Source organism: Manis javanica, chromosome X (genome assembly GCF_040802235.1).
Source record: "Manis javanica isolate MJ-LG chromosome X, MJ_LKY, whole genome shotgun sequence".
Taxonomy (NCBI): domain Eukaryota; kingdom Metazoa; phylum Chordata; class Mammalia; order Pholidota; family Manidae; genus Manis; species Manis javanica.
Window position 1 is genome coordinate 93,256,452 of NC_133174.1, and position 288,358 is coordinate 93,544,809.

The window sequence follows — 288,358 nt, forward strand, 5'->3', positions numbered from 1 at the left end:
ATACAGCACCTTCAGATCCCTTTTCCTTGCTGCTTACATCTAACCCTCTGGGTAGAGGAATTTTCAGCACACCAGGAGCCCAGCTTCTCTGAGCCCACCACAGAATCTTCATTGGGTCCTGATAGGGAGAAATACTCATCTCTCTGTTACTGGAACTTTAAACACCCTCCATTCCCATCCAGGCACATCTGGCTTGATTTCATCAAGGAATAATATAATCCTTTTCAAAATATAAAAGCCATTGGCTTCAAGCAGCTTATATTTCCAGCTCTGGTGCAAACCTCCTCCTGGATCTCTATAGGAACTGAAAGGAGAGAAAAATAGAAGAACACAATACACATGTTAATATCTCCATGACTGATAATTCAGTATTTTCTAGTTAGGTTCATAGGTGGTTTCTTTTCACTTTAGTTGATTTATCTTGTTAATTATTTTCATTTTAAAAAACAACAACTTAGGAATATTCAGGAGAGGCCTAAAGTACTTTATTAGGATCTAAACCAGGCCGTCCTGTTGATTAAAAGGGGGGGGGGGTCAAGTATACCCAAACTGTTACCCAAGTCTCTGTTCATTTAGCGATTTTTGTCTATTCTGAAACTACACAGATAACAGTTTCATCTAGCCATTGGATGAGTACATGGCTTCTTTTCTAAAATCGTAAGGTGGTTTTGAGAGTTTATTTACCTCATGATATTCAGCACCTAGCTAACATGCTGGTTCCACAATAAACAGTTATTATGATTGTTATTTATTATTTTCATCAATATTATCAACATAAATCAGCCCATTTTCTGTTCAGAAGAATGTGTGTGGATTGGTATGGAAGTATGTTGTGAAATAACTCATGATACCCATAAAACACCTAGAAAGTAAAGAAGGTAGCCGTTAAATATAAGGCTTGTCATATTACTATGCTGATGGAAAGTGGTTGCAGTGGGGTTCGGGGGGACTTGATAATAGGGGTGAATGTTGAAACCACAATGTTGCTCATGTGAAACCTTCATAAGATTGTATATCAATGATACCTTAATTTAAAATATATATATATATATATATATAAAGCTTATCTTTGCCTAAAACAAACTTCTGGCACAAAATGAATGTTCAAATATGATAATTATCTCCCCTTCTCCCTTCCCAAAAGGACAGGGTGAAGCATATAGCCCTAAGATACGTGGTTCTTAACCTGAGGTCCCCAGATTCTTAAGGGTCTTTAAAGATACCATTAAGAATTGAAGAGCTCTTTTCTCATCTTTCCTCTTTTTTTCCTAATTCATTAATTCATTATGATGATAACACAGCTTTTTCTAGAATCAAAGTAGAAAATTTTAAAGTGCCTCATAAACTGTGAACTGTAATAAAAATAGTTAACAGTTTGCTTATAGAAATGCCACTTATGAGAAGTTGTATATATACACTTTTTAAATTTTTAAATGTTGGTCTCTATAAGAAAGAGGATAGAAGTTGGAGATAGTCTAGATTTTGATTAAAAACATAAAGTTAGATAACAATTTAGAAAGATCTTAGGATAAGCACTAAAAGATTAAAAATAGAATATGTAAATTCTGAAATTCCAAAGAAAACTCCATTTGGTCCAACAGAAGGCAGGAAAGGAGAGGAGGGGAAGGATGCAAAGAAAAAAACAAACAGAAAACACAAAGTAGGACGGTGAAATATATCTACAATATGCCAATAATCATAAATGTACATAGATCAAACTCATATTAAAAGAAAGAAAACATCAGATTGGGTTTTTTCTTAAGGCACAGAATCCAGTTTCATGCTTTTTCTCAGATGTGCTCTTAAAAGAAAAGTTCAAAATAAAAGGATGGAAAAACATATACCAGGGGAATACTAAACAAAAGCAAGCTGATGTAGCAAAATTAAAGCAAAAACATTAGCAGTATTTACCACCAGGAGTGTGGCATGTCACAAACACCATACCAAGTAGATGTGTAATCAATATACTGAACAAAAACTGGTGAGATATAATCAAAATACTTTACTTTTATCTAATACTGTACCTTTAAAATTAAGTTTTTCCCAGACCCCATGGCTTTGCTGCTCACTCCAAAGAGCCCTACAATCACTTTAAATCATAAACTGAGCTTCATGTCAGTGATTACCACCTCCAGTCCCAAATAATAAAGGACCCTCTGAACTGGATTTAGTTAAACCTTGTCCCCTCCCTCAGCTAGCACTAACTTGAGGTGGACCTGCCCACTTTTGGAAGAAGGGATATGCTGGGTTTCTTCACTTTCCCCCTTTTCCCAGTTGCTAAATTTGACTTCCTGCCTGTCTGGGCTTGAAGGGAGGGAATGCGCAGAAAGTTCTTGACTGGCCGTGTAGTAAGTTGGCGTCATGCTCTCGGCCTAGCTGACGTTTAAAGCTGGCTCTCATTTGAGGCTGTGCTAATGCAATTCCTGTGTCAAAAGCGAAACATTCTATTGCTGTTTCCCCTGCAGCTCTGGGTTTTCTAGTCGCCCATTACATAGTTTCTCTGGTGGAATCCACAGCACTCCCCACCGGTTCTCTTGCAGGCTCCACAATACCCAGCAGCTTGCTCTCTTGCATGGACCACTTCTGGTACACAATTAACACCCATGTATCTTTTGCCCCCAAGAAATTGGGAATGTTGGCATTCCAACACTCACCTGTCCTTTGCTCCCACCATTACCACAGCCACATTCTCTGACTTCTAATTTCTCATACTGGAATCAGTTCCCATTTCCCTGCCTCCAAACTCCAGGAGATACATATCAAGCTTCAAGGGGGCCAGTTGAAGCCTTTGGGTATAGCAGAACGCACTCCAACCCTTCCTCCATGGCAGCCCACTCCAAAGAAATCTTCCTTAAAAAATTGCTTCTCCGTATCTCCTCTCTTGACCCTCGTAATCCTCCTTGTAAATTTTAGAGCTGCTTGGTTATATCCTTTCAAAATCTGCCTTTAGTAGTTCATGTCTATTATGTCTTGGTCCATAAGAGAAAACTTCCAACTTAACCAACTGTCATGCAAATTTAAACCCCAGTCCTGGAAGGTCAGCATCTCAAATTTTTAAAAATTTAAAAGTTATTTATGGGCTTTGGAGTGTGACAAATCTAGGTTAGTATACAAGCTCTGCAAATTACCAAATTTAGGGCTTTGGAAAATACATTTAACCTCTCTGAGCTGTTTCTTTGTGTATGGGAAACACTGCTACCTACCTCACAGGACTGTATGGAAATTAAAGAATCAGCCCCAAACACCAAACACTGCATCTGGCCCTTAGTGGGCACTCAGACAAATGTTAGGTCCCTTCCCACCCTGCCTCTGCCCTTCCTTGAAAGCATGCCTTTGACAGTCTACCATAAAGATCATTTGTAAATGTGACAAGGAGAAACATGGGTGCAATCCTCAGTGCCATCTGTGTTCCAGAATAAGTTGTCTGATGGACACTGCAGGAAAATGGAAAATATCATACCTTGGGAGCTACCCACCCCATGGAGTTGATGTAGGAGACACAATCATCATCCCACCTAACTGGTTCATGTGTTTTCCAGAGCCTTAATTTTAACTTCTAGGTTAAATATCAATAAAGCATACGTACTTATAACTCCAGAACTTCAGATTGAGACTCCCAAATTAACCAAACTCCTCAATAGCTAAAGGACCTGATTAGATCCTTCCCCTTTTCTTTTTTTTTATTTTGGTATCATTAATCTACAATTACATGAGGAACATTATGTTTACTAGACACACCCCCATCATCAAGTTCCCCCCACATACCCCATTACAGTCTCTGTCCATCAGCGTAGTAAGATGCTATAGAGTCACTACTTGTCTTCTCTGTGTTGTACAGCCATCCCCGTGCACCCCCCTCATTATACATGCTAATTATAATGCCCCCTTTCTGCCCCTGCCCTTTATCCCTCCCTTCCCACCCATCCTCCCCAGTCCCTTTCTCTTTGGTAACTGTTAGTCCATTCTTGGGTTCTGTGGCTTTCCCTTTTCTGAATGCATCTATAAAAGAAGGTAAAATAGCTGATAATATTTAGTATGTGTAAGACACTGAGTCTGTGTAATAATTCATATAAACTTCACAACATCCTTAAGAGGATGTAATGAGATTATCTGCATTTTAGAAAAGGGGCACAGAGACCAAGGACACACAGCTAAAAGGGGCAGACCTAGGACTTGAACCCAATTAGCCAAGCTCTTAACTACTATACTACCCTCTCTCTCTGAAAAAACAGTATAGCTATTGAGAAATGTCAGACCCCGGATCTCATCTGTGAAAGTACCTTGACCCTGTATATTAGATCAGGCCGTCCTAAAAACAAATGCTAAGACCAGATTAGACATATAAGAAATTTATTGCGGAATTACCTATGAAAGACAGAGCAGGAGATGGGGTGAACCTTCAGACTGTGTTGCATCTGTGAAAGGAGAGAGGGAAGGAAGCATTAGGCAAGAAGAGCTCAGATTGCAATGCAATCATGAGAAAGTCTGCCACAAGCCAATGGGGAGTACAGGCACAGATTCAAGGAGCGCTCTGACAAGCAGAAATGGCCTGGTTCTAGCAGCACAACTGCTCTGTTACAGTGCGGGGGCAGTCTGGGGAAAATGGGGCCTTAGCATAAATGTCAAGAGAGAGATCCAAAGATTCTTTTGAGGAAATAACTGTGTAACTCCATGGCCACCACACACCCAGTGACTTTTTCCTGGCAGGCATCCACACACCTTCCACTAACTGCAGACAGAGTATTTTGCAAGGAACCTCAATCTGATCCCTTCTACACTAAGTCAACAGAGGGGCTCCCATTCTCATGAACCATCTCCTAAGAGCCCAGCATCCTAGGTCCCAGAGGGCTCTCTCCAGGGTCCTGGACCCTCAATGCTTTCTGCTCTGGAGTTGGCCAGGCAAGTTGCTTTCTGGACAAGAAATGGAGATAGCAGCCTACTGTGTGAGCAGGGAGGCAGTGAGGGGCCCAGAGACCCAGGCTCTGGATGCTGCTGACCTTCCACCATCAGTGCCTCAAAAAGCATCTTCACACCCTTGCCTAGCTGGATGGGCCTGGCACCCGAGTTGTGGACAGGGCCTGCAGTGCTCAGGGGTGTGCACACAGGAGATGAAACCCCCTTCCTCCTGAGTTACAGGACCGCAAGCCTTTGCAAGCTCTCTTTGCATGGGGGTTCCTGTGCCCCTGGGCCTGGGCTGGTGCAGACATCAGAAGCATGGCCCCAGGCACACACACAGAGCTAGAGTCACTGGAGAACCACCCAAACAGGTCAGGGCACCTCTGAGGCCCTTCTGGGAGTCTGAGCAAGGTGGGTAGGAGAGGGATGCGTAAGGGTCTTGTCTGAGGTCTGTCTAACCCCATTTGAGGCAGGGGCAGATGATGGGGGCTACTCCACTGGGCTCAGAGAAGGGCCAGCCCCTTCTGCCTCATCCCCAAGTGATCTGCTCAGGCCCAGGTCAGACATCTGCTTGCTCAAAAGACTATCCCAACCAATGTTTCTGGTTAGGAATTCTTGGGGCTTCATCTCCTCCCCTACAGAAAGATCCCCAAGAGAAAAGGGAAAAGGAGAGAAAGGCAGAATGCTCTGACCTGTAATGGGACAGTTGTCATCCTCCAGGTAAGCATGTCCAGGACAGCCCCGCCATCAGCTCGGGAGTCTGGTGCCTGCTGCAGGCAGGAGCAGAGAAATCCAGATCAGACCACCCTGGAGAGGAATGTGGCCTGGGTGAGCCGTCCACATTCTGCCTGAGCACCGCCCCTCAGAGCACCAGGGAGATGGATTCATCTTGTCTTGTAAAACTGGCACAGTGAGCCCTGGACCCTCATCTCACTCCAGCGATGTTCAGCCCTACCAGCATCCATTAGGTGCCATAGCCTTGAAGAGTGATCTGGAGACTTGAAGATACTCCAAAATAGCATCACAGAAAAGGCAAAAAGCCAAGGGCACATGCATTCTTGCTTTGCTTCATATCAACTTAATTTTCGTATATTATACTTGTCATTTTTTCTTCACAAGTTTTAATTTTTTTAGTGCTTTAGAAAGGCATTCCCCTTTGAATTCTATTATTTTCTTTTAGTTTCTTTTTCTTACATTATGGTTTACATTCCCTCTGGGCACACAGAAAACTATACTTCCGAGTCCCATAGCACACCCAGCCCCTTGCTCTTAGGAGAGGTCACCTAGTTGGTTTTGGCCAATAGGCCGTGCACAGCAGGATTTATGTTACTTCTAAAGAGTAAAGTTTCTCCAGGACACTCTCCCCCTGCCACAGTGACTAGTGATGTTCAAGGTTGTGGAGCTTCTGTCATCCGGGGTCCCTGACAGATTATGGGAAGCAAACCCCTTTGCCCCTGACCTTCACCAACACTAGTGCATTTGTTATGTCCTAGGACTGAACTTTCACTGTTTTAAGTGACCGAGGTTTTGGTGTTGTTACGCATAAGCTCAGCCAACCCGGACAAACACAGTGATGGCTCCCAAAGTTTAGAGTACAATAGAGTCACCTGTGAAACTGATTAAAATGCATATTGTGTGACAAAAATATATTGGGGGACAGACATCTGGACTAGTGATGATCAGAGAGACTACTAAATTATCAGCTATTTGACAAACCCTTTTGAATTTTATACCTTTTCATATATTTAATCTTATAATGGTATTTATTACCCGGGTAATAGATACTTTATTTGGAAAAACAGAAGACACAAGCAAAAAGAAAAGGTTCAAATGAAAAAACAGAACTCTGCCACACCAAGTGTGTGTCTTACCACACACACACACACACACACACACGCACGCACGCACGCACGCACGGCAGAGCGGGAGTGTAGGAAATGCAGTCCCGGAAACTCGCTACGGTGTCCGCCCGTCCCTACCCCCGCGAGGCACAGGCCACCCTCGCGCCCATCTGCAGGGATCCGGTGCACCTACCTCTCTTTCTCCATCTTGGCCTCGGTACGCCCACCTGTTCGCTGTAGGAGGTTGGCCCCCCACACAGGGTTCCCGCCCACCTCCCCAGCATTCCCCGTTGCCCACCATTTTCTGAATCAAAATGGACAGAGGGCGTGGCAGTGGTTTGAGAACTGCAGTACAGGACCTGCGGTGAGCTCCGCTTTGCCCCCTTTTCCTTTCCAGTGGTTTACAGGTGCTCCCACCTTCACACCGACTTGCAGGGAACCTGAGCGTTGCCCTCCTCCGTTTCCCCTGGGCCAGAAACCAGCCTGCTTTCAATGCAGTAGGGGGCTGGTACCCAAACCTCACCGCCCGGCCCCTCCCCCGGGTCCCTCCCCCAAACCCACCATTTTTCGTCGCGTAATGGACCGGAGCAGGGGCACGGGAGGGCCATAGGCATGCAGTTCTGGACACGCTGTGGCGTGACCCCACTCTTTCGGATGTTTTCTGCTCTTTCAAACCTCCTCAGATCCGGGGCAGGCGGTAGTTCTCTTCTGTCTCGTGGCCAGAAGCGCCCCCACCTGCCTCCAAGGTAATAGGGAGATGGTGTTCAGACAGGAAAGAGGGCAGAAACTACCCGTGACTTAAATTCACATCGGCCCTTTGTCCAGCGAGGCCCAGGTTAAGAGTGAGTTCGGATCCCCAGTTAATCCTCCCGACACGCTGCGGCAGGAGCCTGTCCTTCCTCCCGGCCCAGTCTGCGCCTTCCCCAACTTGACAATTTTTTCAGTCTTTGCCACAAACATGAAAATTGTATCATCTCCCTGAAATTTCTTTTTGCCTTTTCTAGATTATCAGAAAGGGTCAGTCCTTTGGGGTTAATAGACAATGCCTCCCTCTTTTCTCTCCAGCCGTCTAGACTCTCCACCTCCCCTCCCCAAAGACCCGAATGTCTACCATTTCCCTGTCAGACCTGTGCTGGCGCTGAAATGGGGTTCAGGAGATGTGGCTTGGAGTGAGATTTTTAATAGTTCTTTTTAATGTTTATCAGTTCTGTCCCTTGTTTGTTATCATCATTACTGATAGTAATAACAGCCTGTGTCCTGTTTGTCATGGTACAGAAAAGAACTGTTGTTATTTGGGAAGCAAGAGGTAGATTCAAGTGTGTGGGGGTAAACAACCCAGCCACCTGTTTTCCCTGCTCAGTAATAATACAAATACAGATCCGTTAGGCAGCCACTTTTGGGAAAGTTTGAAATGTACAGAGCAGCTGGAGGCTCCCCATTTGAGGGGCTCCTGTGTTTGGGCGTTGTAGGCTTTCCATGTAGTAAACCTCTGAGGTCACATAATCTCACAGACCAAGAACACCTTGGAATTTGAGATTTTAAAATCTGGTCACAATGTTCTGTTCTTACAAAGCATTATTAATGCACCCTCAGCGATTGCTGTATTTCGCGTTTCTCTACCACATCCACATCCCTATTAACCCTTTCCAATTGCAACCAAAAATTTCCTACTGTATCTTACCACCTCAGAGACAGAGCTAGGTTGTGGGGTCTGACACTTACAATTTGGGGGAACTGTTTAACAAAAAGGATATTAAAAAGGTATGGGCAATGCAGGCAATTAGGAGCCAAAGTTAATATTTGTCATGGGGAAAGAAATGACAACAAATCGCAAAATTTGAACAGCTGACATATACAAAACACCCCAATTTTCATACATGTAACATTTTTATTAACTAACTGCCTGGCACCTCTGTGATTGATTTTTTTCCCTACAGTTTTTTACTACAAACTCTTTGATCCTGTCTTCATATGACATTTTGTAATATTTTTCCTAGAGAAAATATAAAGGTAATTCGAACTTTCCTTTGCATGGTTATTCATTTATTGTTTTGATAAACGTTTCAGCTTTACAACTCATTATTGGTGATGAGTAAATTTTTAGTATTGTCACTTTGAATAAATTGCCTATCTCTGTCAAGCTTCTTATATGGGCTTTAGATTTATTTTAGGTTTTCTCATGCAGATTCTAATCTTAAATGAATTCTTAATACTGACACGGTTTGACGTCACTGCCCTGAAGGAGAGCAGAATTTGCCACCTCAAAATCTACCTCTTTGGCATTAGGATTATTTTAGGCTGATTATTTTTCAGTAACAGCAGACATAGGAGAAGCTCTGAAAACTGAGTAGGAGTTACCGTTTTGTAAGAGACATTTATGTTTATAAAGGGAATCTCCATTTGTAAGGGGATCTCCCTCTGTGCACAGGAACAGGACGACCAAATCCAGAAACTCCCTGATGGAGAAGGCGACGCCTCACATCTGCACAAGAGCCTCACCATTGTTTACTGTGCTCTGCCTGAAACCCCATAACCAGCGCTCCCTGCCATTCCCCCGACATCTTTAGTCTTTAGCTGAGGTGGTGTATAACGTGGTGGCTTGGGCCACTTGGAAGCGTTATTCAGTTTTCCTGGATCTCTCCCATGTATGGTATTAAGCTTCTTTTTTTTTTGCCTTTAATCTGTCTTTTATTACAAAGGCGTCTCAAGCAAGAACCTTGAAGAGGAAAGGGAAAATTCTATTTCCTCCCTAATAGTCCTCATCATAGTAGTGTATTTTGAGTTTTAGGGTATCTTAGTCAATGTCAGTATTTCATGCCAAATCACAAGGAAATTAATATGAACCTGTGTAGATGTCATTAAGGCAAAGCCACAGGGAAAGGTTGGTGTAGCAAAGATCAGAAGTCCATTTTTTTTATATTGAGGTATGTAGAATAAAATGTACAAATATGAGTGTACAGCTTGATGAATTTTGACACATACATACACTCATGTAACCATCATCCAGATCAAGACTCCAAACATTCTCACTAATTTTTCCCCCTTCACCTATTTCACTCATTCCCCACCCCTCCCCTATGGTAACCACCAGTCTGTTCTCTGTGTTTGAGTCTATTTCAGGGTGTTTTTGTTGGCTTTGAGTTTTAGATTCCACATATAAGTGGAATACGTGGCATTTGTCTTTGACTTTGACTTATTTCACTGAGCATAATACTCTCTAGGTCCATCCATGCTGGCAAATGGCAAGATTTCATTCTTTTTTTATGGCTGATTAATATCCCATTGTATATATGTTCCACATCTTTTTATCCACTCATCTGTTGATGGACATTTAGGTTGTTTCTATACCTTGGTTATTGTGAATAGTGCTGTGATAAACACAGGAGTGAATATATCTTTTTGGATTAGTGATTTTGTTTTCTTTGGGTAAATTCCCAGAAGCAGAATTGCTGGGTTATATTGTACTGCCATTTTTAGTTTTTTGAGAAGCCTCTGGACTACTTTCCATAATGGCTGCACCAATTTGCAATCCCACCAGCAGTACATGAGGGTTCCCTTTTCTCCACATCCTTGCCAACACTTTTTATTTCTTGTCTTGTTGATACTAGCCATTCTGACTAGTGTGAGATGATGAGATGATACTCATTGTGGTTTTGATTGTGTTTTCCTGATGATTAGTGATGTTGAGCATCTTCATGTGTCTGCAGGAGTACATTTTTGATAAATCATATTGTATTGTAAGGCAGCAGTGAGAGCCAAGACTGAAAATAGTATCTTGGGGTCAGATAATAAAGTGGGAAATACTATCAAATGTTGGCAAGTGGCTGATGTTAAATGGTAATGCTTTTAATTTGAGCTATAGGAGTTGTTCATGGTTCACTAAGCATATGAAATGCATTAGAGTGTAGCGTTAGGTTCATTAGCATTAGAATCAGACAACCCTAGTTTGAATTCTATAGCTTCTATACTCACTGCCCTGTGAAATCTTACTAGTAATTAATTATACATGGAAGGAACTGAGAAACACATGGATGAATGATCCAATTAAACTCAAACTAAGTGTATTTCCAGATGAACTTCCCCTTAGCTTGATCCCAAATGTGCCCGCATTCATCTCACTACCATCAATATAAGGGGAAGTAGGACGGGAGAGATAGTAATCTTAAACTGTGGTCAGTATTCTTGCTTTTTGTAACTTTAAAAAAATAAACAAGACTCAGCATGGCCCCTATATTAGTTTTCTATTGCCATATTACAAAATACCAAACGTAACCTGCTTAAAATAAGTCCATTTATTTAAGTCACATATTCTAGGCTTTGTCAGTCATCTTACCTCTGCTCCGACCAAAACAGACTCCTAATCAATGTGATTCAAATATGCTTTATAGTTACTCTTGCTGTGCCATTCTCCTAGAAGGAGTTCCCCCACACATAGTACTATAAAGGAATAGGAATAGGTAATAAAAAGGAATGTACATCTCACAATGGAATCGCTCCTTGGGATGTTTCAGGAACGTAAAAATAGACCACAGGTGCTGAGAGCCATGAGTAGCCAGCCCTATGGCAGCAAACGCTTCACACCACCATTGTTTCTGCAGAGAACCAGGTAGTTCAACACAGGTTAGCACAAAAGGGATTTTGTCAGAGCACTGTGGACCTTACTTGGTGTATAGTCTACATCTAATTTCATCATTTATCATGGTATGTAGAAGATTTCCTTCTCTTTGAACACTTGATCTCTCTTCTCCGATCTGTAGGGGCAGACTGCCCCCAAATGTAACACTTTGGCATTTTGACGATTTTTAATTAAAAGTTATTTAAAGTACAGCCAGTGCTACAACAATCTGACCCGTCTTTTTGTCTCCAGAAAGCAGGAAATAAATCTCCCATGTGAAAGGTACCCTCCCTGTACTAGGAGGTAGAGACATCCTTATCACCAGAGATAGGGAATTCAGAGCTGAGAAGACTATATAAATAAACCTTGTTACTTTTACTAACTTATGACCCCAGCCCAATTTCTGTTTAGAATTCCTTACTAATTGAAGCTCCTGAACATAAGCTTTCTTTGTCCTGTCAATTCCTCACAGATTTATTGTTTGTCTAAAAAGTATAAAAACTGCCTGCCTTGGTCATTTCTTTATGTCTGAATATCATTATTGGGCCTCTGTGCACATGTAATGAAACTTTGGTTTTTGTCTTCTGTTAATCTGTCTCATGTTCATTTAAGTCTTAGACCAGCGAAAAGAACCTTAAACGGTAAAGGAAAATTTATCTTCCTCAACACTCCTTCCTCATGCCTCCGCTTACTCTGTAAATTCCTCGATTCCTTTCTGTGCACTCTTTGAGTAAGTATCCTAGAATTTTCTTCTGCCAAACTGTCTCCACCCAATGAAGTAGATCATGGCCAACCTTGTCCACAAAAAAAGCCACTGAGTTAACATGCATTGAAAACTCCTTTCCTGAAGAGCAAAGGCAGAAGGGAAGCATTCCTAGTGCTATCAGAGGAAGAATGTTAAGGCCTACAGACCGGATAATAGGCCTTGATGAAGTCACTCACTCAGTAGCAGATATATTGCCTTGTAGGTTAGTCCAGAGTTCTTTCTGAGAGTTGACAGGACTGGGAGTCTAAAAGGCAATGTACGCACACTTCTGTGCTCCCTTCTGTGACTTGGTGAGCATCTCGTGTTATGTGGGGCTGCCAAGACCACGGGAGCATTGGCTTAACTGTACTGACATACAAGACCCAGAATGGGCTGCTGCACACTATCATTTGCACTGTTACTTATTGGATTTCCTTTGCATTGTATATTTGCTACTTTCGTGGTAACCAACCTAGCATGACTTTGAACCAAGCCCAAATTACCATTCTTGTGCATCTCTGAATTCAGATCAGACTATAAATTTATAAAGACATATTTGTAAATGCTATTTTATAAATCTGCATTTGACCTCAATTACAGATGAGAAAGTAGAGACAGAAATATATTATATATAATGCTAAACTCAGGGAGCAGCCAGGAAAGAGATTGGCCCTGGAATGCACAGCTGTGCACTCCCAGCTACTCTTACCAGATTCCTTCACTAGCCTACATAATTAAGGAGGGTCTTGCTACCCACATCTGACCTTCCAGAAGTTTTCTGAATATGGTAGGGAGTCTTCTCTTGGTGAAAGCTGCTAAAAGAGCAGTGGGCTCCAGGCACGTTACCGCCTAGCCAGAGTGGGCAACAGAGGCCTCTTGACGTGGCAGGAGCTGAAGGTACCAGAAGGCAGGCAGGGCCGCCAAGCCGGCCAGGGGGAGGGGCAGGTAGCCCCGGGCAGCCGCTGCCATGACAACAGCTTCCAGGGGCATAGCCATCCTCTCGGGTATCTGAGGAAGCCCCGCCTGCGTTTCTGGTTCATGGAGTCCTGTTCCCTGCTGAGGCAGCACTTCTGTGCCAGAAAAAGAGCCCCCCTCCCTCTGAGCCCCTTTCCTGCACAGACTCCACGGAGCTGCGGTTTCACTTTGCAGGGCCTGTCAGCCGGCCTTTGAGTTCTCCCCCTGCTGCTGCCTCCTCTGCGTTCCTTCCTCCTGACACCCAGGGCAGGGTTCTGGTCTCCAGACTTGCTGCTGTGGACTGCACCAGGCCCTGTCCCGCCTGAGGTTCTTAGGCTCCCTCCCGCACCCCTGCTCAGACGAAACAGCCAAGTGGGAAATGCAATGATAAGAGCCTGCTCTTTCCTGCTCCTGGCCTCATCCTACCTGAGCCTAGATACACGCACAAACACACACACTCACATCTTGCATATGCCCAGAGACAAGGAAGGGGCTCTAAGGAAGGGTGGGCATGCAGCCCAGGCTGCTGGGAAGCACTCAGGGCAGGGAAGGCAGGTCTGACCTAGGCTGAAGGGAGACAGTACCAGGTTGTAGGCTGGGTAGGACTCAGGCTGTCAGTCACACTGGGAGCCCCGGAGGCCTGGGAGACCTCTACCCTTGTACATGCCTCTGTTTGTGCCCTCCTCCTTCTCCCTAAAAGGTGGAGGACAGGGCTGTGCTAGAACAGTGAATGAGGTCCCTTCCAGCTCTGGGCTGCCATGACTCCATGGTGGCCAGCATGGTGAGGAGGGGCTTCTCTTAGGAGCACCATTTGGCCTGAGTGGGGTCCTCTAAAGACTCGTGGCTGCTGCTTCCTTTCCCAGAATCCAGGTGAGTTCACAGCACAGACCTTGTCCTATGCTGGCCTTCCCTGCTGGGCCCAACACACTCACAGTCTTACTCTTAACCTAAGGGACTCAGAAGGGCCCAGAACAACCCAGTTTGTGGTCTAGGTGACAGCCGTTGGAGTAGAGACAGTCACAATCTTGACTATTTGGTTGAACAAAATATTTAATGAGTGTACTGTCCCGCATCTTGTATATGCTGATAAATAAAACACAAATGTCCTTGAGGAACTCACTGACTTACAGGGGGTAAAGATGTCTAAGTATGGTTTTTTCTTAGGTTTTTATGTATCATTCTTTTTTTTTCTTTTGTTATCATTAATCTACAATTACATGAAAAACATTATGTTTACTAGGCTCTCCCCTACACTAAGTCCCCCCACAAACCTCATTACAGTCACTGTCCATCAGCGTAGTAAGGTGTTGTAAAATCACTACTTGTCTTCTCTGTGTTGCACAGCCCTCCCCTTTCCCCCACCCCCCACATTATACATGCTAATCATAATACCCCATTACTTCTTCCCCACCCTTTTCCCTCCCTACCCTCCCATTCTCCCCAGTCCCTTTCCCTTTGGTAACTGTTAGTCCATTCTTGGGTTCTGTGATTCTGCTGCTGTTTTGTTCCTTCAGTTATTCCTTTGTTCTTATACTCCACAGATGAGTGAAATCATTTGGTATTTGTCTTTCTCTGCTTGCCTTATTTCACTGAGCATAATACCCTCTAGCTCCATCCATATTGTTGCAAATGGTAGGATTTGATTTCTTCTTATGGCTGAATAATATTCCACTGTGTATATGTACCACATCTTCTTTATCCATTCATCTACTGATGGACACTTAGGTTGCTTCCATTTCTTGGCTATTGTAAATAGTGCTGCGATAAACATAGGGGTGCAGCTGTCTTTTTCAAACTGGGCTGCTGCATTCTTAGGGTAAATTCCTAGAAGTGGAAATCCTAGGTCAAATGGTATTTCTATTTTGAGCATTTTGAGGAACCTCCATACTGCTTTCCCCAATGGTTAAACTAATTTACATTCCCACGAGCAGTGTAGGAGGGTTCCCCTTTCTCCACAACCTCGCCAGCATTTGTTGTTGTTTGTCTTTTGGATGGTAGCCATCCTTACTGGTGTGACATGATATCTCATCGGGGTTTTAATTTGCATTTCTCTGATACCTAATGATGTGGAACATCTTTTCATGTGTCTGTTGGCCATCTGAATTTCTTCTTTGGAGAACTGTCTGTTCAGCTCCTCTGCCCATTTTTTAATTGGATTATTTGCTTTTTATTTGTTGAGGTGCGTGAGCTCTTTATATATTTTGGATGTCAAGCCTTTATTGGATCTGTCATTTACGAATATATTCTCCCATACTGTAGGGCACCTTTTTGTTCTATGGATGGGGTGCTTTGCTGCACAGAAGCTTTTCAGCTTGATATAGTCCCACTTGTTCATGTTTGCTTTTGTTTTTGTTGCCCGGGGAGGTATGTTCATGAAGAAGTCGCTAATGTTTATGTCCAAGAGATTTTTACCTATGTTTTTTTCTAAAAGTTTTATGGCTTCATGACTTACATTCAGGTCTTTGATCCATTTTGAATTTACTTTTGTGTATGGGGTTAGACAATGATCCAGTTTCATTCTCTTACATGTAGCTGTCCAGTTTTGCCAGCACCATCTGTTGAAGAGACTATCATTTCCCCATTGTATGTCCATGGCTCCTTTATCATGTATTAATTGACCATATATGTTTGGGTTAATGTCTGGAGTCTCTAATCTGTTCCTCTGGTCTGTGGCTCTGTTCTTGTGCCAGTACCAAATTGTCTTGATTACTATGGCTTAGTAGTAGAGCTTGAAGTTGGGGAGTGAGATCCCCCCCACTTTATTTTTCTTTCTCAGGATTGCTTTGGCTATTTGGGGTCTTTGGTGTTTCCATATGAATTTTTGAACTATTTGTTCCAGTTCATTGAAGAATGTTCTTGGTAATTTGATAGGGATTGCATCAAATCTGTATATTGCTTTGGGCAGGATGGCCATTTTGACTATATTAATTCTTCCTAGCCAAGAGCATGGGATGAGTTTCCATTTGTTCGTGTCCTCTTTAATTTCTCTTAAGAGTGTCTTATGGTTTTCAGGGTATAGGTCTTTCACTTCTTTGGTCAGGTTTATTCCTAGGTATTTTATTCTTTTTGATGCAATTGGGAATGTAATTGTTTTCCTGATTTCTCTTTCTATTGGTTCATTGTTAGTGTACAGGAAAGCCACAGATTTCTGTGTGTTAATTTTGTATCCTGCAACTTTGCTGTATTCTGGTATCAGTTCTAGTAGTTTTAGAGTGGAGTCTTTACGGTTTTTTTATGTACAATATCATGTCATCTAGAAATAGTGACAGTTTAACTTCTTCTTTGCCAATCTAGATTCCTTGTATTTCTTTGTTTTGTCTAATTGCCATGGCTAGGACCTCCAGTACTATGTTAAATAACAGTGGGGAGAGTGGGCATCCCTGTCTTGTTCCCGATCTCAGAGGAAAAGCTTTCAGCTTCTCGCTGTTTAGTATGATGTTAACTGTGGGTTTATCATATATGGCCTTTATTATGTTGAGGTACTTGCCCTCTATGCCCATTGTGTTGAGAGTTTTTATCATGAGTGGATGTTGAATTTTGTCAAATACTTTTTCAGCATCTATGGTGATGATCATCTGGTTTTTGTCCTTCTTTTTGTTGATGTGGTGGATGTTGTTGATGAATTTTCGAATGTTGTACCATCTTTGCATCCCTGAGATGAGTCCCACTTGATCATCATGGTGTGTGATCTTCTTGATGTATTTTTGAATTCCGTTTGCTAATATTTTGTTGAGTGTTTTTGCATCTATGTTCATCAGGGATATGGTCTGTAATTTTCTTTTTTTGTGGGGTCTCTGCTTTTGGTATTAGAGTGATGCTGGCTTCATAGAATGAGTTTGGAAGTATTCCTTCCTCTTCTATTTTTTGGAAAACTTTAAGGAGAATGGGTATTATGTCTTCTGTAAATGTCTGGTAAAATTCAGCGATAAATCCATCTGGCTGGGAATTTTGTTCTTGGGTAGTTTTTTGATTACCGTTTCAACTTCGTTGCTAATAATTGGTCTGTTTAGATTTTTTGTTTCTTCCTTGTTCTGTCTTGGAAGGTTGTATTTTCCTTGAAAGTTTTCCATTTTCTCTAGGTTATCCAGTTTGTTAGCATATAGATTTTCATAGTATTCTCTAATAATTCTTTGTATTTCTGTGGTGTCCATCATGATTTTTCCTTTCTCATTTCTGATTCTGTTGATGTGTGTAGATTCTCTTTTTCTCTTAATAATTCTGGCTAGGAGTTTATCTATTTTGTTTATTTTCTCAAAGAACCAGCTCTTGGTTTCATTGATTTTTTTCTATTGTTTTATTCTTCTCAATTTTATTTATTTCCTTTATGATCTTTATTATGTCCCTCCTTCTGCTGACATTGGGCCTCATTTGTTCTTCTTTTCCAATTTTAGTAATTGTGACTTTTAGACTGCTCATTTGGGATTGTTCCTTTTTCAAGTAGGCCTGGATTGCTATATACTTTCCTCTTAGAACTGCCTTTGCTGCATCCCACACATTTTGGGTTGTTGAGTTGCTGTTTTCATTTGTCTCCATATATTGCTTGATTTCTGTTTTTATTTTGTCACTCATTATTTAGGAGAAAGTTGTAAAGCCTTCATGTGTTTGTGGGCTTTTTTGTTTTCCTTGAGTAATTCATTTCTTGTTTCATACCTTTGTGGTCTGAGAAGCTGGTTGGTACAATTTCAATCCCTGAATTTACTGAGGCTCTTTCTGTGGCCTAGTGTGTGGTCTATTCTGGAAAATGTTCCATGCGCTCTTGAGAAGAATGTGTATCCTGCTGCTTTTGGGTGGAGTGTTGTGTAGATGTCTGTTAGGTCCATCTGTTCTAATGTGTTGATCAGTGCTTCCGTCTCCTCACTCATTTTCTGTCTGGTTGATCTTCCCTTTGGAGTGAGTGGTGTGTTGAAGTCTCCTAAAATGAATGTGCCCTTTAACTCTGTTAGTATTTGTTTCACATATTTAGTTGCTCCTATATTGGGTGCATAGATATTTATAATGGTTATATCCTCTTGTTGGACTGACCCCTTTATCATTATGCAATGTCCTTCTTTGTCTCTTGTTACTTTGTCTTGAAGTCTATTTTGTCTGGTAAAAGTACTGCAACTCCTGCTTTTTTCTCCCTATTACTTGCATGAAATATCTTCTTCCATCCCTTCACTTTTAGTCTGTTTGTCTTTGGGTTTGAAGCGAGTCTCTTGTAGGTAGCATATAGATGGGTCTTGTTTTTTTATCCATTCTGTAACTCTGTGTCTTTTGAATGGTGCATACGGTCCACTTACATTTAAGGTGATTATCGATAGATATGTACATATTGCCATTGCAGGGTTTAGATTCATGGTTACTAAAGGGTCAAGAGTGGCTTCTTTATTAACAGTCTAATTTAACTCCCATATTACGCTATTTCAAACACAATCTAAAGGTTCTTTTTCCCCACTTCTTTTTCTTCCTTCATTTTTTATATATTAGGTGTCATGTTCTGTACTCTTTGTGTGTCCCTTGACTGACTTTGTGGGTAGTTGATTTAATTTTGCATTTGCTTAGTAATTAATTGGTGTACTACCTTTACTGTGAGTTTGTTTTCTCTGGAGACAACTATTCAGCCTTAGGAGCACTTCCATCTAGAGCAGTCCCTCAAAAATACACTGTAGAGATGGCTTGTGTGATGTAAATTCCCTCAACTTCTGCTTATCTGCAAATTGTTTGATCCCTGCTTCAATTTTAAATGATAATCTTTCTGGGTAGAGTATTCTTGGGTGGAGGCCATTCTGTTTCATTCCATTAAATATATACCATGCCACTCCCTTCTGGCCTGTAAGGTTTCTGCTTAGAAATCTGATTATAGCCTGATGTATTTTCCTTTGTACATGATCTTTTTTCTCTGTCTGGCTGCTTTTAATACTCCGTCCTTGTCCTTGATCTTTGCCGTTTTAATTATTATATGTCTTGGTGTTGTCTTCCTTGGGTCCCTTGTGTTGGGAGATCTGTGCCCTTCCATGACCTGAGAGACTATTTCTTACCCAGATTGTGGAAGTTTTCAATTATTTTCTCAGAGAAACTTTCTATCCATTTTTCTCTCTCTTATTCTTCTGGTGCCTGTATAATGTGAGTATTTTGGATTGGTCACACAGTTATCCTAATACTCTTTCATTTCTAGAGATCCTTTTTCTCTCTGTGCCTCAGCTTCTTTGTATTCCTGTTCTCTAATTTCTATTTCATTTACTGTCTCCTCTAGCTCTTCTTGTGTGCTTTTAAATCCATCCATTGTATGTTTCATTTCAGATACTGTATTTTTCAAAGTTGCTGTTTTTTTTCTTGAGGTCCTCCCTGAGTTCTTGAATATTTTTCTGTAGCTCCGTGAGCATGTTTATGATTTTTATTTTGAAATCTTTATCAGGAATATTGGTGATTTCAATTTCACTTAGCCCTCTTTTGGTGTTTGAGGGATTTTAGTTTATATCAGATTCTTTTACTGTTTCATATTGCTAATGATTCCTGTGGAAAAATAACCTTGTGTATGTGGTCCCCTCTAGTGTCCAGAAACTCTGTTCTCTGGAGTTGCCCAGTCCCTATAGCGATTTGATAGGAATTTTTTTAAGGTCTTATCCCCCAGGCTAAATATACCCAGGGGGGAAAGAAAAACATTTTAATGTAGGTCAGTGGGTGTGTCAGCCCCTTGATAGCATTCATGTGGCAAACCAATTCTTTGGGCTGTGCTTGTATTATAAATCTAGTTTTTACAGGACCAGATGTCAAGGCCCTTCAATCCTTTTACCAACTCCAAAACCTCACCTATGTATCTCAAAAAGCTTGTAGGTATTGTAAAAATTCTGACCTGAAAAGAACAAAGTCCCAGGAGGAACTTGCTTTTTTGTGTGTGCCTTTGAGATGTAAATGTCTACCTTGAGACCTTGAGTTTCAAAAGGGGAAAGTTCATTTTAGAACTTGACTTGTCAAAGATAAATACAAATCTTAAGTGTCTCTCCACAATTAGAAAAAGCTTTGTCCTCTAGACAGGTAAGTCTAACTTATTCCATCTGCCAGAAAAACAAACTTAGATCTAACTTCTTTCATGACTAGTGAGTTTATATTATATGGAATTTATGGCAGTGTAAAGTTATAAGGTGTCTGAATCTATGTATGTCTGTATATGTTGTAAATGTGTAGCATTTCCTACTTCCAAATGGCATTGCTAAAATTAATTTTTAAAGAGTTCTATTTAATTGGTTTAAAAATAAGCACTTAGAGGGTTTTTAAGTCTCGGGAAATACAATAGAAACTAACCCAAATGTTTTTAAAGTCCATTTGATCTTGGAAAATACTAGGTATTAATGCCTATTTAAGTTTGGTGTAATTAAAATAGACATGTCTTTAAGGTTATTAGCTGTGGCTCCAGGAGGAAGGGGGTTCCCTGCCCAGGGAAAGTTTGCTATGAATCTACAAAGACCAAAGGAAGACAAGGCTGAGAGGTTGGGGAAAGGGCTTTTTATTTCTCACAGCTCAGTCTCTCTCTTGGCCCACTGCAAAGTCCTCTCTCACTGGTCTCAGTGTGCTCTACACCTGCCGCTCTTGGCTCTGCTCCCAAGCTCTGCCCCTGCAGCCACAGCTCATGCTCCATTTCCCCCTGCCCCTTCCTCCAGATTTAATACTGTGGGCGGGACCTTGGTTACTGGTAAGAGCCTGACCAATTATGTACCAGGAACAGGGGAAGAGAGAATGGCCATTACTCTCTACCCCTTACCCATGGCTGGCTCTGCCATGGTAAACATCCCACTGATGTGCAAACAGGCCCTTATATGCATATCACTATCAAGGCCAGGCAAGAAATTCTGGTTAAAAACTTCCATGTACCTAGTAATCAAGACAATTTGGTACTGGCACAAGAACAGAGCCACAGACCAGTGGAACAGATTAGAGACTCCAGACATTAACCCAAACATATATGGTCAATTAATATTTGATAAAGGAGCCATGGACATACAATGGCAAAATGACTGTCTCTTCAACAGATGGTGCTGGCAAAACTGGACAGCTACATGTAGGAGAATGAAACTGGACCATTGTCTAACCCCATATACAAAGGTAAACTCAAAATGGATCAAAGACCTGAATGTAAGTCATGAAACCATTAAACTCTTGGAAAAAAACATAGGCAAAAACCTCTTAGACATAAACATGAGTGACCTCTTCTTGAACATATCTCCCCGGGCAAGGAAAACAACAGCAAAAATGAGCAAGTGGGACTACATTAAGCTGAAAAGCTTCTGTACAGCGAAGGACACCATCAATAGAACAAAAAGGAACCCTACGGTAGGGGAGAATGTATTTGAAAATGACAGATCCGATAAAGGCTTGACGTCCAGAATATATAAAGAGCTCACACGCCTCAACAAACAAAAAACAAATAACCCAATTAAAAAATGGGCAGAGGAACTGAACAGACAGTTCTCTAAAAAAGAAATACAGATGGCCAACAGACACATGAAAAGATGCTCCACATCGCTAATTATCAGAGAAATGCAAATTAAAACTACAATGAGGTATCACCTCACACCAGTAAGGATAGCTGCCATTCAAAAGACAAACAACAACAAATGTTAGCGAGGCTGTGGAGAAAGGGGAACCCTCCTACACTGCTGGTGGGAATGTAAATTAGTTCAACCATTTTGGAAAGCAGTATGGAGGTTCATCAAAATGCTCAAAACAGACCTACCATTTGACCCAGGAATTCCACTCCTAGGAATTTACCCTAAGAACGCAGCAATCAAGTTTGAGAAAGACAGCTGCACCCCTATGTTTATCGCAGCACTATTTACAATAGCGAAGAACTGGAAGCAACCTAAATGTCCATCGGTAGATGAATGGATAAAGAAGATGTGGTACATATACACAATGGAATACTAGTCAGCCATAAGAAGCGGAAAAATCCTACCATTTGCAGCAACATGGATGGAGCTGGAGAGTATTATGCTCAGTGAAATAAGTCAAGCGGTGAAAGAGAAATACCAAATGATTTCACTCATCTGAGGAGTATAAGAACAAAGGAAAAACTGAAGGAACAAAACAGCAGTGGAATTACAGAACCCAAAAATGGACTAACAGGTACCAAAGGGAAAGGAACTGGGGAGGAAGGGTGGGCAGGGAGGGATAAGGGGGGGAATAAGAAGGGGGGTATTAAGATTAGCATGCATGGGGGGAGGGAGAAAGGGGAGGGAGGGCTATACAACACAGAGAGGACAAGTAGTGATTCTACAACATTTTGCTATGCTGATGGACAGTAACCGTAATGTGGTTTTTAGGGGGGACCTGATATAGGGGAGAGCATAGTAAACATAGTATTCTTCATGTAAGTGTAGATTAAAGATTAAAAAAAAAAAGAAAGAAAGAAAGAAAAGGGGGATTACTCCTTGATAGGATAAAACTATTGGTAAATAAAAGATTAACACATGCTTTAAATATCCTTAATGTTGATCACTTAAAGGGTGTCAGATGATCAGCTTTGGAGGTGCTCTTTTCTGATAATATGCCTTTCTCTTAATAAAAAAAAAAAAAGCAGCTCCTGTGTGCTGACCTCCAATGAGTTCTACACAGTGGTATAGAAGGCATGTCAAAGTGTGGGCAAAGGGTCTGTTTGTTTCTATGCAGAAGATCAAGACCTAGCTTGGCTACCCAGAAAATGAACTAAGATATGATATGAGGAGGAGCATCCGGCATCAGCACTCTCTGGAGGACTCGTGCCGGGGGATGATCATCAAAACACCACCACAGGGATCCGGGCGATGCTGCGGTTGTGGCTGCGTCCACCCCACCGTTTCCTGGACTTGCCATAGGAATGAGGAGGGAGATGTCTAGGCTGGCATATGCATACAGTGAGACAACGAATTTGACCGGATCTGTACTGTTGGAACTCAACCAGGAGTTGGGAGGGGTGCAAGTTGTAGCACTCCAAAATCTTACGACTATAGACTATCTACAGTTAAAAGAACATATGGGATGTGAACAGACCCCAGAAATGGGTTGCTTTAATTTGTCTGATTTCTCTCAGACTGTTCAAGTACAGTTGGACAATATCCATCATATCATAGACAAATTTTCACAAATGCCTAGGATGCCTAAATGGTTTTCTTGGCTTCACTGGAGATGGCTGGTAATTATAGATCTGCTTTGTTTATGTCACCATATTCCTATTATGTTAATATGTGTGCGCAAGTTAGTAGTTTAAAACCTATACATGCTTAAGGTACTCTACAAGAAGATATGTCAAAGAAATAATCAATCCTCCCATGTTTTCTTCCATATGCTACCTCTATAGCATTTCTTCTTCCTTCGTAATTACAACGCTTAAATAGAATTCATGCCTCATATCGAATTTACCGAGTATCATAATTCCGACAGGTGGTAAAGATACCTCGAGACAAGTGCTGGGCATAGAAGCCACTGGGCATAAATCTGCAAAGAAGTAAAAAGCTAACCTTTTCAAACAATATGGCTTCTCTCTCACTTACCAACTTTACATCTCCCTGTATGGCCCCGGAAGATGACTGGTTAGCCAGAGACGGGTAAGATTCCTCAAGGGAGGAACAACCTAAGACAGGCACAGTCACAGGGGGGCCATCAGGTGAGAAATCGGGGAACAACAGTGGTGAAGCTTAGAACCTCACCCCCCCACTGTTTTGAGAGAAAGCTTCTGCATTTGTGGATGTTTTATTGCCCTTGTCTAGCTCGGATTAGCACATAGTCTACAGGCACACACCTGATCATCTACAATTGCTCTCTTACAACACTAAACTATGTTTTCTAACTTTATCTTGCATCTACCTACCACTTCAGCATTTTATTAAAAATAAAAATAATAATAATAATAAAGGGAGAAATGTGGGATCCACATATAAATCACGTATAAAAATCAAACGAATATTCATATTTGACTTGATTGTTTATAGTTCATAATGCGTGATCAAAACTCAAAGTTTCTGTGATGAATGCCCTTGTACTCTTCACCATGTAAGAACTTATTCACTATGTAAGAATTCGTTCACCATGTAAGAACTTGTTCGTTATGCTTCAGAAGATTGGAGACTGACGAGAATTAGGCTTGAGATGGATTAATGATTGTGCATTGAGCATTGACCCCCCTATACAGAATTTTATTGTTGTTAACAACCATTTGATCAATAAATATGAGAGATGCCCTCTCAAAAAAAAAAAAACTTCCATGTACCCCATATCATCATTAGAATTAAAACTTATTCTGCCTGGGTTTACTTAAAATCAATAACTTGATGTTATCTGTTAAATCTTTCCCCAAAAAAGAGGTCTGGGAGAATGGCTGACTTTGCCTGATGTCTCATAAGTTTTTGTGGGTAATCTGGACATCATTGTTGAGAACAAGTAAACTAAATAGGTATTGTAGGTGAAATTTTTAGCAACAATTATGTGTTATGGTACTGTCTCGGGTTTGTTGGGAAGGAATTCAGTTTGGAGATGCAGGGAAGTCAGAGTGCAAGGTGAGGCAGGAACTCATTAAAGTGAGAAGAGCAGAGAATGGCAGCTGCCTTGCAGGCAGCATAGAGCAAAGGAGAACAGAGGCAGGAAAGGGAAGCTCATTGAACTCCTGCTCAGCACTTGGAGGGAGCCATGCTACTCAAGCTGTGTAGCAAAGGTCAGGCTGGAGGAAGACCCCCGCAAAGCGGGGGCCTTTGCAGCTGGCTCCCTCTATTACCCACCTTGATTTTTTTATTCTCCATTATACTATTAGCTTTGCTTTTGCTTGCATTTTTGCCAAAGACTAAGATAACCTTTGATACGCAGCACGGAAAGGAGGAGAACATAAACTTCTCAGAAGCTTTTCAGGACAGTGCTCCAGAAGAATAAAACATGCAGAGGCCAGATGGCAATCTTGGCATAGAGTACCAAAACCTGCACGTAGCTAGTCAAACATTGACTACCCCATCTCCACCTAAGTAAGAATGCCCCCCCTTGTTTGCAATGCTAGTGAAATTAGTAATGAAGAGTTTTACAAGAAAATTAGAGAAATAGAATTATGGGGGAATACTGAATGGAATAACCCTGTCTGACACTTAATCAATCTTCTCATGTTTTCTTCCATCTGCTACTTCTATAGCTTTTCTTCTTCCTTCCTAATTACAGCCCTTTACTAGAATTCGTGCCTTATACTTGAAATTACCAAGTACCATAATTCTTCCAAGTGGTAAAGATACCTCAAGACAAGTGCTAGGCATAGAAGCCACTGAGCATAAATCTGCAAAGTGAACAACTAACCTTTTCGAAGAATGTTACTTCTCCCTCACTTACCAGCTTTACATCTCCCTGTATGGCCCCAGAAGATGGCTGGTTAGCCAGAGACGGGTAAGATTCTTCAAGGGAGGTACAACCTAAGACAGGCACAGTCGCAGGGGGGCCATCAGGTGAGAAAATGGGGGACAACAGAGGTGAGGCTTAGAACCTCACCCCCACCCCAGTTTTGAGAGAAATCTTCTGCACCTGTAGATGTTTTGTTGCCCTTGTCTAACTTGGATTAATACCTAGTCTATAGGCACAGACCTGATCATCTACACTTGCCTTCTTACAGCACTAAATCATGCTTTCTATCTTTATCTTGCATCTACCTATGATGGAATAAATATTATGAGGGGAAAAAATGTACCCATTGCATTAAAAATATAGATGATGATACCTGCCTAGCTAACTGTGGCAGTGGGTGACCTGTATTTCACCCTGAGCTGATAGACTCCATAGTCACTGCTGCATGCTGCATGCCCTTCCGGTCACATACATTACTTAGAAACTGTGTTGCATAGAAATGAGAAACACAATAGAGTACATGTTGCTAAGAAAAGTTTAGGTCAAGGAATGGAAAAAGGATTACCTGTCTAACATCTGGCTAACCATGTATAGATTAGAAAGAAACAGAAAGAAAAAAGCTTGCCTATGCTTGTTAATCAAAAGAACTAAAAAATAATCATATCCTTGTGCAAAATGGTATAAATAAAGATGTCATCGGCACTTTGTCGAGAGACCTCCTCCAACTGACTCCGTGTCCTGTCTCTCCGTGCACCGACTCCATCTCATCCTTTTGGGCAACACCCCCCCCCCCACGGTAGCTGGCTCTGGCAAGCACTGGGCAATCCCTTGCCAACTCCTGAAGCCAGGGTCACCTGGGTTCTAGTATCTGCTTGAATCTGCATGGTGTGGGAACTAACTCCCTATCACCCTGGATTTGAGGGAGCCACAGAGCACTGGATGTGTTAGGCAGAAAAATAGATATGAGCAGGTAGAGGGAGAATAAGGCCAGTAAATCCCACTAAATGGAACTCAGAGTTAACCAGGTAAAACCAGAAAGCCAGAAAGGACTCACAGAGTTAATGCCCTTTGCAATGTGAGTTCATTCTACATGCTCTGCATCTGGGCTAACCCTGAGATTTGCTCTAGTTAATGCAGGTGAGATAGGGCAAAGACATGGGACAAGTATCATGATTAATTTTCCTAAAAATTCCAAGATATGAATAGCATAGTAAGAACAGGAGGGACTTATCTTAAGGCTAACAATCCATTTTAAAAGCAGAGAGTTCTGAAGTTCATTTTCTAACATGTTCTTTGGTACAGCCAACTATCTTAAGGAAAGGCAAGTAGTCTTAACTGATAATGTTCCCAGTGCTTGGGGGTAACCACTATCTTGGAGAAAAACAGAATCAACAAATTCCTTGTGTTAAGTTTATCTTACAAAATTATCTGGAGGACTGACTATGGATAATGACATAGTGTCTTTCACTAGAGATAGACATCATGAGACTGCATGACAAGCTTACAACCCCTGACTCTTTACCTTTATCCCATTCTTGAAAATCCTTAAAAGACAGAATCCCAGTTTTTAAGCAAGCCTCCTCTCTGAGGTTGCCTGCACTCCCCTTTCTTTGAGTGTGCACCTTATTGCCTTAAAGAAAGCCTTCTCAATGCTCAAGTTGTTGTGTTTTGTCTCTATGCTCTTCCAGTGGTGTCTTTGTTACTTTGCTATTTCATTCTGTTCTCCAGGCTTAAGCACAAGTCTTTACTCTGTCTCTGTCTTTCTTCAGATAAGTAGGGAGAGGCTGCTGAGAGCTCTGATTTGGTCTTCCAAATTCCCATCACCTGGGTGACCCTGACAGAATTGCAGGTGTGTGTTCATGCTCTTTAGTAACCTGCCTGAAAATGTCCTTTCTTTGCTTTGGGAAGTTCTCAGAATATAATCTCACTCCTTCCAGTTCTCTGCAGCTCCCTCAAATCCTCAAATCCATGGGTGGTAGGGACTTAGTTCCCATGGCATGCCTGTCCAAGCAGACACTGGACATCAGGTGACACTGGTTTTAGGAGTTGGCAGGGGATCTGTCGTATTCTGAATGGGAGTTAAGTGAATTTCCCTTATCTCTCTGTTCTTTATTACTCTCTGCTGCCGCAGGGCAGCTGCCATTCCCTGTTACTCTTGCTTTAATGAATTCCTTCCTCACCTTGTACTCTGAATTTCCTGCATCTCTGAACCAAATTCCTCCACAACAGATGGAGTGAGATCATGCTCTGAGAACTTCCCAAAGTAAAGAAAGGAGATTTTCAGGCAGGCTACTAAAGAGCATGGTCACACAACTGCAGTCCTGTCCAGGTCACCCAGGCAATGGGAACTTGCAAGCCCAGAGTTCTCAGTAGCCCTTCCCTACTTATCTGGAGTAGATCAGAGGGAGTGACACACTTGATGAAAGGGAAGTGTGGGCAATTTAAGAGAGGAGGTTGAGCTTAAGGGTTTAGGGTCTGGGGTGTTACAGGGCCTTTTTTGAGTAAGGGTCAACATAAGATATGGTGTACACAGGTGATTCATAATTCCTTTGAAGTTTTGTCTTTTAAGAATAGGGTTATTTAGGTGACTGTGTTGGTCTGGATTTTGGCATTCTTTATCCACATAGGTGTATTTACACTTCAGAGGTCTGCTTCCTGGTTACAAAGGGCCTGGAAGAAGAGAAAGAATAGCATACAGATTAAGTTAGAGAATAAGTTGGGCCTTTTCTGCAGGCTAAGTAGATTTTACAGTGGCATGATCTAATTGGTACAATGAAGACATGGGCTGTGCTTGGATACTTTTCTTCATCTGGGTAATATCTGGACATTCCAAGTCACTCCTGGCCTTTGAAATGTAAACTAATTAGCTAATTAACTCTATGAGTCCTTTCTGGGTCTCTGGTTTTTATATGGTTAACTCTTTGAGTCCTTTTCAGTGGACTTTACTGGCTTTATTCTCTCTCCACCCCTCACATGTCTGTCTTTCTGCCTAACAGGTTGGGTTTGTTCTCCTCTGTTCTTGTCCCTGCTGCAATAAAGAACTCAAAGGCAGAGACGCAGTAGCAAAGTAGAGTGAAAGTTTTATTTGAATGCACTCCAAGGGAGGAGTGGGCCAAAGTCAAGGTAGATGAGGGCCCCAATTCATTTAGCGGGAGGCCTTTATATTACATTCTGGTGAGGACGTGTTTCTGACTGAGAAGGTGGGGTTATTTGATTTCTACCGATCCATCTATATAGCTGTCCTTCTCAGTGCATATGTCGTTTCCTACAATGAGGTCCGATTTGGGCAGTTCTTCTGTTTGATTATGCCCATGTTGAGATCTGGGTGGGACCAGTTTGGTCGGGTCCAGATAATCAGGAAGTCATGTCCCTGCAAAGCCTTTGTTGTCTTCACATGGCACCCCTACCTGGGCAGAGTTTGGGTGATTTTTCTTTGAACCTTAGCTTTCCTTTCCCTGGCTGCTCATGTCTATCTACCTAACATTCCTAACAGTATGCGTACCTAAAAATAGCTCGAATCTTTTTGGTGACCTGAAATCTTAAGGTTTCGCTAAGCTAAGTGATTAGTATTCATTGACTATCTAGATTATAAGATAAAATAATGAAACATTAATTACTGCACATAGGTTTGTCTGTTTTTGGCTTCCTTACTACAGAGAAACTGTTTGGCAGGAAAATAGATATGAGCTGGGTGGAAAGAGAACAAGGTCAGTAAATCCCCCAGAAAGGACTCAGTTAACCAGTTAAAACTAGAAATCCAGAAAAGACTCAGAGTTAATGAGTTAATCAGTTAAAGCTCAAAAGGTCAAGAGCAACTTGACCTTGAATGTTTGAATATTCCCCAGATAAGGAAAAGTATCTGAACACAGCCCATGTCTTCATTGTGTCAATTAGATCATTGTAAGATTTACTCTAGCCTGCTAAAAGGCCCACCTATAAACAACATAATAAAGACAGGAAGATCCTACCTTAAAGCCAAAGTTGCACTTTGAAAAAAAAAACCCAGGAAGTTTAAGAAGAAAGACTCTTAACATACTCTTTAGCAAACAAATAACTGCCCACCTTGGAGGAAGGGCAGACGGTCTTGACTGATATGCTTCCAAACCAGGAAGCTGCTATCATGGTAGGGAACCAGAGCAGTAAATTTCTTGTGTTTAGCTAATTTTGTAGAATTATCTAGAGGACTGATAAGAAACTTAATGTCTCATCAAAGATACTTGAGAACACTTAAGTCCACACCCCTGGCCCTTTGTCAAATTCCTGAAAAATCCTTAAAAGGGGGAACTCCCAGTCTTTCGGGGCCCTCATCTCTCTGAGGTCACCTGCACTTTCTCTCTAAGTAACATTAAATAAAACTTATACTCTGCTTCACTACTGTGGCTCTGCCCTTCAATTCTTTATCACAGTGGGGACAATAACCAAGAAAAATACACAATGCTCCCCCAACAAAACTAAAGAAAAATTTGGGTTTATTAGTAAACATGTTTTGTACTTACTGTAATTTCCTATTGTTGAGACAGGGACCATGGGCTTAGACAGAGTAGGGTGAGGGCCTCCGGAAAAAGCAAGGCAGTGTATTTACAGTCAAAGCAGTGTAACAATGTAAAGTCCCTATCAAAACTCTGTGTCCAGCATTATGCAAAGTCAAGGTCACACTAATTCTCTAGGGTAAAGATAACTAGACTAGGAATATAGACATCTTCAGTGAGATCAGTTAAAGGTCGAAAGGCCAGGAGCAACTTGGCCTGGAATGTTTGGGTGTTTAGCAAGGGTATCTCAGCATAACCCATGACTTCACTGTAAACAGCCCTAGCAAACACACAACAACCCAGCCCACCTTGAGGGCAGGGCAGGTTGCACAAGTCCATACCCTAAGCCCTCAATTCCCAAAAATCCTCTACTGCCTATAAGTCCCCTAGACAATGCACCACTCAGGGCTCTCTTGCCCACTCCTGGCATGATCCAGGAGCTCTGTCCTCTCACTGTATCTCTCAATAAAAGCCTCTGCCCTGGCTCTCCTACCTTGACTGTTTGCTAAGTTCATTCTTCGACTCTGCAAACAAGAACCCTGGCATCACTGTAAGAAGCACATTTCCAGAAATTATGAAATACATTCATAAATTTGCCAATCTAAAGAATGCTGGTGTAATAGTCACAATTGCTTACTACTTAGTTTTCACTAGAAATTAAGATTTCTAGAAATTAAAGAGTCTAATTCTAGTTAGTATGTAATAAAAGCCACTAGAAATAATAAGGGAAAACATCTCTGCATGCAAGAAAGAAAGACATGTACTTTCAGTAAAAGAATGGAAATGCATTTGTTGTTGTTGTTGAAGGGGAAATAAATTCTGTCCTAAAGGCGAAAGGTGGTTATTTAAAGAAGGAAAACTTTAGATCAAATCTGAATGTAAAAAGAAAGTTGTAAGTTCATGGAAAAGGAATTTTAGTGCGTGATCAAGCTGACTAAAACTAGAATGAATTTATTTTAAAATTATTTGAATATCAAAAACTGATACAAAGTTAAAATTTTGTTTTTTCCCTGTTAAATGGACAAAGTTTTCTTAGATTATTGGTCTTCTCTTAATAAATTGTCAGTGAAGGTTTTCCTTTATCTTTAATGCAAACTGACTAAAAACAAAGATTCTATATCTCGCCTTTATCAGGTCTTTGTTTTTGTTTTTCCTTTTTTTAAATTTTTTTTGGTATCATTAATCAACAATTACATGAAGAACATTATGTTTACTAGGCTCCCCCCTTCACCAAGTCCCACCTACAAATCCCATTACATTCACTGTCCATCAGCATAATAAGATGCTGTAGAATCATTACTTGTCTTCTCTGTGTTGCACAGCCCTCCCTGTGCCCGCCCCCACATTATACATGCTAATCGTAATGCCTCCTTTCTTTTTCCCCACCCTTATCCCTCCCTTCCCGCCCATCCTTCCTAGTCTCTTTCCCTTTGGTAACTGTTAGTCCATTCTTGGGTTCTGTGATTCTGCTGCTGTTTTGTTCCTTCAGTTTTTCTTTGTTCTTATATTCCACATATGAGTGAAATCACTTGGTACTTGTCTTTCTCCACCTGGCTTATATCACTGAGCATAATACCCTCTAGCTCAATCCATGCTGTTGCAAATGGTAGGATTTGTTTTCTTCTTATGGCTGAATAACATTCCATTCTGTATATGTACCACATCTTCTTTATCCATTCATCTACTGATGGACACTTAGGTTGCTTCCATTTCTTGGCTATTGTAAATAGTGCTGCAATAAACATAGGGGTGCATGTGTCTTTCAAACGGGGGTGCTGTATTCTTTGGGTAAATTCCTAGAAGTGGAATTCCTGGGTCAAAAGGTATTTCTATTTTGAGCTTTTTGAGGAACCTCCATATTGCTTTCCACAATGGTTGAACTAATTTACATTCCCACCAGCAGTGTAGGAGGGTTCCCCTTTCTCCACAACCTCGCCAACATTTGTTGTTGTTTGTCTTTTGGATGGTGGTGACCCTTACTGGTATGAGGTGATAACTCATTGTGGTTTTAATTTGCATTTCTTTGATGAAAAGTGATGTGGAGCATCGTTTCATATGTCTGTTGGCCATCTGAATTTCTTCTTTGGAAGAACTTCTTCAGCTCCTCTGCCCATTTTCTAATTGGATTATTTGCTCTTTGTTTGTTGAGGTGTGTGAGCTCTTTATATATTTTGGATGTCAACCCTTTATCGGATCTGCCATTTATGATATATTCTCCCATACTGTAGGATGCCTTTTTGTTCTATTGATGGTGTCCTTTGCTGCACAGAAGCTTTTCAGCTTGATATAGTCCCACTTGTTCATTTTTGCTTTTGTTTCCCTTGCCCTGGGAGATATGTTCATGAAGAAGTTGCTCATGTTTATGTCCAAGAGATTTTTGCCTATGTTTTTTTCTAAGAGTTTTATGGTTTCATGACTTACATTCAGATCTTTGATCCATTTTGAATTTACTTTTGTGTATGAGGTTAGACAATGATGCAGGTTCATTCTCTTACATGTAGTTGTCCAGTTTTGCCAATACCAGCTGTTGAAGAGGCTGTCATTTCCCCATTGTGTGTCCATGGCTCCTTTATCGTATATTAATTGACCATATATGTTTGGGTTAATATCTGAAGTCTCTATTCTGTTCCACTGGTCTGTGGGTCTGTTCTTGTGCCAGTACCAAATTGTCTTGATTACTTTGGCTTTGTAGTAGAGCTTAAAGTTGAGAAGCAAGATCCCCCCTGCTTTATTCTTCTTTCTCAGTATTGCTTTGGATATTCAGGGTCTTTGGTAGTTCCATATGAATATTAGAACTATTTGTTCCAGTTCATTGAAGAACGCTGTTGGTATTTTGATAGAGATTGCATGAATCTGTAGATTGCTTTAGGCAGGATCCCATTTTGACAATATTAATTCTTCCTAGCCAAGAGAATGGGATGAGTTTCCATTTCTTAGTGTCCTCTTTAATTTCTCTTAAGAGTGTCTTGTAGTTTTCAGGGTATAGGTTGTTCACTTCCTTGGTTATGTTTATTCCTAGGTATTTTATTCTTTTTGATGCAATTGGGAATGGAATTGTTTTCCTGATTTCTCTTTCTGCTAGTTCATCATTAGTGTATAGGAAAGCAACAGATTTCTGTGTATTAATTTTGTATCCTGCAACTTTGCTGAATTCAGATATTAGTTCTAGTAGTTTTGGAGTGGAGGCTTCAGGGTTTTTCATGTACAATATCATGTCATCTGCAAATAGTGACAGTTTGACTTCTTCTTTAGGATGCCTTGTATTTCTTTGTTTTGTCTGATTGCCGTGGCTAGGACCTCCAGTACTATGTTGAATAACAGTGGGGAGAGAGTGGGCATCCCTGTCTTGTTCCTGATCTTAGAGGAAAAGCTTTCAGCTTCTCACTGTTCAGTATGATGTTGGCTATGGGTTTGTCATATATGGCCTTTATTATATTGAGGTACTTGCCCTCTATACACATTTTGTTGAGAGTTTTTATCATGAATGGATGTTGAATTTTGTTGAATGCTTTTTCAGCATCTATGGAGATGATCATGTGGCTTTTGTCCTTCTTTTTGTTGATGTGGTGGATGATGTTGATGGATTTTTGAATGTTGTACCGTCCTTGCGTCCCAGAGATGAATCCCACTTGATCATGGTGTATGATCCTCTTGATGTATTTTTTAATTCGGTTTGCTAATATTTTGTTGAGTATTTTTTGCATCTATGTTCATCAGGGATATTGGTCTGTAATTTTCTTTTTTGGTGGGGTCTTTGCCTGGTTTTGGTATTAGAGTGATGCTAGCTTCATAGAAGTAGTTTGGAAGTATTCCCTCCTCGTCTATTTTTGGGGAAACTTTTAGGAGAATGGATATTATGTCTTCTCTATATGCCTGATAAAATTCAGCAGTGAATCCATCTGACCCTGTGGTTTTGTTCTTGGGTAGTTTTTTGATCACCGATTGAATTTCATTGCTGGTAATTGGTCTGTTAAATTTTCTGTTTCTTCCTTGTTCGGTCTTGGAAGGTTGTATTTTTCTAGGAAGTTGTCCATTTCTTCTAGGTTTTCCAGCTTGTTAGCATATAGATTTTCATAGTATTCTGTAGATGCTTTAAATTTTGATCATATCTTTCAGATAAGCTGAGAGTTTGATCAACAGGGGGGAATTATTAAAAAGAAAGATATAGGTCCAATAGGGGATCACTTCTGCTCGTCCAAGTCTCCAAACTAGGGCCTAATTCTTAAACCCAGTTACCGTTTCAACCTCCCCCAGAACACAGTCAGCCAGGAATCTTCTGGTCAGTAGTAATGATAATATAATCTGTCACAAGAGCCTTCTCCATCTTCCCTAAAAGAAGATGAGGTAATCTGCATTATAAAACCTCCTGTTCTTCCCCCTAAGAGAAAGGGCCCTTGTCTGAAACAATCCCTTCTTTTCCTTGGCTAATATCATTCCTCCCACTTCCCTGTCTGTAAAAACCTTCGATTTTGTGCAATTCATCAGAGCATCACTCTACTTGCTAGAGAGGATGCCACCTGACTCATGAATTGCTTAATAAAGCAGATTAGATCTTCAGATTTACTTGTTTTTTTACAATGTAAAGTAATATATATATAAGTATATAAAAATGTAAATTGATAGAGTAAATAAAAGCAGATACATACACAATGCAGATACCTATACATTGCAAGGGAAGAAAAGTAATTTTCCCTCTACCCTCATAGGTTCTTAAGTGAGACCCCTCCACCCCAACAAATTAAAGACAGACTAACAAGAGAAAAACAAACAGGAATGTATATATACCTTCTATATGCATGGCAGAGACCCAAGGAAATGAAGTAACTCCCTGAAATGGCCCAAGCCATCACCTTAAATACCATTTTCAGCTAAAGACAAAAGAAAGATGTTTGGGGAGGCAGTTATGGGAGCAAAAGGTATTTTACTTCCCCTACATAGTCAAAGCCTTGATAATATAACGAATGTTTCCAGTTGTGTCCTGCTGCAAGAAAAGATTCTTATTGAACTTATGCAAATAACTACATTGCTATGAAAATAAGAATACTCAGAGTTTCTAAATTCTGGAGGGAATTTAGTAGAAAAAGTAATTGTTTCATTTTTGTTCACAAAGGTATACTTTACCAAACTGATATAAGTGGTAGAAAGTTTAAGAGGAAAAAAAGGTTTCTTTTAATCTGGAAAACAAAACATTAAAGAACCAGCAGTGTTTCAAACAAAAAGTCAGAAAAGTTATAATCATCTTCCTCAGTTCATTCAGTCCCATGTAATTAATTCTTGTTGATCTTAATCTTTTGTTTCCAGTTTTATGAATCCAGTATCTTTCATTAGAATTCTGAAACTTCTGACCCAGTTCAATGGTGTGATCTGAAGGTTATCAGAAACCTGTACTTGTCAGAGTCCTTTCCATGAATCTCCTTGAAGATGAAGCACTTTTACAAAAGCAACAGAGTAAAACAGTAACCACCTATAAAGACAAAAGGCTTAAAAATGGCCATAGTTAAAGATATGAGACTTCATTTTATAGCCATTAACAGAAATTTGGTTATTTCTGTGACACAAAATATTTTAAGATAATCAGAATTATGACTGATAACATTACACCAAGACATCAGATTTCTAGGATTTCATACAATTTCATGTACATTTCCTACAATTTCTGGAACTCTTCTTTTAATAATATATACAAATGTAACCTAAAGAAAGTTTAACATATCAAATAAGCCTAACTAGTTTAATATATCTTTTTTTTTAATAAGGAGAGAACATATTTTTTGAGATTTCTCAGGGACCATTTAGGAAATCCCAAAGTTAGTTCGAGGTCAAAAAGATTTCATTTGGGGTTCGATTTTAGGAAGTTAGTCAAAAATATTTTAAAAATTGGACATTTGTCCAAAAAGGATCACAGATAATTAAGAAATAATACTTAATTATTTAACCAAAGTGATAAAAGATTTCATAGGCAAATACAGATGGTTACATAGTTGTGAGCAAAACTTTTAATATTGAGAAGACTCATTTTAAGTAACCAAAGACCTAATGATAAAGACAGTATGAAGTGCAGGGAATTATTTTGGTAAGACACAAAATCCTTACTTTCTAGGCAGGTTATTAAAACAGTAAAGAAAAGCTTTTTACAATCTTTTATAAAGAGCAGACCGACAGTCTAAGAAAACTCCTTTTAACAGAGGAGAAGAAAATTAAGTTTTATTATACTACTGATACTAAAGCTTATTTTAAAAACCCTTATAATAAATTCAGTTGTAGTCCACTTAACTGTATAAGATAGGATTGTCTCTCTCATCAAGGGATATGGTAGATGGAATACCTATCTGGATTAATGTTGTGTCACATGTGCAAAGAAAAATAAAAATACATAAAATATATGCTATATAAGATAGAGCTACAAATATTCCTATATGTATGCATAAAGATATGTGAGGTATAATATACAAACATATAAAGTAATATACATATATACTATACAAGAAGTACATTGATAGAATGTATAAAAAGGGGATACACAATATAAGTACATGCATATCAGTTATTAACAATTATTTTCTCTGGGTAGAGGACCTATAGGTAATCTTTATTTTCTTTCATACTTTTGTACATTTGCATATATTTTCTAGTAGAAACATGTAACTTCCACAACCTGAGAAAAAAATGAAAATACAGTATAAGACCATTCCGTTTAAACACATACACATGCACACATATCCTTATCTTGACCTGAGACAGGGAAAAACGATCTAACTATAGGTTGCTTCTTGTGTCACCTCGCACCCCAGGAAGAAGCTGTGTCAATCCAGTGTGTCAGGGTTGAGACATTCCTTTTTTTGTCAGTATCAAGTCTTCTCCCCTCCCAACCCCGTGGGACTTGGCTCCCTTTCTCCTTTGTTAGCTGTGCTCAACTAGCAGTTCTGGCTTTGGCCATCAGATGGCACACTTACTTCTGTTTTCAGAATACTCTTCAAAACAGGTATTGTCTTGGTAAAGAGGTGTTTTAAAAAGTTCATTACGCACAGGTTATGAATCAGTGCATTCACTAGAATCCCACTTCTGTTTAAAAAATACATATTTATAGGAAAGCATAGAAGGATATAACAATTGGATTCTTCAATTCATTTAACTCAGTAAATATTCATAGGGTGCTTACTATGTGCCATGTATTACCAGCCACAAACCGTATTTCCTTGCCTATCTCTATTCCAAACTCTAGACACTTCTGTCTAACTGCCTACTGGACATTTCCACCTGGAAAAAGATAATCATGTGAAAACTCACCCTAAATGCACAAACTAACAAGGAAACAACTCGTAGCAAGTTTAAATCAATTGTTCCCTAAGCCCCAGAAAGTGTGGTGAGTGGGGAAAAAGCAGAATTTGATTGAGATAAATCTGAATTAGAACACAAGATCTTCTCTTATTTGTCTGTATAATCTTACTCATTTGTAAAAATAATTGAGTTTGGATTAGTATAATACCTGAATGGGAGAGAGAGGAGTCTGAATATTTTGCGAGGACTCTGAACCTGATCCCTCTAAATTGCCTAACCACAGAGAATCCAACTCTCATTCATTTGTTCTTAAGAACCAGGGCTCCTTGGCACGGAGAGAGCTCACTCCAGGGTCCTGGACCCTCAATGCTTTCTGCTCTGGAGTTGGCCAGGCAAGTTGCTTTCTGGACAAGAGATGGAGATAGCAGCCTACTGTGTGAGCAGGGAGGCAGTGAGGGGCCCAGAGACCCAGGCTCTGGATGCTGCTGACCCTCCACCATCAGTGCCTCCAAAAGCATCTTAACATCCATGCCCAGCTGAACAGTGCTGGCGCCTGAGTCGTGGGCAGGGCCTGCAGTGCTCACAGGAGATGAAACCCCCTTCCTCCTGAGTTACAGGACCACAAGCCTTTGCAAGCTCCCTTTGCCTGGGGGTTCCTGTGCCTGTAGGCCAGGGCTGATGCAAACATCAGAAGCATGGCCCCAGGCACACACACAGCTAGAGTCACTGACTGCAGAACCACCCAAACAGGTCAGGACGCCTCTGAGTCCCTTGTGGGAGTCTGAGCAAGGTGGATAGGAGAGGGATACATAAGGGTCTTGTCTGAGGTCTGTCTAACCCCATTTGAGGCAGGGGCAGATGATGGGGGCTACTCCACTGGGCTCAGAGAAGGGCCAGCCCCTTCTGCCTCATCCCCAAGTGATCTGCTCAGGCCCAGGTCAGACATCTGCTTGCTCAAAGACTATCCCAACCAATGTTTCTGGTTAGGAATTCTTGGGGCTTCATCTCCTCCCCTACAAAAAGATCCCCAAGAGAAAAGGGAAAAGGAGAGAAAGGCAAAGTGCTCTGACCTGTAATGGGACAGTTGTCATCCTCCAGCTAAGCATGTCCAGGACAGCCCCGCCATCAGCTCGGGAGTCTGGTGCCTGCTGCAGGCAGGAGCAGAGAAATCCAGGTCAGACCACCCTGGAGAGGAATGGGGCCTGGGTGAGCCGTCCACATCCTGCCTGAGCACCGCCCCTCAGAGCACCAGGGAGATGGATTCAGGATGAATCTTATCTTGTGAAACTGGCACAGTGAGCCCTGGACCCTTATCTCACTCCAGCTGGTGTTCAGCCCAGCCAGTATCCATTAGGTGCCATAACCTTGAAGAGTGGTCTGGAGGCATGAAGATCCCCCAAAACGGCATCCTCCAGTGAAAAAATAAAAACAAAATATCAATGGCACAGGGCTGGCTCACTATTCTGTGAGCTGATTACCAAAGAACTTTTCATTCATTTCTGATGCATTTTACTCAAATCAGAAGGAAGCAATGCAAGGCATTATACGTCAGTCATGGTAAATATGTCTTGGCATTTTGTTCTATCATAGCTTTTTATTCTTTGTATGGTCTTGATTTGCTGCAAGAAATCTAAATTTTATGTAGTAAAATTGGTAAGATTATTTCAGTTTCTTAAAAACATGCTTGTACAAGCCTTTCACCCTTTTAAGTATGATAGAATCATCTATATCCTTTTTCTATTTGTTACAGTTTATTCTTACTAAAACCAGGAATATATTGTATATAGCAATGGCTCTCTGACTTGTGTGCTAAATTACAGAAAAGATTTAGTGGGTATTGGGTAAAGCCCAGGTTTCTGCATTTTTTATTAAGAGAAACACTGATACATAAAATATGTAATTTTAATGTTGAATTTGGAGAAAGTCTATATCCCCCAATTGTGGTCCTTTTGGAATTTCAAATCTTTCTAGAAAAGTGAACACACTTAATGAAGCTTACATAGTTAATCAGACAGAAACTCAGGTTTATGACCAGGTCATACTTCTTAAAAATTAACCACTAGTTTTTTTCTACAATTAACAGGAGGAATAAAACAAAACCTTAGGTTTTATAAGGACAGTTTAACAGATAAATCATATCTCATATACATACATATGTATATTAAGTGACTTACAAAGTACTTTTGCATGTTTGTTGTTGTGGGGTAGGATTGAAGGGAAATGTCCTAGCTTAAGTCTTATGATGTTCCTCTTTAATTTATGCAAGTTGAGTAAGTCAGCTGAATTGGTAAGGCAAGCCCTGGCAGAGAACTGACCTTAAGGCAAGTGGTAGGCCATTAAAACCAGTTATCCTTGGAGATTATTTGAGGGGGAGGTTCCAATTCTAAGTCCCCAGCATTTGGTCTGGCTCACAAATTTGAGTCCTAGACCAGGTCCGTGTGAACTCATGTTTGACTCCAGTGGAGAAGGGGAAGCTTTTCAAAAAAAAAAAAGGGAAAGTCTATTTTGCTAAGAATTCTTAAAGACACTGAGGTTTAAGCAGTACTGGGATAGTATCCACCCAGATAAGTGTAATATTAAAGCTGGAGGATGGGCATTCTCCGTATATCTGTAGGGTATGTTCAAGCTTTGGCCCAGCAGGGACTCCAGAATGAACAGTGAAGCTTTGCACCTGGAGGATTCCAGCACTTCAGCTGTGATGGGAACCATGGAAGGAGCAGGACACAAAAGGAGCAGCTGTGCCCAGCAGACATGTCAGTATGGAAGGGAAGAGAATAGGAATGTGGCACTCAACCAGGAATCCCACAGGAATTGTGACCTCTGACGAGACCTCCTTTGGTACTATCCCTTGTACTTGAAGGGAATCTATAGAGGTTGGGGTCCTGGAGTGGAGTAAAAATATCACATGATCTTTACGTTATTTGGTTCCATAGCAGCCCTGTAAAGCAAATATTCCTATTAAATGGGAAAAAAATGACCCTTAAAAAAGTGTAACATGTACCTGACTTGTATTTCACCCCAAGAGAGAAGGAACACAGTATTTATTTTTCTAAGTTCTGACAAGTATTTATTAAGTGCCATATTGTCTTTACAAGCTGACAGTTTTTTGACTGCTTTACATTTTTTTCCATTATATTGTTTTATTTTGCAACACAGGTAAAGTGTGTTCATCTAGAAAAACTGAGTTCTGATAAAGCAAAAATGAAAAAAAAAAACCATCTACCCTTACCACACAGATAACCACTTTATGCCTTTAAAGTACATACTTTTTTTCTTTGCATATTAATATATATTTTTCTTTTGCTAAAATGGGTTACTATATATATGCTTTTTGAAAACTTTTCACTTCACAACATATAATGTACATCTTTTCGTGCAAATGATGAGCCACTACTGAGAGAGACTTGCAGATGGGGGATACCCAATTTTTTTCCCAGTTACAAGTAAACACCTAACATAAAGTCACGCAAAAAGTTAGAATTAATAAGATGGGAACAGGCATATGAGAAAACGCAAAGTTCAGGTGGTAATACTTAAACCAGGCAAAACAGAATTAAAGGCCGAACACATTAAATAGGATAAGGACGGTTCCGTCTTGCCTTCCAATGCATGATCATTAATTTGTTTCGCACTCGTTTCATCTCTTCCATCTCTTCTGCTACCTTTATCATTTCCTCGTTGCTCAAATTTCTACCATGTATATCCCCTCTAAATTGCGGCCGAGAGCGAGCCAGCCTTTCTTTAAAGCTTCCTTCTTCTAGCTTATGTTTTCCCACTCCGCAAGGAGGCTGCTCCATGGGAGGGCGCTCCTCAAAAAGGTTCCTCCTAGAGAGGGGCTCCTGAGGAGGGCGCTCCTCAGACACCAGCATCTCAGGAAGGAGCTCGGGAAGGAGCTCCTCGGGAAAGAACTCGTCCTCCGAGGACTGCTCCTCCTCCGACGGTTCCTCGGAAGACTGCTTTCCCGGAGAGTGCTCCACCGGAGGCTGCACCTCGTCCGCCTTGGGCGCGCTCTGTGGCTCTTCATTTGCTTTGCCGGCTTTCTCCATGTTTAGGATGATCTTTAAGCACAGTTATTCGTGGGAGACAAAAGGCGAGAGTGGAGTCAGAATGCTTGGTGGCTGGGTCCTATCGTCTGCCTGTTCCGGCCTCGGGGCCACGGTGCTCTGCGTCCCTGAGCAGCCCGCCGCGGCCCGGCAGCCCTCCCGCAGTCCCCCGTATTCCCGGCAGGCCTTGCCGCCGCCTCTCCGGCAGGCGCAGGGCCGGGAAGGGCCGGCGAGCTCTCTTCCCCAGCGCCTCCCTCCCACCCGCTCCCGCTCGATGCTCACCCCTGCCTTCACCTGGACGTCTCCAGACGGCTGCCTCCTAGGCCTCCTCTCTGCCAGGTGCTCCTCGGTGACTGGCGGACCTGCACGCAGACGCCACACCGGGTAGGGGGCGGGGAGTGGGAAGGAGGGAAGGATTGACTGACACACACGCCCTCCTTTCTGGGGCCCAGCCACTGCCCCAACGCCAGCCCTCTTCTGGTTCACCTCCCCCCAGGCCCCTTCTCAGGCCTCGGTCTGTGTGCGCCCAATCCTCACCCCCGCACTCCGCAATGCTCGTCGTTTCTTTTCCGGAGGGAAGTGGACGCACACGATTACTTAAAACTCTTCCTAGTGTCTGTGTCTTCCTTCCGGGGTACACTCACTTCCCCACCCCACCCCAAAACCACCATTTTCTGCACCGAAATAGGGGCGCGGGGGGCGAGGCCGGGCATAGGGAAAGGCCTGGACTCTGTCCTCCCGGCCCCTGGGGGTGATGGGCAGCCCCGACACTCACACGGATTTAAGAGGACCGAGGGGGGTTGACTGCTTCTGCTTTTCCCTTCGACCAAAGGGTAGTTGGCAGACGGTTGTCTGAACAGGCAAAAAGCACCAGGACAAGAGGGACTTGGGTAAACGTAGGCTCCTGGTCACGTGAGGGCCGCGCGTCACCGCCGAGCTCAGATCCCCAGTTACCATTTTCACCGGGCGGCGGCCCTGTTGCAGCAACCTGCCAGTATTTCCTGACCTCCAACACACCAGGCTTTGTCACTCACCTCTCCCTGTTTATATCTGCCTTTTCCTCGTTATTAGAGACAGTCAGCATCCAGTCTTGGGGGTTATTGCCTCTTCCTCTCTGCTGCTTCCCCCGATAACATCTCTCCCTCATTCTCCTGTCATCAGCCACCGACACCCATTATGTCCCCTACAGTACAGATTCCCGCACAAATTTGACTGTTTCTCCTAAGTGACTCAGGATCATATGCCACCTCTCCCAGTTTTAATCCACATTTCATAACTCCATCTTGGTTAGGCTCTATCAACATGGTTTTCTTATCACTTCCATGGGAGATAAGCTTTCAGTTTTCCATGACTCAGGATTTTTTTTTTGAGCTCCCAGAACTGTATCACAAATAGAAACTCAGTCTAAATTGATAATTACTCAGTTCTCAAACTCTAGGAAGCAATGTTTGTGAAGTGTGTAAATCTACAAAGACTGAATACTTTGATTTTCATAAACTGAAATATACATTTGTCCATCAAAATACAAAGTCTGAGAAATTATCTGAAATGGGCACAGATTTGGTGGTGAGTAGCATTATCATTATATATATGTGTGTTACATGTATATATATATGTATATACCATGTATACATGTGCTCACGTACTATTCAGTAGTTATTATTCATAATACAAGAAATTCTGCTGCGACTCCAAATCCTTAACCAGCCACCTCTTGGTGTTGCTTATTGAGAAAGTTTGTATTAATTCATGAGGTCAGCAAATATTTGAGTCCTGGAATTGTTGATTGTAAAAAGATAGATTTGGCATAGAGGACATTCATAGTAAACTATGCAATAATTCTGTTGACCACATACTGAGTAGCAGGATTCAAATCATGTTAACATACTCAATTGTCATTACAAGTATGTATTTTTGCATCTAATAGTATTTTATGATCTTCAACCTCATTTCTGCATCTCACCTACTCACTGGATGCTACTTGCTGACACAGATGCCCATTCTTCCGGAGAGCAGACTATACCTCTCCTCTCTGTATTTTGCACTTCCAGGGTCGGTGGCCATCACAACTGCGAGGATCCTGGGATTTTTTTTTCAAACCCTAACAAGTTTCCAAACAAATTCCTAGGAGAAATTTCCCGATTTAAGGGCTTTTTGCTGCTTTTCTCCAACATCTAATTTGTGTTGAGACAGCAGCCAGACCGATAGTACTTAATCTCTGTATCTTTTCATAACTGTTTTACTTTTCAGTTCAGAATGTGTATCTTTTAAACCGTCTTTCACTATACTGCCTTTATTCTTTTCATCAAAGGTTGGCTTCATAATTTATATGGTATTTTTCCAAGAAGAGCCCCATTTCATTCACTTTTTCATTTCTATCCTTTTTTTCCTGACATCCTGTAATGGAGAACACACTATGTTAAAAGACACACAATTGAAATTTCAGACAGGTCTATTCATTCAGAGTGGTTTTTTTTTTCTTTGTTAAGCTGAAATCTGCCTCCCAGTAGTGTACTCACGTTGGTCTTGGTTCTGCCTTCTGGAGTGATAAAAATAAATACAAAATAACAAAAGTGCCTTTTATCCTTGATGACCTGACACTGCCAGAGCTACTGTTCTTGTTTTTTTCCCTTCCTATCTGTTGCACTTACTGGGCAATCTGCTTGACCTTTCTCTGACTCAACTCCCTCATCTGCAAAATTAGAGACATAATAAATAGTACCTACCTCATAGAATTCATAAGAGGAATAAATGAGTCAGTACATGTAAAAGACCTGGAACTGTGCCTAGCACATAGAAAGCATTTTATAAGCATTAACCTATAATAATAATAATAATAATAGTGTGACATAGTACTAATAATACTACTAATTATCACTCCTTTATTATTAATATTAATTGAGCACATATGCCAGGCATTGCACTGAGCACTTTCAATATGCTATCTCATTTAATCCTTAAACAATTTTGTTCTCACCAAGACTTTTTAGGTTTAATCTTCCCAGTTATTTCAGCTCTTTCTGACGTTAAATTTTTTCAGAGTCACACGCCATTCTACATACTCCTGAATTTGTAAATGTCTCTAAAAATACTGAATATTCTGACTAGTGTAGAATGGAGTGACCTTATCACATCCTTCATTCTGAATAGCCATTATGCATCTATAAATACATCCTCAGACCATAGTAGATTTTGTGGATCCTGTATCACACAGTTTGTGGGTAAAATTGCAACATTTCCAGAATCTCTTGCCTGGCCTTTATGTATTTGCATATCAACAGGTGTTTCCAAGGAGGGGGGAGAGAAGTAGTCTATCTCCATGTCAATAAGTAATTACCAGGGGGAGCGAGGTCATATCTGGACCCGAGAGGTTGGGTGAGGTTCCGTTTTGTATCCTGGTAGTGAGAGACACGAGCTAGCAGAAGTGGACGACTGCTTGCAATCAATAAATGGGTTTCTCCCACTCTCTTTCTCTCTGACTGATTTTGGTTCAAACGTATTTTGCCCCAGGCTGGGAGAATATTTTCCTCCCGGAATTACAGAATTGAATTCGCTTTAAGTTGCAGTCAACTGACACCCCCAAATCTGTTTCATACGTCCCTATTAATGTACTTCTGTAAATAATTTTCATTTTAACCCATGTACAGTGAAAGGAAAGGAGCGACACATAGCAGCAATTCACCGGAGAGTTCCGCTTTATTAGGGAAAGGTGCTGGGTTATATAGGAAGGGGCATGAATTGATTGAGGTGTCACTTCTACGGGGCTGGTGGCTGTTGGCTAGGTGCTGGGATTGGGAGGGGAGTGAGAGGTGATTGGGCTTCAGGTGGCGCCGGCGGGAACCGAGGCCCCCCCCCCCCCCCGCCGAAGAGAAGCCGGAAGTTTGTCATCTTACTGGTGGGGGCCCTTCATTCCCCCCTTTCTCCTCTATGGGGTTGTGGACGTTGCTTTCTCTCTGGCTGCTTCCTGCTGAACAGGGGCGGAGAAAGGAGTGAGGGCTTGAGGATTGGGAGGAAAGGGTTGATAGGACTCCCCACAGTAAGGATGAGTAGATGTGGACTTCTTTAGGTTTGGAAATCAATGAAGGTTCCCTGTAACCATAGGTTGGCCAAGAGGATATGGGTGTCAGGAGCCAGGCGTCTGCGGCTATTGTTTCCAGGAACAGTTTCCAGTGGAGAGAGGGGTCCATCTCAGCGTGTGGTGAGGAGGTCACGTGAGGGTGAGGGATCTTCTGTGGCCAGAAGCTGGTAGTTCCTGAGTAAAAGCTGGTTGAAAGCTTGATTAGAGATTTTTCCGACTTGGGATTTGATGAACTTTATTATACAGGGTAAGAAGAGACAGGCGAGAAGAATAATTATTATGGGGCCTGCAATGGGCTAGAGCTAGGTGAGGGGGTTTGTTAGTATTGAAGAGAATGGGTTGGAATTGGAAGCAGAGTGGAGGCTGGAGGCAAGGTCGGTGAGTTTGGTAATGTCAGTTTCTACAATGCTGGATTCGTTGATGTAATAGCAGCACTATTCCCAGAGGAAGATGCAGGTGCCGCCCTTCTCGGCTGTAAGCAGATCTAGGGCCCGCCGGTTTTGAAGGGTGACTTTAGCTAGCGAAGTGACCTGTCTTTGGAGAGAGGCTAGGGAATCGGCAGTGGATGTCAGGGCTCCCTCAAGTTTGGCGTTGAGATCTCTAACTGCCCATAGAGAGTGACCCAAGGCTTCTCCCGAAAACCCTGCCCCAATGGCTGAGGTGATCAAAGAGCTACTGACCATGATGGGAAGGATAGCAGCTCTTTTTGTGCGTGAGGGCAAGGGAGGTTGGAGCTCAAGATATTCTGCCATGCTGTAAAGTGTTAACTGTGGGATTAGGGTGATGAGAATGCAGGGTGTATCGGAGTTGAGAGGCAGTGAGTTGAAAAGACTGCCATTACACTAAAAGAAGTGTCCCGGTTGCGTAAAAGTCTTAGAGCCGGAGGTAGGGGTGTAGATAGAGAGGCAGTGAAGTGTGCTGGAGGGGGATGGAGTTGGGCCTACACAGTGGTGGATGGTGAGATTATCTGCGTATTCTGGTTCCCATAGAGGTATGCCTGCCAGAGGGCAGAGGGGTTGTCTTTCTGCATGGAAGGAGTAGTTGGAAATATTAAGGGGCACGGCGGCCAGCAGTGGGCGCTGTAGTGATGCACACAAGAAAGAATTGGCGGTGTTAAGGGTGTGGTTGAGAAAGATGGTGGTGTCCTGAATGAGCTGTAACAAAGAGTAGGAGAAATGGGAAGAGGGGTGGGGATAAAAAGATGAAGAGGCACCGTCAAGAGTTCGGATAATGACTTTTTCGGAATGTCTGATATCTGATGCAACTTGAGAGATCTGGGAATGAGAGGGAACATACTTTCGAGAGATATGAAGGGTACCATGGGGGGTCGAGGAACCCCCGTAGTAAACTGAGGCTGTGACTCCAGCAGCCCATCGAGAGTCCCAGGGATCTGGGATTGATAAGGAGAATGAGCCGTTGGGATATTTCATGAAACGGTTGGAGGAGTAATACTGTGGGTACTGGAAGTTACCCATGTAGTGAATGGTGCAAGACCAGTAGGGACATCGCCTGTAGGTGTCTGGCTATCACCTGCAATAGGCTTGTTTTTGGTCATAGAGGAAGCAGAGGTAGGGAGAATAAGGGTAGCTGCTAGTGAACACTTCAGTGGAGGGAGGAAAGTGGAGGTATAAAGGCTCAGAGCAGCTTTTCAGAGGGCAGTCTGGTGTGGCAATGAGGGCAGTAACTTTTGTTTGATGCTGTGTGTAAGTCTGTCTGACTTTGAATCGCCATACAAAGGAGGCTGGGGTGGCGGGGAAGACAATAAGAATGAGGAAAAAAGCAAGAGAGCAGTAAAGGAGGAAAAAGTCATGATTTGGGTATGGATGGCAAAGGGGGTGAACGGGATTTTGGGGGAAGAGGACAGTAAGGTGAGGAGTCTGGAGGGAGGGAGAGTCTATAAACTTTTGTAGGTTAAGAGATCTTTTAGGTGATGTGGGGACAGAATGGTAAGGGGCGCCCTGAATGTCAGTTTATGAGCTTCCTTCTGCAAGAGCTGTCTAGCTACTAATTCTCGTAGGCAGGGGGCCCATCCCCGAACTGTGGGGTCTAATTGCTTGGAGAGATAAGCTACTGGGGCAAAGGATGGGCCATAATATTGGCCTAGGACTCCTAGAGCTTGACTGGACCTCTCATGAATGTATAATGAGAAGGGCTTTGACAAATCAGGAAGATGGAGAGCTGGGGCTTCCACAAGGGCTTGACGGAGCTTAATGAAGGAGTGTCGGGGTGAGGAGGATAATGGTTTTTTAGGGGGCGGCTCTTGCTGAGGTCGTATAGGGGTCTTGCCAACAGGGAGCAGGGAGAAGTTAGGGATCTACGCTCTAAAATATCTAGCCAGGCCTAGAAAGGAAAGGATTTCTGTCTTGGTTTTGGGAATGGACAGGTCAGAGAGGAGCCATTTTCTGTCTAAGGTAATGGACTTTCTTTGTTGAGATAGAAGGAATCTGAGGTAAGTGACAGGAGGGGAAGAGATTTGAGCTTTGACGGGGGATACTCGGTAACTTCTGGAAGCTAGAAGGTTAAGTAGGGAGGCAGTGTCAAGTTGAGACTGTTCCCACGAGAGACTGCAGAGTAGAAGATTGTCTATGTATTATAATAAGGTGGACTTGGAGTGATCATGATGAAACTGTTTGTGGTCCTGAGCTAGGACCTGTCTAAAAATATGGGGACTATCTCGGAAGCTTTGTGGCAAAACTGTCCAAGTGAGTTGTTCAGAATGTCTTGTGTATGGGTCCGTCCAGGTGAAGATGAAAAAATCTTGGGAGCAGGGGTCTAGAGGGATAGAAAAATGGGTCCTTGAGATCTAGGACTGAGAAGTGGGATGCTGAGGCTGTATGGATTTGGAACTAAGGGATGGATAGGGACAATGGCTATGTTGATGAGGCGAAGGTCTTGGACAAGGCAGAAAGATCCGTTGGTTTTTTTAACAGCTAATATGGGGTTATTAAATGGGGAGTGAGTGGGTCTGAGGTAATTTTTGTTTAAGAGATCTTGAGGGGCGGAGCCAAGATGGCGGCGTGAGTAGAGCAGTGGAAATCTCCTCCCAAAAACACATAGAGCTATGAAAATATAACAAAGAAAAATCTTCCTAAAATAGAGACCACAGGACACAGGACAACATCCAGACCACATCCACACCTGCAAGAACCCAGCACCTTGTGAAGGGGGTAAGATACAAGCCCCAGCCTGGCGGGACCTGAGCGCCCCTCCCCCCGGCTCCCGGCGGGTGGAGAGAAACCGGAGCGGTTTTTTTTTTTTTTTTTTTTTGGCGAGCGCTTTTTGGAAGCCTTAGAGGGACGGGCCCCCGTTGCTGGGGAGGCAGGGTGGCGGGACCGGTGAGGAGGTGCCTGGGAACGGCGCCGGAGGACAAAGAATATCCCGCGTTTCTCCCTGCGAGACCTGGGGGCGGGTGCCTGAGACCGGTGCCTGAGGACGGAGGAGGTGGCGCGTTTTTCCCCCTTTTTTTTTTTTTCTCTTTTTGGCGAGCACTTTTTGGAAGCCTTGAAGGGACGGGGACCCCAGTGCTAGGGAGGCACGGTGGCGGGACTGGTGAGCGGGTGGCTGGGACCGGCGCCTGAGGACAAAGAATATCCCCCGTTTTTCCCTGCGGGACCGGTGGGCGGGTGCCTGAGACCGGCACTTGAGGACAGAGGAAATCGCGCGTTTTTCCCCTTTTTTTTTTCTCTTTTCTGCGAGTGCTTTTTGGAAGCCTAAAAGGGACAGGGACCCCGGTGCTAGGGAGGCAGGGCGGCGGGACTGGTGAGCGGGTGCCTGGGACCGGCACCTGAGGACAAAGAATATCCCGCATTTTTCCCTGTGGGACCGGTGGGTGGGTGCCTGAGACCAGCACCTGAGGACGGAAGAAATCGCGCGTTTTTCCCCTTTTTTTTCTCTCTTTTTGCCGAGTGCTTTTTGGAAGCCTTGAAGGGACAGGGACCCCGGTGCTAGGGAGGCAGGGCGGCGGGACTGGTGAGCGGGTGCGTGGGACCAGTGCCTGAGGACAAAGAATATTGAGCGTTCCTTCCCTGCGGGACCGGTGGGTGGGTGCTTTTTGGAAGCCTTGAAAGGACAGGGACCCTGGTGCTAGGGAGACAGGGCAGCAGGACCAGTGAGCGGGTGCCTGGGACCGGCACCTGAGGACAAAAAAAAAAAAAAAAAATCGCTTGTTTTTTCCTTTTTTTTCCTTTTTTTTTTCTCTTTCTTTCTGTTCCCTCTCTCATTGTTGCTGCTGTTGTTTTGGTTTGGAGAGTGCTTTTTGGAAATCTTAAAGGGGCAGGACAGGTCACTTAGACCAGAAGCAGGGAATCTGGGGATCTCTGGGCACTCTAACCCCCTGGGCAGCAGGGAGCACAGAGGCCCCTTACGGAGATAAATAGTCTCCTGGCTGCTCCCCCTCCAACGGGGCTCCACCATTTTGGAGGAACAGCCCCAGCCAGGCCAAGCCCACAGCAACAGCGGAGATAAACCCCAAAGCAACTGGGCAGGAAGCAGAAGCCCTGTCTGCGCACAGCTGCCCAGCACAAGCCACTAGAGGTCGCTATTCTCCCAAGAAAAGGCTACAAACCAACAAGAAGGGAAGCTCTTCCAGCGGTCACTTGTACCAGCTCTGCAAACTATCTCTATCACCATGAAAAGGCAAAACTACAGGCAGACAAAGATCACAGAGACAACACCTGAGAAGGAGACAGACCTAACTAGTCCTCCTGAAAAAGAATTCAAAATAAAAATCATGAACATGCTGACAGAGATGCAGAAAAAAATGCAAGAGCAATGGGATGAGATGCAGAGAAAAATGCAAGAGCAGTGGGATGAAGTCCGGAAGGAGATCACAGATGTCAGGAAAGAGATCACAGAAGTGAAACAATCCCTGGAAGGATTTATAAGCAGAATGGATAAGATGCAAGAGGCCATTGAAGGAATAGAAGCCAGAGAACAGGAACGTATAGAAGCTGACATAGAGAGAGATAAAAGGATCTCCAGGAATGAAACAACACTAAGAGAAATATGTGACCAATACAAAAGGAAAAACATTCGTATTATAGGGATACCAGAAGAGGAAGAAAGAGGAAAAGGGATAGAAAGTGTCTTTGAAGAAATAATTGCTGAAAACTTCCCCAAACTGGGGGAGGAAATAATCGAACAGACAATGGAATTATACAGAACCCCCAACAGAAAGGATCCAAGGAGGACAACACCAAGACACATAATAATTAAAATGGCAAGGATCAAGGACAAGGAAAGAGTTTTAAAGGCAGCTAGAGAGAAAAAGGTCACCTATAAAGGAAAACCAATCAGGCTAACATCAGACTTCTCAACAGAAACCCTACAGGCCAGAAGAGAATGGCATGATATACTTAATGCAATGAAACAGAAGGGCCTTGAACCAAGGATACTGTATCCAGCACGACTATCATTTAAATATGATGGTGGGATCAAACAATTCCCAGACAAGCAAAAGCTGAGGGAATTTGCTTCCCACAAACCACCTCTACAGGGCATCCTACAGGGACTGCTCTAGATGGGAGCACCCCTAAAAAGAGCACAGAACAAAACACACAACATATGAAGAATGGAGGAGGAGGAATAAGAAGGGAGAGAAGAAAAGACTCTCCAGACAGTGTATATTACAGCTCAAAAAGCGAGCTAAGTTAGGCAGTAAGATACTAAAGAAGCTAACCTTGAACCTTTGGTAACCACGAATCTAAAGCCTGCAATGGCAATAAGTACATATCTTTCAATAGTCACCCTAAATGTAAATGGACTTAATGCACCAATCAAAAGACATAGAGTAATAGAATGGATAAAAAAGCAAGACCCATCTATATGCTGCTTACAAGAAACTCACCTTAAACCCAAAGATAAGCATAGACTAAAAGTCAAGGGATGGAAAAACATATTTCAGGCAAACAACAGTGAGAAGAAAGCAGGGGTTGCAGTACTAATATCAGACAAAATAGACTTCAAAACAAAGAAAGTAACAAGAGATAAAGAAGGCCACTACATAATGATAAAGGGCTTAGTCCAACAAGAGGATATAACCATTCTAAATATATATGCACCCAATACAGGAGCACCAGCATATGTGAAGCAAATACTAACAGAACTAAAGAGGGAAATAGACTGCAATGCATTCATTGTAGGAGACTTCAACACACCACTCACCCCAAAGGATAGATCCACCGGGCAGAAAATAAGTAAGGACACACAGGCACTGAACAACACACTAGAACAGATGGACCTAATAGACATCTATAGAACTTTACATCCAAAAGCAACAGGATATACATTCTTCTCAAGTGCACATGGAACATTCTCCAGAATAGACCACATACTAGCTCACAAAAAGAGCCTCAGTAAATTCCACAATATTGAAATTCTACCAACCAATTTTTCAGACCACAAAGGTATGAAAGTAGAAATAAATTCTACAAAGAAAACAAAAAGGCTCACAAACACATGGAAGCTTAACAACATGCTACTAAATAATCAATGGATCAATGAACAAATCAAAATAGAGATCAAGGAATATATAGAAACAAATGACAACAACAACACTAAGCCCCAACTTCTGTGGGATGCAGCGAAAGCAGTCTTAAGAGGAAAGTATATAGCAATCCAGGCACACTTGAAGAAGGAATAACAATCCCAAATGAATAGTCTAACATCACAATTATTAAAACTGGAAAAAGAAGAACAAATGAGGCCTAAAGTCAGCAGAAGGAGGGACATAATAAAGATCAGAGAAGAAATAAACAAAATTGAGAAGAATAAAACAATAGCAAAAATCAACGAAACCAAGAGCTGGTTCTTTGAGAAAATAAACAAAATAGATAAGCCTCTAGCCCAACTTATTAAGAGAAAAAGAGAGTCAACACAAATCAACATAATCAGAAATGAGAATGGAAAAATCACGACAGACTCCACAGAAATACAAAGAATTATTAAAGACTACTATGAAAACCTATATGCCAACAAGCTGGAAAACCTAGAAGAAATGGACAACTTCCTAGAAAAATACAACCTCCCAAGACTGACCAAGGAAGAAACACAAAAGTTAAACAAACCAATTACAAGCAAAGAAATTGAAACAGTAATCAAAAAACTACCCAAGAACAAAACCCCGGGGCCGGACGGATTTACCTCGGAATTTTATCAGACACACAGAGAAGACATAATACCCATTCTCCTTAAAGTGTTCCACAAAATAGAAGAAGAGGGAATACTCCCAAACTCATTCTATGAGGCCAACATCACCCTAATACCAAAACCAGAAAAAGACCCCACCAAAAAAGAAAATTACAGACCAATATCCCTGATGAATGTAGATGCAAAAATACTCAATAAAATATTAGCAAACAGAATTCAACAGTATATCAAAAGGATCATACACCATGACCAAGTGGGGTTCATCCCAGGGATGCAAGGATGGTACAACATTCGAAAATCCATCAACATCATCCACCACATCAACAAAAAGAAAGACAAAAACCACATGATCATCTCCATAGATGCTGAAAAAGCATTTGACAAAATTCAACATCCATTCATGATAAAAACTCTCAGCAAAATGGGAATAGAGGGCAAGTACCTCAACATAATAAAGGCCATATATGATAAACCCACAGCCAGCATTATACTGAACAGCGAGAAGCTGAAAGCATTTCCACTGAGATCGGGAACCAGACAGGGATGCCCACTCTCCCCACTGTTATTTAACATAGTACTGGAGGTCCTAGCCACGGCAATCAGACAAAACAAAGAAATACAAGGAATCCAGATTGGTAAAGAAGAAGTTAAACTGTCACTATTTGCAGATGATATGATACTGTACATAAAAAACCCTAAAGACTCCACTCCAAAACTACTAGAACTGATATCGGAATACAGCAAAGTTGCAGGATACAAAATCAACACACAGAAATCTGTAGCTTTCCTATACACTAACAACGAATCAATAGAAAGAGAAATCAGGAAAACAATTCCATTCACCATTGCATCAAAAAGAATAAAATACCTAGGAATAAACCTAACCAAGGAAGTGAAAGACTTATACTCTGAAAACTACAAGTCACTCTTAAGAGAAATTAAAGGGGACACTAATAAATGGAAACTCATCCCATGCTCATGGCTAGGAAGAATTAATATCGTCAAAATGGCCATCCTGCCGAAAGCAATATACAAATTTGATGCAATCCCTCTCAAATTACCAGCCACATTCTTCAATGAATTGGAACAAATAATTCAAAAATTCATATGGAAACACCAAAGACCCCGAATAGCCAAAGAAATCCTGAAAAAGAAGAATAAAGTAGGGGGGATCTCACTCCCCAACTTCAAGCTCTACTACAAAGCCATAGTAATCAAGACAATTTGGTACTGGCACAAGAACAGAGCCACAGACCAGTGGAACAGATTAGAGACCCCAGAAATTAACCCAAACATATATGGTCAATTAATATTTGATAAAGGAGCCATGGACATACAATGGCAAAATGACAGTCTCTTCAACAGATGGTGCTGGCAAAACTGGACAGCTACATGTAGGAGAATGAAACTGGACCATTGTCTAACCCCATATACAAAGGTAAACTCAAAATGGATCAAAGACCTGAATGTAAGTCACGAAACCATTAAACTCTTGGAAAAAAACATAGGCAAAAACCTCTTAGACATAAACATGAGTGATCTCTTCTTGAACATATCTCCCCGGGCAAGGAAAACAACAGCAAAAATGAGCAAGTGGGACTACATTAAGCTGAAAAGCTTCTGTACAGCGAAGGACACCATCAATAGAACAAAAAGGAACCCTACAGTATGGGAGAATATATTTGAAAATGACAGATCTGATAAAGGCTTGATGTCCAGAATATATAAAGAGCTCACACGCCTCAACAAACAAAAAACAAATAACCCAATTAAAAAATGGGCAGAGGAACTGAACAGACAGTTCTCTAAAAAAGAAATACAGATGGCCAACAGACACATGAAAAGATGCTCCACATCGCTAATTATCAGAGAAATGCAAATTAAAACTACAATGAGGTATCACCTCACACCAGTAAGGATAGCTGCCATCCAAAAGACAAACAACAACAAATGTTGGCGAGGCTGTGGAGAAAGGGGAACCCTCCTACACTGCTGGTGGGAATGTAAATTAGTTCAACCATTGTGGAAAGCAGTATGGAGGTGCATCAAAATGCTCAAAACAGACCTACCATTTGACCCAGGAATTCCACTCCTAGGAATTTACCCTAAGAACGCAGCAATCAAGTTTGAGAAAGACAGATGCACTCCTATGTTTATCGCAGCACTATTTACAATAGCCAAGAATTGGAAGCAACTTAAATGTCCATCTGTAGATGAATGGATAAAGAAGATGTGGTACATATACACAATGGAATACTACTCAGCCATAAGAAGTGGAAAAATCCAACCATTTGCAGCAACATGGATGGAGCTGGAGAGTATTATGCTCAGTGAAATAAGCCAAGCGGAGAAAGAGAAATACCAAATGATTTCACTCATCTGAGGAGTATAGGAACAAAGGAAAAAGTGAAGGAACAAAACAGCAGCAGAATTACAGAACCCAAAAATGGACTAACAGGTACCAAAGGGAAAGGAACTGGGGAGGATGGGTGGGCAGGGAGGGATAAGGGGGGGGAAGAAGAAGGGGGGTATTAAGATTAGCATGCATGGGAGGGAGGGAGAAAGGGGAGGGTGGGCTGCACAACACAGAGAGGACAAGTAGTGACTCTACCACATTTTGCTAAGCTGATGGACAGTAACCGTAATGTGGTTGTTAGGGGGGACCTGATATAGGGGAGAGCATAGTAAACATAGTATTCTTCAGGTAAGTGTAGATTAAAAATTTAAAAAAAAAAAGAAAGAAAGAAAGAAAAGGGGGATTACTCCTTAACAGGATAAAACTATTGGTAAATCAAAGATCAACGCATGCTTTAAATATCCTTAATGTTGATCACTTAAAGGGTGTCAGATGATCAGCTATGGAGGTACTCTTTTCTGATAATATTCCTTTCTCTTAATTAAAAAAAAAAAAAAAAAAAGCAGTTACTGTGTGCTGACCTCCAATGAGTTCTGCACAGTGGTATAGAGGGCATGTCAAAGTGTGGGCAAAGGGTCTGTTTGTTTCTACGCAGAAGATCAAGGCCTAGCTTGGATACCCAGAAAATGAACTAAGATACGATATGAGGAGGAGCTTCCGGCATCAGCACTCTCTGGAGGACTCGTGCCAGGGGATGATCATCAAAAAGCCTCCACAGGGATCCGGACGATGCTGCGGTTGTGGCTGCATCCAGCCCACCGTCTCCTGGACTTGCCATAAGAAGGAGAAGGGAGATGTCTAGGCTGGCATGTGCATACAGTGAGACAACGAATTTGACCGGATCTGTACTGTTGGAACTCAACCAGGAGTTGGGAGGGGTGCAAGTTGTAGCACCCCAAAATCTCATGACTATAGACTATCTATGGTTAAAAGAACATATGGGATGTGAACAGATCCCAGAAATGGGCTGCTTTAATTTGTCTGATGGTTCAAGTACAGTTGGAAAATATCCATCATATCATAGATAAATTTTCACAAATGCCTAGGGTGCCTAAATGGTTTTCTTGGCTTCACTGGAGATGGATGGTAATTATAGATTTGCTTTGTTTATGTCACCGTATTCCTATTATGTTAATATGTGTGTGCAAATTAGTTAGTAGTTTAAAACCTATACATACTTAAGGTACTATACAAGAAGATATGTCAAAGAAATAATCAATCCTCCCAAGTTTCCTTCATATGCTACATCTATAGCTTTTCTTCTTCCTTCCTAATTACAACCCTTAAATAGAATTCGTGCCTCAGATCGAATTTACCGAGTATCATAATTCCTCCAGGTGGTAAAGATACCTCGAGACAAGTGCTGGGCATAGAAGCCACAGGGCATAAATCTGCAAAGAAGTAAAAAGCTAACCTTTGCAAACAATATGGCTTCTCTCTCACTTACCAACTTTACATTTCCCTGTATGGCCCCGGAAGATGACTGGTTAGCCAGAGACGGGTAAGATTCCTCAAGGGAGGAACAACCTAAGACAGGCACAGTCGCAGGGGGGCCATCAGGTGAGAATTTGGGGATCAACAGAGGTGAGGCTCAGAACCTCACCCCCCTTGCTTTGAGAGAAATCTTCTGCATCCGTGGATGTCTTGCTGCCCTTGTCTAGCCTGGATTAATACTTAGTCCATAGGCACACACCTGATCATCTGATCATCTACATTTGCCTTCTTACAGCACTAAACTATGTTTTCTACCTTTATCTTGCATCTACCTACCACTTCAGCATTTTATTAAAAATAAAAATAATAATAATAATAGGAGAAATGTGGGATCAACATATAAATCAAGTACAAAAATCAAATGAATATTCATATTTGACCTGATGGTTTATAGGTCATATTGCATGATCAAAACCGAAAGTTTCTGTGATGAATGCCCTTGTACTGTTCACCATGTAAGAATTTATTCACTCTGTAAGAATTCGTTCACCATGTAAGAACTTGTTCGTTATGCTTCAGAAGATTGGAGACTGACGAGAATTAGGCTTGAGATGGATTAATGATTGTACATTGAGCATTGACCCCCCTATACTGAATTTTATTGTTGTTAACAACCATTTGATCAATAAATATGAGAGATGCCCTCTCAAAAAAAAAAAAAAAAAAAAAAAAAAAGAGATCTTGAATGATGGGTTGGAGGCCTATGAGGGCTGAAGTGGTTAGGGGGTATTGGGCCTGACAGATATACTGAGAGGGGTCACATAATTTGATAGAGGCAGGGGGACATAGGGCCACGGAGGGGCTTGTAATGTCCCAAACTTTGGGATTTACAGGGTGTATGAGGGCAGAACCGGAGCTTTCATTAGGCAGAGGGGGGTCGTCGGCTATGAGGGCCATCAGAAAGGGAGTACTGGGGGCTGTGGGAGTGGATATAGTTATGGAAACGTGGAGGAGGGAAAGGATGTCTCATCCTAGTAAAGGGATGGGACACTGGGGCATAACCAGGAAGGAGTGGGAGAAAGGTATGGGATTCTCTAGGATTGTGCATAAAAAAGGGGGGGGGGTTTGAATGGGAAAATCTGTTTACCTCCTACCCCGACTATAGGAGTAATGGCTGGCATGGTAGCGCCCCGGTATTCTCACAAGACTGAGAAGGTGGCTCCTGTATCTAGGAGGAAGGAGATGGGGCGACCGTCTACTGTTAAAGTAACCCTGGGCTCCTGTTTGGTGATGGAAATGGTCGGGCGAGAAGCCCCCGGGCCCCATCAATCTTCTTCTGCCAGCCCCACTACGGCGGGCTTAGGATGGGGGTTGTTCGTCCAGCCTCCCCTTTGGGTGGTTGGGCAATCAGACCCCCAGTGGCCCTTTTTGTGGCATCTGGGGCATGGGGTGGTAGGAGATCTGGGGGAGGGGCACGCCCTTGACCAATGTCCCTCTTTTACGCACTTGAAACAAGCTCCTGGGGGGGCTTGTTTGTAGAGGGGCGCCCAGGTTGTGGTTTTATCAGCTGGGCCAACATCTGGAAATTGGCCTGATCAGCCTTTTGTTTACGGTGTTCTTTCTCCTCCTCCCGGTTATGGAAGACTTTAGAGGCCACTGTTAGGATCTCAGTCTGTGGGGTAGTGGGGCCCTGTTCTAACTTTTTGAGTTTAGCTTTAATGTCGGGGTAGCTTTGAGCTAGGAAGTATGTCATAAGGACATGTCTTCCTTCAGGTGTTTCTGGGTCTAGGCTGGTATACTGTAATAGGGCTTGAGTCTAAGACCTCGGAGGGCGTTTCGTCTCTCTTTTGAATTATGTCTTGGAGCTTTTGAAAATTGACTACTTTATGAGCTGCCTTTTCCAGACCTGCTATTAAGCAGGAGGCAAAAATATCTCGAGAGCGAAGACCTACAGCGGTGTTATAATCCCAGTGTGGGTCTTGTTTGGGGACAGCAGTGGGGCCAGGGGGATAGGTGGGGTCAGTCCTGTGGGTTTCGGTAGCGTGCGTTTGGGCAAAGTCCCAAACTCGTCTACACTCTTCATGGAGGAGAGTATTGGCCAGGAGCATGAAAATGTCATGATGCGTGAGGCTGTAAGACTGGAGGGTCCATTGAAACTCCCTGATGTATGTCGTGGGATCAGTGGAAAAGGAACTTAGGCATTTCTCTAGTTGGGCTAAATCTCTTAAATGCCTTTGGATCCTGCTACCTCCAGGAGGGGGGCGATAATTTTGGGAGGTTCTCGGGACTAAGTCTGAGGGGGACTGAAGGGTTCTGGCTCAGTCTGTGGGGGAGTGACGTGGTCTAGCTGCGCCTATTCAAGCAGGTCCTGAAGTGCGGAAGGGGGGCAAAGAAAATAAAGAAAGAAAGAATCAGACCCACATGTTGCCAGCCTGCAGCCCAGCTGCTTGTCTCTGCTGCTTTAGTTGGGCTTGAACTCATGACTCGACTCTGAGGTGGAGTCCCATGCTCTACTGAGCTACAGCAGGGCTCCAGTTAATTGCTTATGGAATGCGTTGTTCTCTATTCCTGCCACATCGGCAAGTGGGGGAAGGGCATAGCTAGAAGCAGGGGTGGTGTTTCTACACATCTTCAAGGTCTCCCTATTTTCAGAGTGAGGAGTCTTGGCTCATCTTCGAGGACAAGATATGTTTTTGTGGACAGATAACTTCCAAGGACTGCACCGGTTGTTCTCTAGCTTGTGCTTTCCCATGCTGCGTTCAGACATGGGGGAAGGTGCTTTCCCATTCTCCCTACAAACATGTGAGAAGACAAAGGTTGTCCCTAACAGGGGAGAAATAGGTGATGAGGGCAAAGATGGAGTAGGCCCCCGGGACCTAGTTAAAGGGGGGGCTGAAAGGCTCAGGCTTAATCTGCAGGGGACGAAGGCAGAGGAGGTGAGATGGGGGAGGAGATGGTGGGGGAGGAAGGGAGAAGGGCTGTTGTAGGAGAAGAAGGGGAAGGGAGTGAACGGGAGGCTTCTGCGGGGGGGGGTGGCTTGCAGGCTAGGAGAACTTGGGAGGGGACGGGGAGAGGAGGAGGCGGAAAGCTTCGATATAGGGAATATCCTTCCATTTTTTCAGGCGGTGGCAGTAGTTAAAAAGATCGCGAGTGATGTTAGGATCAAGAGTTCCCCCTGCGGGCCATTGGTTGTTATTTTCTAGGGGGTATGTCTGCCAATCTTGGGAGCAATGTTTATGGAGAAGTTTTGGTTTTATATCAGGCATCAGGGAGAGGGTAGCCAGATGCTTAAGCAGGCATTCAAGAGGTGAACTTTCAGGGAGGGATGAGGAGGCTCCCATGGATGAAGGACAGAGAAGGAGACAAACAGGGGAAGACGAACAGAGATCCTCGGACTGGAGGCAGACCGCAAGGAGACAAAGGGCATCCCCGATGATCCTTGGTGGTCTGCGGAAACTCGTATATGAGTTGGAATTTCTTAGGAAGTGTGGGTCGTCACCCAGACTCCCTAAGAAGGCAGAGTGCCGGAGTCTCGAGGTACCTAGTGCTAGGAGTTTTCAGCGGATGGAGCAGAAGGAGGTGGGGTGGGGGGGGAAAGGAAGCATTCTCATCCACAAAGGAGTCACCTCATTTATGGCTGTTGGAGGGGTGGGCCTGAGAGTCTGCCGCAGCCGTGAAGGCCTGAGGTGGGGATTTATGGCTGTTGGAGGAGGGGCCTGAGGTTCCGCCGCAGCCATGAAGGCCTGAGGCGGGGAGAGTTCCCTCCTCATCCCCGAGCGTCAGGGCCTTGCCGGACGATCACGGTCAGTGGCACTGTGCTAGCTCAGGGAAGAGTGGCCCACTCGGGGGGAAAACTTACCTAAAGGCCAGAGAAGAGTGGTGAGTGTTATGAGCCAGCGCCGGAAAAAGAGGACAAGGGCAAGCTGCTGCTGGTGTCGGGGGGGAGACGGGGCCCAGTTGGGGTGTCCCGTCTCCTGGGTTTCGGCACCAATGAAAGGAAAGAAGCGACACATAGCAGCAATTCACCAGAGAGTTCTGCTTTATTAGGGAAAGGTGCTGGGTTATATAGGAAGGGGCATGAATTGATTGAGGTGTCACTTCTATGGGGCTGGTGGCTGTTGGCTAGGTGCTGGGATTGGGAGGGGAGTGAGAGGTGATTGGGCTTCAGGTGGCGTCGGCGGGAACCGAGGACCCCCCCCCCCCCCCAAGAGAAGCCGGAAGTTTGCCATCTTACTGGTGGGGGCCCTTCATACAGCAGCTTCTGTTTTTCTCTTGTTAGATTCAATTCCTCATCCTTTGAATCCAGATTCATTGGATAAACATTCAGTACATTAGCTACAAAATATTAATTTAAAGTATGCAATTAGTATTAAATAGGATAAATTTCTCAGGTTTAGGAAAGATCTAGGCAAAATCTCAGCAAAGAGTTCTGACTCCAAATGAAAAAATTCCTTTTCCTTGTTGGGTATGGCTGCCAGGAGCTGTGCCCTGCCAGGCCAGTTCTCCACCTGTCCTTGCATGTGTTCTTGTGCTGCTGATAGAAGACACAGTTGCCTCTGAAAGTTCCCAAACCAGTTTAAGTTAACCCTTGATGAGAACTTGATAAACATGTGTAAGTCTGGGAAGAGGAAATCCCAGGACAAAATACCTCTAAAAACCGAAATCAGTCAAAGGGAGAAATAAAGTTTAAAACCCATTTATTGCTTACAAACTACAATCTGGGCCCTTCTCTCTTTCCTGCTCCAGCAAAAGCAAAACCAGCACCACCTCTCACCTCTCAGGTACACATAAGCCCTCCGTTGCCAGGTAATTGCCCATTGATATGGAGATGAACTTCTCTCCACCCCTGAGGAATGATGCAAAAGTACTAAAGCCATACCTCTTTCCACCTATTGATATTGAACATCTATTGATATTCAGATATACTAAAGCCAGGCAAGATATTGTGGAAATATTACAATTGTACCCATAACATGGAGGGCAGACAAGGGTGGTATAAGAATTTAGAACTGAGAAAGGAATTGAAGCCAATGTCTTGATATTGGCAGTAAATCTTTGCCTGACAGGAACTGATTTGGGGTTCCCTTGAGACAAAGAGGTTTCAAGGGGGAATAAGGTGAAGGTGCTTCTGCCATTATGACAACCATTTGATTCAGATGAATGTGATCTGCTGCTAATCTGTGTATAGTCTACATGGGGGCTATGACATAATGCCTCTGGTGGATTTGATTTGATACAGTTGATTTAGGGTCTTGTGAGGACACATTGCTCACTATTGCTAGTGAGGGTTTAAGTCAAAGGAACTCCATTTCAAAGGTTAGATTAGTAAGGCTCTGGGAGGTTACAGGTTATTCCTGTGGAAACACAAGATAGTAACTGGATAAGGGAGGACTTAAACCCTGGCATTGTGACATGACAGAGGAAACTTTTAACCTCTTTGTAAAACTGCTCCTGGGCAGTGGGCTTTAGGCATGTTACTGCCCAGCCAGAGTGGGCAATGCAGTCCTCTTCATGTGGCAGGAGCTGAAGGTACCAGAAGGCAGGCAGGGCCCCCAAGCCGGCCAGGGGTAGGACAGGCAGCCCCGGGCAGCCACTGCCATGACAACAACCTCCAGGGGCATAGTCTTCCTCTGGGGGATCTGAGGAAGCCCCACCTGCGTTTCTGGTTCATGGAGTCCTGTTCCCTGCTGAGGCAGCACTTCTGTGCCAGAAAAAGAGCCCCCCTCCCTCTGAGCCCCTTTCCTGCACAGACTCCATGGAGCTGCGGTTTCACTTTGCAGGGCCTGTCAGCCTGCCTTTGAGTTCTGCCCTTTCCAGCCCAGAGGCTCCCCCTGCTGCTGCCTCCTCTGCATTCCTTCCTCCTGACACCCAGGGCAGGGTTCTGGTCTCCAGACTTGCTGCTGTGGACTGCACCAGGCCCTGTCCCACCTGAGGTGCTCAGGCCCCCCTCCCGCACCCCTGCTCAGACGAAACAGCCAAGTGGGAAATGCAATGATAAGAGCCTGCTCTTTCCTGCTCCTGGCCTCATCCTACCTGAGCCTAGATACATGCACAGACACACACACTCACATCCTGCATATGCCCAGAGACAAGGAAGGGGCTCTGGACATGAAGCCCAGGCTGCTGGGAAGTGCTCAGGGCAAGGAAGGCAGGTCTGACCTGGGCTGAAGGGAGACAATACCAGGCTGTAGACTGGGCAGGACTCGGACTGTCAGTCACACTGGGAGCTCTGGAGGCCTGGGAACCTTCTACCTTTTTGTGCCCTCCTCCTTCTCCCTAAAAGGTGAAGAACAGGGCTGTGCTAGAACAGTGAATGAGGTCCCTTCCAGCTCTGGGCTGCCGTGACCCCTTGCTGACCAGCATTGTTGAAATCTGGCCTGAATTCAGGCACTATTAGTCTGTGAGGCTGGTCAGTTCGCTTATGGACAGTGCTACAGTGTTTGAATGAGTAGCCCCAAAAAGGAGCCTTGAGCCCTGTGGATATGCTAACACACATTGCTGCCTCCTATACAACTGTATGTGAAAACCAAAAAGGAGTTACTGAAGCCAGGATATGGCTAGCAGAGAAACATCTTCTGCCAGCCCCAACTGCATTAAACACTGGAGACTCTGTTGAATGGACATGGCCCTGGACATTTTGACACATGGAACACAATGGCTGGCCCTTCTGGCACCTTGGGGAAAAGGCCTGGAAGCTGGCCTCCTGTGTGTTCCTGGAGCAACAGCAGAGTGGCCCTCAAAGATCATGGTGAGGAGAGGCTTCTCTTAGGAGCACTGTTTGGCCTGAGTGGGGTCCTCTTAAGACTGGTGGCTTCTGCTGCCTTTCCCAGAATCCAGGTGAGTTCACAGCATAGACCTTGTCCTATGCTGGCTGTAACTCTAGGAGGAAAATATTTTCCCAGCCCGGGGCAAAATACCTTTGGACCAAAATCAGTCAAATGGAGAAATGAAGTGGAAGAAACCCATTTATTGTTTACAAGCAGTTGTCCACTTCTGCTTGCAGGTGTCTCTCATGACCCGGATGCAGAAAAAGCAATCCCACCCAAGCTCTTGGGTCCAGATAAGCCCTGCTCTCCTTGTAATTACCTATTGATGTGGAGATAGTCTACTTATCTCCACCCCTTGGAAACACATATTGCTATGGAGATGAACTACAGCCAGGTAAGAGATCTGGGAATGTTGCAATTTTACCCACAGCCCATCCCTTCAGAAAACTTGCCTCATAATCTACTTACTCTCCCTCTTCCACAATGGCCCCTGTGTGAGAAAACTGAGGCACTGTAATCAAGCTATTAACATACAATAACAACAGCAATAAAAACATGATAATCCTCAAGATGGAGGATCCACCTAAATTCAAATTCCTGTGCAGATTTAGTCTATAGCTCACCCATTCCACAGGCAGTCAGTAGTTGAATGGATAGGGAGTTCAGAGCAATCATCATGCAGCAACTGCAGCCAGGGGGTGGGTCCAGGTGACAGGGACTGTAGAAGAAAATAACCTTAAAGGCAATAAGATACATGTTTTAATGACATCAGCATAGGCAAATCTTGTCTATCAAATAAGATGCATGTAAGAGAACGATCCTATGATAGGACAGTGGCAGGAATGGGATCTCATCCTGGTCTAGTATACCAAACTTTCACCCGCCCCCATCTTGGGAGTTACAGATGGGTCAATATATATAGGGCTACAGGAGGTACATGCACTGGTCATAAAGATAAAATAAAACTTCCTTGTAAGATGCTTTTACCTCCTGTACTTTTTGCGTACACTACCATGATCTTTGAGGATCACTCTGCTGTTGCTCCAGGAACACACAGGAGGCCAGCTTCCAGGCCTTTTCCCCAAGGTGCCAGAAGGGCCAGCCATTGTGTTCCATGTGTCAAAATGTCCAGGGCCATGTCCATTCAACAGAGTCTCCAGTGTTTAATGCAGTTGGGGCTGGCAGAAGATGTTTCTCTGCTAGCCATATCCTGGCTTCAGTAACTCCTTTTTGGTTTTCACATACAGTTGTATAGGAGGCAGCAATGTGTGTTAGCATATCCACAGGGCTCAAGGCTCCTTTTTGGGGCTACTCATTCAAACACTGTAGCACTGTCCATAAGCGAACTGACCAGCCTCACAGACTAATAGTGCCTGAATTCAGGCCAGATTTCAACAAAACATTGGCCCTCTCTGTCATGTCTGCCCTAGTTGGGTTATATGGTACATGAAACTTCCACTTTATTCCTAATTGCTGCACCCATTCTTATAACACATGTCCAGTAAAGTGGGTGCCTTGATTGCTCTCAATCACCTGAAGCTATCCATAGGCTGCAAAGAGATGCTCTAGGCACCTTTTTTAATTTTTTTTTTATTTATTAAGATATTATTGATATACACTCTTATGAAGGTTTCACATGGAAAAACAATGTGGTTACTACATTTACCCATATCATCAAGTCCCCACCCATACCCCAATGCTGTCACTGTCCATCAGTGCAGCAAGATGCCACAGATCCACTATGTGCTTTCTCTGTGCTACACTATTCTCCCCATGATCCTCCACACCATGTGTACTAAACATAATACCCCTCAATCCCCTTCTCCCTCCTTTCCCACCCACCCTCCCACACCCCTCCCCTTTGGTAACCACTAGTTCCTTCTTGGAGTCTCTGAGTCTGCTGCTATTTTGTTCCTTCAGTTTTGCTTCGTTGTTATACTCCACAAATGAGAGAAATCATTTGGCACTTGTCTTTCTTCATCTAGGCCCCTTTTGATGGTTTGATGATTTGCATGATGTGCAGGAAAATCAACCAACAGGCCAGTAGCTGTGTCCATACAAGTCATTGCATACCACTCTCCTTCTGATATGGGCAGAGGTCCAATAGAGTCTACCTGCCAACTGACAAGGTGGCACCCCATTGCTGTGGAACTCGATGTAAATCCCTCTTAGAGCACCCAAGGCACTCCTTCTGGGCTCTGCTGACTTCTTAAAAGCTCAAAGGCAAGCCCCACTGACAGGCTACAGCCCACATTGTCTTTTGCTCTGCATGCAACAAACGCTGATGTAACCATTGGACTACATGAGAGGCAGGCTTTCCTTCTGGCCAGCTCACCTGGGACAGTGTGTCTGCTTCATCATTCCCTGGGGATGCCAGAGGCAAATGGCCAGTCATGTGATATACGATAACTGTCTTAGTCTGACCAGAGGCCTACAACTCTTGCCCCCAGAGGGGCTGGTGACCAACCATCCAGTTGGCATGGTAGCATATCAGTAGCCACAGGATTGAGCCCAAACATGGCCCAGCTGTCAGTGCAGACAACTATAGGGGACTACCTGCAACTCAGTCCACTGACTGCTCTTCCCCTATCCATCCTCTATCCATATTGTCTCAGTCTTAGGATGGAAAGCTACAACCCTCCAGTTCAGGGGCTGCCCATTGACTGGAGCCATTTGTATACCAAACATCTTCATGTATAGGGGCTTTTCCCTCCTGATAAGGACTGTTGGCTACCAATGACTCAAAAGCAAGTTCTTCCTGCTTTCCACTGGTATATGTCACTGGCCCCAATAAGCGTTGGAGTTCCCTGCTTAAGAGGTTAATACAGAGGGTGCTACACTGCTGTAAATATGCACCCCATTTGGCCAGTGTAGGCGCCTGTGCCACACCACTCTGTGGCCTGTGGGTCCAGTCTTGCACCCACCCCATGATGGGATAGGTGGTTATTACCTTGGTTGGAGCTATTCCAGTGATGGAATCCATAGCCAGCAAGGCGTGGGACACAGCAGCCAGTTGCTTCTCTATCACGGTGTACCAGACCTCTGTTCCTTTCCATAGTTGTGACCAGAATCCAATAGGTTGCCATGTCCATTCAAGCTGCTGCCAAAAGCCCCATCCATAACCATCTTCAGTTACATGAACATCTAGCTCACAGGGCCTTGATGAGTCCATTACACTCAAGGACTCTATGGCTTTCACTGCTCTCAGCAGCAGTGAAAGCAGCTGCACATGTTTCATCCCCATCCCACCTGATGTCCTTTCATATCAACTGGCATAAGGGCTTCAGAATTTGTGCCAAGTGCGGGATAAACACTCTCCATTAGCCCAAAAGACCCAAAGACTCTTGTAATCCTGCCACTGTGGTACAGGTAGGGAAAGCCTGGACGTTGTCTATGACTGCTTCAGGAATAACTTTACTTTTCCCCAACCAGACAACCCCCAAGAATTTTACAGAGAAACCAGGTCCCTGAACCTTAGTGCTCTTCTCATCCTATCCTTTATCCTGTAGATATTGCAGCAGTCTAGGAACTGCCCCTTCTAAATCTTCAAGAGAATCACACATGAGCATAACATCATCAATGTAGTGATACAGCCATACCATTTGTGGTTTCTTCCATGTGGCCAAGTCTTGGGCTATGAGTCTATGACAAATGGTGGTACTGTGGAGGTATCCCTGTTTAAGGACAGTGAATATCCACTGCCGGCCTTCCCACATGAAGGCAAACTGTTCCTGGCTTTCCTGTGCTATGTCAATAGAGAAGAAAGCATTACCAAGGTCCACAACATAATGATATATCCCCAGTTCAAGGATGGGTGCTCTCTAGGGGACAGCAGCATGAAAAGGGAGTGTAACTTTATTCAATTCACTGTAGTCCATGGCCATATGCCAGGAGTCATCTGGCTTTTTCACTAGCCACACACAGGGTAATTAAAGGGACTATGAGTAGGCTTTATGATGCCCACCTTCTCCAACTCCTGTAGAGTTTTTCCAATTTCCTTGTGCCCCCAGGCAATTTATACTGCTTAGTATTTGTCACTCACCTAGGTACAGGCAGAGCTCCAGGGGTATGCTTAGCATGTCCCCTTAGAACTGCCTTTACTACACATACCCTCAGTCTGAACTCACCTGCAGTGGTCTGTAACCACAGGCACTGCAGGATATCTACCCCCCAAATATATTCAGGGATGGGAGAAATGCACACAATATACTCCTTTGGGGGAAAATGCCCTATCCCCAATGGGATTTGGGCTTTCTTCATTCTCATTGCCTTACCCCCATAGCCATCTATCACAGCATGGGTCCCAGAAAGTCACTCAGGGTTGCTATAAATCAAAGTACATTCAGCTGCTGTGTCCACCAGTGCCAGGACACATTGTACATTCACAGGGGACCAATGAATTGCTAATTCTACATGTGGCCTCTGGTCCCCACCACATCCATCAAGGTGGGGACCTTGACCCCTCCTTCAGTCAAACTGCAGTGCCCAATCATTGTCCTGTGGGGGTGAGGGCTCAGGCAGAGCCTGAGTACAGTCTCCCAGGAAGTCTTCCAGGGACACAGACTGGACATGGAGCTTTGACTCTGGCTTCCGTTTTCTGGACCTCAGTGGCTTTAACTGCTGCTCTGGCTTTTAATTGGTGCCACAGTTCTAACAAGATCCTACTGGGATGCCCATCAAGTTTTTCTTTCACTACCTCAGCCTTTATCAAATCAACCCACCTCTGGGTCCTTGAGACCTTCACAGGGCCCTTTGCACCTCTCCTTTCAATGGTAGCCTGTACTTTCCATACTCTTATTGTTTCAACCTCCTTTAGATCTGCTAAAGTACAAGTAGCCTCACTTACAGGTTGCCCTATGTGGGGGGCAAGAATAGTCACAAGGGATCCAAAGAGAGATGGGGGATCTATATGGAGCACCAGATTTCTCATTCCTGTGGTGAACAACTCCTCATTGGGGCTCTGGGGGTTCATATTATAGATGATATTTTTCATGCTCAACTCCCATAACACCTGCTGGAGCTCTGCATATGTTTTCCAGCTAGTGGATAAGTATGGTAAATCACCCTGATTAGGCCAAACTACCCTGAGGCTGCTGTCAGCTAATCCACAAATGCCCGATTCTCTGAGGTGTGAAGGGCCCTTTGCAAATGCTGTGGGAAGGGTGAGTCATCAGGGGAGCCAGTCTACCCATTTCAGAACCCAACATAGCAATATTTTCCACCCCCATATCCCAGAGACGGAAAAACCATGTAGGAAAGGCTCCGAGGGCTTCTGCTGAAACTGTATGCTCATGTCCACCAGCTTATCCTGGGTATAGGGTCAGAGTATGGAGTGCTCCACAACCTGGGGAGAGGGCGGCTCCTCCCCCTAAGGAGCCCACAGTTGTTGGGTTTTTATTTTCTTAATTACAACCAGGTGGGCCTTTAATATGGGTGAGGCTGGTGCCTCGGGTGGTGGCCTTGGCAATAGATTGGCCCTCGGCCCCACCCCCTCATCCTCTCCCGTCATCTCCTCTACCATCTCCGGGAATGAAGGCACCACTCTTTCCTCCTCCTCCCCCACGGCTTCCTGCAATGCGGATTCTCCTACTGCCTCCCGCCTCACTGCTGCTAACGTATCTTCCAGGAGTGCAACCTGTCTTCTCAATAAGTGTCTCTCTTTCTTAAGGGCATCCCATACATCATTGCCCAGCTCCTCCAAGTGATGCTGAAGTGTGTCTCTCACCTGCTGAAGTCTCTCTTTCCCCTTGGTAATCCTCTCTCTCTCCTCACTAACCCTCTCTCTCTCCTCACTTACCCTTTCCATTATCTCAAGGAAAAGACATCCCATGATCCCAGCTGCTATGCGGCCACTCAGGCCCTCTAAGCAGTCTTCCATCTCACAGAGTGCTAATTCCACAGCTTCTGGTGTCTCCACCCTTCTCCAATTCTGGGGAAGGCCCCAATCTAGAACATGCTTTACTGTAGACCTATTCCCCACTAGGGGCTCCCTACTTGGAAGCCCCACAGATAGGGGGCTCCCAGGTAAAGCTGCACTGTCCACTGCTGCAGCCGCTGGGGCCTCCCCACCATCCATGGGGCCTGTGGGGTTCTGGGCATCTCTCCACCATCTCTAGGGGTAGCCCACCCAAGGGTCACACGCATGAAGACAGATTTTGACTTCAGAGGTCTTGCCGACTACTGCCAGTTTTAACTCTGGGGGGAAAATATTTTCCTAACCCAGAGCAAAATACCTTTGAACCATAATCAGTCAAAGGGAGAAATAAAGTGGGAGAAACCCATTTATTGCGTACAAGCAGTAATCCACTTCTGCTTGCTCGTGTCTCTAGCAACCCAGCTACAAAAAAGGGGCCCTACCCTACCTCTCCAGTCCAGATATGCCCTTGCTCTCCCTTATAATTACCTGTTGACATGGAGATGGACTACTTCTCTCCACCCCTTGGAAACACCTAACGACTGGAGATGCACTAAGGCCAGGTGAGAGATTTTGGAAATATTGCAGTTTTACCCACAAAGACCTTCCCTGCTGGGCTCCAACACACTCACCGCCTTTCTCTTAGCCTGAGGGACTCAGAAGAGCCCAGAACAACCCCAATCTGATGTTTAGGTAATAGAGTTTGTGATAGAGGCAGGTTATACCTATATAATTTGTTGGACCTAGTTTAAAATGGTAATGCAAGGCTCCTTGTTTAACACGCAGGAAAATAAGTGCTATTAAAGGTACTAAAATACTAAGTTTTTCTTTCTTCCGTGGTCTTTCAACTTTTCTTATTTTTTTTAAAGATAGACTTCGTTTTTAGAAGGGTTTCAGATTTACAGAGAAAAGAGAATATAGAGAATTCCCATAAGCATCTTATATTAACATGGTACATTTGTTATAATTAATGAACCAGTATTTATGAATTGTTATTAATTAAAGTCTATACTTTATTCAAATTTCCTTTGTTTTAACCTAATGCACTTTTTCTGTATCACATTACTTCTAGTTGTTGTGTCTCTTTAGGTTGCTCTTAGCTGTGATAGTTGTTCAGACTTTCTCTGACTTTGATGACTTTTACAATTCTGAGTACCAGTCAGGTAGTTGCAGAGTGCCTGTCTATTGAGATTTGTTTGTTGTTTTTCTCTTGGTTAGACTTGTGTAATGGGTTTTTGGGAGGAAGAGCACACAGATAAAGTGTCGTTTCATCACATCATATCAAGGCTACATGTTATGTGTATGATTTATGACCATTGATGTTGACCTTGACATGGCGCTTTCTATTTATTATTTAATGTTCTAAGTAAAGTAAAAATATATTAATAAATTATTAGCATGAATTATAGTTCATCTTTATATTGTACAATACCAGTTTTAAATATAAATGCAAGAGCATTTGACTCATATGCAGTATCACCAAAATTGCACAATTCATATTTTGTAGCTCATACATTACTTCTTACCAGAACAGTGGAAATGCTGCACAAAATTAACTCACCTGATTTTATTTCACTTCTTGATACATGCATATGTGCACATTCCACAGAAAGACTGAAAGGAAAAGGAACTGTGATTGTTTTTTCTTGCCCTTGCCTTCTCTGTTATCATCTTCAGTGTAAGTAGTTGGCAAATACAGGAAAGTAACACATGTAAGAAAGGATATGATTGGATTTCTTGGTCATTTGTTTTTCTTAGAAGGTTATTCTGTGTTGCAAGTAAGTTAAGAATGGAACAAAATGGTGGCCTCTCCTGTTTATCAAATCATAGGAGTCACATGCTTAGCATTTACTTGTGTTGAGTCTTGCTGAATAACCATGCATCAAAGGTCCACAGGGATTTTGTGCTCTTGGGACATGGGGAATGCAATATGCAAACTGGGTGGCAAGAATGGCAGAAACATATTGCATACACATATCATATATTTCCTCTTCCATCATTTTGCAAATACTATGCTGTCTTGATTATAACAATTTTGTAGGAAGGTATTTTCAGTCCTCTGATATTGTTTTTCTTTAAGATTGTTTCGACTGCTACGGATCATGTGCATTTCTTTACAAATTTTAGAATCAGCTCGTTGATTTCTGCCCAAAAGCCAGCTGGGTTCTTAATTGAAATTATACTGAATATGCAGATCAATTTGGGGAGAATTGCCACTGAAAACATTGAGTCTTCTGATACATTGATCATGGTGTACTTTGTCATTTTTTTAGGTCTTCCATAATTACTCTCAGCAATACATTATAGTTTTCAGTGTACATCGTCACGTATTTCATAGATTATCCCTAATTTCTTCATGCCTTTTGATGCCATTGCAAATAGTGTTTAAAATTTTTCATTTTCTAATTATTTCTAGTATATAAGATACATGCTTGATTTTTGCATATTGACCCTTCATTCTGAGACCATGCTAAATTCACTTATTCGTTCTAGTAATTTTGTATTGATTCTTAGGACATTCTATGTTCATGGTTGTGACATTCCTGCAAATAAAGACAGTTTTACTTCTTTTGCCATCTACATGCCTTTTTTTTCCTTGCCTTATTGCACTGCGATTTCCAGTACATTGTTGAATAGCAATTGTGAGAACAGACATCCTTGCATTGTTCCCTATCATAGGAGGAAAACATTCAGTCTTTCACTATAAAGTATGATGTCACCTATAGTTTTCATAGATTCCTTATTTCAGACTGTGATACTTCATTTCCATACATAGTTTCCTGAGAAATTTTATCATAAGTGGGTATTCTTTTATCAAATGCATTTTCTGCATCTACTGAGATGGACATAATTTTGCTCCTTTATTAAGTTAATATATTGAATTACACTGACTTTTGAATGCTCAACCAACTTTACATTCCTGTGATAAGCCTCACTTGGTCATGATGTATTTATTATAATTGTTATATATAAATGGATTCAATTTCCTAATTTTTAAGAATTTTTACATTTATTCACACCTTTTGAGATCATCATGTTTTTGTATTTTATTCTGTAGCTATGGTATTTTACATTGATTGATTTTTGGATGTTATACCAACCTCACATTCCTGGAATAAATCCCACTTAGTCATGATGTATAATTCTTTTTAAATGTTGCAGAATTCAGTTTTTAGTATTTTTGTGGTGTATTTTTGCATCCATGTTTACATGAGATATTTGTAGTTTTCTTGACATGATGTCTTTATATGGCTTTCATCACGAGATAATATTGCCTCATAGAATGAGTGAGGACGTATTTTCTTGTCTTCTATTTTTTGGAAAATTTGGGACGAAGTGGTATTAATTCTTTATATGTTTGGTAGAATTCACCAGTGAAGCCATCTGCACCTGGACTCTTCCTTCTTGGTAGCTTTTTGTTTAGTAATTACTTCTCTTTCCTTATTATAGATGTGTTCATATCTGCTCTTTCATCTGAATTTTGGTAGTTTGTGTCTTACTAGGAATTTGTTCATTTCACGTAAGTTATCTAACATTTTAGCATACAGTTATTCTTGTCATTTCTTCATAATCCTTTTATTTCTGTAAAGTCAATAATAATTCCTTTTTTACATTTCTGACCCTAGTAATTTGAGTTTTTGTTCTTTTTTTCCCTGATAATCAAGCTACAGGCTTGTCAGTTTTGTTAATATCTACAGAGAAGCAGCTTACTGTTTTATTGACTTTCTCTGTTGTTTTCTATTCTATGTTTCATCAGTTTCTGTCTGGTCTTCATTATGTCCTTCCATTTGCTTTAGGTTTAGTTTGCTCTCTTTTTCAGGATCTGAGATCTTTCATCTTTTTAAATATAGGCATTTACAGTAATAAATGTCCCTCTGAGGATTCTTTTAGATGCATCCCATAAGTGTTGGTATGTTGCATCTTCACTTTCATTCATCTCAATACATTTTCTAAATTCCCTTTTGATTTCTTCTTTGATCCATTGGTTATTTAGGAGTGTGTTATTTCATTTCCACATATTCGTGATTTTCCCAAATTTCCTTGTTTTTATTTTCTGCTCTTATTGCATGTTAGCAGAAAACATACTTAGTATTATTTATCATCTTTCAAATTTATTGTAGTTTGTGTTATTGCCTAGCATATGGTCTATTCTGTGCACTTCAGAAGAATGTATATCCTGCTGTTGGGTATTCTATAGATGTTTATTAGGTCTAAATGGTTTATAGTGTTTTTCAAGTTTTCTGTTTTCTTGTTGATCTTCTGCCTAGTTGTTCTATCTGTTATTAAATATTGAAAGTCTCCAACTACTTCCTTTAACTTATTTTTTTAATTGAAGTATCATTGATATACAATCTTATGTTAGTCTCAAGTATATGACACAGTGGTTCAACAGTTATCCATATTATTAAATCCTTACCACCACTAGTACAGCTACTATCTGTCAGCATAGGAAAATGTTCCAGAATCATTGGCTGTATTCTCCATGCTGTACTACTATTCCGGTGGCAAACATACATTAGGATTGAGAACTGTTGTGCTTTTTATCCACCTGACTCCCCTACCCACCTACTCCAACCCCTCCCCCATGGTAACCACCAGTCCCTTCTCAGTGTCTATGAGTCTACTACTGTTTTGTTCATTCTATTTTGCTTTGTATTTATAGTCCACAAATAGGTGAAATCATATGGTATTTTTCTTTCTCTGCCTGGCTTATGTCACTGAGCATAATACCTCCTAGATCTATCCATGTTGTTGCAAATGGCAGGATTATTTTAATGGCTGAATAATATTCCATTGTGTATATGTACCACCTCTTCTTTATCCATTCATCTATTGATGGACACATAGGTTGCTTCCATATCTTGGCTATTGTAAATAATGTGGCAATAAACATGGGGGTGCATATTATCTTTGAATTAGGGATTTTGTTTTCAGTAAATTCCTAGGAGTGGAATTCCTGGGTCAAATGGTATTTCTATTTTTAGTTTTTTAAGGAACTTTCATATTGCATTCCATAATGGTTAAACTAATTTACATTCCCAACAGTGTAGGAGGGTTCTCTTTTATCCACATCCTCACCAACACTTGTCATTTCTTGTCTGATGGATAGTGGCCATTCTGACTGGTGTGAGATGGTATCTCATTATGGTTTTGATTTGCATTTCCCTGATTATTAGTAGTATAGAGCATCTTTTCATGTGCCTTTTAGCATCTGTATTTTTTCTTTGGAGAAATGTCTGTTCAGATCCTCTTCCCATTTTTTAAACTGGTTATTTGTTGTTGTCTTTGGTTTTGAGGCATATAAGCTCTTTATGTATTTTGGATGTTAACCCCTCATCAGATAAGTCTTTTATGAATATATTCTCCCATACTGTAGATGTCTTTTTGTTCTGTTGATGGTGTCCTTTGCTGTACAGAAGCTTTTTAGTTTGATGTAGTTCCACTTGTTCATTTTTTATTTTGTTTCCCTTGCCAGGGAGATGTATCCAGGAAAAAAATTGCTCATACTATGTTCAAGAGATTTTTTTACCTATGTTTTCTTCTAAGGGTTTTATGGTTTCATGTCTTACATTCAGTTCTTTGATCATTTTCATGTTTACTTCTGTATATGGAGTTAGGCAGTAATCCAGTTTCATTTTCTTGCATGTAGCTGTCTGGTTTTCCCAGCACCAGTTTTTGAAGAGGCCGTCTTTCCTCCATTGTATATTCATGGCTCCTTTAACCTATATTAATTGACCATATATGTGTTGGCTTATATCTGGGCCTCTATTTTGTTCCATTGATCTATGGGTCTGTTCTTGTGCCAAAACCAAATTATTTTGATTACTGTGGCTTTGTAGTAGGGCTTGAAGTCAGGGATGGGAATCCCCCCAGCTTTGCTCTTCTTTCTCAGGATTGCTTTGGCTATTCAGGGTCTATTGTGATTCAATATGAATTTTAGAACTATTTGTTGTACTTCATTGAAGAATGCTGTTGGTATTTTGATAGGGATTACATTGAATCTGTAAGTTACTTTGAGCAGGATAGCTATTTTGACAATATTAATTGTTCACATCCACAAGCACAAGATAGATTTCCATTTATAGGTATCTTCTTTAATTTCTCTCATGAGTATCTTATAGTTTTCAGAGTACAGGTCTTTCACCTCCTTGGTTAGGTTTATTCCTAGGTATTTTATTCTTTTTGATGAAATTGAAAATGGAGTTGTTTTCCTGATTCTCTTTCTGCTAGTTCATTTTTAGTATATAGGAATTTAACAGATTCCTGTGTATTAATTTTGTATCCTGCAAGTTTGCTGAATCCAGTTATTAGTTGTAAAAATTTTTTATGGAGTCTCCAGAGTTTTCTATGTATAATATCATGTCATCTGCAAACAGTGACAGTTTAACTTCTTCCTTACTAATTTGGATGCCTTTTATTTCTCTGTGTTCTCTGATTACCATGGCTAGGACCTCCAGTACTATGTTGAATAAAAATTGTGAGAGTGGGCATCCTTGTCTTGTTCCTGATCTTAGAGGAAAAGCTTTCAGCTTTTGCCCTTAAATATGATGTTGGCTGTGGGTTTGTTGTATATGGCCTTTATTATGTTGAGGTATGTACCTTCTATACCCATTTTATTGAGAGTTTTTATCATGAATGGATGTTGAATTTTGTCAAATGCTTTTTCAGCATCTATTGAAATGATCATGTGGTTTTTATCCTTCTTTTTGTTAATGTGGTTTATGATATTGATTGATTTATGAATATTCTTGCACCTGATAAGTCCCACTTGATCATGGTGTATGATCCTCTTGATGTATTTTTGAATTTAGTTTGCTAATATTTGTTGAGTATTTTTGCATCTATGTTCATCAGGGATATTGGTCTATAATTTTCTTATTTTTGTAGTATCTTTGCCCGGTTTTGCTATTAGAGTGTTGCTGGAATGAGTTAGGAAGTATTCGCTGTTCTACTTTTTGGAAAACTTTCAGAAGGATGAGAACTAGCTCTTCTTTAAATGTTTGGTAGAATTCATCTGTGAAGCCATCTGGACCTGGAATTTTGTTTGTTCGGAGTTTTTTGTTCTCCAGTTCAATTTCATTGCTGGTGGTTGGTCTGTTCAGATTTTCTGTTTCTTCCTGGGTCAGTCTTGGAAAGTTGTATTTTTTCTAGGAAGCTATCCATTTCTTCTAGGTTGTCCAGTTTATTGGCATATAGTTTTTCATAGTATTCTCTAATAATTCTTTGTATTTCTGTGGTATCTGTTGTGACTATTCATTTTTCATTTCTGATCTTTTTTTGTGTGTACTCTCCTTTTTCTTGAGAAGTCTGGCTAGGGGTATCTATTTTCTTTATCTTTTCAAAGAATCAGCACTTGATTTCATTGATTTTATTCTAATGTTTTTATTTTTCTGTATTTTATTTATTTCTTCTCATCTTTTTTTTTAGTTAAAGTATCGTTTATATATAATCTTATGATGGTTTCACATACACAACACAGTGGTTCAGTATTCACCCATATTATCAGGTCCTTATCCCCTCCATTGCAGTCACTGTCTATCAATGTAGTAAGATGTTATAGAGTCATTAATTGTATTCTCTGTGCTGTACTGCTTTCCCCGTGGCCTACCTATATTGTGATTGCAAATTATAGTGCCCCTTAATCCCTTTCTCCCTCCCCACCCACCCTCCCCAGCCCCTCCCCTTTGGCAACCACTAGTCCCTTCTCAGTGTTTATGATTCTACTGCTATTTTGTTCCTTGTTTTGCTTTCTTTTTATAGTCCACAAATGAGTGAAATCATTTGTTATGTGTCTTTCTCTACCTGGTTTATTTCACTGTTTGCTCTGATCTTTATTATGTACCTCCTTCTACTAACTTTGGGCTTTGTTTTTTCTTGTTTCTCTAGTTTCTTTAATTGTGAGTTTAGACTGTTTATTTGGGGTTGTTCTTCTTTCTTGAGCTAGGCCTGTATTGCTATATATTTCCCTCTTAGAATGGCCTTCACAGAATCCCACATATTTTGGGCTGTTAAATTTTTGTTTTCATTTTTCTCCATGTATTACTTTATTTCTTTTATAATTTGTTCATTGATCCATTGATTATTTAGAAGCATGTTATTTAGGCTCCATTGTTTGTAGGGTTTTTTGCCTTCTTTGTGTAATTTATTTCTAGTTTCATACCATTGTGGTCTAAGAAGTTGCGTGATACAATTTCCATCCTTTTTAATTTATTTAGGTTCTTTTTGTGGTCTAGAATGTGATCTATTCTGGAGAATATTCTATATACACTTGAGAATAATGTGCCCTGCTGCTTTTGAGAGGAGTGTTCTTAATATGTTAAGTCCATCTGATCTACTTTATTGTTCAATGCTTTATTTATTTTCTGTCTGGTTGATTTGTAATTGATGTGAGTGATGTATCAAAGTCTCCTACAATGAATGTGTTGCAATCTATTTCCCCCTTTAATTCTGTTAGTATTTGTTTTACATATTTAGGTGTTTCTATGTTGGGTGCATAGCTATTTGTAATGGTTGTATCCTCTTATTGGACTGATCCCTTTATCATTATGTAATGTAATTCTTTATCTCTTGTTACTTTCTTTGTTTTGAAATCTATTTTGTCTGACAGAAGTTACTGCTACAACTTCTTTTTTCTCCCTATTATTTGCATGAAATATCATTTTCCATCCCTTCACTTTTAATCAGTGTATGTCTCTGGGTCTGAAATGAGTCTCTTATAGTCAACATATAGATGGGTCTTGTTTCTCTATGCACTCTGCCACTCTGTCTTTTGATTGGTGCATTCAGTACATTTACATGTAATGTAATTATTGATAGGTATGTACTTATTGCCATTTTATTGTTTTCTGTTTATTTTTTATAGCTTCTCTCTGTTCCTTTTCTCCTTTTCTTTATTCCTTTTTTGTTATTTGATGGTTTTATTTAATGTTGTGGCTGAATTTCTGTTTTTTAATATTTTGTGTATCTGTTATAGGCTTTAGGTTTGTGGTTACCATAAGATTCAAGGAGAGATTCTTGACTATATAACAGTCTATACTGTTGATGATTGCTCTATTTCAAAGAGAATCTAAAAGTGTTTCATTTTTCTTCTTTTCCCTCTTCCACACTTTATGTATTAGATGTCATAATTTGTACTTTTTGTGTATCTCTTGATTGAATTGTTTATAGTTTGTTTTACTACTTTTAATTTCATACTTGATTGGTAAGTAATTGGTTTACTACCTTTAATATGGGTTTATTTTCACTGGTTAAAACTATTTGGCCTTAGGAACATTTCCATCTACAGCAGTTCCTTTAACATATCCTGTAATGCTGGTTTAGTTGTTATAAATCCTTTGAGCCTTCTTTTATCTGGAAATTGTTTAATCCTGCTTCAAATTTGAATGAAATCCTGCTGGGTAGAGGACTCTTGACTGAAATCCTTATGTTTCAATACATTAAATATTTCATGCCACTCCCTTCTAGCCTGTAAAGTTTCTGCTGAGAAGTCTGCTGATAGCCTGAAGGGGTTTCCCCATTAAGTAATCTTTTTTCTTCCTCTGGCTGCCTTCAATATGCTCTCCTTATCCTTATTCTTTTTCATTTTAATTATTATATATCTTGGTGTTTTCTTCCTGGGGTTCCTTTTGTTATGGGCTCTGTGCACTTCCATGACCCAAGTGTCTATTTCCTTCCCCAGATTGGGGATATTTTCAACAATTATTTCCTCAAAGAGACTTTTTATCCATTTGTCTCTCACTTCTCCTTCTGGTTACCCCTATTATGCAAGTACTGTGCCTTCTGGACTGTTCACACAGCTCTCTTACCATTCCTTCATTGCTAGAAATCCTTTTTTCTTTCTGTTCCTCAGCTTTCTTGTGTGCCTGTTCTCTAATTTCCATCTCATTGATTGTCTCATCTACTTGCAGCAATCTATTATTCATTCCCTCCTCTGTATGTTTCATTTCAGTTACTATATTCTTCAGCTCTTGTATCTCTATGTTGAAGTCCTTGCTGAGATCTTTAATACATTTCTGTACAGTGAGCGTATTTGTGACTTTTACTTTTAAATATTTATCAAGAAGATTGGTGATCTCCATTTCATTTATCCCTCTTTCTGATGTCTTATCCTGTAGTTTTGTTTGTAACATATTCTCTGCCTTCTAATTTTGTCAGGGTTTCTGTGTTTCTTTGAATTAGATGGATCTGTTATGCTTCATAGTCTAGAGAGTAATGGCTTTCTGAAGAAAGTGTCTGATGATGCCCAGAAGCTCAGGACTCTTTACTCTCCAGTGCCTGGTTCTCCTTTGCTGTGGAGCCCCAGTTGCTGTTGGTGAGCAATGGGTAATGTCACTGTTATGTCTGTCTGCTGGCAGTGGCTTATTTCAGTTTTCTGAGGCCCTGGAGTTTGCCTCAGCTGGCACTTTGTGATCAGAGCAGTGGTTTCTGCTGGGATCATTGTGGGTGGGGCTGCCCTCTGCCTGCCCTGCAGTGATGACAGGGCTGCTGGGTTAACAGGGTGGGCAGGGCGGCTGCACAGTGTGTTGCACAATGGCAGGGTGCATGGGTTCATGGCAGTGGCAAGTCACCCCATTGCAGAGTGTGCAGGCACTCAGCAGCAGGGGCAAGTTGTGTGCTGGGAGAGGAATGTGCATGCAGAGGCAGCGAGTCATGCAGTGGAAGGGTGCTCTAGCACATATAAGTGGAGGTGTGATGAATCACAAGGGCAATAGAGAGAGTGCTGCAACAGAGCACAGCTGCTACATCGAATTGCCAGTGACCCCCAGCAGCAGTGAGGTGCTCAGTACTGGGCTTGGCCACCAGTGGGGAGGGAGCAGGCTCTTGCAGGTGCCTCCCCAGCTGGTCTGACACAGTGCCATGAAAGCTGGGAGAGTCTGCCTCTACATACCAGGCAGAGAATTCCAATGCTGTTAGACCAAGCACTCTGTTGCGTCTGCAGTCACAGAGAATTGCCATGGGGTGAGCCACCAGCAAGGGGCACGGAGCATCTCGGGCTCCTGAGAGTGGCCGACCTGTTGGGCCAAGTGCGAGCCGGGGTGGTATCATCCACCTGCCCTTTCTCCTGCAGAGATAGCTCTGTCCAACCCTTGCCCCTCTGTCTCCCCTCCCACTGTTGGCAAGTCTTTCAAACTGCTGCCTCTGTGTTTGGTCTCAGGATCAGCAAACTATGCCTGTCCTCCGCAGGTGGCTGGTGTCTCACCCTCTCAGAGTGCTCCAACTGTCCCTTGTGTACAGTCCTACTAATCACTAGAACCCAACACAATGTGGATTCGTGTTCCCAGAGCAGATATATAGGGCCAGGTGTCCAGAGTTCCTGGACACCTATCCCCTCCCACTACATTCCTCTCCCTCCTGCCTATAGGCTGGGATGGAAAAAGGGCTTGGGTCTCACTCAGTCACAGCTCTGCCACTTTACCCTTTTCTGTGTGGTCTTTTCTTCTTTCTCAGGTGTAGGGGATCTGTTCTGCAGTCTTCAGTTCATTTTCAGGTTTAGTTGTATTTGCTGTAGTTGCTTCCTTGGTGTGTGTGGGAGGAGGTTTCTGCCTTGCCTTCCTACTCTTGTCATTTTTTTCCACTTCCTGTGATCAATGGATTTTCAATAAATGTGTCAAAACAATTCAATGAAGAAAAGAACAGTGTTTTCATGAAGTTGTCCTAAGACAAGTAGATATCTATATATAAAAAAATTAATTGGACCTCTACCTCGTGTCATAAAAATTCAAAATGGATCATAGTTCTAAGTATAAGAGCTAGGCCTGAGAACTCTTAGCAGAAAACATAGGAGTAAATATTTGAGACTATAAGTTATGCAATGTTTTCTTAGATGTGACATCAAAGCATAGGAAATGAAAGATAAAACAGATTAATTAGATTTAATCAAAATGAAAACCTTTTGTGCTTCAAAGGACACCATGCAGGAAGTTAAAAGACAATCCACAGGATGGGAGAAAATGCTTCCAAATCATAGATCTGATAAGGAATATATAAAGGTCTCTTACAAATCAATGATAAAAAGACAAATAATCTAATTTAAAATGGGCAAATGCTTTGAATAGACATTTTTCTCAAGAAAATATACAGTCATTGTGCCCATGGAAATATGTTCTATACCATTACCCATAATGGAAATGCAGATCATGCTACAGTGGGATACCACTTCACATTTACTAGGATAGATCATCTAAAAAGACAGATAATAACAAATCCTGGTGAGAATGGGAAGAAATTGGAACTTCATACATTGTTGGTGGAAATGTAAAATGGTACAGCCACTTTGAAAAACTTTTGGAAATTCTTCAAAATGTTAAGCATAGAGTTTCAATGTGACTTAGCAGTTCCACTCCTAGGTATATGCTCCAAAAAACTGTAACATATTGCAACAATAATATTTGCACAAATGTTTATGGCAGCATTATTCATAATAGCCAAAAATGTAAACAACCTAAATATTCATCAGCCAATGAATGGATGAACAATGGATGAATAAATGGAGAATTATTAGGATATAGAAAGAAATGGAGCACTGATATATGCTGTAACGTGGATGAACCTTCAAAACATTTATGTTAAGTGAAAGAAGCTAGTCACAAAAGACCACATATTGTGTGATTCCATTTATATGAAATGTACACAATAGCCAAATCCATAGAGACAGAAGGTAGATTAGTCGTTGCCAGTAACTGGGTGGGGGAGGATGATGGTGGATGGGAATATGTTGTGTTTGCTAATGTACAGGGTTCCTTTTTGGGATGATGAGGATATTCTAAAATTAGTGGTGATGGTTGCACAACAGTGAATATTAAATACAACTGAATTGTACATTTTAAAGGGGTAAATTTTGTGGCATGTGAATATCAGTAAATACCAGTAAAACTGGTAACCAAAAAGGGTAATTGTTTCCATTTAAAGACAAAGCACTCTGTGGTGGAAGAAGTCCACTGTAATGAAACTTCCTCAGGTAGATGGCTGGTACCCCATGGAAATAGTGCCATATTAAGGGCTCAACATTGGCCTCTGCTGTTGGCAGGTTCTGTATTCAGCTGTAACAGTAGTCAGATCTGTTTGGTAAGGGGAGTCAATAATGTTGAACTCTTGCATAGCTCTATTCCTACTTTCATGGACACTTTATACATGGACTCATTGAGCAAACTCTGGGATTGCTGGGAGACAAGGCTGAATGAGACCTACAGAGATTGGTCTTTTTTCTTTTCTCCCAGTTATTCTGAGTACCTACTGCAGTGGATGACCCCAGTGGGTACCCTCACTATCTGAACAGATATGGGCTATTTGGAAAGGAATGTGGCCTGATAGCCTTTAGATCTCAAGATATTTGCAATGGTTAGAAACAGACAGAAACTTGGTTAGGGCATCCACCACGAGGGAGCCCTGTGCCCCTGTTTCTTTGTGACCATCTAGACTTCTGTAAGCTAGTGCCTGAACACTGCAGAGGATGAGCCTGATTTCTTTTATGCTGCCTGTTCAGAATAACCTCCACTGACAAATAATATTTTCCCAAGAGCCTGGGAAAACTGGTTAGCATAGGGTTTTCTTTCTCCTGGGTCCTGAACCCTAAACTTCTCTGGGGTTGTATGGGCAAGGCCCTCCTTGAAAAAGTGATTGAGAGATAACCAGACTTCCATACAGACAGGGAGGGGGCCCAGAGGACCAAGCTCTGAGCAATTCTGATCCTCTACCAATGAGTAACAATCAGGATGCTATGACCTTGAAGAATAATCAGGAGTCATAAATAGTCCAGAAAATGAAATCACAAAGCCAGAAAAAAAAATTAACTGAGGGCACAGGCTGGCTCAACCATTTTGAGAGCTGGTCACAGAAAAGAGCTTTGAATTTTATTTCTTATAAGTATTAGTAAAATTGGACAGAGGGAATGCACGGCATTAGGTGTTCAGTCAAGGAAAACACAAATATTCTTTGTAGCAGGGCACTTAGTTGCAAACCACAGAAATGAACACAGGCTAATTTAAGCAGAATGTACTAAAGGGTACTGGTTAGTCTTGGGATGGAGATGGGGCTAGGAGAAAAGGAGGATAAGGCTTAAAATTCCTACAGTTAGGAACATCCAAAATTACACTTGAAAAAAAACCACACTTGAGAATCAATCCAATTTCAGTCCTTATAGTTTGATTTTTCCAGAATGTCTTAGAAATGGAAGCATACTAGAATGTAGCTTTTAGTTTCGCTTGTTTCACTTAGCCTAATGAATTTGAGTCGTTCTTGTTTTTGCATGCACCAGTAGTTTTTTCCTGTTTATCCATTCACCATTTGGGAGACATTTGGTTTGTTTCCAGATTGAAACTATTATGAATAAAACTACTAAAATCTTCATTCCTATTATGTAAATAAATACCTAGGAGTGGGATTATTGGCTTCTATGGTAAGTGTGTGCTGCCAAATCACTTGAATGTGGTCATGCCATTTTGTATTCCCACCAACGAGAGTTCCAGTTGTTCTGCATACTTGCTAGGACATTTAAAAAAAATTTTTTTATTAAGGTATTATTTATATGCCCTCTTATGAAAGTTTCACATGGAAAAAACAATGTGGTTGCTACATTTACCCATATTATAAAGTCCCCACCCATACCCCAATGCAGTCACTGTCCATCAGTGCAGCAAGATGCCACAGATCCACTATTTGCCTTCTCTGCGCTACACTGTTCTCCCTGTGATCCCCCACACCATGTGTACTAAACATAATACCCCTCAATACCCATTACCCTCCCTCCCCACCCATCCTCCTACACCCCTCTCCTTTGGTAACCACTAGTTCCTTCTTGGAGTCTCTGAGTCTGCTGCTATTTTGTTCCTTCAGTTTTGCTTCATTGTTATACTCTACAAATGAGGGAAATCATTTGGCACTTGTCTTTCTCTGCCTGGGTTATTTCATTGAACATAATATCCTCCAGCTCCATCCATGTTGTTGCAAATGGTAGGATTTGTTTCTTTCTTATGACCGAATAGTATTCCACTGTGTATATGTAACACATCTTCTTTATCCATTCATCTACTGATGGACACTTAGGTTGCTTCCATATCTTGGCTATTGTAAAAAGTGCTGTGATAAACATAGAGGTGCATGTGCCTTTTTGAATCTGAGAAGTTGTATTCTTTGGGTAAATTCCAAGGAGTGGGATTCCTGGGTCAAATGGTATTTCTATTTTTAGTTTTTTGAGCAACCTCCATATTGCTTTCCACAATGGTTGAACTAGCTTACATTCCCACCAGCAGTGTGGGAGGGTTCCCCTTTGTCCGCATCCTCACCAGCATTTGTTGTTCTTAGTCTTTTTGATGCTGGCCATCCTTACTGGTGTGAGGTGAAATCTCATTGTGGTGTTAATTTGCATTTCCCTGATGATTAGTGATATGGAACATCTTTTCATGTGTCTGTTTGCTATCTGAATTTCTTCTTTGGAGAACTGTCTCTTCATATCATCTGCCCATTTGTTAATTGGGTTATTTACTTTTTGGGTGTTGAGGCGTGTAAGTTCTTTATATATTTTGGATGTTAACCCCTTGTTGGATATGTCATTTACAAATATATGCTCCCATACTGTAGGATGTTTTTTTGTTCTGTTGATGGTGTCCTTTGCCATACAGAAACTTTTTAGTTTGATGTAGTCTCATGAGTTCATTTTTAATTTTGTTTCCCTTGCTCAAGGAGATGTGTTCAGGAAGAAGTTGCTCATGCTTATATTCAGGAGGTTTTTGCCTATGTTGTCTTCTAAGAGTTTTGTGGTTTCATGACTTACATTCCGGTCTTTGATCCATTTCGAGTTTACTTTTGGGTATGGAGTTAAACAATAATCCAGTTTCATTCTCTTGCATGTAGATGTCCACTTTTGCCAACACCAGCTGTTGAAGAGGCTGTCATTTCCCCATTGTATGTCCATGGTTCCTTTATTGTATATTAATTGACCATATATGGTTGGGTTTATATCAGGGCTCTCTAGTCTGTTCCATTGGTCTATGGGTCTGTTTTTGTGCCAGTACCAAATTGTCTTGATTACTGTGGCTTTGTAGTAGAGCTTGAAGTTGGGGAGCATAATCCCCCCAGCTTTATTCTTCCTTCTCAGGGTTGCTTTGGCTATTCGGTGTCTTTTGTGGTTCCATATTAATTTTGGAATGATTTTCTCTAGTTCGTTGAAGAATGCTGTTGGTACTTTGATAGGAATCAAATAGAGGCTTTGACCTTTGGGGGATTATTGAGAATCAGAGGGACTTTGTCACCATGAGAACCCCATCGTATCAATATTATATTAATATATTAACACTGTTGAGTCTTCTAATCTGTTGAGTCTTCAAAACATTGAATCTGTAGATTGCTTTAGGCAGGATGGCCATTTTGACAATATTAATTCTTCCTATTCATGAGCACAGGATGTGTTTCCATTTATTGATATCTTTAATTTCTCTCATGAGTGTCTTGCAGTTTTCAAGGTATAGGTCTTTCACTTCCTTGGTGAGGTTTATTCCTGCTAGGACTTTTTAATAGCAGTTGTTTTTGTTTTTGTTTTAACCACTCCAATAGATGTGTAGTTGTATCTCATTATGGTATTTTCATTTCTCTGGTTAATGATGTTGAACAACTACAAACTATTCCCTATTTTTTCCTATCTTTAAATAAAGTTTTTATAACTTTAGGTTTTATATTTTGATCTATGAACTATTTTTAATTCATATTTTGTATATGGTGCGAGGTAAGGGTACTTTTCTGTATATGCATGTTTGGTATAGACTGAATGTTTGTGTAACCCCAAAATTCCTAGGTTAAATTCTATGCTTTTGGAGGTGGATCCTTGAAGAGGTGATTATGTCATGTGAGTGGAGCCCTCATGAATGGGATTATTTTCACTGTAAGAGACCCAGAGAGTTCCCTTGCCCCTTCTGCCATGTGAAGACATGTTTATGAACCAGGTATCAGGCCTCTCTCATTAGACACAGAATCTGCTAGCATCTTGGACTTCCGAACTCCAGAACTGGGAGAAATAAATGTTTGTTGTTAAGCCACCCAGTCTATGGTATTTTTGTTATAGCACCCTAAACTAAGACAACATCCAATTGTTCCAGCATTGTTTGTTGAAAAGTATACCTTTCTCCATTTAATTACTTTGGGATCTTTTTATGAGTGGGCCACATTCTTGTTGGCTGATTTTTGGACTGTCTGGTCTTTTCCATTGATCTATTTGTCTATCCTTATGCCAATACTACAGTCTTGATTACTGTAGCTTTATAGTTTTGAAATCAGTGAGTTCTCCAACTCTATTCTTCATTTTCAGAATATTTTGACAATTCTATGTCCTTTGCTTTTCCATGTAACTTAGAATCCCAGTTTGCTGGGATTTCTATTGGGACAGCATTCAGAAAGATCAATTTTGGAGAGTTTTATCATATTATCACTATTAAATTATTATATTAATACTGTTGAGACTTTTAATCCATGAACAGTGTATCTCTACAAATTCAGGGCTCCTGATTCAATCATAATTTATTAAGTATATGTGTCAAGTACAGTGTAAAGGAAATCAAGATAAGAACAAGTCTTTGTTTTGAGAAAGGAACATACTGGTAGGTTAAATAAAAATGCCTAACATTGAGTTTTTAATATTTTTAAGAGCACTATTACTCTTTTCAGTTGGAATTGGTTTGGACTGGGATGGAATATTTTCAGCTTGAAACTCAGTTGTGTAACCCTCTGTGGTTATGTGTGGATAAGTCCCTTGATTTTGTATAGTACGCTGCCAGAGACTTTTTAGAGAAAAAATTCAGATGTGGTTTCCCTTGGGTACTGTGGTGTGGTATGCAGTTCAAATCACCAACACTGTCTGGTCCATTGTCTCAGGACACAGCCCCCAGTAGACCCAAGATCTCTGAGTCCTATGAAGAGAAAGTATAAGCAAATATAAAAAGAACTAAAAGTGTTAATGACCACTTTGCTAAAAGCTGTGTAATACAGTGGGTCCCGAGAAGCCCTGGGGCAGTACCACCTGTGTAGGTCCAACTCTAGTTGTGATAGGGGCTTTATCCACACTCTTATGGCATCAAATATGGGCTTTGACCTTTGGGGGATTATTGACAATCAGAAGGGCTTTGTCACTACAATCCCATCGTTATCAATAGCTGTAGGCAGAGGGTACAGGCACAGGAGTACCTAGCAGATATGGTAGTATCCAGAGAAGGGTGGCACTCTTCTCAGTTGCTTGGATTTGTTCCTGGGCACAGGTGAGACTTACCTTCAGCCCTCCTGAGTGTCTGACAGGGTCTAGGGTCTTATGACAAAGGAGCCAGCCCATCATAGCTCGAATACAATTTCATCTGATCCACTCAGCAATGTGTGAGGCAAGTTTTTTCCCTCCATAGATGGCAAGACTGACCCTTACAGCATTGGATCTGTTGTTATACTGCCAGGTTGATTCCTCTTTGAGTCCCACAGGTAATGTGAGTCTTACCTATAATTGAACATTCTGACAACAGGTATTTTAAATGCCTTCATTGCCCTCATAAGCACTGAATAGTTCAATCATGTATCATGTATTGTTTTTTGGTTTTAGTTATTATTATGACAAACATAATCTATAACATTTAGTAAAAAGTATAGATGAGTGAGCAGATAAAAACAAAAATCACACATGGTGGGAGCCATAGGACAGCAGAGGATGCAGAGGGGCAGCTGACATGGTTATAACTATGTGAACACGTGGGGATGAGCACGCCTGCAGAGGAATGGCATGGAGGTGCCTACTCATCAGGTGATTGGACTCAGTTTTGAGTACTTCTCTTTGGCTACCATGCAGGAAAAAAATATGACCAATTTTTAGTGGACATATTTTCAGAGTTTTCTCTGTGCACAAATGTGTTATGCAAACACATTATATTTTTACAAAAATGGGCTGATACTGTATATGTGGTTCTGAAAACTGGTCTTTTCTTTATTATTATTTTCCGGTGTACCATGAACATCTCTTCCATGCACATGGGTGAAAATCCCCCACTGAAAGGCAGAGAGCACTGTAGTTGGATCAAAAGGTTGTTGCTGGTAACAAGAGTGACGTCTATCACCTTAAGGTTTAGCACATAGAGCCTGGCAAGTCCCTGCCAGGGAAAGCAGAGTCAGCAATATTCTCATCAGAGAAATCAGAATTGAAGGCCCAGTCATTAAACATATGGGGTATCATGTAAACCCCTTTGACCCCTACCTCCGCCCCTTATTTCCCTGACTCCCCGTTGGCCCCTTGGGGTGAATGGATCCTGTACATCTCTTTGCATCCAGTGCAAACCGCCCATTTTCTGTTTTTTCCTTAGCTCTTCCTGAGCCCTTGACACATCTCTGCATTCTCTCATCATCTCCTCACTGCCCAGATGTCTTTCCTGGAAATCCTCCTGATAGTCCTTGGGGGAATCGTCCGTGCCCCTGTCCGTTTTTCTTTTGGTTTTCCGGGGCACATAATCTTCAGCCGGGCGCTTTTTGGTGGCTCGCGGCCCACTCGTGGGCTTTGCCTCCCCACGAGGTTCTCCCTCATCTCCGGCCTTTCCCTGCTTTTCATGCTCCTCCTCATCTTCTGGCTGTCCCTCGTTCTGGAGCTTTCTCGCGTGCCCTGGCTTCCTCCCCACTTCCAGCCTTTCTTCCTCATCTGAACTTCCGTCACCTTCAGCCTCTACTTCACCTTCAGGCTTTCCCTGGCTCTCCAGCTTTCCTTCGTTGTCACTGTAGAGGTTTTCCATGTTGAGATTTCCCCTTCCTTTTCCTGTCCTGAAGGATAGACTGGGGGAGACAAAGAGGAGACAAGGGAGGCGGGTGTGGGAGTGGACTGCAGGTCCGGGTAGTACCCCCATCTCCCCTCATGCCAAGGTGCCCCTGACTTGGCCTGGCCTCTAAGTGGGCCTTCCACCCACCCTTTCCCCCACCATCCCTCCTACCACAAGAGCCAACCACTTCCCTGGCAGGCCCTGCCACTGTCTGTACCATCCTTCATTGTGGTGATGTGTGTGTGTGTGCGTTTGTGCGTGTGCGTATGCAATACATGTGGTGGCCAGACGGGCAGTAGGACCTTCAAATTCTTCCCAAGCCGTGATGCCCCCTTTCACTGACCTGCAGGAATTCTGGACAGGTTCCTCCTCCTGTTCTAGCCTTGCAGAGTGCTAGGAACTGACATGCAGACCTGCAGACAGACGGGCAGGGGCTGCGAGCCCAGCAGACTGACGTCCCCTTTCCTGAGCACGGGCCCTCCTTGTCCGCGGCTCCTTCTCCCGAATCCCAGGCGCCATTACTTTCCAGGCCCTGGGCGCTAGACCAGGTTGCATTCCAAACTGGTTGGGTCTCTGTGTCCCCCCAACCCTGCGGGCAACCCGCCCCCACCCCCATTTGCGCGGAGGTCACCGACTCCTCGGGGTGCGGAGCACGAGAGGGGCTTATTTCCAGGCTGTCTACATTTCACTGTCGCACTGCAGGCTCCCGCCCCACCCCCGCTCATTTCAAGTTCGCGAAAGGATGGAGGGCGCAGAAGAGGGGGGTCGAGGTGGCGGCCCACCCCCACCTGCCCGCGTCCCCCTCCTCACCAGCCTCGGGGACCCCGGATCCCGCGCCGCCGCCCCGGGCCCCTACCCGCACCCACCCCACCCCCGTCCCTGCCCCTGCCCCTGCCCCGGGCCGTCGGCAGCACCCACCTCCACACTGATCTGCGGGGCCGCGGCAGCCTGCACCTCCTCGGGCTCGTCGAAGCCCGCTCGCCGCTCACCCACCGCCCGAGCAGCTCAGGGAGCTGGTACCGCGCGGGAGACGGGAGCGGACGGCGCACCGACCGGACCGCAGGGCGGGCGGGCGCGGGGGCTGTTGCCCACGTCGGCGCCCGGCCGGTCACGTGAGCGCCGCGTCACCCGAGCTCGCCCCGCCCCACCCCCTCACCCCCATTCCCGAGGGACCTGGCAGCCGCGGACGGGTGGCAAAGGGCAAGTCACCGAGAGCGGGAGCGGGGTGGCTTCCCGACCGCAGGTGCTTTACCCGCCTCTCTGCTCCGCTCACAGCATCCCTCCGAGATGCCCAGGATCGCCTGTGTGGTCACAGGGAGGGTACCCGACTTCCCCAAGAGCCCTCAGCCTGAGCCCCACAGCCCTCTTTCAAGACCGGCTCAGTGTGAATCCAGAGCCGGGGTGGTAGTGCCCGCCAGGAAGCTGCCTTGCCTCCTTTAAGTGGTGTGGCTGGGCCTCCCCTCTTCCCAGTCCACTTGTTTTCTCTCCCTGGGTCACATCTGTTCATTTCCTGCTAAGCATAGAGGATTCACAAATCTACTTGTCCAGGCTCTTCCATTCCCTGAGCCTCAGACCTGTTTTTTTTTTCCACCAGCAATATAGGACAGCGGTTGTTTCCCCACACCCTTTCCAACATAATGTGTGACATATACTTCTAAATTCTCACTAGTATGGTAGGTGAATAGTATCTCAATAGCATTTTATTTTGCCTTCCTGGTTAATGACAATTTCAATATCATTGTGAATTGTTTAACATCTTTTCTACATTTTTCTATTGGGTTGTTGGTCCTTCCCTCATTTTTCAAGTGTTCTTTATTACAGTAACTATATTTGGCCTTCATCTGTTATATGTGTTGCAAATAGTCATTTCTAGTTTGTTATTTGCTTTTTTACTTTTTTATGTATTTCCACCATGCACTTTTTAAAAAATAGACTTATGAAACTTTTCTTTAATTGCATCTAGATTTTGATTAATAGTTAAGAACTCTTTTCCTATATGCAGTCAAAGAGGAATTCACACACGTTTTCTTTTAGAATACATATGGTTAACTGTATTTGTCTTAAGGGTATCTGTAGGTAAGGAATAAAAATTAAGAAATAAACCTGTGCCAGAGTTGAACCTCTGGCTAACTTGGCACTAGAATAACAAAAATCAAAGCCCAATCTTCATTAAAAGGGGTGGAGTTTCCTAAGAAACCATCACCCATATGGCACTGCAAACCTCAAATGTTTCACTTTTAGAGTACTTATAAACTGGAAATAAACTAGCCCTCACAGTCTTTTAGCTTGACTTTGCAACATTTAGGTGGACCAGTAAACAATCTTTGAACATAGATTATGATGGTACCAGAAGGGAAGCACCCTTATGGGCCTGACCAATACAAATAAAATCTCTTAAGATTCTATCATCCTTGCCTGAAAATACTTCAACAAACAATTGTTCATGTATAATGCCTCCACACAAAGATAACCAGAAACAGAAAGAAAAAAGACATCATAAGTAAGAAGCAACAGAGACAACAGGCAACACAAATAGATCCATTTGCTTTGAATTATTTGAGTTATCAGATAGAACTATTAAACCACAATGCTTAATGTAGTCAGATAAATAAAATCCAAACTTGAAAATTACAACAGGGAACTAGAAACCAGAAGTTAAAAAAAAAAAGAAATTCTAAAACTAAAAACTACTTAACTGAAATTAGAAACTCAATGGATGGTTTTAGTAGGTTAGATGCAATGCAAGACAGAATTAAAGAACTACAAATTATGTTCAGGAGAAGCTATCCTTTAGGCCACACAGGTAGTCAAAAAGATGGAAAATATAGATGGGAGGGTATGATAAAGTCTAACACATTTTACTTGGAGTTCCAGAAGGAGAAAAGAAATACAATTGTTCAGAAGCAACATTTGAAGATACAATGGCTAATGATTCTTCAGAACTGATGAAAGACATGCATAGATCCAAGAAGTCGAACAAATCCAAACAGGATAAATAAAAAGAAATGCATGCATAGATGCATAATAGTGAATCAAAGACAAAGAGAAAATCATAAAAGCAGTCAGAAGAAATAGAGTATGCCTTCCATGGAACAAAAGTGAGGCTGATTGCTGGCTTCTCAACAGCAACAATGGAAGCATGAAGATGGTGGAATGGTATCTTTAGTGTCTTGGAAGAAAATAAATGCCAACCAAGAAAATGATAACCAGCAGAAAGGCCCTTCAAAAATGAAGGTGAAATAAAGACCTACCCAAATAACAAAAACAGGAAGAGTTTGCTGTCAACAGGCATGAACCAAAGGAAGTACTAAATAGTACAGGGCATTTTTCAGATAACAGGAAAATTATCCCAGATAGAAGACCAGAGACGAAGAAGGGAATAAACAGCAATTACAAAGATGAGTATCTATTTAAATTTAAATCAATACTCTGTAAAACAATAACATTATCTTGTGAATTTATATTGACAGATAACATGTGAGTCAAGAGGGCTGGAGTAAAAGTATTTAAAGTTCTGGCATTATCTGGGAAGTCTGTAAAAGTATAAATTAGTATTAGCCTTTGATAAATCAACACTGTATGCTATACTTGCCAGGTAACCATTAAGGAAGAGTAAACAGGTATAAAACTTCTAAGCCAATAGAAGGGCAAAAATAAGAAAATAATCCTAAAGAAGAGAAAACTAACATAAATCAGATGGGACATAGAGAAGGAACTTGGTAGAATGGTTGACTTACATCCATTAGTATCAGTAAGTATATTAAATGTAAACCGTTTACACGAGGTAATTAAAACACAGATTTTGAGAGTAGAAAAAACCCAACTATATATTGTTTATAAGACTTATGAAATATACATAAAAACTGACAGTAAAAGTACAGAAAACATTGTAACATGAAAACACTAACCAACAGAAAACCATTATAGTTAAATTAATAACAAAATACACTTCAGAGAAAAATGATTAAAAGACATAAGTGTCACTTCATGGTATTTTAAAATTTGTATGCACTTATTAACCTCAAAATAAATAAATTTGACAGAACAAGTTAACACTGCAATCTCTAAAACTACAGAAATATTCAAAGTATTTAAAGGAAAAAATGCACCAACCTAAAATTCTATATCCAGCAGAATCATCCTTCAAAAATGAAGGATAAATAAAGACTTTCTCAGACAAACAAAAACTGATAGAATGAAGTACCAGCAAATCTTCCCTTCAAGAAATGTGGAAAGATTTTCTCCAGGCAGAATAAAAATGGTACAGGTCAGCTACTCAGATCTATATGTAAGGAAGTACATTAGAAATGGAATAAATAAAAATAAAATCCTTTTATCTTTTATTCTTAATTGATGTAAAACTTTAAAGTAATAATGACAGTGTATTGAGTGATTATAGATTATGGATAAATGAAATGATGAATACTCTAATAAGGTAGCTGAACTACACATAAGTGATGCGTAAGAGTATATTTGAAAGTGATCTTAGTTAAAATGTATATTATAAACTTGAGGGAAATCACTAAAAAATTGTTTAAAGAAATATAATTGATACACTAAGAGAGAAGACAAATGGAATCATGTAAAGACTCAGTTAAAACTAGAGAAGGCAGAAAAAGAAGTCTCTGGCAACAAATAGAAAACTTATAAACATGGTTGATATTGATCCAAATATATCAAAAATTGTTTTAAATATGAATGGTCTAAATATACCAATTAAAGAGAAATTGTCAAAGTGGGTAAAAAAACAATTACATGTTGTGTACAAGAAGCTCACTTTAAGTATAAAAACTGAGAGGCTAAAAGTAAAGCAATGGAAAAAGATATATACATCATTCTACACTAATTAAAAGAGGGCTGGACAAAAAAAGAAAGCTGGAGTAGCTATATAATTTCAGACAAAGCAGATTTCAGAACAAGGAAAATTATCAGAGATAAAAAGAGGCACTACATAATGATAAAGAGATCAATTCTGAAAAAAGTACACAATAATCCTAAACATATAAGCACCTAACAGAAATGTCAAAATATGAGACAAAAACTGATAGAACTGAAAGGAGAAACAGACAAATCCATTATTAGAGTTGCAGACTCCAATGTTCTCCAGTCAGTAATTGACAGATTTAAGCAGGCAGAATATCAATAAGGATATATAGTGCACCTGAACAACACTATCAACCAACTTGATCTGACATGTATAGAACATTCCATCCCCTATAAGAACACATTTTTTTTCAAGCTTACAGAGACCATTCACCAAGAAAGTCCATATTCTGGACCATAAAATGCACCTTAACAAATTTAAAAGGATAGAAATCATAAAAGTCTGCTCTCAGTGGAATTAAACTAGAAAACAGTAACAGAAAGATAAATGGAAAACCCAAAAATTTGGAAATTAAACAGCATACTTCTAAATAATACATGAGTCAAAGAATCCTCAATAAGAAAAATGTAAAAGTATTTTGAACTAAATGAAAATACAATATATCAAAATTTGAGGGATGTAGCAAAAACAGTGCTTAGAGGGAAGTTTCCATCTTAAATGCATATGAGAAAAGAAGAAAGATCTAGTATCAATAACCTGAATATTCTCCTTAGGAAATTAAAGAAGGAAGAGTCATTTAAGACTAGAGAAAGCATGTAGTAACCACAATGTTGCTCAGGTGAAACCTGAGCATAAGATTGTATATCAATGATACCTTAAAAAAAGACTAGAGCAAGCAGAACAAATTAAACAATTAGAGAAGAAATCAATGAAAGTGAAAGCAGGAAAACAATAGAGAAAAATCAATGAAAAAAAAAGCTGGTTCTTTAAAAAGATAAAATTGTTAAATCTCTTGCCAGAGTAACCAAGATTAAAAAAGAAAACCCAAGTTAAAATATCAGCAATAAAACTGGGGTTGTGTTAACACGACTGATCCCACAAACAGTAAGAAGATAATGAGAGACTACCACAAATAACTCTGCCTACAAATTTGGTTAACTTACATAAAAATCAATCAATTTCTTGAATAATACAAACTACTAAAACTCCTTACAAGGAGGAAAAGATAACCTGAATAGCTCTATATCTATTAAATAAATTGAATTAATAATTAATATCCTTCCCAAGATAGAAATCACTAGAACCAAATTCTACCAAACATTTAAGGATTACCAGTGATATTTACAAATCACCAGTGAATTCTACCAAACATTTAAGGAAGAAATAATACCAATTCTCCAATAATACCAACAATATATTCTATAAAATAGAAGTGAAGAGAACACTTGACACATTCTGTGAGGCCAGTATTACCCTAAGTTCAAAATCAGACAAAAGAGTATTACAAGAAAAGGAATTCTCTTTCATGAACAGGAATTACAGATGAATTACACCTCATGAACAGACATAAAATCCTGAAGAACATATTAGGAAACCAAATACAACAATGTATAAAAAATTATGCACCTAACAAGTGGTATTTACCTTACGTATGCATGGCTGATTCAGCATTTGAAAACCAATCAGTAGAATCCACAACATTAACACACTAAAGAAAAATCCTATGATCATATCATTTGATGCTTAAAAAGTATTTGAAAGAATCCAACATCCATTCACAATAAAAGCTCTCAAAACAGGATTAGAGGGGAACTTCTTCAATTTGATAAAGAATATTACAGGAAACCTACAACTAACATCATACTTAATGTTGAGAAAGTGGACACTTCATCCTAAGATTAGGAACAGGACACGGATGTCCTCTCACTGCTCTTATTAAAACATCATACTGGAAGCCCAAGATAGTGCAGTAACACAAAAATGGAAATAAAATGTATACAGATTGGAATGAAGGAAATAAAACTGTATTTGCAGATGACATGATTGTCTATGTAGAAAATGCCAAAGCACTGAGAAACTCCAGGCCAAATGATGTAAGATTAATATACAAAAATCAACTGCTTTCTTATATACCAGCAATGAACAATTGAAATTTGAAATTTGAAAACTCCATTTATAACAGCACTCCCAAATGCAGAATATGGCATAAGAAGCTCAGTGTATTACAAATGTATGAAATAACCTCACTGAAAGGGATGAGGGAATAAGATGCTGACATAGTAACTTTGGAAATGAGCAGTCTGTAAAACTAAAGGCAAAATTTTTTCTCTATGTAAATACATAATCAAGATATAAATATATACACAAAGATGCATACACACACACACATGGGGTATTATATACCCATATATATCCTTGCTCTTGTCAACTGAGCAAGCAATATCCCAATAGTAATGGGATTTAGCACCCAGATCTTGATTTGTAATACTATTCTCCAACTAAAGGTACCAAGGCTCCTTGGAGAAATGGCTGATTCTATTACTTGGACAGAAAACGTGTTAAGATAACTACAGCATCTTGTAGTGCCAGAAAGTGCTAAACACACACACACACACACACAAATGATGAGTCTATGTCAAATAGATACAGGGGCCAACTGAAAAATCTCCCAAAGGCCAAAGTTGGAATAATGGGAGCAAAGAAAATAGATATGAAGTAGTATTAGACTATAATCCAAAGTATAAAATAAATATAATGTGTATACTAATATAAATGGAACACATTATTAAATGGGGGGGAAGTCTAATATCCTGTGCAGAATTCCAAAAAATCTGTAGATATTCTGCCCTCAAGGCAGTGGAACATACACTATTCCCTGAGTGTGGACTGTGCAGAATGACTTTCTTCCACAGACTACAGTATGGAAAGGGAGATTTACATGGAAAATCTTGAAACACTACCTCAGCCAGGTAACCAAAGTTAACATCAACAGTGATAAGTAATGCTGATAGTATGTATCCTTTACATGATGTGATAAGAATGACAGTTTACCTCTGTGGTCCTCTTCCTGAAAGCATTTAATGCCTGTGTAATAAGAAAAAAAAATCAAGCAAACCAAAATTGTGGGACATTATATAAAACACCTGATCAGTACTTCTCAAAAGTGTCAAGGGCATCAAAAACAGGGCATGTCTGAGAGACTGTCATTGCCAAGAGAAGCCTAAGGAAACATGAGATTAAATGTAAGGTGGTGACCTGGATGGGACCCTGGAAGAGAAAAAATGACATTAGAGAAAAACTGAGGAAATCTGAATCAAGTATGTACTTTGGTAAATAATATTATTGATATTGGTTCACTGTAACAAATGCACCATCCTAATGTAAAATATTAATTATAGGGGAATTTGGGTATGGGGTATATAGAAACTCTGAACTACTGTTGCATTAATTCTGTAAATCTACAACTGTCCTAAAATGAGTTTATTTAAAAAAACACTGTAAGCAAATAAAAGGCTAATGAAGAGCCAGGAAAAAAGAATCCCATAGGTAGATGAGTCTGTTGAAACGGTAAGGCGGGGCTTAACAAGAATTTCCTGGGAGACAACTTCTAAGAAAAACATGTCAGCAGACAAGAGATTAACGGGTGAGAATAACGCAGCTTCTGGTCACTCAGATTTTTCTCCTGGCTCAATCTCTAGTCTTAAAGCCATTGGAGATGGCTGTATGCAAAAACACACACAAACCAAGAAAAAGTGTTTTGTAAGAACTTTATAAAACATAAAGGCCCAAGTGACAATTGGGTACTACCCATTTGAGTTAGGGAAACTCTACTGTGGGTATTCTCCACCCTTCTGTTGATACCGTGTTGCTTTAGTCCCTCATGGCCTCCACCCAGCAGTAGCAGAGGGGTTCTTAGGAAGGTGTAGGGCCCATTAAGAGGCACAGTGTCCATCAGACATGGTATTACCAGGGGAGAGTGGCACCCACCTTTCAGCTATCTGGACTTATTCCTAGACACATGTGAGACCTCCCTCAGCCCTCCCCAAACATCTGACAGGGTTCTCGTCTGCAAGTGCAGGGGAGAGGGTGGGAGCCAGCCCAGCACACCTCACATACTCAGTACCTCATACCTTCTCCACTGCCCTGGAAGGCAAATTTTATCCCTGCGTCCCAGATGACAAGACTGTCCCTTACAGCAATGGATCTGTAATAACTTCCGGGTTGACTTCTCCAGCTTTGAGTCCCCAAGGTAAAATTGAGTTTTATGCATCATTTTATATCCTGATGCCAAGAATTTAAAATGTCTCCACAGCCTTTATAAATTCACTGAACAGTTCTTTTGGTTGCTTGATATATAATCTTTTCCTATTTTTATCTTTCAATGTTCTTACGAAAAATGGAATCTGTTTTTTAGGAGAAAACATATGATGAAAAAAGAACAGAAAAAATCACCCACACATAACCACTATTAATCTTTTCATGGACACAGCTTTCCGAGTCTTTTCTGTACACAGATCACAAGGTAACTATCTTTGTAGTTTTATAAAACGGACTGATGCCATCTATATGATTCTGCAAACCGTTTTCTTTTTAATTTTACAATGCACCATAAATATTTTGCCATGCAATAGATGAAAATATGCTAGTGAAACTTTTAAGAGGGCTGCAGCTGGGTAATAAAATAGTGACACCTAAAGTGAAGTATTAGTATAAGGTCACGGCACAGTGCCTGGCAAATGCCTCAGAGGGGCACTACACAAAAGGAATGTCTTCAAAGCCCCTTTGTGGGGCCCTGCAGCCACCCCTGAGTTCCCTGGGGCCCCTCGGGTAGAAGGGGTCCTGTAAACTTCTTTGCATCCACATAAACCCCCCCAATTTCTGTCTGGTTTTCTTCACCTCGTCCTCCACCCTAGCCATCTCATCAAACTCTCTTATCATCTCCTCATTGCTCAAATGCATATCATGTATGGCCTCCTTATATTCTTTGAGGCACTGAGTCAGGCCCTTGTTGGTTTTTCTTTTGGCTGTCCTGGGTACATCACTCCCAGCTGGGCGCTTTGCTGCAGCCCTCGGTTCACTGGCCGGCTGCTCCTCTTCTTTTAGCTTTCCTTGGCTCTCTGCCTTTCCCTCGCTCACTAGCCTTCCTTTGTTTGCCTTTCCCTCATTGATTTGTTTTCCTTCTTTTGGCTTTTCCTTGCTCACTGGCTTTCCCTGGATCACTGACTTTCTCTGGATCACTGGCTTTTTCTCACTGTGTGGCTCTCCCTCATTCTCTGGCTTTCCTTCTTCTTTTAGGTTTGCTGCACTCTCTGGCTTTTCCTTCTCCTTTAGCACTTCCTCAGCTTCTGTATTTCCCATGTCATCTGTATTTCCCTCATTTTGTAACTTTTCCTTGTCTTCCTGGGTACAATCTACTTCTGGCTTTCCTGCATCCTGTGGCTGTTCTTTGTTTTCCACCTTTTCTTGGTTCTCAGGCATTCTTTCATTTTCATTGCAAAGTTTTTCCATGTTCAGATTTCCCCTCCTTTTCCTGTCATGGGGGATGGGGTTGGGTGGGGAGGAAGAGAAGACAAAAGAGGAGACCAGGGTGACTGAAGGCTTGGGAGTGGAATGCAGGTCCCACCTCCTCTCTGATCAGGGTTTCCCAGACCTGGACTGTACTCCAAAGTGTGCCTTCTGCCCACCATTTCCCCCATCATCCCTCCCACATACTTGAACCAACCAATTCTCTAACAGGCCCTGCCATTTTCTCTCTGTTCAGCGAGGCATGCTGTAGTGGAAATGTGTTGGTTGGTGGGCACCGGGGACCCAAATTCTGCCCAGCCCTTGCTTTCTACACTCCCCATTACTCTGGGTCCCTTACCAGCAACCCCTTTCCTTCACTGACCTGGGGTAATTCTGGACAGGGTCCTCCTCCTTTTCTAGCCTAGCCGTGCAGGGAACAACAGACACGCAGATCTGCAGACAGGAGATAGGGGCGGGGCTTTCGGTGGGGGCACCAGCACCGGGTCCCTGTCCTGATTCCCTGTCCCTCCTCATCCAACGTTTCCCGCACCCCCCAACTCCGCTCCGCACCCCAGCCGCCATTTCTTTTCACGCCCCAGGCACCAGACCAGCATGTTTTCCAAACTAATTTTGGACCTCCGCGCCCTTCTGCCCGGAGGCAACAAGCCTACCCACCTTCGAGGTCAATTTTGTTTTCTCATTTGCACGGAGCGGTGGAGAGGGTTTATTTCCATTGTCTCAGTGCTGAGTGCCTGACCCCCAGCTCACCATCTCCCGCTCCAAAATGGACGGAGGGCAGAAAGGAGGAGGTGTGGAGAAAGGGGACAAGGGTACTTGGGGTGTCCGCTTGCCCCACCCTCTGCTGCTGGCCGTTTGCTCCCCTTAGCCATTTTCTCACCGCCATCTCTTGCTACACTGGGCCAGCCTCCCTCTACCCGGACCCCCATTCCCAACCTTTGTGCTTTCCGTGTTCCTCCTCCCCGGTTCAGTGCTCTGCGGGCAGCAACGAAGGCCCTCACACTGACCTGAAAGAACCTGGGACAACAATTAGAGCTCACAGACAGCTCCCGGTCCGGCCGCAGGGAAAGAGCGCAACCGTGACGCGAACTGGTGCCCACTACTGCGCCCGGGAGGTCAGGTGGTCGCCACGTCAACCGATCTCGCCCCGCCCACTAGCCGGCCGGGGCCTGCCTACACACCACCTCTGTCCTGCAGTCCCCACTCACTTTTCTGGGCCCTTTCGCGCCCCTCCTTTTATTAAGTAGTTGGCGGAAGATTTTTAATGAAGAAACCGCAGAGGCTTTTTTTTAATGGGTTGGGCGGCCCGGGGGGAAGAGTCTTGACAACGTTGCTCTTAAATTCCATTGAAAGAACGTAGATCCTCCCAAAGAAATCCTGTGAATGTGAACTTTAATATCGTACAAAGAGTAGAATATTGCACTTTACAAAAAATTAGGATAAATATTCCCCTCAAAATGAAATCGTCCCTTTTTCCTGACGTGCACAATTTTTCTAATGATTTAAATGTTTAGATCTAAAAATGAAATTAAGCAGAATAAAAGAACGGTTTTTTTGAAGTGAGCGACTGAAAATTCAACGGACAAGGACCACACCATATGTGACAATAGAACTGTGACCCACAGTCTTGTAGCAAGCAACCCAGGAAACCGAACCACAGCCTCTGCCGCAATCTTAACAACTTGATCAGTGACTGACAGCCTCTGTATTTTTTGCGCCAATACCAACTAGAGAAAGTAAAATATGTTCCCCAAAGCAATCACATTAAATATCTGGCCTCTGGTTACCCTGCCCCCAGCTTCTCTCCATGCCAACCGACAACCTCTAATCACTGAATACCTGAAGTCTTCCCTTTTTTTTCCACCCTGAAACTTTCCAACTTCCCTGCCTTTATGTTTATGCCAAACACAAGTGATGGCTGACTCCCTTGTTACAACAAACTCTGAATAAGTAGCCTCCGTTTCCACTTAAGCTTTTTCTGTGGAAGACCTTTGAAAATATAATAACAAAGAGATAAAGAAGGAAAACGTTGATAGATTTGATTACATAAAAACGTGTACCAGATCTCGTGAGGGACTGGGGACACATGGACTCTTCCCTGCTCTTGTTGAGTGTACTGATAAAAATTTTCTGAGGGGCATCTTTATGAATTGTTTAAAAATAAATATTTGATACTTTGTCTCAGTAATTCTACTTTCAACATTTACCCACAGAAATAATAAAATGATAAAATACATGTTTGAAAACATTATGTTTTAATAATTCCCATAACAATTGTTTATTATGCATTTGTTTTTGCTGCAACTGGGGCTACAGTAGTGATTGTGTAGGCTTTGTTTATAATGGGACATAACAATTGTTAATCAGTACAGATTTAGTTGCATAATCTTACTACATTTGTTTATCCTGGTTATCTTTGGATGTTTGATTTAGAAAAATAATTAACTCTTGTATGTTGGGTGCTTAATACACACTAAAAATAAGCTACAAACTCCATAATATCAAATTACCATGGGTGGTGGGACACAAAGGATAATGATAGGATATGGTGGTATTCCCGTCTACAGAATGCCGCGTATGTGCTAGGAACTGTGTTAGCTACCTTACCTGGTGTGGATTTTATTTAGACCTGATGGAGGAACTCATGCTTCAAAGAAACAGAATGATTTATAAAGCTACAGTATTAACTCAGTGTCATATACTGGAATAAGCATAGTAGGAGGAATAAAAGAAAGAAAGCCCACTAATGCATCCAAGTGTAAAAGATTTTACTATGTGATAAGAAACTATTTCTGGTCAGTCATAAAAAATAGGTTATTATGGATATTATATTTGTATAATTAGTTTTAAATTTGATTAAAGGAAAATGAAGATTCTTATTTTCTGACATACAATCAAATTATTTTCCAAGTAGGTAAGAATAATGAAATAAAAGACATTAGATTGTAAGGAAAGATGTAAAACCATCTCTGAGGATGATATGATCTTGAATATAGAAAATTCCAAGAATTCACTAAATAATTATGAGAACTAGTAAACGAGTTCAGCAATGTGCAGGATATAGGATCGATATACAAAGACCAATGTATTTCTATATGCTAGCAATAAACAATTTGAACAGGAAAGTAAGAAAACAATTCCCTTTAAAACAGCATCAACATGAGCAAATTAAAGATATTTAAAAGAAAATTAAAAATATATAAATAAATGGAAAGACACCCTATGTTCACAGATTGGAAGATTTAATATTGTTAAGATGAGCAACATTTCTTAAATTAATCTACAATTCAACACAGTATATATCAAAATCTCAGCTGCCTTCTTTATAGAAATGGACAAGCTTATCCCAAAATTCATACAGAAATTCAAGAAACCCGGAACAGACAAAATAATCTTGAAAAAGAAGGATGAGATTTCAAAACTTCGAGATTTCAAAACTTACTATAAAGCTTCAGGAATCAAGATTTTGTGGTACTTGCATAAGGACATATAGACATATAGAATTCAGTCTAGAGATAAACCCTCACACTTACAGTCAATTGATTTTCAATCAGTGTCAAGAAAATTCAATGGTGAAATAATGGTCTTTTCAACAAATGATGCTAACACAACTAGCTTTCCACGTGCAAAAAGTGACTTTGAACTTCCACCTCACAGAATATACAAACAACTCAAAATAAATCAAAGTCCTAAATGTAAGAGCTAAAACTACTAAACTCTTAGAAGAAAATATAGGTGTAATTCTTCATGACCTTGGATTAGGCAATGGTTTCTTAGGTATGACACCAAGAGCTCAAGCAACAAAAGAAATATAGATAAACAGGACTTCATCAAAATGTAAAACTTTTGTGATTCAAAGTACACCATTAAGAAAGTGAAAAGACAACCCATAGAATGGAAGAAAAATTTTGAAAGTAATATATTTGATAATGGATTTATACCTAGAATATATAAAGAGATATTATAACTCAATGAAAAAATCCAATTTTATTTTTTTGGAAAGACTTAAGAGGCTTTTGAAAATTGAAATATATTTGGCAGAACACTGTAAATTTTAGGTATACAACATGTTGATTTGGTACATTTATATACTATAATATGATTGCCATCGTAGCAATAATTAGCATCTCTATCACATCTCATAATCATTCCTTTTTTAGTGGTTGAAATAATTAATTAAGATCTAGCCTCTTAGCAAATTTGATGATTATAATATAATGTTGTTTATATTCACTATACTGGCATTAGATCTCTAGGACTTACTAGTTTTTTTAGTTTGTCCCTTAAACAGCATCTCTCCTATCCCCCACTCTCCACCCCTAGTAACCACCATTTTACTCTCTTTTTTTTTTACAAGTTTGGCTATTTTTAGATAACACATATAAGTTATGTCATACTGTGTTTGTTTTTCTCTGTCTAAGTTATCTCCTTGTATAATGTCTTTGAGGCCCATCCATGTTGCTACAAATGGCAGGATGTCCTTCTTTCTCATGGCTGAATAATATTTCATTGTATATATATACTGTCTTCTTTATCCTATTCATCTCTGCACGGCAAAATAAAAAGTCAACAGAATGAAAAGGCAATCTACAGAATAGGAAAAAATCTTTGCAAATCTTATATTGGATAAGGGGTTAATATCCAAAATATATAAAAAACTCATATAACTAAATAAAAACAAAAAATCCAGTTAAAAAATGGGCAGAGGAACTAAATAGACATTTTTCCAAAGACATACAAATGGCTAACAGGTACATGAAAAGATGCTCAATGTCACTAATTATCAGGGAAATGCAAATCAAAACCACGATGAGATGTCACTTCACATCTGTTAGAATGGCTATCATCAGGAAGACAATAGATAACAAGTGTTGGTAAGGATGTGAAGAAAAAAGAACCCTTATGCACTAATGGTGGGAATGTAAATTGGTTCAGCCATTATGGAGAACAACATGGAGGACCCTCAAATGTTTATTAAAATTTTAATTTTTTATAGATTCACCATGTGATCCAGCAATTCCATTTCTGGGTATATGCCCAAAGAAAATGAAAATAAGATATTGAAAAGCTACATGTACTCCTATGATTATTGCAGCATTATTCACAATAGCCAAGATAGAGAAACATCCTAAGTGCCCATCACCCCAATTTTGAAATGGATCTGAATAGGTCCAATAGATCTACAGAGGATTGCAAATAGATTTGCAAGGATCTGAACACATATTTCTGCAAAGAAAATATGCAAATGGATAATAAGCATGATGTTCAACATCATTAGCCATCTGGGAAATGCAACTCCCAAGCCACAGTTACCTCATAGGATAGGCATAATAAAAAAGGCAGATAATAACAGGTGTTAGCAAATATGTAGAGAACCTGGAACCATCACACAGTGGTGGTGGGAATGTCAGATGGTACAGCCACTGTAGAAAACAGTGCATCTGGCAGTTTCTCAATATGTTAAATATTGAGTTATGCTATGACTCAGAAATTCCACTTCTTGGTTAATACCCAAGAGAAATGAAAAAATATGTTCACACAAAAACTGGCATGAAAATGTTCCTGGCATCATTATTCATAATAGTTAAAAAATAGAAATATCCCAAGGAGCCATGGGTATACAATGGGGAAATTCTTCAACAGCTGGTGTTGGCAAAACTGGACAGCCAAATGTAAGAAAATGAATCTGGATTATTGTCTAACCCCATGCACAAAAGTAAACTCAAAATGGATCAAAGACCTGAATGTAAGTCATGAAACCAGAGAACTCTTAAAAAAAAACATAGGCAAATATCTATTGGATGTAAACATGAGCAACTTCTTCATGAACATATCTCCCCTGGCAAGGGAAATAAAACCAAAAATGAACATGTGGGAATATATCAAACTAAAAGCTTCTGTACAGCAAAGGACATCATCAGTAGAACAAAAAGATATCCTACAGTATGGGAGAATATATTCATAAATGACAGATCCGATAAAGGGTTGACATCCAAAATATATAAAGAGCTCATGCACCTTGACAAACAAAAAGCAAATAAGCCCGTTAAAAAATGGGCACAGGATCTGAACAGACACTTCTCCAAAGAAGAAATTCAGATGGCCAACATGCACATGAAAAGATGCCCCACATCCCTAATCATCAGAGAAATGCAAATTAAAATCACAATGAGGTATCAACTCATACCAGTTAGGATGGCCAACATCCAAAAGTCAAACAACAACAGATGTCGAGGATGTGGAGAAAGGGGAAGCCTCCTACACTGCTGCTGGGAATGTAAATTAGTTCAACCATTGTGGAAAGCAGTATGGAGGTTCCTCAAAAAACTAAAAATAGAAATACCATTTGACCCAGGAACTCCACTCCTAGCAATTTACCCTAAGAATGCAGAAGCCCAGTTTGAAAAAGACATATGCACCCCTATGTTTATTGCGGCACTATTTACAATAGCCAAGAAATGGAAGCAACCTAAGTGTCCATCAGTAGATGAATGGATAAAGAAGATGTGGTACATATACACAATGGAATATTATTCAGCCATAAGAAGAAAACAAATCCTACCATTTGCAACAACATGGATGGAGCTAGAGGGTATTATGCTCAGTGAAATAAGCCAGGTGGAAAAAGACAAGTATCAAATGATTTCACTCATTTGTGTAGTATAAGAACAAAGCAAAAACTGAAGGCACAAAACAGCAGCAGACTCACAGAACCCAAGAACGGACTAACAGTTACCAAATGGAAAGGGACTGGGGAGGATGGGTGGGAAGGGAGGGATAAGGGGGAAAAATGGGCATTATTATTAGCACGTATAAAGTGGGGGGGGACCTGGGGAAGGTAGTATAACACAGAGAAGACAAGTAGTGATTCTATAGCATCTTACTATGCTGATGGACAGTGACTGTAATGGGGTATGTGGTGCGACTTGATAATAGGGGGAGTCTAGTAACCATAATGTTCTTCATGTAATTGTACATTAATGATAGCATATATATATATATATATATATATATATATATGAATAAAAAGAAGAAAAATAAAGAGTCAATTCACATCATCCCTATACCCAATTCTCTTGACCCAGGGGCAGAATTTCATTTCTATCATCATCATGTTTTGCATCATCATTATCATAACCACCAAGAGTGATTGTTGAGTGAGTACCCATGATGAAGTCTAAATGCCCTTTCCCTAACTCCTGGTGGTTCATCATCTACATAAGACGTCACTATCTATATGAAGTGTTTGCCAACCTCCTTTCATTATCATGCCCCCAGAAACCTTTTCAGACATTTTTGCCTAATTACCTTAAACCCTATTCTTCAGTGGAACATGAAATTTTTCATATTACAGATACAGTTTCTGTGCTTATATACTGTGGTCCTTTGGAAGTTCACAGACCATTGTAATATCTATGAAACCCTACCCCCCAAACCAATCCTCTGTTGAGGATGCATAGAATATTTTGATTAATGCAACTTGGGATCCCATTCCTGCTTCTTCCATCCCTATAGCTACACTAAAAATTGGTCTTAACTAGATGCCCAGCCTTGAAGAACAATCCATGAAGCTAACCCAAGCATTGATATGGAGCAATGCTCAGGTCCCTATTCCTGAAGAGATCTGTAGCCTTCCAAGTGCATCCCTCTCTGAGAGAAATCTCTTTTCCCTCTCTGTGTCCTCAGATGCCCTTTCCTCCCTACCAAGTACGAGTAGCCCAATCCTTTCCATAAGTTTCACAAAGGTTAGAAGAAACACAGGCTTCAGGCAGCTTCTGCTTCCAGCCCCTTCACACACCTCCCCTGAGGCAAGGGAAGTGATGTCAAGCCTGACCCTCTGCTGCAGTGAGGGAAAACACAAGAACACAGAGTAAACACCCCCACAGTACTTGTCCCAAAGCTAAAGCTCTACCACCAACAACTGAAAGTGCCCAGACTCACAGGTCCCATTCCTGTCTCTGGCAGTTGGTAGGGTGAGCAACCTCTTTGCCATATGTCTTTGCAATCAGGAGCACATGCTTTGGAGTCACATACATTCATGAACAGAGGATTGTGATACTTCACTAGCAACACTGTTGTGAGATTAAACAGTCACTAACATGAAGAAGCTGGATCTGGGCCCCTCTAAACAACCTGCTCCATAAATAGTCACTGTGTTTCCTTCTTGGATCAGGGAACCCATGTGTTCCTCAATCTGCCACCTCACCCAAGGGCTCCTTAACTAGCTTACAGGTCAGAATCACTTATGGTCATCTTTTTTAAACTGTCATATGAACTTCCTGTTTGTAGAAATAAGAATTCTGTATAAAAGGCCACTCAAGATACTAAGCTGTAATAATGTGGGCCTCAGAAAATGGTTATGCCCATTTGACACTCACAGTGTGTGCCACTATCCACTTACCCTTTATTCCACTAGCATCAGGTATTAATAGCTTAGCAGCTTTTGTCTTTATTGCCAATTCTGATCTCATTTTACCCGGACCAGGCCCATTGGAGAGTCATCTAAGAGGGTCAGTTGTTAAACTTAGATTCACAGGCTCCTCCCTCAGGGATGCCACATTTAGCAAGTAAATGTACAGGATGCCCAGTTAAATTTGAGTTTCAGGTAAACAAGCTCACATTGCGTGAGACATACTTATGCTAAAAATTATTCATTAGTTCTGTGGAATTCAAATTTAATTAGGTGTCCTGATTTTATGTGGCAACCCTACATAAGAGGACTCTATGGAAGAGATCCAAGGTGCTCTGATGAACAGCTCCAGCTCATCCCTCAGGCAGCAATCTGAACTAGTATCCCTGTGAGTGAGTTTTCTTGGATATCCCAGCTATTGGAGCCTCCAGATGACTGCATTACCAGGTGACAGTTACCACATGGAGCAGAAAAACTCCTAGCTGAGTCCATCAGCCCACAGAATTCTGAGAGATAAAAAAATGGCTATTGTTTTGGTGGTATTTGTGAAACATAAACGGATATCCAGAATATCTGGTTTTGATGTGCTGTCTCTCTTCTTCTGTGGTCTGTAATCATTGGATAAGATAGGATCCTTGAAGGTTGTAGGATTTTGTTATAATTTTGACTATGGTCAGTTGTTAAACTTAGATTCATGGTGTGTTTATGTGTGCATATAGATTTTGAACATTTCCTCAATTCTTTCTTGAAGAAAAGTTTTCATGTTGTATGATTTTCATCCTACTCTTGGAATTTAGAAATTTATTCTAATCCCCCTTCAGAAGATGAGCACCCACTGCAATCACGCTTGTTTAGGGAATTAGAGGGTATTGCTACACATTGCTCCCTGTGGTACAGGGACAGTCAAACCCTCAGAAGGTGGCTTGGTGAGTATACAAATTAACAAGGGGTATTTATTCATTTTGAGAAGTTCTCCCAAATGTGTCCTGAAACACTCCCTCCCACTACAGGGATAGCCTAGCAAGGAAGCCACTTGCTTTAAGTACACAATAGACAGGACTCCGTATCAGGCAGCAGATACATATGCATTGTGGTGCTTGACCATATGCTGTTCCCCCGCAGCAGTGCTGGGTGATGTCTGTCCAACTCTGGGGTTCACAGATAGGAAGCCCACTTTACTTGTGGTAAGTCTAGGCCACGTTCTCCTTATCATCTTTGTAAGGAATAAGTTGATGCATTTTCCTCCTTGTTCTTTTGTTTATTTCTTAGTTGGTTTAGAGTTCAGATGTGGAGAAGGGGTACACTGGGGGACCCTATATAAAAATCCAAGCATTTTGGGAACAGGAATAGTTTGGGAGTCACCAAGACACAGTTTTCTGGGGCAGAAGAGCTATGTATTTTAGACCCACTGCTGAGGGCCAAGGCAAATGTGCTCTGTAAGGACAGCTTGCTACAGGAGGTTTGAAGGGAGAGGGCCTGAGCGGTGCGCCCCATTTGTCCTTCCAGTCAAACTAATCAGGTAAGTGACTCTCGAGACAGAGGAATGAGGGGATAGGAAGGTGGGATGTGCTTGCTGGTGGGTGGCCCTCCACCGGGAAGAAAATATGTGAAATGTAGAAGAACTCCCCAAGAAAAAAGCGACATATACTTCACCTGACCAGATTTGTGTGTACTAAGTGACTGTGCTATGTAGGCCTGCCTCGCTGGAATAACTCTGCAATTTCTTAAATGACATTTTTCAGGTCCGTATCTAGTTCACTCAGTTACATAATTATGGACAGTCTCTTAGTTCTCTGCCTCAGATGGTAGACGGCTTAGCGTGGCCTGTGGTTTTACCATGTTCACACTCCCAGGCCAGCTTATCTCACAGAACCCTAGGACACCTCCCGGGGTCTCTGCGATCTGATAATAGTCCCCTACCGCCTCTTCAAAGCAAACAAGAATCCTGACGACAGGGACGTTCTTTCTTCTATCAACCCTGACAGAGTTCCACCAATTGCCCGGGTCCCAGTATATAGGCTTTAATTAGCATGTTTTTTTCACGTGGCAGCCTGAAAAGCAAATGTCAGTAAAATGCCAGTGGGTGGACGAGAGTTGCGGGGGCATTTCCGGTGCGAAGGACCGGCCTGCGCGACGCGATTGCCATAGAAACATGACGTCATTGTAGCGACTGTGACGACTTTTTAGTAGAGACACATGGCTCCGGGAGGAGAGCAGGTCCCGCCTTCACGGGTTGGGGACTGAGCTGAGGGTGCGGGGCTCTGTGTTGGGGGCTGACCGCCCTCCCGGGAGGTAGAGACAAGGGAACCCAGATTCAGGGCGTCTGTGTGTGCTTTGGGCCTCGCTGCCCCGGCTGGCTCGTCGGCAAAGCCACAGGTCCCACCCGGCCCCAGGGAGTGTGGGTCCTGCTCCGGGGCTGTCCAGGAGCCACGTTGCTACTAAAGGCAGGGGTGCAGGAACTAAGATATGTTACGCCTCTCTGAGCCCAGCTTCCGCCTCGGCGATATGGGGACGAGAATGCTTCACCCACAGCATCGCTGGGAACATACAGGGATACCGGTGAGCAGCCCACAGCCCTGTGCTCACAGCGGGATCATGAATGCCTTCATGAAGTCAGGCCACTTGGTTTTGCTTTTGAAGTTTCTAAATAGTGTATAGTCAAGGAAAGCCGAAGAGAAAGGCCCTGGAGAGAAGGTCCTTGTATCACGTGGTGGTTATCATCAGCCTCCAGTTGTATCAGTATCATGGTCACTACCCCAGTGCCTAGCATAGTACGGGGGCACTTAGTTACTCCCGGGAAGCACGGTGATGGCTGGATCTTTCTCTCCTGCGCAGCCCTTCATGCCAGTCGTCCAGCTCCTCTCAGGTGTCTGAAGGAGACCGGTTGTGAGGATCAGTGTCTTGATGGCCAGTGAAGCTCCTCCTCCAGGTTTTCACGGGCAGCAGTCCTCAGGAGATCCCAATACCTCATATCCATGGTGGGATACAACACCTGGCTAAAGTGAGTTCCCAGATTTGAAAAAAAGCGTGTTGTGACATAGTTCCTGTGAGGTTCACAAACGAGCCGAACAGTGGAGACGCTCCGTGGGTCTCATCCTGGGAGAAGAGGTTTAGCAGGTGGCATTTCATTCCTTCAGAAGCTCCATGCTGTGTAGTAACCCTGGAGGCCCATCTGAGACATGCCTTTTTTTTTTGTCAAAAAGCAATGAATTGTCTAGTTGGAGAAGGAAATGTGTCTTCAATGCATTTTTTAAAATGTGTCTAAATTGTTCTCACCGTATAGATAATAATTAGTGATTGCCTGTGCCTCTCAGATGGGTGTGGAAATATGAGGTAGTTAGATCTTCCTAGCAATATGACATTGTAGTATAGATGCTTCCTGGTGACCACGTTTATTTTTCACCATTATATAATGACATTTTTTGAAGAGCTAGAAATTTTCAAAGTGTTAGTTTAAAATATCAGTTAGTAGAACAGAATATTTAAAAAGTTGTTATGTTTGCCTTATTGTAATGGTACACAACCTAATTCCATAAGTAACCGGTTAATCTTCAATGTCATTATGATATTTTCCTGGAAATAAGACTTTTATTTCTGTAACTTGGAAGGAAACTGGCATCAACTTTCCTTAAATATTTGAATATATTTTATTGGAAATAATTATATCTATTTTGGTTACATGTAGTGTGGACCAATTTGATAAGACAGTGTGGATATGTTAATACTACAGGAGCATAATTATTGGACTTTCTCCTTGAGTAATCACATCATAGAATTATGAATGTATACATATATGTCAAATATTTTATTGAGGTATGGTTGACATACAATGTACTGTGCATATTTAAAGTATATGGTGTAGTAAGTTTTGATAGATGTATGCATCTGTGAATCTAATACCACACTCGTGATAATGAACATATCTGGCATTTCAAGAAGTTTCTTCATGCCCCTTTTTAATGCCTCCGGCTACCACTCTCCAGCCTCCCTCTTTTTGTCACACTGTGCAATTTTGGGTAATGACTGATGTTATGGCACTATAGATTAGTTTTCTTTTCCTGTGGTTTTATGTGAATGGAATCAATGTATATTCTTTTTTTTTTGTTATCATTAATCTACAATTACATGAAGAACATTATGTTTACTAGGGTACCCCCTTCACCAAGTCCCCCCCACAAGCCCCATTACAGCCACTGTCCATCAGCGTACTAAGATGTTGTAGAATCACTACTTGTCTTCTCTGTGTTGCACAGCCCTCCCAATCCCCCCCCCCATTATACATGCTGATTGTAATACCCCCTTTCTTCTTCCCTGCCCTTATGCCTCCCTTCCCTCCCATTCTCCCCAGTCCCTTTCCCTTTGGTAACTGTTAGTCCATTCTTGGATTCTGTGATTCTGCTGCTGTTTTGTTCCTTCAGTTTTTCTTTGTTCTTATACTCCACATATGAGTGAAATCATTTGGTATTTGTCTTTCTCCAATTGACTTATTTCACTGAGCATAATCCCTCTAGCTCCATCCATGTTGTTGCAAATGGTAGGATTTTTTTTCTTCTCATGGCTGAATAATATTCCATTGTGTATATGTACCATGTCTTCTTTATCCATTCATCTACTGATGGACACTTAGGTTGCTTCCATTTCTTGGCTATTGTAAATAGTGCTGCGATAAACATAGGGGTGCATCTGTCTTTTTCAAACTAGGCTGCTGCATTCTTAGGATAAATCCCTAGAAGTGGAATTCCTGGGTCAAATGGTATGTCTATTTTGAGCATTTTGAGGAACCTCCATACTGCTTTCCACAATGGTTGAACTAATTTACATTCCCACCAGCAGTGTAGGAGGCTTCCCCTTTCTCCACAACCTCTCCAACATTTGTTGTTGATTGTCTTTTGGATGGTGGCAATCTTTACTGGTGTGAGGTGATATCTCATTGGGGTTTTAATTTGCATTTCTCTGATAACTGATGATGTGGAGCATCTTTTCATGTGTCTGTTGGCCATCTGAATTTCTTCTTTGGAGAACTGTCTGCTCATCTCCTCTGCCCATTTTTTAATTGGATTATTTGCTTTTTGTTTGTTGAGGTGCGTGAGCTCTTTATATATTTTGGATGTCAAGCTTTTATTGGATCTGTCATTTACAAATATATTCTCCCATACTGTAGGGTACCTTTTTGTTCTATTGATGGTGTCCTTTGCTGTACAGAAGCTGTTCAGCTTGATGTAGTCCCACTTGTTCATTTTTGCTTTTGTTTTCCTTGCCTGGGGAGATATGTTCATGAAGAAGTCACTCATGTTTATGTCCAAGAGATTTTTGCCTATGTTTTTTTCAAAGAATTTTATGGTTTCATGACTTACATTCAGGTCTTTGATACATTTCGAATTTGCTTTTGTCTATGGGGTTAGACAGTGATCCAGTTTCATTCTCTTACATGTAGCTGTCTAGTTTTGCCAGCGCTATCTGTTGAAGAGACTGTCATTTCCCCATTGTATGTCCATGGCTCCTTTATCGTGTATTAATTGACCAAATATGTTTGGGTTGATGTCTGGAGTCTCTAATCTGTTCCACTGGTCTGTGACTTTGTTCTTGTTCCAGTACCAAATTGTCTTGATTACTATGGCTTTGTAGTAGAGCTTGAAGTTGGAGTGTGAGATCCCCCCCCCCCACTTTATTCTTCCTTCTCAGGATTTCTTTGGCTATTTGGGGTTTTTGGTGTTTCCATATGAATTTTTGAACTATTTGTTCCAGTTTGTGGAAGAATGTTGTTGGTAATTTGATAGGGATTGCATCAAATCTGTATATTGCTTTGGGCAGGATGGCCATTTTGACGATATTAATTCTTCCTAGCCAAGAGCATGGGATGAATTTCCATTTGTTCGTGTCCTCTTTAATTTCTCTTAAGAGTGTCTTATAGTTTTCAGGGTATAGGTTTTACACTTCTTTGGTTAGGTTTATTCCTAGGTATTTTATTCTTTTTGATGCAATTGTGAATGGAGTTGTTTTCCTGATTTCTCTTTCTATTTGGTTCATTGTTAGTGTATAGGTAAGCCACAGATTTCTGTGTGTTAATTTTGTATCCTTCAACTTTGCTGTATTCTGATATCAGTTCTAGTAGTTTTGGAGTGGAGTCTTTAGGGTTTTTTATGTACAATATCATGTCATCTGCAAATAGTGACAGTTTAACTTCTTCTTTGCCAATCTGGATTCCTTGTATTTATTTGTTTTGTCTAATTGCCATGGCTAGGGCCTCCAGTACTATGTTAAATAACAGTGAGGAGAGTGGGCATCCCTGTCTTGTTCCCTATCTCAGAGGAAAAGCTTTCAGCTTCTCGCTGTTCGGCCTGATGTTACCTGTGGGTTTATCATATATGGCCTTTATTATGTTGAGGTACTTGCCCTCTATACACATTTTGTTGAGAGTTTTTATCATGAATGGATGTTGAATTTTGTCAAATGCTTTTTCAGCATCTATGGAGATGATCATGTGGATGTTGTCCTTCTTTTTGTTGATGTGGTGGATGATGTTGATGGATTTTCGAATGTTGTACCATCCTTGCATCCCTGGGATGAATCCCACTTGGTCATGGTGTATGATCCTTTTGATATATTTTTTAATTCGGTTTGTTAATATTTTGTTGAGTATTTTTGCATCTACGTTCATCAGGGATATTGGTTTTTAGTTTTTTTTTTTGGTGGGGTCTTTGCCTGGTTTTGGTATTAGGGTGATGTTGGCTTCATAGAATGAGTTTGGCAGTATTCCCTCCTCTTCTATTTTTTGGAAAACTTTAAGGAGAATGGGTATTATGTCTTCTCTGTATGTCTGATAAAATTTCGAGGTGAATCCATCTGGCCCGGGGGTTTTGTTCTTGGGTAGTTTTTTGATTACCGCTTCAATTTCGTTGCTGGTAATTGGTCCGTTCAGATTTTCTGTTTCTTCCTTGGTCAGTCTTGGAGGGTTGTATTTTTCTAGGAAGTTGTCCATTTCTCCTAAGTTTCCCAGCTTGTTAGCATATAGGTTTTCCTAGTATTTTCTAATAATTCTTTATATTTCTGTTGGGTCCATTGTGATTTTTCCTTTCTCATTTCTGATTCTGTTGATATGCGTTGACTCTCTTTTTCTCTTATTAAGTCTGGCTAGAGGCTTATCTATTTTGCTTATTTTCTCAAAGCACCAGCTCTTGTTTTCATTGATTTTTTCTATTGTTTTATTCTTCTCAATTTTATTTATTTCTTCTCTGATCTTTATTATGTCCCTCTGTCTGCTGACCTTAGGCTTCATTTGTTCTTCTTTTCCAATTTCGATAATTGTGACATTAGACTATTCTTTGGGATTGTTCTTCCTTCATTAAGTATGCCTGCATTGCTATATAGTTTCCTCTTAAGACTGCTTTTGCTGTGTCCCACAGAAGTTGGGGCTTTGTGTTGTTGTTGTCATTTGTTTCCATATATTGCTGGATCTCCATTTTAATTTGGTCATTGATCCATTGATTATTTAGGAGCATGTTGTTAAGCCTCCATGTGTTTGTGAGCCTTTTTGCTTTCTTTGTACAATTTATTTCTAGTTTTATCCCTATGTGGTCTAAAAAGTTGGTTGGTAGGATTTCAATCTTTTGGAATTTACTGAGGCTCTTTTTGTGGCCTAGGATGTGGTCTATTCTGGAGAATGTTCCATGTGCAGTTGAGAAGAATGTGTATCCTGTTGCTTCTGGATGTAGAGTTCTGTAGGTGTCTGTTAGGTCCATCTGTTCTAGTGTGCTGTTCAGTGCCTCTGTGTCCTTATTTATTCTCTGTCTGGTGGATCTGTCCTTTAGAGTGAGTGGTGTGTTAAAGTATCCCAAAATGAATGCATTGCATTCTATTTCCTCCTTTAATTCTGTTAGTATTTGTTTCACACATGTTGTTGCTCCTGTGTTGGGTGCATATATATTTATAATGGTTATATTCTCTTGTTGGACTGAGGCCTTTATCATTATGTAGTTTCCTTCTTTATCTCTTGTTACTTTCTTTGTTTTGAAGTCTATTTTGTCTGATACTAGTATTGCAACACCTTCTTTTTTCTCCCTGTTGTTTGAATGAAATATCTTTTTCCATCCTTAATCTGTGCATGTCTTTGGGTTTGAGGTGAGTCTCTTGTAAGCAGCATGTAGATGGGTCTTGCTTTTTTATCCATTCTATTACTCTGTGTCTTTTGATTGGTGCATTCAGTCCATTTACATTTAGGGTGATTATTGAAATATGTGTACTTATTGCCATTGCAGGCTTTACATTCATGGTTACCAAAGGTTCAAGGTTAGCTTCTTTACTACCTTACTGTCTAACTTAACTTGCTTATTGAGCTATTATAAACACCATCTGATGATTATTTCTCTCCCTTCTTATTCCTCCTCCTCCATTCTTCATATGTTGGGTGTTTTGTTCTGTGCTCTTTTTAGGAGTGCTCCCATCTAGAGCAGTCCCTCTAAAATACCCTGTAGAGGTAGTTTGTGGGAGGCAAATTCCCTCAACTTTTGCTTGTCTGGGAATTGTTTAATCCCTGCTTCATATTTAAATGATAATCGTGCTGGATACAGTATCCTTGGTTCAAAGCAGTTCTGTTTCACTGCATTAAATATATCATGCCATTCTCTTCTGGCCTGTAAGGTTTCTGTTGAGAAGTGTGATGATAGCCTGATGGGTTTTCCTTTGTATGTGACCTTTTTTCTCTCTCTGCCTGCCTTTAATACTCTGTCCTTCTCCTTGATCTTTGCCATTTTAATTATTATGTATCTTGGTGTTGTCCTTTTTGGGTCCCTTCTGTTGGGATTTCTGTGTGCTTCCATAGTCTGAACAACTATTTCCTCCCCAGTTTGGGGAAGTTCTCAGCAATTATTTCTTCAAAGATACTTTTTATCCCTTTTTCTCTCTCTTCTTCTTCTGGTACCCCTATAATGCGGATATTGTTCCTTTTGGATTGGTCACACAGTTCTCTTAATATTGTTTCATTTCTGGAGATCCTTTTATCTCTCTCTGCATCAGCTTCTATGCGTTCCTGTTCTCTGGTTTCTATTCCATCAATTGCCTCTTGCATCTTATACATTCTGCTTATAAATCCTTCCAGAGATTGTTTCACTTCTGCAGTCTCCCTCCGGACGTCATCCCTTAGCTCTTGTATATTTCTCTGCAGCTCCGTTAGCATGTTTATGATTTTTATTTTGAATTCTTTTTCAGGAAGACTGATTAGGTCTGTCTCCTTCTCAGGGGTTGTGATTTTGGTCTGTATCAAATTCTTTAGCCTTTTCATGATGATAGAGATAGTTTGTGGAGCTGACGCAAGTCATGGCTGGGAGAACGTCCCTTCTTGTTCGTTTGTGGCCTTCCTCTCCTGGGAGAACAGTGACCTCTAGTGGCTTGTGCTGGGTAGCTGCGCACACACGGGGCTTCTGATTCTTGCCTGCTTGCTGTGGAGTTTAGCTTCGCGGTTGCTGTGGGCATGGCCTGCCTATGGCAGCTGCTCTGAATTGCTGAGCTGCATCAGAGGGGAAATGGCTGGGAGGCTGTTTATCTCTGTGAGGGGCCCCCGAGCTGCCCTGCTGTCCAGGGGGTTAGGGTGCCCAGAGTTCCCTGGGATTCTCAGTCGCTGGGCTAAGTGTCCTGGAACGCTTCCATCAGCAGTGGGTTCCCTGTCCCTTTAAGACTTTCATTAAAGCACTCGCTTTTCTTCATCCCAGGGGCTCCAGCTGCAGGGACCTGCTCACAGGTCTTACTGTCCTGTTTCCCTGGTTTCCAGCACCCCATGCATGCCCTGTTTGTGCGCTCTGGTGCGGATGGGTAGGGCTGGCTATTTAGCAGTCCTGGGTTCCCTCTCCCTCCCCGCTCCAACTCCTCTCCTCCTGCTGGGAGCTGGGATGAGGGGCACTCAGGTCCCGCTGGGCTGCGACTTGCATCTTACCCCCTTTGTGAGGCGCTGCGTTCTCGCAGGTGTGGATGTAGTCTGGCTGTTGTCCTGTGTCTTCTGTTCTCTCTTTAAGGAAGAGTTGTATTTGTTGTATTTTCAAAAATATATGTGGTTTTAGGAGGAGATTTCCGCTGCTCTACTCTCACTGCCATCTTGGCTCCCCCCTCGACTGCCTCTTTTGCAACAGTCTACCTTTTCTACCATGCCTCGCAGCAATGCTAGCTCAGTCTTCAGCAACTCTCTTATCTTCATCTCAATGCTTTGCAGATGGCATTCTCATGTCCCCTCCACCTGTTCTTCCCTCAGGAGTTCATCTTTTTCCTTGATGGCCTTTTCCTCTTTCAGAGCACCTGACAGCACTACCTTCTCATTCTGTAAGGAATCTTCTACCTTTTCAATGGCACGTCACTGCCGGCTTTCTCGTGCTGCCTCGTCTGCATCAATGCCATCCTTCTTCAGGGAGTCCACAGAAGTTTGCAGCTCACATTTTCATGCCAGCATTACTTTCAGGAGCATGTCCGTCTCTTCTGAAGGCTTTTTTAATACTGTGAGAAGCAGCGAACCCACAGTCCCTGCTGCCTCACCGGCACTCTGTCCTTCAAAAGATGTACTTACTATACCTAGGGCTCTTTATAATGCCTCTGGTATCACCTCCACTTGCCTCCAGTCCTGCAGTGGGGCCCAGTCCTCTAGAAGGCAAGCCACCTCAGACCACATACACAATGAGGGACATTCCACAGTCTCCCCATCCACAGGGGCAGCTGGCGGAAGAACCATTCCCATAAGGGCAGCCTATCTTTTTCTTGGTCAACAGTGAATCCTGACAACTATGCCAATTGTCTTGCCAATTGATTTCAGCCCTGGGCAAGTTTGCTATGGATCAATGTGACCAAGGAAAATGATAGCAAACGTTCATTGGGGTGAAAGGGCTTATTACCCAGCTTGTTCTGCTGGAAGTACGTAGAGCACTAGCATCTCTGCCACCACCCAGAGCAATGGGCAGAGCCCTCTATACAGTGTAATAAAAGCTTATTGCCTAAAGGTGTGGAAGTGGTAGCCTAGCAACAGGCTGGTTTCATCATCAAGTGGTTTAAGTTCAGTGAGGATCCTGGCCATAGGAAACCCAAGTTCCCTATACTCAACCCCTCCAGGATTCTTGCTTTAGAATCTACATTCTTTGAATCTTGCACAATTGTCCCTGAGTGAGAAAGCTGGAGCACTGTAACCAGATTCCACAACAGCAACAGGGTATAACAACAACTTAGAGATTATAAAGAAATTAAGAAAGAACAAGATTTTGATACAGGTAACAAAAGTTATAATAATTCTCAAACCATAAGAGGTTCCTAGTAACAAAAATTACAATAACTCTCAAGCCAGAGGAAGTTCCCACTCCACAAAGACCTTAGGGGCGATAAGATACATGTTTTAATGACACCAACATAGGCAAATACTGTCCATCAGGTAGGATGCATGCAAGAGAGTGGTCCTGTCATAGGACTGTAGTAGGAAGGAGGTCCCTTCCAGGTCTAGTATAACATACTTTTACTCCTTTCCCTGTGTGGTTTACTGAAGGGTCCATATATAGTGCTGCAGGAGGTGTATGCACTGGCCATAATAAAAGAAAACTCCCTGGTAAGATGCTCCTATCTTCTGACCGTTCAGGATATACTACTGTGATCTTTGGGGGTCACTCTGCTGTTATTCAAGGAATACACAGGAGGCCAGATTCCAGGCCTTGTCCCCAAGGTGCCAGGAGAGCCAGTCATCATTGGTCCATGTGTACAGTTTTCCAAGGTCATGTCCACTCACTGTAGTCTCCACAGTACAGTGCAGTTGGTGCTGGCAGCAAGATATTATTCTAGTGGTTGAACCTCCGCTTCAGTGATTCTTCCTTCTTTTGTACTTTCAGTTGTATAGGGGAGGCAGAAATATGTGTTAATATGTCTATGGGGCTCAGGGCTCCCTTTCGAAGTCTCATTCAAATGCCGCAGCACAGTCCAAAAGTGGACCGAACATCCCCACAGACTATTGGTATCTGACTTTAGTCTGGATTTTAACAAGCCATTGTGCTTCTCTATCATGCCTCCTGGGGTAGGATTGTATGGCACATGAAACTTCCATTTGATTCCCAGCTGTCGAACCCATTCTTGCACTGTATGTCTGGAAAAATGGGTGCCCTGATCACTCTCAATTACCTGTGGTTGGCCATAGGCGGCAACGAGACAGTCCAGGCCTCTTTTGGTCATCTGCTGGTCTGCACAAAGGGTAAGAAAAGCAACCAGAGTTCCAGTAGCTGTGGCCACACAGTCATGGAATGCCGATATCCTCATACAGGTAGAGGCCTGGCCCAATATAGTCTATCTGCCACCTGATGAGGGGTATAGGCCCCTTAGCTATTGTTGCATGTTGCTGTGGAACTCACTGTAAGACCCTCTGGAGCACACGACACACTCCTGCCTGGCTCTAGTAACTTCTTCAAAGGCCAGTGGTACACCACATTGATGAGCTGCAGCCCACATTGTCTTTTGCCCCGCATGCAACAATCACTGATGCAACCATTGGGCCACATCAGAGGGAGGCTTTCCTTCTAACCAGTGTGTCTAGGTCAATTTATCTGCTTCATCATTTCCTGGGGATGCCAGTGGCAAATGACCTGTCACATGTTAAACTGTAATTTAGTCTGACCAGTGGCCCATAAGTCTTGCCACAACTCTTGCGCCCAAAGTGGTCAGTGACCAACAAGCCAGTTGGCATGGTACCAGGTTGGTAGCCACAGGGTCAAGCCCTGATAGACAGCCTAGTTGTCAGTGCAGACAACTAGAGGGGATGGCTCCTGGCTGATCACAAGCCACAAGGCCTGCATCTATGCCCATTGGCTGCTCTTCCTCTCACAATCTTATTTTCTGTTTTTTAAATGCTTAACCTATCTGAATTCCTTTGTCTAGGTATATCTCTGGAAATCTGGAAAAGGCATAGTTTTGGTTTTTCCTTCATAGGCAATTGGAAAACATATTTGCACACTTTACATTTACTGATATGATCAATGTTCATTTCTACTCAGTTTTGCCATATTGTTTATAAACATATATAAATTAAGATTCCATATATTCTACTGTTTTATTTGCCCTCTCTTTCTATTTATGATTTAGAATAGTTGTTTTCTTCTAGTTGAACTTTTATAGTAAATCCTTGACTATCCTTCTTAATGTCTTTCATAGAGAATGAGGTCTTATTAATGAACAGAGATGTGGTCAAATGATATGAACAGATAGATCACATAACAGGCAATTTTATCTATATAATCATTGACAATTTTATAACAAGTAATTTTTAATTAACTTTAACATGTATGCGAAGTTACAGTACATAGAGTCATACAAATTATTATCCTGGACTGGCATGCTGAGTGATAAAAACAAGCTACTTAAAAGTATGTATAATATAACTGGGGAAAGAATATATGGAAATGAACCTATTTTGTTTTTATTCTATGTAAAAATAATACACATTATCATAAATATATATAATTATAAATTAATGTATTTATATTTTAAATACATACATTTTTATTAATTTTATTCTCTAAATATATATTTAAATATGTCTGTGTGTGTGTGTGTGTATATATATATATATACACATATATATATATATATATATATATATATGTAATTTGTAAAATGCCATTCCTGCCTCTAAAGATATATGTCATATTGGAGTAGTTAGGTTTCCTGTGGTGAACTTGAACTTGTTCGTCTGTATAATGGGCAGATAATTACCCTTCTTATGAGAAGTAAGCAAATTATTAAAATGAATCTGATGAACAGTATTTCAGAAAATAAATGTATGGACCCCCAAGTGTTTTTTACCCCATAAAAGAAATGACTTAAAAATGAACATCTCATAGAGATCACTAGAATTGACAAAGCAGGATAGGAAATACATATTTATATGAAAGATCAGCCTTGTCACCGTCTCTTTGTAAGGTAAATTTTCTCCGATGGTGGAAATGAAAATCATTGCATCTTTTTTTTTAATGTGCTTTCTCATATTTATTCCTTTCATTTTGATACTAAGACAGAAAGCTTCCTTTGGGCCACAAACAGGAAGTGGTACGAAATGCCAGAGTATCAAGAGTATTCAGCCTGTACCACAGACTGAAATCGGGAGACCTGGGTTCCAAATGCCGGATCAGTCCTTGCTTACAGTAGTACCACAGGGCATCAGTACTATGCTACCCTTAGCCCTACTGCAGAGAAAAGATTACATGTGCCTGTGGTTAGGGTGGTGGACTTTGGAGTCAGAGTTGCTTGTAAAGTGGAGATTGATTCATAACTGGTTTCATGATCTTTAACAAATGGTGAATCATATGTGAAACCCACATGTGATGAGTATGCATTATATATGCATGCACAGAGAATATAATGGGAGGAAATACACAAATATTGTACACATTTTTAAATTAATGGGGTGGATTGCTGATTATTATATATTTCATTCTGGCCTTAACTATATTTGTGACAATTCTCAGAGGGGTGTGGTGGGATTATATTTCCCTAATGACTGATGGTGTTCATCATGTTCTCATGTGCTTATTTGACACTTGTGTATCATGTTTGGTGAAGTACCTGTTCAAATCTTTTGCTCACTTACTTATTGGAGTGCCTTTTATTTTCATTGAGTACTGTGAGTTTTTTTTTTCTGGATACAAGACCTTTATCACATATGTGATTTGTAAATGTGTTCTCACAGCTAGTGGCTCATCTTTTAATTGTCTCAACAATATCTTACACAGAGTAGAAGTTTTTAATTGTGAGGAACTGTAGCTTATCAATTTGGTCATTTATGATTTGGTTTTGCTTTTGCTGTCATATCTAAGAAATCTTCACCTAGCCTAAGAGCACAAGAATTTTTACTTGTGTTTTCATCCAGGAGTTTTATACTTTTAGCTTTTATTTTTAGGTTCATGATGTAATTTGAGTTTATGCTTCTAGATTGTGTATTCCGTGGATAATAGTTGATATTTGTGCATATGGATATACACTTGTCCCAGCACTGTTTGTTGAAAAGAGTATCCTTTCTCCCCTGAATGATGTTTGTAGCTTTGTCAAAAATCACTTGTTCATACATATGTGGGTGTACTTCTGCACTCTTTATTCTGTTGCTTTGATCATCTGCATCTCTACCTACATTAGATACCACACACCCTTGATTACTATAGATTCATAGTGCATCGTGAAATAAGGTAATGATTATCCTCCAACTTTGTTCTTTTCTTTCAAAGTAGTTTTCATAGTTATTTTCAGAGGCTAGGCCCTTTGCATTTTAATGTATCTTTTACAAATGCCCGTCAATTTATTTTTTTTAATTTTATGGTAAGATTTATATTGAAGTTGCATTGAATCTATAGATCAAATTGGTGAGAATAGACAACAGTACCTAGTCTTCTGATCCATGGAGACAGTGTGTCCTTCCATACTGAGGCCTTGTACAATTTCTCTCCACAATGGACTTTCTTATCTCTGGACATAGATGTGCTACATACATTATCTCTATGTATTCATACTCTTGGATGCTATTGTCACTAGTAGTATTTTTTTCCCCAACCTGTACCCTTCCCTGAGCTTTATTTGAAATGGGATAAGAATAGCACTCGTCTCAGAAAGGGGAACCCTCCTACACTGCCGGTGGGAATGCAAACTAGCTCAACCCCTGTAGAAAGCAATATGGAGGCTCCCCAAGAAAACCAAGAAATACTATTTGACCTAGAAACCCCATTCCCAGGAATCCACCCAAAGAAAACAAGTTCTCAGATTCAAAAAGACATATGCACCCCCATGTCCATCGCAGCACCACCCACAATAGCCAAGAAATGGAAGCAACCTGAGTGTCCATCAGTAGATGAATGGATAAAGAAGAGGTGGTACATATACATGATGGAATACTACTCAGCCGTAAGAAAGAAACAAATCCCACCATCTGCAACAACATGGATGGAGCTAGAGGGCACCATGCCCAGTGAAGTATGTCAGGCAGAGAAAGACAAATACCAAATGATTTCCCTCATTTGTGGAGTATAACAACCAAGCAAAACTGAAGGAACAAAACAGCAGCAGACTCACAGACTCCAAGGAGGGACTAGCGGTTACCAAAGGGGAGTGGTGGTGGAGGCTGGTGGGGAGGGAGGGAAAGGGGATTGAGGGGTATTATGATTAGTACATGTGGTGTGTGGGGGATCATGCGGGAGACAGTGTAGCACAGAGAAGACAAGTAGTGACCCTGTGGCATCTTACTACACTGAGGGACAGTGACTGCAATGGGGTACAGGAGTTGGGGGGACTCAATATGGGTGACTGTAGTAACCAATTGTTTTTCATGTGAAATCTTCATAAGAGTGTGTATCAAGGATATATTAAAAATAAATAAAAAAAAGAATAGCACCCACGTCATAGGAGGATTGTAAGAGTGATTATTGCAGTTAGAAAACTGTCAATAAATGTCCGATGTTATGATTTAATCATTTATAATTTCCTGGGAGTCATATGCCAGCAGTGAAGAAAACAGACAAAATTCTCTGACCTCGCAAAATTCATGATTTTTTGGATGGGGCTTGGGAGACAAGACAGAAAATATTATAAATAAAACCTGGCATAGGGTAGATGATGTTAAGTGCTATTGAGAAAAATGAAGTGGAAAACAGGAATGGAAAGGGCAGAGTGGAAGCAGTTTACAACAAGTAAGGGAATCAGGCACAGGAAAAGGACGTTTGTTAGGCCACCAGGAAAATTCGAATGTGTCTGGTTGTTAGATGATATACAAGACCTATTGTTCATTTTTTTAGGGGTGCTAAGGGCATGGTAGTTTTTTCTTTTAACCTTTTGAACCCCTTCACCTATTTCTCCCACTTCCTACCTCTGGCAGCCACCAATTTATTTTCCTTATCTATGAACTTGGTTCCTTTTTGTTCTTGTTTTTAAGTTTACACATATAAAAGGGATCATAGGCATTTGTCCTTGTCAGACTTAATTCACCCAGCACGACGCTCCCAAGGTCCAACCATGTGGTTGCAAATAGTAAGATCCCATTCTCCCTTATGGCTGAATAATTTATCCATTTGTCCAATGGTGAATGCAGGCTGCCTCCATATTTCAGCCACTGTATATAATGCTGAAACCAACCTGGGAGGGCATCTGTCCCTTCGAGTATTTTCATTTTCCTTGGATAAAAATCCAGAAGTGGAATCACCGGATCACATAGCAGTCCTATTCTTAATTTTTTGAGGAACCTCCATACCGCCCCCCACAGCAGCAGCACCAGCCCACATCCCCACCAACAGTGCACCAGTGTCCCCATTTCCCCAAGTGCTCACCAACACTTGTTTCTTACATTTTTGATAGTAGCCTTCCTCATAGGTGTGAAGTGAAAGCTCATTGTGTGGGTGTTTTTAGGTATTATTAATCTACAATTATATGAGGAATATTATGTTTAATAGACTCTCCCCTTCACCAAGTTCCCCCAACAAACCCTATTACAGTCACTGTCCATCAGCGTAGTAAGATGCTGTAGAATCACTACTTGTCTTCTCTGTGTTGCACAGCCATCCCTGTGCCTCCCCCCACATTATACATGCTAATCTTAATGGCCCCTTTCTTTCTCCAACCCCCTTATCCCTCCCTTCCCACCCATCCTCCCAAGTCCCTTTCCCTTTGGTAACTGTTAGGCCATTCTTGGGCTCTCTGATTCTGCTGCTGCTTTGTTCCTTCAGTTTTTGCTTTGTTCTGATACTCCACAGATGAGTAAAATCATTTGATACTTGTCTTTCTCCACGTGGCTTATTTCACGGAGCATAATACCCTCTAGCTCCATCCATGTTGTTGCAAATGGTAGGATTTGTTTTCTTCTTATGGCTGAATAATATTCCATTGTGTATATGTACCACCTCTTCTTAATCCATTCACCTACTGATGGACACTTAGGTTGCTTCCATTTCTTGGCTATTGTAAATAGTGCTGCGATAAACATAAGGGTGCATCTGTCTTTTTCAAACTGGGCTGCTGTATTCTTAGGGTAAATTCCTAGGAGTGGAATTCCTGGGTCAAATGGTATTTCTATTTTGAGCTTTTGAGGAATCTCTATACTGCTTTCCACAATGGTTGAACTAATTTACATTCCCACCAGCAGTGTAGGAGGCTTCCCCTTTCTCTGCAACCTTGCCAACATTTGTTGTTGATTGTCTTTTGGATGGTGGCAATCTTTACTGGCATGAGGTGATATCTCATTGGGTTTTAATTTGCATTTCTCTGATGACAAGTGATGTGGAGCATCTTTTCATCTGTGTGTTGGACAACTGAATTTCTTTTTTGGAGAACTGTCAGTTCAGTTCCTCTGCCCATTTTTTAATTGGATTGTTTGCTTTTTGTTTGTTGAGGTGCGTGAGCTCTTTATATATTTTGGATGTCAAGCCTTTATCGGATCTGTCATTTATGAATATATTCTCCCATACTGTAGGGTACCTTTTTGTTCTATTGAGGTGTCCTTAGCTGTAGAGAAGCTTTTTAGCTTGATATAGTCCCACTTGTTCATTTTTGCTTCTGTTTCCCTTGCCTGGGAAGATACGTTCATGAAGAAGTCACTCATGTTTATGTCCAAGAGATTTTTGCGTATGTTTTTTTCTTAGAGTTTTATGGTTTCATGACTTACATTCATGTCTTTGATCCATTTCAAATTTATATTTGTGCATGGTGTGAGACAATGATCCAGTTTCATTCTCTTACATGTAGCTGTCCAGTTTTGCCAACACCAACTATTGAGGAGCCTGTCATTTCCCCATTGTATGTCCATGGCTCCTTTATCATATATTAATTGACCATATATGCTTGGGTTAATGTCTGGAGTCTCTATTCTGTTCCACTGGTCTGTGACTGTGTTCTTGTTCCAGTACCAAATTGTCTTGATTACTGTGGCTTTGTAGTAGAGCTTGAAGTTGGGTAGCGAGATCCCCTCCACTTTATTCTTCCTTCTCAGGACTGCTTTGGCTATTCAGGGTCTTTGGTGGTTCCGTATGAATTTTAGAACGATTTGTTCCAGTTCGTTGAAGAGTGCTGTTGGTAATTTGATAGGGATTGCATTGAATCTGTTGATTGCTTTTGGCAGGATGGCCATTTTGACAATATTAATTCTTCCTGTCTAAGAGAATGGGATGAGTTTCCATTTGTTAGTGTCCTCTTTAATTTCTCTTAAGAGTGTCTTGTAGTTTTCAGCATATATGACTTTCACTTCCTTGGTTAGGTTTATTCCTAGGTATTTTATTCTTTTTGATGCAATTATGAATTGAATTGTTTTCCTGATTTCTCTTTCTGTTAGTCCATTGTTAGTGTATAGGAAAGCCACAGATTTCTGTGTATTAATTTTGTATCCTGCAACTTTGCTGTATTCCAATATTAGTTCTAGAAGTTTTGGAGTGGACTCTAGGGATTTTTATGTACAATATCATGTCATCTGCAAATAGTGACAGTTTGACTTCTTCTTTACCAATCTGGATTCCTTGTCTTTCTTTCTTTGTTCTGATTGCCATGGCTAGGACCTCCAGTACTATGTTGAATAACAGTGGGGAGAGTGGGCATCCCTGTCTTGTTCCCGATCTTAGAGGAAAGGCTTTCAGCTTCTTGCTGTTACGTATAATGTTGGCTGTGGGTTTATCATATATGGCCTTTATTATGTTGAGGTACTTTCCCTCTACACCCATTTTGTTGAGAGTTTTTATCATGAATGGATGTTGAATTTTGTCGAATGCTTTTTCAGCATCTGTGGGGATGATCATGTGTTTTTTGTTCTTCTTTTTGTTGATGTGGTGGATGATGTTGATGGATTTTCGAATGTTGTTCCGTCCTTGCATCCCTGAGATGAATCCCACTTGATCATGGTGTATGATCCTTTTGATGTATTTTTGAATTTGGTTTGCTAATGTTTTGTTGAGTATTTTACCATCTATGTTCATCAGGGATATTGGTCTGTAATTTTCTTTTTTGGTGGGGTCTTTGCCTGGTTTTGGTATTAGGGTAATGCTGGTTTCATAGAATGAGTTTGGGAGCATTCCCTAGTCTTCTATTTTTTGGAAAACTTTGAGTAGAATGGGTATTATGTCTTCTCTCTATGTCAGATAAAATTATGCGGTAAATCCATGTGGCCCGAGAGTTTTGCTCTTGGGTAGTTTTTTGATTACCGCTTCAATTTTTGTTGCTGGTAATTGGTCTGTTTAGATTTCCTGTTTCCTCCTTGGTTAGTCTTGGAAGGTTGTATTTTTCTAGGAAAGTATCCTTTTCTTCTAGGTTTTCCAGCTTGTTAGCATATAGGCTTTCATAGTATTCTCTAATAATTCTTTGTATTTCTGTGGTGTCCGTCTTGATTTTTCCTTTCTCATTTCTGATTCTGTTGGTGTGTGTTCATCCTCTTTTTCTCTTAATAAGTCTGTCTAGGGGCTTATCTATCTTCTTTATTTTATCAAAGAACCTGCTCTTGGTTTCATTGATATTTTCTATCGTTTTATTCTTCTCAATTTTATTTATTTCTTCTCTGATCTTTATTATGTCCCTCCTTCTGCTGACTTTAGGCCTCATTTGCTCTTCTTTTTCCGATTTTGATAATTGTGACTTTAGACTATTCATTTGGGATTTTTCTTTCTTTAAACATGCCTGGATTGCAATCTACTTTCCTCTTAGAACTGCTTTTGCTGTGTTCCACAGAATTTGGGGCTTTGTGTTGTTGTTGTCATTTGTCTCCATATATTGCTTGATCTGTATTTTGATTATTTAAGAGCATGTTATTCAGCCTCCATATGTTCGTGAGCCTTTTCGCTTTCTTTGTACAATTTATTTCTAGTTTTACCCCTTTGTGGTCCAAGAAGTTCATTGGTAGAATTTCTATCTTTTTGAATTTACTGAGGTTCTTTTTGTGGCCTATTATGTGGTCTATTCTGGAGAATGTTCCATGTGCACTTGAGAGAATGTGTATTCTGCTGCTTTTGGGTATAGAGTTCTGTAGAAGTCTGTTAGGTCCATCTGTTCTAGTGTGCTGTTCAGTGCCTCTGTGTCCTTACTTATTTTCTGTCTGGGGGATCTCTCCTTTGGAGTGAGTGGTGTGTTGAAGTCTCTGAGAAGGAATGCATTGCATTCTATTTCCTCTTTTAATTATGTTAGTATTTCTTTCACATACGTTGGTGCTTCTGTATTGGTTGCATATATGTTCATAATGGTTATATCCTGTTGTTGGACTGACCTCTTTATCATTATGTAATGTCCTTCTTTATCTCTTGTTATTTTCTTTGTTTTGAAGTCTATATTGTCTGATACCAGTACTGCTACACCTTCTTTTTTCTCTGTATTGTTTGCAAGAAATATCTTTTTCCATCCCTTGACTTTTAGTCTGTGTACGTGTTTTGTTTTGAGGTGAGTCTCTTGTAAGCAGCATATAGATGGGTCTTGCTTTTTTATCCATTCTATCACTCTGTGTCTTTTGATAGGTACATACAGTCCATTTACATTTAGGGTGATTATTGAAAGATATGTACTCATTTCCATTGCAGGCTTTAGGTTCATGGTTACCAAAGGTTGAAGGTTAGCTTCTTTACTATCTAACTGTCTACCTTAACTTTTGCTTGTCTGGGAATTGTTTAATTCCTCCTTCATATATACATGATAATCGTGCTGGATACAGTATCCTTGGTTCAAGACCCTTCTGTTTCATTGCATTAACTATATCATGCCATTCTCTTCTGGCCTATAAGGTTTCTGTTGAGAAGTCTGATGACAGCCTGATGGGTTTTCCTTTGTAGGTAACCTTTTTTCTCTCTCTGGCTGCCTTTAATACTCTGTCCTTGTCCTTGTTCTTTGCCATTTTAATCATTATGTGTCTTGGTGTTGTCCTCCTTGGGTCCCTTCTTTTGGGAGTCCTGTTGTTTGATACACTATTCTGTTGGGTCTTCCATGGTCTGATAGACTATTTCCTCCCCCAGTATGGGGAAGTTTTCAGCAATTATTTCTTCAAAGATACTTTCTATCCCTTTTTCTCTCTTCTTCTTCTTCTAGTACCCCTATAATGTGGATATTGTTCTGTTTGGATTGGTCACACAGTTCTCTTCATATTCCTTCATTCCTGGAGATCCTTTTATCTCTCTCTGCCTCAGCTTCTCTGTGTTCCTGTTCTCTGACTTTTATTCCTTTAATGGCCTCTTGTATCTCATCCAGTCTGCTCTTAAGTCCTTCCAGAGTTTGTTTTATTTCTGTATTCTCCCTCCCAACTTTATCTGTTAGCTCTTGCATATTTCTCTGCAGCTCCATTAGCATGGTTATGACCTTTATTTTGAATTCTTTTTCAGGAAGATTGGTTAAATCTATCTCCCCAGACTCCTTCTGAGGGATTGTCTGGGTTATTCTTGTCTGGATGAAATTCTTCTGAGTTTTCATGGCAATATAGGTAGTCGTGGGCAGTTTTTGCTTGTGTCATCTGGGAGAACAACATCCCTTTCTGCTTCTTGCCCTTCTCTGCTGCCTGTGCCAGTTACCCATACACGGGGAGCAGCTTCCAGTTTTATTTCTGCAGCCACCATGAGCAGGGCAGCCCAGATCCCTGTGGGGAGGGGAAGGTGCACCAGGTGTGCTCTCCTCCAAGAATGGCAACCCTTCATGCCTTGTCTGGGCTTCCTCTGTGCTGGGCAGCTGCATGTCGGCAGGGCCTCTGAGTCTGGCCTGGGAAGCTACAGAGGAGGCTCTGGGTGGTTGCTGTGGGCACGGCTGCTCTCAGGCTGCTCCCCTGCTGTGGCAGGGCTGTGCCAGGGGGGGAATGGATGGGTGGCTGTTAATCACAGGGAGGGGCCTCAGAGCTGAGCTGCCTCCCAGAGGGTTAGGACACCTGGAGTTGCCCGGGATTCCCAGCTGCTGGGCTGAGTGTGCCGGGATGCTTCCATCCAGCCATGAGGCCCCTGTCGCTTTAATACTTTCAAGAAGCACTTGCTTTTCTTTTGTCCCAGGGGCACTGGCTGCGGGGACCCGTTCACAGGTTTTACTGTTCCCTTTCCCTAATATCCAGCACATCATGCACTGTGTGTCTGCACTCCCAGTGCAGATGACTAGGGCTGGGTATGTAGCAGTCTTGGGCTCCCTCTCCCCCTCCCCCCGCTCTGACTCCTTTCTTCCTGCTGGGGACCTGAGGTGGGGGTGGGGCGCTTGGGTCCCCCCGGGCCACGGCTTGTATCTTACCCCCTTCATGAGGTGCTGAGTTCTCACAGATGTAGATGTAGCCTGGCTGTTGTACTGTATCTTCTGGTCTCTCTTTTAGGAACAGTTGTATTTGTTGTGTTTTCAAATATATATATGGTTTTGTGAGGAGATTTCCGCTGCCCTACTCATGCCACTGTCTTGGCTCCCCCCCCCCACTAGTAGCATTTTTATTAAAATATCAAGGTATCATATTTTCACTGAACTGTCAGGAGTCATTGTTGCTATGAAATCCTTTTGGTTGACAGCATAGGTTATTGTACGGTGGAAAAGATTCTTGAGGCTTAACACCTGTATTAGTCTGGGGTTTGTAGAGGAACAGACCCTATAGGATGTTTTTATCTGGATATATACTTTGAGGAATTAACTGATGAGATTGTGGATGCTTGGTAAATAAAAAATCTGATGGGGTGGACTGGCAGGCTGGAGACTAAAGAAAGAGGTACAGTTGGAGTCTGAAGGCCGTCTGCTGGTGAGCCGTGAAAGGATGTTGTAGGTGAAGTCCAAGGTCAGTGTCCTGACTGAATTCTCTCTGGCTCAGGGGAGATGAGCCCTTTGTTCTCTTTAGGCCTTCAGCTGATTAGATGAAGCCTATCTGCTTTACTCAGGCCACAGATTTCAATGTAAAATCTCATCCAAAAACTCTCTCATAGACACAAACAGGATAATGTTTGATAATACCTGGGTACTGTGGCTTCACCAAGCTGGCACATAAAATTCACTATCACAATATTCATTTGCCTACATTTCCTTCTCAGCTTTCAGATATTATTGGCAATATACTCAAACTAGTGGAACAAATGTCCCAGAGAAAAATCTACAGGTCCCATCTAGAGAAACACTCACTAAAATGAAATGGTTGAGTAGCTTTCAACTTTTTGTGTGGCTAGAATTGAATTGTGGAGTTTTGTTACTTACCTTCTGACAAACCCACCTTGGTCACTTCCTGGGCTCCATGGAAGTAAAAAATTAAAAAAAAAAATGGAGAGTGCATGAATGAATGTGGGTATGTATGCATGTGTGTGTATTGGTGCATCTGTGAGGAGTATTTATTGTGACAAATATTTGAAGCTAATTACCATGTATTACATCAGTCCTACTCATTTCTTAGAATGTTAGGAAATAGTGTAGTTGCTGGGTATTTTAGTCCCAGTTTTCTTGGCCAGGATGGCTACCATAGTGACTCAGTGATGCTGTGGGATTATGTAGAGACTGAAAACTGCATGGGGACAGGCAAGAACATTCTTGAGTCTGTCCTCTGCATTTCCTGTGCTTTCCCTTCCTCTCACATTCCTCTCTATTCAGTGTGCTGTATCCCCTGACACTCGCCTCTAGTGGTACAGCAGAGAAGATGTGGACTCTGAGCCCCAGAAATAGGAGCCGATAGAGAAGACCCAAGTGTGATGTCAAGTCTCCTAGACAGGTTCCTGGAGCAGGAGTGAAGACAAAGCATCCCATCATTGCAACAGTTTAGCTAAGTCAGTACAGGTAAGCAACTCACCCTGAACTTCACCCACACATGATATAAACCGAAAGCTAATCTAAACCAAGCACTAACCTTGAACCACAATGCTGACTGTAACCATATCCTCATGGTACTCCATACACTAGCCATAATCCTAAACCTAACCCAACATGTACCACTACACCAAGCCCTCAACATTCCCTACATGGAACCAGAAAGCTAATCCTAAATAGTGCCCTAACACTCTGCCTGAATCCTAAACCTCTCTCTAACCCAAAACTGAAATTCAAGCTAAGCCTTACCGTACACCTAACCTTTACCGTAACCCTAACCCTAAGCCAACCTCAAAACTCTCCTCAACACCCACACCAAAGCATCTGCGTAATCCTAAAACTAAACCTAACCCTCACCCTACAGCTGAAACCTAACTGTAACCATACCCACACACGCATCCAAAATGTAGCCATCAACATAACCCTCACCCTAAGTGTAGTCACTAAGCCTAAGCACTCACCCTCCCCATCAACCAAACCTAACATGACCCTAAACCTCATGCCAACCCAAAGGCTACCTTTGAACCCTGATCCTTAATCTGACTGTATGCATATCCTCACCCTGCACCTAATCCTAGGCCTAGCACTAATCCTAACACTATTCCTATGCCCTATCCATCACTCTCAACATCACTCACATGGAATCAGAAACATAAATAGAACACTTATCCTCACTCTAAAACCTATACTTAACTCTAACACGCTAAATTCATCTGAAGCCTATCCCAACACCTCACCCTAACACTGACCATTTTCCTACCTCTACTTCCCCATTCACACCCTCTCCTTCACCCACAGCAAACTGGAACTCTGAAATTAAACCTAACACAAACACTGAGAAGAAAGCCAAACTCAAACTATAACCATAACCGTACCCTCATCCTACACTTATCCTTAGCTCTAACCCTTAACCCTAATCATAGCCACATACCCTAGCACCTCCCCCTCACCTTCAACCACACCTGATGTAATCCTAAGCATAACCTAACCCAAAAACTAACTGCGAACCACCATCCTAAGTCAAATCCTAACCATATCCTCACCGTACAACTATAGCTGCACCTAACCATAACACAAACCCTGTGCCTATCCCATAACCCACACCCACAACCTCACACACATGCACGCATAATCACAAACCTTAGTTGAAGCCTGTCACCCTAAACCTGATACTTAGCCCACACCACAACCCTAAATTCACCTAAGCAAAACCCAACACCTAACCCCAAGCCTAACCCTGTACCTACCCCTTCCTCTAAACCCCCATCAACACCCTCACCTTCACCCACACCAAACCATAACACTAATCCTAAATCAAAGCCTAATCCTAAGAATAAAGTCTGTAACTAACTCTAACCATACATATATCATCACTGTACAGTTCATCTTAACCCTGACCTTAATCCTAAGCCTAATCACTAATCCTAACACCTCATCCTCAAATTCACTCATACAGCACATAAGCCTAAGGCAAACACTAACACTGAATGCTAACCCTAACTCTAACTGTAACTATATCCTCAAAGTGCTACTTACACTAGACTGACACTAAGCCTAAACTGACACCTACCCCTACCCCTATCCATCAACCTCACTTACACGGAATGTAAGCCTAAATCTAAATCTGACCCGAACTGTAAACCTAACTCCATCCCCAAACTGAACATTAATCTAAGGTTTACCCTTTACCTAACCCTATCCCTAACTCCTCAACTACCCCAAAACTCTCCTCAACATCTTCAGCTTCCCCCACACCAAAGCATCAGCGTAATCATAAAACTTAACATAATCCTAACTCTAATGTTGAAACCTAACTCTAATCATACCCACACCCACATCCAAAATGTAACCATGAACCTAACCCTAAGTATAACCCTAGTCACTAATCCTAAGCACTCACCCTCCCCTTCAACCAAACCTAATGTAACCCTAAATGTGATGCTGACCCAAGGCTGCTACTTAGGAAATATTTCCATTTAATAGCTTAGAGAGCTATCAGATTAATCCAGGACATGATTCATTTTTATTCTTTCTTCATTCTCCTCTAGAGGTAATCATTAGCCAATATGGGAAGACAAATCTTTCTGTGCATATTTTGATCTCTTTATTCCAGATCACAGCTTCACTCAGCAAAATACACGATTGTTTGCATGTTTTCAGCACACTCCCCCCCACACACATACAAACACACACAAACACACAGACACACAGAGAAGGTGTCCTCAGGCCTCCAACTGGCTAATTTAACACTGTGTGCACACATACATTCAAAGGTAGAGATACCTAGTTTATTGTATGTAATATGTGTATATACAGATTGTGCACATGTACACACTGACACAAACCCAAATCTAATCCTTACCCTCAACTGAGAATTGTGAGCAGTCATATAACCCACGTGTCATGAGCATCCCTTCTATGTGCATGTGTAGAGAATCGAATGGGAAGAGGTACCCAAATAATAGATGTTGGTTACAGGGATGGTAGTATAGCATGGAGAATTTAGTCAATTGTTCTGTAACAGCTTTCTACGTTGATACATAGTAACTGCACCAGAGGGGGTGAAGTTTTCATAGCATGGGTAACTGTTGAACCCATGTTGTACATTGGAAGCCAACATAAGATAGTCTATCAACCCATATTCAATAAGAAGAAAAACCATAAGGATCTGAACTTACATATATTTATAAGAAACCTCTAGCCTTTCTTGAGCTGCTACTTCTCAAATTGAACATGCGAATTTAGAACACCACTGTCTCCACCCTTAAGTTCCTTGTTGGCGTCCAGGGGAAGCCTGTCACTGAACTGATACGTGGTGTTTGGCCTTAATGGCCGCTAGCTGGTGAATAGATAGCTGGGTGGCTGGAGGGATGCAGGAGGTGTGGAACGTGTGCTGGGAGTTGAGAGATTTTGCCACTCCAGGGCAGAGCTCTTCCTGCAGGTGAGTGAAGCCATGGTGTCGGATGGCTGAGGGCACACAGCTTCGCAGCGCTCTGAGAGGGATGCGGCCAAGTGGGAAGCACTTCTGGTGTGGAGGGCCAGCGGGAGCATCCAGGTTGCCACAGCTCCCTACGTCACTGTGGTGGGTGTGACGACCATTTCCTAGAGATGACACTGCCTGGCGGGGAGAGCAGGTCCCGCCCTCAGGGGTTGGGGACTGAGCTGACGGTGTGGGGCTCTGCATTGGGGGCTGATCGCCCTCCCTGAAGGGAGAGACAAGGGGACCCAGATCCAGGGCGTCTGTGTGTACTTTGGGCCTCGCTGCCCTGGCTGGCTCGGCGGCAAAGCAATGGGTCCCGCCCGGCCCCAGGGAGTGTGGGTCCTTCTCTGAGGCTGTGCAGGAGCCACGTTGCTACTAAAGGCAGGGGTGCAGGAGCTAAGACAACTTATGCCTCTCTGAGCCCAGCTTCCGCCTTGGCGAAATGGGGACGAGAATGCTTCACCTGCAGCATCGCTGGGAACCAGTGAGCAGCCCACAGCCCTGTGCTCACAGCGGGATCATGAATGCCTGCATGACGTCAGGCCACTTGGTTTTGCTTTTGAAGGCTTTAAATAGGGGTAGTCAAGGAAAGCAGAAGAGAAAGACCCTGGGGAGAAGGTCATTGTAACATGTAGTGGTAATCAGTACCAAGTGGTATTAGTGTCATGGTCACTAGCCCAGTGCCTAGCATGGTGGAGGCACAGAGTTACTCCAGGAAAGCATGGTCGTAGCTAGATCTGTCTCTCCTTGTGCAGCTCTACATGCCAGTGGCTGAGCTCATAAAGTGTCTGAAGAAGTGGATTCTGAGGATCTGTGTCCTGGTGGCAGCTGAAGCTCCTCCTCCAGATTCAAGGGCAGCAGTCTTCAGGAGACACCAGGAGGTCATGTCTTTGGTGGGATGTGATGCCTGACTCAAGTGAGTTCATAGATCTGAGAAAAGCATGTTGTGGAATAGCTCCTGTGAGGTTCACAAACTAGCCTGAAAGTCAATAATCTTCTTTGATTTCATCAGAAGAGATTTAGCAGTTTCAATGTCATTCTGTCAGCAGCTACATTCTTTCTGTAGCCCTTGAGGCCCATTTTAGAGATGCTTTCTTTGTCTGGAATCAATAAATTGTCTATCCTGAGTAAGGATCTTCATGTTTAACATATGTGTGCATAAATTTACATATGTTTTACTGATTATAAATAATAATCAGCAATTTCCATATATCTCTCAGATTGGTGTTGAAATATGCTGTTGTTTTGAAGGTATTTCTAGCAATTTGAAATTTTAATATGGATTCATCCATGGTCACAATGTTTTTATTCATTGTGTAGTGAAGTTTTCCAGAAGTCAGGAATTTTCCAGGTGTTAGTTAAAATGTCAGCAACAACAATTTTTGTGTTTTCAAAAGTATCGATTGCCATAAAAATTTTCCTGTTACAATGATACCCAGCCATGTCCTCTAAAATAACCACGTAGGTTTAAATGTCATTATTATTGTTTTTTCAGGATATAACATTTTCAGTTATGTACTATGTGGCCTTACCTGCTCCTCCTATTGCCCTGTCCCCAGGCAAAAACTGTCACTATGGATTATTTCTCATGTCCTAGATATTTATTTAAATGCAATCTTAGAGGTTTTATTCCTTTTTTTTTTTGGTCTGGCTTTGTTTATTTATGACACTTATTTTTAGATTTGCCCATTTTGTTACATATATCAGTAGTTCATGCTTTTATTGCTAAGTAGTGTCCTTGTATTTGGATATCCCACAATTATTTTACCCATTTACTTGTTGATGGTTGAGTTTTTCCCAATTTGGGACACTTAAATAAAGCTGCTGTAAACAATTTTTTAATTGTCTGTGCATAGACAAAGACTTTCTTCCTCAAGGATAAATACTAGGATTGCAATAGCTGGTTCATGTGATAGCTGTGAGATTAACTCTCAAATATCAGATTTTCAAAAGTGGTAGCACAGTTTTTCATTTCCACCAGCAGTTTATGAGAATTCCATCCCTCACAGCTTTGCTAAGACTTGTAGTGTTCACTCTTTTTAGTTTTAGCCATTCTCACTGGGGTGTGGTAGTATCTCATTGTAGTTTTCATCTATATTTCCCTAATGACTAATGATGTTGAGCATCTTTTCATATATTTATTTGACATTTGAATATCTTTTTTGTGGAGTGCCTATTCAAAACTTTTGCCCATTTATTTATTAGGGTGTTTGTTCCCTTCTTTATGACTTTGGTGAGATTTTCTATATTCTGCTTACAAATCCTTTATAATATGTGGTATTTTCAAACATTCTTTCTCAGTTTGGCTATCTTTTCATTCTCTCAACAGTGTCTTTTGAAGAACAGAAGTTTCTAATTTAGACAAAGTCCAATTTATCAATTTGTTCACACATGGATTGTGGTTTTGGTGTCTCTTCTAAGAAATCTTTACCTTGAATCCAGTGTCACAGGGGCTTTCTCCAGTGTTTTTGGTAGAATTTTATGGTTTTGACTTTTATGGTTAGCTTTATGATGCATTTTGAGTTGAATTTTGTGTATGGCACTATAAATGAATCATGGCTTATATTTATGCATATGGATTTCTTCAAGCACCATTTACTGAAAAGACTATCCTTTTTCCACTGAATTGCCTTTTAGCCTTGTTGAAAATGAGTTGTACCTATATGTGTGGGTGTATGTATGGACTCTTCTATTTTGTTTCTTTGATACACATTTCTACCTTGACTCCAATACCATACTGTTTTGATTATTATATATTTATAATTACTCTTCAAATTGGATAGTAATTATCTTCCAACCCTGTTCTTTTCAAAGTTGTCTTTCACAGTCTAGGTCTTTTCCCTTTCCACATGGAATTTGTAATCATCTTGTCAATTTCTTTTTTTTTAATGACTGCTAAGGTTTTTATTAGAATTTCATTGAATCTATAGATCAGTTTGAGGAGAACAGATATCTGAACAACACTGAGTCTTCCAAACCGTGAAAACAATGTGCCCCTCTATTTATTTAGGCCTTCTTTAATTTCTCTGAGCAATATGTTATAGTGTTCAATGTACAGTCATTGCACATTCATGGACAGATTATTCCCAACTATCTCATATATCTTGTTGCTATTGTAAATGGCAGGATTTTAAATTAAATTTTCTATATATTTTTCACTGAACTGTGAGCAGCCAAATGTTCAAGAGGAATCTTTTTGGTTGAAAGTGCAGGCTCTCTAGGAGGAAAATGTACTTGATACATAATATTCACTTGTCTATATTTTCTGGTCAACTTTTATCTGTTATTGGCAATCTACTGAAACTAGGGAGAAAAATGCCTCAGAGACAATTCTACAGGTCATCTCCAGAAAAATCCATCACTAAAATAGTTTAGTAGCTTTGAAATTTATGTGTGTAGTCAAAAATGAATTGGAATTTCTTCTTTACACTCTAGTGAATCCACTTGAATGAATTCCTGGGATCTTAGGTAATGAGAGAGAGTGGGGAGTTGGGGAGAAGGAGAAGGGAGAGAAGGGCATGGAGAGAGAGAGAGAGAGCATATATGTATGTGGGAATGTATGTATGTATGCATTTATGTGTATATTGCTGAAGCTGCCAGGAATCTTTATTGTGAAGAATACCTGAGGTTAATTACTGTGTGTTATGTCAGTCCTGCTCAATTCATAGCACATGTTAGAACCTAATCAGGGTAGATATTATCTATTCTTCCTCAGGTTTACTTGGCAAACATGGTTACTATAGTGACTGTAGCTGCAGTGGGATTTGATAGTATCAATATCCATTTTGATTCTTCCCTGAGTCACTTGTTACTATGGTTTCTGTCATTTTTTCCCAATTCTGTCATTCCTTCTTGGATTATTAGTTGGTATTTGAGTGTAGGGTTCAGCTTTCCATTTTCTTCTATCATTAATTAACTAATTAATTAATGTTTTCCACTTATGTAAGTATACCTCATAGATTATTATTTTTGCTCAAAAGGTTTTCTATTATTATGTATTTTGATGGTTAAATTGTCCCGTACTTAGCCAGTGTTAGCTCTTCCACTTGGCCTCTGTTTCCATTTGTCATCTTCCTATACATCTTTGAGTATGTATGTTCTTCTCTGAGCCTGTCTTCTAGCTGTTCAAAGGGTGTAATAATGCCCACCTCAGAGCATTGCTTTGAGTGTTTGAAGATAAAAAATAACAACCTACATTTGCATCTAACAAAAGTAGGGCATCTAAAGGCCCTCAGCAATGCTAGCTCCCCATTCCAACTTTGCCCCTTCATGCGGTCAATGTGATGCCTCTGGCATTAACATCACAGGCTGACTACCAGAGATAATATGTGGCTGTGTAATAGAAGCAGGGATGATCCCACATGTCCATGATGTGAGCTTCAGGGTCACTGCTGTGTGAGGAGGGGGCTGCGTGATGGCACTGGGGAAAAGGCCCCATGTCCCTGCAAAACTGTGGGGACAGGCAAGGACATCCTCATCCCGTCCCCTGCATTCCTGTGCTTCCTCTTCCTCCCATGAGCCTCTCTGTTCCACAAGCTGTCTCATCCTCTGACTCTCCCTTCTAGCAGGGCAGCAGAGGAGCTGTGGACTCTGAGCCCCAGAAACAGGAGCTGATAGAGAAGAATCAAGTGATGTTGAGTCTGCTGGACAGATTCCTGGAGCAGGAGTTAAGAGATATAGTCCCATCTTTGGGAAAGTTATATAAGTCACTACATTTTCCTTCAGCATCTGTATACAGTAGGAGAGCAATACCAATGTTCCCAACCTCCCAGAAATATTGTGGACTTTCAGTGTGATCCCATGTGGGAAAGTGATCTGTGGTCATAGGTGGGAGGGAAGGACCAATGCCCTTTCCAGTAATTACATGACCAGAGACACCCCAGGTACCATAGAACTCTGCATCGTAGGTATCAAATTAATGCTACATAAATGTCAGCTGTTTAGGCCATGATTTTTCCAGGTGCAGCCCATGGGCCACCTCATTATAATCACCAAGGAGTGCTTGTTGGAACTGCAGATTGCTGTGCTCACTCTTGTTTTGCTATACCCAAAACAGAGAGATGGGGTAGGAAGTATCTCTGTTTTGAATCATTTAGTTCAGAGTTGGTTCTGGCTCATCACAGTTTGAAAAACACTGCTGTGGATTTGCTGTAAGGTGTTCTCATAATTTTGAATCCTTTGATGTCTGCTTTTCTTTGTATCTGCTCCTGTGTGTCAAACAGTTCACAATTCTTTCATTTAGGTAATACTTCTATGGTGACTTACATGTGAGGCACTGAACTAGGTACTGGGAACCCAGCACAGAGAATAAGACAGGTAGGGCCCCTGGAGTTTTCATTCTAGTTTGGGAAAACCGGCAGTAAGCAGGTAAGTCATAAGCAGGGTAATTCACCTGGGGTGCTGTGGATAAAGTGAAGGTTCCTGTGGCCAGGATTCTCACCTGTCCCTGGTCAGCTAGTTCACTACACAGGTGTGGGCAATAGGTCGTTATTGACTCTATATAAAGAGCTCCATCGAGCACTCTGGGTGACACAGTGGCAGCCTGCAAGGCTGCAGGAGAGCAGAGGCGAGACTGGAGTGGTGGCAGCGCCAAGGACAGAGACTGAGATGGTTGCGGGGGCAGAGGTGAAGGAGGATTACAGACCTGCAGACTGTTGGATGCAGATGTAATTCTAGTGCTCGACCTATCTCTGGGAGAAGAAGCTGGGTGATAAAAACCCTTTCACCCCAGAAATGTTCCATTGTCACTCCTTGTTGGCACTGAATCCATAGTGAACTTGCCCGGGGCTGAAACTCATTGGCAAGACAGATGCTTTGGGAAAAAGACACATAAATAAAATAGCAAATGACAGGGACAGGATTATTATAGACGGGGTTGTCAGTGAAGTTCTTTTTAGGAAGTGACATTTGAGCTGAGTCCTCAATGTCAAGAGGAAACTAGGCCTGGGCAGGCTTTTTTGTTAGTGGCCCTTAAATGTGCATGTCACCAGTTGTTCCAGAAGCAGACAATGAGCTCAAGTGACTGGAACATGGCAGACAAAGTGCAAATAATAGGAGAGGATGTCAAAAGGGCACACAGGAGTGACAGTCCAGTGACTGTAAAGAGAACTAAAACTATTTACATTCACACATAGTTTGTAAGAGGCAGAACTAGGGTTTGGCCCTAGTCTATCTCCAGAGGCCCCACTGCTAACCAATACACTTAGGAAGAATTAAAAGATGTGTTGAACTACATCATCCCATGGTAGTTGATGCTAGGCTAGGGCCCTATGTCTCTCAGTGAAGACTGCTTCAGTAAGCATTTTTCCATATAGAGAGAGTATTTGAGAAAAACAAAAAGGAAATAATCACAAAAACAAAAAAGTAATAATTATCACAGTTACTATGAATTAGATTACTTTGCTGTTAATATAATTCCTTTGGCTTCAAATTTGAATTCTTTTCATTTTTAAGAACTCAGATTGCTCTCACACCAATTAAAATGGCCACTATCCAAAAGACAAGAAATAACAATTTTTGGCAAGGATGGAGAGAAACGGGAACCCTCCTACACTGTTGGTGGGAATGTCAATTGGTACAGCCACTGTGGAAAGCGGTGTGGAGGTTCCTCAAAAAACTAAAAAATAGAAACACTATTCGACCCAGTAATTCCACACCTAGGAATTTACCCTTAAAAAAAAAATCCCTGATTCAAAAAGATATATATGTAGCCCTATGTTTATTGCTGCATTATTTTCAATAGCGAAGAAATGGATGCAACATAAGTGTTCCCCTCAATAGTTGACTAGATAAAGAAGATGTGGTAAATATACACAATGGAATATTATTCAGCCATAAAAAGAAAAGAAATTCTTCCATTTGCAATAACATAGATGGATCTAGAAGGTATTATGCTCAGTGAAATAACCCAGGCAGAGAAAGACAAATACCGAATGATTTCACTTATTTGTGGAATATAAAAATAAAGCAAAAATAAAAGGCACAAAACAGCAGTGGACTCAGAGACACTGAGAAGTATCTAGTGGTTACCAATGTGGAGGGGTTGGGATGGGTTGGGGTTAGGGGAGGGGGAATAAAGGGGCACAATAATTCACATTTGCAATATAATTTGTAATACACCATCACAGGGACAGTAGCACAGCATGGAGAGTATAGTCAATGATTCTGTAATATCTTTATACGTTGATAGATAGTAACCACACTAAAGGGGGTGAGGATTTGATAACACACATAACTGTTGAACTACTATGTTGTATATTTGAAACCAATATAAGATTGTATATCAATGATATTTCGATTAAAAAAAAACTCAGAGTGCTTTTCAGATGGGAATCACATTGTTCTGCATCTGAAATCTTGCTGGTTGGTGGCAGGTATGGTCTGAACTTCATTGATAGGTGAGACCAGGTGAAGTGTGGTAACTTATCCAAGGTCATGTCAAGTTAGTGGGTTAGGTCTGGCACTGGGGCCAGGTATGTCTCCTGTCTCACACCCAGTTTCCTGTCCATCAGACATCACACTAACCTGTTTCTATGTGTAGTGAATCCCTTTTCAAGGGCTCAGAGGGTATGTATTTCTCTGAGGTTATCCTGAAAGTCATAGACACTAAAAATCTTCAAATAAAAGGAAATGAGGTGTTGATTTTCCTCTCCCAAACTCAACTGGAAGATTGGAAGAAAGATTGCTAGAATCATGCAGCATGTACTCTTTTGTGCCTGGCTCCTTTCAATTCACATAATGTGTATGTGAGATTTACTTATCATTGTCTGTAGTTGTGCATCATTCATTCTCATTGATGTATAGTAAGTATTACATTGTGGATATTTTATATATATCTGTTATGGTGATTGGGGTGTTTTCTAGTTTTTGACTTATTTACAATATTGCTATGAATGATTTTGAACATAACTTTTACATGGATGTTTATTTTCTGTTGGACACATGTAAGACAAGCATTTTTTAAATTGAAGTATCATTAATATACAATGTTTATGTTGGTTTCAAATACACAAAACAGCAGTTACTCATGTTTTAAATCCTCATCCCCTCTAGTGCAATTGCTATCAATGTAGAAAGATACTACAGAATCATTGACTATGTTCTCCATGCTGTCCTACCGTAAGACAGGAATTTCTGAGTCATGTTGTGGGTATGTTGAACTCAGTAGATATTGTCAAGCAGTTTTTCAAAATGGTTGTTCCAGGTTATATTCCCAATCCCTGACAACACTTGGTGTCATCCATCTTTTTCACTTTCGTTGTCCAGGTAAGCATGTGGTAGTATCTCATGGTTTTAATTTTAATTCTCTCAAGTCTAAGTGTCTATTCATGTAAAGAAGACCTCCTTCTTTTTTTATAATCTCCCAATTATCTGCTTAAGAAACTGCATCTTTTGTCTTCTGGAGTTTACCTTCTAGATTTTGCTGGTTGAATCCCTATTGTGTTAGATTCTTCTGCCTCTTCTTCCCTATTTCCTTTAAGTTGGTAATTAGATTTAGAGGCTTGATCCAATTCAGATTTTTTGACAAGAGTACCTCCGATGTGGTGTTATACTTCTTTCAGTGATACACCGGGAGGCTCCTTTTGTCTGGTTGTCTTTCCTCTGGTGACACATGGATTGATCACTGGGTTCAGGTGTTGTCAGCCTGATCCATCCATTATAAAATTTCTTGTCTGTTTCTCATCTCATGTGTTTTGTAGCCTCTGAAGAGTTTTGTCTAGATCTCCATTTCATTAAAAGTTATAAAAGGATGATGTTCTAATTCTATAATTTCTTATGCATTTATTAGCTGGAGTTCTTCTAGGAGAGGAACTTAACCTTCATCAACAGTTAGATTGCACTGAGGTATGGCTTGCACAGGAAGGGAAAGATGAATGTTTAATTCTTTTGCAGTATTTCTACCTTTCAAAATAATGAGTTGTTTCCCTGGGATCCTCCAAAGGTGAGCAGTGAGTTTGTTTTGTTTGCATTTTGCTTTTCTTTTAGTGTCATCATGACATGGATGTTTGTATATTTGATATGTATTATAGTCTTTATTTTAATTGGCGTCAAATCTTTGGCCAGTGGAAGACCCTTCAAATTGGCTTCTGAGTCTTTTTGACATGCTTTCTAGTAAGGTAAGTTTGGCCCAGACACATCTGGTAAAATTCCTTCTATGGCATAAGAATCAACCATTTTTCTTCAGAGGAGCCTGGTAGCTTTTAGTGGCAAATGTGTTTAGAGTAGTCAGTCTGGGTACTAGAGTCATTCTTTGCTACTTGATTGGTCATTGTTTCTTGTCTTCTTTAGTGCATGAAATCAGTAAATATGTATTATATTTTCAAATGAATATACATCCTTAGTTACCAACCTGGGCTGCTCCATGATCTCCAGATAGGTTTTTGTCAGTTTTTCTTAGCCTTCCAGTTTTTCAGATATGAGCAATTGTAACATGTTGTATTAGTTACCACCCTCTTCATAGGTAAGAGGTGGCATATTCTATGCAAGTAAAGTCCAATACAAATTTCTGTGGAGAAGAAAATATTCTGTGTCTATATTTTCTAACACAGTAGCCATTAACTACCTGTTGAACACCTGAAACCTGGTGAATGTGAATGAGGGATTGAATTTTTAATTTTATTAAATTAAATTAAATGATTGTGTGGCTGATGACTCCATATTGGACAGCACCACCTCTACACATTTTTCTTCACATTGCTTTTATTACTTAACAGTATATTTTGGAGATCATGCCATGGCCACACAGAGGGAGTCCTCATTGCTTTATTAAAAAAAGTTTTTGAATTGAGGTCAAACACACTTTGGGGAAAATGGAACATTCTGACCAGGATTCCTGCCTGGCTTGAATAGTGCCCATTTTGTATATAATAAGAGCATGTTTGCATATTTATGGGATGTCTACCACTGGCAGAGCCACTGTTCAGTCAGGGGATTGCTGATCCAGGGTTGGGGTGGAGAGGAAGCACCCATTATCTCCTTCCCTCCATTCTTTGTACACAATTGGCCAGGCATCCGCCAGTCACCAGGGACCACCTCACAGAATTCTGCCCAGTGCCTTTAGTGTGGCCAAGCATGAGTGGGGAGAGGGAGCTGAGCATGTAGCATTCAGAGTGAAGAGAAACTGAGCCATGAGAATAAACCTGTTCATTCACAACTTCTCACCCTTTTCTTCCTTTGGTCTCAGTGAATTCATAGAGAACTTGCCCTAGGTGGGAAACTCCCTCCTCCTGGAGATACATACACATAACATGAAATTTACCATCTTAACCATTTTTAAGTGTATAGCACATTAGTGTTCACTACATGCATATTGTTGTGCAACAAATCTCTAAAATTTCTTTATCTTGCAAAGTTGAAACTCTGTACCTATTGAAACTCTGTGCCTCTTTCCTCTTCCTCCCAGACCCTAGCAACCACCATTCTACTTTCTGTTTCTATGAATTTGACTGTTTTAGACACTTCATATCAATAGAATTCTGTAGTATTTAGCTTTTTATAGCTGATCTCTTTCACTTAACATAATCTCCTCAAAGTTCATCCATGTTGGGGCACATGGCAGGATTTCCATTTTTAAGACTGAATAATATTATGTCCATCTGTAGATGGACATACAGTTTACTTCCACCACTTGGCTATTGTGAATAGTGCTTCAGGGAACATGGGTATGCCCAAGAGTAGGATTGCTGGGTCATATATTAATTGTACACTTTAATTTTTGAGGAAACACCATATTGTTTACTATAGCAACTGCACCATTTTACATTCACATCAACAAAGCAGAAGGGTCCTAATTTCTGCATATCCTCAACAAATATTATTTGCTGTTTTTTTGATAGTGGTCATCTAATGAGTGTTATGTGATAACTCAGTGTGGGTATAATTTGCATTTCCCTGATTATTAGTGTGGTGATGTTGAACATCTTTTCATACGCTTGTTGTCTATTTGTATATGTTCTTTGAAGGAATGTCTATTCATGTCCTTTGCCCATTTCTTAATCTGCTTATTTGTTGTTGTTGAGTTCTAGGAATTCTTTATATACCTTGGATATTAGGCCATTATGAGATATATGGTTTGCAAATATTTTCTCCCATTCTATAGGTTGCCCTCACTATGCTGTTTCCTTTGCATGCAGAAGTTTTTCAGTTTGATGTAGTCTGATTTGTCTATATTTTGTTTTTACCTTTGCTTTTGGTGTCATAGCCAAGAAATCATTGCCAAATCTGTTGTCAAAAAGATACTACCCTATGTTTTCTTCTAGAAATTTTATATTTTCAGGTTTTATGTTTAGCTCTTTAATCCATTTTGAGTTAATTTTCTTATATGGTATAAGACAGGGGTCCAGCTTCAGTTTTTTTACACATAGATACCCAGTTTTCCCAGCACCGTTTATTGAATTGGATATCCTTTCCCCATTGTGTGCCTTGGCACCCTTATCAAAGATCATTTGACCATATACACAATGTGGTACTTTTGGAGTTCTCATATAGGTATTTTGGACTGTATGTACATCAGTGTCTCTTCGTTGGGGGTGGGGAGGCATGGCTTCTAACTGCTACCTTTCTGGAATCCCTCGTGCTTTTCATACTTGTGTGGTAGTCTAGGATGTAGGTGTAAGGTGTACTCTATAGGTTTTTCAGCCAGCCCAATTTTGGTGAACATCTGTCTTGTTTCTTATCTTTGCTACTGTGAATTGTTTTGGGAGTAATGGTCTTGTGCTTGTGATTTTTTGTTTCTTTGTAGGGAATTTGGGGCTCCTATGTCCAGAATCTTCACTGAACTTAAACTACCTGATAGTAACTGGCCTGTTGCTAGACTACTGCTTCCATAACTTTAGGCAATAAGCTATTATTGCACTATATAGAGAGCTCGGCCCAGCATTCTCAGCAGAGGCATAGATGTGACTGCTCGACCTACCACTGTGAGAACAAGCTGGATAATAAACCCTTTCATCACAAAGAACGTTTGCTGTCATTTTCTTTAGTCACGTTGAATCCATAGCGAACTTGGCCAGGGCTGAAATCCATTGGCAAGACAATTGGCATAATTGGCAGAATTCACTATTGAACAAGGAAAAGGAAAGGCTGCCCTCATGGGAGGGGTTCTTCAGCCAGCTGCACCTGTGAATGGGGAGACAGTGGATTGTCCCCCAGTGGGTATGTGGTCTGAGGTGGCTAGCCTCCTAGAGGACTGGGCCTCACCCCAGGACTGAAGGTAAGTGGAGGTGATACTTGAGGCAGTATGGATAGCCCTTGGTATAGTAAGTAGGTCTTTTGAGAGACAGAATGGCCGTGAGGCACTGGGGAGTGTGGGGAGGCTGCTTCTCACAGTATTAAAAAAGTCTACAGAAAAGAAGGACATGCTCCTGAAAAGTACCCAAGAAATGGTGGCACAAGAATGCAAGGTGCAAACTTCTGTGGATTCTCTGAAGAAGGAAATGGCATTGATGTGAGAGGAGGCAGCATGAGAACGTCAGCAGCGAGGTGCCATTGAAGAGGTAAAAGATTCCTTAGAGAATGAGACAGTAGCACTGCCAGGTGTTCTGAAGGAGGAAAAGGCCATCAATAAAAAAGATGAACTCCTGAGAGAAGCACAGGAAGAAGTGGCATGAGAACACCAGCTGTGAAGCATTGAGGTGAAAGTAAGAGAGCTGCTGAAGACTGAGCTAGCATTGCTGTAAGGCACGGTAGAAAAGGTAGAGGTTGTAGCAGAATAGGCATATGGGGGAGGGGAGAGAAAGGTGCCATCAGTCCCGGAAATGGAGGAGCTGGGGAAGGATGAAGGTGTAGGGCTGGAGGCACTGACCCCTTCTGCATTGAAAGCATGCCCTGTGGTTGTAAAGAATATAAATACCCAGCGTCTTAAAGTTCCCCAAGGAGAAGAGCAGCCCCTTCGCAGGTCATGGAGCACTCTATAATCCACAACTATCCACAGGCTGAGCTGGTGGTTTTGGGCTCCCAGATTAGGCAGAAGCTCTCAGTGTCAATATCAGCTTGGCTCCTGCATCTGTGGGACTCAGGGGTGGGTGGAATTGTTCTGTCAGCATAAAAGATGGGAAAGCTGGCTTCCCTGACAGCGTAGCCTGCTTGAGGCAGTGATTAAAAAATGTACATCAGCCCCTTGGTAGTCACGCCCTCCTCAACTGGTTTATGGCTGCACTTCATGCTGTGTCGTCCAATCAGCTCAGGGTGATCTACCGTCTTCTCCTGCTAGATGGCAGACATATGCTGAGCTCCAACAGCTAGGCATAATAAATGCCACCTATACTCCAGAGAATTATGACCCAGATGAAGAGATTTTTACTACTGGGATGAGAAATATTGTGCTTCAAATGGCTCCCACACCCCTCTTTGGGTCTCTAATGGCCATTCTTTCCCCTTACTTATGGCAGCCCATAAGCGAGGTGACACATACACAGTAGCAGACTTAGAAGAGGCTGAAGCAATGAGAACATGAAAAGAAATAAGGTTTGTTACTCCCAAGAAGAATTTACAGGGCCCCATGAAGGTTATGAGCACCCAGATGTGGGTTGATTTAATACAGGCAGGAGAAGATGGAAGGAAATTAGATGGGAAGTCTAATAGGATCTTACTAGAGCTATGGCAACACCTGAAACCAGAGCAGCAATTCCATCCATTAAGACCAAAGAGACAGAGGCCAGTGACAGAGCCACAAGTCCAGCCTGTTTGTTTGCAAGACTTCCTGCTGGAGAGCAAGCCAACCTCATTTGAGCCCACACAGGAAGATGACTGGGGAACATGGTTTCACTGAGGGGATGGTTGAGGTATCTGCTCTGATGGACCAGAGGGGACTGGAGGCCACATGTTGAAATACCTATCCATTGGTCCCCAGTGAACATACAAAGTGTCCTGGCTCTGGTGGACACAGGGAATGAATGTTCATTGATTCATGGTAACCCTGAGTGGTTCCTCGGGATCCCCACTATCATAGATGCATACGAGGTTAAGGCTATCAGAGTGAAACAAGAACAAATCTCTTTGGGAATAGGGCATCTACCCCCAAAAGACTATTCTGTGTATACATCTCCTATCCTTGAGTATATTTTGGGGATTGACATCCGGCAGGGTCTATGGTTGCAGAGCACTACAGGTGAGTTCAGACTTAGAGTGCATGTGGTGAAGGCAGTTCTGAGGGGATATGCTAGGCACCCGCCTATAGCTTTGCCTGTGCCTCAGTGGTTGACAAATACCAAACAATAGAATGGCCTGGAGGGCATAAGGAGATTGTAGAAATTCTCCAGGAGCTGGAAAACGTGGGTATTATAAAGCCCACCCATAATCCTTTTAATTCCCTAGTGTGGCCAGTAACAAAGCTAAGTGGCTCCTGGCCTATTACTGTGGATTACAGAGAATTGAATAAAGTCATACCCCTATGCATGCTGCTGTCCCCTCTATTGCAGGCCTAACGGATAACATCAGCCATGAAATAGGAACATACCATTATGTGGGAGATCTTGCTAATGCCCTCTTTTCCATTGACATAGAGTAAGCAAGTCAGGAAGAGTTTGCCTTCACATGGGAAGGACGACAATGGACTTTCACCATCCTTCCACAGGGATACCTCCACAGACCTACCATCTGTCATGGACTTGTATCCCAGGACCTGGCTACATGGGACCAATCGCCAATGGTGTTGCTGTTCCAAGGAAAGGCTACATGGGAGAAACTGCCAATGGTGTGGCTGTACCGTTATATTGATGAATTCATGCTCACATCTTATTTTCTTTCAGATCTAGAAGGTGTAGCACCTAGACTGCCTCAACATCTACAGGAGAAAGGATGGGCTGTGAACAGTACCAAGGTTTAGGGACCTGGTTTGTCTGTCAAATTCTTGGGGGTTGTCTGGTCAGGTAAGACCAAAGTTGTACCAGAAGCAGTCGAAGGTAAAGTCCAGGCCTTTCCTTCCCATATAACTGTAGCATTGTTACAGGAGTTTGTGGGTCTTCTAGGCTACTCGAGAGTGTTTATCCCGCACTTAGCACAAATTCTAAAGCCTTATACTGGTTGGTACAAAAGGGCATCAGGTGGGACTGGGTTGAGACATGTGCATTTGCCTTTACTACAGCAAAATGGGCAGTCAAGGCCATGCACGCCTTGAGTGTGATAGACCCATCCAGGCCCTTTGAGGTAAATGTACATGTGACTGAAGACGGTTATGGCTGGGGTTTCTGACAGCTTGAACGAACTCACCAGCCTATTGGATTCTGGTCACAACTCTGAAAGGGGCAGAGGTGCAATATACTTTGATAGAAAAAGAACTGGCTGCCATGTATCATGCCTTGCTGGCTACAGAACCCAAAACTGGAATGGCCCTGATAAAGGTAATAACCTCCTATCCCATTTTGACGTGGGTACAAGACTGGACCCAAAAGCCAAGGAGTGTTGTGGCACAAACGCCCACATTGGTCAAGTGGGGTGCTTACCTACAGCAGTGTAGTGCCCTCTGTAGTTGCCCCTTGGGTAAAGAATTCCAACACTTATTGGGTCCAGTGGCATATACTAGTGAAAAGCATGAAGAACTTGCTTTTGAACCATTATTAGCAGAGTGTTCCTATTGGGAGGGAAGAGTGCCTATAACCGAAGATGCATGGTACACAAATGGCTCCAGCTGTGTGCAGCCCCAAAATGGAGGGCCATAGCTTTTCACCCTAAGACTGAGAAAATATGGATGGAAGGTAGGGGAAGAACATTCAAAGGGCATAGATGAAGTCCTTGTGCTTGTGATCAGCCAGGAGCCATTCCCTATAGTTGTCTGCACTGACAGCTGGGCTGTCAGGGCTTGACACTGTGGCTACCAACCTGGTACCATGCAACTGGCTCGTTGGTCACTGACCACTTTGGGTGCAAGAGTTGTGGCAAGACATATGGGCCCCTAGTCAGACTAAAATAATTACAGCATAACATGTGACAGGTCATTTGTCACTGCATCACCAGGAAATGATGAAGCAGATAAATTGTCCCAGACCTACTGGTTAGAAGGAAAGCCTGCCTCTGATGGGTGCAGCCCAAAGGTTACATCAGTGATTGTTGTGTGCGGGGCAAAAGACTACGTGGGCTGTAGTCCATCTGTTGGGTGTGCCAATGGCAGTTGAAGAAGTTACTAGAGCCCGACAGCAGTGTGTCTTGTGCTCCAAAAGGGTCTTACAGCAAGTTCCACAGCAACTTTGGACAATAGTGAAGGGGCCTATACTCCTGATCAGGTGACAGAAAAACTACACTGGGCTGGGCCTCTACCTGTGTCAGAAGGATATCGGTGTGCCATGACTTCTGTGGATACAGGTACTGGACTTCTGGTTGCATTTCCAACCCTTTGTGCAGACCAGCAGATGACCAAAAGAGGCCTGGAACATCTCATTGCTGCCTATGGCACACCACAGGTAATTGAGAGTGATCAGGTCACCCATTTTACTGGACATATATTGCAAGAATGGGTGTGACAGCTGGGAATCAAATTGAAGTTTCATGTGACGTACAATCCTCTATAATGCCAAGCAGGCATGATAGAGAGACACAATTGCTTGTTAAAATATAGACTGAAGTCAGATACCAATAGTCTGTGGGGATGTTCAGTCCTCTTATAGACCATGCCACGGCATTTGATGGAGACACCAAAAGGGAGCCCTGAGCTCTGTAGACATGTGAACATATATTGCTGCCTCCCCTATACAACTGGAAATAAAAACCAAGGAAGAATCACTGAAGCCGAGGTTCAGCAACTAGAGTAATGTCTCGTTGGCAGCACCAACTACACCAAACACCGGAGACTCCATTCAATGTACGTGACTTTGGACCTTTGACACATGGACCAATGATGGCTGGCTCTCATGGCATGTTGGGGACAAGGCCTGGAATCTGGCCTCCTGTGTATTCCTGGAATAACAGCAGAGTGGCCCCCCAAGGTCACATTAATATATCCTGAATGGTCAGAAGATAGGAGCATCTTACCAGGGAGTTTTTTTTTATCATTATGGCCATTGCATGCACCTCCTGTAGCACTATATATGCACCCTTCAGTAACCCCCATGGGGAAAGGAGGAAAAGTATGTTATACTAGACCTGGAAGGGACCCCCTTCCTGCTACAGTCCTATCACAGGACCAATCTCTTTCATGCATCCTACCTGATGGACAAGATTTGCCTATGTTGGTGTCATTCAAACATATATCTTATCACCCTTAAGGTCTTTGTGGATTGACAACTTCCCCTGGCATGAGGATTATTGAAATTTTTGTTATTAGGAATCTGCTCTCCCTTGAGGATTATTATAATTTTTGTTAACTGTATCAAAATCTTGTATCTTAATTTTTGTTATTATCCCCAAGTTGTGGCCCAATCAGGGTGATCTACCATCCTCCTCTGCTAGATGGCAAGTGTACGCTGCACTCTAACAGGTGTTATGAGAGCTAGGCATAAGAAATGCCATCTAGAGTCCAGAGAATTTAGGCCCAGATGAAGAGACTTTCACTACTGGGATGAGAAATGTTGTGCTTCAAATGGCTCCCACATCCGTCTTTGGATCTCCAGTGGCCATTCTTTCCCCTCACTTAGGGCAGCCCATAAACAAGGTGACACATACAGTAGCAGACTTAGGAGAGGCTGAAGCAATGAGAATATGAAAAGAAATATGGTCTGCTACTCACAGGAAGAATTTAAAGGGTCCCATGAAGGTTATGAGGACCCAGATATGATGTGATTTAATATGGGCAGGAGAAGATGTAAGAAAATTAGATGGGAAGTCTAATAGGATCTTACTAGAGCTATGGCAACACCTGAAACCAGAGCAGCAGTTCCAGCCATTAAGTCCAAAGAGGCAGAGGTCAGAGACAGAGCCACAAGTCTGGCCTGTTTGCTTCCAAGACTTCCTACTGGAAATCTAGCCAACCTCACTCAAGCCCACACAGGAAGATGATTGGGGAACATGATATGACCAAGGGGAAGGTCGAGGTACCTGCCCTGAGGGACCAGCGGGGGACCAGAGGCCCCAAAAGTTGAAATACCTATCTATTGGTCCTCAGTGAACGTACAAATGGTCCAGGCTTGGGTGAACACAGGGGCTGAATGTTTACGAATACATGGTAACCCTGAGTGGTTCCCTGGAATCCCCACTGTCACAGATGGATATGAGGGGTAAGGCTATCAAAGTGAAACAAACCCAGATCCCTATTGGAACAGGGCACATACCCCCAAAAGAGTATACTGTGTACATATCTCCTATCCCTGAATATATTTGGGGATTGATATCCAGCAGGGTCTATGTTTGCAGACTATTGCAGGTGAGTTCAGACAGAGTATGTGTGTTGAAGGCAGTTCTGAGGGGACATGCTAGGCACCCGCCCATAGCTTTGCCTATACCTTAGTGGGTGACAAATACCAAACAATACAAACTGCCTGGAGGGCATAAAGAGATTGTAGAAACTCTCCAGGACCTGGAAAACGTGGGTATTATAAAGCCCACCCATAGTCCTTTCAATTCCCTAGTGTGGCCAGTAACAAGCCAGATGGCTCCTGGAGTATGACTGTGGATTATAGAGAATTGAGTAAAGTCATACCCCCTATGCATGCTGCTGTGCCCTCTATTGCAGGCCTGATGGATTCCCACAACCATGAAATAGGAACATACCATTATGTGGTAGATTTTGCTATTGCTTTCTTTTCCATTGACATAGAGCAAGCAAGTCAGGAACAGTTTACCTTCACATGGGAAGGACAGCAATGGACTTTCACGGTCCTTCCACAGGGATACCTCCACAGACCCACCATCTATCATGGACTTGTATCCCAGGACCTGGCTACATGGGACCAATCGCCAATGGTGTGGCTGTACCAAGGAAAGGCTACATGGGAGAAACCTCCAACACTGTGGCTGTACCATTATACTGATGAAGTCATTCTCACATCTGATTTTCTTTCAGATCTAGGAGGTGCAACACCTAGACTGCTGCAACATCTGCAGGAGAAAGGATGGACTGAACAGCACCAAGGTTCAGGGACCTTGTTTGACTATCAAATACTTGGGGGTCGTCTGGTCAGGTAAGACCAAAGTTATACCAGAAGCAGTTATAGATAAAGTCCTGGCCTTTCCTTCCCATACAAACGTAGCCATTTTACAGGAGTTTTTTTTGTGTCTTCTACGCTACTGGAGAGTGTTTATCCCACACTTGGCACAAATTCTGAAGCCCTTGTACTGGTTGGTACGAAAGGGCATCATGTGAGACTGGGATGAGACATATGCATTTTCTTTACTACAGCGAAAAGGGCAGTCAACACCAAGCAAGCCTTGAGTGTGATAGACCCATCCAGGCCAGTGAGCTGGATGTTCGTGTGACTGAAGACGTTTATGGCTGGGGTCTCTAGCAGCAGCTTGAACGAACTCGCCAACCTATTAGATTCTGGTCACAACTCTTGAAAGGGACAGAGGTGCGATACACTTTGATAGAAAAAGAACTGGCTGCCATGCATCATGCCTTGCTGGCTACAGAACCCAAAACTGGCATGACCCCGATAAAGGTAATAATCATGTCTCTGATCTTGAGGTGGGTACGACACTGGACCCAAAAGTCAAGAAGAGTTGTGGCACAAGTGCCCACACTGGCCAAGTGGGGCCCTTCCCTACAGCAGTGTATTGCCCTCTCTAGTAGCCCTTTGAGTGAAGAACTCCAACACTTATTGGAGCCAGTGACATACTAGTGAAAAGCAGGAAGAACTTGTTTTTGAACCATTATTAGCAGAGAGTCCCTATAGGTAGGGAAGAACCCCAATACCAGAAGATGCACAGCATGCAAATGGCTCAAGCTGTGGGCAGCCCCAAAATGGAGGGCCATAGGTTTCCATTGTAAGATTGAGAAAATACGGATGAAAGATGGTGAGGGGAAGGGCAGCCAGTGGGCAAAGATGCAGGCCTTGTGGCTTGTGATCAGCCAGGAGCCATTCTCGATAATTGTCTGCACTGACAACTGGGCTGTCTATCAGGGCTTGAGCCTGTGGCTACCAACCTGGTACCATGCCAACTGGCTCGTTGGTCACTGATCACTTTGGGTGCAAGAGTTGTGGCAAGACTTATGGGCCTTAAGACTTAAGGCTATCAAAGTGAAACAAACCCAGATCCCTATTGGAACAGGGCACATACCCCCAAAAGAGTATACTGTGTACATATCTCCTATCCCTGAATATATTTGGGGATTGATATCCAGCAGGGTCTATGTTTGCAGACTATTGCAGGTGAGTTCAGACAGAGTATGTGTGTTGAAGGCAGTTCTGAGGGGACATGCTAGGCACCCGCCCATAGCTTTGCCTATACCTTAGTGGGTGACAAATACCAAACAATACAAACTGCCTGGAGGGCATAAAGAGATTGTAGAAACTCTTTACTGTTGTTAACAACCATTTGATCAATAAATATGAGAGATGCCCTCTCAAAAAAAAAAAAGGGCAGAGGATATGAACAGACAGTTCTCCAAAGAAGGAATTCAGATGGCCAACAGACACATGGTCAGACTAAAATAATTACAATATAACATGTGACAGGTCATTTGCCTCTGGCATCCCCAGGAAATGATGAAGCAGATAAATTGACCCAGACACGTTGGTTAGAAGGAAAACATGGTCTGATGTAGCCCCATGGTTGCATCAGTGATTGTTGCATGCGGGGCAAAAGACAATGTGGGCTGCAGCCTGTCAGTGTGGTGTGCCATTGACCTTTGAAGAAGTTACTAGAGCCTGGCAGGAGCCTGTGTGTGCTCCAGAAGGGTCTTACAGCAAGTTCCACAGCAACATGGGACAATAGCTAAGGGGCCCATACCCCTCGTCCCTACCTATAGGGACTCTCTAATAATGGTTCAATACACTATATTGCGGCAGGCCTCTACCTGTATCAGAAGGATATCGGTAGGTCATGACTTGTGTGGACTCAGCTACTGGACTTCCAGTTGTTTTTTCTACCCTTTCTGCAGACCAGGAGATGACCAAAAGAGGCCTGCAGTGTCTCTTTGCCGCCTATGGCTGACCACAGATAATTGAGGGTGATCAGGGCACCCATTTTACTGGATATACACGGTAAGAATGGGTGCAACAGCTGTGAATCAAATGGAAGTTTCATTTGCCATACAATCCTACCACCGCAGGCATGATAGAGAGGCTCAAAGGCTTGTTAAAATCCAGACTGTAGTCAGATACCAATAGTCTGTGGGGATGGTCAGTCCACTTATGGACCATGCTACAGAATTTGAACGAGACCCCAAAATGGAGCCATGAGCCATAGACATGTTAACACAACTTGCTGCCTCCCCTATACAACTGAAATACAAACCAAGGAAGAATCACTGAATCTGAGGTTCATCCACTAGAATAATATTTCGCTGCCAGCACCAACTGCACCGAACCCCGAGACTCCATTGAGTGTGCGTGGCCTTGGACCTTTTGACACATGGGCCAAAGATGGCTGGCTCTCCTGGCACCATGGGGACAAGACCTGGAATCTGGCCTCCTATGCATTCCTGGAATAACAACCGAGAGTCCCCAAAAGTCACAGTAGTATATCCTGAATGGTCAGAATGTAGGAGCATCTTACTGGGGAGTTTTGTTTTATCATTGTAGCCAGTGCATGCACCTCCAGTAGCACTATATATAGACCCTTCAGTAACGCCCATGAGGCAATTAGTAAAATTATGGTATACTAGACCTGGAAGTGACCCCCTTCCTGCTACAGTCCAATCATAGGACCAATCTCTTGCATGCATCCTACCTGATGGACAAGATTTGCTATTTTGGTGTCATTAAAACATGTATCTTATCACCCCTAAGGTCTTTGTGGATTGGGAGCTTACTCTGGCTTGAGGATTATTGTAATTTTTCTTATTAGGAACCTCCTCTGGCTTGAGGATTTTTTTTGGTATCATTAATCAACAATTACATGAGGAACATTATGTTTACTACACCTTCCCCTTTACCAACTCCCCTGCACAAACCCCATTATAGCACTGTCATTCAGTGTAGTAAGATGCTGTAGAATCACTACTTCTCTTCTCTGTGTTGCACAGCCCTCCCCATGCCCCCCCAACATTACACATGCTATGCATAAGGCCCCCTTTCTTACCCCTCTTATCCCTCCCTTCCCACCCATCATCCCCAGTCCCTTTCCCTTTGGTAACTGTTAGTCCATTTTTGGGTTTTGTGAGTCTGCTGCTGTTTTGTTCCTTCAGTTTTTTTCTTTGTTCTTATAATCCACATATGAGTGAAATCATTTGATACTTGTCTTTCTCCACCTGGCTTATTTCACTGAGTATCATACCCTCCAGCTCCTTCCATGTTGTTGCTAATGGTAGGATTTGTTTTCTTCTTATGGCTGAATAATATTCCATTGTGTATATGTACCACATCTTCTTTATCCATTTATCTACTAATGGACACTTAGGTTGCTTCCATTTCTTGGCTATTGTAAATAGTGCTGCGATAAACATAGGGGTGCATCCATCTTTTCCAAACTGGGCTGCTGTATTCTTAGGGTAAATTCCTAGGAGTGGAATTTCTGGGTCAAATGGTATTTCCATTTTGAGCTGTTTGAGGAACCTCCATACTGCTTTCCACAATGGTTGAACTAGCTTACATTCCTACCAGTAGTGTAGGAGGGTTCCCGTTTCTCCACAACCTCGCCAACATTTGTTGTTGTTTGTCTTTTGGATGGTGGCGATCCTTACTGGTGTGAGGTGATATCTCATTGTGATTTTAATTTGCATTTCTCTGATGACTAGATATGTGGAGCATCTTTTCATGTGTCTGTTGGCCATCTGAATTCCTTCTTTGGAGAACTGTCTGTTCATATCCTCTGCCCTTTTTTTTTTTGAGAGGGCATCTCTCATATTTATTGATCAAATGGTTGTTAACAACAGTAAAATTCTGTATAGGGGACTCAATGCACAGTCATTAATCAACCCCAAGCCTATATCTCAACAGTCTCCAATCTTCTGAAGCATAACAAACAAGTTCTTAAATGTGAACAAGGTCTTACATAGTGAATAAGTTCTTACATGGTGAACAGTGCAAGGGCAGTCATATCACAGAAACTTTCAGTTTTGATCATGCATCATGAACTATAAACAATCAAGTCAGATATGATTATTCATTTGATTTTTATACTTGATTTATATGTGAATCCCACATTTCTCCCTTATTATTATTATTATTATTTTTTAATGAAATGCTGAAGTGGTAGGTAGATGCACAATAAAGGTAGAAAACATAATTTAGTGCTGTAAGAGGGCAAATGTAGATGATCAGGTCTGTGCCTATAGAGTAAGTATTAATCCAAGCTAGACAAGGGCAACAAAACATCCACAGATGCAGAAGATTTCTCTCAAAACAGGGGGGGTGAGGTTCTAAGCCTCCCATCTGTTGGTCCCCAATTTCTCTCCTGATGGCCCCCTGCGACTGTGCCTGTCTTAGGTTGTTTCTCCCTTGAGGAATCTTACCCGTCTCTGGTAACCAGTCATCTTCTGGGGCCATACAGGGAAATGTAAAGTTGATAAGTGAGAGAGAAGTAATATTCTTTGAAAAGGTTAGCTTTTTACTTCTTTGCAGATTTATGCCCTGTGGCTTCTATGCCCAGCATTTGTCTTGAGGTATCTTTACCACTTGGAGAATTTATGATACTCGGTGAATTCAATATGAGGCATGAATTCTATTTAAGGGTTGTAATTAGGAAGGAAGAAGAAAAGCTATAGAGGTAGCAGATGAAAGAAAACATGGGAAGATTGATTATTTCTTTGACATATCTTCTTGTAGAGTAACATAAGCATGTATAGGCTTTAAACTACTAATTAAATTGCACACATACATTAACATAATAGGAATATAGCTACATAACCAAAGCAGCCCTACAATTACCAGCCATATCCAGTGAAACCAAGAAAACCAGTTAGGTACCCTAGGCATTCGTGAAAACTTATCAATGATATGATGGATATTGTCTAACTGAATTTGAATAGTTTGAGAAAAATCAGACAGATTAAAACAACACATTCCTGGGAACTGTTCACATCCCATATGTTCTTTTAACAGCAGATAGTCTATAGTCACACGATTTTGGAGCACTGCAACTTGCACTTCTCCTAATTCTTGGTTGAGTTCCAACAGTATAGATCCAGTCAAATTTGTTGTTTTACTGTATGCACAGGCCAGCTTAGATATCTCCTTCTTCGTTCCAATGGCAAGTCGAGGAACCGGTGGGATGACTGCAGCTACAACTGCAGCAGCGCCAGGATCTTTGTTGAAGTTTTTTGATGTTCATCTTCTGGAATGACTCTTCCAGAGGATGTTGATGTTGGAAGTTCTTCATATCGTATCTTAATTCGTTTTCCGTGTAGCCAAATTAGGCTTTGATCTTCTGTATAAACACAAACAAACCCTTTGCCCACACTTTGATATGACTTTTATACCATTGTGAAGAAACTATTGGAGATCACCACACAGGAACTGCTTTTTTTTTAAGAGAAAGGAATATTATCAGAAAAATGTACTTCCATAGCTGATCATCTGACACCCTTTGAAAGATCAAAATTAAGGATATTTAAAGCATGCATTAATTGTTGATTTGCAGTTAGTTTTATCCTATCAGGGAGTAATCCCCCTTTTCTTTCTCTTTGTTTTGTTATCATTTATCTACAATTACATGAAGAATATTATGTTTACTAGGCTCTCCCCTATACCAAGACCCCCAACAAACCCCATTACAGTCACTGTCCATCAGCATAGCAAAATGTTGTAGAATCACTACTTGTCTTCTCTGTGTTGCACAGTCCTCCCCTTTCTCCCACCCAACACATTATGCATGGTAATCATAATACCCCCTTTCTTCTTTCCCCCCCTTATCCCTCTTTACCCACCCATCCTCCCAAGTCCCTTTCCCTTTGGTACCTGTTAGTCCATTCTTGGGTTCTGTGATTCTGCTGCTGTTTTTGTTCCTTCAGTTTTTCCTTTGTACTTATACTCCACAGATGACTGAAATCATTTGGTATTTCTCTTTCTCCACTTGGCTTATTTCACTGATCATAATACCCTCTAGCTCCATCCATGTTGTTGCAAATGGTAGGATTTGTTTTCTTCTTCTGGCTGGATAATGTTCCATTGTGTATATGTACCACATCTTCTTTATCCATTCATCTACTGATGCACACGTAGGTTGCTTCCAATTCTTGGCTATTGTAAATAGTGCTGTGATAAACATAGGGGTGCATCTGTCTTTTTCAAATGGGAGTGCTGCATTCTTAGGCTAAATTCCTACAAGTGGAATTCCTGGGTCAAATGGTATTTCTATATTGAGCATTTTGAGGAACCTCCATGCTGCTTTCCACAATGGTTGTACTAATTTACATTCCCACCAGCAGTGTAGGAGGCTTCCCCTTTCTCCACAACCTTGCCAACATTTGTTGTTGTTTTTCTTTTGGATGGTAACCATCCTTACTGGTGTGAGGTGATATCTCATTGTGGCTTTAATTTGCAATTCTCTGATGACTAGTGATGTGGAGCATCTTTGCGTGTGTCTGTTGGCCATCTCAATTTCTTTTTTGGAGAACTGTCTGTCGTTCAGTTCCTCTGCCCATTTTTTAATTGTATTATTTGTTTTTTGTTTGTTGAGGTGGGTGTGCTCTTTATATATTTTAGATGTCAAGCCTTTATCAGATCTGTCATTTATGAATATATTCTCCCATACTGTAGGGTACCTTTTTGTTTTATTGATGGTGTTTTTTGCTGTACAGAAACTTTTCAGCTTAATATAGTCCCACTTGTTCATTTCTGCTTTTGTTTTCCTTGCCCGGGGAGATATGTTCAAGAAGAGGTCACTTATGTTTATGTCTAAGAGATTTTTGCCTATGTTTTTTTCTAAGAGTTTTATGGTTTCTTGACTTACATTCAGGTCTTTGATACATCTTGAATTTACTTTTGTGTATGGGGTTAGACAGTGGTCCAGTTTCATTCTCTTACATGTAGCTGTCCAGTTTTGCCAGCACCATCTGTTGAATAGACTGTCATTTTGCCATTGTATGTCCATGGCTCCTTTATCAAATATTAATTGACCATATATGTTTGGGTTAATGTCTAGAGTCTCTAATCTGTTCCACTGGTCTGTGGCTCTGTTATTGTGCCAGTACCAAATTGTCTTGATTACTATGGCTTTGTAGTAGAGCTTGAAGTTGGAGAGTGAGATCCCCCCCACTATATTCTTCTTTCTCAGGATTGCTTTGGCTATTCGGGGTCTTTGGTGTTTCCATATGAATTTTTGAACTATTTGTTCCAGTTCGTTGAAGAATGTTGCTGGTAATTTGATAGGGATTGCATCAAATCTGTATATTGCTTTGGGCAGGATGGCCATTTTGATGATATTAATTCTTCCTAGCCAAGAGCATGGGATGAGTTTCCATTTGTTAGTGTCCTCTTTAATTTCTCTTAAGAGTGCCTTGTCGTTTTCAGAGTATAAGTCTTTCACTTCTTTGGTTAGGTTTATTCCTAGGTATTTTATTCTTTTTGATGTAATTGTGAATGGAGTTGTTTTCCTGATTTCTCTTTCTATTGGTTCATTGTTAGTGTATAGGAAAGCCACAGATTTCTGTGTGTTAATTTTGTATCCTGCAACTTTGCTGTATTCCGATATCAGTTCTAGTATTTTGGAGTGGAGTCTTTAGGGTTTTTTATGTACAATATCATGTCATCTGCAAATAGTGACAGTTTAACTTCTTCTTTACCAATCTGGATTCCTTGTATTTCTTTGTTTTGTCTAATTGCCTTGGATAGCACCTCCAGTACTATGTTAAATAACAGTGGGGAGTGGGCATCCCTGTCTTGTTCCCGATCTCAGAGGAAAAGCTTTCAGCTTCTTGCTGTTAAGTGTAATGTTGGCTGTGGGTTTATCATATATGGCCTTTATTATGTTGAGGTACTTGCCCTGTATACCCACTTTGTTGAGAATTTTTATCGTGAATGGATGTTGAATTTTGTTGAATGCTTTTTCAGTGTCTATACAGAATATCAAGTGTTTTTTATCCTTCTTTTTCTTTATGTGGTGGATGATGTTAATGAATTTTCGGATGTTGTACCATCCTTGCATTTCCCACTTGGTCGTGGCGTATAATCCTCTTGATTTATTTTTGAGTTCAGTTTGCTAATATTTTGTTGAGTATTTTTGCATCTATGTTCATCAGGGGTATTCGTCTGTAATTTTCTTTTTTTGTGGGGTCTTTTTCTGGTTTTGGTATTAGGGTGATACTGGCTTCATAGAATGAGTTTGGGAGTATTCCCCTCCTCTTCTATTTTTTGGAAAACTTTAAGGAGAATGGGTATTCTGTCTTCTCTGTATGTCTGATAAAATTCCGAGGTAAATCCATTGGGCCCAGTGGTTTTTCTCTTGGGTATTTCTGTGATTACTGCTTCAATTTCATTGCTGGTTATTGGTCTGTTCAGATTTTCTGTTTCTTTCTGGGTCAGTCTTGGAAGGTTGTATTTTTCTAGGATGTTGTCCATTTTTCCTAGGTTTCCCAGCTTATTAGCATATAGGTTTTCATAGTATTCTCTAATAATTCTTTGTATTTCTGTGGGGTCTGTCGTGATTTTTCCTTTCTCATTTCTGATTTTGTTGATTTGTGTTGACTCTCTTTTCCTCTTAATAAGTCTGGCTAGAGGCTTATCTATTTTGTTTATTTTCTTGAAGAACCAGCTCTTGGTTCATTGATTTTTTCTATTGTTTTAGTCTTCTCAATCTTATTTATTTCTTCTCTGATCTTTATTATGCCCCTCCATCTGCTGACCCTAGGCCTCATTTGTTCTTCTTTTTCCAATTTCGATAATTGTGACCTAAGACTATTCATTTGGGATTGTTCATCCTTCTTTAAATATGCCTGGATTGCTGTATACTTTCCTCTTAGAACTGCTCTCGCTGCATCCCACAGAAATTGGGGCTTTGTGTTGTTGTCATTTGTCTCCATATATTGCTTGATCTCTATTTTAAGTTCATCATTGATCCATTGATTATTTAGGAGCATGTTGTTAAGCCTCCATGTGTTTGTGAGCCCTTTTCCTTTCTTTGTACAATTTATTTCTAGTTTTATCCCTTTGTGGTCCGAGAAGTTGTTTGGTAGAATTTCATTCTTTTTGAATTTACTGAGGTTCTTTTTGTGGCCTTGGATGTAGTCTATTCTGGAGAATGTTCCATGTGCACTTGAGAAGAGTGTGTATCCTGCTGCTTTGGGGTTTAGAGTTCTGTAAATGTCTATTAGGTCCATCTGTTCTAGTGTGTTGTTCAGTGCCTCTGTGTCCTTACTTATTTTCTGTCTAGTGGATCTGTCCTTTGGAGTGAGTGGTGTGTTGAAGTCTCCTAAAATGAATGCATTGCATTCTATTTCTTCCTTTATTTCTGTTAGTATTTTGTTTCACATAAGTTGGTGCTCCTGTAAGGGGTGCATGTATATTTATAATGGTTATATCCACTTGTTGGACTGACACTTTTCTCATTATGCAATGTCCTTCTTTATCTCTTGTTACATTCTTTGTTTTGAAGTCTATTTTTTCTGATACTAGTACTGCAACATCTGCTTTTTTTCTCCCTGTTGTTTGCATGAAATATCTTTTTCCATCCCTTTACTTTTAGTCTGTGTATGTCTTTGGATTTGAGGTGGGTCTCTTGTAAGCAGCATATAGATGGGTGTTGCTTTTTTATCCATTCTATCACTCTGTGTCTTTTGATTTGTTCATTCAGTCCATTTACATTTAGGTTGATTATTGAAAGATATGTACTTATTGCCATTGCAGGCTTTAGATTCATGGTTACCAAGGTTCAAGGGTAGCTTCTTTACTATCTAAATGTCTAACTTATCTTGCTTATTGAGCTATTATAAACACAGTCTGATTATTCTTTATTTCTCTCCCTTGTTATTCCTCCTCCTCCGTTCTCTATTTGTTAAGTGTTTTATTTTGTGCTATTTTGTGTTTCCTTTGACTGCTTTTGTGAGTAGTTGATTTTGTTTTTTGCCTTTAGTTAGTATTTGGTTGGTCTGTTTTCTTTGGTGTGATTTTATTTTCCCTGGTGATATCTATTTAGTCTTAGGAGTGCTTCCATCTAAAGCAGTCCCTCTAAAAGACCCTGTAGAGGTGGTTTGTGGGAGGAAAATTCCCTCAACTTTTGCTTTTCTGGAAATTGTTTAATCCCTCCTTCATATTTAAATGATAATCGTGCTGGATACAGTATCCTTGGTTCAAGGCCGTTCTGTTTCATTGCATTAAATATATCATGCCATTCTTTTCTGGCCTGTAAGATTTCTGTTGAAAGGTCTGATGATAGCCTGATGGATTTTCTTTTGTAGCTGACCTTTTTTTCTCTCTCTGGCTGCCTTTAGTACTCTGTCCTTGTCCTTGATCTTTGCCATTTTAATTATTATGTGTCTTGGTGTTGTCCTGTTTGGGTCCCTTCTTTTGGGAGTTCTGTGTGCTTCCATGTTTTGAGATATTATTTCCTCCCCCAGTTTGGGGAAGTTTTCAGCAATTATTTCTTCAAATACAATTTCTATCCTTTTTTCTCTCTTATTCTGGTACCCCCATAATGCAAATATTATTCCATCTGGATTGGTCACACCATTCTCTTAATATTCTTTCATTCCTGGAGATCCTTTTATCTCTCTCTGCCTCAGCTTCTCTGTGTTCCTGCTCTCTGATTTCTATTCCATTGACAGCCTTTTGCATCTCATCCAGTCTGCTCTTAAGTCCTTCCAGAGATTGTTTTATTTCTGTAGTCTCCCTCCCAACTTTATCCGTTAGCTCTTGCATATTTCTCTGCAGCTCCATCAGCATGGTTATTACATTTTTTTTGAATTCTCTTTCAGCAAGATTCGTTAAGTCTGTCTCCCCAGGCTCCTTCTCAGGGGTTGTCTATGTGATTCTGGTCTGTATCAAATTCTTCTGCCTTTTCATGGCAATAGAGGTAGTTGTGGGCAGTTGTTGCATGTTTCAGCAGGGAAAACAAAGTCCCTTCTCCCTTGCTTGTTTCCTACCTCTCCTGTGAGGACAGTGACCCCAGCGGCTCATGCTGGGCAGCTGTGTGCCAACGAGGCCTCTGAGTCTGGCCCGGGTGGCTGCGGAGGAGGCTCCAAGCAGTTATTTCAGTGCAGCCACTCTCAGGCTGCTTGCCTGCTATGCGGGGACCTCACCAGAGGGGGAATGGATGTGAGGCTGTTTATCACCATGAGGGGCCTCAGAGCTGCTCTGCCTCCCAGAGGGTTAGGGTACCTGGAGTTCCCCGGAATTCCCAGCTGCTGAGCTGAGCATGCCGGAACACTTTAAATAAGACTTTCAAAAAGCACTCACTTTTCTTTTGTCCCTGGGGCACTGACTGTGGGGACCTGCTCACAGATTTTACTCTTCTGTTTCCCTAATATTCAGCACACAATGCACTGTGCGTCTGCACTCCCCATGAGGATGACTAGGGCAGGGTATTTTGCAGTCCTGGGCTCTCTCTCCCTCCCTGCTCTGACTCCTCTCCTCCCACCTGGGTCCTGGGGTGGGGAAGGCGCTCTGGTCCCACTGGGCCACACCTTGTATCTTACCCACTTTGTGAGGTGCTGAGTTCTTGCAGATGTAGCTGTAGCCTGGCTGTTGTGCTGTATCTTCTGGTCTCTTTTAGGAATAGTTGTACTCATATTTTCAAAAATATATATGGTTTTGGGAGGAGATTTCTGCTGCCCTACTCATGCCGCCATCTTGGCTCCTACCTTCTGGCTTGTGGATTTTTATAATTTTTGTTACTTGTATCAAAATCTTTATGTATCTTAATTGCTATTATCTCTAAGTTGTTGTCCTCCCCTGTTGTTGTTGAGGAACTTGGTTACAGTTCTCCAGCTTTCTCGCACAGGGACCATTGCAGAAGATTGAAAGCATGTATATTGTAAGATGAGAATCCTGGAGGGGTTCAGTGTAGGGAATTTGGGGTTCCTATCGCCAGAATCCTCACTGAACTAAAAACACCTAATGATGTAACTGGCCTGTTGCTAGGCTACTGCTTCCACACCTTTTGGAAATAAGCTATTATTGCACAATGGAGAGAGATGGTCCAGTGCTCTGAGTGGAAGCAGAGATGCTAGTGCTCAACCTACCCCCAGGAGAACAAGCTGGGTAGTAAACCCTTTCACCACAAAGAAAGTTTGCTGTCATTTTCTTAGGTCACACTGAATCCATAGCAAACTTTCCCAGGGCTGATATCCATTGGCAGGACAATTGGCATAGTCAGGAGGGTTCACTGTTGACCAAGGAAAAAGATAGGCTGCCTTTATGGGAGAGGTTCTTCACCCAGCTGTCCCTCTGAATTGGGAGACAGTGGAGTGTCCTCCAATGGGTATGTGGTATGAGGTGGATTGCCTCCTAGAAGACTAGGCCAGACCCTGGGACTGGAGGCAAGTGGATACGATATGTGAGGCATTACAAAGAGCCCTTGGTATAGTAAATAGGTCTTTTGAGAGGCAGAGAGCTGGTGAGGCATTGGGGACTATGTGTTTGCTGCTTCTCACAATATTAAAAAAGTCTACAGAAGAGATGAACATGCTCCTGAAAAATACCCAACTAATGCTGGCACGAAAATGAGAGCTGCAAACTTCTGGGGATTCCCTGAAGAAGGAAATGGCATTGATGTGAGAGGAGTCAGCATGAGAATGCCAGCAGAGAGGTGCCATTGAAGAGATAAAAGATTCCTTACAGTACGAGACGGCAACACTGCCACGTGCTCTGAAACAGGGAAAGTACATAAAGGAAAAAGATGAACTTCTGAGGGAAGGACAGGCGGCAATGGCATGAGAACACCTGCTGCGAAGCATTGAGGTGAAGGTAAGAGAGCTGCTGAAGACTGAGCTAGCATTGCTGTGAGGCACGATAGAAAAAGTAAAGGTTGTAGCAGAAGACATACTCACTGGAGGAGAGAGAAAGGTGATGTCACCCCTGGAAATGGAGGAGCTGGGGAAACATGAAGGGGTGGTGCCTGATGCACTGACCACTTCTCTATTGATAGCATGCCCAGTGGTTGTAAAGTAAATGAAGACCCAGCAGCTTACAGTTCCCAAGTAGAAGAGCAGCTCCTTTCCCAGGTTGTGGAGCACTCTATGCTCCACCCCTATGTTCAGGCTGAACTGGTGGATTTGTGTTCCCGATTTGGGCAGAAGCCCTCAGAGTCAATATCAGCTTGGCTCCTGCATCTGTTGGACTTAGAGGTGGATGGAATTGTTCTGTCTGGATCAGAGATGGGAGAGCGGGCTTCCCTAACAGTGTAGTCTGACTTCAGGCAGCAATTACAAAGTGCACATCAGACCATGGGGAGTCACTTGCTCCTCCATTGGCTTATGGCTCTACTTGTGTGGCCCAATCCAGGTGGTCTACCATCCTCTCCTGCTAAATGGCATGCATATGCTGAGCTCCAATGGTTCTTACAAGAGCTAGGCATAAGAAATGCTATCAATATTCCAAAGAATTTAGGCCCAGATGAAGAGATTTTCACTACTGGGATGAGAAATATAGTGCCTTGCATGGCTCCCACATCCATCTTTGGATCTCTAGTGGCCATTATTTCCCCTCACTTAGGGCAGCCCTTAAGCGAGGTGACACATACAGTAGCAGACTTAGGAGAGGCTGAAGCAATGAGAACACGAAAGGAAATAAGGTTTGTTACTCACAAGAAGAATTTAAAGGGCCCCATGAAGGTTATGAGGATGCAGATGTGGGTTGATTTAATATGGACAGGAGAACATGGAAGGAAATTAGATAGGAAGTCTAATAGGATCTTACTAGAGCTGTGGCAACAACTGAAACCAGAGCAGCAGTTACAACCATTAAGACCAAAGAGTCAGAGTTCAGTGACAGAGCCACAAGTCCCACCTGTTTGTTTGTAAGACTTCCTGCTGCAGAATGAGCCAACCTCACTCAATCGTACACAGGAAGACGATTGGAGAATGCAGAATGACTGAGGGGAAGGTCGGGGTATCTGCCCTGAGTGACCGGTGGGAGACCAGAGGCCACACATTGAAATACCTATCAATTGCTCCCCAGTGAGCTTACAAAGTGTCCTGGCTCTGGTGGAAACATGTGCTGAATGTTCACTGATACATGGTAACAATGAGTGGCTCCCCAGGACCACCAATATCATAGATGGGTATGATGGTAAGGCTATCAGAGTGAAGTAAGGCCAAATCCCTTGGAAATAGGACATCTACGTGAAAAGAGTATACTGTGTATATATCTCCTATCCCTGAGTATATTTTGGGGATTGATATCCTGCAGTGTCTATGGTTGCAAACCACTGTAGGTGAGTTCAGACTGAGAGTAGGTGTGGTGAAGCCAGTTGTGAGGGTACATGCTAGGCACATGCCCATAACTTTGCCTGTGCCTCAGAGGGTGTCAAATACCAAGCAATACAAACTGCCTGGAGGGCAGATCTACAATCTACAATAGATTGTAGAAACTCTCCAGGAGCTGGAAAAGGTGCATATTATAAAGCCCACCCATTGTCCTTTCAATTCCCTAGTGCGGCCAGTAACAAAGCCAGATGGCTCCTGGCATATGACTGTGGATTACAGAGAATTGAATAAAGTGACACCACCTATGCATGCTGCTGTGCCTTCTATTGCATATCTGAAGGATACTCTCAGCCATGATCTAGGAACATACCATATGTGGGATATCTTGCTAATGGCTTCTTTTCCACTGACATAGAGCAGGCAATTCAGGAACAGTTTGCCTTCACATGGGAAAGACTGCAATGGACTTTCAGCATCCTTACACAGGGATACTTCCATAGCATCACCATCTGTCACAGACTTGTAGCCCAGGACCTCCTACATGGAAGAAACTGCCAATGGTTTCACTTTACCATTATATTGATGATGTCATGCTCACATGTAATTTTCTTCCAGATCCAGAAGGTGCAGCACCTAGACTGCTGCAACATCTACAGGAGAAAGATTGGGCTGTGAACAGTACCAAGGTTCAGGGACCTGGTTTGTCTGTCAAATTCCTGGGAGTCATCTGGTCAGGTAAGACCAAAGTTATACCAAAAGCAGTTATAGATAAAGTCCAGGCCTTTCCTTCCCATACAACTGTAGCATTGTTACAGGAGTTTTTGGGTCTTCTAGGCTGCTGGAGAGTGTTTATCCAACACTTGGCACAAATTCTGAAGCCCTTACACTGGTTGGTATGAAAGGGTATCAGGTGGGACTGGGTTGAGACTTGTGCATCTGCATTTACTACAGCAAAACGGGCAGTCAAGGCCATGCACTCCTTGAGTGTGATAGACTCATCCAGGCCCTTTGAGGTAGATGTTCATGTGACTGAAGACGGTTATGGCTGGGGTCTCTGGCAGTGGCTAGAATGAACTCACCAACCTATAGGATTCTGGTCACAACTCCTGAAAGGGGCAGAGGTGCAATACACTTTGATAGAAAAAGAACTGGCTGCCATGCATCATGCCTTGCTGGCTGCAGAACTGAAAACTGGATTGGCCCCGATAAAGGTAATAACCACCTATCCCATTTTGAGGTGGCTATGAGACTGGACCCAAAAGCCAAGGAGTGTTGTGGCACAAATGCCCACACTGGCTAAGTGGGCTGCTTATCTAGAGCAGTGTAGTGCTCTCTCTAGATGCCCCTTGAGGGAAGAACTCCAACACTTATTGGGGCCAGTGACATATACTAGTGAAAAGCAGAAAGAACTTGTTTTTGAACCATTATTAGCAGAGAGTCCCTATTGGGAGGGAAGAGCCCCTATACCAGAAGAGTGCATAGTATGCAAACGGCTCCAGCCATGCACAGTCCCAAAATGGAGGGACATAGCTTTCCATCCTGAGACTGAGAAAATATGAATGGATGATGGTGAGGGGAAGAGCAGCCAACGGGCATAGATGTGGATCTTATGGCTTGTGATCAGCCGGAAGCCATCCCCTATAGTTGTCTTCACTGAGAGCTGGGATATCAGGGCTTGACCCTGTGGCTACCAACCTGGTTCGATGCCAACTGGCTCATTGGTCACTGACCACTTTGGGCACAAGAGTTGTGGCAAGACTTATGCACCTCTGGTCAGACTAAAATAGTTACAGTATAACGTGACAGGTCATTTGCCACTGGCATCTGCAGGAAATGATGAACCAGGTAAATTGACCCAGATACGTTGGTTAGAATGAAAGCCTGCCTCTGATGTAGCCCCATGGTTGCATTAGTGATTGTTGCATGTGAGGAAAAAGACAATGTGGGCTGTAGCCCATCAGTGGGGCATGCCATTGACCTTTGAAGAAGTTATTAGAGCCCAGCAGGAGTGAGTCATGCTCCTCAAAAGGGACTTACACCAAGTTCCACAGCAACATGGGACAATAGTTAAGGGGCTGATACCCCTCATCAGGTGGCAGATAGACTATATTGGGCTGGACCTCTACCTGTGTCTGAAGGATATCAGTATGCCATGACTTGTGTGGACACAGCTACTGGATTTCTGGTTGCTTTTCCTACCCTTTTTGCAGACCAGCAGATGACCAAAAGAGGCCTGGAGCATCTCTTTGCCACCTATGGTGGACAACAGGTAATTGAGGGTGATCAGGTAACCCATTTTACTGGACGTACCCTGCAAGAATGGGTACAACAGCTGGGTATCAAATGGAAGTATCATGTGTCATAGAATCCTACCACAGCAGGCATGATAGACAGGCAAAATGGTTTATTAAAATCAGAATTAAAGTCAAATACCAATAGTCTGTGGGGATGGTGAGTCCACTCATGGACGTGCGATGGCATTGAACGAGACACTGAAAGGGAGCCCTGAGCCTGTAGACATGTTAACACATATTGCTGCCTCCTCTGTACAACTGCAAGACAAACCAAGGAAAAATCACTGAAGCTGAGGTTCAGCCACTAGAATAATATCTTGCTGCCATCACTAACTGCACCGATTCCTGGAGACTCCATTGAGTGGATGTGACGTAGACGTTTCAACACATGGACCAATGATGGTGGCTTTCCTGGAACCTTGGGGACAAGTCCTGGAATCTGGACTCCTGTATATTCATGGAATAATAGCAGAGTGGCCGCCAAAGGTCACACTAAAATATCCTGAACGGTCAGAAGATAGGAGCATCTTACCGGGGAATTTGGTTTTATCATTATGGCCATTGCATGCACTTCCAGCAGCACTATATATAGACCCTTCAGTAACTGCCACAGGGAAAACAGTAAAAGTATGGTATACTAGACCTGGAAGGGACCCCCTACCTGCTACAGTCCTATGATAGGACCACTCTCTTGCATGCATCCTACCTGATGGACAAGATTTGCCTATGTTGGTGCCATTAAAACATGAATCTTATCACCCCTAAGGAATTTGTGGATTGGAAACTTCCTCTGGCTTGAGGATTATTGTGATTTTTGTTATTAGGAACCTCCTCTGGCTTGAGGATTATTAAAATTTTTGTTACCTGTATCAAAATCTCATTGTATATCAAATTTTTAAATAATCTCTAAGTTGTTATCCTGTTGCTGTGGTGGAATCTAGTTACAGTGCTCCAGCTTTCTCGCACAGGGACCTTTGTGGAAGATGGAAAGCATGCAGATTGTAAAGCAAGAATCCTGGCGGGGATGAGTGTAGGGAAGTTGGGGTTCCCATGATGAGGATCCTCACTGAATTTAAACCACCTGATGATGTAACTGGCCTGTTGCTAGGCTACCACTTCCACAACTTTAGGCAATAAGCTATTATTGCACTATATAAGGAGCTCGGCCCAGTGCTCTGGGTGGAGACAGAGATGCTTGTACTTAACCTCCTGCCAGGAGAACAAGCTGGGTAATAAACCCTATCACCCCAATGAACATTTGCTGTCATTTTCTTTGGTTAGCTTGAATCCATAGCAAACGTGCCCAGGGCTGAAATCCATTGGCAAGACAATTGGCATTGTTGGCAGTATTCACTGTTGACCAAGGAAAAAGACAGGCTGCCCATAAGTGAGGGGTTCTGCAGCCAGCTGCTGCTGTGAATCGGGAGACAGTGCATTGTCCCCCAATGGGTATGTGTTCTGAGGTCACTTGCCTCCTCGAGAACTGGGCCCCACCCCAGGACAGGTGGCAAATGGAGGTGATACATGAAGGAGTAAGGATAGCCCTTGGTATAGTAAGTAGGTCTTTTGAGAGACAGAATGCCTGTGAGGCTGCAGGGACTGGGGGTTGGCTGCTTCTCACAGTATTAAAAAATCTACAGATGAGAAGGACATGCTCCTGAAAAGTACCCATGAAATGGTAGCACGAGAACGTGAACTGCAAACTTCTGTGGATTCCCTGAAGAAAGAAATGGCATTGATGCGAGAGGAAACAGCACAAGAATGCGGGCAGCGACCTGCCATTGAAGAGGTAAAAGATTCCTTACACAATGAGATGGCAGCACTGCCAGGTGCTCTGAAGGAGGAAAGGGCCATCAGTGAAAAAGACGAACTCCTGAAGGAATCACAGGGAGGTGGCATGAGAACACCAGCTGTGAAGCATTGAGATGAAGGTAAGAGAGCTGCTGAAGACTAAGCTAGCATTGCTGTGAAGCACCATAGAAAAGGTAAAGGTTGTAGCAGAAGAGGCACTCAGGAGAGGGGAGAGAAATGTGACATCAGCCCTGGAAATGGAAGAGCTGGGGAAGGATGAAGGGGTAGTGCCAGAGGCAATGACCCCTTCTGAATTGAAATCACACCCAGCGGTTGTAAAGGAAATAAAGACCCAGCAGCTTAATGTTCCCCAAGGAGAAGAGTAGCCCTTTTCCCAGGTCGTGGAGCACTCTACACTACGCCCCTATCCTCAGGCTGAGCTGGTGGATTTGGGCTCCTGTATTGGGTAGAAGACCTCAGAGTCAATATCAGCTTGGCTCCTGTGTCTGTGGGACTTAGGAATGGATGGAATTGTTCTGTCGGTATCAGAGATGGTTGAGCTGGCTTCCCTGACAGTGTTGCCTGTCTTGAGGCAGTGATTACCAAATGCACATAAGACCCTGGGGAGTCTCTCCCTCCTCCATTGGCTTATGGCTGCACTTTGTGCTGTGTGGCCCAATCAGGGTGATCTACCATCCTCTCCTGCTATGCGGCATGCATATGCTGAGTTCCAACAGGTGTTAAGAGAGCTAGGCATAAGAAATGCCATCTATAATCCAAAGAATTTAGGCCCAGATGAAGAGATTTTCACTACTGGGATGAGAAATATTGGGCTACAAATGGCTCCCACATCTGTCTTTGGGTCTCTAGTGGTCATTCTTTCCCCTCACTTAGGGCATCCCATAAGCAAGGTGACATGTACAGTAGCAGACTTGGAGAGGTGGAATCAAGGAGAACACGAAAAGAAATAAGGTCTGCTACTCACAGGAAGAATTTAAAGGGCCCCATGAAGGTTATGAGGACCCAGATGTGGGTTGATTTAATATGGGCAGAAGTTGGAAGGAAATAAGATGGGAAGTCTGATAGGATCTTACTAGAGCTATGGCAACACCTGAAACCAGAGCAGCAGTTCCATACATTAAGACCAAAGAGTCAGAGGTCAGATGCTGAGCCACAAGTCTGGCCTGTTTTTTTATAAATTCCTACTCGAGAGTGAGTCTACCTCACTTGCACCCTCATTGGGAGATTATTGGGGAACACAATCTGACTGAGGGGATGTTCGAGATATCTTCCCTGATGGACCAGAGGGCACCAGGTGCCACATGTTGAAATATCTATGCATTGGTCCCCAGTGAACATACAAAGGGTCCTGTCTCTGGTGGACACAGGGCTGAATGTTCACTGATTCATGGTAAACCTGAGCGGTTCCCCAAGACCTCCAATATCATAGATGGATACAAGGGTAAAGCTATCAGAGTGAAACAAGCCCAAATCCCATTGGGAATACAGCATCTACCCCCCAAAGAGTATACTGTGTATATGTCCCCTATCCCTAAGTATGTTTAATGGATTGATATCCTGCAGTGTCTGTGGTTGCAGACCACTGTGTGTGAGTTCTGACTAATATGTGTGGTGAAGGCAGTTTGGAGGGGACATCATAGGCACCCGCCCATAGCTTTGCCTGTGCCTCAGCAGGTGACAAATACCAAACAATACAAACAGGTTGGAGGGCATAAAGATATTGGAGAAACTCTCTAGGAGCTGGAAAAGGTGGGTATTATCAAGCTCACCTGTAGTCCTTTCAATTCCCTAGTGTGCCCAGTAACAAATCAAGATGGCTCCTGGCATATGACTGTGGATTACAAAGAATTGAATTAAGTCATACCCCCTATGCATTCTGCTGCCCCCTCTACTGCAAGCCTGATGGATACCCTCAGCCATGAACTAGCAGCATACCATTATGTGGGAGATCTTGGTAATGCCTTCTTTTCCATTGAAAAAGCACAGGAAAGTCATGAAGTTTGTCTTCACGTGGGAAGGACAGAAATGGACTTTCACCATCCTTATACAGGGGTACCTCCACAGCCCCAACATCTGTCACAGACTTGTAGCCCAGGACTTGGCTACATGGGGGAAACTGCCAACCATTCAGCTGTACCATTATATTGATGATGTTATGCTCACATCCGATTTTCTTTCAGATCTAGAAGGTGTAGCACCTAGACTGCTTCAACATCTACAGGAGAAAGGATGGTCTGTGAATGGTACAAAAGTTCAGGGGGCTTATCTGTTAAATTCTTGGGGGTCATCTGGTCAGGTAAAACCAAAGTTATACCAGAAGCAGTTATAGATAAAGCCCAGGCCTTTCCTTCCCATACAACTGTAGCATTGTTACAGGAGTTTGGGGTCTTCTAGGCTACTGGAGAGTGTTTATCCCGCACTTGGCACAAATTCTGAAGACCTTATATCTGTTGGTACAAAAGGGCGTCAGGTGGGAATGGGATGAGACATGTGCATCTGACTTTACTACAGCAAAACGGGCAGGCAAATACAAGGCCCTGTGAGCTGGATGTTCATGTGACTGAATAGGGTTATGGCTGGGGTCTCTGGCAACGGCTTGAATGAGCTCACCAGCCTATTGGATTCTGGTCACAACTCTGGAAAGGGACAGAGGTATGATACACTTTGATGGAAAAACAACTTGCTGCTGTGTAACAAGCCTTGCTGGCTACAGAACCCATCACTGGGATGGCCCCAATATAGATAATAACCACCTATCCCATCTTGGTGTCGGTACAAGACTGGACCCAAAATCCACAGAGTGTTGTGGCACAAATGCCCACAGTGAAGTGGGGTGCTTACCTGCAGCGGTGTATTGCCCTCTCTAGTAGCCCCTTGAGTGAAGAACTACAGCACTTATTGGGGCCAGTGAGATATAATAGTGAAAAGGAGGTAGAACCTGCTTTTGAACTATTAGTTGCCGAGAGTCCCTATCGGGAGGGAAGAGCCCGTATATCCAAAGATGCAAGGTATGCAAACAGCTCCAGCTGTGGACAGCCCCCAAAATGGAGGGCCATAGCTTTCCATCCTAAGACTGAGAAAATATGAATGCAAGATGGTGAGGGGAAGAGCAGCCAATGGGCAGAGTTGTGGGCCTTGTGGCTTGTGATCAGCCAGGAGCCCTCCCCTATAGTTGTCTGCACTGACAGCTGGGCTGCCTATCAGGGCATGAACCTGTGGCTACCAACCTGTTACCATGCCACCTGGCTGGCTTGTCACTAGATCTGAATTGTTGAGGGCAAGAATTGTGGCAAGACTTATGGGCCTGTGGTCACACTAAAATAATTACACTATACCATGTGACAGGTCATTTGCTACTGGCATCCTCAGGAAATGATGAAGCAGATAAATTGATCCAGATACGTTGGTTAGAAGGAAAGCCTGCCTCTGATGGAGCCCAATGGTTACATCAGTGATTGCTGCATGCAGGGTGAAGACAATGTAGTCTGTAGCCCGTCGGTAGGGCTTGCCACTTACCTTTGAAGAAGTTACTAGAGCCCGGCAGGAGTGTTTCGTGTGCTCCAAAAGGGACTTACACTGAGTTCCACAGCAACATGCGACAATAGCTAAGGGACCTATACCCTTTGTCAGGTGGCAGATAGACTATATTGGGCTAGGCCTCTACCTGTGTCAGAAGGGTATCGGTATGCCATGACTTGTGTGGACACAGCTACTGGACTTCTGGTTGCTTTTCCTACCTTTTGTGCAGACCAGTAGACTTCCAAAAGAGTCCTGGACTGTCTTTTTGCCTCCTATGGCCGACCACAGGTAATTGAGTGTGGTCAGGCACCCATTTTACTGGACATACACTGTAAGAATGGGTGCAACAGCTGGGAATCAAATATAAGTTTCATGTGCCATACAATCCTACCCCAGCAGGTATGATAGAAAAACACAATGGCTTGTTAAAATCCGGGCTAACGTCAGATACCAGTAGTCTGTGGGGATGGTCTGTCCACTTGTGGACTGTGCTACGGCATTTGAATGAGACCCCAAAAGGGAGCCCTGAGCCGTGTGGACATGTTAACACATATTGCTGCCTCCTCTATACAAGGTCAAGTACAAACCAAGGAAGAATCACTGAAGCCAAGGTTCAGTCACCGGAATAATATCTTGCTGCCAGCACCAACCCCATAAAATCCATTGAGGGGACACGGCCTTGGACCTTTCGACACATGGACCAATGATGGCTGGCTCTCCTGACACACTGGGGACAAGGCCTGGAAGCTGGCCTCCTGTGTATTCCTGGAATAACAGCAGAGTGGCCCCCAAAGGTCACAGTAGTATATCCTGAATGGCCAGAATGTAGGAGCATCTTACTGGGGAGTTTTGTTTTACCATTATGACCAGTGCATGCACCTACAGTAGCAATATATATATATATACCCTTCAGTAACCCCCATGGGGAAAGGAGTAAAAGTATGGTATACTAGACCTGAAAGGGACTCTCTTCCTGCTGCATTCCTATGACAGGACCAGTCTCTTGCAGGCATCCTACCTGATGCACAAGATTTGCCTATGTTGGTGGAATTAAAACATGTATCTTATCGCCCCTAAGGTCTTTGTGGATTGGGAACTTCCTCTGGCTTGAGGATTATTGTAATTTTTGTTACCTGTATCAAAATCTTGTTCTATCTTAATTTTTGTTATTCTCTCTAAGTTGTTGTTATCCTCTGTTGCTGTTGTGGAATCTGGTTACAGTGCTCCAGCTTTCTTGCCCAGGGACCGTTGCGGAAGATTGAGAGCGTGTACATTGTACCTCACTGAACTAAAACCACCTGATGATGTAACTGGCCTGTTACTAGGCTACCGCTCCCACACCTTTAGGCAATAAGCTATTATTGCACTGTATCGAGAGCTCGGCCCAGTGCTCTGGGAAGAAGCAGAGATGCTAGAGCTCGACCTAGTGCCAGGAGAACAAGCTGGGTAATAAACCCTTTCACCCCAAAGAACGTTTGCTGCCATTTTCTTTGGTCACATTGAATCCATAGCGAACTTGCCCGGGGCTGAAATCCATTGGCAAGACAGTCTTTTTGCATTGTATCTTCGATATAGCTTCTTAAAAGAGAAATTGCAGGTTCCAAGGGTAAATACCCTAGTAATTTCTCTAGATAGTATAAAATCTCAACGGGATTTGTACTATTACATGGTTGTCAGACCTTTACTTCTTCAAATACTTTTCATCTATACACCTTTTCTCTTCTCTTTCCAAGATGACTAGGACACTAATAACCGATTTCTGTTATAGTCCCACAGGTTCCTGAGTCTTCTTTCTTTCTTTTCTGTCTTCTCTTTTCTTTTTTCTTCCCTTCCCTGCCCTTCCTTCCCCTCCCCTCCCCTCCTCTCCCCTCCTTTCCTCTCATGCATTTTATCTATTCTTCAAATTGATTAATTTCTATGATTCCACCTTCCAGTTCATTAATTCTTTTCTATTCCCTTTCTATTCAGTTGTTGAGTCTCTCCATTGAGTTTTAAAATTTTCAGTCATATGTTTCATGCCTAAAATACCCATAGTGTTCTTCTGTATATCTTCTGTTTCTTTCCTGAGAATTTCCTTCGTTTATTTCAAGTATAATTGTAATTACTCACTGAAGCATTTTTATGGCAACTATGTTAAAATACTTTTCAGATAATCCAACACCTGAGGCATCTTGGTGTTGGTATGTGTTTATTGTCATTTCTCATTCAAGTTGAGATTTTCATGTTCTTTGAAATGATGAAAGCCTTTTGATTTTCTTTATATGATATGTAGGATTTGGTGCCCTTTCTTATAGGATGAATTACCTGGTGATGGTGGTAAAGAGTAAGCAAATCATCTTTTCTTTATTTTTTATTTGACATGCTTTCTGATCTTCCTTCTTACCTTCTATTTTGACACTAGAATAACAGCCTCCCTCTGGTCCACAGAAACAAGACTGTACACAAAACAGAGTATCAAGGTGGGCCTGCTGTACAACAGACTAAAAACAGGAGACCTGGGTCCCAAATATCTTATCATTCCTTGCTTACAGGACCATGGGTAGTCACTTCTCTTGTGTTGGCTTCAGCCCTGATAGAAAATGACTATATATTCCAATGGATAGGAACATGGGCTTTGTAGTTATGATGTATGATGTATGATGTAAGCTTGGGCACATTTAATTGTTGGCCTCATGATGTTTAGCAAATTATGAATCTTCAGATATATGAAACCCACATCTGATGTGCATACATTTTATATATATATATATGCACAGTGAATATAATGGGAAGAAATGAACAAATGTAATCATCTTTAATATTTATGGGTGATCGGTCTGCTGATTTAATTATATATTTATCCCTAGACTTGACTGTGTTTTCCAAAATTTTCCAATAGGTATGGATCACTGCTTAAAACATACATAAACTCACTGAAGAGTGCTTGTTATAATATTTCCGACATATGAAAAAGTACATAAAATTATGTAGCATTTCAATATGCTCATATTAAGAGTTAAAATATTATATTTACAACTCTTACTCAGAGTCTTTTCTGATTGCATTAGCCTCCTTCTAACCAAGGTAACCATTAACAAGAACTGGATTTTTCATTCCTAAAACATTTCTCTATAGTTTTATACATATGTATATATTCTCTATGAGACATGTGGTATTATTTTGTTGCATGTCTTTATCCACAGACGTTTGGCTATCTCATGAAAAGGAGGAATTAGAAATATGAGAAAAAATGCACATTCACCTCTCAACAGTGTGACCTGCACATATGCCTCCTTGTTATGTGTATTGTTTTTCAGAACTTTAAAAATAGACATACCCATTTTCTCAGTTTATATGCTGTAGGGAGCACAAACAGAATCTCGACATACTATTTTCAGTCACTTTTTTGCGTGTTATGTTCCAAGTTGTAGAGTTTCTTAGGTGCCAGCAAAACACTGAATGTATCCTGAATGTGAAAATTTCTTCCTCTTTGTCCAGGCCTATTTTCTCTCCTTCATTCCTACTGTTACTCACGGAGGCCTGTACATCCAGAACCTAATCTGGGCCATGCTGGCGAACCAAGACAGGGATTGCAGGGACTCAGTTTTTCTGTGTCCAGACCAACACCCAGACCCCTAGGTTGGTTTAGGCAGGCAGTTTAGAACTTGAGCTGATTCATATTTCAAGAGCTGCACATACACATTTTTTCCTTTACTTTTGTTACTTTTAGTTGCACAAGGAAGGTACTTTAAAGGTGTTTTCATTTATGTGTGTTGATTTCCCTGTGCCCTCAAGCTGAATAAACCTGTGACTGAACTTTTCCCCTGATTCACACCAATTCTCCCCCTCTGCAAGCTGGGGGCTGAGCGCTGGGTCATACGATGGAGACCCTCCCCTTCTGCTCCCCCGTGGCATTCACTGCTTGGCTAAATGGGTGGTTACACCTATGGGCCTACTTTCAGTTCCTGGGGCTTTGTTTGGAAGAGAACAGAAAGAAGGATGTTGTGAAATTAGTGTCATCTCATGACCTTCACTAAATCCTGGGAAGTGGAGACATCATCCAACTGCAAACTGTAAGCTTTATTGGAGAGACACACTTGCCTTCACTCTGGCACTTGTGGCACTCCTGGAAGGCAGCTAACTGGGACTGTCATCTTGTAGATTCATAAAGTAGTTCTGGGACCATCCTTTTAGCTAATTCCCTTGGCTTAAGGATGTTCCCCATTCTGATGCTGAGTCACTGTCCTATGACAAGAGGTGAGGATATTTATTTATTCTTACTTTTTCAGTTCTAAAACCAAGACACTTCTGTTGTAGACACAAATGGAAGATGCAGGAGAGGAAAAAATCATTAGAAACCCTTAAAGTCTACTACTCCTGATAACCACTTTTATCATTTCAATGTATGCTTATCCAGAAATTGTATGAAATAAATGTAACTGTATATTAAGAACAGAAATGGAATAATATCCTATGTACAACTTTGTAAACTGCTTTTTTACAACATAAATATCATGAGGGTCAATCCATGCCGAGCAATAAAAATCTATATGATAATAAAAATGGCAGTAGAATCCCTAATGGCACATTCTATTATGAGAATAGTGGTGAGAAAGGATGATATTTGGCTGAGTTCCCTGAGCCCCCTACTGTTGTAAGTGCCATCCCACACTTACTCATTTCACGGTCACCACAGCCTATGAGGAGGGGATCCTGTTGCCTGAGTTTGAACATCAGGGTACTGAGGCACAGTGAGGGCAGGGCTAGCAGAGCACACGACTAAGACTGAACAGCTTCTGTGTGGCTACTGAGCCCCACGTGTAACCAGTGTACACTATTGCTTCTCATTTGATGAGACCTTCAACTCTACTTTACCACCAAAAGAAAAGCCCTGCTAAGGTTTTCAACTGCAGTATATTCTTTCAGAAATTTCCTTTTGCTGGAAGCATTAATACATACATTCATGTATTTACATATTTATGTACAAAAGGTAAGGTCTTATTCTACATTTGTTTTGTGACCTACTCACCTTTTAACAGCATACCTCACAGGTCACTGATTGTGAATAAACATCAGTCTGTATCACAGGGATAGTAGAGATACTAATGAAATACAATAAAGATAGAGACAAAGAAATAAAAATCACTAAAATGTACTTATTACGTACCAGTGTTTTGTATGTATTGGGTCATTTGTGTTCATAGGACTATTATGAGTTAGATATTATGTTAATCCCATTTCATAGATGAAAAGCTGAAGGACGGTCATGTAGGAACTCGGGCCAGGCCTGCTCAGATGGGGGACAGGGCAGCTTGGGTTTGTACCCAGCACCTCGTGCTCCAGAGCCTGGAAACTGTCGGATGTGTTGGAAAGTGACAGCAGCAGCCTGCAGAAGCAGGTGCAGTTCAGGTGGTCATTAAAAGGTTTTACATGGTATGTTAAAATATTTACATAAAATATCTAGACCTAGTGACAGAGAGGTGGCTTTGCGACCTTGGTGAGAGCACGCTCATTGCAGTCATGGGGACAGAAGCCACAGGGCACTGAATGAGTCAGTAGAAAAATGAATATTAACAGGGAATGTAGAAAACTTTCTGGAACTTTGATGAGGGGACAAAGGGGAATTTAAAAAGTTTTTTTTCAATTGCTGAAAATTGTGAAGGAGCCATCTGATCTCAGATTTACCCCCTGAAATTGCCCATATACTCATTTCCCTTCTTACCCTCTTATTTGCACAACAGAGTTAATGAGATAGCTCCAATAAAACAGTGCACTCAAGATAAGCTCAATACATAATTAGTTAGTAGTGAATGGAAGAAGGAATAATTGTATGTCAAAGAGATGTTAGTAATTCTTGGATTTTTGTCTCCCAGGAGGAAGGCAGCACATGACGGAAATCCTGGTGTGATGTGGTTGTATAATGCATAATCCGAGGACCCCAGCACTGGTGACTGCAGGATAGGTCCAGAATTTTGCTGTAAATACATGAACATACCAAGTAGTTCAGGAGCAGCAGTTGGGCAAACACCACACCTTCACCTGACATCACGCGCTGAGATTATCAGATGAGTCAAAGAAAACCTGTCTTCCCAGCGCGGGGACCTGGATTAGGGTCTGCTAAGAGTCACCATGTGGAACAGTTTTTAGGAGCTCTGGAATCACTCAAGAAAGAGAACTTTCTGCCTTCAAAACTTTGAACTGAAGACATTTCAGGGAGATATTTGCTCCTTTTCCCTAGCTGTCTCTAATTTCATTAAAAGAAACAATAAGAAACACTTTTCACAAAGCCTGCCTTAGCCCTGAGGCTCATCCAGCCCCAACGCTGTCTCACGTTTAAAGGGCCCTTGTAGTCCCATTACCTTCCATATACTCTGGCCAGGTTTTCTCATTTACCCCTGAGGACAGCTCTGTGACGAAGGTATCATCAGTCCCCTTTCGCAGATGACCAAGCTCAGGCTCACAGAGCCTGAGTCACCTTTCCAGATAAGTGGTGGAATGGGGGTAAGGTTCCACCCATTGCCCTCCCCAGAGGACACAGAGCAGCCTCTCTTCTAGACAGTGGGCTTCCAGGCTGGAGAAATGGTTGGGTCACACTCCCCTACTGTTGTGGCCCTGCAGGTACCCACTCAGCAATCCCTCTGGTGACAGGGATGACAGAGGAAATTGAAATCATGCCACTGGTGCCAAGAGACCTCAGTGTCAGCCCACATCCCTTGAGTGATCCCTGAAGCGGGGAGTGGGGCTGGGACAGGAGGTCAGGTGTTGCCCTTGGGACAGGTGATCTGGAGGGAAGGAAGGTGATAAGTGTACAGAACTGTTTTAAGCAAGTGTTCACATTTCGCCTCCTTTCATCCTAACAGCTATTCAAGTTACACATCATTATAACCAACATTCATACCAGGGTGCTGCCTTTAGGGGAGCTTAATTCACCAGGGAGAAAGTTTGTTATCTCCTGATGTGATAAACAGGAAACTCAGGAATTAAATTTTTTTCGTTTTGCCTTGAAGCCTATACAGAAGTACAAGTGTTTTTGCTAACTTTTACTCACATATTTTTTTGTAGTGATGGGCATTTAGATTGCTTCTTACATTTTTCCTTTGTTTTCTTTTTTATTGCAGGCAGTTGTGCAGCAAACGTCCTCTTACCAGCTTACATGTGCATGTGTGAAAAAATTTCCCTGCATTACACGTTTAAACAACTTGAGACTTGATTTCAGTAGTTTTAGCTCCCTCAAAAAGTGCCTGAGCTTTCTTTCTTCTCTACCCACCTCCATACCTGTTGTTCATTTTACTTAAATTTATTTCTGATTAGTTTCCATTTCCTTGCCCTGTCCTAAAGTTGAGTCTCTCTCTCTCACCTACACACACACACATGTACGTAGACATACACACAAAGCCAGTTTTCAAATTTTTATTTGTGATACTTTTGTCCATTTTTCTATATTTAATATTTAATATTTGTCAGACGATAGGTGATAAAATGATATTTAGATGATTTAATTTGCATTCCTTAAATTACTAGCGAATTAGAATCTATTTTCTTGTGACTACTGGCCATTTGTATTTCTTCATCTGTGACCTCTTTATACATTTTGCCCATTTGCTATTTTGTTGCAGAAGCCCTACATGCATTAAGGCTGATACCATTCGCTGATTCATGGATTTGTGATTTTGATAAATTTTTGTTGGGTGAATATCATTTTCCATACACTCCAGCAAAAAGCCATGTTCCAGATCTCTCTTCCGAGATCCAGATGCTTCTGTTTACTGGAAATGTGCACTTGGAGAAAGAAGAGTATTAGTACTCATCCATATTGGAGGGATTGTCACGGAGAACATCTACAGGCAATTCTGAAACACTTCTCCCTAAACCCTGCATGGCCAGGGTGAAAAGGGTGCACTGTATTACATGAGGACAACGCCAACTCAGGATTAGGATTTCCGTGATCTTTACTCTGTGGCAAGATTTTAGAAATTACATGTTTCTGAGTTTACCTTTTCTCATTTATGAAATGGAAACATTTATAGCTGTATGAGACAGCTGTCCTGAGGAGCAAAAGAGCAAAATATTTCCAGTGTTATACCCAGCAGGTAGTATACACGATATCCAGGAGATGTTAGTTTCCTCCCTATCCTACAGCTGTCCTTCCTTTAAAGGGATTCCCATGACATAGTCCAGATAGCATGATCGCATGATGATCGTGTGGAAATGTTAAGTGGAAGGGAAACGTGTAAGGATTTGTCAGATAATTCAGGAAAAAGAAGAACAATCACTGGACCAGTTCCACAGGGTTTGAAGAAAAACTATCATGACCGGCATCTCATCTTACTTTGTTTCGTATATTTTCCTGTCCCACTTTAGATATCATTTTTCTCAAAAATAGTATGTGCAACGTAACTCAGAAAGAAGCTGTGCAAAAAAGCACTGTAGTGGAACACTGGGGACTCTGGGTAAGTCATTTCCCGTGTGCTGGGTGTTTTTTGGACAAAAACTCTCACATCGATATGGAAATAAATGAGATCCCATTTAGGAAAGCTCTTTGAAACCTTAGTAGGAAAGGAAGGAGCAGCGATTTCCAAGTAATTTCTTTCCAGTCTTCACTGCAGCTGTTATCATACTTCGTATTGGAAGAACTCAGTCTTCTTGTACTGTTTTGTAATTGAGTGACTATTTGTGGATGGTTGGAACTTAAAACTCTTACAAAAAGTAGGACCTCTGACCTCAGGAAACTATGGGGGACTCAGCTTTCCTGAATGCATGCTACTTTGTTATCTCATGTATTTCCTGCAATATTCTTGGCAGGTAGAGATTATGCTTTCTGTACCATTTTGTAGCTGGTAACCAATGATGTAGGGAGAGTAAATAACTTGGTTAGGAGTCATCCTGCCCTAAGACGGAAAGCAGAGACTGCCACCTTATATGTCCAAGTGCAGACTGCATGACGCTCAGCCATACATCCCACCAGAATCAAGTAAACCTTGCTTTCCTGCTGACCTGTGTCACTTCTACAATCTGTATCATCATGCCTGGTTCTAGAGTGCTAGTACTGCCTATATGTCTGCATTTCAGTGAACCTGGTTCAACCTCAGTTTCCTGTTCTGTAAAAACAAGGAGGTGCGAAAAGAACACAGATTTTTGCAGGTGATGATATGTTTGGTTGTGGTGATTGTGTTATGGGTGTATGTATAGGTCCAAACTCATGAAGGTGTTTACATTCAAATGTGTATAATTTTAAAAAATATCACGTATACCTCAATAAAGCTAAAAAACAGACAAGGGAGTATGTTTAAGTCATTATTTTTACAAGTAGAGTCCCCAGACAACCTGTATTCTAAGGAATATGGAGTCTCTAATAGAGGGACAGGTGTCATGCTGAGGATGAACACTTGAAGCAGTCCCCAAACACACACAGACTGGGAGGTCACAGACTTTCATGGACATTGACACATCAGCCTGGAAAGAGGTAGTAGTGACTGACATCCTCACCAGCAGTATCAGAGAGCAGGCTTCCCTCGTGCTCACCCACTGGGAATCCTCAATAGTTTATTGTTCTACTTTGCCAACATGGTAAGTGGAAAACCCCATCGTCATCATTTTCTGGATATTAAGGTTATTTAAAACCTTAAAAAGCTTTCCTAGCATACAAAAGACTCTGCTAGTCATCATTGTTATTTTTTTTTTAAATGTAGATGGGTCCAGTTATATAGGCAGCCTAAGAATGACACCACATATGCCTAGATTGACTATATCTCTGTGGGACAGATGTTGAGCTCAAGTTTAGTTAGGAGCTGAATCTGCCCTTTCTTGAGTCTTCCCAAATGGTGCAAGAGCTGGACCACAACCTGCTTCTGAGCATACCCTAATCCCATTATCCCCTACAGAAAGCAACCCTGTCTAGGAACTCACCTGCTCAGGTCAGGCTTGGATCACTCCAAGACATAACGTGTGCCAGTCTGTGTTAATCTGTTTCTGAACTCTGAAGTTGAGGGCTCCCATCTTGCTGCATCAGTTGCCGAGCCCTGAGAAGCTTCATCCTCTCTGCCACCCAGCGCCATGGGTTTACTCACCTGCATGAAGAGCTCTGCCCTGGGACTTTAAAATCCAGGACTTCCCAGCATTTTTCATACCTCCTGCATCCATTTACCTGCCCATTCATCTTGCTAACAGTCATCCAGTTAAGCATAAGACCGCACTCCACACCTTTGATTAAGTTTGAGGCGTCTCCAGAATGGAAACAATGATGGAAAGTGTGGTGCTCTAAATTCAGATATTAAATCTGAGAAGAGATGACTCCTTCCCATCAAGATTTCAACATGCTCAAGTCTATAATTAATGGTTTGAAAATACAATGCACCAGGCCCCATTCCACTCTCTAGTTACTCTCTTCTTTTATTTATTTATTTATTTATTTATTTATTTATTTATTTATTTATTTATTTATTTTTATTCTTTTTTTGGTGTCATTAATATACAATTACATGAGCTACGTTGTGGTTACTAGATTCCCTCCATTATCAAGTCCCCACCACATACCCCATTACAGTCACTGTCCATCAGCATAGTAAGATGCTGCAGAGTCACTACTTGTCTTCTCTGTGCTATACTGCCTTCCCCGTGCCCCCCTACATTGTGTCTAATTGTAATGCCCCTTATTACCCCCCATCCTCCCCAGTCCCTTTCCCTTTGGTAACTGTTAGTTCGTTCTTCGTTCTTGGGTTCTGTGAGTCTGCTGCTGTTTTGTTCCTTCAGTTTTTTTCTTTGTTCTTATACTCCACAGATGAGTGAAATCGTTTGGTACTTGTCTTTCTCCGCCTGGCTTATTTCACTGAGCATAATACCCCCTAGGGTCATCCATGTTGTTGCAAATGGTAGGATTTGTTTTCTTCTTATAGCTGAATAATATTCCATTGTGTATATGTACCACATCTTCTTTATCCATTCATCTATTATGGACACTTAGGTTGCTTCCATATCTTGGTTATTGTAAATAGTGCAGCGATAAACATAGGAGTGCATCTGTCTCTTTCAAACTGGAGTGCTACATTCTTAGGGTAAATTCCTAGAAGTGAAATTTTTGGGTCAAATGGTATTTCTATTTTGAGCATTTTGAGGAACCTCCATACTGCTTTCCACAATGGTTGAACTAATTTGCATTTCCACCAGCAGTGCAGGAGGGTTCCCTTTTCTCGACATCCTCGCCAACATTTGTTGTTGTTTGTCTTTTGGATGTTGGCCATCCTAACTGGTGTGAGGTGATATCTCATTGTGGTTTTCATTTGCATTTCTCTAATGACTAGTGATGTGGAGCATCTTTTCATGTGCCTGCTGGCCATCTGAATTTCTTCTTTGGAGAACTCTCTGTTCAGATCCTCTGCCCATTTTTTAATTGGCTTATTTGCTTTTTGTTTGTTGAGGTGTGTGAGCTCTTTGTATATTTTGGATATCAACCCCTTATCGGATATGTCATTTACGTATATTTTCTCCCATACTGTAGGATGCCTTTTTTTTCCCACTGATCGTGTCCTTTGCTGTTCAGAAGGTTTTTAGTTTGATAATGGTCCCGCTTGTTCATTTTTGCTTGTTTCCCTTACCCGTGGAGATATATTCATGACGAAATTGTTCATGTTTATATTCAAGAGAGTTTTGCTATGTTTTCTTCGAAGAGTTTTATGGTTTTATGACTTACATTCAGGTCTTTGATCCATTTCGAGTTTACTTTTGTGTATGGAGTTAGACAGTAATCTAGTTTCATTCTCTTACGTGTAGCTGTCCAGTTCTGCCCACACCAGCTGTTGAAGAGGCTGTCATTTCCCCATTGTATATCCATGGCTCCTTTATCGTATATTAATTGGCCATAATCCGGACTCCCTCTGTTCCACTGGTCTGTGACTCTGTTCTTGTGCCAGTACCAAATTGTCTTGATTACTGTGGCTTTGTAGTAAAGCTTGAAGTTGGGAACAGAGATCTCTCCTGCTTTATTCTTCCTTCTCAGCATTGCTTTGGCTATTTGGAGTCTTCTGTGGTTCCATATGAATTTTAGAACTGTTTGTTCCAGTTTGTTGAAGAATGCTGTTGGTATTTTTATAGGGATTGCATTGAATCTGTAGACTGCTTTAGGCAGGATGGCCATTTTGACAATATTAATTCTTCCTACCCAAGAGCATGGGATGAATTTCCATTTATTAGTGTTCCAATTTCTCTCATGAGTGTCTTGTAGTTCTCAGGGTATATGTCTTTCACCTCCTTGGTTAGATTTATTCCTAGGTATTTTATTCTTTTTAATGCAGTTGTGAATGAAATTGTTTTCCTGTCTTCTCTTTCTGCTAGTTCGTCATTAGTGTATAGGAATGCAACAGATTTCTGTTTTGCATCCCACAACTTTGCTGAATTCAGATATTAGATCTAGTAGTTTTGGAGTGGATTCTTTAGGTTTTTTAAATGTACTATATCATGTCATCTGCAAACAGGGACAGTTTAACTTCTTCCTTGCCAATCTGGATGCCTTTTATTTCTTTGTGTTGTCTGATTGCAGTGGCTGGGACCTCCAGTACTAAGTTGAATAGAAGTGGGGAGAGTGGGCATCCTTGTCTTGTTCCCGATCTTAAAGGAAAAGCTTTCAGCTTCTCTCTGTTAAGTATGATGTTGGCTGTGGGTTTGTCATATATGGCCTTTATTATGTTGAGGTACTTGCCCTCTATACCCATTTTGTTGAGAGTTTTTATCGTGAATGGATGTTGAATTTTGTCAAATGCTTTTTTGGCATCTATGGAGATGATGATGTGGTTTTTGTCCTTCTTTTTGTTGATGTGGGGGATGATGTTGATGGATTTTTGAATGTTGTACCATCCTTGCATCCCTGGGATGAACCCCACTTGATCATGGTGTATGACCCTCTTGATGTATTTTTGAATTCAGTTTGCTAATATTTTGTTGAGTATTTTTGCATCTATGTTCATCAGGGATATTGGTCTTTAGTTTTCTTTTTTTTGTGGTGTCTTTGCCTGGTTTTCGTATTAGAGTGATGCTGGCTTCATAGAATGAGTTTGGAAATATTCCCTCCTCTTCTATTTTTTGGAAAACTTTAAGGAGAATGGGTATTATGTCTTATCTAAATGTCTAGTTACCCTCTTCTTTACATAGATTCTCCCTTTGCACTGGTTTTGCAAAGAATACTTGATACTGAACTCACATCCCTTTGCACCTCCCCTCTAACTCAGTCTTATCCTTCATCTAATAAGGCTATGTTCCCCCACACTTCCACTGTTTAGTTGTGCCCAAGGAATTCCCCCCCTTTCCACCAAAACTTCCAGCAAGTGTCTCAGGGGCTTAGGGCCACAGCCCCTCCCTCCCACCTTCCTGCTCCAGAATGTTCACACTGCAGTTCAGGCATCTGTCACAAGGTGGCACCAATGTACCAGTATAATCAAATCTATTTCCTACGAAGAGGCTGCAAGGAGTGAAAAAAAAAGGAAATTTCTCCCTTAATCCTAGTTTATGAGCCTATGTACAGAATGATTCTAATTTTGTCTGACCAAACTGGTAGGTGCAAAAGAAGACTGTGAAAACATATACTCTGGGGCCTGCAGACGCTGAAGCACCAGGTGGCAGGAGCATGCTTTGGCAGTGGGTATCCTGTGCGCAAAAGGCAGCGCAGGGGAGGGGGAGGTGACTACATGGACGGGTCATTAGAGCCGTGACTGGGCAGCTGTGTTTAGGGTCATGGGAGAAGGAACGGGCGGCCTGTACAGGGATGGGGTGACAGAGGGTGAATGCCCTGCTCTCTGGGAGGGACCCTATACATTGTGGACACACCAACCTGCATTGAGGAAAGGATTGCAGCTCTGTGAGTAAGAGACCCGGGAGTTAAGCAAAGAGGAGGGAGAAGTGGAGTTTGAAATCTTTGTTTAATGCTATCAGCCAGTTTTCCAGAATTATTCATCTTGTGGTAGAATTTCCTGTGCACCAATCATTTTCTGGGATATGTACACCTGAGAGTGGATGTCCAGCCTGGTCACACTGGAGATAAAGCTGTCCTTGTGACTGTGTATTTGGGGGTGATCCAGCTAGAGGAGACAAACAAAAAATCACACACCAAACAATACACTGTCTAAATTTTTTTATTTACTTCCTTGCCCTATACATGGAATACAATGAATGCTTTTTAAAAGTAACGTATATATATGCAGATTACTTCTGTCACTTTGTTCACTCATCTATTCTGTGTTCATATTTTATCCAAATACTTTTTCCCCTGAATAATTAATTTCACACAACATAGGAAAGTACGGTATACATGAATCTACATTTCTCCCTGGCCAAGTCCCACCCCCTGGCCCAAAGGGCTCTGTTATCTTAGGATGGTGCCTCCTCTCCACATGTGTCCCTATAGATGGAGGGGAACAAGACCGTGGATGCCTGCACACACCCAGGCTCTTTTCCATGACAGGATTTCCATGATTCATCTTTGCATCTTGTCTTTCCTGCTTACTATTCTTCTCAGGGTTTATATTTGCATCTTATCAGTCCAAGTTCTGGTAGTTCATTTTATGTGTCCATTTGACTGGGCACGGGGGTCCCAGGTGAAACATTATTCTGGCTGTGTCTGTGAAGGTGTTTGTGGAGGAGATTAGTATCAGAATTGGTGGACTCAGTAGACTGTCCTCCCCAGGGTAGGGGAGCCTCCTGCAATCTGTAGGAACATGAATAAAACAAGAGGTAGGAGGACTTTGTCCCTTTTTGCTCCTTGCCACACTGCTTGGCATCTCACCTCGTCTCCTCTGGACTTCAACTGGGATTTAAAACATTGGCTTCCCAGGTTCTCAGGCCTTTGGACTCAAACCGAATCACACCAGAGGCTGGCCCCAGCTTGGAAACAGCAGGCTTGGGACCTGTTAGTCTCCATAATTACATATGCCAAATCCCCATAATAAATCTCCTCATATATATATTCAAATCCTACTGTCTTTTTCTGGAGAACCCAGGAGCTTTAGACATATTTTAATATGTTTATTGTTCATATATTTATTTTGAATTCTCTTTTGAAATTTGTTGCCATTTTGTTACTGATTTGCTTAAAAAATTACGGGTATCAACCCAGTATCTGAGGCGTAGTTTTAAAATGTTTCCTCCCTTATTTTAACACACTTGCTGTTGCTTTTATTTTCATTTTCTAAAGGGTTTTAATTTTCAGAACTTATTTAAAAGCAACGCAAGTGTAATTTAAAAAGAAAAAAATGTGGGGAGCATGTACTGGTAGCCTGCAGGGAGGTACGAGTGGTCAGAGCCCTGGAATTACCAAGACAAAGCAGCAAAAGCTTTAGAGCAACTCGAGAGTGAACTACTGGTCAGGAGAGAAGAGTGGCCTTCCTGGTGAATTAAATTCTCCTGAAGGCAGCACCCTGGCATGGGTATTGTCATAATGATGTGTAACCTGAATAGCTGTTAGGATTAAAGGAGATGAAATACAAACTACAATTTCTTGAAGCAATTCCGTACATACCACCTTCCTTCCCTCAAGATCACCTGTCCCCAAAGCAACATCTGAGCCCCTGCCTGAGCCTCACTCCCTAATTCAGGGGTCAGTCAATGGATGTGATCCCACACCCACGTCTCTTGGCACAACAGGTGGGATTTCATCTTCTCTGTCATTTTCATCAACCACAGGGATTGCTGAGTGAGTACCTGCCAGGCCACAATAGAAGAGTAGATGCATCCATTTCTCCAGGCCTGGAAACCCATCTTCCGGTAGAGGGGCTTCTGTGTGGCCTGTGGTGAGGGTGAGGGAAGGAACCTCATTTCCATCCTGCCCCGTACCTGGAGAGGTGACTCAGGCTCTGTGAGCCAGAGTTTGCTCATCAGTTAAAAGGGACTGATGGTATCTCTGCCACAGAGCTGCCCTCAGGGGTAAAGGAGAAAACCTGCCCAGAGTATATGGCAGGGAGTGGGACTTCTTGGTCCTTTACATGTTGATACACAAGGGCTGCATATAGGGGCTGGCTGAGCCTCAGGGCTAAGAAGTATTGAGAAAAGTAATTTTTCATAGTTTATCCTAGCGAGAACATAGATATCTTTATAAAGGGAGCAAACATTACTCTGATATGACTCGAGTTCAAAGTTTCAGACATGATTCTGTATTTTCTTGAATGTTTCTAAGTTCATAAGATCTACTTAACGTCATTTAATTCAAGTCACAGAGCCAAATACACCATACAATGTATGATTCCTTTTATACGAGAAGTCCAGAATGAAGCCATCAGTATAATTGTGCCCAAGGAACTCCCCTTTACACCCAGACTTCCAGAAAGGTGTCTGGTGGGTTTGGGCCACAGCCCCTCCCTCTCACCTACCTGCAATAGGATGTTCAAGCTGCAGTTCACGATTCTGTCACAAGGTGGCCCCAACGTACCAAACCATGATACTTCTGTCCTAAGACGCGTCTGCAGGGAGTAAAATACAAAATCCTTTCTTAAAACCCAGCCTATGAACCTAGGTACAGAATGCATCTAATTCTGTCTGAGAGAAAAACTGATAGGTTGTGAAGATGAAATGAGTAAGTGTAGGCTTAGCACTGCAACACTGCAGGGCACAGGGGAAATCAGCAAATGCATTAAAGTTTCCTATCATTATTAGCATACCCAAATTGATCATTAGTGCTTCTACTGCCATGTTTATTAATATGTAGTTTGACTTGGATTGACCTTCATAATATGATGTTGTCGAGAAAAGGTGTATATAAAAGGTTTAAGTTACCATTTCACTGCTCTCTTAAATACAGTTATATTTTCATACTAAAATTTCTGAAAACAAATACATACTCAACTGTCAACAATGCTTATCCCTGAGTAATATAAAGATTTCTAATTTTTTCTATCCTGAATTTTTATCTCTTCTTGAGGTATTAAAAATGTCCTGATGTTATAGATAGTTTGAGAGAAGCTTTCTTTAAATATAGAAAAATGAAGCACGAAAGAACCAGCACCGTTTCAAACAAAACGTCATGTAAAACATTGCAGACATCTTCAGCAGACCATGCACTCATATAATTCCTTCTGTTTCTAGTTGATGTTTTGTCAACAGGTTTATGGATCCATCAGCTTCTACATGAGAGTTTGGAATGCTTGCCGTGCTCAGTGATATGATCTGAAAATTATCAGAAACCTGGCTTTGTGAAAGTCCTTTCCATGAATCTCTGAAGATGATGCACTTTTGCACAAGCATCAGAGTAAAGCAATAACCATCTGTAAATGACAAAAGACTTAGAAAGGACAATGGTTAAATTCTGCTAACAGTTCATTATAACGTTATCAACCAAAATTTGGTTATTTCTGTGACATACATTTTAAGGTAATTGCTAGAATTATGGCTGATCGTCTTATGCCTGAACATTTCAGATTTCTAGGAATTTCATATAATTACTAGAATACTTACATTAATAACATATACCCAGGCAAATATAACCTCAAGAACGTTTAGCATCACTTCTTATTTGACAATGTCTCCCATGCAATTTAACATGTCATATAAGCCTAATTAGTTTAACATCCTATTTTACAAGGAGAGAAAACAAAATCTTTTGAGAGTTTTCAGCGGCCCTCTGGAAAATCCCACAATCCATTCAAGGTCAAAAAGACTTCATTTAAATTAGATTTGATTTGGGGAAGTTTGTCAAGAATATCAAGTTTGGACACTTAGCTAAATAGACTCAGAGATCATTAAGGAACAATACTTAATTATATATTAAACCAAAGTGAATACAAAAGATTTTAAAGGCAAATTCATAAGGTTGCATAGCTGTCAGAAAAACTGAGATCTTTTACTATTATAGAGATTCAGTTTTCTTAAGTAATAAAAAACCTGGTAAAGCCCACAGGAAGCACAGGAAATTATTTTGTTAAGACACAAAACATTTGCTTTCTAGGGAGATTCAGCAAAACATACAGAAAAACCTTCCAGAACCTCTTATCAGGAGCACACTAATAGTCGAAGAAAACTTTGTCCTTTCAGCAGATGAAAGAAAAGTAAATTTCAGTTTGACATAAGCACACTATTGATACTAAACCTTATTTTTTAAACCATAATAATAAATGTATTCAGTTTAGCCAGCTAGACCACACAAGTTAAATTCCCTCTCCCTCTGTCTCTCCCCAACTTTCTCTATGTATTTGTTTTGTTATTTATTCTCCTCTTTCTCATTCTGAAACAACCAGTCATTCTACGTTAGGATAAAATTTGTTTTTCCCTTAAGACGAATGCATCTCCATTCCTCCAACCTTTTTCTAACCCATAACACATTGTAATTTCTTTTTTAATACTTAAACACATCCTTATTTCCTTCATATGTAGATGAAATAGTTTCTCTTACTCTTTCTAGTAGTTTTTTTTAGTTGAGGGTCCTGATTTTATTTTATTATTATTTTTTTAAATTTTATTTTGGTATCATTAATCTATAATTATATGAAGGACATTATGTTCACTAGGCTCCCTCCCCTCACCAAGTGCCCCCCACATACCCGTTAACAGTCACTGTCCATCAACATAGTAAGATGCTGTAAAATCACTGCTTATCTTCTCTGTGTTGCACAGCCCTCCCAATGTCCCCCCCCCACTATACAAGTTAATCTTAAGGCCCCCTTTCTATTTTCCCGCCCTTATCCATCCCTTCCCACCAGTCCTCCCCAGTCCCTTTCCCTTTGGTAACTGTTAGTCCATTCTTGGGTTCTGTGCTTCTGCTGCTGTTTTGTTCCTTCAGTTTTCTTTTGTTCTTATACTCCACACATGAGTGAAATCATTTGGTACTTGTCTTTCTCCGCCTGGCTTATTTCACTGAGCATAATACCCTCTAGATCCATCCATGTTGATGCAAATGGTAGGATCTGTTTTTTTTCTTATGGCTGAGTAATATTCCATTGTGTATATGTACCATATCATCTTTATCTATTCATCTACTGATGGACATTTAGGTTGCTTCCATATCTTGGCTATTGTAAATAGTGCAGTGATAAATATAAGGGTGCATCTGTCTTTTTCAAACTGGAGTGCTGGATTCTTAGGGTAAATTCCTAGAAGTGGAATTCCTGGGTCAAATGGTATTTCTATTTTGAGCATTTTGAGGAACCTCCATATTGCTTTCCACAATGGTGGAACTAATTTACATTCCCACCAGCAGTGTAGGAGGGTTCTCCTTTCTCCACAACCTTGCCACCATTTGTTGTTGTTTGTCTTTTGGATGGTAGCCATCCTTACTGGTGTGAGATGATATCTCATTGTGGTTTTAATTTGCATTTCTCTGATGATTAATGATATGGAGAATCTTTTCATGTGTCTGTTGGCCATCTGAATTTCTTCTTTAGAGAACTGTCTATTCAGCTCCTCTGCCCATTTTTTAATTGGATTATTTGCTTTTTGTTTGTTGAGGTGTGTGAGCTCTTTATATATTTTGGATGTCAACCCTTTGTCAGATCTGTCATTTATGAATATATTCTGCCATACTGTAGGATACCTTTTTGTTCTATTGATGGTGTCCTTTGCTGTACAGAAGCTTTTCCTATTTGTTCATTTTTCTTTTGTTTCCCTTGCCTGGGGAGATATGTTCAAGAAGAGGTCACTCATGTTTATGTCTAAGAGATTTTTGCCTATGTTTTTTTCTAAGAGTTTTATGGTTTCATGACTTACATTCAAGTCTTTGATCCATTTCGAATTTGCTTTTGTGTATGGGTTTAGACAGGGATCCAGTTTCATTCTCTTACAGGTAGCTGTCCAGTTTTGCCAGCACCATCTGTTGAAGAGACTGTCATTTCCCCATTGTATGTTCATGGCCCTTTTATTGAATATTAGTTGACCATATATGTTTGGGTTAATGTTTGGAGTCTCTATTCTGTTCTACTGGTCTGTGGCTCTGTTCTTGTACCAATACCAAATTCTCTTGATTACTGTGGCTTTGTAGTAGAGCTTGAAGTTGGGGAGCGAGATCCCCCCACTTTATTCTTCCTTCTCAGGATTGCTTTGGCTATTCGGGGTCTTTTGTGGTTCCATATGAATTTTAGAACTATTTGTTCCAGTTCATTGAAGAATGCTGTTGGTAATTTGATAGGGATTGCATCAAATCTGTATATTGCTTTGGGCAGGATGGCCATTTTGGTGATATTAATTCTTCCTAGCCAGGTGCATGGGATGAGTTTCCATTTGTTAGTGACCTCTTTAATTTCTCTTAAGAGTGTCTTATAGTTTTCAGAGTATAGGTCTTTCACTTACTTGGTTAAGTTTATTCCTAGGTATTTTATTCTTTTTGATGCAATTGTGAATGAAATTGTCTTCCTGATTTCTCTTTCTATTAGTTTATTTTTATTGTATAGAAAAGCCACAGATTTCTGTGTGTTAATTTTGTATCCTGCAACTTTGCTGTATTCTGATATTAGCTCTAGTAGTTTCGGGGTGGAGTCTTTAGGGTTTTTTATGTACAATATCATGTCATCTGCAAATAGTGACAGTTTAACTTCTTCTTTACCAATCTGGATTCCTTGTATTTCTTTGTTTTGTCTAATTGCCATGGCTAGGGCGTCCAGTAATATGTTGAATAACAGTGGGGAGAGTGGGCATCCCTGTCTTGTTCCCAATCTCAGAGGAAAAGCTTTCAGCTTCTTGCTGTTCAGTATGATGTTGGCTGTGGGTTTGTCATATATGGCCTTTATTATGTTGAGGTACTGGCCCTGTATACCCATTTTGTTGAGAGTTTTTATCATGAATGGATGTTGAATTTTGTCAAATGCTTTTTCAGTGTCGATGGAGATGATCATGTAGTTTTTGTCTTTCTTTTTGTCGATGTGGTGGATGATGTTGATGGATTTTCGAATGTTGTACCATCCTTGCATTCCTGGGATGAATCCCACTTGGTCATGGTGGATCCTTTTGATGTATTTTTGAATTCAGTTTGCTAATATTTTGTTGAGTATTTTTGCATCTACATTCATCAGGGATATTGGTCTGTAGTTTTCTTTTTTGGTGGGGTCTTTGCCTGGTTTTGGTATTAGGGTGATGTTGGCTTCATAGAATGAGTTTGGGAGTATTCCCTCCTCTTCTACTTTTTGGAAAACTTTAATGAGAATGGGTATTCTGTCTTCTCTGTATGTCTGTTAAAATTCTGAGGTAAATTCATCTGGCCTTGGGTTTTGTTCTTTGGTAGTTTTTTGATTACTGCTTCAATTTTGTTGCTGGTAATTGGTCTATTTAGATTTTCTGTTTCTTTCCGGGTCAGTCTTGGAAGGTTGTATTTTTCTAGGAAGTTGTCCATTTCTCCTAGGTTTCTCAGCTTGTTAGCATATAGGTTTTCATAGTACTCTCTAATTATTCTTTCTATTTCTGTGGGGTCCGTGGTGATTTGTCCTTTTTCGTTTCTGATTCTGTTAATGTGTGTTGACTTTCTTTTCCTCTTAATAAGTCTGGCTAGAGGCTTATGTATTTTGTTTATTTTTTCAAAGAAGCAGCTCTTGGTTTCATTGATTTTTGCTATTGTTTTATTCTTCTCAAGTTTATTTATTTCTTCTGTGATCTTTATTACATCCCTCCATCTGCTGACCTTAGGCCTCATTTGTTCTTCTTTTTCCAATTTTGATAATTGTGACATTAGACTATTCATTTGGGATTGTTCTTCCTTCATTAAGTATGCCTGCATTGCTATATACTTTCCTCTTAAGACTGCTTTTGCTGCGTCCCACAGAAGTTGGGGCTTTGTGTTGTTGTTGTCATTTGTTTCCATATATTGCTGGATCTCCATTTTAATTTGGTCGTTGATCCATTGATTATTTAGTAGCATGTTGTTAAGCCTCCATGTGTTTGTGAGCCTTTTTGCTTTCTTTGTACAATTTATTTCTAGTTTTATCCCTTTGTGGTCTGAAAAGCTGGTTGGTAGGATTTCAATCTTTTGGAATTTACTGAGGCTCCTTTTGTGGCCTAGTATGTGGTCTATTCTGGAGAATGTTCCATGTGCACTTGAGAAGAATGTGTATCCTGTTGCTTCTGGATGTAGAGTTCTGTAGATGTCTATTAGGTCCATCTGTTCTAGTGTGCTGTTCAGTGCCCCTGTGTCCTTACTTATTTTCTGTCTGGTGGATCTGTCCTTTGGAGTGAGTGGTGTGTTGAAGTCTCCCAAAATGAATGCATTGCATTCTATTTCCTCCTTTAATTCTGTTAGTATTTGTTTCACATTTGTTGTTGCTCCTATATTGGGTGCATATATATTTATAATGGTTATATCCTCTTGTTGGACTGACCCCTTTATCATTATGTAATGTCCTTCTTTATCTTTTGTTACTTTCTTTATTTTGAAGTCCATTTTGACTGATACTAGTATTGCAACTCCGGCTTTTTTCCCTCTGTTGTTTGAATGAAATATCTTTTTCCATCCCTTGACTTTAAGTCTGTGCATGTCTTTGGGTTTGAGTTGAGTCTCTTGTAAGCAGCATATGGATGGGTCTTGCTTTTTTATCCATTCTGTTACTCTGTGTCTTTTGATTGGTGCATTTACTCCATTTACATTTAGGGTGATTATTGAAAGGTATGTACTTATTGCCATTGTAGGCTTTAAGTTTGTGGTTATCAAAGGTTTAATGTTAGCTTCTTTACTATCTCACTGTCTAACTTAACTCGCTTATTGAGCTATTATAAACACGGTCTGATGATTCTTTATTTCTCTCCCTTCTTATTCCTCCTCTTCCCTTCTTTATATGTTGGGTGTTTTGTTCTGTGCTCTTTTTAGGAGTGCTCCCATCTAGAGCAGTCCCTGTAAGATGCCCTATAGAGGTGGTTTGTGGGAGGAAAATTCCCTCAACTTTTGCTTGTCTGGGAATTGTTTAATCCCTCCTTCATATTTAAATGATAATCGTGCTGGATACAGTACTCTTGGTTCGAGGCCCTTCTGTTTCATTGCATTAAGTATATCATGCCAGTCCCTTCTGGCCTGTAAGGTTTCTGTTGAGAAGTCTGATGATAGCCTGATGGGTTTTCCTTTGTAGATGACCTTTTTTTCTCTCTGGTTGCCTTTAATACTCTGTCCTTGTCTTTGATCTTTGCCATTTTAATTACTATGTGTCTTGGTGTTGCCCTCCTTTGGCAAGTTGTTCCTCCTTGTATCCCTTGTCATGGGAGTTCTGTGTACCTCTGTTGTCTGAGAGGCCATTTCCTCCCCTAGTTTGGGGAAGTTTTCAGCAATTATTTCTTCAAAGACACTTTCTATCCCTTTTTCTCTCTTTTCTTCTTCTGGTACCCTTATAATGCGGATATTGTTCCGTTTTGATTGGTCACTCAGTTCTCTTAATATTCTTTCATTCTTGGAGGTCCTTTTATCTCTCTCTGCATCAGCTTCTCTGCGTTCCTGTTCTCTGTTTTCTAATCCATTAATGGTCTCTTGCATCTCATCCATTCTGCTTTGAAATCCTTCCAGAGATTGGTTTATTTCTGTCTTCTCCCTCCTTAGTTCTTGCATATTTCTCTGCAAGTCCATCAGCATGGTTATGACTTTTGTTTTGAATTCTTTTTCAGGAAGACTGGTTAAATCTATCTCCCCAGGTTCCTTCTCAGGGGAAGATGTAGAAGATGTTGAAGCTGTCTCGGTTAGTCTTGCCTGGATCAAATTTTTTTCCCTTTTCATGTTGATAGGTGCAGTGGTATGCTATTGATGCATCTGTCACCTGGGAGAGCCTATACTTTTTCCAGTTGCTCCTGGCCTTTCTTTACTGGGACAACTGCAACCTCTCGTGGCTTGTGTTGGGCAATTGCATGTAAACTGGGTCTCTGTATCTTGACCGTCTGGTATGGAGGAAGCTCCCTTGCTGTGGGCGTGACCAGCCTCAGGCTGCTGCTGTCGTATGGCGGGGCCTCGGAGGGGTAATCAACGGGGGGCTGTTTGGCTGTTTACCTGTGTGAGGGGTCTCAGAGCTGTTGCCCAGGGGGTTAGTGCTCCTGGAGTTCCCTAGAATTTCCAGCTGCTGAACTGTGACACGGGATGGTTCTGTCCAGTTGTGGGTCCCTGTCCCTTTAAGACTTTCAAAGCACTCGCTTTTCTTTGTCACAGATGCACCGGCTGTGAGGACCCGCTCACAGGTCTTACTGTCCTGCTTCCCTAGTTTCCAACACCCCACTCATGCACTGTGTGTCTGCGCTCTGGTGCCGATGGCTAAGACTGCGTGTTTAGCAGTCCTGGGCTCCCTTTTCCTCCCTGCTCTGACTCCTCTCCTCCCGCTGGGAGCTGGGGTGAGGGGCCTTGGGTCCCGCCAGGCTGCGGCTTGTATCTTACCCCTTTCACCAGGTGCTGGGTTCTCACAGGTGTGGATGTAGTCTGGCTGTTGTCCTGTGTCTTCTGGTCTCTCTTTTAGGGATAGTTGTATTTGTTGTATTTTCAAAAATATATATGTTTTTGGGAGGAGATTCCCACTGTCCTACTCACGCCGCCATCTTGGCTCCCTCTTTCTAGTCGTTTTAACTACATACATTAAAAGTGATTCGTAAACCTTATAAACCATAATCTATAGTGAAAACCAGGAAGTAAGCAATCATGAACTGTGTATTCGAAACCAACATTCTGTAGCCTGGCCAATTTATGAATACACTTGAAAATTTCTAGAAGCATACACTCCACATAGTACAATCTTTCAATGTGGCATAAGAAACTTATTTTAACAGATCCCACTATCTTTTGCTCCTCTAAGAAGACAATAGTAGGTATTCGTTGACTATGTTTAGCAACAAATGTTTTGGTGTGTTATGTTATTCGGAAAGTGTTCTAGATAATTAAACATCTCCATCATTTAACTTAACAGAAAAACTACAAGGGTGGAAGTTACTAAAATTATTTGGGAAACTAGGGAACTATAAGTGGATGTTTTATAAAACATAGTTATTGTTTGAAAGTTCTTTTATAAAATTTTGCTTGGGTTAATTTTATTCACTTGCTCTTTACAATTCTACTTATATCACTCACGAAGATTTAATGAAACATTAAACAGCTAGCCATCATCTTCATTTGTTTTTATTGCTGATAGACTTTGTAAGATGTAACATGAACATATGATTGGTAAACCTAGGCCAAATAAATGTTGTACATCTGCAATATATTTAATGGTGATAACTCTGAAGACATAAAGACATATCTGTCTTTATTAAACCAAGCACCTAAACTACCTTTAAGAAAATCATCTGAGATAATCTGAACTTGAAAAACTTCTGGGCTAATTGCTAGTATATTTCACAAACTTTAGGAGCTGTACTGATTTATATAAGCATTTATTTTTCTTCAGGTGAATTAAATAGAGACCTTTTACAAGTTAATATTAGAAATATCATCTGGAGGTAAAAAAAGATCACACATCTGTAACATATAGACATATATAACCTATAGACAGATGCAAATAGAGATGTCACAGCATTCACTTAAAAATTTTAGCCATCAGATAGATAAAATAATAAAAAGCTCACTAGTTTACAGAACACTTGAATCCAAATTATGTTTCTGGATGATGGAAAATGATAAGATTAACTGCTTAATCTTAACTGCTTAATCATTTCTAGAGCCTATCTACATATAAACAATCTATAATATTTAGTGTTTAAAATATCCTTCTCTTTCTTAAATGCATGAGAGTCCTGTCTGCAATGTCTTGATCTTATGTGTCATATGCAAGCCCTTTGAGGTGGGTGAATAGAGGAGATTTGAATTGGAAAGGATATGCAGGCTTTCAATCATTTCAAGAACTGCACTTTAATTTCCATAAAGACTCAATTTTTTTTATTCTTAAAAAGCTTAGTCTATAAGGGGAAAAATGAAGTAAGTGCTCTATATAATATTCTATACAATGTCATATGCAGTAAACACTAAAAAGTGCAGTCTGAGGCAGAGTATGGACAGATGAAGGCATGCTAAAGACTGCTGGGTAAACCAAGGTGAGTGTTTCAGAAATGGCGAGTAGACAAAGGGAGTCAGAAAGGCACATGGCTCTGCTTAATTTTATAACATCATCAAATCAAGTCTAAAGCTTAAATAACAGATAATACACCCAGATATAAGAAAAGCATATCGGAGTCAAAAGAAGAGTAAGACATTGATTAAGATGATTTGTTGCTAACAGTTTTTTGAAAAGTAATACCTCTCACTATAAAGATCTTTCCATCAGCTTCTCTAAGTTGATTCTGGTAAATTTAAATAATCTTTTAACTCCCAGCCCCTGTTCTGTCATAGCCACATTTGTGTTTACAAGTAATCACGCTTTCCTCCTACCAGCTGGTTTTCTAATTTTCCAGTTTCTAAAAACTTATAAACAGAAGAAAATCTGATAAAAATAACTTGACATCATGTGATATGTTGACACATTAAAGAAATCCTGTTGTTGCTTAACCAAGGTTGAAAGGAAAGGAGCGACACACAGCAGCAATTCACCGGAGAGTTCTGCTTTATTAGGGAAAGGTGCTGGGTTATATAGGAAGGGGCATGAATTGATGGAGGTGTCACTTCTACGGGGCTGGTAGCTGGTGGCGAGGTGCTGGGATTGGGAAGGGAGCGAGAGGTGATTGGGCTTCAGGTGGCGCCGGCGGGAACCGAGGACCCCGAAGAGAAGCCGGAAGTTTGCCATCTTACTGGTGGGGGCCCTTCATTCCCCCGTTTCTCCTCTATGGGGTTGTGGACGTTGCTTTCTCTCTGGCTGCTTCCTGCTGAACAGGGGCGGAGAAGGGAGTGAGGGCTTGAGGATTGGGAGGAAAGGGTTGATAGGACTCCCCACAGTAAGGATGAGTAGGTGTGGACTTCTTCAGGTTTGGAAATCAATGAAGGTTCCCTGTAACCATAGGTCGAGGACCTGTTGATTCTAATGGTGCTAAGAGGATATGGGTGTCAGGAGCCAGGTGTCTGCAGCAATTGTTTCCAGGAACAGTTTCCAGTGGAGAGGGGGGTCCATCTCAGCGTGTGGTGAGGAGGTCACGTGAGGGTGAGGGATCTTCTGTGGCCAGAAGCTGGTAGTTCCTGAGTGAAAGCTGGTTGAAAGCTTGATTAGAGATTTTTCTGACTTGGGATTTGATGAACTTTATTATACAGGGTAAGAAGAGACAGGCGAGAAGAATGATTATTATGGGGCCTGCAATGGGCCAGAGCCAGGTGAGGAAGGGTTTGTTAGTATTGAAGAGAATGGGTTGGAATTGGAAGCAGAGTGGAGGCTAGAGGCAAGGTTGGTGAGTTTGGTAATGTCAGTTTCTACAATGCCGGATTCGTTGATGTAATAGCAGCACTCTTCCTGGAGGAAGACACAGGTGCCGACCTTCTCAGCTGTAAGCAGATCTAGGGCCCGCCGGTTTTGAAGGGTGACTTTAGCTAGCAAAGTGACCTGTCTTTGGAGAGACGCTAGGGAATTGGCAGTGGATGTCAGGGCTCCCTCAAGTTTGGCGTTGAGATCTCTAACTGCCCATAGAGAGTGACCCAAGGCTTCTCCCAAAAACCCTGCCCCAATGGCTGAGGTGATCAAAGAGCTACTGACCATGATGGGAAGGAAAGCAGCCCTTTTTGTGTGCGAGGGCAAGGGAGGTTGGAGCTCAAGGAATTCTGCCATGCTGTAAAGTGTAAGCTGTGGGATTAGGGTGACGAGAATGCAGGGTGTGCTGGAGTTGAGAGGCAGTGAAGTGCGCTGGAGGGGGGTGGAGTTGGGCCTACACAGTGGTGGATGGTGAGATTATCTGCGTATTCTGGTTCACATAGGGGTATGTCTGCCAGGGGGCAGAGGGGTTGTCTTTCTTTATGGAAGGAGTAGTTGGAAATATTAAGGGGCACGGCGGCCAGCAGTGGGCGCTGTAGTGATCCACACAAGAAACAATTGGTGGTGTTAAGGGTGTGGTAGAGAAAGATGGTGGTGTCCTGAATGAGCTGTAACGAAGAGTAGGAGAAATGGGAAGAGGGGTGGGGATAAGAAGATGAAGAGGCGCCGTCAAGAGTTTGGATAATGACTTTTTCGGAATGTCCGATATCTGATCCAACTTGAGAGATCTGGGAATGAGAGGGAACATACTTTCGAGAGATGTGAAGGGTACCATGGGGGGTCGAGGACCCCTCGTAGTAAACTGAGGCTGTGACTCCAGTGGCCCATTGAGAGTCCCAGGGATCTGGGATTGATAAGGAGAATGAGCAGTTGGGATATTTAATGAAACGGTTGGAGGAGTAATACTGTGGGTACTGGAAGTTACCCATGTAGTGAATGGTGCAAGACCAGTAGGGACATCCCCCGTAGGTGTCTTGCCATCGCCTGCAACAGGCTTGTCTTTGGTCATAGAGGAAGCAGAGGTAGGGAGAATAAGGGTAGCTGCTACACACACTTCGGTGGAGGGAGGAAAGTGGAGGTTTAAAGGCTCAGAGCAGCTTTTCAGAGGGCAGTCTGGTGTGGCAATGAGGGCAGTAACTTTTGTTTGATGCTGTGTGTAAGTCTGTCTGACTTTGAATTGCCATACAAAGGAGGCTAGGGTGGTGGGGAAGACAATAGCAATGAGGAAAAAAAAGTGAGAGAGCAGTAAAGGAGGAAAAAGTCATGATTCGGGTATGGATGGCAAAGGGGGTGAACAGGATTTTGGGGGAAAGAGGACAGTAAGGTCAGGAGTCTGGAGGGAGGGAGAGTCTGTAAACTTTCGTAGGTTAAGAGATCTTTTAGGTGATGTGGGGACAGAATGGTTAGGGGTGCCCTGAATGTCAGTTTATGAGCTTCCTTCTGCAAGAGCTGTCTAGCGGCTAATGCTCGTAGGCAGGGAGCCCATCTCTGAACTGTGGGGTCTAATTGCTTGGAGAGATAAGCTACTGGTGCAAAGAATGGGCCATAATATTTGCCTAGGACTCCTAGAGCTTGACTGGACCTCTCATGAATGTTTGAGAAGGGCTTCGACAAATCAGGAAGATGGAGAGCTGGGACTTCCACAAGGGCTTGATGGAGCTTAATGAAAGAGTGTCGTGGTGAGGAGGATAATGGTTCTTTAGGGGGGCTCTTGCTGAGGTTATATAGGGGTCTTGCTAACAGGGAGAAATTAGGGATCTACGCTCTAAAATATCTAGCCAGGCCTAGAAAGGAAAGGATTTCTGTCTTGGTTTTGGGAACGGGCAGGTCAGAGAGGAGCCATTTTCTGTCTAAGGTAGTGGACTTTCTTTGTTGAGATAGAAGGAATCTGAGGTAAGTGACAGGAGGGGAAGAGATTTGAGCTTTGACGGCGGATACTCGGTAACTTCTGGAAGCTAGAAGGTTAAGTAGGGAGGCAGTGTCAAGTTGAGACTGTTCTCACGAGGGACTGCAGAGTAGAAGATTGTCTATGTATTGTAATAAGGTGGACTTGGAGTGATCATGATGAAACTGTTTGAGGTCCTGAGCTAGGACCTGTCTAAAAATATGGGGACTATCTCGGAAGCTTTGTGGCAAAACTGTCCAAGTGAGTTGTTCAGAATGTCTTGTGTATGGGTCCGTCCAGGTGAAGATGAAAAAATCTTGGGAGCAGGGGTCTAGAGGGATAGAAAAATGGGTCCTTGAGATCTAGGACTGAGAAGTGGGATGCTGAGGCAGGGATCTGCGATAAAAGGCTGTATGGATTTGGAACTAAGGGATGGATAGGGACAACGGCTATGTTGATGAGGCTTGGACAAGGCGGAAAGATCCGTTGGTTTTTTTAACAGCTAATATGGGGGTATTAAATGGGGAGTGAGTGGGTCTGAGGTAATTTATGTTTAAGAGATCTTGAATGATGGGTTGGAGGCCTATGAGGGCTGAAGTGGTTAGGGGGTATTGGGCCTGACAGATATACTGAGAGGGGTCACGTAATTTGGTAGAGGCAGGGGGACATAGGGCCACGGAGGGGCTTGTAATGTCCCAAACTTTGGGATTTACAGGGTGTATGAGGGCGGAACCGGAGCTTTCATTGGGTAGAGGGGTGTTGTTGGCTATGAGGGCTATCAGAAAGGCAGTACTGGGGGCCTTGGGAGTGGATATAGTTATGGAAACATGGAGGAGGGAAAGGATATCTCGTCTTAGTAAAGGGATGGGACACTGGGGCATAACCAGGAAGGAGTGGGAGAAAGGTATGGGATTGTCTAGGATTGTGCATAAAAGTGGGGGGGGTTTAATGGGAAAATCTGTTTACCTCCTACCCCGACTATAGGAGTAATGGCTGGCGTTGTAGGGCCCCGGTATTCTTGCAAGACTGAAAAGGTGGCTCCTGTGTCTAGGAGGAAGGAGATGGGGCGACCGTCTACTGTTAAAGTAACCCTGGGCTCCTGTTTGGTGATGGAAATGGTTGGGCGAGAAGCCCCTGGGCCCCGTCAATCTTCCTCTGCCAGCCCCACTACGGCGGGCTTAGGATGGGGGTTGTTCGTCCAGCCTCCCCTTTGGGTGGTTGGGCAATTAGACCTCCAGTGGCCCTTTTTGTGGCATCTGTGGCATGGGGTGGTAGGAGATCTGGGGGAGGGGCACGCTCTTGACCAATGTCCCTCTTTTCCACACTTGAAACAAGCTCTTGGAGGGGGCTTGTAGAGGGGCGCACAGGTTGTGGTTTTATCAGCTGGTCCAACATCTGGAAATTGGCCTGATCAGCTTTTTGTTTACGGCATTCTTTCTCCTCCTCCCAGTTATGGAAGACTTTAAAGGCCACTGTTAGGATCTCAGTCTGTGAGGTTGCGGGGCCCTGTTCTAACTTAATGAGTTTAGCTTTAATGTTTGGGTAGCTTTGAGCTAGGAAGTATGTCATAAGGACATGTCTTCTTTCAGGTGTTTCTGGGTCCAGGCTGGTCTGTAATAGGGCTGGAGTGAGTCTGTCTAAGAACTCGGAGGGGATTTCGTCTCTCTTTTGAATTATGTCTTGGAGCTTTTGAAAATTGACTACTTTACGAGCTGCCTTTTCCAGACCTGGTATTAAGCAGGAGGCAAAAATATCTCGAGAGCGGAGACCTACAGCGGTGTTATAATCCCAGTGTGGGTCTTGTTTGGGGACAGCAGTGGGGCCAGGGGGATAGGTGGGGTCAGGCCTGTGGGTTTCAGTAGCGTGCGTTTGGGCAAAGTCCCAAACTCGTCTACGCTCTTCAGGGAGGAGAGTATTGGCCAGGAGCATGAAAATGTCATGATGCGTGAGGCTGTAAGACTGGAGGGTCCATTGAAACTCCCTGATGTATGTCGTGGGATCAGTGGAAAAAGAACCTAGGCGTTTCTCTAGTTGGGCTAAATCTCCTAAATGCCTTTGGATCCTGCTACCTCCAGGAAGGGGACGATAATTTTGGGAGGCTCTCAGGACTAAGTCTGAGGGGGACTGAAGGGTTCTGGCTCAGTCTGTGGGGGAGTGACGTGGTCTAGCTGTGCCTATTCAAGCAGGTCCTGAAGTGTGGAAGGGGGACAAAGAAAATAAAGAAAGATAGAATCAGACCCACGTGTTGCCAGCCTGCAGCCCAGCTGCTTGCCTCTGCTCCTTTAGTTGGGCTTGAACTCATGACTCTGAGGTTAAGAGTCCCATGCTCTACTAACTGAGCTACAGCAGGGCTCCAGTTAATTGCTTATGGAATGCATAAACAGAATGTTCTTTGTTCTCCATTCCTGCCACATCGGCAAGTGGGGGAAGGGCATAGCTAGAAGCAGGGGCGGTGTTTCTACACATCTTCAAGGTCTCCCTATTTTCAGAGTGAGGAGTCTTGGCTCGTCTTCAAGGACAAGATATGTTTTTGTGGACAGATAACTTCCAAGGACTGCACCGGTTGTTCTCTAGCTTGTGCTTTCCCATGCTGCGTTCAGACATGGGGGAAGGTGCTTACCCATTCTCCCTACAAACATGTGAGAAGACAAAGGTGGTCCTTAACAGGGGAGAAATAGGTGATGAAGTCAAAGACGGAGGAGGCCCCGGGACCTAGTTAAAGGGGGGGCTGAAAGGCTCAGGCTTAATCTGCGGGGGACGAAGGCAGAGGAGGTGAGATGGGGGAGGAGATGGTGGGGAAGGAAGCGAGAAGGGCTGTTGTAGGAGAAGAAGGGGAAGGGAGTGAACGGGAGGCTTCTGCGGGGGTGGCGGCTTGCAGGCTAGGAGAACTTGGGAGGGGGTGGGGGGGAGGAGGAGGAGGAAAGCTTCGATATAGGGAATCTCCTTCCATTTTTTCAGGCGCTGGCAGTAGTTAAAGAGATTGTGAGTGATGTGAAGGAAGCGAGAAGGGCTGTTGTAGGAGAAGAAGGGGAAGGGAGTGAACGGGAGGCTTCTGTGGGGGCGGCGGCTTGCAGTCTAGGAGAACTTGGGAGGGGGTGGGGGGGAAGAGGAGGAGGAAAGCTTCGATAGGGAATCTCCTTCCATTTTTTCAGGCTCTGACAGTAGTTAAAGAGATTGCGAGTGATGTAAAGGAAGGGAGAAGGGCTGTTGTAGGAGAAGAAGGGGAAGGGAGTGAACGGGAGGCTTCTGCAGGGGCGGCGGGTTGCAGGCTAGGAGAACTTGGGAGGGGGTGGGGGGGAGGAGGAGGAGGAAATCTTCGATATAGGGAATCTCCTTCCATTTTCTCAGGTGCTGGCAGTAGTTAAAGAGATTGCGAGTGATGTTAGGATCAAGAGTTCCCCCTGCGGGCCATTGGTTGTTATTGTCTAGGGGGTATGTCGGCCAATCTTGGGAGCAATATTTACGGAGAAGTTTTGGTTTTATATCAGGCGTCAGGGAGAGGGTAGCCAGATGCTTAAGCAGGCATTCAAGAGGTGAACTTTCAGGGAGGGATGAGGAGGCTCCCATGGCTAAAGGACAGAGAAGGAGACAAACAGGGGAAGACGAACGGAGATCCTCGGACTGGGAGCAGACCACAAAGAGACAAAGGGTGTCCCCGATGATCCATGGTGGTCTGCGGAAACTCATATACGAGTCGGAATTTCTTAGGAAGTGTGGGTCGTCACCCAGACTTCCCTAAGAAGGCAGAGTGCCGGAGTCACGAGGTACCTAGCGCTAGGCGTTTTTGGCAGACAGAACAGATTTCGGCGGACAGAACAGAAGGAGGAGGGGGCGGGGAATGGGAGCGTTCTCATCCGCAAAGGAGTCACCTCATTTATGGCTGTTGGAGGGGGGGGCCTGAGAGTCTGCCGCAGCCGTGAAGGCCTGAGACAGGGATTTATGGCTGTCGGAGGAGGGGCCTGAGGGTCCACAGCAGCCGTGAAGGCCTGAGGCGGGGAGAGTTCCCTCCTCATCCCCGAGCGTCAGGGCCTTGCCGGACGATCACGGTGAATGGCAGTGCGATAGCTCGGAGAAGAGTGGCCCACCCAGGGAAATTTTGCTTAAAAAGTTTCAGCACTGATGGAAGGGACAGTGAATGCGTTTATGACTGTCGGAGGAGGCGCCTGAGCGTCCACCGCAGCAGTAAAGGCTTGAGGTGGGGATTTATGGCTGTTGGAGGAGGGGCCTGAGGGTCCGCCGCAGCAGTGAAGGCCTGAGGCGGGGAGAGTTCCCTCCTCATCCCCGAGCGTCAGGGCCTTGCCGGACGATCACGGTCAATGGCACTGCGATAGCTCGGGGAAGAGTGGCCCACTCCAGGGGGAAAACTTACCTAAAGGCCAGAGAGGAGTGGTGAGTGTGATGAGCCAGCGCTGGAAAAAGAGGACGAGGGCAAGCTGCTGCTGGTGTCAGGGGGAAGATGGAGCCCAGTTGGGGTGTCCCGTCTCCCGGGTTTCGGCACCAATGAAAGGAAAGAAGCGACACACAGCAGCAATTCACCGGAGAGTTCCGCTTTATTAGGGAAAGGTGCTGGGTTATATAGGAAGGGGCATGAATTGATTGAGGTGTCACTTCTACGGGTCTGGTGGCTGTTGGCTAGGTGCTGGGATTGGGAGGGGAGCGAGAGGTGATTGGGCTTCAGGTGGCGCCGGTGGGAACCGAGGACCCCGAAGAGAAGCCGAAAGTTTGCCATCTTACTGGTGGGGGCCCTTCAAAGGTCATATTTATATTCTTAAATATTCCCTAAAGAAACAAAATTTCTATGTAACGTTTGAATGTCTTTGAATGGTTTACACTTAAAATAAAGTATCATACACTATTTTTAGAAATGCACATGTAATACATTACTTTCTATTTTCTTTTTCATTATAGAGTGATAAGTTATCCTATAAATAAGCCATCTCACGAACTCTGATCCAAAATGTGATTTACCACAAAATTAAAGTAGTTTAAGGTAGGGAAAAGCAATTAAAAGAGTTGTAAAATGGAAGAAAAAGAAAAGATGGGAAAATATATAATGAACCTTAACTTTCCATTAGAAAACAATTTTTCAAGTGAAACATAATTTTTCTAAATGCTGAATTACCATTATAGAAACCATGTGGACCACTATATGGGTACTTAATTAGAAAGCAAATAGGAAAATTGTCCCTTAAGACAAAAATTAGACAATATTTTAACAGTGAAAGTTAGGCAAAAGGTTTGAAATTTTTAGAATGTTTCACTCAAAACTATTCAGCAGTTTTGAATTACTTATGTAGTAACAGGATGGTTTACCTGTGAAAACCAAATACAATATTAAGTTTCAGCACATATTCAACAATTATACAGAGTACTTTACAAAAAGAAGATGGCTTTCTTGATAGCAAAATGACAGAGAAATGTAAACTAAAATTACACAGCATTGAAAGGGAGCCTACCATTATTCCCTCTTATTTAAATAAACTGTCAAGAAGAAAACTGTTGGGAGTCATAGAATAAAACAAATGAACCATCATAACAAAGAAGATACAAGAATATTTCAAAATATAATGCAAGAGTAAAATCTAGCCCCTCTTAAAAAGTTTAGAACGCACTGTTAGTTCACAGGCAATAATACGCCAGGTTAACCTGAAAACAGTTGTAGTGGCTTTAAAACATGTATGCAAATTCTCTGACACCCAGTCTTCAAATGATGGGCCAGACTTAGTGCTTCACTAGTATAAAAAAAAAGTGGCATAAGGGATACTGTGATATCATGACTCGTTGTTGAAAGAAAGGACACAGCTTTTGCCTGGTGTACAAGTTCTCTCTTGGGGCACTATTAAAACCCAGCCACCATGCTGTGAGGGAGCTCAGGCCACAAAGAATTATACTTTTTATTTAAACAAAATTTTGAAATATTTATTTATAAGATAATAACTGTCTTTGAAATTAAGCAGTTTACTGAGCAATTAGTTTTGTCCATACACATTCACATGTTATTGCTGTAAAGAAGATATTTATAATTTCTCCAGTTTTAATCTGAACATACAATTTGTAGTAACAAGATGCAGATTCAAGTACAGATCTTCTAATTTTTGTTGTTCTATCTTCACACACATCTAATAGGAATAATAATACCATTTTTTTAAACTTACTTTATAGGTAGCAGGCATAAGATTTATATGAAAAAATTTCCCCAAATCACTAAACAAACATAGGGTAAAACACATAAAGTTTTATCATATTAACTATGTTCTAACATTTGATTTGCTTTTTATATTCGAACCAAAATAAAGATTGAATACTTTCAGAACTATGAAACTCAGTAGTTAGTTAGACAAGGTGAAGTAGTAAAACTAGTCATAATAATAAACTGATTCATCCATGTTCTCAATTACATTAATAATAATTGTAAAAACAGATTAACATTTTGTGAAAATACTCATATTTATTTAGGAGTTCTTGTCCATATCAATGGACTGTCTGGCATCAGCCACGGCATCAGGTACTCGGACAGTCATATTGTCCATAGATTTTGTCAAACAGGTTTGGCAGCCCAACCGGGATCTGTTAGCCCATAAGCCAGATCAAGCATGTCATTCTCCTCATCAGTGACTGCTTCTAACTTCTCAAATATGTGATCTTCAAAGATGAGATGACAGGTAGAGCAAGCCAAGGTACCCTCAAATGCACCAAAACCATCAATATCTAGATTATTTTCAACCACAACATCTAGTAGAGAGTCACCAATTTTTCCTTTGGCTGTTAATGTTACACCATCACGGTTTACAAAGTGGACTGCTATTTTATCTTCTGAGCTGCGGTGCGCCTGCGCCGACGCGCTCAGCGCCCGGTGCGCCCTGACACGGCCCCCCCGGCCCCGCTCGGTGCTTCCGCCCGGCCCCGGCCTTCCGGGAGGCTCTCGGCTCAGGTGAGAAGCAGCCGCCGGTAGGCTGCGCCGCCGAGGGCCGCGGTGGCGGCGCGCAGGAGCCAGGCGACCCCGCGGCGGCCATAGCCCGCGGTCGCGTGACTCCCAGATGCAACGCCGGCCGCGAGCCATAAAGACTCAATTTTTAAGACTGTGTCAGTGTTTTTTAATTCCTCTAGGAATTGGGTTGCAGTCAAGGGGGTGACTTTCCCATCCAAATGCATTATTTTCAATTTGCTTCATTGTATCAAGGAGATTTCCAACTCAGATGGAAATCAAAAGATTCCTATTGTTTATATTTAGAGCTGTATGTGTTTAGAATATTTTAACAAATCATACTAATAGTTCAATTTTGGCTTAGGAGAAAAGGCCTTATAAAGTTTCTTATGCAGCTCTGAATATCAGCCTCTAATTTAGTCAACTTTTGACCACAGAACTCCTTAAGCTAATCCTCTCAAAAATCTTACATCAGGTTTCACCTGGGACAAAGAGTAAATACTCCTTCCTGTACTGAAATCCTTTCTTCAATTAATTTTTCCTTTTCCTTTTAAGCCAAAGGTTTGCCTATAAAGTGAAGCAAAATCAGATAATGTAGAAAGTTGTGTAAGTCCGGGGAAAGGAAATCAGGGGGCAAAATACCTCTAAAAGCCAAAATCAGTCAAAGGGAGAAAGTTTAAAACTCGTTTATTGCTCAAAAACTGCAGTCCCAGGCCTTCTTTCTTCTCTGCTCAAGCAGTAACCACAGCGGCCCTCCCCCTCACCTCTCAGGTACAGATAAGCCCTCTGTTGCCCAGGTATCACCTATTGATATGGAGGTGGACTTCTCCACCCCTGAGGAAAGATGCAAATGCACTAAAGCCATACTTCTTTCTACCTCTGAGCCTATTGATATGCAGATGACTAAAGCCAGGCGAGATATTCTGCAAATATTACAATTTTATCCCCAGTTGACTTCGCAAAATGCAAGACATCCTGTCCTGGGCTACCGAGGAGGCACCAATAAGAAAAACAAAAGACAACTGTGTGGTGCAAGAATGACCGCTCAGATCCTCTTGATGCCGGGGTTCTTGTTTGCGGAGCCGAAGAATGAGCTTCACAAACAGTCAAGGTAGGAGAGCAAGGTATAGGCTTTTATTTAGAGATATAGTGAAACGACGGAGCTCCCGGCTCACGCCAGGAGCGGACAAGAGAGTCCGTCGTTGCGTTGTCTAGGGGGCTTTATAGGCAGTTGAGGATTTTTCGAGAACATGAAAAAACTTAGGGGTGGGGACTTGTCAAGTGGTTCCTGAATATTAAAAATTAACTGTAAGGAATTTCCTGCCTTGATTTCTCTCTGGGACACCGGCGCCTTGGTCTGGGAGCATATCAAAAGGCTGCCTGCCCAGCCCCCAAGGTGGGCTGAGGTATTGTCTACTTGCTAAAAAGAATCTTGCCTCTTGAACTTCCTGGGTGTTAAAATCCAATCTTATCTTTAAGATGGAATTCTTCCTGCCTTTAACTATGCCGTCTACAGCTGGGTCTGCATGCTAAGTTAGTTGCTCAGTTTGCAAAATCACCTTGTCAGATCTGAAGTCGGAAAGACAGCACTTAGGCCTGGGCCTTTTAGCATGCTAAAGTGAATCTTACACATGGTTACAAATGATTAGCATAGTAAAACATGTGTTACTCTTCTTTATCTGGGAAACTGGTTAACTGATTTCACTGAAGAATGATTCTAGTGCTCAATGTTTAACAGAGTTTTAGTAGGGGGGTTTCCTTGCATGTAGTAACATTGCTCTGACTGCAAATATCCTGCCCTGCCCCTCCGGAGGCTCTCACCCTACTCTGACTACATCCATGGTCCCTATCTCACTCTCAGGTTGCTACTTTATATGTCTGTGGTCATGAACACCACAGCCTGTTGTGCCCAAAGTCGCGAATCCCAGAAGACCACCAAGGAGCCAACACCGATGCAAAAGCAAAGAGCCTTTATTCGAGCTAGCTTGAGCTCAATCTCTCATCTACAACACAGTGGCAAGATGCCAGAGAAAGAGAGCGAGTTTCAATACCACAAAGGTTTTATGGGGTTCTAGGGCAGTTAGTGGGGTGATGGTTGTGGCTCTGGCTGATTGGCTGGATCTAGGGGTAGTTGGTGGGGTGATAGGTCATGGCTCTGGTCAATTGGGTGAGCTCTTTGCTGACTGGAGAGGAGAGAGACCAAGCTCCGATTGGGTGAAATAGGATCCAGGTCCTGATTGGCTGAGATAGGATCTGGATCCCAATTGGCTGAAATAGAATTAGGGAGCTTGCCCTTTCATTTCCCCCTTTCTCTGGATCCTAAGAAGGGACCCAATTATGGGTCTAATAAGGTTTTGCAGTTGTAAGGAGATAAAGGCTGATACTGTTGTCTTAGCACCATTAGCTGGACTGTATTAATTCTGTCTTTAATAAAAGTTATCAGTTTATTGAGGATACTTGGTCTAAAGGTAACAAGATTACTAGGGGCTTGTATTGAGCATGGAGGACTATCAGTTGGACAGCCCCCACGTGGTCTCTGAGAATCTGGACCAGCCTGTTGATGATACAGGGCCCAAGGGTTAATAAAAGGAGTAGGATGGCAAGGGGTCCTTGAATATTAAAGATAATTTCCTGCCTTGATTTCTCTCTGGGACACTGGCACCTTGGTTCGGGTGCACATCAAAAGACTGCGTGCCCAGCCTCTAAGGTGGGCTGAGATACTGTCTACTTGCTAAAGAAACCTGCCTTTTACTATGCCATCTATAGCTGGGTCTGCATGCTAAGTCAATTGCTCAGCTTGCAAAATTACCTAGTCAGATCTGAAGGAGGGAAGACAGCACATAGGCCTGGGCCTTTTAGTATGCTAAAGTGAATCTTATACATGATTACAAATGATTAGCATAATAAAACATGTGCTACTCTTCTTTATCTGAGGAACATTAACTGATCTCACTGAAGAATGATTCTAGAGCTTAATATTCAACATAGTTTTAGTAGGGGGGTTTCCAGCATGTAGTTACATTGCTCTGATTGCAAATATCCTGCCTTGCTTTCTCCAGAGGCTCTCACCTTATTCTGTCTAAGACTATGGTCCCTGTCTCATTCTCCCCTCTACAGATGGAGACCCTAACTGCTGCTAGGGAAAAGGAGCAATGACCACTCTGGCTGCTTCGTGCTGAGAGGGGGCACAGTAAAGGGTGCAGCTAGGTCTCCATCACTGGTCAGTTGAGAGGGCCTCAGAAGGTTGGCACTTCTATTCTGGGTTTCATTTTTATTACTATTTGCAGTTTTGTGGCTTCTAGGCAAGGTAAAACAAATTGTGTTATTAGCTTAAGTAGCAACATCTGGAGTTGGATTTTCTATTCTGGAAGGACAAACTTGTTGAGATTAAGAATGCATGGCTGAATATGAGAACTAGAAATATGAAGACTCTAATTGAGAATCATAGTCAGGTATTATGGGGAAACTAGAATTCTGGATATTAGGATTTAGTATAGATAAGACAGCATTATTGAAACAACACTTTTCTCTAAAATCACCCTTACTTTTATTAGAATTAGCCAGATTAAGAAAACAATTAAGAGTTGGCTTGATTATTTGCATAAGTGCAGCAAGAAGAGCAATTGATTACATAGGCTCTTTTAAACATGCCTTGCTGGAACTTTTTGTAAGGAATTTCAGATTGAACTTTTAAAGGCCTCTTGAGGCCAGACAGCCAAGCCAGACTTGCCATCAGGTTTTGCCTGCAGTACCTGTAGATTTGGGTGAATTCCTCTCTTCTTGAGGTTCCTGCGCCTGCCAGGAAGTGACCTTTCTTACTCATCTGGTAAGGCTGCTGGGAACTCTGTAAGCAAGGTACCAGGCCAGTTCTTCCAAGGGGCTTTGTTGGCTTTATAACGTCAACCTTAGTTACTTAAAGCTGTCCATATCTGAGTTTATGCACGTGTCTCTCAGGTATGACATTCCAGTCAAAGCCTTGGTAATATAACCTGTGTTTTTAATTGGTCCTCTTACAAGGAATGCAGGTTCTTATTGAACTTATGCAAATAAACATACTGCCATGAAACATAAAAATACTGAAAGCTTTTAAATTCTTGAGGGGTCAGGTAGAGACAAAGATAAATGTTTCAATTCTACTTATAAAGATATTGTCATTCATGAAACTGTTGTCAGCTTAAGAAAAAGCTTAAAACACTTTATCAGCAACATCTGAAACAAAGTCACAAAACCATCTTCCTTAGTTCACTTAATCCTATGTAACCAATACCTGTTCTGCTGAAATCTAGTTCTTTACTAGTGTAGGAGTAATAAAACTGACTATAAATGGCAAAAGACTTACAAATGACAATGGTTAAAGATCTGATGAGAGCTTACTGCAAGACAGTAGACATAAGGAAATTCGGATATTTCTGTAACAAAAAAAAACATTCAGTAACAAAGTTTAGCATCATTCCCTTTGACAGTGCTTTCCAGGTAATTAAGCAGGTAAGTATATATCAGATAAATAAGCCAAATTAGTCAAATATTTTCTCCAATGAGAAAAAAATTCCTCTGACATGTTCCAGGGGCCCTCTGGAAAATATCAGAGTTAGCTAGAGGTAAAAGTACCTTTTTGAATTTGATTTTGGGATGTTTTCAGAAGAAAGTTTATTTGGCACTTGCTTAAATAGTATTATAGGTTGCTATGAAGCAATACTTATCTATTTAACCAGAATGACAAAATATCTCAAAGGCAAATAAAGAAGTTTACACAGTTGTTAGCAAACTTTAGCTTTTAGTCTTTTTAATATTAAGATGTCATTTTCTTAAATATTCAGACAACTCATTGAGACTTTAAGCATAAGAAATTTCTTTGATAAAACAATTAGAAAGCCTTTTGCAATCTTTCAACATTAAGAGCAGACTAACAGTTTAAGAAAACTTTGTCTTTTTAACTGAAAACAAAATTCTAATTTTGCTGTGTACTTGATACTGAGATACATTTGCTTTAATTTTATATAGCATGACCATATTAAATTCTTCCATAGCTTTCTATAACCTTCTTCTTATATTTAGATTTCTCTTTTTAAATAAACAGCTGTACTTTACAATAAAGTACTTTCTTTTATCAAAAGACACGTTCTTTAGCATGCAGAAATGTTTTCCTTATTACTTTAAGGAGTTTTAATTAAACTTAATTTAATTAGTTAAACTTAAAACCATTAGGTACCTTAATTTCTAGTGAACACTGAGAAGCAGTCTACACTAGCATTCTTTAGATTTACAAATTTATGAAAGTTTTATAATTTCTCTAACTATGAGTTTTACAGCACAATCTCTCACTAAACAAAGTATATTACCTTAGCAAAACTTTAAGATTTTAGGTTACTACAAAGATTCTCAGGCTGCAGGTAGGTATACACAGTGTAACACACAAAGAGGTGTTCACTTGCCATACTCATTTAGTTCACTCATTTGTAACAACTATGCTAGATTACTTACAAGACCTTTACTGAATATTAGACAAAGCCAAGCCTTTAAGCATTTTATTCTTAAAAGATTTAGCAGATAACATGACTTAAATGACCTTAGGTAAACTTAGGCAGCTGATAACTATCTGTGGTATAACTATCCCAATACCACAAGGACATGCCCGCCTCAGGCAAACCCAAATTAGCATTAATGCTTAACATTTTTTATCAGATTTTCTGGAAGTTTTAGAATGCCCAATTTTCACAAGTGCTTGTCTTTAAATCAATTTCATTAATACCATCCGGAGGTAGAAAGATATTTTCATTTACACACTTAGACACACAAACATACAGATGGAGACATAATGATAACGTTCCCTCTGGCAGCCATCCGACATTGAAAACTTGCTACTCACTAGAACAAAAGTCTGCCACCGACCCTTCTGGACTTCCACACTGAGGTTGTTAGCTCTTCCCTGATATCTTTAAACTGTAAAAGAGTGGTTGGATTAAATGTTCCCTCCGGCAGCCAGCCAACGTTAAAGGACGGCCACTCGAGGTGCAGAAAACATGAAATTTTCTCTTCCTGATGTCCGTGCTCAAATTGTGAGCTCTCTCCCTAACGTCTGAGAAAAATGGTCTGTCATGAGAGACAAGGGGGTCGTCTGCATGTGTCCCATTTCTTCTGTCAACAAGAGTAAGACAAACACGACAAACAACAAACAGGCACCTACAGAGAAGAATCTGCTGCGGCTGCAGAGGCAAAACTGAAAGTAAGTTGAGGGCCTGTTGGACTGCAGCGGCAGCTGACTTTCCTCACAGATGAGGACCTCGTCCTCCAGACAGGGCAAGGGACGTCTCCCAAGACCCCTGGTCAGCGACCCGCCAGCGCGTCTAAGTCAATGCTGACCCAGATACAGATTGGAGCTCCTACAGGCTTATACAGGCTTGCTCGCGAACAAAAACAGTGAGACACAGATAAAGACAACACAGGTAGACAAGGACAGACAGATAACTGAGTGCACTCACCAGCCAGCACAGGGCCCTCCGGGTCGGGAGTCCTGGGGGTCTCTGGGATCCCGGACAAGCCCCCAAATGTTGTACCCAAAGTCACGAATCCCAGAAGACCACCAAGGAGCCAACACCGATGCAAAAGCAAAGAGCCTTTATTCGAGCTAGCTCGAGCTCAATCTCTCATCTACACCAACACAGTGGCAAGATGCCAGAGAAAGAGAGCGAGTTTCAATACCACAAAGGTTTTATGGGGTTCTAGGGCAGTTGGTGGGGTGATGGTTGTGGCTCTGGCTGATTGGCTGGATCTAGGGGTAGTTGGTGGGGTGATAGGTCATGGCTCTGGTCAATTGGCAGGGTCTAAGGGTGGTGGGTGAGCTCTTTGCTGACTGGTGAGGAGAGAGACCAAGCTCCGATTGGGTGAAATAGGATCCAGGTCCTGATTGGCTGAGGTAGGATCTGGGTCCCAATTGGCTGAAATAGAATCAGAGAGCTTGCCCTTTAAGCCTCTTTCCCACAGTTTCCCTTTCAAAAGCCCCCTTTAAATGATTCAGCTTCAGGGGGACAGTGGTTCTTGAAAGCATGAGGCTGCCACTCCCTCATTTGTAGGCAAATTCATAAACTATTCCTTTCCTTTCCTCAAAACCTTGTCATTGTGTTTTGTGATTTGACTGTGGAGACCAGGGTGAACTTTTGGTAAAATCCCTCTCCTAGATATTTACTGAAAGGAAATGAAAACATGTGTAAAACTTGTACACAAATATTCATAGCTACATTATTTATAATAGCCAAAAAGTGAAAACAACATAAATGCCCATCAACAGATGAATGTGTAAACAAATATGGCATATCCATACCGGGGAATATTATTCACCATAAAAAATGAAAGAAGCACTGGTATATGTACAATATACATGGATGCTCAAAATCTTTACATGAAATCAAAGACAGAAGGAAAAGATCAAATATTCTATGACATGTTTTATATGACATGTTCAGAATAAGCAAATCCAGAGACAGAAGAAAATGAGTGGTAGCTTGGAGCTAGGTATGGGTACAGGTATTAGAATTGAAACTCTGGAAATTTCAGGGGTGATAAGGATGTCTAAAATTTGATTATGGTGATTATCACACACACAAACACACACGTACATGTGTGCTGACAGACACACATAAACCAACCAGATTCTGTAATCGCAATAGGAGAATTCTACCAAACCAGTTTGCTGGACTCAAAGAGGACGACACCTCAAGTTCTCTGGTACAAACAGCCACATGAGCTGTGTTCTGAGTGGCATCCATTAGCAGTGCATAGACACTGAGAACATGCTATCTACCCTGAAATAATAAGGAATAACAGGAACATTCTAAGTAACATGGGATTGTGAGAATTGTTTTTGTCAAACTAATGCGATGGAAGTCTATGCAGGCAGCAATAATGAATCATAATGAAAATAATGATTGGAAATGACTTGTTGCCTATCAGATCACAACAACTCACATTGCTTCCAGTGTATGAGAGAACAGGCACTTTCATACAACGTTGTTAAGAAATACAAATTAGCGCTAGTTCTTAAAAAATGTGTTTATATGAAATAATTTGCTTTCACGGTTTTGAAAAACAAGAACAAGAATGTTATGTTATTGTAAGAGAAATGTGGTAAAGAAACTATATTTTCATCAATAGTACTAGAGAAATAAAGTTTGGGTCTCCATAGCATGAAACACCCAGTCAATACAAATAAGTGGAATTCTGTTGTAAAAAAATTAAAATATCATAGAAATGTATTTACATGGAAATAGGGTCTTAATAAGGTTAAAGCGGGTTACAAAGATCATAAATGGAATGGATCCATGTGTGCTTACATAGGTATATACTTATTTATCCAGAGTTTTCAGAATATAAAAATAAAAAATATCTTTGTTTCACTCACATAGAGCTCCTATTTAGCATAGAAAAGGCTGTACTTTTCTTCTGGATACCTCAGTATACAGTATACTGTATGTCCCCATTTCACTCACATTTCCAGAAACCTTTTTCCTGGTGGGTTTAGCCAGAGCCTCTCCCTTCCACATTCCTGCTTTGTGAAGTCCATGCTGCAGTTCCGGCTTCTGTCACAAGGTGGCACTAACATACCACCATTATCAAACCTCTTCAACGTTCTTTCCAACAGCAAAAAAAATAGTAATATCCTCCCTTAAAACCCAGCCTTTGAAGTGCACATGATTCTAGTTGTCTCAAAAAAGGCAATAGGTGTAAAATCACATATACCAGGGCCCACTTACAACGACACACCAGGTGTCAGTAGCACCTTGACAGTAGGCCTTGAGGGGAAGGAGTGGTCCAGGAAGGCAGGAAGTGACTGAAAGAGATGAGGCCATGAGCACAGTCAGGGCAGCTGTGCCCTGTGCCATGGACAGGTGGTAGCTGACAGATGATGGGAGAAGGTCTCAGCAGCCTGTACAGGGGTAAAGGAGGGTGAATACCCTGCTCTCTGGGCGGGTTGTGTCTACAGTGTGCTCATATCAACCTACCTACACTGAGAAGGGAAGAGATGAGTCCATGAATGCCATGTATCTTTCTGTCATGAACAGATGGAACTGCTTTAATATACATATGAATTTTCCAACTAGAATTGGCATAATAGTAAGCAAACCATTTAGAAATTTTCTTATTCTTTGCAAAATATATTCCTTTTCCTTAAAACAAAAATAGAGATGGATGCAACCAGGTGGCTGACCCCGAAGGTCAACTCAGACTCTCAGACCTAGGGTCTAAGCAAGGGATAGGTCTGGATAGAGTTTGTGATTTGGGTGTAATGGTTTCAAACAGAGTTTTCTGGAATTTCTCACTCACTGGCAGTATTGTCACTCTTTTATTTTGTGGGATACTGAACTTAAGATGGGAATCCAGCCAAGGTCTGAACTTAAGCTACACTAGCTAGGTGAGTGACTGACCTGGAGAGAGAAACAGAAACACAAACAAGTGCATGCACATTAAGAGTCGATTCCATTTTGAATCTTTCTTGCTTCCCTATTATATTGCTTGTAATGAGTGCTTTTCCAAGGTAATAAAAGTATGTGCACATACATACCTGTGCACCACCAGTTACATCATCAAGATGGTGTTTTGATTGAGCCCCCATGGGACCACAATGTCAGTGGAGAGCAAAATGACCATTTCTCCAGCCTTAGAAGCCCACCTTCTAAAAGGGATGCTGCTCTGTTGGTCCTCCATAAAGGGCCAGAAATAGAAACTCATGCAAAAATGCCACTTACCTGGTGAGATGACTTAGGATCTATGAGCCTGATCTTAGTCATCTGTGAAATGGGATTCATGATACTTTTGTCACAGAGCTCTCGCAAGGGGTAAATGAGAAAACTTTCTCAATGTGTATGGCATGTAGTAGAATGTCAAGGGCTTCCGTTTAAATGTTCAAACAGAGCAGAAGGGGCTTGCTGAACCTCAGGGCTAAGATAGGTACTTTGAAAAGTCATTTCTCTTTGTTTCACCTAGTGAGAATATAGATAGATTTACCAAGGAAGGAAATACCTCTCTGATTGCCTTTGCTACAACGTTTTGGAGACAAAGTTCTCTGCTTTCTTGAGTGATTCAAGAGCTCATCAGAGCTGTTCCACATCATGCCTCTGAGCAGACCCTAATCCAGATCCCCATGATGGGAAGATAGACTTGCCTCTGACTCACCTGATGAACTCAGTGGACATTTCACCAGGGCAGCAATGTGTGGTGTTTGCCCAACTGCTGCTCCTGGACGTCTAGGTATATTCCTGTATTTATGGGAAAATTCTGGACCCATTCCACAGTTACAGGACTCCTCCAATTATGCAGTATCCAGCCACATCATACCGGTATCCCTGTATGTTCCCAGCGATGCTGTGGGTGAAGCATTCTCATCCCCATTTCGCCAAGGCAGCAGCTAGGCTCACAGAGGTGTAACCTGTCTTAGCTCCTGAGCCCCTGCCTTTAGTAGCAACGTGGCTCCTGGACAGCCCCAGAGCAGGACCCACACTCCCCGGAGCCGGGTGGGACCTGTGGCTTTGCCCACAAGCCAGCCAGGGCAGCGAGGCTCAAAGCACACACAGACGCCCTGGATCTGGGTCCCCTTGTCTCTCCCTTCTGGGAGGGCGATCAGCCCCCAATGCAGAGCACCCAATGCAGCGCCCCGCACCCTCAGTTCAGTCCCCAGTCCCTGAAGGCGGGACCTGCTCTCCCCACCAGGCAGTGTCATCTCTAGGAAATGGTCGTCACACCCACCACAGTGACGTCAGGGAGCTGTGGCAACCCGGATGCTTCCGCTGGCCCACAACAGCACAAGTGCTTCCCACTTGGCCGCATCCCTCTCAGAGCGGTCAGAAGCTGTGTGCCCTCAGCCACCCGACACCACTGCTTCACTCACCTGCAGGAAGAGCTTTGCCCTGGCGCAGAAAAATCTCTCAACTCCCAGCACTCGTTCCACATCTCCTGCATCCCTCCAGCCACCCAGCCATCTATTCACCAGCTAGCGGCCATTAAGGACAAACACCACGTATCAGTTCAGTGTCAGGCTTCCCCTGGATGCCAACAAGGAACTCAAGTGTGGACCCAGTGGTGTTCTAAATTCGCATGTTGAATCTGAGAAGTAGCAGCTCAAGGAAGGCTAGAGGTTTTTTATAAATATATGCAAGTTCAGATCCTTATGGTTTTTCTTCTTATTGAATTTTGGTTGACAAACAATCTTATGTTGGCTTCCAATGTACAACATGGGTTCAACAGTTACCCGTGCTATGAAAACTTCACCCCCTCTGGTGCAGTTACTATGTATCAACGTAGAAAGCTGTTACAGAACAATTGACTAAATTCTCCATGCTATACTACCATCTGTGTGACCAACACTATTATTTGTGTATCACCTGTTCAATTCTCTATGCATGCACATAGAAGGTATGCTCATGACACGTGGGTTACACATGACTGCTCACAATTCTCAGTTGACAGTAAGGATCAGATTTGGGTTTGTGTCAGTGTGTACATGTGCACTATCTGTATATACATATATTACATATAATAAACCAGGTATCTACCTTTTAAAGTATATGTGCGCACAGTGTTAAATTAGCCAGTTGGAGCCTGAGGACACCTACTCTGTGTGTCTGTATGTGTGTGTGTGTGTGGGGTGTATACTGAAAACATGCAAACTAGTGTATTTTGCTGAGTGAAGCTGTGATCTGGAGTAAAGGGATCAAACAATGCACAGCAAGATTGTCTTCTCATGTTAGCTAATGATTAACTCTAGGGGAGAATGAAGAAATAATAAAAATGAATCATGTCCTGGATTAATCTGATACCTCTCTATGCTATTGAATGGAAATATATCCTAAGTAGCAGCCTTGGGTCAGCGTCACATTTACGGTTACGTTAGGTTTGGTTGAAGGGGAGGGTGAGTGCTTAGGATTAGTGATTAGGATTATAGTTAGGGTTAGGTTGATGATTGTGTTTTGGATGCAGGTGTGGGTATGATGAGAGTTAAGTTTCAACATTAGAGTTAGGGTTCTGTTAAATTTTAGGATTATGCTGACACTTTGGTGGGGAAGCTGAAGGTGTTGAGGAGAGTTTTGGGGTAGTCGTGGGATTAGGGTTAGGGTTAGGTGTAAGGTAAGGCTTAGTTTGAGGTTCGGATTTGGGATAGAGTTAGGTTTAGGATTCAGGCTGAGGGCTAGGGTTTGATTTACGTTTAGGCTTACATTCCATATAAGTGAGGTTGATGGATGGGGTAGTGGTAGGTTTCAGTTTAGGCTTAGGGTTGCTCTAGTGTAAATAGCACTGTGAGGATATGGTTACAGTAAGAGTTAGGGTTAGGGTTCAATGTTTGTGTTTGTGTTAGACTTATGTGTTATATGGGTGAATTTGACGATGAGGTGTTAGGGTTAGAGAGTAGGCTTAGGCTTAGAGTCAGGGTTAAGATGAAGTGTATGGTGTGGATATATGTATGGTTACAGTTAGTTTTGGACTTTACACTTAGGATTAGGCTTTGATTTAGGGTTAGTGTTATGATTTGGTGTGGGTGATGGTGATGGTGTTAATGGGGGTTTAGAGGAAGGGGGAGGTTTAGGGTTAGGCCTGGCGTTAGGTTTTGGGTTTTGCTTAGGGTAAATTTAAGGTTGCACTGTGGGTTAAGTATCGGGTTTAGGGTGACAGGCTTCAACTAAGGTTTGGGATTACGCTCGTACATGTATGAGGTTGTGCATGTGGGGTATGGGATAGGCACAGGGTTTGTGTTATGGTTAGGGTCAGCTATAGTTGTAGGGTGAGGATATGGTTAGGGTTTGACTTAGGATGATGGTTTGCAGTTAGTACTTGTGTCATGTTTAGGATTAGGATTGCATGAGGTATGGTTGAAGGTGAGGGAGAGGTGCTAGAGTATGTGGCTATGGTTAGGTTTAAAGATAAGTGTAGGGTGATGATACATTTATGTTTAGAGCTTGGGTTTGGCTTTCTTCTCGGTGTTTGTGTTAGGTTTAGTTTCAGGGTTCCAGTTTGCTGTGGGTGAAGGAGAGGGTGTGGATGGGGAAGTAGAGGTAGGAAAATGGTCAGGGTTTGGGTGAGGTGTTGGGATATGCTTCAGATGAATTTAGGGTAAGTGTTAGAGTGAAGTATAGGTTTTAGAGTGAGGGTAGGCATTCTATTTATGTTTAGGTTTATGGTTGCATGCGAGTGAGGTTGAGAGTGATGGGTAGGGGATAGGGGTAGTGTTAGAGTTAGCACTAGGCCTAGGATTGGATGCAGGGTGAGGATATGGGTACAGCCAGATTTAGGATCAGGGTTCAAAGTAAGCCTTTGGGTTGGCATGAGGTGTAGGGTCATGTTAGGTTTGGTTGACAGGAAGAGTGAGTGCTTAGTGTTAGTGACTATGCTTAGGGTGAGGGTTATCTTGATGACTACGTTTTCAATGCACATGTGGGTCTGATTAGAGTTACGTTTCACCTTTATTGTCAGGGTTAGATTTAATTTTAGGATTAAGCAGATGCTTTGGTGTGGGTGTTGAGGACAGTTTTGGGGTTGGCATACAGTTAGGGTTAGGGTAAGGGTTAGGTGTAGGGTAAGGCTTAGCTTGAATTTCGGTTTAGGGTTAGAGTGGGGTTTAAGTTTCTGGATGAGCGTTAGGGTTCTATTTAGGGTTAGCTTTACGTATCCATATCAGGGATGCTGAGGGCTTCGCGTAGGGTATGTATTGGGTTAGGCTTAGGGTTAGGGCTAGTGTATGGAGTACCATGAGGATATGGTTATGGTCAGCATTGCGGTTTAAGGTTAGTGCTTGGTTTAGATTAGGTTTAGGTTTATGTCATGTGTGCGTGAAGTTCATGGTGAGTTGCTTATCTGTACTGACTAAACTGTTGCAATGCTCAGACCCTTTATCTTCACTCCTGCTCCAGGAACCTGTCTAGGAGACTCGACATCACACTTGGATCTTCTCTATCACCTCCTATTTCTTGGGCTCAGAGTCCACACCTTCTCTACTGTACCACTAAAGGCGAGAGTCAGTCAGGCTGGAGCACCACTATACAGCACACTGAACAGAGAGGAATGTGAGAGGAAGGGAAAGTACAGGAAATGCAGAGGACAGACGCAAGGATGTTATTGCCCATCCCCATGCAGTTTTCAGTCTGTACCTAATCCCACAGCATCACTGAGTCACCGTGTTACCCATGCTGGTGAAGGAAACTGGGACTAAAATACCCAGGAACTACACTGACTTGTTTCTTAACATGCTACGACATGAGTAGGACTGATGTAATACATGGTAATTAACTTCAAATATTCTTCAAAATAAATAGTCCTCACAGATGCATCAATACACACACACATGTATATGTACCCACATTCATTTGTGCACTCTCCATTTTTTATATTTTATTACCACGAAGCCCAGGAAGTGACTGAGGTGGGTTTGTTGGAAGGTAAGTAAGAAAACTCCACAATTCAATTCTAGCCACACAAAAAAGTTGAACATTACTCAACCATTTCATTTTAGTGAGTGATTTTCTAGATGTGACCTGTAGATTTTTCTCTAGGACATTTGTTCCACTAGTTTCAGTATATTGTCAATAATATTTAAAAGCTGAGAAGGAAATGTAGGCAAATGAATATTGTGATAGCGAATTTTATGTGTCACCTTGGTGAAGCCACAGTACCCAGGTATCATCAAACATTATCCTGCTTGTGTCTATGAGAGAGTTTTTGGATGAGATTTTACATTGAAATCTGTGGTCTCAGTAAAGCACATAGGCTTCATCTAATAAGTTGAAGACCTAAAGAGAACAAAGGACTGACCTCCCCTGAGCCAGAGGAAATTCAGCAAGGACACAGCCCATGGACTTCATGTACATCATCCCTTCATGGCTCACCAGCAGACTGCCTTCAGACTCCAACTGTACCTCTTTCTTGAATCTCCAGCCTGCCAGTCCCTCCACCTGATTTATTAATTGCCAAGCCTCCATAATCTCATGAGTCAAATCCTCAAAATAAATGTGTATATAAAACCATCCTAGATTGGATTCAAGATAGCAGCATGAGAGGTGAGACAGAGAATTCCTCCCAAAACTACATATAGTATGACCATATAGTTAATACAACTAGGCCTAAAATAGCAACAGGATAGAACGCTGCACCAGACTGCATACAGACCTCACAAACACATAAGAACTCACAAAACAGGGTAACGTACCAAAGCCTTGATCTGGCGGGACCCAGGCCTTTCTCCCACTGCAGCTCACCAGTGGGAGGAAGAGAAATGGAGCATGGATGGGGTGGAAGCCTAAGACTGATGAACACCCAGCCCTGGGGGTCTGCTTTGGACACACACACCTACATTGTGTGGTGCTCGGAGGTTGCTGGCTTTGGGGAGCTGGAACAGGCAGAGTGCTTGAAAGATTGAGATTCTGGCCATTTTTGGACAACGGGAATCCACATCCAGCCACTCTGGGACAAAAGAATGCCAGGCGGCCTGAGAGGCTTCCTAGCAGTGAGAGGGCTGATAAAGGGGTGGGGCTTGCATGGAGCTTGCTGCACGGGAGAAGGAATAGGTGGACAATGTTGTCTCTACGCACTCTGCCCAGAGGGTTGGGAACTTTGAGGAGCTTCAGTTGCCCCATCCCCCTGCTTGCCTACTCTGCTGTGAGGACCCCCACTGTGACATGCAGTCTGCTGCACCTTCCTACAGACCTGCTGGCACCTGCTTGCAAACTGGAAAGTCACTGCACTGGTGTCAGGCCAGCTAGAGGGAGGCCCTGCCTACAACACCTAGAGATGTCAAGCACAGAGGCTTACACCTGTTTTCTTGGCCCACTGGCTCTGATACTGGAGAAAGGCACTGCAGCTGTGAACCAGGAAACAGCTCTTTCCTGCCCCCAAGCACCAACACCACTCCCCTTTGACTCCCAACCTCAATCCAGGGGCTGAACAGCTCCAGAGACTAGAGCTTTTGGGCAGTAGAGAGCACAACATAGAATTATGAAACATCAAATGCACCTGGTTCAGACCAAAATATCACAAACCCCAGAAAAAGGGCCAAATGAAACTGAACTCACCAATCTTCCAGAAGGGAGCTTAAAATAAAAGTCATAAACATGCTCATGGAGACACAGAAAAATATTCAAGAACTCAGGGGTGAATTTACGACAGAGATTCAATCATTAAGAAATTCCATATCTGAAATGAAACACACAATGGAGGGATTTAAAAGCAGATTAGATATAGGAGAAGAGATGGTAAATGGAACAGAAATTAGAGAAGAGGAATACAAAGAAGCTGAGGCACAGAGAGAAGAAAGGATCTCTAAGAATGAAAGAATATTGAGGGAACTGTGTGACAAATCCAAATGTCACAATATCCGTATTATAGGGGTACCAGACGAAGAAGAAGAGAGAGAAAAAGGGATGGAAAGTATAATTGAGGAGGTAATTGCAGAAATATTCCCCAATCTGGGGAAGGAGACAGTCTCTCACGCCATGGAGGTGTACAGATCTCCCAACACAAGGAACCCAAGGAAGACAACATCAAGACATATAATAAGTAAGATGGCAAAGATCAAGGATAAAGACAGACTTTTAAAAGAAACTAGAGAGACAAAGGTCACATACAAACAAAAACCCATGAGGCTATCATTGGATTTCTCAACAGAAACCTTAGAGGTCAGAAGGGAGAGGCATGATATATTTAATGCAGTGAGGCAGAATGGCCTCGAACCAAGAATACTTTACCCAGTAAGATAATCATTTAGATTTGAAGGAGGGATTAAACAATTTTCAGATAACCCAGGGCTGAGAGAGTTTACCTCCTACAAACCACCTCTACAGTGCATTTTGGAGGGACTACTGTAGATGGAAGTGTTCCTAAGGCTAAAGAGATGTCACCAGGGGAAATAAAACCACAGCAAAGTAGCACAATTAACTACTAAGCAGAACCAAAATCAAATCGACTACCCCCAAAGTCAATCAAGGGATAGACAAAGAATACAGAATATGATATCTAACATATAAAGAATGGAGAAGGAAGTAAAGGGAGGAAAGAAAAAGAACCTTTAGCAGTGTTTGTAATAGCATATGAAGTGAGTTAAATTAGACTGTTAATATAATAAGGGAATTATGCTTGAAACGTTGGTAACCACAAATCTAAAGCCTGCAATGGCATTAACGACATACCTATCGATAATCAACCTAGAAGTCAAACTGTCCATGTTTGCAGATGACATGCTATTGCATATAAAAAACCCTTAAGCAGGATAGAGTCCAGATATTAACCCAAATGTATATGGTCAATAGTATACAATAAAGGAGCAATGGACATACAATGGGGAAATGAAAACCTCTTCAACAGCTGGTGTTGGAACTGGACAATTACATGTAAGAGAATGAAACTGGATCATTGACTAATCCCATACACAAAAATAAATTCAAAATGGATCAAAGACGTGAATGTAAGTCATGAAAACATAAAACTCTTTGAAAAAACATAGGCAAAAATCTCTTTGACATAAACATGAGTGACCTCTTCATGAACATATCTCTCCTGGAAATGGAAACAAAAGCAAAAATGAACAAGTGCAACTATATCAAGCTGAAAAGCTTCTGTACAGGAAAGGATACCACCAAGAGAACAAAAAGGCATCCTACAGTATGGGAGAATATATTCATAAATGACAGATCTGATAAAAGGTTAACATACAAAATACATAAAGAGCTCACACACCTCAACAAACAAAAAGCAAATCATCCAATTAAAAAGTGGGCAGAGGAGCTGAACAGACAGTTCTCCAAAGAAGAAATTCAGATGGCCAACAGACACATGAAAAGATGCTCCACATCGCTATTCATCAGAGGAATGCAAATTAAAACCACAATGAGATCTCACCTCACACCAGTAAGGATTGCCTCCATCCAAAAGACAAACAACAACAAATGTTGGCGAGGTTGCAGAGAAAGGGGAACCATCCTACACTGTTGGTGGGAATGTAAATTAGTTCAACCATTGTGGAAAGCAGTATGGAGGTTCCTCAAAAAGCTCAAAATAGAAATACCATTGACCCAGGAATCCCACTTCTAGGAATTTACCCTAAGAATGCAGCAGCCTAATTTGAAAAAGACACCTGCACCCCTATGTTTATAGCAGCACTATTTACAATAGCCAACAAATGGAAGCAACATAAGTGTCCATCAGTAGATGAATGGATAAAGAAGATGTGGTACATATACACAATGGAATATTATTCAGCCATAAGAAGAAAACAAATCCTAGCATTTGCAAAGATACGGATGGAGCTAGAAGGTATTATGCTAATTGAAATAAGCCAGGTGGAGAAAGACAAGTATCAAATGATATCACTCATATGTCGAGTATAACAACAAAGAAAAAACTGAATGAACAAAACTGCAGCAGAAACACAGAACCCAAGAATGGACTAACAGTTACCAAAGGGAAAGGGAATGGGGAAGATGGGTGGGAAGGGAGGGTCAAGGGGGGAGAAAAAGAAAGGGGGCATTATGATTAGCATGTATAATGTGGGCAGAGGGCATGGGGAGGTCAGTGCAGCACAGAGAAGACAAGTAGTGATTCTACAGCATCTTATTACACTGAGGGACAGTGATTATAATGGGGTTTGTGGGCCGGACTTGGTGGTGGGAGGAGTCTACTACACATAATGTTCTTCATGTAACTGTAGATAAATGACACTAAAAAGAAATTAGTTCAAAAAATAAATATATAAAAATAAAAATTATTTTTTGCTGTAAGATAAAATCATCTTACTGAAATAATAAAAAAAGAAAAACACTAAAAAAAAAATAAACCAACCCTCCAGAATCCACTCCAAAACTACTAGATCTAATATCTGAATTTAGCAAAGTTATGGGATACAAAATTGATACACAGAAATCTGTTGTTTTCCTATACACTAAATATGAACTAGCAGAAAGAGAAATCAGGAAAACAATTTCATTCACAATTGCATAAAAAAAAATACCAAGGAATAAACCTTACCAAGGAAGTGAAAGACCTGTACCATGAAAACTATAAGATACTCTGAAGAGAAATTAAAGAGGACACTAACAAATGGAAACTTATCCCATGCCCTTGGCTAGGAATAATTAATATCATCAAAATGGTCATCCTGCCCAAAGCAATATACAGATTTGATGCAATTACTATCAAATTACCAACAACATTCTTCAACGAACTGGAAAAAATAGTTCAAAGATTCATATGGAAACACCAAAGACCCTGTATAGCCAAAGCAATCCTGAGAAGGAAGAATAAGATGGGGGGATCTCACTACCCAGCTTCAAGTTCTACTACAAAGCCACAGTAATAAAGAAAGTTTGGTACTGGCACAAGAACAGAGCCACAGACCAGTGGAACAGAATAGAGACCCCAGACATTAACCCAAATATATATGGTCAATTAATATATGATATAGGAGTCACGGACATACAATGGGGAAATGACAGTCTCTTCAACAGATAGTGTTGGCAAAACTGGACAGCTACATGTAAGAGAATGAAACTGGATCACTGTCTACCCCCTTACACAAAAGTAAATTTGAAATGAATCAAAGACCTGAATGTAAGTTATGAAACCATAAAAATCTTAGAAAAAAACTTGGGCAAAAATCTATTCTACAAAAACATGAGCAACTTCTTCATGAACATATCTCCCCGGGCAAGGGAAACAAAAGCAAAAATGAATACGTGGGACTATATCAAGCTAAAAAGCTTCTGTAAAGCAAAGGATACCATAAATAGAATGAAAAGGTATCCTACAGTATGGGAGAATATATTCATAAATGGCAGATCTGAAAAAGGGTTGACATCCAAAATACATAAAGAGCTCACACACAACAAAAAACAGACAGCAAATAATCCAATTAAAAAATGGGCAGAGGAGCTGAACAGACAGTTCTCTAAAGAAGAAATTCAGATGGCCAACAAACACATGAAAAGATGCTCCACATCGCTTGTCATCAGAGAAATGCAAATTGAAATCACAATGACATATCACCCATAAGGATGACCAACATCCAAAAGACAAAAAATAACAAATGTTGGTGAGGTTGTGGAGAAAGGGGTATCCCCCTACACTGCTGGTGGGAATGTAAATTAGTTCAACCATTGTGGAAAGCAGTATGGAGGTTCCTCAAAATACTCAAAATAGAAATACCATTTTTTTTTTCTTACATGGTGAACGAATTCTTACATAGTGAATAAATTCTTACATGGTGAACAGTACAAGGGCATTCATCACAGAAACTTTCGGTTTTGATCACGCATTATGAACTATAAACAATCAGGTCAAATATGAATATTCCTTTGATTTTTATACTTGATTTATATGTGGATACCACATTTCTCCCTTTATTATTATTATTATTATTATTATTATTATTATTATTATTATTTGATAAAATGCTGCAGTGGTAGGTAGATGCAAGATAAAGGTAGAAAACATAGTTTAGTGCTGTAAGAGGGCAAATATAGATGATCAGGTGTGTGCCTATGGACTAAGTATTAATCCAAGCTAGACAAGGGGAGCAAAACATCCACGGATGCAGAAGATTTCTCTCAAAGCAGGGGGAGTGAGGTTCTGAGCCTCACCTTTGTTGATCCCCAATTTCTCACCTGATGGCCCCCCTGTGACTGTGCCTGTCTTAGGTTGTTCCTCCCTTGAGGAATCTTACCCGTCTCTGGCTAACGGGTCATCTTTCGGGGCCATACAGGGAAATGTAAAGTTGGTAAGTGAGAGAGAAGCCATATTGTTTGAAAAGGTTAGCTTTTTACTTCTTTGCAGATTTATGCCCTGTGGCTTCTATACCCAGCACTTGTCTCGAGGTATCTTTACCACCTGGAGGAATTATGATACTCGGTAAATTCGATATGAGGCACGAATTCTATTTAAGGTTGTAATTAGGAAGGAAGAAGAAAAGCTATAGAGGTAGCATATGGAAGAAAACATGGGAGGACTGATTATTTCTTTGACATATCTTCTTGTAGAGTACCTTAAGCATGTATAGGTTTTAAACTACTAACTAATTTGCACACACATATTAACATAATAGGAATACGGTGACATAAACAGAGCAAATCTATAATTACCATCCATCTCCAGTGAAGCCAAGAAAACCATTTAGGCACCCTAGGCATTTGTGAAAATTTGTCTATGATATGATGGATATTGTCCAACTGTACTTGAACAGTCTGAGAGAAACCAGACAAATTAAAGCAACCCATTTCTGGGAACTGTTCACATCCCATATGTTCTTTTAACCGTAGATAGTCTGTAGTCGTAAGATTTTGGAGTGCTACAACTTGCACCCCTCCCAACTCCTGGTTGAGTTCCAACAGTACAGATCCGGTCAAATTCGTTGTCTCACTGTATGCACATGCCAGCCTAGACATCTCCCTCCTCATTCCAATGACAAGTCCAGGAAACAGTGGGGTGGATGCAGCCACAACCACAGCATCGCCCAGATCCCTGTGGAGGCTTTCTGTTGATCATCCCCCTGGCACAAGACCTCCAGAGAGTGCTGATGCTGGAAGCTCCTCCTCATATCGTATCTTAGTTCATTTTCTGGGTATCCAAGCTAGGCCTTGATCTTCTGCATAGAAACAAACAGACCCTTTGCCCACACTTTGACATGAACTCTATACCACTGTGCAGAACTCATTGGAGGTTAGCACACAGGAACTGCATTTTTTTTTTATTAAGAGAAAGGATTATTGTCAGAAAAGAGTACCTCCATAGCTGATCATCTGACACCCTTTATGTGATCAACATTAAGGATATTTAAAGCATGCATTGATCTTTGATTTACCAATAGTTTTATCCTATCAAGGAGTAATCCCCCTTTTCTTTCTTTCTTTCTTTTTAAATCTTTAATCTACACTTATATGAAGAATACTATGTTTACTATGCTCTCCCCTATATCAGGTCCCCCCTAACAACCACTTTACGGTTACTGTCCATCAGCTTAGCAAAATGTTGTAGAATCACTACTTCTCCTCTCTGTGTTGTGCAGCCCACTCTCCCCCTTCACCCTCCACCCCATGCATGCTAATCTTAATACCTCCCTTCTTCTTCCCCCCCCTTATCCCTCCCTGCCCACCCATCCTCCTCAGTTCCTTTCCCTTTGGTACGTGTTAGTCCATTTTTGGGTTCTGTAATTCCACTGCTGTTTTGTTACTTCAGTTTTTCCTTTGTTCTTATACTCCTCAGATGAGTGAAATCATTCGGTATTACTTTCTCCACTTGGCTTATTTCACTGAGCATAATACTCTCCAGCTCCATCCATGTTGCTGCAAATGGTTGGATTTTTCCACTTCTTATGGCTGAGTAGTATTCCATTGTGTATATGTACCACATCTTCTTTATCCATTCATCTACCGATGGACATTTAGGTTGCTTCCAATTCTTGGCTATTGTAAATAGTGCTGCGATAAACATAGGGGTGCATCTGTCTTTCTCAAACTTGATTGCTGCGATCTTAGGGTAAATTCCTAGGAGTGGAATTCCTGGGTCAAATGGTAGGTCTGTTTTGAGCATTTTGATGAACCTCCATACTGCTTTCCACAATGGTTGAACTAATTTACATTCCCACGAGCAGTGTAGGAGGGTTCCCCTTTCTCCACAGCCTCGCCAGCATTTGTTGTTGTTTGTCTTTTGGATGGCAGCTATCCTTACTGGTGTGAGGTGATACCTCATTGTAGTTTTAATTTGCTTTTCTCTGATAATTAGCGATGTGGAGCATCTTTTCATGTGTCTGTTGGCCAACTGCATTTCTTTTTTAGAGAACTGTCTGTTCAGTTCCTCTGCCCATTTTTTAATTGGGTTATTTGTTTTTTGTTTGTTGAGGTGTGTGAGCTCTTTATATATATTGGATGTCAAGCCTTTATCGGATCTGTCATTTTCAAATATATTCTCCCATAGCGTAGGGTTCCTTTTTGTTCTATTGATGGTGTCTTCCCCTGTACAGAAGCTTTTCAGCTTAATATAGTCCCACTTGCTCATTTTTGCTGCTGTTTTCCTTGCCGGGGAGATATGTTCAAGAAGAGGTTACTCATGTTTATGTCTAAGAGGTTTTTGCCTATGTTTTTTTCCAAGAGTTTAGTGGTTTCATGACTTACATTCAGGTCTTTGATCCATTTTGAGTTTACCTTTGTATATGGGGTTAGACAATGGTCCAGTTTCATTCTCCTACATGTAGCTGTCCAGTTTTGCCAGCACCATCTGTTGAAGAGACTGTCATTTTGCCATTGTATGTCCATGGCTCATTTATCAAATATTAATTGACCATATATGTTTGGGTTAATTTCTGGGGTCTCTAATCTGTTCCACTGGTCTGTGGCTCTGTTCTTGTGCCAGTACCAAATTGTCTTGATTACTATGGCTTTGTAGTAGAGCTTGAAGTTGGGGAGTGAGATCCCCCCTACTTTATTCTTCTTTTTCAGGATTGCTTTGGCTATTCGGGGTCTTTGGTGTTTCCATATGAATTTTTGAATTATTTGTTCCAATTCATTGAAGAATGTTGCTGGTACTTTGAGAGGGATTGCATAACATCTGTATATTGCTTTGGGCAGGATGGCCATTTTGACGATATTAATTCTTCCTAGACATGAGCATGGGATGAGTTTCCATTTATTAGTGTCCCCTTTAATTTCTCTTAAGAGTGACTTGTAGTTTTCAGAGTATAAGTCTTTCACTTCTTTGGTTAGGTTTATTCGTAGGTATTTTATTCTTTTTGATGCAATGTTGAATGGAATTGTTTTCCTGATTTCTCTTTCTATTGATTCATTGTTAGTGTATAGGAAAGCTACAGATTTCTGTGTGTTAATTTTGTATCCTGAAAGTTTGTTGTATTCGGATATCAGTTCTAGTAGTTTTGGAGTGGAGTCTTTAGGGTTTTTTATGTACAGTATCATATCATCTGCAAATAGTGACAGTTTAACTTCTTCTTTACCAATCTGGATTCCTTGTATTTCTTTGTTTTGTCTGATTGCCGTGGCTAGGACCTCCAGTACTATGTTAAATAACAGTGGGGAGAGTGGGCATCCCTGTCTGGTTCCCAATCTCAGAGGAAATGCTTTCAGCTTCTCGCTATTCAGTATAATGCTGGCTGTGGGCTTATCATATATGGCCTTTATTATGTTGAGGTACTTGCCCTCTATTCCCATTTTGCTGAGAGTTTTTATCATGAATGGATGTTGAATTTTGTCAAATGCTTTTTCAGCATCTATGGAGATGATCATGTGGTTTTTGTCTTTCTTTTTGTTGATGTGGTGGATGGTGTTGATGGATTTTTGAATGTTGTACGATCCTTGCATCCCTGGGATGAACCCCACTTGGTCATGGTGTATGATCCTTTTGATATACTGTTGAATTCTGTTTGCTAATATTATATTGAGTATTTTTGCATCTACATTCATCAGGGATATTGGTCTGTAATTTTCTTTTTTGGTGGGGTCTTTGTCTGGTTTTGGTATTAGGGTAATTTTGGCTTCATAGAATGAGTTTGGTAGTATTCCGTCTTCTTCTATTTTTTGGAACACTTTAAGGAGAATGGGTATTATGTCTTCTCTGTGTGTCTGATAAAATTCCGAGGTAAATCCGTCCAGCCCCGGGGTTTTTTTCTTGGGTGGTTTTTTGATTACCGTTTCAATTTCTTTGCTCGTAATTGGTTTGTTTAACTTTTGTGTTTCTTCCTTGGTCAGTCTTGGGAGGTTGTATTTTTCTAGGAAGTTGTCCATTTCTTCTAGGTTTTCCAGCTTGTTGGCATATAGGTTTTCATAGTAGTCTTTAATAATTCTTTGTATTTCTGTGGAGTCTGTCGTGATTTTTCCATTCTCATTTCTGATTATGTTGATTTGTGTTGATTCTCTTTTTCTCTTAATAAGTTTGGCTAGAGGCTTATCTATTTTGTTTATTTTCTCAAAGAACCAGCTCTTGGTTTCGTTGATTTTTGCTATTGTTTTATTCTTCTCAATTTTGTTTATTTCTTCTCTGATCTTTATTATGTCCCTCCTTCTGCTGACTTTAGGCCTCATTTGTTCTTCTTTTTACAGTTTCAATAATTGTGATGTTAGTCTATTCATTTGGGATTGTCCTTCCTTCTTCATGTGTCTGGATTGCTATATACTTTCCTCTTAAGACCGCTTTCGCTGCACCCCACAGAAGTTGGGGCTTAGTGTTGTTGTCAATTGTTTCTATATATTCCTTGATATCTATTTTGATTTGTTCATTGATCCATTGATTATTTAGTAGCATGTTGTTAAGCCTCCATGTGTTTGTGAGCCTTTTTGTTTTCTTTGTAGAATTTATTTCTACTTTTATACCTTTGTGGTCTGAAAAATTGGTTGGTAGATTTTCAGTATTTTGGAATTTACTGAGGCTCTTTTTGTGAGCTAGTATGTGGTCTATTCTGGAGAATGTTCCATGTGCAGTTGAGAAGAATGTATATCCTGTTGCTTTTGGATGTAGAGTTCTATAGATATCTATTAGGTCCATCTGTTCTAGTGTGTTGTTCAGTGCCTGTGTGTCCTTACTTATTTTCTGCCTGGTGGATCTATCCTTTGGGGTGAGTGGTGTGTTAAAGTCTCCTAAAATGAATGCATTGCAGTCTATTTCCCTCTTTAGTTCTGTTAGTGTTTGCTTCACATATGCTGGTGCTCCTGTGTTGGGTGCATATATATTTAGAATGGTTATATCGTCTTGTTGGACTGAGCCCTTTATCATTATGTAGTATCCTTCTTTATCTCTTGTTACTTTCTTTGTTTTGAAGTCTATTTTGTCTGATATTAGTACTGCAACCCCTGCTTTCTTCCCACTGTTCTTTGCCTGAAATATATTTTTCCGTCCCTTGACTTTTAGTCTATGCTTGTCTTTGGGTTTAAGGTGAGTTTCTTGTAAGCAGCATATAGATGGGTCTTGCTTTTTTATCCATTCTATTACTCTGTGTCTTTTCATTGGTGCATTCAGTCCATTTACATTTAGGGTGACTATTGAGAGATATGTACTTATTGCCATTGTAGGCTTTAGATTCGTGGTTACCAGAGGTTCAAGGTTAGCTTCTTTAGTATCTTACTGCCTAACTTAGCTCGCTTATTGAGCTGTTATATACACTGTCTGGAGATTCTATTCTTCTCTCCCTTCTTATTCCTCCTCCTCCATTCTTCATATGTTGTGTGTTTTGTTCTGTGCTCTTTTTAGGAGTGCTCCCATCTAGAGCAGTCCCTGTAGGATGCCCTGTAGAGGTGGTTTGTGGGAAGCAAATTCTCTCAGCTTTTGCTTGTCTGGGAATTGTTTAATCCCGCCATCATATTTAAATGATAGTCGTGCTGGATACAGTGTCCTTGGTTCAAGGCCCTTCTGTTTCATTGCATTAAGTATATCATGCCATTCTCTTCTGGCCTGTAGGGTTTCTGTCGAGAAGTCTGATGTTAGCCTGATGGGTTTTCCTTTATAGGTGACCTTTTTCTCCTAGCTGCCTTTAAAACTCTTTCCTTGTCCTTGATCCTTGCCATTTTAATTACTATGTGTCTTGGTGTTGTCCTCCTTGGATCCTTTCTGTTGGGGGTTCTGTGTAATTCCATGGTCTGTTCGATTATTTCCTCCCCCAGTTTGGGGAAGTTTTCAGCAATTATTTCTTCAAAGAGACTTTCTATCCCTTTTCCTCTTTCTTCTTCTTCTGGTACCCCTATAATATGAATATTATTCCTTTTGGATTTGTCACATAGTTCTCTCAGTGTTGTTTCATTCCTGGAGATCCTTTTATCTCTCTCTATGTCAGCTTCTATACATTCCTGTTCTTTGGCTTCTATTCCTTCAATGGCCTCTTGCATCTTATCCATTCTGCTTATAAATCCTTCCAGGGATTGTTTCACTTCTGTGATCTCCTTCCTGACATCTGTGATCTCCCTCCGGACTTCATCCCATTGCTCTTGCATTTTTCTCTGCATGTCATCCCATTGCTCTTGCATTTTTCTCTGCATCTCTGTCAGCATGTTCATGATTTTTATTTTGAATTCTTTTTCAGAAGGTCTGGTTAGGTCTGTCTCCTTCTCAGGTGTTGTCTCTGTGATCTTTGTCTGCCTGTAGTTTTGCCTTTTCTTGGTGATAGAGATAGTTTGCAGAGCTGGTACGAGTGACCGCTGGAAGAGCTTCCCTTCTTGTTGGTTTGTGGCCTTCCTCTCCTGGGATAATAGCGACCTCTAGTGGCTTATGCTTGTCAGCTGTGCGCAGACAGGGCTTCTGCTACCTGCCCGTTTGCTATGTAGTTTATCTCTGCTGTTGCTGTGGGCGTGGCCTGTCTGGGGCTGCTCCTCCAAAATCGTGGAGCCCTTTTGGAGGGGGAGCCGCCGGGAGGCTATTTATCTCCGTTAGGGGCCTCTGTGCTCCCTGTTGCCCAGGGGGTTAGTGTGCCCAGAGATCCCCAGATTCCCTGCCTCTGGTCTAAGTGTCCTGTCCTGCCCCTTTAAGACTTCCAAAAAGCACTCTCCAAACCAAAACAACAACAGCAACAATGAGAGAGGGAAGAGAAAAAAGAAAAAAAAAAAAAGGAAAGAACGCGATTTTTTTTGTCCTCAGGCGCCGGTCCCAGGCACCCGCTCACTGGTCCTGCTGCCCTGCCTCCCTAGCACTGGGGTCCCTGTCCCTTCAAGGCTTTCAAAAAGCACCCGCCCACTGGTCCTGCAGGGAAAAACGCACGATATTCTTTGTCCTCAGGCGCCGGTCCCAGGCACCCGCTCACCAGTCCTGCTGTTCTGCCTTCCTAGCACCGTGTTCCCTTTCCCTTTAAGGCTTCCAAAAAGCACTCGCCAAAAAGAGAAAAAAAAGGGGAAAAACGCACGATTTCCTCCGTCCTCAGGCGCCGGTCTCAGTCACCCGCCCACTGGTCCCGCAGGGAAAAACGCGGGATATTCTTTGTCCTCAGGCGCCTGTCCCAGGCACCCGCTCACCGGTCCCGCTGCTCTGCCTCCCTAGCACTGGGGTCTCTGTCCCTTTAAGGCTTCCAAAAAGCACTCGCCAAAAAGTGAAAATAAAAAAGGGGAGAAACGCACGATTTCCCCCGTCCTCAGACGCCGGTCCCAGGCACCCGCTCACCGGTCCTGCCACCCTGCCTCCTTAGCACTGGGGTCCCTGTCCCTTCAAGTCTTCAAAAAAGCACCCGCCCACTGGTCTCGCAGGGAAAAACCCACGATGTTCTTTGTCCTCAGGCGCCGGTCCCAGGCACCCGCTCACCGGTCCTGCTGCTCTGCCTCCCTAGCACCGGGGTCCCTGTCCCTTTAAGGCTTCCAAAAAGCACTCACCAAAAAGAGAGAGAAAAAAGGGGAAAAATACATGATTTCCTCCGTCCTCGGGTGCCAGTCTCAGGCACCTGGCCACCGGTCCCATAGGGAAAAATGCGCGATATTCTTTGTCCTCCAGCGCCGGTCCCAGGCACCCACTCACCAGTCCCGCCGTCCTACCTCCCTAGCAACGGGGTCCCTGTCCCTTTAAGGCTTCCAAAAAGCACTCGCCAAAAAAAAAACCGCTCCGGTTTCTTTCCACCCACCGGGAGCCGGGTGTAGGGGCTCTCGGGTCCCGCTGGGCCAGGGCTTGTATCTTACCCCCTTCACAAGGCGCTGGGTTCTTGCAGGTGTGGATGTGGTCTGGATGTTGTCCTGTGTCCTCTGGTCTCTATTTTAGGAAGAGTTTTCTTTGTTATATTTTCATAGCTCTATGTGTTTTTGGGAGGAGATTTCCACTGCTCTACTCACGCTGCCATCCTGGCTCTGCCTCCCAGAAATGCCATTTGACCCAGGAATCCCACATCTAGGAATTTACCCTAAGAATGTAGCAGCCCAGTTTGAAAAAGACAGATGCACCCCTATGCTTATCACTGCACTATTTAAAATAGCCAAGATATGGAAGCAACCTAAGTGTCCATCAGTAGATGAATGGATAAAGATGTGGTACATATACACAATGGAATATTATTCAGCCATAAGAAGAAATCAAATCCTACAATTTGCAACAACATGGATGGAGGTAGAGTGTATTATTCTCAGTGAAATAAGCCAGGCAGAGAAAGCAAGTACCAAATGATTTCACTCATATGTTGAGTATAAGAACAAAGAAAAACTGGAGGAAAACAGCAGCAGAATCACAGAACCGAAGAATTGACTAACAGTTACCCAAAGGAAAGGGACTGGGGAGGACAGGTTGGAAGGGAGGACTAAGGGTGGGGAAAAAGAAAGGGGACCTTACAATTAGCATGTATAATGTGGGGGGGAGCATAGGTTGGGATGTGCAACACAGAGAAGACAAGTAGTGAGTCTACAGCATCTTACTATACTGATGGACAGTGACTGTAATGGGGTTTGTGGCAGGGACTTGGCAAAGGGGGGAGTCTAGTAAACATAATGTTCTTCATGTAATTTTAGATTAATGATAACAAAATGAATAAAAATTAAAAAATGCTTTTTAACAGTAAAAGAAAAAATAAGGAAAGATCATTTGTTGTCTGTTGCGTAAGCAATGATTCCCATTATTTCTAATATGTGGAGAAATAGGCACTTTCTCACAGCAAAGTTAGGAATATAAATTAGTAGTAGTATTTCCAATGTTGCATTAATATGAAATGTTATATTTTTCCTGGTTATTAAAGAACATTTTCAAGAATTTATAAACAAATATTTACAAAGATTGTTGTGTATATATGAGCAACAGTGTTAAGCATACTATTGTTTGCAACAGAAAATATGGTAAGGGAACTCAATTTTCACCACCAGTATACTGTTGAAATAGTTTATAGCATCATATGATGTTATACACAAGAGATATAAAAACAGTGATGTTTTCCTGGGCACATCTCCTTAGGCAAGGGAAGCAAAATAAAAAATGAACAAATTGGATTATATCAAACTAAAAAGCTTCTATACAACAAAGGGCACTATCAGTAGAACAAAAAGACAATCTACACTATGAGAGAATATGTTCATCCATAAGAGTTTAACATCCAAAATATATAAAGGATAAATACACCTCAACAACAAAAAAACAAATAACCCAATTAAGAGATGTATAGAGCAGAGAAGGCAAACAGTGAATCTGTGGTATCTTACTACACTGATGAACAGTGACTGACTGCATTGGGGTATGGGTGGGGACATGATATTATGGGTAAATGTAGTAACAACATTGTTTTTTCACGTGAAAACTTCATAAGAGTGTATATCAATAATACCTTAGTAAAATATTTAAAAATAAATAAATAAAGATCAGGCAGTATTCAAAAAAATAGAAATGTGCAGAGGATGTGAACAGACTGTTCTCCAAAGAAATACAGATGTCCAACAGGCACATGAAAAGATGCTCCACATCACTAATCTTCAGGGAGATGCCAATCAAAACCACAATGAGATATCACCTCATACCAGTTAGGATGGCCACAATCCCAAAGACAAGAAATAACAATTGTTGGCAAGGATGTGGAGAAAAGGGAACCCTCCTACACTGTCGGTGGGAATGTCAGTTGGTGCAGCCACTGTGGAAAGCAGTATGGAGCTTCCTCAAAAAACTAAAATAGAAATACCATTCAACCCAGTATTTCCACTTCTAGAAATTTACCTAAAGAAAACAAAATCCATGATTTGTAAAGATATATGCACCCCTATGTTTATCCCTGCATTATTTACAATAGCCAAGTTATTGAAGCAACCTAAGTGTCCATCAGTTGATGAATGGATAAAGAAGATGTGGTACATGTAAACAATGGAATATTCAGCCATAAAAAGAAATATTGCCACTTGCAACAACATGGGTGGATGTAGAGGGTATTATGCTCAGTGGAATTAGCCAGGCACAGAAAGACAAATACCATATGATTTCCCTTATTTCTGGAATATAAAAACAAAACAAAACAAAATGAGTAAGATATCAGTGGACTCACAGATACTGAGAAGTGACTGGTGGTTACCATGGGGGATGGTTTGGGTGGGCAGGAGGGGCATAAAAGGGCACAAAACTCTCAATCGTAATATAAGACAGTCATAGGGATGGTCATACAGCATGGAGAATATACCCAATGATTCTTCCTATGTTGACAGGTAGTAACTATACTAGTGGTGGTGAGGATTTAGTAATATGGATGACTGATGAACCACTGTGTTGGATATGTGAAACCAATATAACATTGCACATCACTGATACTTCAATAAAGAGAAACATTGAATTTTTGCAAAAATAAATGTTAGGATAGAAATATATTTGCATGGAAAAATGGTCATAATAAGTGAAAAAGCAGATAACAAAGATCATTAGTGGCCTTGATCCTAGCTATTTATCCAGAGGTCTCAAAGCATAAAAATACAAAATGATCTTTTACTTCCATTCTCTTGGAATGGAGCATTCTCTTCAACACAGAACTAGGCTGCACTTTGTGTCAGGTAGCCATCAATACCCCTTTTGCCTAGAAATGCCCCTGTTCCACCCAGACTTCCAGAAATCTGTCTGATGGGTTTGGGCCACAGCTGCCCCCTTCTGCCTTCCTGCTCCACGATGTTCCAACTGCAGTTCAGGATCCTGTCATGAGGTAGCACCAGTGTATCGCTATCATCAAACTTTTCTACAAAGAAGATGTAGGAGTGAGGGGAAGATGGCAGCATGAATAGGGCAGCAGAAATCTCCTCCCCAAACCCTATATATTTTTGAAAATACAACAAATAAAACTACGCTTAACAGAGAGACCAGAGGATACAGTACAAGAGCAATGCTACATCTACACCTGCGAGAACACAGCTTCTCATGAAGGGGGTAAGATATAAGTTGGGGCCCAGCAGGACCCAAGTGCTCCCCCCACCCCAGCACCCGAGAAAGAGGAGAGGAGTCAGAGCGGGGAGGGAGTGGAAGCCCAGGACTGCTAAATAACCAGCCCTGGTAATATGCACCATGAATGCAGGCACAAATTGCATGGTGTGCTGGATATTAGGAAAATGGAAAATTAAAAGCTGCAAGCAGGTCCCAGCAGCCAGCGCCCCAGGAACAAAAGAAAAGTGAGTGCTTTTTGAAAGTCTTAATGGGACAGGGGCCCACAGCGGTACAGAAGCATGCTGGCAAACACATCCCAGCAGCTGGGAATCCTGGGGAATTTCAGACACCCTAATCCACTGGGTAGCAATGCACCATTGAAGTCCCTAATGGTGATAAACACCCTGCTGTTCATTCCCACTCCCATGCAGCCCCAGTAGAACAGCCTGGGAGTGGCTATGCCTACAGCAGCTGCCCAGAGCCTCCTGGTGCACAGCTGCTGGGCCAGACCCAAAGCCATCACCAGTGAGCAGCTTCCCGGCACAGGCAGAGGCACAAAGGGGCACCATTCTCGCAGGTGAGCCCACCCAGCATGCCTGCTCCCCGCATGGCTCTAGGCTGCCCCGCATGCCATGGCTCAGGAAATGAACACAGAGCCTGCTCCTGGGGTGCAGGTAACTGGCACAGGCAGCAGAGAAGGGCAAGGCGACCAGCAAGCAGGAAGGGACTTTGTTCTCCCACCTAACACACATGCTACCTGTCTACAACTACCTCTATTGCCATGTAAAGGCCGAAGACTTTACTCCAGTACAGAATCACCCAGAAACCCAAGAGAGGACCAAGTGAGATAGATTTAACCAATCTTCCTGAAAAATAATTCAAAATTAAGGTCATAACCATGCTGATGGACCTGCAGAGAAATATGCAAGAGCTAAAGGATCAAGTTGGGAGGGAGAATACAGAGATAAAACAATCACTGGAAGGACTTAAGAGCAGACTGGATGAGGGGCAAGAGGCCGTTAATGGAATAGAAATCAGAGAACAGGAATACAGAGAAGCAGAGATAGAGAGAGATAAAAAGGATCTCAAGGAATTAAAGAATATTAAGAGAACTGTGTGACCAATCCAAATGCAACAATATTCGCTTTATACGGGTACCAGAAGAAGAAGAGAGAAAAAAGGATAGAAAGTGTCTTTGAAGAAATAATTGCTGAAAACTCCCCCAAACTGGGGGGAGGAAATAGTCTCTCAGACCATGGAAGCACACAGATCTACCAACAAAAGGGACCCAAGAAGGAAAACAGCAAGACATATAATAATTAAAATAGCAAAGATTAAAGAAAAAGACAGAGTATTAAAGGCAGCCAGAGAGAGAAAAAAGGTCACATACAAAGGAAAATCCATCAGGCTAACATCAGACTTCTCAACAGAAACCGTACAGGCCAGAAGAGAATGCCATGATATATTTAATGCAATGAAACAGAAGGGTCTTGAACAAAGAATATTGTATACAGCATGAATATCATTTAAATATGAAGGAGGGGTTAAACAATTCCCAGACAAGCAAAAATTGAGGGAATTTGCCTCACACAAACCACCTCTACAGGGATTGCTCTAGATGGAAGCACTCCTAAGGCTAAATAGATGTCACCAGAGTAAATAAAATCACACCAAAGAAAGCAGACCAACCAAATAATAACTAAAGGCCAAAAAGAAACTCAACTATGCACAAAAGCAGTCAAAGGAAACACAAAAGAATACAGATTAAAACAGCTAACATATAAGGAAGGGAGGAGGAGGAATAAGAAGGGAGAGAAATAAAGAATCATAAGACTGTGTTTATAATAGCTTAATAAGTGAGTTAAGTTAGATGATTAGATAGTAAAGAAACTCTTCAAAAAAAACAGGCAAACTCTCTTGGACATAAACATGAGTGACTTCTTCATGAACATATCTCCCTGGGCAAGGGAAACAAAAGCAAAAACGAACAAGTGTGACTATATCAAGCTGAAAAGCTTCTGTACAGCAAAGGACACCACCAAGAGAACAAAAAGGCATCCTGCAGTAAGGGAGAATATATTCATAAATGACCGATCCAATAAAGGTTTGACATCCAAAATATACAAAGAGCTCACGCACCTCAAGAAACAAAAAGCTAATAATCCAATTAAAAAATGGGCAGAGGAGCTGAACAGACAGTTGTCAAAAGGAGAAATTCAGATGGCCAACAGACACATGAAAAGATGCTCCACATCGCTAGTCATCAGAGAAATGCAAATTAAAATAACAATGAGGTATCACCTCACAACAGTAAGGATCACCACCATCCAAAAGACAAACAACAACAAATGTTGGTGAGGTTGTGGAGAAAGGGGAGGCCTCCTACACTGCTGGTTGGAATGTAAATTAGTTCAACCATTGTGGAAAGCAGTATGGAGGTTCCTCAAAAAGCTCAAAATAGAAATACCTTTTGACCCAGGAATCCCACTTCTAGGAATTTACCCTAAGAATACAGCAGCCCAGTTTGAAAAAGACAGATGCACCCCTATGTATATAGCAGCACTATTTACAATAGCCAAGAAATGGAAGCAACCTAAGTGTCCATCAGTAGATGAATGGATAAAGATGTGGTACATATACACAATGGAATATTTTTCAGCCATAAGAAGAAAACAAATCCTATCATTTGCACCAACAGGGATGGAGCTAGACAGTATTATGCTCAGTGAAATAAGCCAGGTGGAGAAAGACAAGTACCAAATGATTTCACTCATATGTGGAGTATAAGAATAAAGAAAAAACTGAAGGAACACAACAGCAGCAGAATCACAGAACCCAAGAATGGACTAAGAGTTACCAATGGGAAAGGGACTGGGAAGGATGGGTGGGAACGAGGGATAAGGGGGGGTAAAGAGAAAGGGGCATTACCATTAGCATGTATAATGTGGGGGGAGGCACAGGAGGGCTGTGCAACACAGAGGAGACAGTGATTCTACAGCATCTTATTACACTGATGGACAGTGATTGTAATGGGGGTTGTGGGGGGGACTTGGTGAAGGGGGGAGTCTAGTAAACATAATGTTCTTCATGTAATTGTAGATTTAGCATACAAAAATAAAAATTGTGCATTCCAAAACCTTCCAAAATTCTGATAGAAGATATTAAGCGTTAATGCTAATTTAAGTTGAATGGAAGCAGACATATCCTTATGGTTATCAGCTGCCTAAATGTACCTAAAGCCATTTAAGTTGATGTTATCTGTTAAATCTTCCAAGAAAAAAAAATGCTTAAAGGGAGGCTTGACTTTCTCTAATGTTTGGTAAAATTTTTGTGAATAATTTAACCATGCTGTTAGGAATGAGTAAACAAGTGTAGCAAGTGAACATGTTAATAACAATAGTGTGTTACAGTGTGTATACTACACATAGCCTGAGCATCTTTGTGGTAACCTAAAACCTTAAAGTTTTGCTAAGTTAAGGAGACATATTTTGTGCTTAGTGAGAGACTGTGCTGTAAAGCACGTTTCCAGAAATCATAAAATGTTCATAAATCTATCAATCAAAAGGGTGCAAGTGTAACAGTGTACAATAAGCCACTTCTCAGTGTTCACTGAAAATTAAGGTTCCTAATGGTTTTAAGTCCTAATTAAAACTACTTAAAATAATAAGGAAAACATCCCTGCATGCTAAAGAATGTGTTTTGATAAGAGATGGTATGACAAATACAAATGCATTTTATTGAGAGTAACAGAAGGTGACTTTGTTGTAAAGTACAGCTGTTTATTTAAAGAGGGGTAACTGAATGTAAAAAGAAAGTTTTAGAAAGTTTGTGGACGAATTTAATATGGTCATGCTATGTGAAATTAAAGCAAATGAGTCTTGATATCCAGTACTCAGCAAACTAAAATTTTTCCCATTTGTTAAAAGGACATTTTCTTAAACTATTAGTCTGCTGTTAATGTTAAAAGATTGCAAAGAGTTTTATCAAAGCAGTTTCTCATGCTTAAAATCTGAATGAGTTGTCTTAGTACTTCAGAAAATAAGATCTTAATATTAAAAGTACAAAAAGGTAAGTTTTGCTAACAACTGTGTAACTTTCTGTATTTGTATTTAACCTCTTTTATTGACATTCTGGTTATATAGGTTAAGTATTGTTTTATAGTGATTGATGATTCTATTTAGGCAAGTGCCAAAAAACCTTTCTTATGATAGCTTCCCAAAATCAAATTCAAAAAGGTGCTTTTACCTCTAGTTAATTCTGATATTTTCCAGAGGGCCCCTGGAACATGTAAGATAAATATTTTCTCCTCATTGGGGAAAATAGTTGGTTAATTTGGATTATTTATCTGATATACATTTACCTGGAAAGTACTGTCAAAGAAATGATGCTAAACTTTGTTATTACATGTTTAATGTTACAGAAATATTCAAATTCCATTATATCAACTGTCTTATAGTAAGCCCTCATCAGATATTTAAGCATCATCAATTTTAAGTCTTGTCATTTATAGTCACTGTTTTATTACTCCTAAACCAGTAAAAACTTGGTTCCAGAAGAGCAAGTATTAATTACATATGATTAAGTAAACTAAGAAAGATAACTTTATGAATTTTTGTTTCAAATGTTGCTAATAAAGTGCTTTAAAATTTTTTTCTTAGGTTGACTTACAACAGTTTAGTAAATGATAATACCTTTATCAGCAGAATTGAAACATTTATCTTTCTCTCTACCTGATCCCTCCAGAATTTAAAAACTCCTAAAGAGTATTTTTATATTTTATGGCAGTATGTTTATTTGCATAAATTCAATAAGAATCTGTTCTCTGGTGTTGGCAAAACTGGAAAGCTACATGCAAAAGAATGAAACTGGATTATTGTCTAACCCCATACACAAAAGTAAACTCAAAATGGATCAAGGACCTGAATATAAGTCATGAAACCATAAAACTCTTAGAAGAAAACATAGGCAAAAATCTCTTAAATATAAACATGAGCAACTTTTTACTGAACACATCTCCATGGGTAAGGGAAACAAAAGCAAAAATGAACAAGTGGGACTATATCAAACTAAAAAGCTTCTGTACAGGAAAGGACACCATCAGCAGAACAAAAAGGCATCCTACAGTATGGGAGAATATATTTGTAAATGACATATCTGACAAGGGGTTAACATCCAAAATATATAAAGAACTCACATGCCTCAACACCCAAAAAGCAAACAACCCTATTGAAAAATAGGCAGAGGATATGAACAGACACTTCTCCAAAGAAGAAATCCAGGTGGCCAAAAGGCACATGAAAAGATGCTCCACATTGCTAATTATCAGAGAAATGCAAATTAAAACCACAATGAGATATCATGTCACACCAGTTAGGATGGCCAACATCGAAAAGACTAGGAACAACAAATGCTGGTGAGGATGTGGAGAAAGGGGGACCCTCTTACACTGCTGGTAGGAATGTAAACTAGTTCAACCATTATGGAAAGCAATAAGGGGGTTCCTCAAAAAACTAAAAATAGAAAATACCATTTGACCCAGGAATTCCACTCCTAGGAATTTACTCTAAGAATGCAGGATCCCAGTTTCAAAAAGACATATGCACCTCTATGTTTATTGCAGCACAACTTACAATAGCTGAGATATGGAAGTAACCTAAGTGTCCATCAGGAGATTAATGGATAAAGAAGATGTGGTACATATACACAATGGAATATTATTCAGCCATAAGAAGAAATCAAATCCTACCATTTGCACCAACATGGATGGAGCTAGACGGTATTATGCTCAGTGAAATAAGCCAGGTGGAGAAAGACAATTACCAAATGATTTCAATCATCTGTGGAGCATAAGAACAAAGAAAAAACTGAAGGAACAGAACAGCAGCAGTCTCACAGAACCCAAGAATGGACTAACAGTTGCCAAAGGCAAAGGGGAATAAGGGTCATTATGATTAGCACACATAATGTAGGGGGGGTATATGAAGAAGGCATATAGCACAGAGAATACAAGTAGTGACTGTACAGCATCTTACTACGCTGATGGACAGTGACTGTAATGGGGTATGTGGTGGGGACTTGATAATGGGGGGAATATAGCAACCACAATGTTGCTCATGTGATTGTATAATGATTCCGCAAGAAAATAAAAGAATCTATTCTCCTTGTAACAAGATCAATTAAGAACACTGGTTATATTACCAAGGCTTTGACTGTAATGTCATACCTGAGAGACACATGCATAAACTCAGACATGAACAGATAGCTATAAGAAACTAAGGATGACTTCATAGAGCCAACAAAGCCCCTTGGAAGAAATGGCCTGGTACCTTGCTTACAGGGTTTCCAGCATCTTTACCAGATGAGTAAGGAATGTTACTTCCTGGCAGGTGCAGGTACCACAGAATGTCTTGGGGGCCTCAAGAAGAGAGGAATTCAACCAAATCTACAGGTATTGCAGGCAAAACCTGATGGCAAGTCTGCTTTGGCTCTCTGGCCTCAAGAGGTCTTAAAAAAGTCCAATATGAAATTCCTTATAAAAAGTTCCAGCAAAGCACATTTTAAAAGATCCCCTGTGATCAATTGCTCTTCTTGCTGCACTTATGCAAATAATCAAGCCAAGTGTTAAACTTATTTTCTTAATCTTGTTACCTCTATTAAAAATGAGGGTAACCTTATGATGCCGGGGTTCTTGTTCACGAAGCTGAAGAATGAGCTTACAAATACTCAAGGTAGGAGAGCAAGGTACAGGCTTTTATGTAGAAATAAAGTGGGAGAATAGAGCTCCTAGAGGACAAGAGAGCCCATAGTGGTGCATTGTCTAGGGGGTTTTATAGGCAGTTGAGGATTTTTTGAGAACATGAAAAAAACTTAGGGGTGTGGACTTGCATCACCTGCCCTGTCCTCAAGGTGGGCTGGGTCATAGCCTGATTGCTAGGGCTGACAGCAGAGTCACATGTTATGCTCATGCCCTTGCAGAACACTCAAACATTCCAGGCCAAGTTGCTGCTGGCTTTTTGACCTTTAACTGATCTCACTGAAGATGTCTATATCTTTACCCTAGAGAATTAGTGTGACCTTGACTTTGCATAATGCTTAACAGTTTTAATGGGGACTTCTTTGCCCACTGTTACATTTCTCTGACTATAAATATTCCGCCCTGCTTCTCCCAGAGGCCCTCACCCTACTTTGACTGCACCCACGGTTCCTGTCTCATTCCCCCCTCTACAGATGGAGATCCTAGCTGCTGCTAGGGAAAGGGGGCGACGACCGCTCTGGCTGCTTCATGCTGAGAAGGAGTGCAGTAAAGGGTGCAGTTAGGTCTCCATCAGTGGTCATTTGAGAGAGCCTCAGAAGATGGGCACTTCTATTCCAAGTTCCATTTCTATTACTATTTGCAGTTTTGTGGCTTCTGGCAAGATAGAACAAATTGTGTTATTAGGTTAAGTGGCAATATCTGGAGTTGGATTTTCCATTCTGGAAGGACAAACTTGATGAGATTAAGAATGCATGGTTGAATATGAGAACTTGAAATAGTAAAACTTTAATTGAAATGATAGGAGAAAACTAAAACATCTGGAAAATTATAGCCAGATATTTTGAAGAAGCTAGAATTCTGGATCTAGTTTATGTCCCAATGACTAGTATTAGGATTTAGTATGGATAAGGCTGCATTATTGAAACAATACTTTTCTCTAAAATCACCCTCATTTTCATTAGAAGTAACCAGGTTAAGAAAATAATTAACACTTGGCTTAATTATTTGCTGAAGTGGAGCAAGAAGAGCAATTGATTGCATAGGATCTTTTAAATGTGCTTTGTTGGAACTTTTTGTAAGGAATTTCAGATTGAATTTTTTTTTTGAATCTCATTGACATTTTTAATACTGATTAAATGACATTAAATGATAATATTTTATATATATTGGATTAAATAAGATATATTAAAATTAACTTCACTTGTTACTTTTTCTAAGTTTTTTTTAATGTGGTGACTAGAAAATATTTATATATGTGGCTCTCATTATATTTCTGTTAGACATTTATAGGTGCTAATCTAGTGCTTCTTTTCTTAACCTCAGCACTATTGACATTTTGGGCTGGAAAATTCCTTATTGTGTGGGGCTGTTACATGCATTGTAGATGTTCAACAGCATCCCTGAGTCTACTCACTAAATGCCAATAGTACCTGCCCCAGTCAAGACACTTAAAAATGTCTCTACAAGTAGTGATTTTGCAGCATCTTACTATGCTGATGGACAGTGACTGAGAAGGGGTACGTGGGGGGGACCTGGTGAAGGAGGGAGCCCAGCAAACACAATGTCCTTCATGTAATTGTAGATTAATGACACACAAAAAAATGTCTCTAGATCATACCAAATGTCCCCGGGGGAGAAATCACTCCGTCAACTCCCTGTAGAGAACCACTGGTCTAGAGAAACTCCTACATTACATAGGACAAAGAGAGCTGCAGAGGACCTTGAGAAGGGACAGCCTGGGAGGTAGAGGAAAGGAGCAGAGTGTTTCAAGGACTTGGACATGATCCTTTACAATGTCAATCAGATCTTGCCACTTCCTGCTCAAGACCCTCCATAGGCTTCCCATCACAATAAAATGCCAACTGCCTATCATGGCCTATACACTGGGTGACTATATAGTCTATCATCTAAACCTGGGGCACCCTTTAGAGTGAAAGGAGGCAAGACTACTCTGCCAGGACAGTTCAGGGCATAGAGGATGCGTGTGGTTGCTCTAAGCTCTGGCCCCTGCCCCTGCTTTGCTCACTCAGCCACTTGAGCCCTCTTGCTGTTCCACCCATATTCATGCTTGCTGCTCATGCAGGGCCTTGCATTTGTGTTGTTCCCTCTACCTAGGATCCTCTTCCCCCAGATCTTCTCACTCTATTCAGGTCTTCGCTCAAGTGTTATACCCTCAGAGAGGATTCTCCTGCTCCCCTATCTAAAATAGCCACCAATCCCTCAGTTACCCTGTGTTCCCTGCCTCACTTCATTTCACTTCACAGCCTCTATTTCTCTATACTGTCACTGATATTATATTATACCTGTTGATTTATTTGTTTATTGTCCCTGTCCCCTGCTAGAAGATAAACTCACTGAAGGTAGCGATTTGTCTTCTCTCTTCACTGCTGACTCTCCAGCACAGTCCCTGGCATGCAGTAGGCGGGCAATAAACACTTGCTGGCAGAATAAACTTATTTGAGAAGCTTGACTGTGATGGCAGAGTAAGCTAGGACAATAGTTGGAGGGAGCTGTAGAATCCAAGGTTCATTTGCTTTTGCTTTTGTTTTGTATTAAGATGGGAAAGAATAGAACATAGATCAAGCAGCAGGAACTGTTGCACCATGGGACTTTATGAAAAGGATTCTATCTTGACTGTGAAGTTCTTGGGGGTAGGAAGCACTTTTATTATTTTTTATTTTTATTTTTTTTAGACAAGGGCAATAATATTTATTGTTGTTAACAACAATAAAATTCTGTATAGGGGAGTCAATGCTCAATGCACAATCATTAATCCACCCCCAGCCTAATTCTCATCAGTGTCCAATATTCTGAAGCATAACGAACAAGTTCTTACATGGTGAACAAATTCTTACATAGTGAATAAGTTCTAACATGGTGAACAGTACAAGGGCAGTCATCACAAAAACTTTCGGTTTTGATCACTCATTATGAACTATAAACAATCATGTCAAATATGAATATTCTTTTGATTTTTATACTTGATTTATATGTGAATCTCACATTTCTCCCTTTATTATTATTATTATTATTATTATCATTATTTAATAAAATGCTGAAGTAGTAGGTAGATGCAAGATAAAGGTAGAAAACATAGTTTAGTGTTGTAAGAGAGCTAATGTAGATGATCAGGTGTGTGCCTGTAGACTATATGTTAATCCAGCTAGACAAGGGCAATAATACATCCACGGATGCAGAAGATTTCTCTCAAAACAGGGGGGGTGAGGTTGTAAGCAGAGCAAAGACTGTGCCTGTCTTAGGTTGTTCCTCCCCTGAGGAATCTTACCCGTCTCTGGCTAACCAGTCATCTTCCGGGGCCATACAAGGAAATGTAAAGTTGGTGAGAGAGAAGCCATATTGTTTGAGAAGGTTAGCTTTTTACTTGTTTGCAGATTTATGCCCTGTGGCTTCTATGCCCAGCATTTGTCTTGAAGTATCTTTACCACTTGGAGGAGTTATGATACTCAGTGAATTCAATATGAGGCACAAATTCTATTTAAGGGCTGTTATTAGGAAGGAAGAAGAAAAGCTATAGAGGTAGCAGATGGAAGAAAAAATGGGAAGATTGATTTCTTTGCCATATCTTCTTGTAGAGTAACTTAAGCATGTATAGGTTTTAAACTCCTAATTAAATTGCGCACACACATTAACATAATACGAATACAGTTACATAACCAAAGGAGATCTATAATTACCAGCTATCTCCAGTGAAGCCAAGAAAACCAGTTAGGCACGCTAGGCATTTGTGAAAATTTTTCTATGATATAATGGATATTGTCCAACTGTACTTGAACAGTCTGAGAGAAATCAGACAAATTAAAACAACCCATTCCTGGGAACTGTTCACATCCCGTATGTTCTTTCAACAGTAGATAGGCTGTAGTTTTAAGATTTTGGAGCGCTACAACTTGCACTTCTAATTCTTGGTTGAGTTCCAACAGTATAGATCCAGTCAAATTTGTTCTTTTACTGTATGCACAGGCCAGCTTAGATATCTCCTTCATTCCAATGGCAAGTCCAGGAACCGGTGGGATGAATGCAGCTACAACTGCAGCATCGCCTGGATCTTTGTTGAGGATTTTTGATGATCATCTTCTGGTATGACTCTCCCAGAGAGTGCTGAAGTTGGAAGTTCTTCTTCACATCATATCTTAGTTCATTTTCTGGGTAGCCAAATTAGGCTTTGATCCTCTGTATAAACACAAACAGACCCTTTGCCCACACTTTGATATGCCCTTTATACCATTGTGTAGAGAAAGGAATATTATCAGAAAAGTGTACATCCATAGCCGATCATCTGACACCCTTTAAGTGATCAAAATTAAGGATATTTAAAGCATGCATTAATCGTTGCTTTACAGTTAGTTTTATCCTATCAGGGAGTAATCCCCCTTCTCTTTCTTTCTTTTTATTTTTTGTTATCATTAATCTACACTTACAGGAAGATCACCATGCCTACTAGCCTCTCCCCTGCACCAGGTCTCCCCCACAAACCCCTCCACAGTCACTGTCCATCAGCATAGCAAAATGCTGTATAATCACTACTTGTCTTCTCTGTCTTGTACAGCCCTCCCCTTTCTCCCAACCCCCATACATGCTAATCTTAATACCCCTCTTCTTCCCCCCCCCTTATCCCTCCCTACCCACCCATCCTCCCCAGTCCCTTTCCCTTTGGTACCTGTTAGTTTATTCTTGGGTTCTGTGATTCTGCTGCTGTTTTGTTCCTTCAGTTTTTCCTTTGTTCTTATACTCCACAGATGAGTGAAATCATTTGGTATTTCGCTTTCTCTACTTGGCTTATTTCACTGAGCAAAATACCCTCCAGGTCCATCCATGTTGCTGCAAATGGTTGGATTTGCCCTCTTCTTATGGCTGAGTAGTATTCCATTGTGTATATGTACCACATCTTCTTTATCCATTCATCTACCGATGGACATTTAGGTTGCTTCCAATTCTTGGCTATTGTAAATAGTGCTGCGATAAACATAGGGGTGCATCTGTCTTTCTCAAACATCATTGCTGCGTTCTTAGGGTAAATTCCTAGGAGTGGACTTCCTGGGTCAAACGGTAAGTCTGTTTGGAGCATTTTGATGAACCTCCATACTTCTTTCCACAGTGTTTGAATTAATTTACATTCCCACCAGCAGTGTAGGAGGGTTCCCTTTCTCCACAGCCTCGCCAACATTTGTTGTTGTTTGTCTTTTGGATGGCAGCTATCCTTACTGGTGTGAGGTGATACCTCATTGTAGTTTTAATTTGCATTTCTCTGATAATTAGTGATGTGGAGCATGTTTTCATGTGTCTGTTGGTCATCTGAATTTCTTTTTTGGAGAACTGTCTGTTCAGTTCCTCTGCCCATTTTTTAATCGAATTATTTGATTTTTGTTTGTTGAGGTGTGTGAGCTCTTTATATATTTTGGACATCAAGCCTTTATCGGATCTGTCATTTACAAATATATTCTCACATACTGTAGGGTTCCTTTTTGTTCTATTGATGGTGTCTTTTGCTGTACAGAAGCTTTTCAGCTTAATATAGTCCCACTTGTTCATTTTTGCTGTTGTTTTCCTTGCCTGGGGAGATATGTTCAAGAAGAGGTCACTCATGTTTATGTCTAAGAGGTTTTTGCCTATGTTTTTTTCCAAGAGTTCAATGGTTTCATGACTTACATTCAGGTCTTTGATCCATTTTGAATTTACTTTTGTATATGGGGTTAGACAATGGTCCAGTTTCATTCTCCTACATGTAGCTGTCCAGTTTTGCCAGCACCATCTTTTGAAGAGACTGTCATTTCACCATTGTATGTCCATGGCTCCTTTATCAAATATTAATTGACCATATGTGTTTGGGTTAATGTCTGGAGTCTCTAGTCTGCTCCACTGGTCTGTGGCTCTGTTCTTGTGCCAGTACCAAATTGTCTTGATTACTATGGCTTTATAGTAGAGCTTGAAGTTGGGGAGTGAGATCCCCCCTACTTTATTCTTCTTTCTCAGGATTGCTTTGGATATTTGGGGTCTTTGGTGTTTCCATATGAATTTTTGAATTATTTGTTCCAGTTCATTGAAGAATGTTGCTGGTAATTTGATAGGGATTGCATCAAATCTGTATATTGCTTTGCGCAGGATGGCCATTTTGACGATATTGATTCTTCCTAGCCAAGAGCATGGGATGATTTTCCATTTGTTAGTGTCCCCTTTAATTTCTCTTAAGAGTGTCTTGTAGTTTTTTAGAGTATACGTCATTCACTTCTTTGGTTAGATTTATTCCTCGGTATTTTATTCTTTTTGATGCAATTGTGAATGGAATTGTTTTCCTGATTTCTCTTTCTATTGGTACATTGTTAGTGTATAGGAAAGCTACAGATTTTTGTGTGTTAGTTTTGTATCCTGCATATTTGCTGTATTCTGATATCAGTTCTAGTAGTTTTGGGGTGGAGTCTTTAGGGTTTTTTATGTACAATATCATGTCACCTGCAAATAGTGACAGTTTAACTTGTTCTTTACCAATCTGGATTCCTTGTATTTCTTTGTTTTGTCTGATTGCCGTGGCTAGGACTTCCAGTACTATGTTAAATTGCAGTGGGGAGAGTGAGCATCCCTGTCTAGTTCCCAATCTCAGAGGAAAAGCTTTCAGCTTCTCACTGTTCAGTATAATGTTGGCTGTGGGTTTATGATATATGGCCTTTATTATGTTGAGGTACTTGCCCTCTATTCCCATTTTGCTGAGAGTTTTTATCATGAATGGATGTTGAATTTTGTCAAATGCTTTTTCAGCATCTATGGAGATGATCATGTAGTTTTTGTCTTTCTTTTTGTTGATGTGGTGGATGATGTTGATGGATTTTCGAATGTTGTACCATCCTTGCATCCCTGGGATGAATCCCACTTGGTCATGGTGTGTGATCCTTTTGATATACTTTTGAATTTGGTTTGCTAATATTTTATTAAGTATTTTTGGATCTACATTCATCAGGGATATTGGTCTGTAATTTTCTTTTTTGGTGGGGTCTTTGCCTGGTTTTGGTATTAGGGTGATGTTGGCTTCATTGAATGAGTTTGGGAGTATTACCTCATCTTCTATTTTTTGGAAAACTTTAAGGAGAATGAGTATTATGTCTTCTCTGTGTGTCTGATAAAATTCTGAGGTAAATCCGTCCAGCCCGGGTGCTTTATTCTTGGGTAGTTTTTTGATTACCATTTCAATTTCTTTGCTCATAATTGGTTTGTTTAACTTTTGTGTTTTTTCCTTGGTCAGTCTTGGAAGGTTGTATTTTTCTAGGAAGTTGTCCATTTCTTCTAGGTTTTCCAGCTTGTTGGCATATAGGTTTTCATAGCAGTCTTTAATAATTCTTTGTATTTCTGTGGAGTCTGTCATGATTTTTCCATTCTCATTTCTGATTCTGTTGATTTGTTTTGATTCTTTTTTTCTCTTAATAAGTTTGGCTAAAGGCTTATCTATATTGTTTATTTTCTCAAAGAAGCATCTCTTGGTTTCATTGATTTTTGCTATTGTTTTATTCCTCTCAATTTTGTTTATTTCCTCTCTGATCTTTATTATGTCCCTCCTTCTGCTGACTTTAGGCCTCATTTGTTCTTCTTTTTCCAATTTTGGTAACTGTCATGTTTGACTATTCATTTGGGATTGTTCTTCCTTCTTCAAGTGTGCCTGGATCGCTACATACTTTCCTCTTAGCGCTACTTTTGCTGCATCCCACAGATGTTGGGACTTTGTGTTGTTGTTGTCATTTGTTTCTATATATTACTTGATCTCTATTTTAATTTGTTCGTTGATCCATTGATTATTTAGGATCATGTTGTTAAGCCTCTATGTGTTTGTGAGCCATTTTGTTTTCTTTGTAGAATTTATTTCTACTTTTATACCTTTGTGTTCTGAAAAATTGGTTGGTAGAATTTCAATATTTTGGGTTTTGCTGAGGCTCTTTTTGTGGGCTAGTATGTGGTCCATTCTGGAGAATGTTCCATGTGCATTTGAGAAGAATGTGTATCCTGTTGTTTTGGGATGTAGAGTTCTATAGATGTTGATTAGGTCCATCTGCTCTACTGTGTTGTTCAGTGCTTCTGTGTCCTTACTTATTTTCTGCCCAGTGGATCTATCTTTTGGGGTGAGTGGTGTGTTGAAGTCTCCTAAAATGAATGCATTGCAGTCTATTTTCCCCTTTAGTTCTGTTAGTATTTGTTTCACATATGCTGGTGCTCCTGTGTTGGGTGCATATATATTTAGAATGGTTATATCCTCTTGTTGGAATGAGCCCTTTATCATTATGTAGTGTCCTTCTTTATCTCTTGTTACTTTCTTTGTTTTGAAGTCTATTTTGTCAGATATTAGTACTGCAACCCCTGCTTTCTTCTCGCTGTTGTTTGCCTGCAATATGTTTTTCCATCCCTTGACTTTTAGTCTGTACATTTCTTTGGGTTTGAGGTGAGTTTCTTGTAAGCAGCATATAGATGGATCTTGCTTTTTTATCCATTCTATTACTCTGTGTCTTTTGATTGGTGCATTCAGTCCATTTACATTTAGGGTGACTATTGAAAGATATGTACTTATTGCCATTGCAGGCTTTAAATTCCTGGTTACCAGAGGTTCAAGGTTAGCCTCTTTAGTATCTTACTGCCTAACTTAGCTCGCTTATTGGGCTGTTATATACACTGTCTGGAGATTCTTTTCTTCTCCCCCTTCTTATTCCTCCTCCTCCATTGTTCATATGTTGGGTGTTTTGTTCTGTGTTCTTTCTTGGAGTGTTCCCATGTAGAGCAGTCCTTGTAGGATGCCCTGTAGAGGTGGTTTGTGGGAAGCAAATTCCCTCAACTTTTGCTTGTCTGGGAATTGTTTAATCCCACCATCATATTTAAATGATAGTCGTGCTGGATACAGTATAGTTGGTTCAGGGCCCTTCTGTTTCATTGCATTAAACATATCATGCCATTCTCTTCTGGCCTGTAGGGTTTCTGTTGAGAAGTCTGATGTTAGCGTGATGGGTTTTCCTTTGTAGGTGACCTTTTTCTTCTCTCTAGCTGCCTTTAAAACTCTTTCCTTGTCCTTGATCTTTGCCATTTTAATTATTATGTGTCTTGGTGTTGTCCTCCTTCAATCCTTTCTGTTGGGGGTTCTGTGTATTTCCGTGGTCTGTTCGATTATTTCCTCCCCCAGTTTGGGGAAGTTTTCAGTAATTATTTCTTCCAAGATACTTTCCGTCCCTTTTCCTCTCTCTTCTTCTTCTGTTACTCCTATAATATGGATATTGTTCCTTTTGGATTGGTCACACAGTTCTCAATATTGTTTCATTCCTGGAGATCCGTTTATCTCTCTCTATGTCAGCGTCTATGCATTCCTGTTCTCTGGTTTCAATTCCATCAATGGCCTCTTGTATCTTAGCCATTCTGCTTATAAATCTTTCTAGAGTTTGTTTCATTTCTGTGATCTCCTTTATGGCATCTGTGATCTCCCTCCAGACTTCATCCCATTTCTTTTGCGTATTTCTCTGCATCTCTCTAAGCATGTTTATGATTTTTATTTTGAATTCTTTGTCAGGAAAACTGGTTAGGTCTGTCTCCTTCTCTGTTGTCTCTGTGATCTTGGTTTGCCTGTAATTTTGTCTTTTCATGGTGATAGGAATAGTTTGCAGAGCTGGGATTAGTGACAGCTGGAAGAACTTCCCTTCTTGTTGGTTTGTGGCCTTCCTCTCCTGGGAGAACAGCGACCTCTTGTGGCTTGTGCTGGGTAGCTGCATGCAGACCGGGCTTCTGCTTCCTGCCCGGCTGCTATGGAGTTTATCTCCGCTGTTCTTTGAGCGTAACCTGGCTCAGGCTGCTGCTCCAAAGTGGTGGAGTTGCGTTGGAGGGAGAGCGGCCGGGAGGCTATTTATCTCTGTAAGGGGCCTCCATGCTCCCTGCAGCCCAGGGGATTAGAGTGCCCAGAGATCCTGGGATTCCCTACCTCTGGACTATGTGTCCCGCCCTGCCCCTTTAAAACTTTCAAAAAGCACCCGCCAAAACAAAACAACAACCACACACAGAAAAAAAAAAAAAAAACGGCCACTCGTTTTTCTTTATTCTCCGGTGCCAGCCTCGGGCACGCACTCATCAGACTTGCTGCCCTGTTTCCCTAGTATTAGGGTCCCTATCCCTTTAAGACTTCCAAAAAGCGCTCACCATAACAAAACAACAACAACAACAACAACAAAAGGTGGCCGCTCGCATTTCTTTTGTTTTCTGGCACCGGTCTCCAATACCCGCTTGCCGGTCTTGCTGCCCTGTTTCCCTGTCCCTTTAAGACTTCCAAAAATCACTCACCACAAGAAAACAACAACAACAACAACAACAAAATGATGGCCGCTCACTTTTCTTTTGTCCTCCGGCACCGGCCTCCGGTACCCGCTTACCGGTCCTGCTGCCCTGTTTCCCTAGTATCCAGGTCCCTGCGCATGCACTGTGTCTGCACTCTGGTCTGGATTGCTGGCGCTGGGTGTTCACCAGTCCTGGGCTCCTTCTCCCTCTAGCTCAGACCTCTCTGCTCCTGCCAGGATCTGGGGAGAGGGGCGCTTGGGACCCGCCATGCTGGGGCTTGTATCTTACCCCCTTTGTGAGGCTCTGGGTTCTCACAGGTGTGGATGTGGTCTGGATGTTGTCCTGTGTCCTCTGGTCTCTATTTTAGGAAGAGTTGTCTTTGTTATGTTTTCATAGATATATGTGGTTTTGGGAGGAGATTTCTGCTGCTGTACTCATGCCGCCATCCTGGCTCCTCCTCTACTATAGGTTTTAACTCATACTTATACCTTCTTATTATGAAATTTTTGTAATTCCTAGACTAATACTTGAAATTAGCTTGAAATTTGACTTTGTATGTTGCTCCAATCATTCACCCTTAGAGAAGTACTATTTAATTGATATTCTTTATGAATATATGCTCATCTGTTTATATAATAAATTCCTCCTTATCAGAACTCCTTATGTTAATAATTTTATTACACAAGTAGTATTTTTTTGCCTAAGAAAAACTGAAATAAGAAAAAAATAATAAAACACTTGAGTCTCTCTAGTTATTATCAGATTTTTGGTTATTCCAGTTTTTCTCATTGCATGTAAACTAGTACTTTTCAAAACAAAGATCATGCTTTAGTAAATATACATCTCCTTGCTTATTTTTTTATTTTTCATTTTTATTTTTTATTAAGGTATCATTGATATACACTCTTATGAAGGTTTCACAAGAAAAACAATGCAGTTATTACATTCACCCTTATTATCGAGTCCACCCTCATACCCCACTGCAGTCACTGCCCATCAGTGTACTAAGATGCCACAGAGTCCCTATTTGCCTTCTCTGAGCTACACTGTCTTCCCTGTGACCCCACACACACCATGTGCACCAATCATGATACCCCACAATCCCCTTTTCCCTCCCTCCAAACCTGCCCTCCCACACGTCTCCCCTTTGGTAAACGCTAGTCCCTTCCTGGAGTCTGTGAGTCTGCTGCTGTTTTGTTCCTTCAGTTTTGCTCTGTTGTTATACTCCACAAATGTGTGAAATCATTTGGTACTTGCCTTTCTCCACCTGGCTTATTTCACTGAGCTCCATCCTAGGATTTGTTTCTTTCTTACTGCTGAATAGTACTCCATTATGTATATGTACCATGTCTTCTTTATCCATTCATCTACTGATGGACACATAGATTGCATCCATATCTTGGCTGTTGTAAATAGTGCTGCGATAAACATAGGGGTTCATATGTCTTTTTGAATCTGAGTTGTTTTCTTTGGGTAAATTACTAGTAGTGGTCTTTGCTTATTTTTAAGTGATACATAATATCTCATGTTATGGACATATTGGAATTAATCTCTTCATGAATATTGGGAATATTTCCAGTTTTTAAAATTACAAACAATGTTGCAATTAACATATTTATACATCTATTCTCACTTTTATTTTTTCTGTAGGATATACCTATTAACTTATTGTAAAGTATGAACATTTGCATTTTATTTTATTTAATTAATTTATTTATGAACATTTGTATTTAATAGATATTGGCAAATGACCATTAAAAGGGGCTATACTGAATTATTCCCCTTTATTTCCAATAGTATATGAAACTGTCTGATTCTCTGCAACAGTGGTTTTCAAATTTGACTGCACATTAGAATCACCTAGGGAGATTTTTTTAGATTATCAAGGTCCAAGTTCCTCTACAGAACAATTAGATCAGCATGTCTAGGAGCAGAAGCCTAAGCATTAGTATTTTCTAAAACCTCTCTGGGTGGTTATAATGCAACCACAGTTGAGAATCACTCACTGCTCTACACTGAACGGTGAAAAATGTTTTACTCAGACCTAGAAATTCTACTTCTAGAAATTTTTCACTTGCACAAGTAACTGTACAATCCAGGGCTCTGGTTTTGGCAGAAAGAAAATAGGGCAAGAGAGTTGAGAATCATAGTATTAAAATAGCAGAAAATAATGAATTTGGGACTTGCATTTAAAACTACTACTTATTGTGGCCTGCTATGTGTGTTACACACTTTTTCAAAAGTGGAATTGATGTCAGTTCTCAGACTATATATTTGAAAGTATCATATAGAACCTTCAATTAATTGCATAAATTTAAAACATGGGAATCTTTTGGGTAACATGAATAGATTTCCTTCAATTGAAAAAACTTGGTAGACACTAATATTGCCAGTGTTACAAAAATGCAGAAAGGCAATTCAACCATTAGATACCAGATTCCTTTAAAAGATAGATGGATGGATATCTACAGTAGTGTCATGACAACTTTTACCAGGGAAACCTTTTCCCACTCTCAATCATAACCCCAAAGCAAAGCTGCTTTGATTGAAGGTGGTATGGCGCAAATAGATCCAACCCATTCACCGCCCCAGGACCCTCTATAGTACCTTCTGAAGCATTTTCAGGTTATCAAATTTGAGGAAACACAGTCTGAAAACCAGTGTCCTGCGGTAGACCATCTCACTGGTATGCTGGAAGTGGGTTGCAGGAACACCAGAAATACTGCTTCCATCAGTGCTTGGAGAGGTTGCAGCAGGGAATGGGGCAGCTGGAGTCACTGGGGCTGATGACCTTAATGGAGAGAAGATGGGTCTGTTTATCCCAGTACAAATATTATAATTTTCTATCTGTGCCGTGTCATGATAAAGATTGGGAAGCACTGATCTAGAGAACAGAAATATTCAGTATATCGCCATGGCTATAAAATAATGGTCCTGATGTTCTTGTGTGGCTGAGAAAGTGGTTCAGAAGGCAGTTTCAATGTTTCAAACAATTACAGCATAAGTGTATTCCTTTCTGCTGGGGCCACTGTAAAGATTGTATTCATGTGCACTTATATTTTGGTATTTGTTAAAGAGTACAATCAATCTCATATAATATTATCATACTGTAATGAATCAAGGCAGTTCTGATAAAAGATTAATGCTTCAAAAATCTTAAACCACAGCAGCATAGGTATATGTGAACGTTTACAATATAGCATGGGTCTAATGGAGAATACTCTCTCCACTGCAATATTCATCCTCCATTGTCATATTAAAATTATGTTCCATCAAGGAGGAGAGGAAACAGCACTTTCTTGATTCAAAACAAAGCACCTGGACGCACATTATTGCTTTCTGTATCACTCTTTTCCCTAACTATTGCTAATATACTAGGATTTCTGTCCATTCCTGACATATTTTTGAGCTCTCCACTAAGTACCTAACTGGCCTGTGGGAGTAGAATAGTAAATCTCCCCTTCCCACATGGAGAATTAAACAACTTCTGGAAAAGAAAAAAAATTCTATTCCAAGTCTTTTATACTGATTTACTTGGGGTACCACAACCTAAGAACAGCCAGGTTTATTTTGCTAAATGAGGTGTTCAACATGCACAACAAATATTTTTCATTTTCTGAAGTTCTCTCCTCATGGAAATGTTAAGAATCACTATTGGGAGGCACATCACAACTCGAGGAGAGAGGAAGGCAGAACTTATTTCAGATTTACTGACAGAGTACATAATGCTGTCCAATTAAGAGTAGGTGTCTGGAGGTAAGCTAAAAGAGCCCTATGATCTCTTAAAGAAAAATGTGCATGATTTAATGAAGAATTTCATCACCTTGATGCCGGGGTTCTTGTTTGAGGAGTCGAAGAATGAACTTAGTAAACACTCAAGGTAGGAGAGCCAGGGAGAGGCTTTTGTTTAGAGATAAAATGAGAAGACAGAGCTCCTGGCTCATGCCAGGAGGGGACAAGAGAGCCCAGGGTGGTGCATTGTCAGGGGATTTATAGGCAGTTAAGGGACAAAGGGCTAGGGATGCAGACCTGCCAGATAGTTCCAAAATGTTTATTTTTGAAGAGATACTGAATTTCTTATCAGTGGGTTATATTTCAAAGTTAGCTTAATGCAACAAATTTACTGCTTTGATTCTTTTCCAGGAATATCAGCTTCTGTCTGGAAGGATATTAATCAAGACTGTCTGTCTTGCCTTCAATGTGGGCTGAGCCACTGTCTATTTGATTAAAATGCAATCTTAGTTTTAAGATAGAATTGTTCCTGAATAAACTGGGCCTCTGAGCAGGTGCTAAAGTAAACCTTACAATGGTATGTTCTAATTGATACAGTGAAAATTTAGGCTATGCTGAGATCCTTTTCTTTATCTAGGGAGTATTCAAACTTCTAGGTCAAGTTACTCTTGGCTTTTTAGTTTTAACTATTCTCATTGAAGAATGCTTATGTTCCTGGTTTGATATTTTTACTTCAGAGAATTAATGTGACTTTGGCTTTGCTTAATTGTTTATCATGGAGTTTTGGTAGAGGCCCTTTTCCAGGGGCCCTCACCCTACTCTGTCTAAGCCCATGGTCCCTGTCTCAACCTCATGATAAATTATGGCAAAGAAAAAAAATTCTATTCCAAGTCTTTTATACTCTGCTTTACTTGGGGTACCAAAACCTAAGAACAGCCAGGATTATTTTGCTATATGAGGGGCTCAACATGCACAACAAATATTTTGCAAGTTTCTGAAGTTCTCTCCTCATGGAAATCATAAGAATGACTATTGGGAGGCACATCATTACACGAGGAGAGAGGTAGGTTCTATGGATTGAGGGGATACATTTTGAAGCTCAGTTAGCCAATATACATAAAAAATGCAGATTATTTTATAAAATAATGACCAATCTCTTTAATGTGAAGAACATGAAACAAAACTTGAAACAACATATATGGAATCTTTATAAAGCTATAACTGGAAGTTACAGAACTGTAGTTCTGCTCAGTGAAAAGCTTGTGCTTCTCTCAGTAATAACCCCCATTCTGTCTTCACCTATACTTGTGTGTACATATCATTTGCTAACCTACTAACTGAGGCTGTTGCTTGAGTATGGGTCCACAACAGAGTTCAAGACCTACACTCCGTAACACAATGCCAGCATAGCTAAACTCTTCACTCGTCTGTTTTTGTTTGTTTGTTTGTTTGATCATTAATCTACAATTACATGAAGAACATGATGTTTACTAGGCTCCCCCCTTCACCAACTCACCCCCCCACACCCCATTACAGTCACTGTCTATCAGGGTAGTAAGACGCTATAGAATCACTACTTGTCTCATCTGTGTTGCACAGACCTCCCCATGCCCCACCCTACATGCTAATTATACATGCTAATCGTAATACCCCTTTCTTTTTCCCCGACCTTTTCCCTCCCTTCCCACCCATCCTCCCTAGTCCCTTTCCTTTGGTAAATGTTAGTCCAATCTTGGGTTCTATGATTCTGCTGCTGTTTTGTTTCTTCAGTTTTTCTTTATTCTTATACTCCACATATGAGTGAAATCATTTGATACTTGTCTTTCTCCACCTGGCTTATTTCACTGAGCATAATACCCTCTAGCTCCATCCATGTTGTTACAAATGGTAGGATTTGTTTTCTTCTTATGGCTGAATAATACCGTGTATATGTACCACATCTTCTTTATCCATTCATCTACAGATGGACATTTAGGGTGCTTCCATGTCTTGGCTATTGTAAATAGTGCTGTGATAAACATAGGGATGCATCTGTCTTTTTCAAACTGGGCTGCATCATTCTTAGGGTAAATTCCTAGAAGAGGAATTCCTGGGTCAAATGGTATGTCTATTTTGAGCATTTTGAGGAACCTCTGTACTGCTTTCCAAAACGGTTGAACTAATTTACATTCCCACCAGCAGTGTAGGGGGGCACCCCTTACTCCACAACCTCGCCAACATGTCTTGTTGTCTTTTGGATGGTGGCAATCCTTACTGGTGTGAGGTTATATCTCATTGTGGTTTTAATTCGCATTTCTCTGATGATTAGTGATGTGGAGCATCTTTTCATGTGTCTGTTGGCCATCTGAATTTCTTCTCTGGAGAACTGTCTGTTCAGCTCCTCTGCCCATTTTTTTTTTATAAATATTTTTTATTGAAGGGTAGTTGACACACAGTATTACATTAGTTTCATGTGTACAACACAGTGATTCAACATTTATATACATGAGAATTCTAGGTACCAGCTATCACCATACCAAGTTGTTACAATATTTTGACTATATTCCTTATGCTATACATTACATCCCAGTTACCTATTTATTTTACAATTGGAAGTGTGTACTTTTTTTTTTTTTTCTGTGAGGGCATCTCTCCTATTTATTGATCAGATGGTTGTTAACAACAATAAAATTCTGTATAGGGGACTCAATGTTCAATGAATAATCATTAATCCACCCCAGGCCTATTTTTCGTCAGTCTCCAATCTTCTGAAGCATAACAAACAGGTTCTTACATGGAGAACAAATTCTTACATAGTGAATGTTACATGGTGAACAGTACAAGGGCAGTCATCACAGAAACTTTTGGTATTGATCATGCATTATGAACTATAAACAGTTCAAATATGAATATTCATTTGATTTTTATACTTGATTTATATGTGGATACCACATTTCTCTCTTTATTATTATTATTTTTAATAAAATGCTGAAGTGGTAGGTAGATGCAAGATAAAGGTAGAAAACATAGTTTAGTGTTGTAAGAGAGCAAATGTAGATGATAAGGTGTGTGCCTGTAGACTACGTGTTAATCCAAGCTAGACAAGGGCAATAAGACATCCACGGATGCAGCAGATTTCTCTCAGAATGGGGAGGCAGGGGAGGTTCTAAGCCTCACCTCTGTTGATCCCCAATTTCTCATCTGATGGCCACCCTGCAACTGTGCCTGTCTTAGGTTGTTCCTCCCTTGAATAATCTTACCCGTCTCTGGCTAACCAGTCATCTTCCAGGGCCATACAGGGAAATGTAAAGTTGGTAAGTGAGAGAGAAGCCTTATTGTTTAAAAGGGTTCATTTTTTACTTCTTTGCATATTTATGCCCTGTGGCTTCTATGTCCAGCATTTGTCTTGAGGTATCTTTACCACTTGGAAGAATTGTGATACATGGTAAATTCGATAAGAGGCACAAATTCTATTTAGGGGTTGTAATTAGGAAGGAAGAAGAAAAGCTATAGAAGTTGCAGGCAGAAGAAAACATGGGAAGATTATTTCTTTGACATATTTTCTTGTAGAGTAACTTAAGCATGTATAGGTTTTAAACTACTAATTAAATTGCGCACACACATTAACATAATAGGAATACAGTTACATAACCAAAGCATACCTATAATTACTAGCCATCTCCAGTGAAACCAAGAAAACCAGTTAGGCACCTTAGGCATTTGTGAAAACTTATCTATGATATGGTGGATATTGTCCAACTGAACTTGAACAGTCTGAGAGAAATCAGACAATTTAAAACAACCCATTCCTGGGGACTGTTCACATCCCATATGTTCTTTTAACAGTAGATAGTCTGTAGTTGTAAGATTATGGAGCGGTGCAACTTGTACTTCTCCTAATTCTTGGTTGAGTTCCAACAGTGTAGATCCAGTCAAATTTGTTGTTTTACTGTATGCACGGGCCAGCTTAGACATCTTCTTCTTCATTCCCATGGCAGGTCCAGGAACCGGTGGGATGAGTGCATCTACACCTGTAGCAGCACGTGGATCTTTGTTGGGGTTTTTTGATGATCATCTTCTTGCATGAGTCTTCCAGAGAGTGCTGATGTTGGAAGCTCTTCTTCATATCATATCTTAGTTCATTTTCGGTGTAGCCAAATTAGGCTTTGATCCTCTGTATAAGCACAAACAAATCCTTTGCCTACCCTTTTATATGCCCTTTATACCATTGTGTAGAACTCATTGGAGGTCACCACACAGGAACTGCTTTTTTTTTGTTATCATTAATCTACACTTACATGATGAATATTATGTTTACTAGGCTCTCCCCTATACCAGGTCCCCCCTATAAACCCCTTTACAGTCACTGTCCATCAGCATAGCAAAATGTTGTAGAGTCACTACTTGTCTTCTCTGTGTTGTACAGCCCTCCCCTTTCTCCCAACCCCCATGCATGCTAATCTTAAAACCCCCCTTCTTCTCCCCCACCCGTACCTCCCTACCCACCCATGCTCCCCAGTCCCTTTCCCTTTGGTACCTGTTAGTCCATTCTTGAGTTCTGTGATTCTGCTGCTGTTTTGTTCCTACACTTTTTCCTTTGTTCTTATACTCCACAGATGAGTGAAATCATTTGGTATTTCGCTTTCTCCGCTTGGCTTATTTCACTGAGTATAATACCCTCCAGCTCCATCCATGTTGCTGCAAATGGTAGGATTTGCCCTTTTCTTATGGCTGAGTAGTATTCCATTGTGTATATGTACCACATCTTCTTTATCCATTCATCTATCGATGGACATTTAGGTTGCTTCCAATTCTTAGCTATATAAATAGTGCTGCGATAAACATAGGGGTGCATCTGTCTTTCTCAAACATCATTGCTGCGTTCTTAGGGTAAATTCCTAGGAGTGGAATTCCTGGGTCAAATGGTAAGTCTGTTTTGATCATTTTGATGTACCTCCATACTGCTTTCCACAGTGGTTGAACTAATTTACATTCCCACCAGCAGTGTAGGAGGGTTTCCCTTTCTCCACAGCCTCGCCAACATTTGTTGTTGTTTGTCTTTTGGATGGCAGCCATCCTTACTGGTGTGAGGTGATACCTCATTGTAGTTTTAATTTGCATTTCTCTGATAATTAGTGATGTGGAGCATCTTTTGATGTGCCTGTTGGCCATCTGTATTTCTTTTTTGGAGAACTGTCTGTTCAGTTCCTCTGCCCATTTTTTAATTGTGTTATTCGGTTTTTGTTTGTTGAGGCGTGTGAGCTCTTTATATTTTCTGGATGTCAAGCCTTTATTGGATCTGTCATTTTCAAATATATTCTCCCATACTGTAGGGTTCCCTTTTGTTCTATTGATGGTGTCTTTTGCTGTACAAAAGCTTTTCAGCTTAATATAGTCCCACTTGTTCATTTTTGCTGTTGTTTTCCTTGCCCAGGGAGATATGTTCAAGAATAGGTCACTCATGTTTATGTCTAAGAGGTTTTTGCCTATGTTTTTTTCCAAGAGTTTAATTGTTTCATGACTTACATTCAGGTCTTTGATCCATTTTGAGTTTACTTTGTATATGGGGTTAGGCAATGGTCCAGTTTCATTCTCCTACATGTTGCTGTCCAGTTTTGCCAGCACCATCTGTTGAAGAGACTGTCATTTTGCCATTGTATGTCCATGGCTTCTTATCAAATATTAATTGACCATATTATGTCCAGGTTAATGTCTGGATTCTCTAGTCTGTTCCATTGGTCTGTGGCTCTGTTCTTGTGCCAGTACCAAATTGTCTTGATTACTATGGCTTTATAGTAGAGCTTGAAGTTGGGGAGTGAGATTCCCCCCTACTTGATTCTTTCTCAGGATTGCTTTGGCTATTCGGGGTCTTTGGTGTTTCCATATGAATTTTTGAATTATTTGTTCCAGTTCATTGAAGAATGTTGCTAGTAGTTTCATAGGGATTGCATCAAATCTGTATATTGCTTTGGGCAGGAGGGCCATTTTGACGATATTAATTCTTCCTAGCCACGAGCATGGAATGAGTTTCCATCTGTTAGTGTCCCCTTTAATTTCTCTTAAGAGTGACTTGTAGTTTTCAGAGTATAAGTCTTTCACTTCTTTGGTTAGGTTTATTCCTAGGTATTTTATTTTTTTTTGGATGCAATTGTGAATGGAGTTGTTTTCCTGATTTCTCTTTCTGTTGGCTCATTGTTAGTGTATAGGAAAGCCACAGATTTCTGTGCGTTGATTTTGTATCCTGCAACTTTGCTGTTTTCCGATATCAGATCTAGTAGTTTTGGAGTGGAGTCTTTAGGGATTTTTATGTATTGAATCATGTCATCTGCAAATAGTGACAGTTTAACTTCTTCTTTACCAATCTGGATTCCTTGTATTTCTTTGTTTTGTCTAATTGCCATGACTAGGACCTCCAGTACTATGTTAAATAACAGTGGGTAGAGTGTGTATCCCTGTCTAGTTCCCGATCTCAGAAGAAAAGCTTTCAGTTTATCGCCATTCAATATAATGTTGGCTGTGGTTTATCATAGATGGCCTTTATTATGTTGAGGTACTTGCCCTCTATTCCCATTTTGCTGAGAGTTTTTATCATGAATGGATGTTGAACTTTGTCAAATGCTTTTTCAGCATCTATGGAGATGATTATGTGGTTTTTGTCTTTCTTTTTGTTGATGTGGTGGATGATGTTGATGGACTTTCAAATGTTGTACCATCCTTGCATCCCTGGGATGAATCCCACTTGGTCATGGTGTACTATCCTTTTGATGTATTTTTTAATTCGGTTTGCTAATATTTTGTTGGGTATTTTTGCATCTACATTCATCAGGGATATTGGTCTGTAGTTTTCTTTTTTGGTGGGATCTTTGCCTGGTTTTGGTATTAGGGTGATGTTGGCTTCATAGAATGAGTTTGGGAGTATCCCCTCCTCTTCTATTTTTTGAAAAACTTTAAGGAGAATGGGTATTACGTCTTCCCTGTATGTCTGATAAAATTCTGAGGTGAATCCATCTGGCCTGGGGGATTTGTTCTTGGGTGGTTTTTTGATTACCGTTTCAATTTCGTTGCTGGTAATTGGTCTGTTTAGATTTTCTGTTTCTTTCTGGGTCAGCCTTGGATGGTTGTGTTTTTCTAGGAAGTTGTCCATTTCCCCTAGTTTTCCAAGCTTGTTAGCATATAGGTTTTCATAGTACTCACTAATAATTCTTTGTATTTCTGTGGGGCCCGTCATGGTTTTTCCTTTCTCGTTTCTGATACTGTTGATTTGTGTTGACTCTCTTTTCCTCTTAATAAGTCTGGCTAGAGGCTTATCTATTTTGTTTATTTTCTCAAAGAACCAGCTCTTGGTTTCATTGATTTTTGCTATTGTTTTATTCTTCTCAATTTTATTTATTTCTTCTCTGATCTTTATTATGTCCCTCCTTCTGTTGTCCTTAGGCCTCATTTGTTCTTCTTTTTCCAATTTCGATAATTGTGACATTAGATCATTTATTTGGGATTGTTCTTCCTTTTTTAAATATGTCTGAATTGCTATATACTTTCCTCTTACGAGTGCTTTTGCTGTGTCCCACAGTAGCTGGGGCTTAGTGTTGTTGTTGTCATTTGTTTCATATGTTGCTGGATCTCCATTTTGATTTGGTCATTGATCCACTGATTATTTAGGAGCGTGTTGTTAAGCCTCCATGTGTTTCTGAGCCTTTTTGCTTTCTTTGTACAATTTATTTCTAGTTATATGCCTTTGTGGTCTGAAAACTTGGTTGGTAGGATTTCAATCTTTTGGAATTTACTGAGGCTCTTTTTGTGGCCTAGTATGTGGTCTATTCTGGAGAATGTTCCATGTGCACTTGAGAAGAATGTGTATCCTGTTGCTTTTGGATGTAGAGTTCTGTAGATGTCTATTAGGTCCATCTGTTCTAGTGTGTTGTTCAGTGCTTCTGTGTCCTTACTTATTTTCTGTCTGGTGGTTCTGTCCTTTGGAGTGAGTGGTGTGTTGAAGTCTCGTAGAATGAATGCATTGCCTTCTATTTCCTCCTTTAATTCTGTTAGTACTTGTTTCAGGTATGTTGGTGCTCCTGTATTGGGTGCATATATATTTATAATGGTTATATCCTCTTGTTGGACTGAGCCCTTTATCAATATGTAATGTCCTTCTTTGTCTTTTGTTACTTTCTTTTTTTGAAGTCTGTTTTGTCTGATACCAGAATTGCAACACCTGCTTTCTTCTCTCTGTTGTTTGCATGAAATATCTTTTTCCATCCCTTGACTTTAAGTCTGTGCATGTCTTTGGGTTTGAGATGAGTCTTCTGTAAGCAGTATATGGAGGATCTTGCTTTTTTATCCATTCTATTACTCTGTGTCTTTTGATTGGTGCATTCAGTCCATTTACATTTAGGGTGATTATTTAAAGGTATGAAGTTATTCCCATTGGAGGCTTTAAGTTTGTGGTTACCAAAGGTTCAAGGTTAGCTTCTTTACTATCTTACTGTCTAACTTAACTCGCTTGTTGATCTATTATATACGCGGTCTGATGATTCTTTATTTCTCTCCCTTCTGATTCCTCCTCCTCCCTTCTTCATATGTTGGGTGTTCTGTTCTGTGCTCTTTTTAGGAGTGCTCCCATCTAGAGCAGTCTCTGTATGATGCCCTGTAGAGGTGGTTTGTGAGAAGTAAATTCCCTCAACTTTTGCTTGTCTGGTAATTGTTTAATCTCTCCTTCATATTTAAATATTTGTGCTGGATACAGTAGTCTTGGTTTGAGGCCCTTCTGTTTCATTGTATTAAGTATATCAGGCCATTGTCTTCTGGCCTGTAGGGTTTCTGTTGAGAAGTCTGATGATAGCCTGATGTGTTTTCCTTTGTAGGTAACCTTTTATTTCTCTCTGGCTGCCTTTAATACTTTGTCCTTGTCTTTGATCTTTGCCATTTTAATTATTATGTGTCTTGGTGTTGCCCTCCTTGGAACCCTTGTTATGGGAGTTCTGTGTACCTCTGTTTTCTGATAGTCCATTTGTTCCCCTAGTTTGGGGAAGTCTTCGGCAATTATTTCTTCAAAGACCCTTTCTATCCCTTTTTCTCTCTCTTCTTCTTCTGGTACTTGTTCCTTTTCGATTGGTCACTCAGCTCTCTTAGAATTCTTTCATTCCTGGAGATCCTTTTATCTCTCTATGCATCAGCTTCTCTACATTCCTGTTCTCTGTTTTCTAGTCCATTAATGGTCTCTTGCATCTCGTCCATTCTGTTTTGAAGTCCTTCCAGAGCTTGTTTTATTTCTGTATTCTCCTTCCTTAGTTCTTGCATATTTCTGTGCAAGTCCATCAGCATGGTTATGACTTTTGTTTTGAATTCTTTTTCAGGAAGACTGGTTAAATCTATCTCCCCAGGTTCCTTCTCAGGGGAAGATGTAGCAGATGTCGAAGCTGTCTGGGTTAGTCTTGTCTGGATCATATTTTTTTGCCTTTTTATGTTGACAGGTGCTATTGACTATCAGCTGGAAGGGCCAAACTTTTCACTTGCTACTGGCCTTTATTTACTGGGACAACTGCGACCCCTAGTGGCTTGTGTTGGGTAATTGCGTGTAGACTGGCTCTTTGTGTCTTGCCCGGCCGATATGGAAAAAACTCCCTTTCTGAGGGGGCATGGCATGCCTTAGGCTGCTTCTCTGCTTTTGCAGCACCCAGAGGGGTAATGGTCGCGGGGGGGGGGGTTGTTTAGCTGTTTACCTCCATGAGGGGTCTGAGAGCTGTTGCCCAGGGGGTTAGTGCACCCAGTTTTCCCTGTAATTTCCAGCCACTGGTCTGTGACCTTTGTTATTTCCGTCCAGCTGTTATGTCCCTGTCTCTTTAAGACTTTCAAAAAGCACCTGCTTTTATTTGTCACAGGGGCATCAGCTTCAGGACCCGCTCAGAGGTCTTGCTGCCATTTCCTTAGTTTCCAGCCCTCCACACATGCACTGTGTCTGCGCTCTGGTGCGGGTGGCTGGGGCTGGGTGTTTAGCAGTCCTGGGCTCCCTCTCCCTCCCGCGGGGAGCTGGGGGGAGGTGTGCTTGGGTCCCGCTGGGCTGGGGCTTGTATCTTACCCCTTTCACCAAGCGCTGGGCTCTTGCACGAGTGGATGTAGTCTGGCTGTTGTCCTGTGTCTTCTGGTCTCTCTTTTAGGATTAGTTGTATTTGTTGTATTTTCAAAAATATATATGTTTTTGGGAGGAGATTCCCACTGTCCTACTCATGCCGCCATGTTGTATCCGCCCCCCCCCTGACCAGTTTTTAATTGGATTATTTGCTTTTTGTTTGTGGGGTGCATGAACTCTTACTAGATTTCAGATGTCAACCCTTTATTGGATCTGTCATTTATGAATATATTCTTCCATACAGTATGGTACCTTTTTGTTCTATTGATGGTGTCCTTTGCTGTACAGAAGCTTTTCAGTTTGATATAGTCCCACTTGTTCATTTATGCTTTTGTTTCACTTGCCTGGGGAGATATGTTCATGAAGAAGTCACTCATGTTCATGTCCCAGAGATTTTTGCCTATGTTTTTTCTAAGAGGTTTATGGTTTCATGACTTACATTCAGGTCTTTGATCCATTTCGAATTTACTTTTGTGTATGGGGTTAGATAGTGATCCAGTTTCATTTTCTTACATGTAGCTGTCCAGTTTTGCCAGCACATCTGTTGAAGAGACTGTCATTTCCCCATTGTATGTCCATGGCTCCTTTATTGTATATTAATTGACCATATATGTTTGGGTTAATGTCTGAAGTCTCTATTCAATAGTTTCACTGGTCTGTGGCTCTGTTCTTGTGCCAGTACCAAGTTGTTTTGATTACTGTGGCTTTGTGGTAGAGCTTGAAGTCAGGGAACATAAATCCCCCTGCATTATTCTTCCTTCTCAGGATTGCTTTGGCTATTCACGGTCTTTGGTGTTTCCATGTGAATTTTTGAACTATTTCTTCCAGTTCGTTGAAGAATGTTGTTGGTAATTTGATAGGGATTGCATCAAATCTGTATATTGGTTTGGGCAGGATGGCCATTTTGAAGATATTAATTCTTCCTAGCCAAGAGCATGGAATGAGTTTCCATTTGCTAGTGTCCTCTTTAATTTCTCTTAAGAGTGTCTTATAGTTTTCAGGGTATAGATCTTTCACTTCCTTGGTTAGGTTTATTCCTAGGTATTTTATTCTTTTTGATGCAATCGTGAATGGAATTGTTTTTATGATTTCTCTTTCTATTAGTTCATTGTTAGTGTATATAAAGGCTGCAGATTTCTGTGAGTTAATTTGTATCCTGCAACTTTGTTGTATTCCGAAATCAGTTCTAGTAGTTTTGGAGTGGGGTGTTTAGGGTTTTTTATGTACAGTATCATGTCATCTGCAAATAGGGACAGTTTAACTTCTTTACCAATCCGGATTCCTTGTATTTCTTTGTTTTGTCTAATTGCCATGGCTAGGACATCCAGTACTATGTTGAATAACTGTGGGGAGAGTGGGCATCCCTGTCTTGTTTCCCATCTCAGAGGAAAAGCTTTCAGCTTCTCGTTGTTCAGTATGATGTTGGCTGTGGGTTTATCATATATGGCCTTTAGTATGTTGAGGTACTTGCCCTCTATACCCATTTGGTGAGAGTTTTTATCATGAATGGATGTTGAATTTTTTTGAATGCTTTTTCAGCATGTATGGAGATGATCATGTGGTTTTTTTCCTTCTTTTGTTTATGTGGTGGATGATGTTGATGGATTTTCGAATGTTGTACCATCCTTGCATCCCTGGGATGAGTCCCACTTAGTCATGGTGTATGATCTTTTTGATGTATTTTTGAATTCTTTTTGCTAATATTTTGTTGAGTATTTTTACATCTACATTCATCAGGGATATTGGTCTGTAATTTTCTTTTTTGGTGAGGTTTTTGCCTGGTTTTGGTATTAGGGTAACGTTGGCTTCATAGAATGAGTTTGGGAGTATTCCCTCCTCTTCTATTTTTTAGAAAATTTTAAGGAGAATGGGTATTACGTCTTCTCTGTATGTCTGATAAAATTCCAAGGTAAATCCATCTGGCCCGGGGGTTTTGTTCCTGGGTAGTTTTTTGATTACTTATTCAATTTCTTTGCTGGTAATTGGTTTGTTTAGATTTTGTGTTTCTTCCTTGGTCAATCTTGGAAGGTTCTATTTTTCTAAGAAATTGTCCATTTCTTCTAGGTTTACCACGTTGTTAGCATATAGGTTTTCATAGTATTCTCTAAAAATTCTTTGTATTTCTTTGGGGTCCGTCATGATGTTTCCTTTCTTGTTTCTGATTCTGTTGATGTGTGTTGATTCTCTTTTTCTCTTAATATGTCTGGCTGGAGGGTTATCTTGTTTATTTTCTCAAAGAAACAGCTCTTGGGGTCATTGATTTTTTCCATTGTTTTATTCTTATCAATTTTATTTATTTCTTCTCTGATCTTTAGTATGTCCCTCCTTCTGCTGATTTTAGGTCTCATTTGTCCTTCTTTTTCCAATTTTGATAATTGTGACGTTAGACTATTCATTTGGAATTGTTCTTCATCCTTTAAATATGCCTGGATTGCTATATACTTTCCTCTTAAGACTGCTTTCGCTGTGTCCCACAGTAGTTGGGGCTTTGTGTTGTTGTTGTCATTTGTTTCCATATATTGATGGATCTCCATTTTAATTTGGTCATTGATCCATTGATTATTTAGGAGCATGTTGTTAAGCCTCCATGTGTTTGTGAGCCTTTTTGCTTCCTTTGTACAATTTATTTCTAGTTTTATGCCTTTGTGGTCTGAAAAGTTGGTTGGTAGGATTTCAATCTTTTTGAATTTACTGAGGCTCCTTTTGTGGCCTAGTATGTGGTCTATTCTGGAGAATGTTCCATGTGCACTTGAGAAGAATGTGTATCCTGTTGCTTTTGGATGTAGAGTTCTATAGATGTCTATCAGGTCCATCTCTTCTAATGTGTTGTTAAGTGCCTCTGTGTCCTTACTTAATTTCTGTCTGGTGGATCTATTCTTTGGAGTGATTGGTGTGTTGACATGTCCTAAAATGAATGCATTGCATTCTATTTCATCCTTTAGTTCTGTTAGTATTTGTTTCACATATGCTGGTGCTCCTGTGTTGGGTGCATATATATTTATAATGGTTATATCCTCATGTTGGACTGAGCCCTTTGTCATTATGTAATGTCCTTCTTTATCTCTTGTTACTTTCTTTGTTTTGAAGTCTATTTTGTCATTTTGTCTGATACTAATATTGCTATACCTGCTTTTTTCTCTCTGTTGTTTTCATGAAATATCTTTTTCCATCCCTTGACTTTTAGTCTGTGTATGTCTTTGGGTTTGTGGTGGGTCCTTTGATAGCAGCATATAGATTTTTCTTGCTTTTTTATCCATTGTATTACTCTGTGTCTTTTGATTGGTGCATTCAGTCCATTTACATTTAGGGTGATTTTTGAAAAATATGTACTGATTGGCATTGTAGGCTTTAGATTTGTGGTTACCAAAGGTTCAATGTTAGCTTTAGTATCTTATTGCCTAACTTAACTCACTTATTGAGCTATTATAGACACTGTCTGGTGATTCTTTTTTTCTCTCCCTTCTTTTTCCTCCTCCTCCATTATTTACATGTTGGATGTTTTATTCTGTGCTCTTTTTTGTTTCCTTTAACTGCTTTTGTGGGTATTTGATTTTATTTTTTTGTGTTTAGTTAGTATTTGGTTGATCTGCTTTCTTTGCTCTGATTTTATTTTCTCTGGTGACATCTGTTTCGCCTTAGGAGTGCTCTCATCTAGAGCAGTCCCTCTAAGATACCCTGTAGAGGTAGTTTGTGGGAGGTAAATTCCCTCAACTTTTGCTTGTCTGGGAATTGTTTAATCCCTCCTTCACATTTAAATGATAATATAGTGTTGGATACAGTATTCTTGGTTAAAGGCCCTTGTGTTTCATTGCAGTAGATATATCATGCCATTCTCTTCTGGCCTGTAATGTTTCTGTTGAGAAATCTTATGATAACTTGATGGGTTTTTCTTTGTAGGTGACCTTTTCCTCTCTCTAGCTTCCTTTAAAACTCTGTCTTTGTCCTTGATCTTTGTGATTTTAATTATTATGTGTCTTGGTGTTGTCCTCCTTGTTTCCCTTCTGTTGGGACTTCTCTGTACTTCTGTGGTCTGAACGATTATTTCCTCCCCCAGTTTGGGAAAGTTCTCAGCAATTATTTCTTCAAATACACTTTCTATCTCTTCTTCTCTCTCTTCTTCTTCTGGCACACAATAATGTGAATATTGTTCCATTTCGATTGGACACACAGTTCTCTTAATATTGATTCTTTACTGGAGATCTTTTTATCTGTCTCTGCATCAGCTTCTATGCATTCCTGTTCTCTGGTTTCTAGTCCATTGATGGCCTCTTGCATCTTATCCATTTTGCTTATAAATCCTTCCAGAGATTGTTTCATTTCTGTAATCTCCTTATAGATGTCATCCCTTAGCTCTTGCATATTTCTCTGCAGGTCCATCAGCATGGTTATGAGCTTTATTTTTAATTCTTTTTTGGTGCGCCTGGTTAGGTCTATCTCCCAGATTCCTTCTCAGTGGAGACTGTCTGGGTTAATCTGGTCTGTATCAAATTTTTCTTCCTTTTCTTGGTGATAGAGGTAGTTGTGGAAATCTGGTGTGTGTGTCAGCTGGGAGAATGTCCCTTCTTGCTGGTTTGTGGCCTTCCTCTCCTGGAAGAATGGCGACCCCTAGCAGCTTGTGCAGGGCAGCTGCGTGCAGGCGGGGTTTCTAATTCTTTCCCGGCCACTGTGGAAGAAGCTCCCCCCTGCTGCCTCAGCCTGCTGCTCCACTATGGCAGAGCTGCATCGGATGGGAAATGGGTGGGAGGCTGTTTATCTCCATGGGGCCTCTGAGCTGTGCTGCCGCCCAGGGGTTTAGGGCACCCAGAGTTCCCTGGAATTCCCAGCTGCTGGGCTAAGTGTCCTGGGACACTTCTGTCCAGCAGTGGGGTCCCTGTCTGTTTAAGACTTTTAAAAAGCAGTTGCTTTTCTTTGTCCCAGGGCTGCTGGCTGTGGGGACCCACTCACAGGTTTTACTGTCCTTTTCCCTAGTATCCAGCACACCTCGCACTGTGTGTCTGTGCTCCAGTGCGGGTGGCTAGGGCTGGGTGTTAAGCCATCCTGGGCTCCCTCTCCCTCCCTGCTCTGACTCCTCCTGCTGGGAGCTAGGGTGAGGGGCACTTGGGTCCCACCAGGCTGGGGCTTGTATCTTACCCCCTTTGCGAGGTGCTGGGTTCTCGCGGGTGTGGATGTAGTCTGGCTGTTGCCCTGTATCTTCTGGTCTCTCTTTTAGGGATAGTTGTATTTATTGAATTTTCAAAAATATGTATGGTTTTGGGAGGAGATTTCCTCTGCTCTACTCACGCCGCCATCTTGGCTCCCCACTCGTCTGTTTTAAATTTAGTTCACAAAGTGTGACATGGTACAACTTTTCCTGTTGTCAGTTGGTGTTAAGTGTGAGGGACTTAATCTGGTGATCATATGGAAAGAATAGCAATGAAGGGGCATAAGTAAAATAGGCAAACTGATACATACATGTATGTACCCCACTCTCTCTTCCACTTGATGATGGGGTCCATCCTCACATCACCAGAATTAAACCAATGGAATATAGAGGTGTGATTCAATTGTCACAGCTATAATAAAGAATTTTATGTAACTATTAAAATGTTATAAAAACAACAAAGAAATTATTTTTGCCTCTTAGAGTAGCAAAGACTGAATATAGTGATAGCAAGTACTGGCAAGTATATGATGAAATAAATATTGATGTTCTATGGGTTGAGAGGATATATTTTGAAGGTCAGTTAGCCAATGTATATCACAATTTATAAATATCCATGAGAAGAAAATCATCCCCTGACATCCAGGAGCTGGCCAGGCATTCACTCATAGACCTTGGTGTTTTCTTGTTGAATAAAATAACTTAATAGAACATTAACATGAGAAAAGACTGCTTTGTGACTGTGTCATATCAAGACAAAAACAAGACCATTCAGTAATCATGTGTGAACACAGAGTAACATTGTCCCAATCACAAAAATGACCAAATATTCCCCTATTCTGGCTAATATGACTGCTGCTTCTTCACGTTCACAACTTTAGCCTTGGCCTAGTCTTCCTCATTTGTAGAATAAGATTTATTTAGATACAAATCATAGAATTATGCTTCCTGACAGCTTTCAATCTATAGCAAACTCTCACTTCCTTATGCTTTCCCCCAAATCACCTAACACAAGTCCCAGTCCTATAGTTATTTCTAAAACCCTCTTATTGAGTCACCCCATGGCTCCCCATGTTGTATGTTCTCCTTCTCTACAGCACAAGTTGCTCAAATACAGGCATCTTCCTGGTGGGTTTTGGCTGGAGGGCACTGCCATTCATGATCTTTGACAAAACAGTTGCACTTCAAGTAATTTATCATTCAGCAATACAGGCAGACCTCAGAGATATTGTGTTTGGTTAAGAGCACAGTAAAGTGCATCAAATGAACTTTCTTATTTCCCAGTGCATATAAAAGTTATGTTTACACTATACTGTAGACTATTAAGTGTACAACAGCATTACTGTCTATAAAAACAATGTAAATGCCTTAATTAAAAGTATTTTATGGATAAAAATTCATTACCATCACCTGAGTTTTCAGCAAGTTATAATTTTCTTGCTGGTGGAGAGTCTTGCCTCAATGTTGATTGCTGCTAACTGATCAGGGTGGTGGCTGCTGAAGGTTAGAGTGGATGTGGTAATTTATTAAAATAAGATAACAATGAAGTTTGCCCCATTGATTGACTGTTTCTTCACCAATGATGTGTCTATAGCATGAGATACTGTTTCACAGCATTTTACCAACAGTAAATTTCAAAATTAGAGTCAATCCCTTCAAACTCTGCTACTGAGTTATCAGCCAAGTTTATGTAATATTCTAAATCCTTTGTTGTCATTTCAACAATATTCACAGCATCTCTACCAGTAGATTCCATTTCAGTAAAGCACTTTCTTTGCTCACCCATAATAAACAGCTCCTCTTCCATTACAATTTTATCATTAGATTGCAGCAATTCAGTCACATCTTCAGGCTCCACTTCTAATTCTAATTCTTTTGCTATTTTCACATCTGCAGTTACTTCCTCCACTTAAGTCTTGAACTACTCAAAGGCATCCATGAGGGTTGACATCAACTTCTTCTAAACTTATGTTAATGTTGATACTTTTATCTCTTCACATGAATCATGAATATTCTTAATGGCATCTAGAACAGTGAATCCTTTCCAGGTTTTTGATTGACTGCCCAGATCCATCAGAAGAATCACTATGGTAACTATAGCCTTATGAAATGTACTTCTTAAATAATATGATTGGAAGTTACAATTAGCTCTTGATCCATGGACTGCAGAATGGATATTGTATTAGCAGGCATGAGAACATTAATCTCCTTGCAGACCTCTACCAGAATGCTTGGGTGAAACCAGGTGCATTGTCAATGAGCAGTGATATTTTGAAAGGCATCTTTTTTAAGCAGTATACCTCAATAGTAGTCTTAAAAATTTTTAGTAAGCTGTGTTGTAAACCAATATACTGTCATCAAAGCTTTGTGGTTTCTCTCATAGAGCACCAACAGAGTAGAGTTTAGCATAATTCTTAAGGACTCTAGGATTTCTGGAATGATAAATGAGCACTGGCTTTTACCTAAAGTCACCAGCTCCATTAACCCCTATTAAGAGCATCAGCCTGTCCTTTAAAGCTTTGAAACCAGGCATTGATTTCTCTCTAGCTATTAAAGTCCTACATGGCATATTCTTCCAACAGAAAGCTGTTTTATCAACATTGAAAATCTGTTGTTTAGTGTAGCCACTCATTTATTATCTTAGCTAGATCTTTGGGATAACTTACAGCTTCTACATCAGCACTTGCTGTTTCACCTTGGAATTTAATGTTATGGAGACAGCTTCTTTCCTTGAACTTCATGAACCAACCTCTGATAGCTTCAAACTTTTCTTTTGCAGCTATCTCACCTCTTTCAGCCTTCATAGAATTGAAGAGAGTTAACAGCCTCTTCTGGATTATGTTTTGGCTTAAAGGCATGTTGTGGCTGGTTTGATCTCTTCAGACCACTAAAATGTTCTCCATATTGGCAATACAATTACATATTCCACAGAGTAGCACTTTTAATTTCCTTCAATAACTTTTCTGTTGTATGCACAACTTAGCTAACTGGCACAAGAGGCCCAGTTTTCAGCCTACCTTGGTTTTCAACATTAATTCTTAAAACAATTAAGCCTTCCTCACTAAGCTTAATCATTTCCAGTGTTTGATTTAAAGTGAGAGACATGTGACTCTTCATTTTACTTAGACACTTAAACACCATTATAGGGTTATTAATTTGCCTAATTTCAATATTGTTGTATCAAGGCATAGGGAGGCCCAAGGAAGTGAGACAAACGGATAAAATGGCTGGCTGGGGAGCAGTCAGAACCACACATTTATCAATTAAGTTCATTATCTTACATGGACATGGTTCATGGTGCATCAAAATAATTATAGTAGTAGTATCAAAGATCACTCATCACAGATTGTCATAATATAATGAAGATTGAAATATTTTAATAATTACCAAAATGTGACAAAGTCATGAAGTGAATAAATGCTGTTAGAAAAATGGCACTGATAAATTCACTTGATGCAGGGTTGCAACAAATCTTCAATTTGTAAAATACACACTATCTGTGAAGCACAATAAATCAAAGAACAATAAAACAAGGTATATCTGTGTTCAAACAGAATGGAAATATAAACAAGGGTGCATCAGTTTTCATAGGAAAAAGTTTTAAGAATATGCTAAAGAATAAAAGTATGAAATAAAGTAACATACTAAAAAGTATGTTGCATGAAAATTATGAAACACTGAGAGAAATTAAAGAAACCTAAATATGGAAAGAGAAAAATTTTGTTCATAGGTCAGAAAATTCAATATTGTTAAGATATCAGTTCTTCCCAAATTGACCTCTTGATTCAAAGCTATCCCAATCAAAATCCCAGCTGGAGTTTTTGCAGAAATGGACAAGCTGATTCTAAAATTCATATGGAAAAACAAGAGTAAGAATAATCAATATAACTTTGAAAAATAATGAAGTTAGAGGACTCAAAGTGCCTGATTTCAAGACATCATAAAAATACAGTAATCAAGATAGTATGACATTGTAGTCAAGATACACAAATAGAGCAATGGAACAGAAATAGAGTCCAGAAACAGACCGATACATACAAGAACTGATTTTTGACAAAGATGCAAAAACAACTCATTGGAGAATGAAGAGCCTTTTAAGCAACTGATATTGGAACAACTGGATATCACTGTGCCAAGAAATGAACTTTAACCTATAACTTCCAATATATACTAAAAATTCAAAATGGGTCATAGACATACATGTGAAACCTAAAACTTTAAAACTTTTAGAATGCAGAATAAAATCTTTCTAATATTTTTGGGCAACAATTACTTATATATGTATTTATAATACACCTGGTTAAAGTAATTTTTTTTCATCAAAACTAAAATTTTCTGCCCTTCAAAAGACATTTTTGAGAGAATAAAAAGACAATCCAGAGAAAATATTTATGAAAGATATCTGATAAAATACATGTATTTAGTACACATAAAGAACTCTTACAAATTCCAATAAAAATGAAGCAGCAAAGGCAGTTCTAAGAGGAAAGTACATAACAATACAGGCATACCTCAAGAGACAAGAACAATCCCAAGTAAACAGTCTAAAATTACAATTAAAGAAACCAAAAAAGAAGAACAAATGAAATCCAAAGTCAGTAGAAGGAGGGACATGATAAAGATAAGAGTAGAAATAAACAGAGAAGAATAAAACAAAAGAAAATATCAATGAAACCAGACACTGGTTCTTTGAGAAAATAAACAAAATGATAACCCCCCAGCCAGAATTATCAAGGAAAAAAGAGAGTGTATACACATAAACAGAATCAGAAACTAAGAAGGAATAATCAGGGATACCACAGAAATACAAAGAATTTTTAGAGACTACTAGGAAAAATGATATGCCAATAAACTGGACAACATCCTAGGAAAATACAACCTTCCAAGGCTGACAGAGGAAGAAACATAAAATCTGAACAGACCAATTACCAGCAATGAAATTGAATTGGTAATCAAAAAACTCCCCTCAAACAAAACTCCTGGTTCAGATGGTTTCACAGCCGAATTCTATCAAACATTTAAAGAGCTAGTACCCATCCTTCTTAAAGCATTCCAAAAGGTTGAAGTGGAGGGAATAGTTCCAAACTCATTCTATGAGGTAAGCATCACTCTAATACCAAAACCAAAGACACCACACAAAAAAATTACACACAAATATCCCTGATGAACAAAGATGCAAAAATCCTAAACAAAAAGTTAGAAAGCAAATCCAAAATTACATCAAAATTATCATTCATCATGACCAAGTGAGATTTATTCCAGGGATGCAAGGATGATACAATATTCATAAGTCCATCAATATCATACACATTAATAAAAAGGGTAAAAACCACATGACCATCTCAATAGATGCTGAAAAGCATTTGACAAAATTCAAAATCCAATCATGATAAAACTCTCAAAAAATGGGTACAGAGGGTACGTACCTCAACATAATAAAGGCCATATATCACAAACCCACAGCCAACATCATACTTAATAGCAAAAAGCTGAAAGGTTTTCCTGTAAGATCAGGAACAAGACAGGAATGCCCACTCTCACCACTTTTATTCATCATAGTACTGGAGGTCCTAGCCACGGCAATCAGACAACAGAAAAAAATAAAAGGCATCCAGATTGGTAAGGAAGAAATTAAACTGGCATTATTTTCAAACAACATATTTTACACAGAAAACACTATGGAACCCACCAAAAAATACTAGAATAACGGAATTCAGCAAAGGTGCTGGATAGAAACTTAATACACAGAAATCTGTTGCATTCCTATATACTAATGATGAACTAGCAGAAAGAGAAATCAGGAAAACAATTCCAACCACAACTGCATCAAAAAGAATAAAATGCCTAGGAATAAACCTAACTATAAGGAGGTGAAAGTTCTATACCCTGAAAACTACAAGACACTCATGAGAGAAATTAAAGAAGACACCAATAAATGGAAATACATCCCATGCTTGTGAATAGGAAGAACTAATAGTCTAAATGGCCATCCTGTCTAAAGCAATTTACAGATTCAATGGAATCCCTATCAAAATACCAACATCGGGGAGGAACCAAGATGGCGGCATGAGTAGGAGAGTGGGAATCTCCTCCCAAAAACATATATATTTTTGAAAATGCAATAAATACAACTAATCCTAAAAGAGAGACCAGAAGACACAGGACAACAGCCAGACTACATCCACACCTGCAAGAACCCAGTGCCCGGTGAAAGGGGTAAGATACAAGCCGCAGCCCGGCGGGACCCGAGCGCCCCTCACCCCAGCTCCCGGCGGGAGGAGAGGAGTCAGAGCGGGGAGGGAGAGGGAGCCCAGGACTGCATAACACCCAGCACTAGCCATGCGCACCAGAGCGCAGACACAGTGCATGCATGGGGTGCTGGAAACTAGGGAAACAGGGTAGCAAGATCTTTGAGTGGGTCCCGAAGCCAATGTCCCTGTGACAAAGAAAAGCGAGTGCTTTTTGAAAGTATTAAAGGGACAGGGGTGCCACAGCTGGATGGAAGCATCTCGGGTCACAGTCCAGCAGCTGGAAATTCCAAGGAACTCCGGGCATACTAACACCCTGGGCAACAGCTTTGAGACCCCTCACGGACATAAACAGCCAGACAGCCCCCAGTCCATTACCCCTCTAGGACCCCGCAATAGCAGAGCAGCAGCCTGAGGCTGGCCACACCCACAGCAAGGGAGCTTCCTCCATACCCGCCTGGCAAGATACAGAGACCCAGTCTACATGCAATTGCCCAACACACGCCACTAGGGGTCACAGTTGTCCCAGTAAAGAAAGGCCAGAAGCAAGTGGAAAGCCTTGGCTCTCCCAGTTGACAGAAAGTCAATAGCTCACCAATGCACCTTTCAACATGAAAAGGCAAAAAATTTGATCCAGACAAGACTAACCCAGACAGCTTCGACAACTTCCACATCTTCCCCTGAGAAGGAACCTGGGGAGATAGATTTAACCAGTCTTCCTGAAAAAGAATTCAAAACAAGTCATAACCATGCTGATGGACTTGCAGAGAAATATGCAAGAACTAAGGAGGGACAATACAGAAATAAAACAAGCTCTGGAAGGACTTCAAAACAGAATGGATGAGATGCAAGAGACCATTAATGGACTAGAAAACAGAGAACAGGAACGCAGAGAAGCTGATGCAGAGAGAGATAAAAGGATCTCCAGGAATGAAAGAATTTTAAAAGAACTGTGTGACCAATTGAAATGGAACAATATCTGCATTATAGGGGTACCAGAAGAAGAAGAGAGAGAAAAAGGGATAGAAAGTGTCTTTGAAGAAATAATTGCTGAAAACTTCCCCAAACTAGGAGAGGAAATGGCCTCTCAGACCATGGAGGTACACAGAACTCCCATGACAAGGGATACAACGAGGGCAACACCAAGACACATAATAATTAAAATGGCAAAGATCAAAGACAAGGACAAAGTACTAAAGGCAGCCAGAGAGAAAAAAAAAGGTCACCTACAAAGGAAAACCCATCAGGGTATCATCAGACTTCTCAACAGAAACCCTACAGGCCAGAAGAGAATGGCATGATATACTTAATGCAATGAAACAGAAGGGCCTCGAACCAAGAGTACTGTATCCAGCACGATTAACATTTAAATATGAAGGAGGGATTAAACAATTCCCAGACAAGCAAAAGTTGAGGGAATTTGCCTCCCACAAACCACCTCTACAGGGTATCTTAGAGGGACTGCTCTAGATGGGAGCACTCCTAAAAAGAGCACAGAACAAAACACCCAACATATGAAGAAGGGAGGAGGAGGAATAAGAAGGGAGAGAAATAAAGAATCATCAGACCGTGTTTATAATAGCTCAATAAGCGAGTTAAGATAGAGAGTGAGATAGTAAAGAAGCTAACCTTGAACCTTTGGTAACCACAAACTTAAAGCCTGCAATGGCAAAAAGTACATACCTTTCAATAATCACTCTAAATGTAAATGGACTGAATGCACCAATCAAAAGACACAGAGCAATAGAATGGATAAAAAAGCAAGATCCATCCATATGCTGCTTACAAGAGACTCACCTCAAACCCAAAGACATGCATAGTTTAAAAGTCAAGTGATGGAAAAAGATATTTCATGCAAACAACAGAGAGAAAAAAGCAGGTATAGCAATACTAGTATCAGACAAAATAGACTTCAAAATAAAGAAAGTAACAAAAGATAAAGAAGAACATTACATAATGATAATGGGCTCCATCCAACTAGAGGATATAACCATTATAAATATATATGCACCCAATACAGGAGCACCAACACATGTGAAACAAATACTAACAGAATTAAAGGAGGAAA

The 288,358-nt window shown here is 41.3% G+C and overlaps 3 protein-coding genes and 1 long non-coding RNA gene across 17 annotated transcripts; 1 reads left to right on the forward strand and 3 right to left on the reverse strand.

Moving 5' to 3' along the window:
* Positions 1-36,469: 36,469 nt before the first annotated feature.
* LOC108407670 (transcription elongation factor A protein-like 2) lies at positions 36,470-100,242 on the reverse strand. Of its 7 annotated transcripts, none has more exons than XR_012127397.1 (9): positions 100,096-100,242; positions 99,453-99,523; positions 89,659-99,095; positions 63,687-63,798; positions 42,257-43,619; positions 42,000-42,074; positions 41,517-41,584; positions 38,250-38,327; positions 36,470-36,556 (listed from the first exon to the last, which is right to left on the reverse strand). XR_012127397.1 is itself a non-coding variant. In XM_017677187.3 (3 exons), exon 3 carries the CDS (start codon positions 99,071-99,073, stop codon positions 98,318-98,320), a length of 756 nt encoding a protein of 251 aa, XP_017532676.1. In that variant the 5' UTR covers positions 99,074-99,095; positions 99,453-99,523; positions 100,096-100,228; the 3' UTR covers positions 98,131-98,317. The 7 variants fall into 7 exon arrangements, 3 of the variants coding, with proteins under 3 accessions (XP_017532676.1, XP_017532678.1, XP_017532679.1); XR_012127396.1 differs by having other exon boundaries at positions 38,250-38,364; positions 41,505-41,584; XR_012127394.1 differs by having other exon boundaries at positions 41,505-41,584; positions 41,998-42,074.
* On the reverse strand, positions 40,220-42,392 carry TCEAL1 (transcription elongation factor A like 1). Of its 2 annotated transcripts, none has more exons than XM_017671878.3 (4): positions 42,257-42,392; positions 41,998-42,074; positions 41,517-41,584; positions 40,220-41,237 (listed from the first exon to the last, which is right to left on the reverse strand). In XM_017671878.3, exons 1-4 carry the CDS (start codon positions 42,367-42,369, stop codon positions 40,749-40,751), a joined length of 747 nt encoding a protein of 248 aa, XP_017527367.2. In that variant the 5' UTR covers positions 42,370-42,392; the 3' UTR covers positions 40,220-40,748. The 2 variants fall into 2 exon arrangements, with proteins under 2 accessions (XP_017527367.2, XP_017527366.2); XM_017671877.3 differs by having other exon boundaries at positions 41,505-41,584.
* On the reverse strand, positions 87,898-89,798 carry LOC108407667 (transcription elongation factor A protein-like 3). Of its 3 annotated transcripts, none has more exons than XM_037008528.2 (3): positions 89,659-89,798; positions 89,084-89,279; positions 87,898-88,756 (listed from the first exon to the last, which is right to left on the reverse strand). In XM_037008528.2, exon 3 carries the CDS (start codon positions 88,714-88,716, stop codon positions 88,150-88,152), a length of 567 nt encoding a protein of 188 aa, XP_036864423.2. In that variant the 5' UTR covers positions 88,717-88,756; positions 89,084-89,279; positions 89,659-89,798; the 3' UTR covers positions 87,898-88,149. The 3 variants fall into 3 exon arrangements, with proteins under 3 accessions (XP_036864423.2, XP_036864425.2, XP_036864426.2); XM_037008530.2 differs by having other exon boundaries at positions 89,084-89,153; positions 89,659-89,796; XM_037008531.2 differs by lacking the exon at positions 89,084-89,279 and having other exon boundaries at positions 89,659-89,792.
* Positions 100,243-109,689: 9,447 nt separating the features above from the next.
* Positions 109,690-185,404, forward strand: LOC108407669 (uncharacterized). Of its 5 annotated transcripts, none has more exons than XR_012127252.1 (8): positions 109,690-110,057; positions 110,334-110,499; positions 132,009-132,191; positions 135,163-135,303; positions 135,957-136,117; positions 146,942-154,247; positions 169,142-169,261; positions 182,004-185,404. It is a non-coding gene; the product is annotated as an uncharacterized lncRNA (long non-coding RNA). The 5 variants fall into 5 exon arrangements; XR_012127251.1 differs by lacking the exon at positions 135,163-135,303 and having other exon boundaries at positions 146,942-149,893; positions 154,130-154,247; XR_001855782.3 differs by lacking the exon at positions 135,163-135,303.
* Positions 185,405-288,358: the final 102,954 nt, after the last annotated feature.

Bases quoted from the DNA above. Each gene is read 5' to 3' on its own strand.
- LOC108407670 (XM_017677190.3), bottom strand. From the start codon at position 99,073: ATGGAAAAACTTTGCAATGAAAATGAAAGAATGCCTGAGAACCAAGAA.
- LOC108407667 (XM_037008528.2), bottom strand. From the start codon at position 88,716: ATGGAAAACCTCTACAGTGACAACGAAGGAAAGCTGGAGAGCCAGGGA.
- TCEAL1 (XM_017671877.3), bottom strand. From the start codon at position 42,369: ATGAGGGAGAGATGTTATCGGGGGAAGCAGCAGAGAGGAAGAGGCAAT. The intron at 42,075-42,256 runs GTGAGTGACAAA...TTGCCTGTTCAG, and splicing joins GCAGATATAAACAGGGAGAG to ACAACCGTCTGCCAACTACC. The intron at 41,238-41,504 runs GTGAGCATCGAG...CTGTGCTTAAAG, and splicing joins ACGTCCAGGTGAAGGCAGGG to ATCATCCTAAACATGGAGAA.